The following is a 243793-nucleotide window of genomic DNA, read 5'->3' as shown; positions in this document are numbered from 1 at the left end:
TCAAACACAATAGTTTGGCTGTGTCCCCGCAGGCAGGGGCATACAGTTGGTGCAGGGAACAAAAGCAGTGGCACAAATTCATGCCACTGCTTTTTGCCCCAGCATGTGTCCCTGTACATGCTCTGGGTGGAGAAGGGAAGGCTGGAGCCAGCACCTAGGCTGGCTCCAGCAGCCTTACCTGGGATCCTGGGGGCCTCCCTGGGCTCCAGTGGTGGCAATCTGGGTGTGTGGAGCCTGGCCAACAGCTGGAGCATGTCTCTGGCTGGCAAGGCTTTGGTTTCAGGCGGTGCACGCTGCTGCCATTTGCAGCGTGCTGCTTTTTTTCCAGCCTGCTCTTTTGATACCAGGATTTTTAGGTATTTAAATTAGGCTCTGTGCTGCAAATATGCAGCACAGAGAACCAAATCATGTGGATGGGGTGTGTTTTGCAGCAGGGTGGGCAGGGATTGGGGGGGCTGAGGGAGCAGGCAGGGCCAGCGGGGGTACCCCCCATGGTCTCCTCCTCCAGCCGCCCCAAACCCTTACTTACCAGTACTGAAACTCAGGTCCAGCTCCCTGCTGCTGGCACACTGCCTACCCTGCACAGGCAGGCAGCATGCTTCAGCATCAGGGCGAGGGCCAACCATAGAGACGCTCTAGCAGCCAGAGTGTCTCTGTGGAGGACCTATCTTTGGTTGCCCTGCATTTTTTGTCTGCGGGTTTTTTTATCCCTGGATATTCAGGGGTCTGATTTTGCCCCCCGTGCTGCAGATTTGCAGCGCGGGGAGCATTTTCTCATTCCTGCACATGCCTCTTGCTGCCTCTCAAAGGAGTTTGAGAGGCGGCAAGTGGCATGTGTGGGCTCATCTGGACATGCCCTTGAGTCTAAGGCCTAAACACACAAGACAGAGATGGTGGGTGGAGAGCCAGGTGACCCTTACCCAGGGTCACAGAACAGGTCAACAGTAGAGAAGAAAAGAGAATGCAGGTCTCCCAAGTCTCAGTCTGATATCCAATCCAAGCTACTTGCCTATTTGTCCTGCTCTTTGTACTTGTACCTGCAGTTAGCAAAACTTTTCCATGCCATTTGCAGTGCAGATAATTGCTGGTGACAGGTATATTAATGCTGTTGGAAATGATGCAACTAAAATTGCTGTATGAGTGATGTGTTCCCAGCATTTTAGTTCAATAAACCCTTTCATTAAAGCCCATGCATCCTCTCATTAATTTCCTCTTTAAGATTTGGTTAAAAAAGAAATAGAAAGTCTGATTTAATCCTTAACACCCACCCCCCTTCCCCATACACCTTTCCTGCTCACCTCAAAAATTCTCTAGGGGATAAACAATTTTGTCTTCCAAGAAACATTAAGTGCATCTTTAAGCAAAACGTTTTAAGAAGGGACTGCTCCTTGTATCACTGAAAGACCCTAATGCTATATACTTTAAGAAAACTTATAGAAAAGGTTTTATAGACCTGGAGTGGCTGAGACATATGAAGCACCTTTGCTGGCATGTATCAATGATGTTTAAATGAGAGCTGGGTATAGTTGCTTTGCTTATTTTCAAACATAGTGGCTCATGACTGTGAACATCTGACTTGGATGCTATTGGATTCATTATGCGCTTGGGAAATATGAGGGGGGGAAAGAAGCAGAGAACAAAAGAAAGAGAAGGTGGCTCCACCTGCGTCCTTGGTGGCATGAGTACAAGGCTGCCTGTGGTCTCTGTTGGTTGGGCAAAGGCCCCCCGTTAGCTCTGGGCTGCCAGCACCCCCTCTGGTGCTCTCAGGAGGAGTCCAAGAGAGAAGGCTGCCTAGGCTGGCCTGCCTGGTGGAGCTGGGGGTCAGGAGGGCATGAGTTCAAGACTGCTCCCTGGTAGGGCACAGGCATCCCCCTCTGCTCCTCTTGGGCTGCCAAGGGGTGTTTTTCCCCTCTGATCCATGCATTGCTCAGATGGGCTTGAGTCTACCTCTAAAGCGTGGGCTGCAAAGCTGCACGTCATAACCCCCTGCTTTCTTCAGGTGTAGCAGGCCCCCATGCCAAGGCCTCGTAGAGCCAGTGCTGCAGTGCAAGCCCTGGAAGGGTCTACAAGGACGGAAAGCCCAGATTTGGGTTTTTTTGTTTTAAATCTGGAGGTGGCCCTTGGGACATCCCACCTAAAGGGAAGGCAGCTCTGCCTGTATGCTTTGTGGCTCCAGGCCTGGGCTAGGAAGAGACGGCAGAAGTTCAAGCCTGCCCTCATCCTCTGCTAGGTGGGCAAAGGGCCCTTCTTGGGAATGCCCAATTCCTCCCCCAGCCCCATTTTCTGCAGGCTGTGATCCATGGTCATGTGAAGAGTCCCATCATGTACCATGATCTTCTCTTTTAGAGAAGGGGAAAGGTGGGAGCTCCTAGCTGTAGACTGTATTTTGGAGTGTGAAATCTGGTCACTTGAGGGGACCCAAAAAACCAAGCTGTGTCTGCCATGAAGCATTCAGCAGTATTTCCCAGTGGAGATATAGCTCGGGATTGTGGCATTCCAGTTTTATCAAGAGTGAAGTTTTCCTCAGATGCTCTGTGGGAAACATTTCACTCAGTGGAAAACCAGTTTTCGCAGTAAAACAGTTTTGAATGAAAGCTTTTGATTAGCCCGAGCCATCACCTAACCTGCACTACTGGGATGCATCATCAGAAAACAAAGCTCCATAAAGTGGATAGTGCTGGTCAATGAGGTGGTGGCTGATTAAACACATTCCAGTCCCTGCTCTGCTAGCAGGGTGCCTAAGGGTCTCCAGCAGAGCTTCTATCTGTCTTCATAGGCCAAAGGCATAAAAAGAAATGTAGTTGTAAAAAACCTACCTACTCTGCAAGGAGAATGTGCATCCTACAGTGCAGAATCCTTTCCTGGCACAGCTTCTTGTGGCAGCAAGGTAAATCCTACTCGCATCATATAAAGTAGATAAAGACAAGCAGCATCAATATAATCATGAGAACATAAAAAGCACACACACAATATATCCTGTCTATAAATTCCAGAAATTTCTTTGGTATGTTTGTGAGAAGCACACAGGTAGATTTTACTTTGTGCAACAGAGCTAAAAGGGGACTAGAAACCATGTCATCAATACTTTAGAAAACAGAATGAAAATCATCACAGAGCTATGTGAAATAATACTGAAACACTGCACAGGGGCTGTAGTTCATATCTATATGTGCTGACCAGCAACATTTATTCCTTTATATAGAACACCACTGGGTATTTTTCCCTGCAACTTCTTTTGCAAAGGGGTATCTTGAACTAACTTGCGTCTCTCCTTTCAGACAGTTTTTATGCAAGGAAGATAACCTGGAATCGAATTTCCTACGCTACAGTTACAAAATGTGGAAGCACGTGTATTATGCAGAGCATTTAAGGCTATAAGAGAAGGACAGGCCCCCCCCCTTCTGATTTGCAACCATGAACAGTTAAGCTCAGAGTATGTATTTTGCTTCATTTGTATGTGGGCCAACAAAGTGTTATCACAAATATTTATATAAAGATATGAATTTACAACAGCTCATGAGAGTTTTATTTTAATGAAATTTAAAAAGGCAATTATTAGTTATACATACACACAACTGATCCTGTAATTGTTAGTCATAAATATAGAACATTCAGAAGTACAAAATACACTTTATCCACAGCACAGTTTCACATCATTATGAAGAATTTAAACAGATAAGTAACCAAGTGGTAACTTGATGACTGAAGCCCATTTCTGGCATTTTTAAAAACAGGTTGTTACTCTAAGCAAACTGATCCGCATCCATGCAGTTGTAAACCCATGAAAACATGCTCATTCTGGAGCAAGAACAGTGCAGGAATAAATGTGATGATACTGCCCCCATTTTGTTTTCTCCTTTCATTTTTTGAATTGATCTTCCTTCTTTCCTTACAATCACAACATTGAAAAAGGGGGCTCTGGCACATGCTCCTATTAATCCAATTTGAGCACTGTTATGAAAGTGAAAATATTTGACCCCAAAATTAGTCCACTGGATATCCCACAGACAAACCAAACAAAGAGCAACAGCAGTATGACAGTGATATAAGGCATTAATGATTAAATGGCTGTACTAATCTCAAAAAAAGAGTACACCTATGTATAAAAATATATGTCATAGCAATTGGGTAATTCCAACACTATATAACACTGTGCCCAAAGTAATTAGGAGTTAAAAAGGCAGTACTGCAAAAAGTATTTACAGTTTTGTAATGTACTCCAAGAAAAAGAAGGCAACAGAACTACTTATGGACACTTCTGGTTAGGAGGCACCATCAGGAGTGCCATTAACAATGAATGCCATGGAGTTCTCCAGTTAAATAAGCAGTCAATAAACTTGATTAATTGTATGAATAAGTAAATACTTCAGTATCCTAAAATGGTCTCAGTCTATGCCAACTAACTGAAATAACAGGTTGTTGAAGCCTTGCGTGTAGCTACTCCTTCAATCTGTAAAAAGCAGAATGCTTCAGTTCTATTTATTTCTCACTCTTTTATGAAATAGTTTGCAAGACAATCTGATCAGAAGTCACAACTTTACATGCAGAGAATAACATTTTCTGCACATGAAATCTGCAAACTCTAACTCACTGACAGCAAAAGTGCTGCAGCAGTTGCACTAACTGCCAAATAAAAATGCCATCACTTCAGTAATTACATATGCAAGTTGCTTTACTATCATTAAAATATGCAACAAAAAAGCATAGCTCAGCTAAACGCTAAACAACTCTAGCTACGGCAAGAATGGGACTGAGGCAACAATATTCCACAGGAGCTACTCAGCACTATGGAGGCAGCACTTGCACCTGCGTTTACTGCCTTACAGAAGCAGTAGCAACTGTGAATGTTGCCTATTTGCTTGGTCTCAATAAAGCTGCCAGTCATAATGCTCTGTAAGCGCTCCCTTCTTGCTGGCTTCATTGCACCCTCAGAAAAAAAAAATCTCTCCACATCTGCCCTCCCTTCAGAGGAAAAGTGCTATAAATATCCTGTAGGTAAAGGGATCATCTGGCAGGCAGGCAAGGAGAGTGGAGAAAGCACTGGCTCAGTGTATCAGAAGATAAAAAGGGAATTATAATGCCTCGAAGTGAAGAAATGGGAGAAACCCTAACACTATTCCAAGACTGGCCTTTAACACTATAGCAATGATCTTTTGTGCCCAGAAGGGATACTGGACAAGAAGCAGTCCAAGTAGGGTTAGGTATACTGGCTTCAAATGGACAATACTCTGCTTGCAAAACACCTGACATGCTTGAACTTTTTTTAGTCAAAATTTTTTTTTTACTGGCACTATCAAATACAGAATACGATAAGCCCCTTTCTACATGGTTGTACTATAAAAAGACAATGATACACAGAGAAACTGAACTGGCCTGGGACTGGGAAAAGAAAAGCAATTTTCATAAATAGAAACTTTCAAATTGAATTCAGGCACATATGTAAATTTATACATATATATACTTGGAACAATGTGTCACGAAGATTACAACATAGAAACAGTTTTTCCATTCATTTCTCACTTTACAGAGAAACGTAACTTTCAAACATTAAAAGTACAGAGTTGATCTGCATGTCAAGTGCATTATGTACAGAGATGGAAATTGAAAGTCCACCCTCTCTTCCCCCACGATGACATCGTTGCCCATCCAGGATTCTCTATTTCTCCTTTTCCTGTCACTCTCTACTTGTCCAGATGCAAATATCTCACCTCACCTGAGCAGCCACCTGTAGAGCGCAAGCATCTTTTACTGAGGTCAGTGAGTCCCACTGATCAGCTCACTACAGAGTGGAGCATCTTTAGGCTAATTCAGTAACACTTCTTTATTCAAGCAGTGCAGATGGAGTGGGAAGGCTTCAAGGTAATACGTATCTAGGTATTAAAATAAATATACTTTAAGTGCACGGTTTATTCGGTTAGGTGAGAACTTCCCCTCCTGACCTGGAACTGGAGAAGAGGTACCCATTTAAAAATAATTACAACTTTGGTCAGGCAAGCCTAGACCAGAGATCTGAGGCCTCTGTAATACTTGATTTAGGTTAGAACTAGAGTCTCTGTTTTTTAATGAAGAAGTCCCCCATTAGCACATAGGGCTCAGGATTGATCCCAGAGAATTAAATGAAGAGAAAAATGGCAGGAAATACTGTCACTGGATACTGTATTATCTTCTACACAAAGTGCAGTGAAATGGGGGGGGGGAAGGGGAAGAAGGGAGCCAGCTGCAGAAAGTCTATAGAAGTTGGGTTTGAACAGCCTGAAGAGCATAGGTCTCTGTACAAAACCTATGTGGTCAGATTGGGCCACGGGTTATAGAGAGAGCGCTGCTCTTCATGGCACTGTCTATCTAGGAGACTTCAGGGATTTCCTTCATGAGATATTTCTGACCTAGTACGGACTTCTGTAAGGTACCTCTAGACTGAGAGTCAGCCTCAAGGGGCCAGGCAAATGGTAGTGCATGTGTGGGGAAATCACTGTAGAAACGCACTGTTGTTAGGTATGTTACTCTGGCCTCCTGGGTCTAGAGACCCAGTGTGAATCCTAATACTTTTACCAGTTCAGGCAGCTGACACCTCTTCCTTTCCAAGATGACTGCCTGCAACCTCTCACACCTCAAAGGTTGTCACAAAAACTTCATGACTGTGAATGCTGAACTATTTCGTTGTCCCTGGAGGATTTTTCTCCCAAATAAGGATTGTTTGGTCTTAAATCGTCATTTTTCTAAGGTCCCTGTAATCCAGAAGTGTACATGTGCATGCACACACAAAGAATGTCCAGCAAATTTTAGATGCCAGCAAAACTGAAGTCACAGACCTTAATATCATAGAGAAGCATGCACCACTGTGGTCAATTCTTTTAAATGGTGAGCAAATTGAAAACCTGCCAAAACAGGGAGATGCTGAGCAAGTCAGAATGCAAGCAAAAAAAAAGAAGTCAACTTCACTGCAGGTAACAACCTGATTGATACCTGCTACAAATTAGATTCAACAGCACTGTGTGACAATGGAACAAAGTGGCTTATTGCTCTTGGAAATGAGCTTGAATGATTTTGTTGCAACAGGTCATCATTTGTGACTGTAAAAATGTGACATTTCACAGTATGCAAACAAAGTTCACGGAACGGAAATGCAGCTTGTGCGGAAATCATATTCTTGATATGTTTTATAGTAATTTTTACAAACAATTCTCTCAGGGAATGTAAGAGCTAAAGGCAACAACAAAAAAAGAGCAGCTCATGAGAAAATTATAGAAAAAATAGGCCTCATTTAGCAGTGCAAAAACAGGAGTAAGAGTTTGTGTAAGTAAATGTATGGCCTACATCAGAATTACCTGAGTTAACAGGTAAAGGGATTGAGAATGCAACAATGTTTGAATCCCCCCATATAGTGTTACCCTTTTCAGAACACTCCAGAATCAACCATTTCATAGGTCAAAAGAAACCAGTACAGGAAATCACTTAATACAGCACAAGATATACATACAGTACTAAAATGTACACACATTCAAGTTTAACTGGGGTAAATAAAAAATAAAAAAAGAGGCTGAATCGTCTGGTCCGAGAAGATTATATTATGCTGTATAATCGCACATTCAAGCTGGCCTTAAAAACTACAGGAATCGAAATGAGAATATTAAGTCTGTTTCCAGAAACCTAAGTTGAAAGCAAGGCATTGAAATGGAAAAATTGGCACTGTAATACGACGTTACCTTACCTTCACTTTGTTAGTCTTTGTTACTTCGTTATCTAGTTAAAAATTACCATTCAAAAGGGAATACTAGCGATCATTCACATTCAAATATTTAAGACTCAGAGATTTTTCACAATCAAGCAAAGTTTTTCATCTCTGAGGTAGATGGCAAGAAAATAAAAATATGGATCTGTCAATGGACACCAACTAGTCCCGTCTCTCCTTCGGCAGCAGTCACGCCCTGACAGGAGGAGAAAGTGAGCTCCTACATCTCTATCTGAAACATGAGAGATGTGACTTCTTGTTTAGTAGCTTCTACAAGTAATGCAACACAGAAAAAGCAGAGCCAACAATACACTGAAATGGTCTTGCAGAACTGCATGTCAGAGGGCTTTTCTTCCTGTTTTGTGAATTACTCAGAAAATGGTGGAAACATGCCCAAATCAGCAAAATCTTCAATGTTGTAATTGCCAGTACCCTGGGTAGGATCCCCCGGCATAGGCAGCATATCCTGTGTGATAAGGAAAAAAATCAAAGTGAAGTGTCACTGTCCAGTATGCTTTCTAGGTGCAAAGTCTCCTGTTTAAAAAAATAAAAAAATAAAGACCAGAAAATGCCAAAAGGCTGGAGACAGTCAGAGGACTAAGTAGAGGATCTATCCAGCGTTTAATTTTTGCTCAGGCCCTATTTCCAGGTAGAGCAGGACTTAAAAAGAGTATAGGCATTGCAGAAGTCTGATTCTCATAAATCCCCACACATCTAATCTGTATTAGAAGCAGACTGTAGTAAAACTGGAGACTAGAGATGTGCAATTGCTGAATGACAACACAGCACCTATTGTAAAGCTGCTTTCTGGAGTGCCAGGTGGCTGGGCTTCCATGCTACTGACAGCAACAAGGTGAAAAAGGCACTAGAAAGAAAAATAGGGAGCTTACAAACAGGCAAGAGCTACTTCTTTTCATGGTGTTGCTTCTTCAGGGTAGAAAATGCACATGCCTTGATGAAACTAAACCATAAAGGGTTTGAAACCTGTGTTTGTGGGTTCTGTGCTGTGCCTCTCAGTTATTTTCCAGAGTGGAATTAAGGTAAATCAATTAAAAGCCTTTGCAGGGATAACCACTGGAAACAGAAAGCAGCTACTTGGACTTGCTAGAATAGCTCTTCCTTCCCCTTCCTTTCCATAGGCTCAATTTAGCAAGGCTGAGAGACCCTTCTGAGAGATCCAGCACACCCTTCAAGTAGTCCTGAAATCAGAGAGCTGCAGGACTACTTAGGCAGCATTCAGCACCTCACAGCATCAAGTTTTAACCTCCCACAGCAGACACAAGGATAAGCAACTGATAAGTAACTGATGACCAGGCAGTAGCTGTTAAGGATCATATGATATATCTGTGTCTTGATATCACTGAACCCCCTTTAATTTGAATCACGCACCTTTTCTGAAGTACTATGCTGAGTGCAGTGGAGGGAGTCTTGCTTTCATGTAGCTGAATTATGGCTCCTGCTATCAGCATACATTTGTGGAGGATCCTCTTCCTCCTTAATAGCACTCTGTAAGCAGGAGCTACATTTATTATCACTGCACCTCCACTGAACAATGCTGGAGGTCAGACTTTCCTCCTGGTTAACAAGCTGACCAAGCAAGGAAGCGGAAATTAATTGACTTCTCTCGAGAAAGGGGAAGCTCATGATAATTGCTTCTAAGTCAAGTAAGGTCCTTGTAGTAGGTTTAGAAAGTACCAAAGCATCTTGTCCAGCATGGACAAAGCAATGGGAAAAAGGTATTCTCTGCTGAGAAAACTACCATATTCACTCAAATCAGAGATAACTTTGAATTTAAGAGAACCCCCAATAATTAGACTCTATGTATAGAAAAATTATAAATCCGTTAGAATTTTCTATGTATTGGAGGCCCACCTTAATTTTGTCCTTCCCACTGCTGCCTTGGGGAAAGCAGCATTAGTGGGGCAGGCAGCTCCCACCACTTCTCCCCATCTTCCCCCCAACCAACCCACCTTGTACTTATACTTAAATCCAAGGCAAGGAGCCTTCCCCCGCCTCCCCCATGTTGAATGGGGAGAAACTTAGTCTTGGATTCAAGTACATAAAGTATCATCTCCTCCTGCCCTCCTCCCAGCTTTTACAAGAACAAGCTCTGGCAGGACTTGGTTTTGCACCAAAAGCTACATCATTAACATCTTAATGATAAAACAAGTCTTCCATAACAGTCAAAAAGGCTCTAAGGATCTTTCCTTGGGAGGAGTAATTACCCTTATCTGAGGGTAGCTGCATACTGTATTGAGGACTCATCCCAGGAGTACACAAGCTGCAAATCCGACTGTGGGGTCCCTGTCAGTGGCAATAAGAGATGCAGCAGACTTGACTGGCACGCTTCCCCAACTGCCCTGGCCAGCCCCACCTCCCTGGCCAGCACTTTGTATATTTTATGCTTCATTTGCTATCTCTGAAGACACCTCCAATGAGGCTGCATCTGCCTTGACCTCCTGAATCCTCCATCCCTCTGAGGGACTTCTGCTGCTGGGGTCCCTGTGCCAAGGTCTCTAGTGATAGACACTGAAGTAAATCTGGCACCTGATTGCTGTTTACTTCTTTCTCTTTTCCCTTGCATACACCTATCAACAGTGCTCTTTTATGAACAGTCATTTTGAACCAATTTAAATGAAAAATATTTTAAATACATAAAGGGCATATCTACAAGTTGCTAAATGGCACTGTTGCTACGGCGCTGTACTTTAGTACTTCATTTTGGTAAATACTAAAGCACAGCACAGTAACCACCCACACAGTCAGTTTTCGCTGCTACGGCAATGTAGCAGTGTGCTAAAGTGGGGGAGCATGCTGCTACGGAGACATAGCTGCTGAAAATGTGTGGACTCGCGTGATTGCTACACTGCTGTAGAGAGCCACACAGCGACGCAGTGTGTTGCTATGATGACGGAGGGTGATGTGTAGATGCGCCCAAAGAGACCGTATCGATTTATTTGCTTGTGAAACATCAAGCCCAACTAAAATGAAGATATAATAAACAGCAATTCATACCACAAAATAACAAGCTGAGTTACTGAAGACGGTTATTGGGCTACCAACCAGGTCCAAATAGGTGGACTGTTGTAAAAATCATTACCCAGTATTCTCCTCTGAAGAACACACCTAATCTCCTCCCGCCTCTTAAAGAGAACTTAGACTAACTGGACCCTGTTAGATTTTATTGGTCTGGACCATAAAAGGAAGAAAGAGGGTATAAGGAGGACTATCTAGTCAAGACTGTCTACTAGCTTCTCCACAAAATGTATCAGCTCTGTACTGAGGGAGCAAGAAGAGGAAGGAAAATTGTAATTGTTTTAAATCAAAGAACTTTCTGTGATTCATCAGAAAGCAAAACTGAGAGAATCTTAGGAAAAGGTTTTCTAATCCCAGCTCACATCAATGTAAAAGGCTGCACATACTAAGCTAAGGAATACTATTGTCATGTCCTCTGCCACTCCATGTGTTCAACCTGGCTTGCATTATCAGGAGAAGAGCAATTCCTTTCACTTACATGAAATCACTGTAGGTGTCATGAAGTCTTAAATCTACTGACCTGGAACACTTCAGTCTGGCTGGGCTGCTGGTGAGAGTGCTGGTCACTGCTTTGCTGATTATGATGCTGGCTTTGCCATTGGGACCAGACTTCTGAAGGTCTCCCTTGGAACTGTCCACTGCTTTGACCACTTTCAGCTGAAAAATTCAGATTTGGAGACCCATAAGATCTACCAGATTTGGAGAGACAGTTCCTTTAAAAATCCACAAGTATTTTTGTGATTATGTTAAAGACTTCAGTGCTGGGAAATCAATTTAATAACAGGGATACTCAGCAAGGACCTGTTCTCACAGGATTGGAGGTTTTGGCACTGATATCCTACATGAGCAGGGTGGGACCCAGAGAGAGAGAGTGCAAGGTTAATTACTGTCACTTTACTAACACAAGAAGGAACCTGTTAAAGCACAAAGCAAAATAAATCAATAGTATAATGAAAGCTAACAGGAATAATGGCAGGGTCCTCTGCTATTCTGCCTTTTTTTTTAATAGGGACAAGTAGTTATTTGCTGTTTCACTTAAACCCAAATGATGATGCAGACATTTTAAAGCCCCTTTCTCTTTAAGAGACATTTTGATCAAGACCTGAACCAGAGGAGTACTTCTATCTGCTGGAATATGTAATGGGTCTGTTTTCAGACTTTGCAAAAGCAGGATGTTGGGCCCCTACTTGCACAGTTGGGCCTTTAGATACTCGAGGCTAGCAGGAGCTTTGCAGCCTGAAGCACTGAGGTTGTTTAGAAAGCTGGTCAGTGGGCAAATTTCATCCTCCATTATTTCCAGGGGGAAAGCATCTATTGAATTCATGTTGGTGTCATCTCATATTTGTTCGTATAACAGGTGGTACCCGAGACTGAAATCTACTTGAGGTTTTGAAGGAATAAAGAGGTTTAGAGGCAAGACAAATGTAGTCCTAATGACCCACTGAAAACTGATACTATATAGACTGCTTCTGTCATCTACTGTGCTTTTATGGGTATGTTCAGAGATGCTGTTTACTCAAAGTCAGTGGGTTTTCACACTGTACCTCTGTAGACAGAATTTAGCCCTGAATGTTTAAAACGTCACCCAGGAGATTTTCCTTCTGTGTCTGAAGTCTTTGTAGAGCCACTTTCTACAATGTTAATGTGTCATCACTTTTAGGGGTGATTTTTGGGAACTACTGCCCAGCACAAAAATGTGAACTTTGGCATTTATGCTAATGGTATAACTGTGTTTGAGCCTCCCCTGGACCCTCTACAGCACAGTGCAGGACCAATACTTTTTTTTCAGCTCAGAAATGGAAGAGGCTTCTCTACTGAAATGCAAGTAAAGTAGCACAGTTTTTGTTAGTGTGTTGCGTATCTTGGTCCAAGGTGCCACAACTGAAAGAACGCACCCTCCCTCCCCCAAATATTTTCCCTGTTTTACTCCTCCTATTTTCAACTTTTTGTTTTCAAACTTGTAAGCCAACGTTTGGGAGGAACTGGTAGATTAGATACTAGGGGTAATCAGGACCATGGGCCAAGAGATACTATTGTTCTAACTACTTCTGCAGAGACATGCGATTCTGCTTGTTACGCTGCATCAGGCTCCTGGTAACCAGAAAGTGTATCTTCCACTCAGAACAATGGAAAGAATGGGAAATGGCAATAACCAAAATCCATGACTCCATAGGTCACTGCTTCATGACGTACAACATGACAAATGATCTAGATGATCTGCTCAGGTCCCTTCCGACCCTAGAAACTATGAATGAAACGCCCTCTGGGTAAACTTTGTTACCAGCTAAGAAACGTAGCATTGAGGAGATGAGCTGTTTTCCAGAAAACTTGTAAACTATAATGGCATTCTTCTGTCGCATCTGGGTTAGATAATTTTATCTTCCCCGACTGACATTACAGTGACAAATAATTTGGCTGATTCAAAAATCCTGCTGCCACATAACTTGTCAAAGGAAAGTTCATTTAAGTTACCCTTTAAAAGAATACGGCATGTGTTCTGCTCTGTACAATGTGCTGAAATTTACTTAGTGAAGCAAACAAGGCTTCTCAGCCAGACAGAAGTTGCCAGCAGAAAGTTTAAGAAGTTCTTTTTTGGTAAGGATTGTATTTAATAAAAGAATTCAAACTGATGTAGGTCAGGGAGTGTTTCTCATTAGGTGAATGGGTCCTTGCCAAGCACAAAGTGCAGGCTCACTCACAAAACAAAGGTACAAAGTCCCATGTGAATGGAGACGGCACCAAGAATAAACTCGGTGAGAAGTTTTCCATTTTGATGCGTGCATTCCCTACTGCATTCCAGGCAATACAGCACAGGGCTAGCCAGGAGGCCCAGGGAGTAAAACAGGCTTGAAACAAAACTGGTCATATTGTACTTTCAGCCCTAAAAAAAAAAGCAACGTGCAATAAATGAACACAGTGGCAGAAATGAAAAAAAAAAAGTCCCATATCTGCTAATCATATGATTAACATAATCTTAGAAAGTTTATCATCAAGAAAACTAGGTTAGAAAGTAGGGGGTTGTAAGGTAGAGGGAAGAGTGGAATGTTCCTATTTCATTATCCCTTAGATGTTTTTCATTTTCCACTCTCAGGAACATCCCACGCTAAAGGCATAATCTGAACATTCAACTGAAGAGACAATGAGCAGCACAGTTATCTTTAACATTTCTACCTAATTATCTAAGAAGAAATGTAATCCATTGCAAAGTTTCATATACTTTAATCATAATCTTAAGGCTCATATCTGAGGGTTTCCAGCACCCAATAAATATAGCTAAACACAAAAAGTGCACACTCAAATATTAACATAGGTAAGAATTGACTACATGTTTTGTCAAGTTCTGATCCATGCAGAAGTGCTCTAAATGTTATATATCCAACCCAGCAGTGCTTATGATTCCTGAACGAAGCAATTTACTTATGTAAAAATATACAAGCTCTGATCTTCCAGGGGGCTGTCCCCACAACTAAAACCCTAAAGACTTCAGTGAAACTCTGTGGTTCAGGACCATAGCTAGTGACTCTGTAAAGCTGGATGGAGCTTTTGAGAGAGATGCATTTCACACTGAATAGCCACTCTAAGTTTGAATAGCCACTTTGCAATTGCTACTTGTGTTCTGAAGACAGAAGTGGCTATTTAGTGTGAACAAAATAAAATGTCAGAGGTTACCTGCAAAAATGTGGGACAGCTCATACTCCACTGGGTGCAGAAGCTGTGCCAGAACTCAGCCCTCTTCCTTCCAAGGCAGTGCCCATCTCACTGAGACACAAAGCTACCTTACCTTTGGCTTGCTTTCCATTCTGTTCCCACATATGACCAAGAATGGAAAGCATGGGAGGGCCTGCTTCTCTACCAGCACTCTTCTTGGATGCATGCATGCAGCTGCACACCTTTTTACAGAGAGGCAAGATCTAACTTTTGCACAAGTAGCCTGAAATGTCCCATTTCGGCTAAAATTAGCTGCATAACTGCTACTTACCTGTCTAAAAGTAGGGCTGGATTTGGGCTGTAGTGTTTTAGGGGTTTAATTTTATGTGCATTTCAAACTTACCAAACCCTGCACTTCTGTTTGCTAGGCTGGAGTAGGCATTGCCACTTGGGGAAGAGGTGGCTGGGCTCGAAAGTGGACTGTATGAGGACGGATCAGCTGGATAAGTATGGCTGGTTCCAATCCCAAAGGGTGATGATTGAGCCTTGCCAGACTGCGACGGAATTTGCTAGGGGGCAAGGAAATCAAAAAAACACAATGCAAGTTATTTTGATTGCTGATGTAAGAGAAGCAGCACAACAGACAACTTTTAAACAATGTAAAAACAAGTGCTAAAGAAATTTTACAGATGAGACCAGGCATAGTATTCCCATCTCAACCCTATTCAACTTCTGTCAACATGGGATTAACTGCTACTTAAGTTTAATGAAAGTAACACACTAGAAATGAATACATACAGCTCTCTGGATGAGAGAGAAATGCTACTATTGCTGGTGGTTACCTGCCATAACCTGCTCTCTTTTATCTCTGCTGGGTCATGACATTTAAGATCAAAGAAGAAAAAAAATACATAAAGGAGGCATCTTTATTTGCTAGTGATCCTGCTTTTATGCTTGTACAGCAAAGCCTCAGTTTTCTGATTACTCTGTAGGATAACTGGTATATTCAGATCAACAGGGCTTCCAGTGATCATGGGATCAAGCCCCAGAGGCTTTAGAGCAGATGCCCTGGCTTTCCCCACACAGATTTCAAAGCCTGCTGGGCTCTCTCTCCTGATTTCATACTATGAAAAGCAGATTGTCCAAGTGGAATGTAACCCATAGGGCAGATGTCGTATCTTGCCTTGGACAAGCAGTCAACCTTTGCAGATTTGGTGGAAATGAATAGGACAACTTCAGGGGGAAAATAACCACACTTTGTTTAAAGTAGATGGTTTAGTTAAATCATGGATGTACAAACACACCACTGACTTGACACTTCTACAATGACTTCCTCTGAGGATTGCAAAGCATGTCACAAAGAAACACCACAACACGCCCATGAGAGGTAAACTGAGACCAAGTGTGGTTACAGGTTTCACCTGGAGTCACATGGTACACCAGGAGATAGCGCCAGGAGTAGAACCTACTTACCCACAAAGCATTCCCTCCCCTCCATACAACTCCATCAGCTCCATGCACGACTACTGCTTAACAAGTTCTACTGCTTGAAATTAAAAGCAGTAACATTTCAGGATACTTTTAATGACATTCATGTTATTGGCAATCAATGCACTGAAGTAAAGCCTTTTGCTTGGGCAAACCAGAGGGGGGGAAACCAGATCCCAACAGACATATAAGATGGTGAAAATGTGTTTAAGTCCTCAGTTCAGTTCCTTGCAAGTAAGTTACTTAGCTGTGATGATTCCACAATGACAAGGAACATGCAGACTTTTCTGCAAAACTACATTCATTTTTAAGTTGGTAAAAGGATTAGCTGCAGACTTAATCAGACTGATGGCTTCAGCTAAGAAGATAAATTGCTTTTTTTCCTCACTGACTAATTATGGCTTTCATACACAATGTACAGATGAAAACATGTGAAAATGTTATTTCAATTTGAAGACAACAAGGCTGAGCAATTGACGTGGATGAAGGACTGGGCACCAAGTTTATAATACTGGGGAACTAATATGCTTACAAACAAGGTTCTGATTAAATAAACAAGTGCCTTTATCCTATGTAACAAATTTGAATGCAAACAGTAATATTAATAAATAGACTTACCTCCTGAGATTAAAACAAAAGCATTTAGTGACTGAGTTGCTATTCTGTCTTTAATATGTACAGTCACCTTCTGCACAGACTACACAATCGACTCAGTCTAAAGAGATTTTTCTGCAATGCATATTAATGTTGTATGTAAAGAACGCAGGCATATTTGGCTTTGGCCCAATAGAGTTTATGCATATGCTTAATTGCAATCATAAGTAGTCATGCTGACTTGTATGTCCAGACAGGAATGAGGTCTTAAATTAGGATATACGTGGAGATTGCCAATGTCATGCAGAGACTTTTTGTCCAAATAACTCAAAATTTTTCCCTTTGGGATTCTGTTTTGACCAGAAATCAGAAATGGAGGAATTCATTTAATTTATTATTTTAAATTAATCAATTTTTGCAAGTTTTAAAACATGCCATATGCATTGTTCTGCTGCAATATTAAAAGGCATAATTAGGGCTCCAAGGCTGCTTTCTCCCTGCCGTGGCAGCACATGAGGAGCGACCATTGCTGAAGCCCCCTCCCACTGAAGACCCACATTGGGCCAGATCAAATGAGACTGTGGGGTGAATCTGGCCTGTGTGACATAGGGTGGCAAAACCTGCCTTAATCACAATACCTGTCCTGGAAATGGTGGGCGACTCCCAGTCCAGGCAACTTGGCTCTGATTTAACTGGCGAGATATCTGGGTCAGATTTTGGCCTGTTGAAGAAGATGACTGGATATCGTTCACACCAGGGACATGTACCACAGATGAGCTAAAAGGGAAACGAACAGAAAATGAGTGGTAGGAACAATATGATCTTCACATACAAATCAAACCATGGGTAACTGAAAGTGTGTTACTCATCACACAGAAGTGAAGGTTTCTGCCACTTTGCTGCAGGATTAAATGAAAAAGTGACTTGATTGTCATATTAAACTATCACAAGTTTTGAAATTCTAAAAAGTCCCTTCTACTGTGTACTTATAATGGACACAATTCATAGTTAGAGTCATGCAATCTTACCCAGAGTGCTCGAATGAATAAAACTGAGGGGAAAATTTGACATTTGACTGTCTCAAAGGGATGGAAACTGACTACTTCCCTATTAGTTTAGGTCTCAGTTCAGGGAAGCAGCCTCAAATAAGCTCAATTTTAAACATGTGCTATAAGTCAATTTATTACACATGAGTTTAAATGTGGTCTTAAGTCAAGTCTTATAAGGGTATGCTTGAGCATAAGTATTCCTTGTTTCTAGTCAGCATGGCCATCTTGCTGTAAAAAGAAGAAAATGTGTGTTGTAAAATAAAAATGCATGGTTCATTAAGCTCATTTTAATTCCTGAGGTTCCCACTAAACCCTCAGTGCTGTTAAAAATAGCACATATTTGCAAATCCAGGTGTAGGAATAAAATGGCATTGAGAGCCCTGGGAAAAACAAAACAAAAAAACCCCCAGAACAAAACGAAATAGGAAAAAAAATGAACAAAACTATTTGCAAAAGGAATGTGTGAAACACCACTGAACCTCTGCTCCCAAGTCAAGAGCAGTTGGGGCTCCAAGTTGGGATCTAGCACAGGGCAATTCATCAGCATTTGCATCACTCTGATGTTGCAGCATACCAGCAAAAAAAGCAAAAAGAAGTCTCTCTCTCACACAGAGGTACTGTTTAGTTTCCAAGAGACTAGCAAATAAAACTGACCAAACATGGGCCAGATCTCAAGATGGTTACTGGCAATTTGGTGTTAACACTATTACCCAAAAACACATAACATCTCATTAAAGGCATTTTAAATTTACCACAGCATCTCCAAGATGTAATCTCCAGTTCTTGCCTGGGCAAAAAGAAAAAAGGAATTCTATTCCTTCCTACTGATCTCATTACCAAGTTTAACTTTAACACCACATTGGTTTTTATAAAACTATAGCTTATTGTGATTTCTAATTCACAGACCTCACAACTGACAGTTATAGCATCTGAATGGTTGTTCCTTCATTTTGGAAAATTTGGCTTAGTTCAAAGTAGGAGCTTGGGATTTCATTGAAGAGAGTTCATCTCACTGTAGCATTACTGCTTGTGCTAGTTTTCCATTCTGTAACTTAAAAGATCATCAGGATAGAGAGAGGAATAGATTAGACTTAAACCAAAAAGTCTTCATTATTGACTGGACAACTTGATAAACAGTCACAAGTCTTCATTCCTAGAACACAAACAGGGAAGAATTGGTGGGGAATGTAGTAGTGGATGGCAATTTGGGCAGTACTGATCATGAGATGACTGAGTTCAGGATCCTAAGGAAAGTAAGGATGGAGAGCAGCAGAGTAAGGACCCTGGACATCAGAAAAGTAGACTTCAACTCACTCAGGGAACTTACGGGCAGAATCCCCCAGGAGGCCAGGCTGAGTGGGAGAAGAGTCCAGGAGAGCCGGCTGTATTTTAAAGAAACCTTACTAAGGGTACAGGAAAGAACCATCCTGATGTGCAGGAAGACTAGCAAGTATGGCAAAAGACCAGCTTGGCTGAATGAGCTAAAATGCAAAAAGGAAGCTTACAAGTGGAACAACTAGGGAAGACTATAAAAGCATTGCTCAGGCATGCAGGGATGAAGTCAGGAAGGCCAAGGCACAATTGTAGTTGCAGTTAGCAAGGATGTGAAGGGTGATAAGAAGGGTTTCTACAAGTATGTCAGCAACAAGAGGAAGACTAGGGAAAGTGTGGGTCCCTTACTGAATGGGGAAGGCAACCTAGTGACAGCTGATGCAGAAAAAGGCATCAGTACTCAATGCCTTTTATACCTATCTTTACAGGCAAGGTCAGAGCTCCCAGACAACTGCACCTAGCGGCACAGTTTGGGGAGGAGGCAAGCAGCTGACAATACGAAAACACACAGTAGGGACTATTTAGAGAAGCTGGACGTGTACAAGTTGATGGGTCCAGACACAACACACCTAAGACCTAAGGGTGCTGAGGGAGTTGGCTGATGTGATTACAGAGCTGCTGGCCATTATCTTTGGAAACTCTTGGCAATTGGGAGAGGTCCCAGATGATTGGAAAAGGGCAAATCTAGTGCCTATTTTTAAGAAAGAGGAAAAGGAAGATCCAGAGAACTACAGACAGGCAGCTTCACTTCAGTTCCCAGAAAAATCATGGAGCAGGTCCTCAAAGAATCCACTTCTAAGCACTTGGAGGCAAAGGAGTAGTCAGCATGGATTCACCAGGGGCAAGTCATGCCTGACAAACCTGATTGCCTATGGTGAGGTGACTGGTTCTGTGGATGCAGGGAGACCAGTGGAATTGCTATATCTTGATTTTACCAAGGCTTTTGGTGCGGTCTCCCACAACATTCTCACAAGCAAGCTAATGAAGTATGGGCTGGATGAATGGACTATAAGGTAGACAGAAAACTGGCTGGATCAGCGGGTTCAAGTGGTAGTAATCAATGGCTCAATGTCTAGTTCTCAGCCAGCATCAAGTGGAATTATCTCAGAAGTTGGTCCCGGGGCCAGTTTTGTTCAATATCTTCACCAATGATCTGGAAATTGGATGGAGCACAGGCGATGCATGGGCTGGGTACAGGGGGCCACGTGCCCCCTGAGAGTGCTGGTACCCCTTCCCTCCTCCTACCCAACACCAAATGCTGCAGCTGGTAGGGGGACATGGAGTGCCCTCCCTGAAATTAGCTCCGGATCCTGCCCCCACACCAGTCATGTCCCATTGGTGCCCCCACCGGCTCGGAAGGCACCAGTCGCCCATGGAATGGAGTATACCCGCAGCAAGTTTCCAGATGACATCGAGCTTGGGGGAGTAGTAGATATGATGAAAGGTAGGAATAGGATTCAGAGAGACCTAGACAAATTGGATGATTGGACCAAAAGAAAATCTCATAAAGTTCAATAAGGAAAAGTGCAAAATCCTGCACTTAGGTTGGAAAAGCCCTATGCACCAGTACAGACCGGGGACTAACTAGTGAAGCAGCAGCTCTGCAGAAAAGGACCTGGGTGGAGGTTACAGTGGACAATAAGCTGAATATAAGCCCACAGCGTGTCCCTGTTGCCAAGAAGGCTAACAGCATACTGAGCTGCATTCGTAGGAGTGTTGCCAGCAGATTGAGGAAAGTTATTCTTCCCCTCTATTCGCCACTGGGGAGGTCACATCTGGAGTACTGTGTCCAGTTTTGGACCCCCCACTACAGAAAGGATGTAAACAAGCTGGAGAGAGTTCAGCGGAGGGCAACAAATGTGGTTAGGAGGCTGGGGAACATGACTTCTGAGGAGAGGATGAGGGAACCGGGCTTCTTAGTTTGCAGAAGAGAAGACTGAGGGGATTTAATAGCAGCCTTCAGCTATCTGAAGGGTGGTTTCAATGAGGATGGTGCTAGAAATGTCCTTCAGTGGTAGCAGGTAACAGAACAAAGAGAAATGGTCTCACATTGCGGCAAGACAAGTTTTGGCTAGATTATTAGGAAAAACCTCTAGGAGGGTAGCAGAACACTGAACAGGTTACCCAGAGAGGTTGTGGAATCTCCACCCTCGGAGGTTTTTAAAACCAAGCTAGACAAAACCTTGGTTGGGATGATTTAGTTGGGGATGGTCCTGTTTTGAGCAGGGGGTTGGACTAGAGACCTCCTGAAGTCCCTTCCAACCCTCTTTTTTATGATTCTATAACAAGGTAATAGCAATAAAGTCAATTTAATCATAGCTGCTACAAAAATCTCAAGCAGCCATGGCAAGGATATGCCAATTCTTAAACATCTTGTTTGTCAAACCTGTAGTATCAACAGTAGGAACAACTAGAAAATTTCAGGAAATATTTAAAACTTTTCCATCCATATCACAAGAACAAACAGATGCTTCCCTTATATGAGGTGTTTTATCTGGTGCCCTCAAGTTTACTGGTTTCAAAATCGTTTGTGTTACTCCTGTCTGATGAACTTTTGCACAGGAATTGAGTGTCCAAAAAAGAAAGGAGAATTCACGTTAGAGGAAAAATGTGCTGGTGTTAGCCTCACCCCATTTCCATTATACCAAACGGCAACTATTTTTCAATTGCGATGCTGTTGGGGCCAGTACCTGAAAGCCTTTCCTGAATGTCCTGGCTGAAATGGGCTTCCTTGGGAGTAGAGCTGCTGGTTTCCTGCAGTGGATGCTGAGGCCATCATTTTTTTATCCGCTAGAAAAATTACAAGAAGAAAAAAAAAATCTCAGGAAACAACAAAGACTATTAGTTGTTCACCAAGAAGTACAACAGTAGAAACGTACCACCTATGTGGGATGGGTAATGCTCCGCTTTAATAATCTATGAACTAGTGCAATGAACAACACTGGAATGAAACCAACAGAGCTGTATGAAAATTAAATGGGGTTCTATAACTCTTGTGTAATTTTCCATTGTCTCCATTTCTTTGGTTAATCTTTCTGTCAAAATTTGTTCTACAGTCTGATTTCCTATACTGATTAAAAATCCTGGCGTTTGCACCACTTCTTCAGAGTTCTGAACTGGAGTTTATCTGAATTTTTCTTCCACCTAAAATGTGGTAATTTCTCCATTCCCATTAGCTCTGTATCCTAGGGAGTGTACATGACAGATATTAGTTTGAGATTACAGATTATTCAGCATGGTCTAACTTCACATCAGTTTTGAGAAGTCTGGTCCCACCTAGCAGAGCTACTTGGTTTGTAGCAGAAGTTACTGAAGGGTTTTTTTATTCCTTGCATCGGAAAGCTATTTGTACTCATTCACTGTCTAGCCTGTTTACGAAACAACTTTGTGGGGCAACAACTTGAATACACATTTTTTGGCAGCTCTGTTACCATTGGCTGAGGTATCCAGAGAATAGTCTACTGATGGACTGTTGAAGAGGGAATAAAGGAATAGACCAGGAAGTGGGGGAAGTAGGAATGCAAGGAGCCTGCGGTATATGTGCTCCTACCCAAGCCCATTATTGAAACACTTCAGCTTCTGCACATTCTGGTATGGCCTGCAGGGTCTGCGGCAGCACCGTTACTACCTGTTTTCCAGGACTGACAAGAGCCCTGGACATAGAACAAGACTACACCATATGTACCGAGACAAAACAAAAGACCGGCCTCTGTCCTAAACAGCTTCTGATCTGCTCCCCTCTACAGGAGTCAAACTTTCATAACCGAGTCCTCCAGGCATTATGTTGGGATTTTACTCAGATCAGGCTGATCTGCAAACCCTTTCAATCCACATGAATTCCAATGAATTCAGCGAGAGTTTTGTCTCTGCAAGGTCAGCAGCTTATACGTGGGTGTGCAAACAGTCCCAAAGGCAAAACTTGAACCTCTTGGGGACTTTGCTCTGAAAAAAACTAAACAGATGCTTGGGTGGGTCATGTACAAGGATGCAGGCATCCCAAGGAAATTCAAGATTAGTGAAGACACACACTGGCACTGCAAATGAAACACATGCAGAGATGCCATTAACTTTTAGGTTCTCCCCTTGCACAGAAACAACAACAACAAGTTTACTCTTGTCACTAATCTCTTTACTTGCCCAAACAGCGCAGGGCAAACATGCTGCCACTCAATTACTTTACTTGAACATTTGTGTGTGTTCAAGCTAAAGGTGCACACTGCTGTAACAGAAACCAAAGCTCTGCAGCTGGCAGCTGTAACAATTCATACCCTTTGGTGACTGGTACAGCAGATCTGCAACAAATTCTCCCTATGGCCAAAGCACAAACTAACTTTGATGCTCTATTTTGCTAAGATATTTGGCTAGTACCTTGAGAAGGAACAGCAAGTCTGTGGTCTGAGAATGTACCTGTATGTAGTATTTGGGAGCCTCCTCTCAATTCTTGCTCAGTGAGCTACAGTTTCCAAAGTGGCTGGCAACCTTCATTTCCTTTTTAACAATATACAATCTTTGCACCACCTTTCTTCCTCCACCTCTTGCAAGTGTTTGTTGCAATGCACCTCTGGTGGTTGTCTAAATAGGGCCCATTTCTTCTCTTTCCCCTATCTTTCTTCTGCTTCCCACTGATTTCATGTGATGTGCCCTTAGATAACAAAGTTTTAGCATAGAAATAGTAGGCCAGATCCCTGGCCAGGCTCCGAGGCCTCTGAGACATGAAGCTACTTTCAATGCTCAGGAATGATGTACCTGTTGACTTAAAAATTCCCTGATGACATGAATTTCCTCAGATGAAATGGAGTTCCCACTCCAGCCCTTTAAGCCATCTGAGGAAAACGGGATGTACAAGCCTGTTTTCACAAACTGCCAAAAGTGCTTCTGGAGGCCGCTGGCAGATGGAGCAGCTAAAGGCAGGCTTTCAGTGTGAACTACCAAGTATCAATGGGTGCCCACGCAAGCGCTTCAAGGACACCCCAAAGAGGTCCTTTTCTGCCTGCGGTATTGACCACAAGCTGTGGGAAACACAGGCTGCAGATCGTGATGCCTGGCGAATCCAATCAAAAAGTCAACAGCCCTCTTTGAGTGTGCATCGAGGAGAAGAGGAGGAAAGATGCACCCTCATCTAGCAGTAATCAACTATACACATGTAACTGTTGCAGCAGGATTTGCCTCTCTGCAATTGGATTGATTAGTCACCAGCGGGCCTGCAACTGGTGTGGGCAGTTACCTTCCTAATACCTTTGTCTGCGAAGAACCACCATGAAGACTGAGCATCAGCAAAGGCATAAACTAGATTTTAGCTCCCTCCTGAGCTGGGCTGAGTATTCCTTTAATCGCATCTCATCTGGCCTATCCATCCTCCACCTCATTTTCTCTCGTGATTTACACCGCCTCTCAACTCTCGCACTATCACAGCAATACACACGACTGCCATTTACTAATACTTCATGCTTTAAGTCTCCTCGTTTGAAATCCTCCCCTACTACTTGCACCTTCTGCCCTCACTAATCACCTATTTAATCTTCCCCTAACGTGGCCGCTGTTTCCATCTGATACCTACCATACCATGATCTGCAGAAGTGGGGCACAGTACTAACACAGAGCTTTATTTCTCAAAATGGTTGCTACTCAAAATGTGTCTATGGATGAAGTAAGAGATCTTTTCTTTCTTAGTCTGATATGCAGGTGATGTGTACCCAACCTCTTTTCCCCACTATATCAAACCTGAATGTATCAGCTCCAAACTATATTACAAACCATAGTGAAGAAACAGGTCTACTATCAACATTACACTAATGTCTGCATGCAGTGTGCAGGTTTGTCAATATTGTTTTTGGACAGTTCATCGCATCTAACTGAGAACCATCCCTTTTTAACATTAAAAAAACCTTGATTGTGGCTCCCATGAGAAATTTAGACAGGGATCATGTCCAAAAAAAAGCACGGCTTGTAAATTGATAAGGATGGAAAGAGAAATGGCATTTCCAAGGACATCACCTCTCCACTAACCTCGCAGCTTGCGAGACCCTTAACCCTAACCCAACCCAATAAGCAGTCCAGAGCTGCCTGAATGTGATCCAAGAAGGCAGCCAAAAAGTAAGATGTTCTCGCTTGGAAAAACATTCTAGTATTTAGGGTTGAAATCTTGCTACCTTCCAGCAGACCCTTTTTATGGCCTCAGTTGTTGACTTCACTGTAAGAGCAGATAGACTGGATGAACAGGAAAGCAGAAGTCCCAGCAACAGGAGGACAAAATATCAAGTCTAGATTGAAGTTACATTGCTTTCTCAGTTTGAAAAGGTTGAGTTATGCATAAGAAACCCATACAGTGAGGTCATCCCCCTGTACCCCTGGAGTTGAACGCAGCAGGCCATTTCCTCCCTTCGCTGCAAGAGACTTGCACATTCATTTATTTAAAACAAATGTGAAAACTTTTGTTTCAGTGGGAAGGTTAAGAACAATAAACAAGTAAAAAACAAACAAGGAAATTATTATAACTAGAAGCAATACAAACATCTGAAAACATCACCTATAAAAATAGGCTTAGAGTTAAAAAAACAAAACCACCAAAAAAATCAACCCCCCCCACAAAAAAACCCTATCTTGATAGCACTGCTACTCCAGTCTTGCTCAATGAGATAAATGGGCATAACACGGTTGGAAAAAGGAACAGAGATATAAGCCTCAAGCCCTAGCAAGTGGATTTGCTTAAGAGTTCCACTGTAAAGGTTTTGCCCAGGAAAAAAAGGATGGTTACTATATAAAAGCAACTCTGATTCAGAAACTGCCAGGGAAATATGCAGCTATATGAGAACAGAGAGCAGCTTCTCTACATGAAGATAGTGCACAGTATTATTAACCTGATACTTTAAATTCTGGAGTTTCCCTCATTCTTTTTGTGGTGGAAAATGCTTAGTTAAGACAAATTGTAGGATACAGACATTCAGACTAATCTTGCTAACTGATCTGTCTCCCACAAATTCCTTAAGGTAGTGTTTTATGTGATGTAACAGCACTTAATACAGTATTAAATATTCAATACCAGAAGCTCTCACTTACAAGTACTTATTCCTGCAAACATCTCAGCAAACCTAGGATCCCTCTCCTGGGAGAAGATGGCATCTGGCTTCTCCACTGACTTTCCACCCTCATGAACATTAGCTGGTATGCTTGGAACAGGCACCTGTTGTTCACATATGAAAAAGAAAACATAACTGTCTCCACCATATTTGATACCAGAACCTCAGGTACAGTCACAATGTATTTGTATTATATTCAACACCACAGTCAACTAGTCTCTGTTCTTTCATGCACAAAGATAAAGATCTATCCAGAGTTATCACCTGAGATAAGTCATAAGATGACAACCCATCCCTCTGATGCACTTCAAGCTCTGCTTGCTGTTGCTGAAGTTGTCTGCAAAATGGGAGGAAATAAGATAATTAAGTTACAAAAAGGAATGGGCTTGGCCTGTTCCCCTTTACATTCTCTTAACAATATGACAAGCAAATGAAACAGCTCTCAAGAATATCTGCTGGCAAGCCCTTTCCTGGAAAAGCACACTATTATTAACGCTTTCTTGTTGAGAAAATCTTTGCCACACATAGTCTGGGTGTACAGGACAGGGCTGCACCCTTGAATTCCCATCAACTTCACAGATACATAAGTGAGTAAGCAACACAGGATAGAGCCCAACCCTTCCCTAAATGATATATTGTGACAATGTCTCTTGGGTATTTTTACATTTAAAGATCACTAGGCAGACCCTTTTCTTGCTCCTATTGAATAAGAGCAAAATTCCTGTTGGCTTGAATGGAAGCAGGATCAAGCCTAGTCAAATGACCAAGAGGAAGCATTATTTCCTCATTTAGTTCACAAGCAGATTATGCCAAATGACTTATAGGCAGAAACGGCTGAGAATGTATAGTTAGCTATCAGAGGTTGTAGGGGACCAAAGAAACAAATACAGTATAACTTCATAAATCCTCGGGACCCAGCACCTGCTGGAAATTTGAAAATTCTGGTTTTTTTAAAACCGGGGGGCGGGTGAGGTAGCAGCGGCCACACACGGAGCGGGGTGGTGGACAGCAGTGGCAGCTGCCGTGTGCAAGCTTCTCCCTTTGTGTCTGGGGGAGCAAAGGGGGGAAGCTTAAGAGTGCCAGATTTTTGAGAATTCTGGATTTTTGATATCTGGATTTATGAGGTTATACTGTACTGAAAAAATACAGTGGTAAGAAATTGGCAAGGCAATAATGAAAAAAAGAAAAGCTTATTGTGTGCAGAACCATTCCTAGCAATCAACCCATTAAACATGATATAGGTTCATTTGTCTGCATCAGAACCTGCATTCTGGTTGTTCTCCAAATGCTTTCTGAGGCAGAACATCTCAAGAAATAAATTATTTTTATATTTACAGAAGACATTGTATAAAATCCATTTCTGTCGACATCTGCTACAAAAAACTCAGGTCTCATTTTAAACCTGAGAAGAATGAAGAAATTATGTAATTTAAATGAATAAGAACCCCTGCAGGTAATAGCCTTAATCCAATTATTACAACTAGAAAAATTAAATGTGCAATACCAACAGAAAATACTTCAAAAGAAACGGACAGAGTTAAAAAACATGCCAGCATAAAGCAACTCAATTTGTCAAAACCTTTTCTCTAAATCCTTGAAACACAGACATAATTTGTGTTCAGTGTCAGGCACTGTTACTTAACTACAATGAACCAGATAAAGTTATCTGAAACCTTGAGATACAACTGGCTGTATTTATAGTCTACAGAAGGTCCAGGGGAACTGGGGGGGGTAGGGGAGGAGGGAAGACACAACATGACGATATAATCTTATTAACTATAATAGCTTATGTAAGGTACAAGTCATATATATATTTTATATCTAAAATAATATACTAAATATATTAAGAGGCATGGTAAAGACCATATATTCATACATATATACACATGCTCTTTACCATGACTTTTAATATATTTAGTTCCTTCTGCAGCAGTTCTTCATCCTGTTTGATTCCCTTTTAAAGACATAACCTCATCCTTTAATTAATGCCTTTTTAAATATCTGGATCGGTGACAGTAGTTATCTCTATATGAATTTTAGAAGTTTCCCAAAACATACCACTAACCATGCAAAATGCAACTGTAGAATAGAACTTTCTTTTATGAGGCTAAAATGTGAACAGGTTAAAATTAAAGGGGAAAATTCTAGAGATTTCAGGGTCATGATTTTGCCTTTAAAATCTATTCTTGCACAAGTAAACTGCTCGACTCCTTTCATAGATTAGATAGGTAGAAATCTTAGCAGTCTAATACAGTCCACGAAAATATGGTTGTCATGAGGTGGGTCAAGATAGTGAATGGAGAAGTGATCCTCACAAAACTGGGGTCAAACTCAGAGGGCTTTGACTACTAGGACAAAGATCTTGAATAGGCCTTTTTTTTTTTTTTTTAAATATACTCTGTGGAGCCAGAGTGAAGTACACAGAAGATACATTCATGCTAACCTATGCCACTGAAAATGCAATGCCAACGTTTGTACCAGGTGGAGCCTTTGTACTAGTTGGGGCTACCAGAGATCCCTGTGGGACCTCAATGCACAGATCACTGTGGCCAGTTCTGTGTCTATATCCACTAGGATCACCATTTAATATTTTAAATATCCACTCCAGGTGGAAAGAAATGTGCGTTTTTTTTAAATGGTGGCTACTTGCACATCCATTAATATGGAAGGTCCAGAAGGAGCTGCAAGTTAACATAAAAAATCTGAGCAGATGCCTTTGAGAATGGGGGAGTAGTAGCTTTAAACTAACTGATCTTTCTCCAAACGCTGACCTTTGGCCAACTACTGAGAAGACTGGGAAACAGGTCTGTTCCCATTTAGCATAACGGGGATGTAGAGTTTAGTGTTGTTATACTGTTGTATGGTCCCAACAGCTCTCCTGACTTCTGTACATCTGGTGTACATAACATATTTACTCACATACCATATACACTTTGCCAAAAAATCAGCACACTGCTGCCCCTCTCCTTTCCATCCCAAGTTGGGGTGCGTGTCTTAAGTGGGGAAGATAATTCTCCACCTGGAACAGAAACACCCTGCTTTGATTCTTGCTCCACCAAGCAGCAGCACTGGCATTTCCATTCAGGCAGCAGAGGGAGTCAATGGCCTTTATGGTTCACTGTTCTTCACTCCAAAGCTGTTAATGATTGCCTTTCCCTTTTAATGGTCTTGGTGTTCCACTAATCATGCTAACCTTTCTTTCGGCAATTTTGCATCCTACTTGCTACTCCTGGTTTCTGCCCTCCTGTTACATACTCCTGGAAACTCTTTAGCTCTTTTCAAAGTCCACTCCTGGAGACGAGTCTTCTGCAGCAGCTAGGGTTTCAACTTTTGGTTAAACAGGAAAGGGAAGGTGCATGAGCTCTGTCCCTGCTCGATACAATCATAATAACTCTATGCAGTCAAAAACGCTTTTTTCTTTATTCTGACTGCCCAAAAAGAGGTGTGCTTCTTATTTGGGGGTGAGAGACATGCAAAAAAATATGGAAAATATTGACTGTTACATGGCAGAAGACATCTCCAATAACGGTTTTGGAGATGGAGAAATACTTGCCCCAAAACTATACGGGTTTGGTTTAAGGCAAAGGCCTAGAGTCATCTCAGGGCATTATGAGTTTGAAACTTTATCCTCTTAAAGAGCAGGACAGAACTATGTGACAATCAAGAAACACTTCAGGCTACATACCCTTCCTTAACTTAACGCTGTTTCTACAGAATACCATCTTTTATCTGAATTTCTTGCCTCCAATAGCTGAAGAGAAGTGAGGAGGATAAAACGTGACTTGCAATGGTTTTGTTATTACTTCCTGTCTTTTGGTCACAACTACTGAGATTATTTATGGCCTAGGGGCTCAGAGACTTGTGACCCTCACACCATGGTCTAAAACTTATTGTGCCCTGTACCCTGCTACTAGGGACATATTGACAGGAAAACCGAAGCCAAAGCTACAACCTGGGAATGAAAATTAGAACAATCAGACTATCAGGCAAATAAAATTCCTGTACGTAACACCCAGTGCTTCAGGCTGTTGCACTCTCCTGAAGGGCTAGTTGGTCCAAGCGATAGGAACAGCAAGCCATTAGGCCCTTCTCTCAAGAAGATACTACAGCTGCAGATGTGTCAGTGGAAGGAAAGGTGTTTCCAGATGCTAAGGATGTGGAGCTCAAAGGTTAGTTGCTTTGTGGGTGGTGACAGTTTTAGACCCGTTGAGAATGAAAACCACTCAAATTTCAAATGATTGGAGGCATACTGCCAGACAAATTCAGATGAGACATTACGTGCATATCTTTCACAAGGAGAGTAAAAGGGAATGGTGGGATCCTGTCCCTTGCAGGATCCCACCAGATGGTGGTGTAGGTACAAGGGCCACCCAGACCTTTGATGCATATACCTAGGTAAGAATTTTTGGAGGAGTAGAGGCTGCCCTGATTGCCCATCCTCCCGTTAGGCCACTAAGACAGAATCCAAAGACCAGACTGAATCCACGACTGCAGTTGTATAAGTACCTGGGAATTGAACCCAGGTTTCCCATGGGATAGACAAGGATTCTACCACTGAACCACAGGGGACTCTTTCAAACCAGACGGTACTTTCTGGAAGATAAGTTAGACAAATTGGAAGTTACAGGGGAGAAATGTTCTGGCCTGACACAAATACTCTAAATATTTCTTTTGGCTTCAATGTCTATAAAAATATAACAGAATACTTTTTGTATCATATTTTGCAAAAAGAAAAGTTAGCTCTCAGGTTATCAGAGGACGATGAGTTTCCCTTGTTGTTTTATCAAACAGAAGTGGAATTTCTAAAAATTAATTCTGTCCATAGAAAGATTTATTATTAAGAAAGCAGAACACACATGGTTTTCCAGTAAAACTCCAGGAGGTAATTTACAGAAAATCTATGAGGAAGTTTTTCCAAACACCATTCTTTGCAGCATAAAGACCCATTATAAATTTGTTGTTAATTCAAAAGCTAATTACACTGGTTTCAATTATTTTTACCATCAACTATCTAGTGCGTGCATCAATAAACAGTATTTTAGGTCTCTTTTATTATGCATAAAGTATGTTTTCTTGATTCACCCACAGATATACAAATAAGCCACACAAAACAGCATACTTAATTAATACCATTTATTTTGCAGGCACTTGTCTAACACTTTCCCACCCTCCTCTATTTGAAAATGCTCATCAGTAAGACTTGTTAAGCTACAACATAAATATCAATGAGCCCACAAGGCTAAATGCAAATCTAGTTTACCAGAAAAAACAAATATTTGAGTACATCTTCACTGCACTGGATTTTGTGTCAACAAGGCTACTCATGATTCAGATTAAAATTTACTAATATTGCAACATGATATTTTAAACCTTATAGAAAAGGTATAATGTTTCTGAGTGAAGCTGCACTAGGAATCTTGCTACTGACATTAGTCTCAATATTCCCTATCAGTCTGCCCTTTTGAATGAGTGAGCATTACTAAGGACCTACTTAATTTGTGGTTTCGTGGATTTCACAGACACCGCAAAATCTGGGACTGTCTGTGAAGTCAACAACAACAAAAGCATTAATAAAAATAAAATGCTGGACTGGGAAGCCAGATGTCCTTTCTGCCAGGAGAGGACGGCGCCAGCTGGTAGGGTGGCACCAAGGGCAGCACACAAGATGGCAACTGCCTCCTGGTCCTCCTCCCCTGCCAGGGCTTCTCCGCCAATCAGTGCTGAGGGGCGGGGCCACACGAAAGTCAGCCAGCAATCACGATGGCAGCCATCCCTTGATCCCGTTCCCTCCCAGGGTCTCTCCATCAATCAGCGCTGACTGTAGAATTAGAACTTTATGCCACATAAACCCATGAAAACTGGTAAGTCCCCCTGCAATTTAGGCAGTCCTCTAATCATTACACACATGGATCCCTTTCTTCATTACATTTCCAAATCGGATATGTAAGGATTGGAGCAGCCACGGTGGTTTCAGCAAAACCCAGCCATCTTGTGCTGATTTGCAAGTGAAAGCCAACACCACCCAGGTTTTCATTTTAGATTCATGGCTTAGAGAAAGCAGTGAAAGATAGATTTTCTGGCTAACAGATGATAGCCAACATAGCAAGTGGTATATTGTCTGGGTCAATAGAGAGTGCTGCATAACTGCTGGAATTCCTGGCTCACTATCAGATTGTGCATAAAACTAGGAAATCCTCTGACTTGACACAGGTGCTCGATGAATCTAAAGGATCGGATAACTAATATTGAGTTGTTGAAGTAAATGCTGGCAAAGAAGGCTTTATACAAAATCTCCCTTTCAAAATGGAGATATTTGTAGGTGAGTATGTTCTTTGTATAAATGCTAGGCTTACCAGATTGTTGTCCTACCTTCAAAGAGGTCAAGAAGAATATGAATTTCTAGAGTGGCCAATTTTCTCAGTAAAGGAGAACAGACTTTGTACACGAGCTATCCTCCTCAGTCTGTTTTATTTACAATAGTGGCACAAAGTTCCTTTTACTACTTTGAATAAAGAGGGACTAATAGAAAAAGCAGCAGCAGAGCATAACAGTGTTTTTAAGAAATTCCACTTTGCAGGTCACTATAAAATCTGTCTCTTTTTATGCAAGTTTGTTGTTTCCCTACTAAAGTTATTATAACTAAAGGATAAAGATCCTACTACAATCTGATCAAATAGCCCACAAGTGGCAGAAAGATGAGAAATTAAAGTTTTACTATCTCTATTATGGACCTGTAATCTCTCTAGCTCTGTTACGCATAAATCTGAAGCACCCAGTGATTCACACAGCGTTCTGTTACTGGTTGTGACCTGTATGGATCATTCAGGCGAAGGCAATGTTTCCATCAAAGAATCTTGTTGCACGAGTCTAGAATTTGTTCATATGTACAAAGAAATACACGTCAGCTGGGAATACAAAAATGAAAATATTAACATCTGCAACGGTCAGAAAACAAGCCATTTCTCCTCTAAATACACACAGGATTTCAGAACTTGCTCACTCAGTCCAGGCGAGGTGGGAGTCATTCAAATGCAAAACAGTCTCTGTACATTAAATCTCACTCACAATTTTTTCTCAGGAAATCAAAGTATTAATAAAACAGGAAGATGTGGTGAGGGAAAGTCTAATATACGGCTCTCCTTTTCAGAAGAACATAGCACAAATGCTAAACATTAAATGCTTCATTTTTCCAGGAAGTTTGTTTTGGATGATTATATCCAAAAGAAACTCAGCAAACTTTTAAGCAAGAAACCAAGTGACCGTTTGAACCTAATGTTTAATTATTCTTCTATATAGAAATCAAGGTTGGAAAGTCATCTGTTACAGGGCCCAAAAGAAGTGGGGGGAGGGCGGAACCCAACTATGATCATCACTGCCCTCTGCAGTCCTCTTGGAAAACTTAAACAGAATTTAGGGACCAATATAAAAATGAAAGTTTTCTATAAACAGGCTATAATACACAAGCACCAATGAATCTTAAAAGAAAATAAATGTATATATTTGGAATATATATATAAATGTATATAATGGAATTTACATTTTCCTGGAGCCTTATCTAAAAAATTTAGGGCAATTTTTTCCCGCCCCACATCTTGATTCTAGGATGATTATTAGGGATGTGCAAAATGGGCTGTATTTAATTTGGATTTGGCTCAAATTGGGGACAGTGATTTGATTTGGCCGAATCCATATCTGAAGATCGATGCTGATTCAGAGAATCAGCGATTCAGCTATAGACACAGCTTTGAATGTTTTTTCTACATACCTTAAGGTAACCAGACATGGCTCATGAATGCTGTGATTGTGGGGCAGATGGAGCATCCCACAGGAACACAGGGGTCCCCCCACATGCTCAGCAGTGGACCTCAAAGTGGACTGGAAGTACTTCCGGTCCACTTCCAGCTCTGCCTGGGAGTGCGCTGGGGGGCCCCACCACACCCTCCCAAGCTTGGCAATTGGCCTGAGGGGGACCCCGGGTGCTCCCTGAGATCCAGGGGGCATTAAGCCAGGGGAAGGGTCCCCCATGCTCTCTGCGGTGGACCCAGAAGTGGACTGGAAGTGCTTCTGGTCCACTGCTGAGCATGCTGGGGACCCCCCCCACTCCTGTGGGACACTCCATCCGTCCCAGCATTGCAGCACCCATGAGCCTCGCTGGTACCTTGAGGTATGTAGAAAAAACATTTAAAGCCGTGACTATGTCTGAATCATCAAATCTCTTGGAATCGAATTCAATTTGGAGAGATTAAAGGGTTTTCTGATTCTATTCACATTCGGCCGCCAAATCGAATCAACGACCAAAGCTTTGCACAGCCTTAGCGATTATCAAATGTATAAACAAATCAAACTGTCTGATTTCTCATGCACAACTGTTTATAGCTATTATAGAGAATATTGTACCTATCTTGTCTTTAGGTCACACAGGTTGTTCAGGCCAATATCCATGTACAGATTACTGAATTACAGATTATCCATGTACTGAAATGCAAAGTAGGTGCAAAATCACTGCATCACATCCATGAGTCATACAAAACGCAGCACACGAACTGGACGTTAATTCTGAAAATGTGGTCCTTAAGATGTTGAGTGTCATGTGTACGCAAGTGATTAGAGGGTAGAAGTCATTAGAACTAAAACACTTTACACCCTGTGCTAAAATACCCAGAAAATCTTAATTCAGTATGTGCCTTGAGTAATAAAGAAACACACTGAGCATAACAAGATCTACTGAGACATTATGGTAAAAACACCATTGTGCGGATCTTTTTGGAGAGAGGGAGGGAACGGAGGATATAATCAGAACAAGACATGGATAAATATGTGTTCCTCCTAATATAGTACTTAAAGTTTTAAGCTTTAAAAATCAGATTTATATCGTCTCATATGTCTCCACAGAAGTAAGGAAGGCAAAACACATTTAGCGATATCATCTTGTATAAAAGATAAAAAGGAAACATCCTCCGCTGAATGAACAGCAGCCAATTTCCAAATTAGGGCTGGTTTGTTTTCAAAACTTACTAAAGATAGATATGACAAGATGCAGAAACTGGCACAATCTTATTCACCCCAGTAGATACTAGGATGCTAATATGTGCAGTCTAGAGCAGTACAAACTAGGTATTCCAGAGGCCAAACTTAGACCTCAAGACTTCTGGAATAAAAGCCTAGTTAGAGCAGTCAGGATCCAGTTTCCAGCAGCTGCCTATAATGCTGGATGCCTGTTCTTGCATACATTAATGATTAGGAACAGACATGTGGAAATGCATTCTCTTTGCACACACAAATATATTTGTATGTGCTAGTCAGACTGGGGGACAACTGTCTCTCTGACTGCTATATCCAGGACGGATTTGTGCTAAATAAAAACCACATCCACTTCTTCAGGAACAATGGTTAGGATATGTGAAAGTGAGGATATTGAGAGTAAGACTAGAAATTTGACCTCTATGGTTTCACTGTGAAGCAGGCTTGGACAACTTTCATAAGCAACAATCTAGAAAATGGGGATCTCAGAGGAAATAAGTATGTACTTCTCATATCAGAGGAAAGAATATAGCACGCGTTTGTAATACACAAACTCCAAAGCCACGGGAGACTTTGTTGCGCTACTGAACCTCTCAGAGAACATCTACGTTAGTTAAGTGCTTGTTCAGCATTCCATTCTCCATCCTAACAGCTCTATGCTTTGAAACTAGCATTTTCCTTTGGGTTAACACTTGGCAAAAACCACAGCTCAGTCCAGAAGCACGTAAAAGATTAAGCTCATCTTACAATAAAAGCCACAAGTGAAGAAACACATTTAAAACCCCCTATAAAATAATGGTTTTATTCTTCCTAGATTTGCTTCAACAGCTGCTGGCTTAGAGAGTGTCAGCAGCTTCATGAAGTTATGCACTGATCGAGGCACTGCTGAATTCTTAGGGATGCTTTTCCTTTGCAAGCAGTTCCCAGATATCAACTTTTGGATTAGACACCTACTTAGTGACATAGTTAATAAATTCTGCAAGCATAACTTAAGACACACAGTAACTTGAACATATGGCTTTCTGACCTTGACAAGTCATTGCATATGCTCAGCCCCCATCCTAAGGTAAGATTCTGATTCTCTTCTCACCCCAGATTCAAAAGGAGCCATGCTGACACTCATAGCCAATGCAATGTTCAGTGTTAGAAGCCAGTATGCTCCCACCCCACTCTATTCAGGCTCCATTTGAAAGCTCTCACTGACTCAAAAACAGTACGGATGACTCAAGAAAATAAGGACAATCTACAACTGGGATGGATGACAATACATAAGAGACTGAACAAAGATTTTAGAGGGTGCCACTCTTTGGAAGTGGTTCCCCAGCTTTCTCTTTGTGCTTATGAACAGCGAGGCCCTTTCTCCAGAATCTCTACAGACCTAAACTGATTTCAGACTAGCTTTCAAGAGGCGAAAGTCACTGAAGCTTGTTACTCACTGCCTACGTTATTCTGTTCAGGGCAGATGTTCTGCCATTGGAGGCCTGGCTACTAGATTAGAACGAAGTGGAGCAGGCTTGTTGGGCTTTTCTGGTTAAATAAATTATAGCTGATTATCTCCGACTCACCTAGACATTAGTTACGGACGCACCGTAGGTTACAGAATTAAATAGAAACATCTACTTGTTTGCTCTTGTAACACATACTAGTACAGATCAATTAAACTGGAAACAGCTAATCATGAGAATCTGCACTTGAGTTTTTACCTGGTTTATAATAGTATATAATGCAACTAGATTAGATGTTCTAAAGAGAGAGTATATGAGATCCACAAAAAACACGTACTTAACATTAGTGTTGGTGCAAATTATGTATTCAATCTCATCAGAATAAGGATTCTGAAAAGTGAAGCTGCTGGTCCTGATCAACATCCATTCCCGATTTTTGGTACGAAAACGATACATCACAGATAAGACTTGGCCTTTCAGTTTCACCACCTGTAAAAGTATTTGTAAAGGTTACTGACAACAGACTATTATCTGACATACAAGCAAACACCACAGTGAGGTGTACAAAAACAAAGACAGAAGAGGAATAAGCACAACCACCCAAAGCCACTCTGTTTGCAGTTAGCTCCTTCAGGAGTAAACCAGTATTAAATTATATCTGCTTCCAATTTGAATGCAAGTACGGTATGCACTCAAGGATTTCCCTTTCAGCCCACCACCAAGGGATTAAAACCCTGGTTTAACATGTAACACATTAACATGTTTTGATAGGAATCAAATTGCACCATCGTTTCCAAGTACAAATATTTTCAAATAAATCACAAGGAAACTCTGTACAGCATGCAGAAACAAATGTCCACAAGATGAAAGATCATTGTACCAGGGCGTCTCATTATCTGCTTCTTCATCTGAATCCTTAGGTCCCTGACAGACCTTGGATTTAAGACACGATTAACTGGTTAATCACATCTTAAATAGTGACCTGGCCACACATTTATTCAATTACTGCCATGATAAAACAAGGAATAAGCCACAAAGGTATCATACAAAATATGTGCAATAACATTGCTGTTGGTTCCTATCACACCTTTAATTGAACATATGGTCAGTGCTCCCAGCCTCCAGAGCACACCAGACCCCCTCCAGGCTCCAGAGGCTGAGAGCACTGGTTAGCTGGGGGTTTCCAGCCGGGGGGTGGAGCCCTTGGCTCTGATGAACTCGCGCAGTTGGAAACACCCATCAGCTGATTGGGGCACTCAGCCAAAGGCTCCCCTGTGCTTTTTCTACTGGAGGCCCCAATCAGTAGGGACTTACTTAATTTGCGGGTTTGCAAATTTTGTGGAAACCACGAAAACTAGGGCTGTCTGCAAAATCCATGAAATTAACCAAAAAACCCAATAAAAATAGAAAGATGGCTCCCCACTGGGAGCCAGTGGTCCTTGCTACTAGCAGGGGAAGGCAGTGGCTGGCATGAAGGGCAACGATGTTACGGCAGCTGCCCACCCATCCCTTCTCGCCCCGCCAGGGCCTCTCCACCAATCAGTGCCGAGAGGCGGGGTTGCTGTGGAATGCCTGCAAAAATCAGCTCTGTGTGCTTGCCGCAATTTAAGTAGGTTCCTACCAATCAGCTGGAGGGCTCCCAGTCAGGGGAGCACACTGGAGCCAGGCTTGCTACTTGCTAGTGCAGGGGGAGCCTCCAATCATGACCTTGGACTCCCCCTGAACCAGCAACATGGTGCAATGGGATCTGATGCTTAAACACACAATCACCCCTTATGCCATGCACATGTGGTATGGCAGGAAGCATCATCATTGGGATCATGCACCAGATTCCATTGAACTTTTCATTTAATGTCTGTCTGCAGCCTTAGCTACAGATCATAGTTGTGATGCACCAAACAATTTAATAGCAGAAGAAAGCTCCTAAAGTCTTTGGACTCTTACAAAACAGACCTGGTTATTAGGGCTGTGCAAAGCTTTGGTCCCCAATTCAATTTGACGGAGATTTGGCCCGATTCAGTGGCCGAATCTCCAAATCTGAATCAAGTCAGAGGACACTTTAATCTCTCCGAATCGAATTGGAATCAGAAAGATTTGGAGATAGACACAGTTTTAAATGTTTTTGCTATGCACCTTGAGGTAGCAGGTGGCTTGTGAATGCTGTGATGTTGGGGCGCATGGAGTATCCCACAGAACCATGGGGGGTCCCCAGTGCGCACGGCAGCAGACCCGGAAGCGGACCAGAAGCACTTAAGCACTTCTGGTCCACTTCTGGGTCTGCTGGAGTGTGCAGGGCAGGAAGGGGCCCACCATGCCCCCCCCCCAGCTTGGCAACTGGTGCCTCCTGGGTCTTGGGGAGGCATCTGAGGTCCCCCCCATGGCCAACTGCCAAATCGGGAGTATGGAGGGGCCCCCCAGCGCACTCCTGGGCAGATTCAGAAGTGGACCACAAAAAGTACTTCTGGTCTACTTCCGAGTTTGCTGCCAAGCAAATGGAGGGCCCCCCCCCCCCAGCCACGCTCCTGTGGGACGCTCCATCCACCCCAGCATCACAGCATTCACAAGCTGTGCTGGTACCTCAAAGTACGTAGAAAAAACATTTAAAGCTGTGTCTATGTCTGAATTGCCAATTCTCTGAATCGGCATCGAATCTTCAGATTTGGATTCGGCCGAATCGAATCAGGGACAGTGATCCAAATCAATGACTTTAACTACTGTCCCTGATTCCGGCCAAATCCGGATCTGAATCATATAGGGCCTGCTTCACACACCCTTACCGGTTATTTGTCACAAAGCGATCCTTTCACTGTTATGCCTGAATATTGTGTCAGAGGAAGTAAGTCATAGAATTGTGGACGTCGGGTCAGAAGGGACCTTGTAGATCTTCATGTCCGACCCCCTGCCTGGGCAGGAGAAAAACTGGGCTCAGATGACTTCAGCCAGGTAGGCATCAAGCCTCCTCTTAAAGACCCCCAGGGTAGGACCCATCACCACTTCCCTTGGAAGTTGGTTCCAGATCCTAGCCGCCCTGATGGTGAAGTAGTTCTTATGGATGTCTAATCTAAACCTCCTCTCCAACCACTTCTGGCCGTTACTCCTTTTTATGCCAGGGGGCACTCGGGGAAACAAGGTCTCTCCCAAACCCTTCTGGTCCCCCCTAGTGAGTTTACAGATGGTCACCAGGTCCCCCCTCAGCCTTCGCTTGTGAAGGCTGAACAGGTTCAGGTCCCACAGTCTCTCATTTTAGGGTCTGCCCTGTTGTCCCCAGATCATGTGGGTGGCCCTCCTCTGGACCCTCTCAATGTTGTCCACATCCCTCCTGAAGTGGGGCGCACAGAACTAGACGCAGTACTCCAGCTGTGGCCTGACCAGTGTTGCATAGAGGGGGAGGATCACCTCCTTGGCCCTGCTTGAGATGCACCTGTGGATGCACGACAAGGTGCGGTTAGCCCTGCCAACCGTGACCTTGCATTGTTGGCCCATGTTCATCTTGGAGTCAATAATGACTCCAAGATCCCTTTCTGCCTCTGCGCTCTCAAAAAGAGAGTTTCCTATCTTATAAGTGTGCTTCCGGTTACTACTGCCCAAGTGCAGCACCCTGACAGTATTGAAGCGCATCCTGTTTTTGTTAGCCCACCCCTGTAACCTATCCAGGTCTTGGTGCAGTCTTTCCCTCCCTACTAGTGTGCTCACCTCACCCCAAATTTTGGTATCATCAGCGAATTTAAACAGGTTGCTTTTCACCACATCATCCAAATCGCTGATGAAGAAATTGAACAGCACGGGCCCAAGGACTGAGCCCTGGGGGACTCCGCTGCCCACTTCTCCCCAGGTCAAATATGACCTGTCCACCACCCTTTGAGTGCGACCCTTCAGCCAATCTGTGATCCATCTGACTGTGTAGGCATCAACGCCAGTCACCCAATTTTATTAATGAGGATGGGGTGGGAGATGGTGTCAAAGGCCTTGCTGAAGTCCAGAAAGACTACGTCCATGGCAACACCTGCATCCAATGCTTTTGTGATCTGATCATAAAAGGCAATCAGGTTGGTCTGACATGACCTGCCCCTAATGAAACTACACTGGTTGCCCTTGAGCATCATCTCTGAGGCTGGCCCATCGCAGATGTGCTCCATGATGATCTTCTCAAAGAGTTTCCCTGGGTCCTCCCTCCTCTCTTTTTTAAAGATGGGGACCACGCTGGCTATCTTCCAATCATCTGGCACCTGGCCCAAGCACCACGAGTGCTCGTAAAGCTGTGCCAAGGGCCCTGCAATAACCCCTGCTAGCTCCCTCAACACCCTGGGGTGGAGAGCATCTGGACCTGCTGATCTGAACACGTTCAGCCCCTCCAGAAGCTCTCTAACCCGGTCTTCCCCAACCTGAGGTCTGGAGGCGTTCCCCTCGAGTCCATCTTGCATCACGGTGGGGAAGTCCTGGTCCCTGCTCAAGAAAACGGAGGTGAAGAATTGGTTAAAGTCAAAATTCTTGATTCTCCAGGACCTCTGTCTCAATACATTTATAGACATGCCAGTCCTTAAAACGCTCTCCCCTCCATTTCTTCCCTATATAACACATGAAGGAGTTTAATCATTCTCCTTAGATGTTTTTGAGGGGCAGCAGCTTCTCAAGTAACTGTTCATTACATCTATGTCCTTTGAAGTCTGTATAGTTAAGACAAGTCAACTCATTTTCTGGGTTGGAAGCTTCTTTGTCCTGTTAATATCTTTCACATGTTGGGGCACAAGAAACAAGACTTGTCTGTAGGTCTTCAACCGTACCACACAAAGGCAAGGTTCTTCAAAAAGATATTTTCTCTCTCAAAAAGTGACCATGCTCCCCCCCATGTGTAAGGTGATTCCAGAAATAAAACATTGAGCCAAGCAAAGAATGCACTTCGGGGACTTTTGGACAAATGGTCACTGGAACGCACGGTCAGTTTTTAAGCAGGACCACATACCGAGTGAACTTTAGGGCATTTTAGGCCTCTATCTTTTGCTTATTATTCTGAGCTGAGGATCTGGCTCTGTATTTCAAAGTAAGGACCTGTTCCTGTATTCACTTTCTTTCAGTTGCTCTTAACTAGTGATGGGAAATGCTTTAAAAAATTACTCTTGCCTTGCCTGTGTTCTTATTCTTTTCCTCCTGCCTGAAGGCAGCAAGGCTCTCATTGTAGCATTATTTTCACAAATGAATGGTACTGAGCATACACAGTTGTGTTATTTAAGTCTCAAAAAATTTACAAAGCCTCCAAAATTCAGTCTGGAGCTCTGAAGGAATCCCAAGGGGGAGAACCTAAACACCGATATCATGAACAAACACAGAAAGGAAAGTGTTAGCCATGACAACGACGATAACAAAAAAAAAAAAAGAGATCACTCCTCAAACGAGGTGAGACAATGGTTACGGGGGTCAGGGGGAAGAAACACATGATTTGGACAAGGAAACAAAGCTCTGTTTAAACCTGTGCAAGTTAATACAAAGATGGTAGAAGATATCTGAAGAACATTGCTAGCTTTTATCAAGAAAACCCTTCAGCATGAAAGCACAAACTAAGAAAACAAAAGACAAAGGAAAATGTTAATGGAAGTGGTGAAAATATGAAGCAAGTAAGCAACAGAGAGAAATAAAACAGTGAACAGGGTAGGTAAAAACTTGGCAAATAACTGGACATTACCTGGTCTACCCCTGATTTGCAAATGAATTTTTCATTACTGTAGAAATTCGGAGTGTCATTGAAAAAATCATCATACATTAAGCTCTATATTTAGGGATGCAAAGTCACAATGAGTACACAAGAGAGAACCTCTAGCTGACAGTAACCTGTTTGGGATGTTTATAACTATACCAGAACAGGAATGTTTGATAATACAAGGCTAAAATCCTGTCCTTGGTGGCACAAGTTTGACTGAAATCAGTGAGACTTTTGTGTCAGTATCTAAACGAAGAATGTAATGTAAGAGTGGGACAGGGTTCTGCAGTGAATAGAAATGAAATCTTGATGACAAAGATGACAGGACAACATATTATGCCCAAATGAGCAATCAGATTGCAAACTCTTAAGACCTCTGGAAAAAGCTAGGTCTGAAACCAAGCATTGTGGCTGGGACCTGCCTTGCAATGTGAAATGTGCAGCTGACTTTTAAAACAGAAATAAACAACAAATAAGCTTCAAGGCACCTTTTCTCTTGCTGCTGTATGGTGTTCACATTGATCTTGCCATTATTTGATGATCTGGATCTGATTCAGATGAAAACTTTTATGGCTAGAAGTCTGGTCAAGCCATTCAGCTGGAAACAACCAGCCTCATGCACTTTTCCCCCTATAGCTTTCCACTGGATTAGGTCAACAAATATCTTTGGGAGTAAAAGAGGAGATTTTATGCACATAAGTACAGCATCCCATTGATCCAGTAGGACTTGTTTTTATTAGCCGTCTGCAATCAAACTTTTCTGAAAGGAGTCATTCTAGCAAAAACTTGGTGCTCGCCGTGTGCAGCTGGGTTTGGGAATGGCTCTAACCCAATTTGTTTTAAGTGTAATATCACAAATTAACCAGCATGGTTACAAAGATACCATATGAAGCAAACACAAAAAGCTTGAGTTAGCACCTGCTAGCTTTCATCAGGACACCAAGGGTAAATGTTTCATGTAAAATAAACGCTTTTGTTTCAGCTCCATAAACCATATCCTTTTATCAACATTTCTTTGCCACCACACCCAGCGTAAAGAATACAGACCTTTTGTCAGTGTCCATCTGAACAGTATCCTAGTGGATATTAGATAGCCGTCTTCTGGAACCTTTGATACTGAACCCTATTTGTTGTTCTTGGCTTTGAGAACATGTCGTTCGGGCTTGATTTTCCCACCCTGATGAATGAATTTATCTTCTCAAGGAAGCAAAGACTCTGAGATGGATACTGGCAATCAACCAACAGCGGCAAATCCCTCCCTCTGTTATACACCAACCTGATTCTGACAGAGTCAGCAATTTTAAAATGTCAACTTTTCAGGGGCCTAAAAAGAAAAGGATACTGGAAATAACAGTTACCATTTTAATAAAAAAAATTTAAGGTCAAAATACCCATTACAAAACAAACTAGTGATCTAATGCACTGAAAACCAAATTAAGCAAACACTGGCTTTAAAACAATACATAAAGCAGGGATGTGTTTGGTGGGAAAAACCTGAACTTATGTAAAACAGTGAACACAAACAGGGCAACAAAATGACTGAAAAGGCTCATGTTCTAATTTCTCTTTTCAATATTATTTGGAAATACAAACTGCCTAGTGCTCAGCTAAATTGTTTAGCTCAGTCTCTTACTCTTTAACTGAGGTAGCCACTTTGATCACATCGCTACTGTATTAAAAACAAACAAAGGAGGAAAATTACTGACGAAAGACACAGAAAAAATGGTTTAATGCATTGAACATGGGACCAAAGCCTAAAAAACCTCACTTTAATCTCTGCCTCATTAACTGGCCTTCCATGTGACCTTGAACAGTCACGTAGGCTAAGGACAGAAGTTACACATAAACCAGTTTAAGTGATCCGAAACAGGTTTAAACTTGTAACAGAATAGAAGCTCAGTGCACATAAACCAATTTCAAAAAGTCTGAAACTGGTTTAAAATAAACTTGAATGAATGTAGCATTAGACTTAACTGACTTGGATCAAACCAGTTTATGAAACTTCTGTCCCAGATCCCTTCCTGGTTCAAGTTAAATCATAGTCCCCCAGCATCCCAACATGCTTTCTAGCCCTGGACTGGGCTGTGCTGTCTGCTCCAGAGAGAACAGCTGGCCCTGCCCCTCTGCTCCCTAGAGCTGGAGCAGTGAAGCCTGGCTGACCAGGGGGGGGAATGTAGTCCAGTCTGCAGGGGGTGGGAACTGCTCCCCCCCCCCCACAAACCCCAGCTGTGGTCTGCGGCCAGGGGGTTAAACACCCCTTCCCCCACTCAAACTTCCTGCTGGCTGTGACTATGAACTACAAATCCCAGTGGCACTTAGAAGCAGGAAGAAGTAGTGATTAGCAACCCTATAGACTCCTGCTGATATGATTGTGGACTCCAAATCCCAGAGGCCTCAGGGCCAGCAGGAAGAGGAAGTGAACACACAGCCAGAGAGCCATGCTCTAGCACCCCCCAGCTTCTGGTCTGAGCCACTGCAGGCATGTGGCTGCATTCATAGTTTCATAGTAGCTAGAGTCGGAAGGGACCTAGGTAGATCATCTAGTCCGACCCCCTGCCTTAGCAGGAAAGAGCACCGGGGTCAGATGACCCCGGCAAGGTGCTCATCTAACTTCCTTTTAAAAATCCCCAGGCTAGGAGCCTGCACCACTTCCCCTGGAAGCTGGTTCCAGGCCCTAGCCGCCCTGACTGTGAAGTAGCGCCTCCTAATATCTAATCTAAACTTACCCTCCGCCAGTTTGTGACCGTTATTCCTGGTCACTCCTGGCAGCGCACGGGGGAACAGGGACTCCCCCAATACCTGCTGATCCCCCCTGACCAGTTTGTAGCAGGCCACAAGGTCCCCCCTTAACCTTCTCTTGTGGAGGCTAAACAGGTTCAGGTCCCGTAGCCTCTCCTCATAAGGCCTGCCCTGCTGACCCCTGATCATACGAGTGGCCCTCCTCTGAACTCTTTCCATATTGTCCACGTCCCTCTTGAAGTGTGGCGCCCAGAACTGGACGCAGTACTCCAGCTGCGGCCTGACCAGTGCCGCATAGAGGGGGAGGATCACCTCCCTGGACCTGCTCCAGATGCATCTGTGGATGCATGACAGGGTACGGTTGGCCTTCTTGACTGCCTCCCCACACTGCCGGCCCATGTTCATCGTGAAGTCAATGACGACTCCAAGATCCTTTTCCGTCTCCGTGCCGGCAAGAGGGGAGTTCCCCAACCTGTAAGTGTGGTGCCGGTTCTTCCTCCCCATGTGCAACACCTTGCACTTATCAGTGTTAAACCCCATCCTATTCTCATCCGCCCACCGTTGCAACCTGTCAAGGTCAGCTTGTAGCCTATTGCACCCTTCTAGTGCACCCACATCCCCCCACATCTTAGTGTCATCAGCAAACTTGAACAGGGTGCTTTCTACCCCGTCATCCAAGTCACTGATGAAGATGTTGAACAGTGCGGGCCCGAGGACCGAGCCCTGCGGAACCCCACTGCCCACGTCCTTCCAGGTCGAGAAGAACCCATCCACTACCACCCTCTGGGTGCGGCCCTCCAACCAGTTGGCGACCCATTTGACCGTGTGGGCATCGACACCACAGTCTCCCAGCTTTTTGATGAGGACAGGGTGAGAGACAGTGTCAAAAGCCTTCCGGAAGTCCAAAAAGACTACATCCACAGCAACCCCTGCGTCTAATGATTTGGTGACCTGATCGTAAAAGGCCACCAGGTTGGTCTGACAAGACCTGCCACTGATGAACCCATGTTGGTTGCCCCTGAGCATGCATTCCCCCGCAAGGCCCTCCTGGATGTGTGCCAGGATAATTTTTTCAAAGAGCTTACCCGGGATTTCCTGAATCAAAAGGTAAAAGTCTGTTCACTTCTGTTTCAATTTAATCTGTGCAGTTTAGACTAACCTGCAAAGACTGAACTGATTTAACCTTGGGCTTTTTGAATTGCTGTACCTAGCTTTAAGGACTTGAATCAGCAACACACTTAAAATGCATGCCTAAATTTAAAGTACACAAGTATTCCAAGGAATCCACAGCAAAGTTTCCATTGGCATCTGTGATGCAGCACTGGGCCCTTTGCAGCCTCCCAATGAAATCAGCTGGACTCTACCCATGAACTTCAGTGGCTTTGAGTTGGTAACTGGCTATACATATGCTCAGCTTTATTACTGGATAAAGTAAAAGATGTTTTACACCTTAAAAGACACCTCAACATTCAACAGAAGACATAACAACAAAGAAAAACAGGAACATGATTTAGACTTCAAATCTGGAGAAATATAGTATGCCGCGCTGCTAAATATGGAAAGAAAGTCACCTAAAAAGAATGGTAACAACAGAACTGCTAGCCAAAAATATTCCTACTGTAAGTCCCAGACTAACTTGAAACAATAAGTTTTACAATGGCTTAAATTCTTTTAATATATCTGAGGTAATTGTGGCCCATTGCTAAACTGAATCCAATCTGATAATCACTTCCAAATGTTTTCACTGTTTTTACATTTTTTCCACTTAATTCTATATTGCAATTCTTTAACAGACCTTACAAAGATGTACAGATATCAAATTCTCTCTTGGCATAAACTGGCACAGCTCCATTAAATTTATGTCAGTTTACAACAGCAGAGAATTCACACCATGGGATACGGACAGGTGGAATTCCAAAATCACTCGGCACCGGCCTCCATTTGTTTCCACCGACTTTAATGAGAACATAGTGTGGCCAACGGTGAACGGGTCTGAACATTCCACTCCGTATCTGTGCATCCCCCACACGCATGTTTTTGATTTGCTACGTTAGTACTTTTCTCTTTAAAATATCTGGTTTTACAAACATGAAAACGGAGCTCATTTCAACTCAACAACCCACATTCATGGAAGGTAAGCACTTGTGGCTTCTATTGAGTATAGTGCTCTATGCCGGCATATCTGGAAGCAAAATGACCCTAAATGAGAACTGAGTATTTATTTAGTATATAACAAAGGGGAAAAAAATAAATGTAGCGACTTTTCTGAAAATTCAGCAAACTGAAGGTTTGTTTCTACTGTAGCTTAATTGTAATTACTAGGAATTGCCCCCATCTTCCCTGGATTTCAGAGCAAACACTTGAAAATGAGAAATGAATACTAGATTCTACTATAATACAGAAATGGAAAATCTGTAGTCCAGTACCTGCTGGAAGCTCTCTCTCAAATGGCTTTGATCTTCCGGATGGCAGAATTCTAATATGTCTTTCCCCAGAAGATCCTAACAAAACACAATGGAACACTGTAAACACACAAACCTACAGACTTACTCTATAAGCCTTTAGTTCATGCAAGTAATTGCATTACCTCCAGAAGAGGTATAACAGGGCAGCTCTGTGCCGTAGGCAGCAGTAGCACATGGGACAGCCAGCAGCAGTAGCAGCTGCTGTTTTTGTGCCCCACCTCCCTAATTCTTAGTTATACTACTGACCTCCAATCACATACGTAGCTATGATTGACATGAAGAAGAATTAGTAGGGGTTGTGTCCTGCACTGCATTTACATTACGGCAAAGAAATGCATAGTTTCCATAAAGTTATTTTATGTGCATTTTAATGATTGTGAACGGTGTCAGAGCAACAGGACTGAGGAGAATGGATATCCCCTATTAACTCATTTTAGTTCACGTTATTATATGGTTGTGCTTGAAGAACCTACAGTAAAACCTACCTGAAGTTGGTACGAAAGGGAAAGTAAAATGAGCAACCAAGGACAAGTTGTCTCCCTATGAAATGTAGTCATTTAAATAGGGACACTGTAGTTCTCTTTCGGATTAAAAGATAAAACGCTGTTATCTGCGAGAGAGTCGTCACAGCTAGAAGCTCATTTGTGCATTATACTGACCTAACCTTTATTCAAAGAAGCAGGCATAAGCCTAAAGGAAAACATGCTTCAGAAATCCAGTCTGCTCATCATTCAATAAGTTGTTATAAATGTTGAAAATCTACAAAAATAACAGCAACTCAAAAGCAAAAATTATACTGCTTATGAAGGAAAATCTTAATTTGAAAACATTCAGATTAGCTCAGAAGGGGGCAGTGGGGGTAGGAAGACAAAAGATCCAAAAAGAATATCCTTTTTAATAACGACCTCTTAATTGTAAAGATGTGTGAACAGTGTGGAGAAAAAGGTGAAGTTTCAAATAACAGCACGTTGAGGGACAGCGCAACAGACTATTGCTTCTCAATGAAAATGCTGCATCTTCTGAAAGTTACTTCATACTGTAGCTGCAAACAGAATCTCATCAATTAGTTTTAACAAAGCTCTCAATTTAAAATGATGAGCTGACCTGCGGCTGGTAGCCGATCACACTAATACATCTTGGATCAACAAACGTGATTATTCCATCAGAGTTGTGTCTGGACAAAAACTCTGTAGGGACGGACATTCCATTCATATCCATGCACACCGGAGAGCTAGTTACCTAGGATGGAAGAATCAGACAAATGCAATTTGGAAAAGAAACCGTCACTGGAAATAAAGGTTGCTTTTTCAGTTAAGATGACAAAGTCTGTCTGCTTACTGTCAGCTTTTTAAAGGGGTGTAAAAGAAAGTAGGAAATATATAAAATGGCTTTGTAATGGTTTCGGTCTAGTCTTCAGCACAAAAACATAAGACCACTTCACACTGCTTGGACACAGAGTACAACATGAAAACACACCCACCACATTTACTAGATTCCAAGACAAGGTTTTTTCCCTGCTTAACATGAGGAAAGCAAAGCCTCGTCTTAGAACTGAGTATCAGAGTGCTCCAGCTGGGAGCTGCTGGGAGTGGCTGTGCTGGGTGTCTGCTCAGCCAGGGACAGGATCAAAGGTGTGCAGGTTCCTCCTTCCAGCGTCTGTTCTTTGCCTGGTTTCTCCCTTCCCTCTCCCCCCACTCCAGTCTCCCTCACTGGCTGGGAGCAGGTGCTGGAAAGAGGAACCTGAACATCACTGATGTTGTCCCTGTCCAAGATGGGATCCCGGTAGAGCAGGGAAGGGTGGGTCAAGAGCAATTCTGGGGCTTTCCCTTCATCCAGATCTGCTAAGGACAGCAGCGGAAGCAGGGAGACGCCATAGGACACAGGCACTTGGAGGTAAGGGGCAAGGCTCAAGCTGCCTGCTCCCTATTCTGCTTGTCTCACAATCACACACTCACCTGCCCCTGCTTTCCCCACAGCTTGCCTCCCTGCTGCAGCAGTTGGGGGGGAGGCAAATGTAAGACTACCTGCCAATAATTAGATCCTATACATGGAAAATTATAACAAATTTGTGGTTTTTCACATATTGAAATCTCATGATTGGAGGGTTGTCTTAAACATGAAGTCATCTTGGATTCAGGTAACTACAATATTAAAGATATCCTCACAAAGAAGGTTGTAACAGCTAATCTAAGCGGCCATGAAACTCTAGACATAGCTCTCTGCAGCACGCAAGACATGATGTTAGTGCAAATGATCACCCTTAAAGAAAAGCACAGATTTCCTAGTGAAGGTTCTTCAGAATGAATTAAGCATTTCTGTGTTTGAGATTTATGCAATCCATCTACTTCTATCTATTCCTAGCTGGGCTGTGAGTGAAAGCTGTCTTTGCTCCACCTTTCCCTTACACCCCACGCAGCCAAACTCCAGACTCTTTTTTGGTCTGTCCCCCAAAATGCAGCAGCTCGTGGGCCAGAATAAGTAGACTATTTGCTTTCAAATTGCAAATTAATTCCACGAATGCCTAAGTCTTAACTGGGGCTCCTTCACTGCTCTGTGCTAGACCTTGTCCCTTGGGCCTGACCTCAGTTGCCTTCCCTCATGAAGCAGCTGCTGGCTTGTGTAAGAGATGCTCAGACATTGCATATATTATTAATGTGACTTCTGGGCAACTGTCTATTTTGGCAGCAGTTACATCTGGAAAGCCCCTACTTTCCTTCTCTCTACCACTTGGCTATTTTCTCAGTGCACAGATAAGTGTGATGAAGTAAAAAAATGCTATCTGATAGTTTGGTGGTGTTAACATAGAAGAGATGCTTTTTGCTGAAGTGATAACAGATTTTCCAGTAATATGCAAGTTGCTCATTCCAAATGTACTAGCTTGGCAGCTCTGCTCTAATGAAAGTGCCATTTACCTTGTAAGAAGGAACTAGGCCATCCGAACAGATGGACACAAGTGGAGGCCAAGAAGAGACCCTGCATTAGGATCAAATGTTTTTACTAATGGAAGGATTCCCAGATAAGAACATAAAAAATGGCTTGTTTTTATGATTTAGGAGATTCACAAAGATAACTCCAACTCTAAATCAGTGCTCTGACCTCCTAGGACTCCTAGCTCAAAGGCTTGAGCTTTGTATAAAGGCACAGTTCTACTGGAGATGTCAAATATGGATGTGCTGGACAAAAACTTTTGATATATTTTTGCATGGGGTTGGGTCATATAATACAATGGGGGAAAAAAAAGAAGCTATGGCTGGCAAACCATTGAGAGCCTCCTGACTGCATTAACAGTAGCATTTTCCACATGGACTTTGAAACACATTTTTTCCTGTTTGATTAAACTTTATTAACCAGGAATTAGAGAAATAAATACACATCAGTGTCTATCCTCAAATCTCTTCCTTTTACAGAGCACCCATGTAACTTTACAGGAGAATCATTTCTGCAGCCCATCTAACCTCAAAGCAAATCACTTGACCAACAGGCATCACAGAAATTTTTTTTTGGCGGGGGGGAAGGGAGGGGGGGGAAATAATCACAGGCATTTAATCTAGTGATCAGACCCTGTCAGATTTGTTTATGTGACTGAACTACAAGCAGAACAACTGTTCTCAGCAGCAACTTATATAACTGAAAGATGGTCTTTACCTGAAGCCGCCCTATTGCGACAAGGCAGTATTTACTACCTTGCCCCACATCTGCATCTTCTTCAGGGATAGTCATTCCTAAAAGGAGATAGAGGAGCAAAGCACTTATAAAAAGGAAAAGCAAAGAAACACTTTGATGTAATAGCAAAGAACCACTCATATATCAGATGGCTCTGTATATCAGAGATACTTTGGATCAGTAGTGCTCAACCTTTTTGCCCCGTAGGCTGGATGGATAGCGTCAGGTCCAGCCACAGGCCATATCTAAAGTAGGATCTGGTCAGTGGGCTCAGTCCAGTACATGGGACTGGCACAGTGGGGCTTGGCTTGACTGGGGGCAGGAGGTGCACAGCACAACTGATCCATCCTTTGGGGGGAGGAGGGGGCATTCTGAACCCAATCTGGACACAGGGTGGCGGTGGTGGACAGGGAGCAGCCTGGCCAAACCTTGATGTCTGGTGGGCAGGCCTGGCCCTGATCCCACTGCATGGCAATGGCCTGGGTAGGGCTGGATCTGGCCGTGCAGAGCTTCCACTGCTCTCCAGCTGCCAATTTTTCTGGCCCACAAGGATCCCCACATGTTGGATACCATAGCTTTGTGGGCTGGATTTGGCCCATGAGTTGGAGTTTGAGCATTCGTGCTTAGTTTTCATCCTGGCTTCTGCCTTTGTTCAGATCAGTGGTTTCTACAACAAGGACTGTGATTCCAAATAGGCTGCAGTACATATACCTGGGATTTTAAGCCCCACGGAAAAGTCACACTCAAACCAGAAGTGGAGGACACAAGCTCAAAGAAATTAGCAACCACTGCTTGAATTATCTTTCTTGGGCACAAAAATACACAGTGTGCTTCGGTTATTGAAGAGAAAGTACAAGGAGTCACAAACACTAAACCCATTACCCTCAAGTGCTGGCAATATTTTGACTACTATTTCTTTGTAGAATACTTGTGCTGCAGTTTACTGCACTTTAACATCTGGAACTCATACATTTTATAAATGTTTCTCTCTTGTAGAATGTACTAAATATTATCTTTACAAAAAGACATAATTTTGTCATTTAGCTTGCTTATCTGCTTCTACATTTAGAGGGCAGTTTATTTTTATTATAAAATATTTAACCAACTTTATTGTGGTGAAAGGGAACACCAGACTGAAAAGCATTTGGGTGCTTTAGTAAATTGTTTTCAATTACTTAATGGAATTGATTATAATAAACATGCAAATATTTCAAAGCATGTGTGTATATCCTTTCACCCCGGTGTTAAACAAATAGAAATGCTCATTAGATGAATGTTGTTTACATGGTATTCTGTTAAGCCTTTAGTAAGGAGATTTCCTAACCCAAATTTTAGGTTATTAACTTCCTGTGATACATTTTGGAAAGCAAACTCTTTAAAGTAACATTGTTGACTTATTTGAAGATATTTACAAGCTCCTTTCTCAATGTTTCTCAGAATTAAATCATAACAGAGAATGAGTCACTTAAAAAGCAATTCTTTATCTTAGTGAAGTTAATTGCAAAGCAGTTACCAGCTATGAAGCAACAAACGCTTTTTAGATGTTATCCTCATAAACTTTATACTTCCCAATATAACCACTGGCACTACATGGAACCTTGGACTGCATAGAGAATAGCAGGATATTGGGGTTTTTTTCATGATGCATTTGAATAACGACTGTAAGTGATGGCAGCTAGACCAGGACAGGTGTCTGAGAACAACAGTCCATACTGATGAGACCTGCCTTATTTGACAAGAGAGTTTCTGAACCTCTACAGAAGGTATTTTCCACTTTCACACAGTTGCAGTAAGATACAAATGAAAAAAAAAAAAAAAAAAAAGATACATTTTGTGCAATGCACTCAGGAAGCGTCATCATCATTTTGCTCTTGCTTGTACTCAGAGTTACCATCCAAGGACCCAAATTCTGATCTGTAGATCATGATAATTAGCTTGGATTTCAACTATAGAACACAAAGCGCATTACAAAGGAGATGCGTTATAGTCCTTTTTAAAGAGAGCAAACTGAGGTGCAGTCTTTGCTCAGGCCTAGAAAACTGCACAAAAAAAAAAAAAAATGAATGACAGAGCTGGGAAAAGAACCCAAGTCTCTCACCTAGTAAGCTGCCCTGCTTTTCAGGGCATGTACAAATCCAAATCAGACCTCTTTCTCCCCACTGCTGCTGCTTCTTCCCCTCCCCCCGCTATAGCTGAACAAAATCCATGCGTTTCCCATGTCTCATTCTCAGGAGTATCACATGCAGATCAAGACAGCACAGGATCTGAAGATTACATTTTAAGGGGCCACAACTTAAATGCAAAATTTTAAATAAGATTGGATTCAATAAGTCCACTTGATTTTTCAAGCAACATTTTTACACTGTACGCTTAGAAGAGAGGATCCCTGGGTCTCATTTTCAGTACAGACCCTGCACTGAACATGTTCGGTGTAAAGAACACTTCAAAATGAGCACAAATGACATCTGCAACCTATTCGAGCTCTTTTACATTGCCAAAGTGATGCAAAGGGGCCCTCATGATAATAAGGGTCAGGCCAGTTAGACAGCCATGTTAAAAAGCAATGACTTCAGTACAACATGATCATAATTGCTGTACTGTTACAACCCCACATTATTGGACAGCCGGCAAAATGTCTGGCTTCAAACATAAATGATACCCATATTATCACACAAATGCTGCACGTACTATTTATATATGCTTTATAGCAGTGATATCCAAACAGAGCTAACAGATGGCGTGCCGTGGGTTTGCTGTCTTGTTTTTCTTTCACTGCTCTATTTGCATACAGCAAGTCTACAGGCTGAATGAACTTCGTCATTATCTAAAGGCAGCTTATACACACAAAGAACAACATCTGGCTGCCTCCTGTGAGAAAGAAGATAACTTGTCTCTTGAATCTCCCCTCCTCCATCCCCCCCCCCGCCCCGCCCCCCGCCCCCCCAAAAAAGGTAGCACATGCCTCTAAAGCTTTGTTCATTTCCTGATAAAATCGTGGCTAACACCAGGTCATTTGTTAGTGGAGGCCAGGTGCTAAGACCGAAAAGCAAAATCCTTTGCACGTCCACACGTTTTCAGCTCAAGAGGCAGAAAAAAATGGTTTGGCTGGTAATGACATACAATTTACAGTGGGTGTGAAGCAGAACCCATCACCACTTGCCCCTCTCACGCGACAAATGCCCCCAAAAAGAACTGCATAGAGGAAAAAGTGCAGCAGTTCTGACAGACGAGAGGAGCTGGAAAGGCAGAAACATTCTTGTAAGAATGACTTAAAAGCAACTGATTTAGTTAGTCTATAAAGAGCATATCTACCCTGTCTTCTGCCTTAAAAATAAGACATGCTTATTTGTGCCTCATACACATCAGGTTTTTAAAATGTTAATAGAGCATCTCTTTCTGGGGAGACATGCTCAGAAGGCTGTACTCTGGGTGTGCCCAGGTAAGTACCCAGGCACGCACATAATGTCATGTAAGCCCCAAAATCTTAGTTGCAAGAAAGTTACGATTACTGGAAGCTCCCAGAAAAGGAGCCCAGGCTCTCTTGCCTTTTAGGTCAGTAGTGAGTTGTGGGGCACTTCTCATGTTTTGCTTTTCCTATTATCAGATAGATGGATATAGAGCAGTGCAATAGTTTTTACCTTGCTGAGATGAGGAGCCAGGATAAGAGCACAAGGCTGCCTCTCTACAGAACAGCATCCATTTTACTGAGCCACCCTCCTTCTGATATGTTTTCCTCCCAGCCCCATATACCTTCTTCTGCAGGCGGCTCAGTGGCCTAGCTTCAGGAGGTGTGCGCTCTGGGCAATGCTTAGTCCATGACCTAGTAGTTAGAACACTCTGCTGGGAAGCAAGGGATGCAGGTTCAATCTCCCTCTGTGGGGGGCTATAACTGGCAAGGGACTCTCACCCTACAGGCAAGGGCCCTAACCACTAGGCTATAGGCAAAGGACAGAAATAACACAAACCAGTACAAGTGATCAAAGCTATAACACAACAGAAGCTCAATGCACATAAACCGCTTTCAAAATGGTTAAAACCAATTTAAGCTAAACTTGGATGGATGTAGTATCAGATTCAGCTGATTTACATTAAATCAGTTTACTGAACTTCCGTCCCAGATCCCCTCCAGATTCAAGTTAACTCACAGTCCACCACCATCCCAAGATGCTTTGCACCTCCCCTGGAAACCCCCATTTGCAGGGGTAGCAGGCTAGCCTTAGCCCAAGCTGTCTGCTCCAGCCAAGCAGGGAGTCATGTTCTAGTGCCCCCCCACAGCTTCCAGCTTGGGTCATTGCAGGAATGTGGCTGTATTTCTGGAATCAAAAGTAAATGTCTGTTCATTTGCTTATTGGTTCAATCCACACAGCTTACCTGCAAAGATTTAATCAATTCAACCTTGGGCTTTTTGACCGTCTGTACTTAGTTATTGTGTTAAAAGGTGGGAGAGCTGCCATCCTCTGCTTTCCTTTGCACCCCGGGTATATTTATTTCATCAAAAGTAAAAACTTTTGCCAAAGTGAATGTTGAAAATTGCAAATTTGCAGCTACATAAAAGTGCCACATAGGCAAGTAAAGGTGAAATAGGGTTTAGCCTTATCTCTTGTTTGGGAAAACAGCAAACATGTTCAAACCCAGTTTATCTCTTGTTTGGGAAAACAGCAAACATGTTCAAACCCAACTGTCAAAGTCCATCCTCAGGTACATCAATATTTGTGGCAAGGTGATGGACATCCACAACACCAAAGGAACCTGTGCATGGACTTCTAAAAAGTCAGCCACTTCAATATTTATGGGTCTAAACATGGATTGAAAAGCTTAAAACTAGGCATCAATCCTGGATAATCTTAGCCAAATGCTTTCATTTCTACAATGGCATTTTCAATTTAAAAAGAACAATTTTAAAGGTAATTTATCTTTGATTTCAATCACCTTTTTTCCCTTTTTTAATAGTTTTCTTAGTGACTCAGTATATATTGCAAAGGATGGCAAAGATATTCAGTTGGATGGTTTCCAGTTCACATAGTCTTTTTGCTTCAGCTTTCAATAATACTTTCCTTTTTTGGAACTTGGTCCAGGTCCACTATTGCCCAAATAAACTAGAAGCAACATAAACAATCTCCAAAATTAAACCTAGCTAAAGAAATGCCATTCCTGGTGGAGCTCAGCATTGGCAGGGAAAGCTGTTGTTCTACATTTTGCATTTTTTTGAAAGACGGATTACATTAAAGCTATGTAACACATGGGAAAATGTATTAGTCAGGTTATTCCACAAGACCATGAATAAAAAAGAAAAAAAAAATCTGCCTAGAATTAATCACTACATGACCCAGTGAATCACTAACCTTCTCAAGGCTTCTAAAACAAAAAACTACCAAACTGCTTCTAAAACCGCCAAACTGCCAATCTGTTTGCCTGCACTACACAATTTAAGTGCTATAATTGGTAGGACTCCATGCACCATATTTTTTGGTCTGAATAGAAATTCTTTTTCTGTACTCTCTTGCTGATAGTTATAAAGATTGAGCGTGCAACTGTCTGACTATGCATGTGTAGAGGAGCTACGGGATTATTATTATTAAAAGGAACCCAGATTCATAAGGAAGGGTAATATACAGATCTGGGCACTGGTTATACTATTAATTCATCCAACTCTGAGCACAAGATGCAATGCTGCTCCATATGTTAGAATTTGTGTTTGCCTGAAAATGAGCAATTCCAAAAATATTCTAAAAATTGTGTACCCAGGAGAAAGACTCCAAAATTGACCTTTTAAAAACTTCAACAAAATAAACACACAAATGTTATTCACATTCCTAACATGTAACCCTTTGGAAAGGCTTCCGTTCTCATCTGCAAGACATATGTTCCTATTCGCAAGTAAATATTGCACTATGTTGTCTTATTTAATGACAACAATTTGCAAAACACAAAACTGACAATCACAAATAGGATCCTGTCCGGCAAGAGGCTATTCATAATTTATCAATATGCCAACAAGCAGTTTTACTTAAGACAATGGAATGCTTTTAAAAGGACAGAAGGAACAGTTTTGAAAATCTTCCCAATCATTCTCACTGTCTTAACAACATATCCAGTACATATTTATAAGGTGTTTTGGGGGTTTATAGTTTTAGTACGCCAAACTGGAATGCAAGTGGAGAGAGAGAGAGAGACAGAGAGATCACACCATATGTGGATGTGTTATTGCACACACCTCCATTAGAAATACTATCCACCTAGCGAGAGGCAAGAATTTCTTAGGGTGATATCTTTTATTAAACCAACTATGTAATTGGGAAAGAGTTAGACAACCTTTGTCAGGTCACTGATTTCAATATCTTCCATGCTACGACAGTGTAAGAGGGATGTTGTAACCATGATTTGCTGAGCCTGATCCAGGCTGACCTGGACAAGCTCAGTAAATGGGCAGACGAGAACCTCATGGTGTTTAACACCGAAAAATGCAAGGTTCTCCACCTTGGGAGGAAAAACCTGCAGCATGCTTATAGGCTTGGCAGCGCTACGCTGGCTAGCACTACAGAAGAAAGAGACTTGGGGGTCATCATTGACCACAAGATGAACATGAGCCTGCAATGCAATTCTGCGGCTAGTAAAGCGACCAAAACGCTCGCTTGCATCCATAGATGCTTCTTGAGCAAATCCCGGGACGTCATTCTCCCCTTGTACTCGGCCTTGGTGAGGCCGCAGCTGGAGTACTGCGTCCAGTTTTGGGCTCCACAATTCAAAAAGGATGTGGAGAAGCTTGAGAGAGTCCAGAGGAAAGCCACGCGCATGATCAGAGGTCAGGAAAACAGATCTTACAATGACAGGCTGAGAGACATGGGGCTCTTTAGCCTGCAAAAGCGTAGGCTCAGGGGTGATCTGATGGCCACCTATAAGTTTATCGGGGTGACCACCAGGATCTGGGGGAACGTTTGTTCACCAGAGCACCCCAAGGATGACTAGGTCAAACGGTCATAAACCACTACGAGACTGTTTCAGGCTGGACATAAGGAAGAATTTCTTTACTGTCCGAGCCCCCAAGGTCTGGAACAGCCTGCCAGTGGAGGTGGTTCAAGCACCTACATTGAACACCTTCAAGAGCAAATTGGATGCTTATCTTGCTGGGATCCTATGACCCCAGCTGACTTCCTGCCCTTTGGGCAGGGGGCTGGACTCGATGATCTCCCGAGGTCCCTTCCAGCCCTGATGTCTATAAATCTATGAAATAGTCCAGAAATTATGCGAGAGGCAAGGATTTCTTAGGGTAATATCTTCTATTGGACCAACTATGTAGCTGAAAGCTTGCCTAACTATCCCAAATACACAGCTGGTCCAATACACAGGTGGTGCAAGCATCTCCTCTGGACATTTTTAAGAAACACTTGGATGCTTATTTTGCTGGGATTCTTTGACTCTAGCTGACTTTCTGTCCCTTGGGCAGGGGGGGCTGGACCAGATGATCTTATGAGGTCCCCTCCAGCCCTATGAAAAGCTATCACAGCAAGAAATCCTTTCTGGATCAACACAGCTACAACATCACTCACACTACCATACCTATATAGGATCATTTACATGTAGGATGTTTTATGATCTCGTAACAGTTCTAGAAGAACTGTACGCATGAATTGAAATTAAAAAAAGGAGGGGCGGGGGGGAAGGAACAGGACAAAAATTGCTGATCTGTAAAAATAGTATTTTTGTGAAAAAAATTCCAAAAAAAAATGGCTTGCTTTCTGAAAAGCCTTGAAAATAATAGCACTGTAGAGAGTATTCAAGCAACTATTTTTTTTGGTTTGTCAAAGGGAGCAGTTTTGCACAAACTTCTAAGTTCAAGCCAAAACTAAAATAACCTAACTACTTTGGCATGTTGTGGTTAAGTAGTTACCATAAGTCTCACTTGGAAGACTAGAAATGAATTAAAAAAAAAAAGACCAGATAGAAAGCAAAAAGGATGAGAACAAAAAAACAGATTTCTGAATTATTTGAGAGATTTTTTTTTACTGGGATTTATTTGAAACACCCCAGGGCAACCATCTATTTGACTCTGCTGATACAAATGGTTTTCCTGCACTTTCTGCCCATGCAAGCAAGCACACTGATCCTGGCTTTGATTTTCTACTTAAAAAAAACAGTAACATGCTGGCATAGTGCAATTCCACTCAACCAAATATTTTCCATCAATTGTTATGTGATGAACAAAACTATTAGGGGAAAGATCATATGGATGGTATAACACTCATTTCCTTCCAGAAACATAATGCCATAATTGAAAAAAGGCATCTGTTTCGTTAAATCAAATTTAAAAAGAAAAAGATTGGGAAAAAGTAACATTTTCTGGATTACTCCTAACTCTCAACAATTCACATGCAACGAGAAGCACAGGTTCTTTTAGCTGTTCTGCATTAGACCAAAAAAATGAAGGATCAGAGACTGGAATGTGTGCTCAGCCAGTTTCAAATAAGGAGTCTTTTCACCTGATTCAAAATAATTCAGCACTGCATTTCATTGTTTATTATAACACATAAGCAGCACATAGTAGACCCGGCTAGGAAAACAAAGCTTAGCTTTTTCCAAAACAAATTTCAATTAGGTTTGACACAGAAAATTAACTCTGGGAGAAATTTATGCCTCTGCAAAATCTATGCAAGACCAGTATACTATTTATGATGGCTTAAGAGGTACTCCGTTGCATGTCTGTCAGATGCTTGCCCTTTGTAGTGAGGCAAAGACTGAAAATAGACAGGACACTTACAAATTCAACCTGAATGGATTTGCCCCTCAAAGTGGCTCCATGCACTTACCCACAGGCAAAACCTAGTGGCCAAATTAGTGATGTCTGAAATGCTTTAACCTAACTCAATCTGCTGGGTTTAATGTGGGATTTGGGTAAAACTTAATATGACACCATGCAGTATGGGGCAGTGTGACAGTGCACCAGGGAAACTCCAGGTAGGACTGTATCTTCCTCTTCCCCCTCCTGTGGGGAGCTTGTTAATAGGGCTGTGCGAAACTTCTGTAGCTGATTCGATTTGGAGGAGATTCGGCCCGATTTGGGGACTGAATCTCCGAATCTAAATCGAATTGGGAGATCAAGTAAAAGCTCCAAACCAATTTGAGGCATCCAAATAGATTTGGAAAAGCTTTGGAAAAGATTCAGCCAATTCAGAGATTTGGCCATTGACTAAACATGCAGCTGACAGCTGCCTCTGGTTGGTAAGTGTGCTGGGATTGGGGGTGTGGGGAGGGATTGGCGCTGGGACAAGCTGTCCAACTGGTGCAGGGCAGCACCATAGGGCAGCTGCCAGGCAGGGGGGTGACCCCCACTGCCCCGCGCTGTGCAGGGAGGCTCTGCCATGAGCGCCCAGAGGCCCTAATCACCACTGCCAGAGCTGGTGAGCATGGGGCTTTTTTAAGTGCTGGGACTAGGTTGGGTCCGGGCAGTGGATGGGGCCAGGCAGGGCAGCCATGGGGACTTCTCTTGTGGCTCCCCCCACCCGGGGAGAGGCAGGCACAGCCAGAGGAGCCGCAGGAGAACCTGCAGCCGCCTGGCTGTGCCTGCCTCTCCCTGGCCGATCCAAATTACCAAATCTCTCTGAATCAGAGCCAAATCTTCTGAAGCCGATTCGGCCGATTCGATTCAGGACAGTGATCTGAATCTCTGAATCAAATCACTGTCCTCTGAATCAGTTGAATCCAAATCCGAATCCAAATCGAATACTTCTCTATTCACACAGGCTTACTTGTTAAGTGTGCAGGCTGAAGCGCATTTTCGGGATTTGTTTTTAAGAAAGAGAAAATGAAAGGTAGGGGCCATAACCTTTGCATCCTCCAGGCATTACTTCAAGAAGATTATTCTCCCATAGGCGCAACCCATGCAAGGGGGAGGCAGGATTTTTTACCCAGGGTGTAGGGTATAGCGGACATTCCTTTTTTAATTCCCATACCTCTGGTACACATACAAGGGCTAGAAGCAGTCTGGCCATCAATGACAGTGAAAAGATTCAGGGTCTCACAGATCAGTCAGGCATGGAGACAATGTGGTTATTCCCACTGACAGTCAACCCTAAGGTAAGGTCTGGCAGTCGTCAAATTAGCTCTCAGTGTTAGTGAAGGGTTTTGTTCCTCACACAATCAAATCTTGGCCAATGTTAGAATTTATTTTATGTTTTGGGCCACTGGAAAAATCTCTCTTAAAATGTGTCTCTTAAATGAAGGCAGGAATGGGGTGGAGGGGAAGGGAAAAGCATTCATATTAATTTAGACTTTGTTGGGAGCTGAAGGACTAATTCCCTTTTAAATAAGTCAAGGTCCACACTTTTGAATTCTGCGGACTTAACTGTCTGCAGAATGCAGTCAGTGGAATCAAGTTAGCAAAGAATTTCATCCCGTGTTTTTAACAGAGGGAGCTACATCTCAAAAAGTAATTCTGCAGTTTCATGTATTCTTAAGGCCAGGAAGGGCCATTACCCCATCTAGTCTGACCTCCTGTGTGTTACAGTCCATTAAGTTTTACCGAAATCCCACATTAAGCCCAAAGGGTTGAGTTAAGCTAAAGCTTTTTAGACATCAGGAAACGATGCTACATACCACACACAGAACAGGCAAGAACAAAGTATCAACAATGCCCACGGTCACAATATGACAGGTAACTGGTTACATGAGATATGATCCCAACAAGTGAACCATTACCATTTGCTGCAAAGAAAAGCAAAAACTATCCAATCTTGCTGAGGGGAAAATTCCTTGCTAACCGCAAGTCTAGGAATCAACATGACTTTAAGCATGTGAGCAAGACTCCCCAGCCAACCTTCTAAGAAAAGATTTGCTCTGCCCCCTCCAAGCACAGGTTACCCCGTTTGTTGTCCTGCCTACAACCAAACACGGGTCCCCAATGCTTCAGAACCCTTGGACGACACCATCCGACACCCTCCTGAAGAAATACTCCCTCCTGACCCCTGCAGCTGACAACTTATGTTGCAAAGTATAAGATTTTATTATAAACATGAACTATACCAAGCTACAGGCACTGTAAATTTAGTGACTGTACTACAGTACTGCTCTCCCACAAGGAAAGATGGGGTGTCAGAGATTCACAAATCCCAAGGTGAAAGAGGATCACCCAAGCTCTAGCCTGTGCCTTTGCACACGCAAGCCATGCCATTTCTCCCAGAAACTGTAGTACAGCAGTTTTACAAAAAGATATTTAATGTTGCCTTAGAGGCTCCAAGCAACTGTAAATTTGTCACCTCTTTGGATAATCTACTCCAATGTGCAACTGCCCAGACAGCTAGGAAAGCAGAGCTTACTTCAGGGTTGACTTTGTCTAACTTCAGCTTCTAAACTTTGAAGCCTCTAATGCCTCCATTACAACTACCTTGTCCATGTGTAAGCAACCATATAAAAGTTAGTAAGTCACCTCTTAATGCCCACCTTTTAATAAAGTGAATAGGTTCACCTCCTTAGGCCTCATATCATGAAGGCTTATTTTCCAAACCCAGCTTATTTTTGCCCAACCTTTGAGGCTGCTAGTATTTCTAGATCCTTCTCAAAGTGGGGACTGGATGCACTGTTCTTGTAATTGTCTTACCAGTGCTGTGAAAAGAGGCATGAATATTATCCTACTTCTGCTTGACATGCCCCTTCCTATGTTCCCAACGTTCGCCTTAGTCCGTTTAATCCAGTGCCACAATGAGAGCCATTACTGTGATGGCTGATCCCCAAGTCCTTCCCTTAGTTACTTCTTTCCAAAATGGACTCTCACAACTTGCAGATAAAACCTACTTTCTTGATTCCCAGATCCCCATGGCTGTATCAAAGCTAATTTTATTGTATCGTGATTATTTAACCAGGTTATTCAGGTAACTCCTACAGTAACTTGCTCTTCTCATTATTTACGGCCCAGGAATCTTCATGCCTTTTGCATCCTCTTCCATCACCTGAATCACTGAAAAAAAATAATTAACAGTACTAAATTGACCACTGACCTTTGAGGTCCCCTTTAAAAAAAGAACCCTTCACTGATATACCTGTATATTTTAAGTCAGTTTTTAATCCATCTATCATGTTCCCTATTAATTCTACATAATAGATTTTTCTTTAATTAACATAATATTTGGTACTACATCAAAGGCCTTGGATAAATCATGCATCAACATGGTTGCCTTTAGCAATCAGATCTACAACTTTGCCAATCAATATCTATCGCCTATTCTTGACGAGACCTATTTCTACAAAACTACGTTGCCTGACTTTGCTTATATTTTTCCCCCTAATTCTTTCTTGATAGAGCCCCAAATTAGGTGCTCCCTGACTTTAGTTGGCACTGATATCAGGTTTACCAGACTATAGTTCATTGGGCCATCCCTCTTACCATTTTAAATAACAGACTCAGTCAAGGTTGGTACTAATTAGGAACATCAGTGGCATTCTCTGGAAAGGATGACTAAATGAACCCTGGAGTTTGAACTAGCTAGTCTCCCAGACAACTGTTGAGATGCATTAATCAGGACAGTGTCCTACCATTGCTCAAACTGTACTCATTGGCTCCAGGGGCGAACCCAGAGGGTGGTGGTGGACGGGGTCGAAGTCGACCTAGGAGGGTGTGGGCAGCGGAGTCCCCCAGGGCTTGGTCCTTGGGCTGGTGCTGTTCAACATCTCCATTAGTGACCTGGATGAGGGTGTGGAGAGCACCCTGTTCAAGTTTGCCGATGACACCAAGCTGTGGGGTAAAGTGAATACACCGGCAGGCAGGGACCGCATCCAGGCAGACCTGGATAGGTTGGAGAAGTGGGTGGATCTGAACAGGATGCGGTTCAACAAGGACAAGTGCAGGCTGCTGCACCTGGGGAGAGGGAACCAGCATTATGGTTATAGGTTAGGGGCTGACCCTCTCAGCAGCACAGAGGCAGAGAGGGATCTTGGAGTCAGGATTGACTCCAGGATGAATATGAGTCGCCAATGCGATGAAGCAATAGGCAGAGCCAACTGCACCCTGTCCTGCATTAACAGGGGCATCACTAACAGGTCCAGAGAGGTCTTGTTCCCCCTCTATGCGGTGCTGGTCAGGCTGCAGCTGGAGTACTGTGTCCAGTTCTGGGCGCCGCACTTCAAGAAGGACGTGGAGAACCTGGAGAGGGTCCACAGGAGACCACTCGTATGGTTGAGGGCCTCTGTGGCCAGCCCTATGAGGAGAGGCTGAGGGACCTGAATCTCTTCAGTTTCTGTAAGAGGAGACTGAGGGGGAATCTTGTGGCTGCCTACAACCTTATCAGGGGCCATCAGCAGGGACTCAGGAAAAGTCTGTTCACCAGGGCCCCCTTTGGAGTCACCAGGAACAGTGGCCACAAGCTGAGGGAGGATGGGTTTAGGTTACATATTAGGAAGAACTGCTTCACTGTGAGGGTAGCCAGAGCCTGGAACAGGCTTCCCAGAGAGGTGGTGCTCTCACCTTCCCTGGAGATCTTCAAGAGGAGACTGGATAGGCACCTGGCTGGGGTCTTGTGACCCCTGCCACCCCCAGTGCTCCTTCCTGCCCATGGCAGGGTCCCTCCCGACTCATTGATTCTATGATTGCATGGCTAGCAGTAAGATGCTACCTGGGGAGGAGTGTTTGCGGGGGGGGGGGGGGGGGGGTTGGCAAAAACTTCTCTTCCCCTTGTGCTTGGATTAAACTCCAGATCCCCAGGGTGCAGGAACAGGCTGACAATAGAGATGAAATATTTCATTTGTTTTCTCACTGAAAAAAATGCTTATAGTCACAACCACATGCTAAAAAGGAGGCAATATACCATCTGGCAAACAAATTAATATTAAGTGAATTTGTTAAATATTTCTTTCCCTTCTTCATAAAAACGTGACTTGGTGTCATATATTGGCTGCACAGCCACTGTTCCACCTTGTATGATCTTGAAGAAGGAAAAAAGGCCTTAGTTATGAAGTCCAGGTGTCTCTATATAAATAAATGGTAATCCCGAGGAAAGGAGGATTAGTCTGAAAACATCTTTGGTTTGCTGCACACCAGATTTACTCCAAAGGCTCAAGCGTATACAAAAAACTAGATGCCTGCTGCTGCTCTCAGGACCTGATGCTACAGAAGTAATTACATTATGGGGTAATAGATTGTTAATACATTTGATTTTTTTTTTTTGCATTTAAGATATTTAATTTGCTTTGCATATTATAGCATGTTACCAAGAGAAGTGTTACATTGCCACAGGTATATCTAGGGAACAAGTTCCACTCTCAGATATACCCAAGCAACTCAAAGTCAATGGGATAGCACAAAGCAGCACCAGATGGAGACAGAAAATAAATTAACAGAAGATCCAGTGGGGGAAAAAATGGAAGGCCCATTGTACTTAACATGCCCCAAAAGAGATGCACCATATATCATTGGTTTAAGCAGTATGGTTTAAAACAGAACCATATGAAAGGCATATGTACTAGTATCTTACTCCACATCAAATGTATTAAAAGCCAATGCATCTCCCTGGGAGTCTGCTGCAGTTATGAGACTTTGTCAACACAGAGAATAATTTGGATCAGGGTCGCCAACTCTCCGTAAATTTACAGGCAGTCCATAATAAAAAAAATACAGCCAAAAAAAGGAAGTGGGGGGGAAGAGGAAGAGTTGACTGCAAAAAGCTAAGAAACAACGAGCGTGATGGACAGATGGAATAGAGCAACACCACTATGCTCCCGCTGGTATCTGAGTGGTAGTGCTATACTTGGAGGAAGCTTGTCAGGGCTTTGCAGCTCACTTGTGGCCCACTGCCCAGTAGGGGTGTGCCAAGTGGGCAGTATTTGATTCAAATTTGGATTTGGCCCGATTCAGGGGACAGCCATTTGATTTGCTGATTTGGATCATGTCCTCATTCAGTTTGGCCAGATCTGAATCTGAAGATTTGATTCTGATTCAGAGAATCAGTGATTCAGCCATAGACACAGCTTTATGTTTTTTCTACATACCTCGAAAAAGGTACCAGGTGTGGTTCATGAATGCTGAAATGGTGGGGCAGATGGAGTGTCCCATGGGAGTGCAGGGGTCCCCCCGGGCACTCGGCGGTGGACCCCACTTTGGGTTCTGCTGCCAAGCTGGAGACTCCCCCACACCCCTCCAGCTCAGCGATCGGCCACAGGGGGAGCCCAGATGCCCTCTCAGGCCCAGGGGGCACCAGTCACCGAGCTGGGGGGCACGGGGGTTCCCTGCAGGTCCACCACCAAGCATGCGGGGGACCCCCCCTGCACTCCCGTGGGACACTCCATCTGCCCTACCATCTGAGCATTCACAAGCCATGCCTGGTACCTCGAGGTACATAGAAAAAAAAACATACAAAGCTGTGTCTGTGGCTGAATCATTAAATCTCTCTGAATCAAATCAGAAACTTCCAATTCGATTCGGAGATTAATGGCTCTCCCGATTCGACTTGGACATAGAGATTTGGCCGCTGAATTGGGCCAAATCTCCTCCGAATCAAATCAGTGACCAAAGCTTCACACAGCCCTACTGCCCAGCCATGTGCTACTTCTGTCTCTCTCTGGCTATCCCCCGCTTCTAATAGATACAAGGAGGAATGCAGTGTAGCCATGAGAGAGCTGCAGGGAGCTGGAGGGCAGAAAGGCAGTTGAGTGAGTATCCATGCCAGGGCAGGAGTAGTAGTGGTTGGGGAAGGGGTGGCAATGCTAGGAAGTGGGCCAGGGCAGATAGCATGGTATAGGGTGCAGTCAGAGTTATCAGCAGGAGATACCCTTGGTGGGGGCAGCATAATATTGCTGCAGCAGTCAAACAAGGTTGCCAAATCAAGACCTTTTCTTTTAACTGATCATCTGCAAATTTATTTTTTTTGAATCTACGATTGGTGTTAAACCCCTAAATTTGAATCCAAACCTTGTTACTGCCATCCAGGGCCTGCCAGAAGGGTTAGATTTGCATTATGTAAAACGTGGTAGTAAAAAGTTTGCAGATTGTTATTAAAAACAACTCTGGAGTTGGGAACTCTGACACAGCATATCAAAACTGGATCAGCTGGAGAACGGGAGTAATGGAAGCAGAATACTACCCAAGAGTATAAAATGCAAGGTCATGTATTTGGGGACCAGTCATATTAAGTCTTATTGCAAGCTGGCAGTTTGTTATTTGGACTGAGGAGGAAAACAATGTGGGTATATTAGTCGATCACAGGATAACTAAGAGCTGCAATCACAGGACACATCAATAATGGTATTTCCAGTAGAGATATGAAGTATTTGTTGTATAAAGCAGTGGTAGGACCTCACCTCAGATGACGTCTGGTCACCTACACTCAGAAGACATTAACTTGTTCTAGATGAGGTGCAGAGTAGAGCTACCAGGAAAACCAGGGGAATGGAGGGTCTAGCACATGGAGAGATTGGACAAGCTTGGTTTGTTTAATTAGCAAAGCAAATGCTGAGGGGATAAGATTGCTGTCTATAATTACAAGGGGAAAACACAGCCAGGAGAAAGAAGAGCATATGAGGTAAAGGAAAATGCTAACACAAGAACAAATGGGTACAAACGTGCCATGAATACAAATCAGGCTGGGTAATAGAAGGAGGTTTCTGAACAACAGAGCAAAGAGGTTCTGGATCTGCCTTCTGGCTGATATGGTGGAGGCAAAAAACAGAACTACTTTTAAAAGTTAGCTTCAGAAGACTATGAAAGGGATTATATGATACCGCAGCTGCAATAGCAGGTGACTGGAAGCAGCAATTCAGGAGATCCTTTAATGACCTATGTTTCTACAACACAGCCCTTGTTCAACTCCTTTGTGGCAACCAAATGTTACAGTTTTGATATAGTGCTTAAAGCCATATACATGTGAGGTCTTTATTGCTGGGCTTCCAATTAATTATCTGCTAATTGTTGCAACTTTTTGGACTGAGCCAAGCTGTCCATTCAGCAGAACTGCACACATCTTGCAGGATATTGGATTTAGCACATGACAACTGAATTCACTTGCATTTGAAATTGCCAAAGGAAATTTCTGAAAACTGAAACCTCCTTGAAGGGCAATACTGGCACACTTTGCTAAAGACATTCGCTCAAGACTCTATTGTTTACTTGGTGAAGATAAAATGATTTTGAAACATTTTGACCTTTGCAGCATGCGCATTTCCACTATGTGCAAGATGAGGGGTTTTATCCTACTGTTTCTGATTTAAAGTATAGGTTGTTGACATGTGATATGAATCATCTTTGTTTTGTTGAAGACTGATGAATTCCAGAAGGATGTATCACTTTCATTTCTGAATGCATATAGTACGTATGAGAGTGAGAAAAATATTGTAAGATTAAAATTATATAACCTTTGAAAATGCACATCAATGCAGAATCAAGAAGAAATGGATAGCTGCATGTGAAGATTTGCCCAAGCAACATATAGTTTTAGTGTAATGGGACCTTTGATGCTTTTAATCCATGCAGTAAACCTGAATTATGTTTGCGGTACACTAAACTTTAACCACAAAAGGACAAAACAACTCTTCTTTCGATTCATGCCAGCAGAAGTTGTCAGATTAAAAACAACCTCTTCATCTCCTACAAGAGCTAAGGTCAGCCAAACCAGTCATTTACAGTGATTGAGTGATCCTCAGCTAGCTTCCCTTTGTTCACAGAACTTTCCCCTATGTAAATATTCCCAGCTGTAATATTGAATTACAGTACGCAAATGGGGTTTTTTTTATAATCCAAAGCAGCATGCATAGACTTGATTCCCAAAAACTTCACTACAAAACAGAGATACTCAGAAGTAGTGATTGTAATGTTTTCTACATTAAGCAAGGGCTCACTTGCCCACATTGATGCTAAAGCTTTCAAACATGAAATCCAAAGTTAAACATCTAATCTATATACACATAAAGAGTTTAGTCTGTGTGTCTGTAATGCTCTTAGAGGGGTGTGGCATGACCCCAGCCAGTGCTGCATCAAGAATGATGGGCAGGGTGGGGCTCCAGCAGAGTGGGGCGAGGAAGGGAGGTGGGTGGTGCAGGGCCAGATGCAGAGCAGCAGTGGTGGCGATGCAGCGCATGGCTGGAGGCAGAGCAGTGGCAGCACGGGGCGGGCATGGGGTGGGAGGGTGTGGGGGCCCAGGGCCAGACATGGGATGGGGGGCAGGCTGTGGTCGGTGGCAGCAGTGGCTGCCATGTACAAGTGCCGCTCCCCACCCCACCCCTCCCACCCGGAGGCAGCAGTGGTGCTGGGTGTTGGGTGGCAGTGCTCCGTTTCCCCACCCCGCCCCAATCATTCTGGACGAGCAATTCGCTAGTCTAAACATAAAAGCTTTTGTGAGTTTTTTTTTTAAAGATGTGGAATGCCTGCTGCTTGCACTGGCTTCAATGATCATCTCTGAAAAACCAGGTCATTTTTATTTAGGCTCCAAAAACTTTCAAAATTTGAGCCTCAACTTTTATACTCATTTGTAATGTGTCATTTTGCACATGCAATGCCTCTTCAGTTAATATTTACAATTGTCAATGACCTTTATGCAAGTTTTATGTGGAAACAAAAGTAGTAGAATACCAGTGAGACAACGGATGCATAACAATAATGACCAACTTCTGGATTGCAACGAAAATGCTAATGCTGTTCTTCAAAAGAAGATGGATGGGGACTAACTAGTTTAAATGGGATGCAAATGACTGCTCCATGTTTTAAATTTGATTTAGTTCAACAATCAAAATCAGCTTCTCTGAACTTTTTAACAACAACTTAAGAAAATTAACGTCAAATTCATGCAGAAGTGTATCAACTACAAACAATGGGTAGTACATACGATCAGGCATAAAATAACTACTTTTCACCTTCATCTAAAGCATCAAGTTTAAATCTCTACAGGCTTCTCATGGACCAGGCAGTTTTGTCACAACTGAACGTACGTAGCAAATAGAAGTTGCTAAGTAAATTTAAATATGGGTCACTGTGCATTTAAGATCATCATCATCATCCTAAAACTGGGGTTTTCAAATGAGCTTAAGGAATCAGACACTTAACTGCCATGGAACCTGGGCTCCAAATTCCCTTCATTTCCTCTGAAAATCCCAGCCTAAAGGGCCAGATCTCTCAGAGATTTCATTAGGAATCTAAGCATCTAAGTAGCTTTTTGGATCTGGACCCAAGTTTCTAACTAGAAAAGTGGCCAACAGATTCTAGAGGTAAGAGATTAAGTTGTATTGCAGTCAGTCCCCAGCACGCTGCCTTTAAAGGATTTTTTACCTGCTGGTGGCCAGGCCTTGATGTATCCAGTGCAATGGACGACAGCATACTGTGCTTCTCCCTCTTTTACTGGGCCTAGCCCATTCCTACATGGACCAGAAACAACAACTGTAATATGTTTGACCTCCAACAGAACTTGACACTTATATTAGTACTGGTTATTTTACACAAATCTACCAATTTTTTTGGTAAAAATATGCCTTATCTAATCATGAGACATATCTGTGAGACTGGTAAGTAAATATCATTGTATGAATGAAGTGAATCAAGGCAAAAACATTAGCTGACACATACGAGGCCTTGAATACATCGGTGACATTGCCAGGACTAGCATTTCCAGCCCTGCGCTCACTCCTCACTAGCATAAGCTCACAGTACTTGTGAGCCATAAGCTCTAGCTATGTGACACTTAAAAGATTTAGCTTTAGTGAAATGAATAACTGGGAGAGTTCATTGATTGAGTGTTAGATTGTAGTGTCAAGTGAAATGGGCTCACCTGTATCTTTTCCGCATGGTGGTTATTCTGTTCAGAGGTAAGTGATCCAAAGGAGCATTTCCACACCTAAAAGCAAATTGGCATTTTAAAGGATTAAAGAAAAGGTACTGCAATAGGAATGCTTGGGGAAAATGCACTTAGAAACCTTTATTAAAACGTAGCCAAGTAGTACTGTATATTTGCTTTTGATTGGAAGGCTTTTTTTGTTTTTTTTTGGGGGGGGGGGGAAGTATTTTCTTAGAAGTCGCAGTTACTATAACTTCCCTTTTAATTTTCCCCTGTTTAATGCCCCAGACCATTTCAAGATTTAAAGAAATACGGAGAAAATCTGCTGGCTTACAAAAGAATGCCCCAAAATAAAGAGGAAGATAAAAAAATACAAGGATAAGAAACACAAGAATAAAAGACAGAGCCTGAAGCAGAGAATTCCAGCACTCGTTTCAAGCACAGATAGACTGTAACAGACCACAACACATTAAAAACAACTACAAAAGCTAAACAAAATACATGCTTTAGGACCTCTAATAATAAATCCACACAAAATAAATTCCAGCTTCCAGGGGACCTATTGACACAGAGAAACCATATTCATCTAAACTTGTGCATTCACCAATTACTTGTGCAACAGACACTAGTCTCTTGAATGTACACCTGTACAATCCATTTCTGCTCCACCTGTGATATAGTGTGGCATATAAAATATCCACTTCAAATACATACAGTTCATATACTACTTACTTATGTACTATTGTTGTACTCTCACAGAAATGTATGCTGGCATACATACTGGCACACGATATTACTGTACTAAATATTTGACTGCTACATATATTCCAAGAGACTTTTATGAAACAAAGGTTTGCTACGTACTGACTGCCTGTTAATAATATTAACCGGCTTCTTGCTTATAAATTATTTTCACAGCTGCTTATATTTATATGCATATCCAACTGCACATTTAACTGCATAACTCTGTATCTAACTATTAGTGTCCCTTTGAAGCCACGTAAATAGTTTTGAAGGAGAAAACAGAGTATTTTCATTGGAAAAGAGAATGTTCAGACTACAAAAGAAGGAATCGCATGGGAAATTCACATTATTTGAGGACTGGTTGAGATGTGGGTCTGAACATCCCCCTCTGCCCCCACGAAGAGTTTTACCAGTCACTGCCAGAAAGTAAAAGGGAAAAGGAACAATGAAAATGGTTTAGAATTAGAAACACAATGGGACTACTCACGTGTGTAAAGTTACTCACATGCATTAGTGTTTGCAGGATCAGGGCGTTAGTAAATAACTGGGATTTGGATGGCTGTTTTTAAAAGCTGGGGAACAATTGTAAACTAGATATTAGGTCTGGCTCTGTCTGCTCAAAGACCTCAGTACATGATCAGTAATCGTGGTTAGAGGACAAAGAGGTGCATTCTAAATAACAAAACTCAAACTGAATTGTTTTACTAAAACGTAACTTGCCTGAATTCAATAATCAGACAGGGTTGTACATTACTGGTAGAAGGAACCATTCTAAGAGTTATGCATGCCCTCTTACATATGTTACTGGAGTCCACTTCCAGCACAGACATTACTGCATTTACTCAATTCCAGGACAAGGGCTTTTTCACCATTAACACAGGGTGGGGAGCCCCTCATCTTAGAATTGAGCGTGAGATGGTGGAAAAGGCAAGCAGCTGCCGCAGCTCCAGCTGCAGGGGAGCAGATGGCAGGGGGCAAGCTGCTTGATCTTACCCCATTACATCTGCCTTTCCCACTGTAGCAGTGTGGGGAAATGGGGTAAAAAAGGGGGACAAAAATTTAAGATGGCCCTCCAATAATTAGATTCTATATATGGAAATCATAACAAAATGTATGTTTTCCATGCGCAGAATCTAATTATTAAGGGGTTGTCTTAAATTCACAGTCATCTTGGATTCGGGTAAATACAGTACTCGTGTTACTAAATCCTGTGACTAAAGGGCTAAATTATCTCTCTGAGCAGTACAGAGTACTAAGAGAGGGAGTTTTTAGGATACTGGGGGATTCATAACTTAAACTGTCATAGTCATAGGAATAGTAAAGCATGCCCTCCCTCCTTGCTGAATTATCTCCTATCCTAGTCCTCCACTTCTAGTTTGATACTCATCCCTTGTTTGAATTCAACTACCAGTAGACCTAGAGTGTCCCTGCAGTGGCCAAATTACCTCCTTCACAGAGCATGGGAGGAAGCGGAAAGGGGTTCCCTATGCCTTTTGGTCATCCAGTCGATACAATCAGGGCCAGCCATAATAAGGTCCATCAGGAAAGCAAGAAACCATTATATTTGTAATATGAGGGCTCTGAATTTCTATAATAACACTTTCCAGTCAGTCATCACAAGAAGTTTTGCCCCCTGTCTGGTTGAACCCCAAACAGTTGCCTTTGGATTTAATAACTATGCTGAATTAGCAAGCCATGTTCAAAACATTATGCAAATACCAATTACATAAGCAGGCTTATCTTTGGGTTGATTTTACCTTCCAACATTTTAGTTTCCATGTGTCTCTTAAAACTTTTTTTATCATCTCTTCCTCAGGTTATATGCCTGGAACAGGCTGCAGACAAGCCTGTGTATTTTTTTTCATTAAAGTCAGATGAATGGACTTACTCTGAGCATTGCAAAATAAAACCCTCTCCCAATTACTCATTTTTGTCGAATTAGCTAGCTGACATCTGTTTAATTCTTACCACAGTTGGTTAATTTTTGCATTGCTGACTAAGTATGTAATTCAATTTTTGCTCATCTTCAACACATTTTTAATGCGTTGGGGGGAGAGAGGGGGAGACACACACACACACACACACACACACACACACAGCTACACTGCCATCCCATTTTTGATGAATTTGTTCCAGAATGTTGATTTAAATAATCAAAGTCAAAGAGACAATAGCTTACATTCCAGTGGTTAAGATGGACCGAAGTTTAGGCAATTATTTTTACCATTGTGCCATACTGCACAACTGCAATACGGATATGAGTTATTGACTTTCTTACTAAATCAGAGGCAAATGAAAGTTTAACACTAGTTAAACAAGTATTCTGGAAATGTTTAATCAGAGTATTTTTTAGTACATTCCACATTTTTAAAAAGTTCATACCTATGGCCAAAATGTAGAGCTGAGAGAAAGGGCAAAAAACACTACAGTAATACAGAGAACCTCATACCTCATCCTGCAAATGAAAGAACGCCTCGACCCCATGCACATTCTCATTGAAGACTGCTGACCCTCCTTCTTTACCGTTCCGGTTTTCAAATCCAAAATTCGTCCTGGAAAAGTCAAGGAGAGAAATTCACATCTGGCATGTGTGTTTCATCTCAGCTCCTCCAAGGTTAAAGAAGTCAATAGATTCATAAACCAGACATTACATAAGCTTTTAGAATAAACAAGCCAAATTTTGATGTTGTTTACAGTAGCTTGGATGCTAATTCAACTACTAATGTCAACAGATTTGCTTTTGATTTTCAGTGGTCTTAAGTGAGAGAACAAGCACTGAATGGGGCTGTCTGTAGGTTACTGTTAGACAACTTGTGTACAAGCCTTTGGCTAACCTAATGATGGAAAGTGGGAAACAGAGACAGAAATGGTAGTGAGGTCCTGACTTACTGCTCCCTACACCTGCAGGTAAAATAACAGGGGAAGCTGCTTTTCTTTCCCCTCCCCACACAAATCTTTTATCAACCTATACCTATATTATAGTCCAGAGAAGCAGCTCATACAGACATGACCATAGGGAAGGTAAGTCATATGAGGAGAGGCTGAAGGAGCCAGGCACATTCAGCTTGCAGAAAAGGTGCTTAAAAGGGGACCACAACAGCAGTCTTCAAATACCTGAAGGGCTGCCATACAGAGGGAAATCACTTTTTCTCTCTTGCTGCAGAGAAGGACAAAGACGATTGGCCTGAAGTTTCAGCAAAATAAATTTAGATTACATACTTGGAAAAATGTTTTCACTTTTCAAATGATGAGGCAATGGAATAGACTGCCTAGGGAAGGTATGGACTCTTCATCACTGAAGGTATTCAAGAAGAGGTTGGACAAGCCACTGGTCAGGGATGATCTTCGTTCAGCTAAGTCTATTTTCTACAATGGGTATTTGTACCTGCAATCAGGGCCAGATCGTTCACCATATTTGGGGTCAGAAAGGAATTTCCCCTCATGGTTAGATTGGTATGGACTGTAGGGGCTTTTTGCCTTCCTCTGTAAGGGGAGGGGCTAGGGGGAGAAAGTGGGCCTCTTCCCTGGGATCCCTTGAGCTTATATTGACAACTTTTCCAAGAAGCAGGACATTGGCTGCTATGGTTCCCCTACTTGTGGCAGGTTACAGTTAGATCTGTGTCATATCACAGTTAATGATGATCTCATAGAGAGTTTAGATTACAGATTGTATAGGATGGTTTGGATAGGGATGATCCTGCCTCGGGCAAGGGGCTGGACTAGATGACCTCTGGAAGCCCCTTCCAGCCCTATTTCTCTGTACCTCTATGACTATGACCAAGCTTTATTTCTGGTATAGATGAGTGCCACAGGAATACCTGTGGCAATGCCTCATCAAAAGATATCCAACCCACTGACATCTCACTTTAAAGAACAAGCCACTATAGTAAATGAGAAAACGGAGAGGGCAGCAAGAGAAAGATGGAATGAAAGAGAGATGGAAAGCAAAAAGCACACAAAAGGGAAATAAATTAAGAGGAGGAATTAAAAAAATGAAACAAAGAGGACACATGGAAGAAGAAAAAAGAGACAGAGGACAAAGGAAAAAGTGGGAGCAGTTTGCCATAGATATGTTTTGATCAGTAATGAACACTGGTGGTTTCCATCACTTCAGCACTTACCTGCTAGTAACAGAGAAAATATTTTTTTACATAGGCCACAAACCATGTAACAGATGGATAATACATTCTGGATATTTTATTTACATGGGCTGGAAATAAATCTGTTACTTACATACGAATGGATTCACTAAGCTAGGCTGTCTCTCCCTACATTTATTCAGTGGGGACAACATTGGTAATTCTGGCAATACAATCAACCTATTTAGTCAGGTTTTTTTTCTTTAGTGGTATAGCATAGCAGCAGCCTATTTGCAGCTGAACAAAATGAAGCTCTACTGGCATTAAATGGACAGGAAAATCTAGAATGTATATTAGTCTGGACTCATTTGAGGTAGCTTGGAAATAAATGTCTCTATAGAAACTAAGACCTAGAGCACTTACTGCAGTCAAAGATTTGTATTTTGAGAATGATTTTATCCCTACTGGGTAAAAAAATCCACAAACATCTGTGGACAGCAGCACAAACTTTACAAAATGCTTCAAGGATTAATATTGTACAAAGAAAATTGGACTGAAGAGAGAATTACATATTTACTTTTCACTTATAAGAAAGTTGTCTGATGTGATAGGCACATTATCCTTAATAACCAAGGGCTAGGCTGTGCGTTGAGGTACTGCCATGGGAAATGGAGTGGTTCATAAATTGCACCAGGCCAGGCACAATCCTTGAGGAGTTGCAATTCATAGGTGCCTCTTAGAGACACAATTATTTCCCTGCATCATGGCCCCTAAGACCAACAGTGATGGCCAGTAAATTGGGAGGACAGAACTAGGAATCAAGCTTCCCTCTGTCTACCTGCTGCCTGGGTAGTCTGCATAGGATTTAAGGAGGGCAGCATTTGATTCCTCCCCTCTCAGCTATGTGGGCTTTTTCCCAAGCTACAATTTAGCACTGTCAAATTAACAGCCAAGATTTGGGAGCAGGATGAGGATGGGAACGGAGCGGTGGGGGGAAGTCATCATTAAGCAAGTGGCTACACAGGTAAACATAACAATACAACAAACTAAACAAGTTTGTACAATTTATTTTAGATATTGTAACAAAATGTGGGGATAGGATCATAGAAAGTTAGGGTTGGAGGGGACCTCAGGAGGTCATCTAGTCCAACCCCCCTGCTCAAAGCAGGACCACCCCCAACTAGATCATCCCAGCCAAAGCTTTGTCTAGCCAGGTTTTGAAAACCCCCAAGGAGACCAATTCCCCATTCATATGATCAGGTTAAATCAAGTTAAACAAGGTCAAGCATTATTTTTTAGTTTATGGAAAAACACTTTTGTGCACATGTAAGTAGGAAAAGAGTTGCTTTCAAGAATTTGGGGAGTTTTGTAACTGAAATAGCCCACAAATTCTTCCAATGAAGTTGGCAATAAAAGGCCAGGATGAACATGCCATTCAAACAACTAATAGAACTATCTCAGCTTTTAACATCAATCAGCATACCAGAAATATAAGCATGTTCTACAGTGCTACATGGCAATTAAGTCGATAATTGGTGACCTGTTCCTTGGGCATGCACAGAACCCATGGTATGGTCATATTCTGGAATGTCAGCATTTCATTTTGCAATGAAGATGTCTCAGATAACACCTCATGGGCTACATCTTGTTCAGACTTAAAACCCCAAGAAACCCAAGTGACTGACACAGGGTGTGAGTCAGAGTATTGTTTGCATCAAAAGATATTATGACAGAGCTCACAGACAGCTTGTTTTAATTGGCACTCACACTTGCTTTCGCATAGCTCAAACAATATACTGCTTCTTTTTGGTAAAGGGACCCACCTACATCCCATGTTGCTGGAGTTTATAAACGCTCTTATCATATTAAAATAAAAAGATACTTTCCCAAAGATACATGCTCATTTCTCACTTAAAGATGTATACAAAACACCTTTAAAGCTCTTGCTGGCAATTATATGCTGATTAATAAAAAAAGATTTTCAGAATATTAACACCCTTTGTAACTTTATACCAAACAGCAATTTGAGGCGAAAGTCATGTCAACATGTCTCTTGTGCTAGAACTATCTAAATCACTTGTCATCTTTGGCACCAAATTCATTATTGTGTGTAGTTTATTTTTGCTTTAAACTAAACTATTCCTCACCCAGATACAGTGCAAATACAGTGCCCATTTTTCAGCCACAGCACTGCTATCATTCACATCAGAGCAGCTGCAGAGAATAAATAAGCAAGCAGAATGGTTACTGAAGCCAACCCCACACACTTTTTGGACCTGGACTTAACTGATAATTTATTGGAATTTATTCATTACAGTCCAGATTAAAATATGTAGCACTGCTTAAGCCTGTAATAAGCCATCTGTCCTCTGAAAAGGTGAACCATAACACAAATCAAGACTCCTGATATCAGCTGCTACTGCCCTACACTGCTGCTAAGGCAAATTGGAGCAAAGAGAAATACTACTGTTCAAAAGAGAAATTATCTGGGTAGAGTGAAAGAGCACAATGGTAATTGGCAGTTCAAGCCATAGTGAGCAATATCATTGATATATCCTTCACACTGCTTTGTGAAAAATTTTCACTCAAGTTCTAAAAACCATAATGGCGAAAGGGGCACCGGTTTACATAGCCACAACTTGCTTCTTTAACATCCAAAGAGTATTTATATATGCACATCCCTCTTTTCACATTATTTGCTACTGTGAGCATTCAAATCTCTTTTCTGCACTTGCAGTGTTTGAAATGGACTTGAGCCATGAAGTTCAGATGCCGATCTGGACTTCGTGATCTTCACGGGGTTTCCAATCTGGGATTTTGGCTCAACCCCATTTTTACACAATAGCTGCAGGCTTTCTGAAAATGTGGCCCTCTGTGTTTAAACATTGCATGCTAAGGTTTATAGGCTGATAATCAGATACAGTCCATACTTTATTGCTTTTTTTCCATTCTTTCTTTGGTGGATTTGATTCCTGCTGGACTGCTAAACCTAATTCTATAACTCTCTCTCTCAGTTTGATTCCTAGGCCCTAGAAAGCCTACAGCCAGGATTTTAATGAGAAGGGGAGTTACAGCATGGTATGAGGCTGAAGACAGAATATTTTGCAGAATATCCTCCTGACAGCATGTCCTCCAAGTATCCTACTTCCCAAGATGATATGCATGACAAGGAAACAGTATTTACACAATGATCATCTGAAGAAATGGAGTTTGCTTCATGGCATGGTAATAGCCCCCATGTAAAGTAAAAGATACACAACACCTAGAAGGATGATGCATGGATAGGGTTTTCTACCTTTGGCACTGAGTTGACATGGAGAAAGGTGATCAGTGATATCTCCCAGGATTCAGTGCTCAGACCAATACTTTTCAACATATTCATCAATGATTTGGATACAAATGTGAAAAGTGTACTGGCAAAGTTTGCAGAAGACACCAAGTTATTGGAGACTGCGGTCACATTGGAGGACAGGCGGTCACATTGGATACAGGCTAATCTGGACAGGCTTGTAAGGTGGGCAGATCATAACCTGATGATGTTTAGCACCAAGAAATGTAAAGTCCTCTATCTGAGGAGAAACAATCCACAACATACTTACAGGCTTGGCAGTGCAACTGAAAGAGACCTGGGGGTCAGAATGAATATGAGCTACCAGTGTGATGCTATAGCCAGCAGAATGAACAATACACTGGTATGCATCAACCAATGCATCTCAAGTAAGACTAAGGATGTCATCCTCCCGCTGTACTCAGCATTGGTAAGGCTGCAGCTGGAGTACTGCATCCAGTCCTGGGTGCCACGCTTCAAAAAGGACATAGAAAAACAGAGTCCAAAGGAAGGCCACATGAATGATTAGAGGTCTGGAGAACAGGCCATACAAGGAGAGGCTGAAGGACGTGGGACTGTTTAGCTTGGAGAAGAGAAGACTTGGGGGAACTTGGTAGAAGGCTATAAATATTTAAGGGGAGAACACCAGGGACCGGGAGAACATCTTTTCACCAAGGCACCCCAAGCGAAGACAAGAAATAATGGACATAAACTGCCAGAGAGAGAATCATGGACTTGATAGAACAATGATCTGATAAGAGATGGTAAATCTGATAAGACGTGGTAAATTTTACAAGCCTTTGGCTATTACTACATTATTACTAACTGCACACACTCAAGCTTCAGGCAATAGACCACAGTGTCTTGTTCTCCAAGGAGTTAAGCAAGATCTTTCACAATTACTCTCAGAGACTTGATTTTCTATATACTCAGTTACTCTCAGACACTGCAGTTTTCCCTTTTCCAATAAAGAAAAAAATAAATGACTATTAAAAGCTTGGTTTGGACAAGATAACAAAGATGACTTTGTGCTCACAGAAAATACTCCACAGGCTTCTCAGGGAAGACAAATAGAACAAAGGCATACAGCACCAAAAGAATCCTTATAAAAACCAAGAACATCTTCATCTTGGTATAAAAAACGGAAAAACCAAGACAGGGATGCAGGAAAACAAGAGGAAATGATTAAAAATAAAACAAAGTGATGGTCAACTCACTGATGTTATTTGATGCTGTTCCAAATATAAGCAGACACTTGAAATGAAGGGTCATTGGGCACGGGAACTAATTTTATGATTGATAGTTATTATTAGTATGTTCGTACTTTAAAAACAACCCATTCGGTCTCATGGGTGTAGGTGCACTGAGGGAGGCATCAACTCTTATAGCTAAAATCCTAGTATGGGAAAACAGCAATGCGGAAAAACAAATTATTTTCAGGGTAGTGATATGAAAAGGCCCCAGTCAGGGTTTACAACTTCTTCAAGCCATACTCTATACAAAATACATAACAAAAAGCTGGTGGCTGGCTGCAAAGAGCAGATGACCAAAGCAAATTCCAGGGATAATTTCAAGAGCATGATTCTAATAGCAATCATGGTTTATATGAAATGCAGCCCAGCTCACAAAAGGATTTCTACTGTAGCCCCATCAAAGAAGACTAATAACTTGGAGGACGAAACCACTGGTAATTGGAGGATGGCTCTCAGTCCATTGAAGTCCATGTGAACAGGCTGAAACCCATATACAGCAAAAGCTGTGTTAACTGGTACTTTATTAGCCAGAAAAACTCTACTAACTAGCATCTGAGGGACATGGCAAAAGCGAAACTGGAAGTACCGCTTCTGGGTTTTGCTGCTGCCGTGAGCAGAGTTCTTGCCACTTCTTCGGCCCATGGCAAAGCAGGTTGCATGGGGCAAAGCAGCCCGTACAAGGCCCCCCTCCCTGTCCCCTGGCACACTGGTGCCAGGGACTGCACCAGATGGTACACATTTGATTAACAGGAATATTTGATCAACTGGCATCCCCCATTCCTAGGGGATGCCGGATAACAGAGCTTTTAGTGTGTGTGTGAGATAATACACACACACACACACACACACACAAATATATATTGTGTATATATATAATACACACACACACACACACAAGCCAATGATATGCCAAACAGGTAGAAATGTGAAAGAACCTTGAATTTAAATTTCAATTATGTTAACTTGATCATTAGTTATGAGTGGCATAAGCTCCACTAAAACTAAAACTCATGAACAGTTTGCACAAGCTGACAACATGGCGTGAAATACTCATGTAAAACTTTTTAAATAGGCAGCTCAGGTGTTCGAAACACGACCAGCTTAGCTACTGTTATTTTCATCCGCAAATACTAAGAAGCTAAGGCTAATTGAATAGTGTCTATTTTATGGTATCAATTCAACAATTAAGAGAGAAGAGACTACAATTTCTGCATTTACAAGCATATGCCCCTCCCCCTCCACCAAGGGAATAAGCTAAATAAAGTTACAGGAGAATGTATTCACATCTTCTCCACGGATCACAATTTGCAAAATGCTTTCAAATAATCTAGAAGTGACACGTTTGTTACCTCCACTAAAAGGTAAACCCATCTTTGCTTCCTCCCTGAAAGCACATTTTCTGTAATATATAAACGACTATATAAAAAATATCATAGCACATTAGAAAGTGTCACATTAATATCAGCTTTGCTCTTGAAATTATCATGGCTTATTATCTATGTAAAGGTCACATTCACAATGTTCTGGGCACTGACCATGTTAAGAGAAATGCAGGAGAGCATATAGATAAACTGCTGCACTCATATGGACCACAGATACATTAGACTGCCAGATGCTGTGAACTGCAGGATATGGCCATGGAAGAAGCACCACAAGAGAAAGAAATCCCTTAAATATCTTAATAGGAAAATTATACAAGTATCAAATCAGAAGCATGTAGAATTACAATGCAATATTAAAAACAGAATTAGTAACACAGATTCAAAGAATATGCAGGTCTGCAGTCCTTACTGAAGGGAAAAACCAGACTTGTAGCACTGTACTATAAGAGAAACAGAATTTCAATCCAGCTTATGTATACAAAAATGAAGGTGAGCTTTAGATCCCAAGTTTCATGTTACAATTTGCCTGAAGAAACAGCCATACAATGGCACGTGCTGCACTAAACACTCCAATAAATACCAACACTTTTGTTTTACAGCATTCCTATAGGAAATATGGTGTGGGGTCAGGGCAAAGATCTAGTCGGCAAAACTTGTGAGTACGCTGTTTATTATAATGGCACTGTTTTATTTCCTTCTGCAGCCAGGAATCCCTTTCACCCATGACAGAAAAACATGAATTCGTGCGAGTGTTTAAAATACATGAAGAGGCCATGAAAAATGGATGTCTCAAACACTCTCTGGAAAATGGCAAGCAGAAGAATGGTTATTTTTTTTTGTTAACCTGTGATGCTTAACTTATTCATTCAAACCCCCATCACAAACAATTCCTGAATGATGAGAGTGCTGGTATTTGGCATGGCTATTTTCCACTGAATCAAACTGACCACATACATGATGTAGAGCTGCCAACGTCCTGTGTAACATGCAGTTGGTCTGTGATGCAGAACAGACAGGCTCAATTTTTTTTTTTTCATTTTAAATTTATACCTAAAATATTCTATAGGAGGTTTTAAGAAGCATTCCCACTTTTTATTTTTAATTCAAAAGGAAAAATAAAAGGTGCTGGTCAGACCATGACTAGGCTGTCTTCTCATTCCAGAAGACACGTGAATTAGCTTAGGCTATATGTGGAAAGAGCATAGTGGGACAACTATTGCCTTGTGGCTTAGTGGTTTCAGCCATGGTATTCGGTGCAAGTTTCAGTTCCTGTTATTCAATTTTGGGTTCTCTCTCAAGCAAGGGGGAGCAGAGACAGCCTTGGGTCAACACTAAACTATAATGGTAGAAGATGACTGTGAGGACAACTGCACCTGCCATAACATCCAATTTCTGCCAATGCCATTAGACTTATTTTCTGATTTTAAATTAATCCTGAAATGAAGGGAAAACTGAAGTCAAATCGTTTGAAAAACTAAAATGCTAGGTGCCTGTTTAATGTGGCAATGCTTGTAGTTGGGTAAAGATATAACGTGACTGTAACATGACTACTCATCCCAGTTAACTAATGCAAAATAAATTAAAAACAAAAGCAGCAGCCATGGGTGGCTTCACAGTTGCTGCTACACTGGAAGCCATGGCAATTAAGCCCCTCAGCAAGACAGCAAGAATACAATTCAGACCCTTAAAAAAAAAAAAAAATCAGAGGTCCCGAGTACATGAGGTGCAGGTCTTCAGAGTCTTCTTTGGCTGCTATCACAATGGGGCCTATGAAACACAGCCTAACAGTTCTAGGACCTTAATTTTCTCCAGCAGAAAGCAGAGATCTACATGTATCCTGTTTACTACACTACAGTAATAACGTCTGGCTCTTGTACAGCACATTTGATCAAGTCACTCTCAAAACAGTATACAAATGGAGATCTGCATCATTACTTCCAGTTTACAGACTAAGTGCAGAAAAGTAAAGGTCATCCAACAGGAAAAAGGCAGAGCCAAGACCAAAACCAGGTCTTGCAGATATCACTATCAGGAGTTCTCACTGAAAGCTACCATAGCTGTAGATTGTGTCTGACTACCTGAAAACTCTCTCATGATACATTGTATCTGTGTCTCTACACAATTAACATGCATGGAAAAGATACATCCTTACCACTTGTTGCATACAGAATACAGACATCTGCATGCAGAAGACCTGTTTCATGTCAGTGAAGCAACAAGTTAACGCCAAAATCAAACATGCACACTTTTAAAAGGCTGCTAAAAACAGCTACAGTCTGCATTGTCCCGTACATGTTTTGCACTGCATGCTTTTCTTCAATTATAAATGAATGCTCCTCAACTATCTATACCTTACTGATGGATAATGACCCACATGAAGTAACTGCAGTACAAGCCAACAAAACTGGAATTCTTCACCGAGCAAATTCTCAGTGGAAATATTGTACTAATCTCTGTACTAATCTCAACATGTACTTCATTAATTGTGAAAGACATTGTGTAAGCATTAATGTTACGTTATCAGACTCTTTCAATAAAATGAAGTATGGACTTGTATCAAAAACAAATAAAGGCCAAAAAACTAATGAGTGAAATGAAAAGAACGTCATTACCTTATTTGTTTTCTATTGGCAAGGGGACTAGCTGAACTGAGGCAAGGGAATTGTTGAGGTTTTATGTTTTCTTTTTTTATAATGAAGTAAAAAAAATAAAATGCACTAAAATAAACTCAGATGCAACTGGTTTCTTAATTTAACTCGGGCTGATAAATCTAAGGCCAAAAGGTTTCCATTATGTCTGGCTTCATATTTGACTAATTAGTCAGCATCGTATAATTCTCCACAGTGTTGGGCAAGTGTGCATCATCTCAGTGAAATGAAAAATGGAAACTATGTAGACTTTCTGAGTCTTGTGATTAAGTTCATTTTTAAAGGATGCTTTAATAAGGGTTAGTTTTACCAATCAAATGTGAACTTAGTTGCATAAAGAACCAGGCAAAGCTAGAAGGAAAACAAGCAAATAATCTGAAACACATGTTTACATATAGTTAGGTTTAAAATAATGTAGAAAGGGGGAAAAAAGTCTTTTAGGGACCAATACTGCTTTCAAAACTCCCACAGATTTAATGATCATCTGACTGCTTACATGCTAAGCAATATATTTGTATGAACTTAAGCTTTCTGGGACCAAGTTTCCCATCTGTAAAATGGGAATGGGAATTCTTCCTTTTCCTACCCAATGTCTGCCTTATTTATTTAAACTGAAAACTCTCTGCAGTAGGCGCAGTATACTACTATGGTTTTGGACTGGGCCTAGCAAAATTAGGTCCTGACATTGGTAAATGTCTCTAGGTTCTATCAAAATACACATAATCAACAAGAGTTAATGATTCCATCTTCCTTACAGAAATAAGACGAACAGCAAGGAAAGTCCAGGCTACAGAAACAACAATAGTCAGGCCTGTAGGTGGCTGAGTTCCAAACGGCTCCGATAAAAAAAAAAAAAAAAAAAAAAGAGGCAGATTTTCCATATCTGGAGGTGGAGCCCAAAGCCCAGTGGTGGAAATGGCCACTCCAAAATAGAGTCTGCATAAAGCTCCGTGCTGGGAGAGCACTCTTACTCTCCAAAACTTTGTAACTCATTCCTCTGATGCACAGAAATATTTATTTCAAAGTACATGCGACACATAGGCTCCCTCTATACATTACAGGTACTACACAATTAATGGATTAACTGCACAATTACCTTAAGACCAGCTATACGTGCAAAGTATCTATCATGCCATAAAAAAGCTCCAACCAACTATTAAGTTAGACCTCAAAAACTTGTACTAACTTTATAGCTGGTTGCTATCAAGATTTAATTTGTGCATATAGCAGGGTCTACCTTGTGGCTGGGAGCCCCAGCAGCCATGGACTCTGGGTCCTAACAGCACCTACAGCTGCCAGGAACCAAAGTCTAACAGCTGTGGACAATGCATCCCTGCAGCATCTTCCCCGTGCTGGGATCCAGCCATCACAGGGCACAGCTGCTATTTCCCAGTCCAGGGGCGTAAGAAACCCCTGGGATGGGAAGATTGCTGCAGCAGTGACCTCGCCGCCCCCGGGGTTTCACGTACCCCTGAGGTTTGGAGATCATGGCAGCTGGATCTCCTAGTCCCAGGGGTCCATGGTGCATCCCCATGGCTGGGAGGCCTTCAGCTAAGGGGGCTCCCAACCACAAGAGCTTCTTCTTGCCAGTGCAGGGGGAGCCTGGAATTGGTCCCCACCTTGCACTGGCAATAAGGCGTGATGGGATTTAAAGCATGATCCGGCTTTACTCGCACATGCAGAGGGGGCCATAGGTGTCAGCTATATTAAACCGTCTGCTCACTAAAGAGCACAGCTAAAACACTTTTGAGAAATACTGCAAAAAATAATCTAGTTTCCTGAATTTGATGTTGTTTTTACTTACTTATTAAGATTGGGTCATAGACTTAATATGAGCAAGCAGGGGAACTATCCATTAAGGAAAGACCAATATAACTCATTTCAGAATTTATCTGTGGTATGGACAACAGGAAACAGGGAATCACAGAGTGAGGCATTAGAAGAAATCATAGCAGCTACGGGATGATTTTATAAGAAAAAAGAAGAGTAAAAGGCTCAAGGAAGCTGCTTGCTGTATTTAGCAGGCTTTGCCATTGGTTCATCTAAAACAAGCAGGGTTTGCCCTTTCAGAGAATCAGGAAACCTGATTGTTTTATGCAATATTGTCTAAATCAGGAAATTGTAAAGGAGAATGTGGATAGTGATTTAATTTTAATTATAATATACTATATTGGTCTCCCAATGAATCATCAAGGATCACTACACTATACCACAAAGTGATACTACTGTGCCATGAGAGTCTACTGCACAGTGTCATTCTACTGTACAGTGTCCACCAAGAAATTGAGAAGACAGATATGAGGGAAGTGCTGTAGTGCATGGTGGATTAAAAACAGATGTAAAGAATCCACATTTTAATTAGCTAAATTAATTGAATTTTCATTTTAAAAACAAAAAAACCCTGCACATGAAATTACAAGATATTTTAAATCATAAATGACTCATACACTATCATAATCTTTTAAACAGAAAATCTTCAAGCAGACATACTCATGCCAAAGTTTTAAAGAAAGTCACACTGCTGAACTGGTGGAAGTTTTAGATACAGCCCTTGAATTTGTTTGTTAGTTCTGCTTTTCAAAGAGGTAGCTTGTTCTACAGGTGCAGAGAAAATAACTATCCTTAGTTCGGTATATTTAACTAATTCTACAGAATGACTGGTTTAAGTCAAAGTACAAAACAAACTGATAGTTGAAAAAAGCAAGACAGTATATTTGCTTCTTCTAATCAATGAACAAAAATAAAGGTAAGAGGATGAACTCTCTCTTAAATTGTAAAAGACACAATGAACAGAACCAATTGGGCTAATTCACTAATTAGAGATACCACTTCCTCTTCTTAATAAGTCAGTTTTAAAGGCAAAATAAGTTTTCAATTAATGTCTCTCTTGTGTGCAGTCTTAGCTAATTAAAATGTTTTTAAATGTTGCCTTTTGCATTTTAATAGACTTCCAATTTCCACCCAAATGTAGCCAGATACAAATTACAAGTTTAGGAAAAAATGTCATCTAGTAAATAAGGAATGCATCAATCACCATTTTTCAACATCATAAAGCTGTGCAGATTAAAAAGCTAAGTAAAAGTATGTTAAGTTATGTACTTTATTTATTTTAAGTAGTTCTATCTCTTTGGTTAGTCAAAAGTACATTTAGTGTAAAATCTGTATTGATTTGCAAAACAACATGTTTTAATGGATACCAACCAACCTGAATCAACCCTTTTTTTCAAAGGAAAATTTAACTAGAAAGTACAAATGCACAACAAAATTAAAATGCATGATTTAATCAAGGTTTCCTGCTTGCTGATCTAAACAGCGATTCAAATCAGGGTTATACAGCCCATGCTGCTGCTGTGTAGGATGTAAAAGGAATCTGCCATGCATGCTTGCTGTTTTAATCCTCTTTTGGTAGCTTTCAAATACATTTGTAGAAGCTAAGGAGAGTTCCCACCATGACTAGTGCTGCATCTGCTCTTTGCACAGAATTTGCTTTGAAGTGTGTGCAAAACAGCTGCTGAATAAGGCCATGAACTATCCAATCCATGAAGGGTTTTTAATAACTTTATTTGTTTTGCTTCCCTTTATGTAATATAAACTGCAGTATACTCTATTACAAATGCTCTTTTAGGCTACAGACAGACATTCAAAAAAGCCCAAGCCTGAACTGATTCAATCTTTGCAGGTTAATCTAACCTGGCTGGCATGAACGAGTTTGAAACTGGACAGAAATTCTCTCTCGACTGAGGAAATTGAGGCACATGCCCGCAGTGGCTCAGGCTAAAAGCCAGGGGATGCTAGATAGGACTGTGTGAAGCTTCGGTCTCCAATTCAATTCAGCAGCAATTCGGCCCAATTCGGTGGCTGAATCTCCAAATGTGAAGCAAATCAGAAGACCCTATAATCTCTCCGACTCGAATCGGAACCCTCTGAATCAATTTGGAGAGATTAGGACATAGAAACAGCTTTAAAAGTTGTTTCTACATATCTCTAGGTAGCAGGAGCTCATGAGTGCTGCGATGCTGGGGCACATGGAGCATTCCACAGAAGTGTGGGGGGTCCCCAGTGCACTCGGCAGCAGACCCAAAAGTGGACCAGGAGCACTTCCAGTCCACTTCCAAGTCTGCTGGGGAGCACGTGGGGGAGCCTCCCCGCGCTTCTCTGGCTCACTGGCTGGTGCCTGCTGGGTCTGGGGGGCACCAGGGGTCCCCCTGCAGCCAACTGCTGAGCCAGGGAGGTACAAGGGGCCCCCCCCCAACATGCTCCCCGGCAGATCTGGAAGTGGACCGGAAGTACTTCCAGTCCACTTCCGGGTTCATTACCAAGCACATGGAAGGCCCCCCCCACATTCCTGTGGGATGCTCCATGTGCCCCAGCATCACAGCATTCAGAAGCTCCGCCTGCTACCTCAAGGTATGTAGAATAAAAGTTTAAAGCTGTGTCTATGTCAGATCTTCAGATTTAGCAAAATTGAATCAGGGACAGTGATCTGAATCAAAAAATCATAGATTCATAGATGTAGGGTTGGAAGGGACCTAAGTAGATCATCAAGTCTGACCCCCTGCCCAGGGCAGGAGACAATACTGGGCTCATATGACCCAGCTAGGTAATTATCAAGTCTCCTCTTAAAGACCCCCAGGGAGGAGCCAGCACCACTTCCCTTGGAAGTTGATTCCAGATCCTAGCTGCCCTGTGAACCTGATGTGCAGCCTGAACCTACTCTCAAACAACTTATGGCTGAATTGAATCACTGTTCCTGATTCAGGCCAAATCTGAATCATGCCCCTAATCACTGTGGGGAGGAGTGGGGGGGAGGGGGGCGTGGCCAGGCCCCAGCAAGATGCTTTTAGTAAGGAGGGCTGCCTACACCATCCCAGGCTTTTCCCTTATTGCTGTTCAAGGGACAGGAGTGTTGCCAGACTCCAGCTCCTGGCTGGCACTCTGTGGCAAGACAGGGTGTGCAGTGCCTGCATCTGTTGATGATACAGAACTATTCAATCTCCCTCCCTGCTTCTTTATACTGTCTGCAGCAATCTGACAGGCAAGCAAGCCAGCAGGGAGATGGCAACAGTGTTTATCACCACATCAGCAAAACAACAGCTTCTGTGCATTAATTCAAACTCTTCTTAAACAGCTTACTGGCTGACCTGTTGATTAGCTCCAAAAAGCCCCAAGAGGTCACTGTTCTGTCTGACTGTCTCAGTGAAACTGGAGACATTCACACACAGACACCTCTCAGCATGAGCTAGCATACCACATACCTGGGGTCTGTGGGCGATGGGAGGGAGGGAGAGAGGGGATCCCTAGTTGTCCAGCAAGCAGTGAGGGGCTGTAGGGCAGGGAGAAGCCAGGCAGAACCTGCTGGACCTGCAGTCTCTGAGGGAGCTCCAGCCAGGGAGCAGAGGGGAGGGGCCAGCCCTGCTGTGGAACAGAGAGCCCCGCCCAGCCCAGAGAGCATCCTGGGATGCTGGGGGAGTCTGGTATATCATAAACCAGCAAGGGGTCTGGGACAGATATTGCATAAACTGGTTTGAGCCAAATCAGTTCAATCTGATACTACATTCGACCAGGTTTATCTCAAACTGGTTTCAGCCATTTTCAAACTGGTATATATGCACTGAACATCTGTTCTGTTACAGGTTTAAACCAGTTTCTGATCACTTAAACCAGTTTATATGTAATGTCTGTCCTTAGCCTTAAAAATGCTTGTGCCTTGCTAAGTGTTATGTCCCTGATTAACTGCAGCATTATTTTACATATTAGTTAGGGACAGCAGAAGACTATTTCATTGTCTTTTAGGTGGGAATGGTATGGCAAGTTTAAACTGAAATATAACGAAAAACAAAAATACTTTGGTCTTTGAAATTTGTGGAAGTCCACTGATGACAAAGGAGCACAAAATGAGAATCCAGCCCCTTGACTTTCACCTTATACTCTGCATGACACATCATTTAGAAGTTTGTTTTGTTTTGTTTTGTTTTTGGGGGAGGGGTTACAACTGAATCCACAGGAACTATCAGGTAACAATGTCCTCCCCTCAATCCTACTGATCTGTCAACAGACATTTGTCATCATGATGTAGTGCTTTTTGTTGGGGCTGTGTGAATAACTGATCCCCTCCCCCAGTTTGACTGAATCAAAAAAAAAAATCTAAAAAATTAAATTACGACAAACTAAAACAAACCTGAAGCATTTCATGTTGGCTGGAGGAAACGTGTAAATGCTCCAGTCACTGTGAAGGGAAATATTTGTTGTAGGCATATGTAAGGAAACCAAAGGGCTTGAGAAGGAGGTAGTAATGGCAGTAGATCTCAATGGATAATCTCAATGGATAACAGCTCAGTGTTTTATCCAACACCATTTGCCCATAGGACAGGAGACTCCCCATTCAGTTCCTTCTTCTACCTCAAGGGTTTTGCATCTACATCTTCCACCTCTCAGGAGAGTGACCTTAGGGGCTTTGGGACCTCTCCCTCTTACTGAAATGGTTCCCCTTTGTATAACTGAGGGAATGCACACTGGAAAGAAGGCAGAAACCTAAGTGTCTCACTTAACCAGGTGAATGTTGTGAGGACCAGGCTAAAGTCACCCTCACTCCATCTCAGGGACTCATTAAGTATTTTATAGAAAGTGAAACAGGTGTCCTGTGTCAGCAAGACCCATTAAGAGCTTCCTACCTGATTGCCTGTGGAATATCTCATAACATGGTGGGGATATTCTTTGTTAGAGGAGAGATATAGGTGAAAAGCAAGTGAGGCACAGGCAGGAACTGAACCATATCCTGGGTGAGAGTGCTCCAATCAGAGAAATAAAAAATAAAGATAAAAAGGGAATGTCATCACCTGTTTTTTTTTTTTGAACGTGGCTCCCCTGACCTCAAGTTTTTTCAGCCAAACCTATTTAGCAAATAACCTGAATTCACAAATGGCAATAAGATGCCCTAAGCTCCAATTCACCTGGCTCAGTTTACTTGCATCTCACAGTCATGTTCTTGCTCCGTGCCCTGTCTAAACTTAGGGAGCATAAGTCAGAGGAGGTCTCCACTTCTTACTCATGCATCTCCTCTTACAGTTAGGTTAAATTAGTTTCTTTTCATTAAAGACCTGCATGTTTTCCCAATTTGCCTCTAGTCAGCTGTATATCTGACACTGAATGCAAGAGGAACAAAATTATATTTAAAACTCAATTGCTGAGGGGTGGCATTAGGCTACATTTTAATTTGGCCATTAACAAGCATGAGTGAACAAGGTATGGATAACTGAGTATGATGTGCTTAATACTCTCAGCCCCCCAAGCAAGTAGATGAGAGTTTGGAGGGTACCATGGGCAGGGTAGCAATCCTACTTTTGCTACGCTAGCACACACCCAGCGAAGGGATAGCAAAGGAGGCGGTGACATTTTCTCATTGTGTTGCTCATGGCTAGTGAAGCATATTGCCACAAAGCATACCTATTACATTATCTTTATTGAGAAGACATCAACTTCTAATTAATGCATGGGAAAGCTGCTTTGTAGAGAGGGAAAATTTTGATCCAATATTCTACATTCCCAAAGTCTGTGGAGCTCCCCGTGTGAGGAAAGAACGTACCAGGGTTGCAGAGGACTGCAGGTGCGGTCCACCGCAAGGTTCTGAGAGAATTTTGACTGCTTTCTCCATAACGTGTTAATGAAAGTAAACTTGGCTGAACATTTATATCAGGTGTTCATGACATTCAGAGTTTAAAATAAAGAGAAGGGGGAAAAAAATGCTGAACCGTGCATGTGTTTCACCATGCCACGAGCAGAGCAAAATGGGAGAAAATGGGTCAGATAAATATTTCACAGGAAAAAAAATAAACCAGTCAACCATCTGTGATAACACACTTAAGCAGTTTTCAAGTAAGAAATTCACTGAGAAGATTACTGGGAAAAAACCACCACACAACTCATGTATTCACGTTTTCATGCATACCCAAACTCCTCCTGAAAATCCATTTGAAATGGTGTTTGCTGGACTCCTCATATTATTAAAATGTAGCATGCCCACCTCAAAGAACGGAGGTCAAGGTGCAGCCTTCTGAAAAAATACTAACTTTCACATACAAATGCTGAAATTAGTGAAGTGACTTTAATTATCCAACTAATTATCATCCCATACATTTCCCATTAGTAGAATCAACTGAAACAAAGACTCTGGATCACTGGCTCATTAAAGTGGGGTATGAGGTACTTTATGAACTGATTTATCCAGTTCTAATTTGTTCCAACACTTAGGATTTTATTTTTCCAGTAACAGCCCTGGAGACTGCAACAACACAACATTTTCTGCATATTACTCTTTGGAATAAATGAATGAGATAAAAATAGATCCTGCATTGAAATTATGATCATTTAAGAGGCAGGTTACCTTGGTGCATCTTATCTCTTGGAAGACATACTGGCTTCTATATCACAGTGATAATATTCAGTGTTTCTTTGGGTAGCAAGGGAATTACACACTTGGCCTCTCTAAGATCAAGGGCTTCATTTCTATACAACAACAGTGGCAAAATCTGGCCTGCAGGCTAAATCTGGCCTGCCAGCCTATTCAATCCGGCCCACGGGGCCTTTAAAAATTTTAGAAAATTAATTTATATCTGCCCATGGCTGCCTGTCAAAGATGACAGGCAGTCAGCGGCAGCAGGACCCAGCAGGAGCCTGTGGCTGAGCAACAAAGCTAGCCCAGCTCCACCCATGTCCCCCACCCCCAGCCCCCAACCAGAAGCCTCTGAAGCTTCTGGCCCTGTGCCCCTAGAGCTGTTCCCCCTCCCTCTGTCTGAGTGGAAAATAAAGTAAGATTGGACGGAGGGAGTGGCTGGAAGTGGTGGTTGCAGGGAGCGGTGGGGGCTGCATGGAGTGGCACGGTGGCAGGGGGCCCATGGGGAGCACTGCAGGAAGTGGCAGCTGTAGAGAGTGGTGGGACCCACGTGGTGCACAGCAGGTGACAAAGCCACAGCAGGCATCAGAGCCATGGTGGTCCCCAGCAGGCAGCGGGGCTGTGGCAGGCCCCAGGAGGCAACGCGGTGGGCCCCGATGGGTGGCAGAGCCACGGGTAGGCCCCAGCGGGTGAGGGGGCTGGAGTGGGCCCCAGCAGGCAGCAGAGCCATCATGGGCCCTAGCACTTGGTGAGGGTTGCAGTGGGTGGCAGAGCAGTAGCAGGCGGCAGGCCCCAGCAGGTGACAGAGCTGTAGCCAGGCCCCAGTAAGTGGCGGGAGCCAGTAGGTGGCAGAGCCGCAGTGGGACCCGGCAAGTGGTAAAGCCACAGTGGGTGGCGGGACCTGGTAGGTGGCAGAACCCCAGTGGGCAGTGGGGCCACAGCAGACCCCTGCGGGTAGCACAGCAGGCTCCGACAGGCAGCAGAGCCACAGCCAGGCCACAGTGGGCAGTGGGGAGGCAGCAGGCCACAGGAGGTGGCAGAGCCACAGCAGGAGGTGGGCCCCAGTGGGTGGCAGAGCCATGGCCGGGACCCGGCGGGCAGACCCACTACGGGGGCGGGCTGCAATGGGTGGCAGAGCCGCAGCCAGGCCAAGGCAGGACCCGGGGGCAGCAGAACCCCAGTGGGCAGCAGCAGTGCAAGCGGAGTGGGCAGCATAGCCATGGGGGGCTCTGACAGATGGAGCCATGGTGAGTGGCAGGGTTGTGGCAGGCAGCGGAGTCACAGCAGGGCTGTGGTAGGTGGTGAGTCCTAGCAAGGGCCACAGGGAGCACTGCAGGAAGCGGGGGTGGGGGCAGGGCGCAGGAGGCAAGCCTGCAGGAGGGAATGCAGGGAAGGTAGTGGCGGGCAGAAACACAGAGCCTGTGCAAGTGCCGTGGGACTGGCAGAGACACAGGGTGGGGTTGCAGAAGCACAGAGCCTGGGCATGGGGTCTGCCTGGCTGCATAGTGTGAGGCTCACATGTAGTGTGTTAGAGCTGCACGCTGTGGAGCTGGCAGCCTGGCCCTGGCTCTCTCTCCCAGCACACACCCAGCCACCATACCCACACCCCACCGTGCACGCGCACACACACACACACACCCACTCTTCCCAACAACACCGCCATTTATATCCCCTTGCTGCCCACACAAAACACACAGTACAGCTGTATTTTAAGCTATTATGCAGGCACCTCTAGATACACTTTTTGTAAACACAGAAATCGGTAGAAAAATATTTTAAAATAAAATTAAAATAGGTTATAGTAGATGTTTTGTGTGTGTATGTATTTTTGTGTGTGTGTGTGTGTGGGTGTATAAATATACATACCTTTTTCACAGTTTCCAGATCACAGCACCCTTCCTCCCAAAAGGAGTACTTCCAGCGCAAGGGGAGGGACTTCCAGTGACAAAGGTCAGGGGCTAGGAGGTCAGAGTTCCAGTCCCAAAAAGTGACCAGGGGTGGGGCAACAAGGGGCATCAAGGGGCAGGGCTACCCATGCGGCCCTCGACAGCTTCCCAAAACTTGGTAAGTGGCCCTCCGCCCAAAATAATCGCCCTCCCCTGCTATATAAACAACGCTCAAACATACATTCTCTCAACTTCATCCACGAAAGTTCACTGAAGTCAATGGGTTTATAAAGCAGATTTTGGCTCACGGCTCTACATTAGGACATGTGGAACATTGACTTTCAGCAGAAGCAGTAAGCCTGTTCCTGAAATTCTGCACACAGAATATATTAAACCTTTCCTGCCCTGCTTTTGGCATCCCTGGGGGCCACAAATTGGAAGGAAGGAAGAGAAAAATCACATAGTGGGACAGGTCTCATCTCTATAAGCATCTCTGCTTGGTTACCTGTGGTAGCAAACGGTGTTAGCTGAATCAATAAAAGTATGAAGAAATATCTGAAAATATTTAGGACAGACTCATTTCCGTTCACTTGCAGTTTGCAAGAGGGATGCCCAAGAGGTTAATATCAACCACTGCCAAATGGGCATAGATCTCATTCTGAGCTCTTGCCTAATGATGCACATAATTTGTCATGCTCATTCATTGTCCTAAGAATATCAGGTGGAAGATATACTTACGTTTCTCTCTCTAAAACTAGAAAGCCAACTACCGGACAGTCTAAAGCTAAAAGGCACTAAAAAGCTAAAAGCTTCAATGCATGGAATTAACTAAGTTCAAAGGCTATCTCCAGTGTAGCAATTTTCCTGCTACAGGACAAGCAGTTCATAACCTGGAGGCAGCTTTTCATTGGAACATCAGCAACTGCAACTGGCTGGGGCATATGGAAATTATTACACTTTAGCATTCTTTTAATTATATAATATGCCCAAAGGATCATGAAAGCACATGAACTTTGCTGAAAAACATGCTGATTTGGTAGTGTTGATCACATGAGCCAAAAATCTCCCCCAGATTTCACAATTAAAATAGGATAAGATGCCTTACCAAGCATGGCTATTTTCTACAGAGATCTAAATCTAAATACTCAGCATTCACATTCATCATTTTTATATACCTTATAAAATAACATGGGTACTGTAAGTCCCAATAGCCCTCATCTTGACCAAACAGGGATAAAGTTAGCCATTTACCTTCTGGTTTTAAATGCTTCAGATCCCTGGAATCACAGGTTTGACAGTCCTGTTTTAGGCCTTTATGCATCAAAGGATGATCAGCCAAGGATCCCAGAAAGGGAGTTTGCAGGAGGAAAGGGGAAATAAAATATTGCCACTAAAAATAAGATAGCACACTGTAAGCAGCATACCACCTCTTTGGTCTGTAACTAGCCCTGACAAACACAGACACTGACACACCAAACACTGCAGAATAGAATCACAAAGCAGCTTCACAAGTGCTTTTGATTTGGCTGATTGTCTCAGTGACATTTATCTAAACAAACCAGAACTTTAAGGTGTTCCCTAGCCTGAAACTGACACTTAAAAGAAGGCGGAAATCTACAGAAACTCTCTCTTTGGCCACACCTGATAAAATTCATAAAAGTCCATCTTCAGAGTCACTTCTGAGTCCCATAATAACATTCAAAGAAAACATCCAGAGGCATCCACCGTATTGTATTTTCTGTTGTAAAACTTCTGATCTACTCTGAATTTCAGGCTCTGGAATTTATTCTGCAACAGGTTTTTCTCTTGAATAACCTAACCTGATACTAAACTTCTACAGGACCTAGAAAAAAAAAATCACAGTTATGATGACATGTTGTAGAGTTATTCAGTAAAGAAAAGCTCTCTCTCTGGTGCATGTATGTATTAACTTTTTGTTTTCCATTTACTAAATATTCATTTTTATCATCAACAGCAGCATGGTACCAAGGGAGCCCCTACCAAACTGTCCATATTCTAAACAAAGTAGGAACTACTAGAATCAAATTTTCAAACAACCTCAAGCTAGTTTCTGAATATATTTATCTACTTTTGCATATACAGTACTACCAAACAAGGGTTTCATCGAGCTCTCAGTGAAATCAATGAGAGTCACTTCACTGACTTCAGAAGAAACTGGATGACCCAGAGTACAGGAATTTGAACATAAACAATATCTGCGGATGGAGAATGCAATTAGAACATTGATGCCAAGGTGAACGGGGGGCCTATGTCATAGCAAAGCCTGACTCAAGTTTTCCATTATAAGCTTATTTGCCTAAAGCTATTCCTTACATTCTTCTCTCATGGTACTGTTTACTGTTTGTTGAGTACTGACCATGTGTTTGGTGGTGTTCAAAACAATATCTCCCTTACCTCCTCCCCAACAATCTTCTAGCACACAATGCTGGATTCCTATCCTGCTTTTGCCGTTACGTATTTTTTTCCTATTTTATACATGATCTGACCCGATTTCCAACATCTGAATCATACATGTGTATGTGTACAAACTCTGCTTGGTAACAGGATTCTTTGTAATTGGACAGGAAACTAAGTCTGAATGCCTCCATTGAAGCCATCATCATATAGCAACCTCACTGGTTCAGATCCCAAGAAGCCCAGGCTCCAAGCCATCTCTCTACCACACTACCTTGTTGGGCTTATTACTTCCATAATACTAAAGAAAAGTTTGTATGCACAAATCTGACACAGAAAAATATTTCCTTCCATTCTAAAAGGGCCCACCAGGTCAACTCTAGCTAAGGGCCTGTCATTGTTTCCATTATGAAGTTCTACTTTCTCTTGCAGTTATAAAACTGGACTGTAAAAATATGCGCCAAGTTCCAATTTGGCGTGTAAGTTCTTAGCCCAGAAGTAAAGTCAGTTCATATATTTTAAGCTAGCAACTAATTTGACTTAATCAGTTGTAAGACACAGGAGTGCAAATAAATATAGAAATTTTCTGGTTTTAATAATTTGTTTTCTTGCCGTTTAAACCAGCCTCATATCTAGAATGTAATGCGGCTAACCATGAGCTTGATTCTCATCTCACACAAGTTTCATAGGTACATAACTCTGACTTCCATGCTTAGTCTGCACTTACAATGGTGTCAGATGAGAATTAGGCCCCATTCAAACAGAAAGCAAATCAAGCTTCTGTTATCACAGTTTCATTTTTGTCCAGACAATTGATTGTACCTGCAAAATTGGTTATATGTCTGTTTAGTACAGGCAGCCATTTGAAACTAAAACAGATTTCTTAATGATGTGAGTAGGCAGGATGGAGCATGTTCAATTTCCTAGGTGTAATACTACACATAAATATGGGGGAGAATCTAAAGACTGGCTATAAATTCAGTCCTTAAACAATGAAGTTAGATCAGATAGTCTCTGATCTAGTTGTGTAATTTACAGTGATAACACATGGCAATCATATCCTTATCTGATGTCGCATCAAAGAAAGTGCAGAAAATGGAATTTTGCCCCTCATTTTTCTTGCAAAAGCAGTTATTTCCCATGAACAAGAGCGATTTTGGAAATGTTTTCTATGGACCAAACTAAGAGGGACTTCTCAATTATAATGAAATGGATCATCCAAAGCATCATCTTAACATTAAACTATGAGGAGCTGGATTAACACTTTCCCAGAATACTGGCAGGGATTTTCATCTGGAATATTTCTTAAGGGGACCTGCCTCTTTTAAGAAACACAATGCCCACATTTCAGAATATGAACTCCTAAAGTAAAAAATAAAACAAAATACATCCAAATTCAATTAACGTGATTAAATTTTTTTGCTTACTGTCTTTCCTTTCCTTTCGCAGCCAAATCCAGGACAAGAAAACAGGTAACCAGACTCCTCAACCTGTCTGGCCTTATACTCTGTCTCACCATCCACATAATCAAATTTTTGAAAACGGTTAGCTGTTCTGAGGTACAAATTAGGACATTATTTTTTCAGATGCACTTGATGTATCAGCTTGTATTAGATTCAGACCAAAGGGGTCCATTAAAAGACCAGCAAGTATTAGAAGTACAAATGCCTCAAAGCACTTTTTTGGTGATAACTTTTATTGTACCAACTAGAGATGGGAGAGCTGTTAGACAAGTTTTCAAGCACCAAATTCCATGCCTCAGGTCTGGGAACACAGTAGATAGAGCCTCAGCCAAATATCAGATAATACAACATTCTTGTGTTTTTTGATATTTAAAAGGCAGTAAAGAATTTTCTATCATTTACAAAAAACTCCCACTCTGCTTTTAAAGTGACAAGGTTCCCCTGCAGCCAATTTACCTGGATAATTAAGGATTCCCTCCTCATGGGAAAAACTTCTGTATGATCTTCTGCCTTATACACTTCTCTCAGCTGCCTCACTTTTAAGGGGCAAGGCCCGGGGAAAAGATCTGTTGTCTGCAGTCTACCAGGTCAGATCCCTTGGAATATACCAGTAGGTAGCTGGGTCTAACCTAGAACAGCCCTAAAATTACACCCCAGGACAAACTGGCCATAGAATCAGTCAGGGATCCCTTAGCCAGGCTAATCCTATCTTGGATACATCATGGGATCTAATTCACAGACGTACAAGGAGTATATCAAGATAATCATAATGGCCCAGCACACAAAACACTTTCATCACTGTAATTACACACAAATGTAAATGACACAGGGATCAGGACCAGACATGCTATCGGCCTATTCCAGCATAGCATATTGTGGGCTGTTATTATGGTGCCTTGCTTGAGTAAGCTGCTGGCGCATAACATTTATACCTGTATAATTTTACCTCTTATTGTTCCCTAGGTAAGCCTGAACTAGCCTGAGCAAAGTTGACCTAGTATCAACCTCACAAGTTTATATAGACACCTGAAAAACTAACCACCATGTTTTTTTCATCCTTAGCAACATAAAAACTGTTTGGGAAAATTAAACTGAGATAGCTTTGTGTGGAAATTTGTTTTGCATTATTGCATTTTAAAGAAAGTATCTTCTGCTACTGCTTCCCAGTACCTTTTTAAAGAGGGTACTTGTGTTTTGTAGTTATTTTTCAGCAACTATACTTTGATTGTTTTCTTATTCTTCAAGCCTGCCCCTGCTACATACCTATTTTACATACTACTCATATTGGAAAAGCACTCAGAGACCCTGATCAGGATCGAGACCCCATCAAGTTGTGTCCTGTATAAGCATTCTACAAAATTAGCCCCGGCTTCTATAGAAGGACCTACTAGCGCAGGCCCTTGTACTTAAGCACCTCAAACTTTTTCAATGCATCCTGATATAACAGCTGGCGATTAAAATTTTCATCAACTCCATATGAAGCAGTGACTCATTTTTCTCATTTGCAGGCTTCCAAGAACAAGGATGGAAGGGCTTCCAAGATGGAGAGCCATCTCAAGTGGTGTCCCCCAGGGATCGGTGCTTGGGCCCGTGCTCTTTAACATCTTTATCCATGACTTGGATGAGGGAGTGGAAAGCACAATGATTAAGTTTGCAGAAGATGCCAAGCTGTGGGGAAATGGGGACACATCGAGGACAGGGTAAGGATCCAGAATGACCTTGACAGCCTGGTCCTATGGACTGAATGCAATCAGATGAGGTTCAACAGGGACAAGTGCCAGGTCCTTCATCTGGGCAGGAAGAACCCTCATCATAACTATACAATGAGTGGTGATCCCCTGGTTGACACTGCATCTGAAAGGGACCTGGGGGTGACAAATTGATCAGAAGATGAATATGAGCCAACAGTGCAATGAAGTCACCAGCAGGGCAAACAGAACTGTGGCGGGCATCAGCTGATGAGTTGCCCATAGATCCACAGAGGTGATCCTCCCCCTCTATTCGGCACTGGTGAGGCCACAGCTGAGTACTGTGCCCAGTTCGGGGCACCGCACTTCAAGAATGATGTGGGTAAGCTCAGAAGGGTACAGAGAAGGGCCACCTATATGATCAGGGGCCTGGAGGATAGGCCCTGTGAGGACAGACTCCAAGAACTGGGTCTGTTCAGTCTAAGTAAGAGAAGACTGAGAGGTGACTTGATAGCTGCCTACAGGTACGTTAGGGGCAAACACCAAGATCTAGGGGAGCAACTCTTCAGAAAGGCACCTCTTGGGAGGACGAGGTCCAGTGGACCCAAGCTAGTTGAGGGCAAATTTAGGCTGGACATAAAGGAAAAACTTCTTTTCCATAAGGGTATCTAGAATCTGGAATACACTCCCAGCAGAGGTGGTGGAATTGCCATCCCTGGGTGTTCACAAGGAGGCTGGACAAGCACCTTGCTGAACTCATTTGAGTGCAACTACCTTCTGCTCATGGCAGGGGACTGGACTTGATGATCTTACAGGTCTCTTCTGGTCTTACTAGTCTATGATTCTAACAAAAAAGAAAAAACAATATTATGATATTACTTTTCCAAATTTCTGCCTGTCTCAGAATTTTCTCACTCAAAGTGTCCACACAAGTGCCTTCTGAAGGGAGCAGAACTTATCACTATCACCAGGCTTCTGTTCTTACTTTTTCTAGCTCATCTTGATCCATACATATACTTCTCAGTTTGGCTTTCCTGTTGCTACAATGTGTTATCAATTACTGCACTATAAACAAGTAGGCAACTGTTCCATTCCTAGGAAAGAAAAAAAAGAGTCTCTATGGATATGAAACAACATAAATTTAACCAGCTTTTCCTTTACATATAAAGCTAAAAATAGTTAGCTGATTCTCAAGGAAAAGTAAGAACAAAAAAGAGAAATGACCATCTTTACCCTTGTAATTGCTTTAGACTGTTTCATTATAGCCATCTATATGATGCCCTTTCCTGTGACAGCTCTAATATCAGGTCGTCTGTGAACCTTAGCATATTGCATGCACATTTGATTGACAATGAATTGACAACCTGCCCTGTCATGGCTTGGAAGACCATAAAAGATGCAAAACTAACAATTCAATCACTTTGGTAGGTTGTTTTTCCTAGTCTAGTCCTAGAAAAATCAATCCTATTTCTCTCTTCCATACTGGCTTTCATATACCATATTTACTTATATACCACATACATCTTTTCCCTGAAAATTAGTTTTTGAAAATTGGTGTTCAGTCTTAAGCAGGGAAGCTGGTTTTCTGCCCAAAATAGAAGCACCGAGACACTGACATGGCTTCCTTCCCTTGCTTCCAGAAGCTGCAGGAGGGAGGAGTATTGCTGAGCAGGGACAGATCCGGGGGGGTGCAGTCATATCCCCTTTTAAGTTCCTGAACCACCCAGAGTTTAAATCCAACTGCCTGGCAGAAACAGTGGCAGTTCTATTTAGGTGGCTGCTATACAAGTCAATTGTCTTCATGGCCATTATAATCTACCTCATTCCTGTTAATCTCTCTTCATTCAACAGGTATTAATGACTCTCTCCTTCTTTTGATGTTCCACTAATAAAGCTATCCTCTCTTCAGCAGTTTAACTACCCCTGGCCTCTTCTGTTTTACAACCCTGCAGATTGTTTTTAGCTCTCTTCAAAATCTGAGATCAGCCCATGGAGTCCACTCTTCAACAGCAGCAACAATTTCAGCTTTTGGCTGAGCAACCAAGAGCTGCTGACAACTGGGCTGTAAAAGAGTTAAGCTGTAGCTTCCTCCGGAGCAAGAAAGAGAGCGGGACCAAGTAAAAGATGAGGCGCTGTCCTTGCTCTATGCTGCCATAACTCCAGAAGAATCTTTTCTCCTTCCTCCTGCATTCCAAAAAAACCAGGATGATTATTTGGGGGTACATAGTACACACCTCATTTTCTCACATACCATCTACTCGTGTCAGCAACTTCAGAAGAGCTGGGGGGGGACAGGGGAAGTAAGAGGCACTGGCAGAGTTGGGTGCAGTGGGTGGGGAATGAGGGGCACCTGCAGGGCCGGGGGCTGTGACTTGGGAGTGAGGGGCCTGGACCTGCATTCTGTGAGCAAAGGGGGCAGGGGAAGCTCTGATTTTTCATGATAAAAACCCCCAAAATCAAATATGAAAATGTATAGGTATTTAGAATGTATTTTGTTATAGTGACTGAGGCACTGGCAGGCTTCCAAACTGCTTTGAAATTGTAAATATATCGAGAAAACATTGTGTTCAGCTGATACCTATATGAAGTGTCGTTTCATTTTAATCGCAGATTCGAGGGTTTTTATCAGAGGATTTGTGATGTTTTTTTTATCAGAGAAAACCAGGATCCCTGATCATTGCCAACAGCTGCTATCTTCACATACCAAGTCCCAACAATATGCTAATAATACTCTGCGTTCGTACCATATGGTACCACTCACATGGCAGATACCAGAGATGTAATGTGACACTGAATATTCCTCTGATGCCAACATAGTGTCAGTATTCCCAAACATCAACAGGTGAGGGAGGAGGAATTTACAGGACAGAGGAAACGAACACTTAAAGGGAGTGAGAGTATCAAAAATCATAACATTTCACTAAACTTTCACCTGAAAATCCCTCTGTTTCCCTAAATGGCCCCTCTGCTCAGCAGCTGCTGGTTATGGAGGGATGTGGATTTTCCTGCTGCCTGTGGTGAACTGCACTTTTAGTAGGAAAGTCAAACAAGCAGCTGGCTGGTTTGTAGTTGGCTTCTCTTTCAAGCCCTGCATTGCCCTTTGTTCTGAATAAAACCTTGGAAAGTAGAGAGGCTTGGGGACTGCCCGGATCGTTACATAAACACTGGCTTGAGGGAAACTCACTTGTCTGCCTGATTTCTCTTAAAAAGCGTTAATTAATTCATTCATTGTTTCAATTCACCAGTACGGAAGTTACAACCTGCTGCTCAATTTGGGGTTGGCTTATGGTATGGGGTGCCAGGGGTCAAGGTGCGCTGCAGAACTACTATCCACAGAATAGGAATATCAAAAAGCAAAAGAATGGCTCTTCAATAGCCACAGGATGCCATTTTGTACACAGAGCAAGTTTGATTTGACAGTCTTGATGGCAGATGGGCTTATCTGGGTAGAGTAGACTGCAGAATTCAAAAATACAACTTTAACTTGAGGAGTCTGTCATTGTCCGTACAGTGTACAGCACAGTAGTTTTAATGCAACAGTTGATAAATTCCACCAGTGACATCACAAAACAAACAGAACCCAGAACCCACACTAAAGATGAGCGAATATCTGACAGTGACTGTCACCTGCTAGCCATTTTATTTTATTTTTTTTAAAAAAACCTCCTTAATGATCACCTCACCTGCAATGCATGTGCAAGCAACATGTGTGCAATGAAATGTCTAGTGTGTACATTCAATTCTCAGGGCTGCATATAAAAATCAAGCTGTTGGACATCCTTCCATCTGTTGAGATGCTCGATATGCTAAATTGTTATGATCCTGTGAAGGAACTGGGCCTACAGCTTGTGGTCCAGCACAGGTTGGAAGAAACTAAGAACTACTTTTCTCAGCACTCACTTGCAGTAGCTCCAGGCACCCTAAAAAGCCCTTTTCTATAACCAGCATGCTCCCTGCTATTCCAAAAACTGAGTCAGGAAGGGCAATACAGAACTTGCTACATTGGTTTTATGCCGGCTGATAACTTCCTTACACTAGGAAAATGCTCAACTGTCCATGTAGGGCAAACCAAAGACACTGTTCGTGGTGATCTGTGACTCAAAGGGATCTCATCCAAAAGCATTCAGTTTTTTAATATTATTTTCTTTGTGCAAAGGCAGGTTTAATGAAATATAAAGCCTGTGATTAAAAGTGAATGCATCTATGAAAACCTAGATTTTCAGGAGTTGCTCAGCATGGGCCTAACATTGTTCCTGTTTGAACAGACACCAAGCAACTTTGAGGATTTGTAAAAATCCAAACCCAAGGGTTAAATGAGTGTCTGGGGTAACAGCTTCTTAATGGGAAATGCTCTGCAATAAATGCTGCGTGAGAGAGGAGCGTGCTCACTTGTGTCCTTAAACAGCACAGAAACAGAGCTACGTGACACTCAGCTGTTTTTGCTCCACACAGGTTCCAGCAAGCATTCACTTGGTTTTGATGCATGTGAATATTCACCACAAAGCTTTGCTTTGAGTTTCTCATTTGAAATCAAGCAAAACTCTGCCAAAACCACAGCACATCAAAACCACAGGAAACCATGACTTTGGCTCAGTTTTGATATGGAAGCCAGAAACACAGTGCACAGGTTCAATCAAAACTGGGGCACAGTCCTTTTGGTTATGAAACACAGCAAAATTTCCAGCAAAACAAGTCAGTTCCTACGCAAGCAAAAGCTGTGAAAGTTTTGCCTGGTTTGGGGTTTTGTTCTAAATATTTTGCACGGCTCTAATCTAGCTTACATATTTTTTAACTATAAACACTGGATAAAAGGAATGAGAGTAGGCACCGATTAAAAAAAAAAAAAACACAACGAAAAACAATCCTCCAATTTTCTGCTTTTGAAGTTTCAGTTAAAATGGGATTTAACTCCATCTATTAGTTCTAGCACACTTCATTAATGAGAGCAACCTTGGTGGTACTCAGCCTTGGAGGCTTCAAAACCCACACAGTTTCATGTTGAAAATATGTCCATGTTTAAATTGCTTCACAAGGAGATAAAAAGCACATAACCTTTGTAAATCATGTATTATAAACTAATGGCAGCAAAGCCATATGTGAGTCCTAGCTGCCAAGCATTAGATCTTTTTCAATAGTATTCCTGTCAACAAACTGCAATAAACTTTTATGAAAGAAAAGGAAAAGAAGACTGGAAAATGATTTTAGGTTTCAAAATAGACACAGGCATAAAGAAAATACACATTTGCAAAGCAGTAAAAGCAACATGGGATGCGAAAGGAAACCAATCTGGAATCTAGAATAAGACGAGCCAGAAACCTGAAGGCAGAGCAAAGTTGAAGTGGCTTATAAGCCAAGAGTAAAGAAAGGTCAGCATGGAGCAGCTGGTAACCATACAAAAATAAATAAAATAAATAATTCCGGTGTATTATTACACAGACAGCACAAAATGGCAGCCAGATCTCCCAGAACTGACCTGCCTTTTTCATAGATTAAAAGAATAAACTGACCTGAGTTTTAACCTGTCTGTTAAAACTGGGATGCTAAACTTCAGCTGAGCTCAGGAGGGGGCCATAATACAATGAAACAATGAACAATCAGAAACATCTGACCTGTCATAGAGTTTTCAGATGTACACAGTTGTTCTCGCAGTTTTTCCACGTCATCTGGATGAACCTGCTCATACAGAGTGCTGCCAAACCATTCTGACTGGGGCTGGTTCAGCACGGGAGTAACCGAATCCGATACGTAAATCACTCTTCCCGTCTCAGCTGCAACCACAAACAGGAACCCATCTGCAGCCTCCAGGATAAGATGTTTCAGCTCCTGCCAAAGGACAGATTCAATTAGGTTGCCAGCAAGAAAAGGAAATCAAAGTATGCACCTGTCACTAGCAACACACAACATCATCTTGCCATAAAAAATAAGTGAACATTTTTAGCATCTCAGGCACTAAAGTATACATCGCTTATCTTTGTTGCAAACAACTGCACTGCATTTCTATATCTGCTTTCCTTTGATTATCTCAATGCACTTTAGAAAAATTAATTGAGCCTCTGTGATGGGTTTTCATCATAAAAAGGTGAATTAAATTATGGACAGGGAAAGAAAACCAGCCATGCTCTATACCATAACCAGTTCAAACTCAGTGAAATGAGTGGTGGCCTTCCACGACCAGGTCAACCTGGTGACCTTCTACAACCAGGTCACCAAATCCTTAGATGCAGGGGTAGCAGTGGATATAGTCTTTCTGGACTTTCAGAAGGCCTTCGACACTGTTCCTCACCCTGTTCTCATTAAAAAACTAGGGGACTGTGGTGTCGACACCTACACAGTCAAATGGGTTGCCAGCTGGCTAAGTGTGGTGGTGGATGGGTAATTTTTGACCTGGAGGGATGTGGGCAGTGGGGTTCCACAGGGCTCGGTCCTTGGCCCGCACTGTTCAACATCTGCATCAGTAACTTGGACAAGGGGGTAAAAAGCACCCTGTTCAAATTTGTTGATGACACTAAGATGTGGGGGGATGTAGGCACGTTAGAAGGAAGGAATAGGCTACAATTGGACCTAGACAGGTTACGAGAATAGGATGGGATTCAACACCGACAAGTGCAAGTTGCTGCACCTGGGGAGGAAGAACCAGCACCATACCTAAAGGCTGGGGAACTCCCTTCTCGCCAGTGCAGAGGCAGAAAAGGATCTTGGAGTCATCATTGATGCCAAGATGAACATGGGCTGGCAGTGTGGGGATGCAGTCAGGAAGGCCAACCGCACCTTGGCATGCATCCACAGATGCATCTCGAGCAGGTCCAAGGAGGCGATCCTCCCCCTCTATACGGCACCAGTCAGGCCGCAGCTGGAGTACTGCGTCCAGTTCTGGGCGCCGCACTTCAGGAGGGATGTGGACAACATGGAGAGGGTGCAGAGGAGGCCACTCACATGATCAGGGGGCAGCAGGACAGGCCCTACGAGGACAGGCTGCAGGACCTGAATCTGTTCAGCTTCCACAAGAGAAGGCTGAGGGGGGACCTAGTAGCTTTTTGCAAACTAGTCAGGAGGGACCAGCAGGCGTTGGAGGAGTCCCTGTTCCCCCGAGCACTACCAGGAGTGACTAGAAATAACGGTCACAAGCTGGCAGAGGGTAGATTCAGATTAGACATGAGGAGGCGCTACTTCACTGCCAGGGCGGCTAGGTTCTGAAACCAACTTCCAAGGGAAGTGGTGCTGGCTCCTACCCTGGGGGTCTTTAAGACAAGGCTTGACAAGCACCTTGTTGGGGTCGTTTGACCCCAGTACTCTTTCCTGCCATGGCAGGGGGTTGGACTTGATGATCTGCTCAGGTCCCTTCCGACCCTACTAACTATGATACTATGAAATGTCCTATAAAATTTAATAGGGATGACACAGCCACAGCTCCAAGGACTGTATTTGTATTTTACACAAAACTGTCATTGGATAAAATACAGAAATTATCAAGGGAACAAGGACTGAAACTCAGGACTCTCTCCAAAGGAGTGCCGTAATCACTAAGGAGTGAAATCTAAGTGGATGGCATCTCTCTGCCAACCGGAGTGAGGTGTCTAAAGCCTTGTCCACCTCACAAGCCTTCTGCCAGAAGACAACTACCATAGAGATGATGCCAGAGCATGGGGCACACAGCTTTTTGCCCATATCTAAAAGGGTAACTTTGGTTAATAGGGAAGAAAAACCATGGCTTATTGTTTTATTCTGGCTTAGTCGAGACTATTCAGCACCAACACAACTCTGACAGCAAGTGAGGTTTCTCTGGGAAATCCCCATCTTTTATTTTCTATGTCACAATACTGATCAAACACATAGTCTTCAAAGCCAGGGTCTTCAAGAGCTGCCCCAGACTTCTGTGACTGAGCCTACAATACAGAAGAGACAGCAAATCAATAATTATGCCTTTGCACTAGGCCTGGAACCACACTTCAACTGCTCTCCTCGCATCTGACTGCGTGCATTGATGCACTAAGAGGCTTAGTCTGGAAGACATGATGTGGGACAGTCCCAGCTCTATCCTGGCTTAGAACAGACAGAACTCCATGGAAGGTGCATTTCCTGATCAAAGACTAATAATGTGTTATCAAAAATCAAGGTCAGAAGTCCTCATTAGTCTAATGGTCCTCAGGGTTAGCATGGTCAAGGCATTCCAGTTTCTGTAGCCAACAGCACATTAAAGGTCTGATACGACTAGCACCACATCCGAGCACCTTTGACTCTACAGGCCATATGAGAGGTACAGCTAAACTGACTGGCAACAGCCTTTGACATAAGTCTAGATCAGGCCTCAAACTCACATTTCTCAAGCCATAAAGAGACACCTTAGCCAGTCTGCCACTGCATCCTGATAAACTCTTAATAGCACCTAAGACATGCTAACCACCATAAAACCACTGATAAACCACCTGCTTTTGCCAACCCGTCTTATTTGTGAAATACCTACCCAAAAGAAAAACAAGACAGTTCTGTTAAAATGGCTTGCCTCACTACACAGTCAACTGTACCTTGCAGAGATGGAGTGATCCCATTTGTAAACGATACTGAATAACACCACCATTTCTGAATGTGATTATTGTTTAAAGAAAGGGAAAATGAAGCAGAGACTTGAGCAGTGAGTCAAACACCAACAGCTGCTTACTTAACAAACATGGACAGCCTCGAGCTGTGCTTTACATATGTAAGCACTTAACTGCGCAGAGCAAAAGCGTGCATGTTGCATGCCTCCGACTTCTAGAGCGCCTGAAGCCATTAGGAGCTGCCAGTGGATACAACAGAATCTAGTCTCCTTTCACACACAAAAGGGAGTTATAGCTCTTTGTATACAGCAAACAAGACACTAGAAAGAAGCCTTCGTCACCAAGTTCTGACCCAAACTTGACAGTTCTGAGGTTTTAAAGACAGGGTCTTGATGTATGTGGTTCAGAACCAAGTCCAGATTTTTCCAAAATCCCTGTGCATGTTTATATCCAGAATACTGTTTCAGGTCTCTTGTTAAATGAGACAAGGTAAACAAAGACAGGAACTTACTGATAGATGATCCTGGCTCAACCCTTTTCACAGTATTAGCAATACAGATTGTGAAAGGAAAACATTTATGGAGCAACTAACTACCTGTTCTGTTAGGAAAGAAGGTTTATATGCTCCATCAGTAGACTTATTTCCAGTGCCCCTCATAGACTTCATGTGAGAGACAGCCATTCGGAGAATTGTCAGCTTGTCAGGTTTACGGGCCAGCGCACTGCAGGTAGGTACCATGTCAGACAGCTCAGTGATGTATTGTGTCATCTTATTTCTCCGGCGTCTTTCAATTTCGCTATGGTTCTCCCTAAACACATAAAGACAGACCAAGCCAACAGAAAACAAGACACGATCAGTGCAAGAATTTCCATTGTATGTAGTAAATAATAATAATAATAATACTTTGCACTTACAGAGCATCTTTCATCCAAAGAGATCAAAGTGCTTTAAAAAGGCAAGCATTATTATCCCCCATTTTACAGGTGGAGAAACTGAGGCACAGGGAGAGTTAAGTATGACTTGCCCAAGGTCACACCATAAGTCAACAGCAAAGCTGAGAAAAGAACTGAGATATATGAACAGCTAGTTCCTGACAATAACTCCCCTGGTCATTTTGCCTCGGTTTAGAGCAGCCTGCAGAAGGAATAAGTATGTGGCTGAGGTCTGTCAACTTCAGGTGAAGTCCTGATCTTTCAGAGGCACACTGAGCCCTCCTCCTTAGCATTAGGTCTTTAAGTGAGGTGTTACCCATTGCTACATAGGGCCTGATCCAGCTTCCAGTTAAATAAATGGGAGCCCTTCTGTTGATGCCAGCAGCTGGATAAGGTCTGCAGGAAAGCATCAGTCATGTGACTAGCCATGTAAAACTAAAAGTCCTGTCCTGCAGTGCCAAGCAGCACACTGCAAGGTCTCAGTCTTGGAGTGCTGCATAGGCAATGAACGGCTGCATGAATCAGACTGTAAGATCATGACCACCTATGGTAAAATAATAAAGGAAAATACCCAAAACAAATACCAAGAAGTTGAGAAGGCACTGGCTTGCTAGATGTAGAATATAAGCCACCAAATATACTGATAAAATAATGACAGTGTTCCACACTCAAATAACTATCTTCCGAACGGTTTACAAAGATTTCCTTGTGCATCTTCAGAGCCTTTCCATTTTTACAGAGCTGACAGAGGCGAGTTGACTATGGTTACAAAGAAGTCAGTAGTCACTGCTAGAGCTGGGATTTGTACTCACAGTTCTTCAGCACATTAGTGGTTTCAGCACAGTATTAGTTTTAAATATATATAAAACCACTATGCTTTGATTTTAATGTGTGCCTGGCATAGGGGACATTACAGACAAAGCCACACTTTAAAGTCTTTACTTGGGGAAAATGGTCATTAAAGTAATGTGTTCTTTTACCTGGGTAAGAAGTACGTTTTAAACCTGCATAAACGTTTAAAGAAATTAGTGGGCTTGGGAATACCATTTCTACACTTAGCCTATAATCAACAACTTTCACTGTGAGAGACAACTCTCAATACACCCATGAAATGAATATCCAAATATGCAAAACAACACCCAGCAAATAAAGGGTTTATTTCCTCTCCCACTTGTAACTTCCCCAAACCCTGCAACCAACCACAAGGATCACTGACTCATTTTATTCATGATGCCCACATCTGCAATTACAAGCATATTGCCGAGTCAGCAAATTGAACTTGGGGATTTTTCAATTAACAGCTATAAAGCTAGGATTTGGGGGCTCAATCCTCAACTGGTATAAGTCAACATATGTCAAGATCAATGAAGTTATACCAATCATACAAAAAACTGCACTTATAGAGATGCATGCCTTTAGCTTCTGAATAGGCAGCAGCATACTGTACCTGTCAGGTGGCAGATAAGAACAAGTACAGGACAAGTACATGCCACTTCTGATGTCGAAGCAGCATCCTCCACTGACTGCCATGAGATGTGCAGATTCTCTTGTGGGATCGCTGACTGACCCAACAAGATGTGAAGTTGCAGGTGGAGAATCCACTAACACTGATAGGTACAATCTTAGAAGAGACTAAAGTATTCTGATTTAGCATAAATTAGGGCTGAATAATCAGGGAGCAACTCATGAAAATGGAAGCATAGCTCAGAATACTTTTCAGAGCTCAAAATACTTTGCAGTTAATTTAACAACTAAGCATTTTTTTTTCAAATTTAGAAGAAGTCCAAGTTGCATTATGTTCTTCACTCAAAATATTCTAGTAATCAAGCAGTCAATGAACATCTAGAAGCATGGGAGTATGCAAAGGCTCTGGTGCTTCAGAAGACATACCATTCCCGTAAGTTATCATGTGCAAGTGTAACAGATCTGAGGTACTGTCACAAAAATGATGGTTTTTAGGGCTCTCTCCCCACATTCACTGTTCAAATGACATGTTAGGGTCTTTTGAGTAAAGCAACAATATATACAAACATACTGCAGTGTCAGCTCATCTTAAGTAAGCTAAATGACTTCCCTTGGTTAAAGTCAACCTCAAATTTTATCACATTTTTTCTACTGGAATACTTGCAGATTTAAAAGAGTCTCTTCAACCACAAACACGCATTCATTTCTAATGGTAAAAATTTTTCACTGCTAGAAACATGTATCAGGGAGAGGGAGCAGTACAAGCATTCAGACTGCAGCTGCTTATCTCCCCACTGCTTCTTGCACCTTTCTAAAACCAGGGTAATCCCGGGCTGCAGAAAGCATGGAAAGTAGCAACTGCTCCGGTCATCTTAATCCCAGCGGGTGGGCGGAAGGGACTGGAGCAGCAGGCAAAGCTCCCAACCTGCTCCTCAGACTGATAACCCTGGTCTAAGGAGTGGGCAGGGAGCAAAGAGTGGCTGTTCCTTCCTTCCTCATCCTAACTACATGAAGGGTAAGAGCAGCTGCCCTCACCGCATCTTCTCCAGAGGGGTGACCAGGGTTGTGGAAGACAAGGGAGCCTTTCCCCACCACTCAACTACTGCTGAGACAGGTAAGAGGCAAGCAGCAACTGTTCCCCGTGCCTTTCCCAGACCAGGGTGACCCCCTCAGGAAGGTATAGGGAGCATTGCCCTGTTTCTCAACCCCTCCTGGTCTCCAGAAGGAGTCAAGTAGCAAGGAAGTGTAGTGGCACCTGTTCTCCAGGCTGGGGATGGGTTTTTTCTCCTGGAACTGCCATTTTTATTCAGGTGTGAATACCTGTATGCTCATGGTTTCTACCAGCAAAGCTGCAATTCTCTCAGTAGAAACTTAACACCTGTATGTGGCATGTATGTGCATGTATCAGACTGCAGGACTGGAACAATGCATTTGAACATGGAGAAGATACAGTAAAAGCTTCCTTAAATCAGCACCTTACAAGCTGGCACGCTCTATTAATCGGTATGCTGGCTTGTAAGGTAAAAGCAAAACCAGAAGTGCCTACCCGTGGCACTTCCAATTTCGCCAAGCCCCCATGGCCCAGGGCATAGCAGCTTGTGCAGGGCCCACCTCCCTGTCCCTTGGGGCCTGCAGGAGGGTCAGTGATGTGGCAGGAGGGGTGACAAAGCCCCGGACGTGGCGGAAAAACCGGTGGCCTGAACAGACAAAGACCCCTGTTTGGGCCTCTCAATTAACTGGTATATTTTGTTACCTGGCACCCCCTCATTTCCCATGGCTGCTAGATAACAAAGGTTTTGCTGTAGTTTGCATGTATACATAAGAGCAGACAAGTATGTATGTATATTTGTGCACAAGTGTGAACAAGAGGAAATCATTGCTGTTTTACATGATGAAAGCCTATACAATTTTCAAGTTACAAGTTTTCACAAAAATGGAGCAAAAAAGAGAGTAGATGTGTGAGCTTATACTGCATATATATAATTTTTTTTTTTTAGAAACTTAGAAATTTATTCTTAAGAAATATATAGTGCTTCTCACTATCACATGATGGTGCTTTACATCATTCAAGCACACACATGAACAGCTTGGGAAAAAAGAGATCGCAGGACCTTCTGGATGGAAAGAGTGTGACCAAATCTAACATCCCCTTTCACTATTTTATAATAATATACCGTATTGCCTTAATTTATAGGTTGCCTAAAGGCTCGACTAGGCAAACACATATGCACTGTCCTGAATTTCACTCAGTGTGAGCTTGGGAGATAGGAAGAGGAAATATGCTCCTCTTATAAAAGGTCTGGTCCTGGAAGCATTTACATTTGTAAATGTGGTTACAAGATGGGGCACTGAATTAATTCTTATTTGACTTTTAAAAGACTGTTTTAAGGGTATTATATTGGGGTATGAAGGGGCTGATTCAAAGCCACAGAAGTCAGTGATTGCCAGAAGAACTCCTATTAACTTCATTAAGCTTTGACTCACGCCCCAGATCTTGCTGGTGCATGACCAGTGAGAATGGTATCATGTAAAACAAAAGGGGCAAACCGTTTTCCTTTCTCCTACCTGGCCATCCTTTCTGCGTCACCAGTACTTTGACCATCATGCCACCTAGAAACAAAATAGCCAGCTTTCTAAGCTAAGGTGCACAGACTGAGAAATTTTTGGATACGACTATCACCCTCTTTTCTCTCAGCAGAAGATCTCTATAGAATACGCCTACCTTGCAAATTTTTCCTTATCACCAGAGATTTGATCATCATCATACCTATAAACAAAAGACAGTAAGTAAATTCAAAGTTTTTGTGCAAACATTATTAGTCAAACACAAAGCAGAAGGCCAACAAGACGCTTGTACGTAACAACTATAAATTACAGCACGAGAAGGATGATGCAATGAACATGATAAAACACAAAAGAAAAAGTAGGCTCTGCTGAAACGTATTAAACAATCGACATCCTGTTGTTAAATGCTCTTTTTACTTATTAATATTTAGAAGGTCAAAATATGTCCCACTGGATTCACTTAAAAGACATGAGCCTTCTGTTTATTGGTTGGGAAACTGAGCAACACCCATTATACAAAGAACCATTTATCTGTTACTGAGAGCTACTTCTGAAATATTTATGGTTGCATTAGTAGTTGACCTAGAGCTGAAAGGGACTGCAGGCTGAAGTCATCATTACCCACTGCATTCTGCAGAGGGCAGTGGTGACACTTCTACAATGTGGGAAGATGGGTACATACACCTAAACGCAGGACGCTATCTCATGGAGTCTGTCATGTCCACCATTATTTATATGCTACCATAGCGTAACATGGCATAAAATAAAATTTGCTGTGTTCACGCTTCTGACTATCATTTCACAATGCACGCATGTGTCAGCGTGACCTCTTTTGGACAGAGCATTAGACCTACTTTCATGCATGTAGATCTCAGAAGGGAAGCATTTACAAGCTAAAACACAAAGCCCTCTAGGTATACATAGCTTTTACCTTCTAGTGCACCGTTTCTCAACCAATGGGTCACAAGAGCATATAAAAAATTGCAAACTTTAAAAATGGATCTTCTTTAAAAGAGAAAAATGTGGGCAACCATGGCTTTTCCCTTGCAGGCTGGCAGACTTCCAACCTGCCAGGGGCTGCATGGGGCCCCCCACGTCCCACACACCCACCCCCTGGCTCCACATACTCGGGGTCTAGAGGCAGGGGGCAGCAGGTTGAGAGCGAGTGGCATTGGGTCGAGGCTGGTCATCAGTGTTTACAAATAGCTCTTGGTACAAAAAAATTTGAGAACCACTACTCTAATCACTGCAGCCTTCATAAAAGGTAAGCCTAAATCCTACCATACAAGCATACATTTTTCATGGCTTACTACCACTGATTAACCCATGTTTTTTACAATTAGTCAGTAAACAGAAAAATCTTAAATCTCTTAAGTGAATCCAAATAAAAAGTTTTACATAATAAAAGGGTATTTCACTACTGAACAGCACCGAGTGCATGTTGGGTTTTTTTGCTAAAGGACAACACTTGCACATTACACTTGGAAATTTAACTTTATACATGGAACAAAAAAGCACATGCAAAAATAAAAGAAGAATCCAATCCAATGAACAAGAAAAAGGTTATAAAAAGGTAATTTAGGTGAGCTGCATGATATGCATCCCATCTCCTTCCTCCTTTGTTAATTTTCTAGGCGACTGCCGGAATTAAAAGAAGTGCTTAGGCACGTATGTTTCAAGAACTCAGTAATCAGGCTAAAGTATTTGCTGAAAATAAAGAGGATTAGTGTTTAAGCATTAATGGTCTCTTTTCCAGGGTATATACTTATTAGAGGGTGTGGCCCTTTACAGCTTCCACAAATGTAACTATGACGATAAAGATTTTTTTTTCTCTTCTGAAGTACTAACTACCATCAATGCGTAAGTTAGTCATTTATTTACTGAAAAAAAAACAAAAGAATAATTTTTTTAAATTGCAAGGAGTCTTAGGTAAGGAATTTGCTCCTGAGTCTCCTACGAGTGATTTTTCTCTTTCCTTTGAACTTCTTCCCCCAAGCTTTAGAGTCATGTTTTTCTCTTCTATTATGTTCCATTTAAACCATCAAAACAGAGATAAGGTAGGACTTCCATGGCCTTTGTTTCTAAACTGTATATGTTTTATGTGGAGACAGGACATTCTGCACTGTCTCCAAAGAACAGCATAGATAACAGGCTTGGCTACCATCAGGCACGTGTGAACTTAACCTACAAATTAAGACAAGATAAGACCCTTGTTGCAAACCCCCCCCCAAAAAAACCCCCAACCTCAGGGTAAAATTTCCAAAGGCTCAGAACCTTTGGACCTGATATCACCTTGAACCTAGACCCTGATCACCCCCCAACACTAACTGTGAATTTATGTAGACAAACCAGGTAATTATAAATCATAATGTTTTACTCCCACAGCACCTGCCTGATGCTCTGAAAGTATTTCACAGACATGAAAGGTCACTTTTTTAAAATACTCCTCTCAAAAAAAATGAACTGGATTGGCTAAGCAGAGTTACCACTGACTTTAATAGACATGCTACATATAGTTCTAACACAGTATTCCTATCCATCTTACATAGAAAAACCACGCTAGAACCTTGCGTTTAAACACAGCTATCATAACTGCAATTGCAATTTGCAAAATCACCCAGTATCACTGAATCCTGTTTAGTGACTCCCATTTTTCTTTAATAGGAAATTACAAACCATGTGACCAAAACTGAAATGAAAGGCGAATAATGACAATGAGGCTGTTTGTACTTCTATATTAAAATGTCATTTGAAATATTCAACATTCCATTTTAACCAAATTTGCTATTATGTTACTGCTAAAGACATACATACAACAAGATTATAAACTTTGCTCTTAAAAAAACATGACAGTAGGTGTAGAAGCAATTAAAATGCACATACTGTATGTTGTTGAAAAGCAACAGCTACGTAAGCAGTTATCTGAAAAGTTTTGCTTGAACAAACTGTTCCTCTAGTGCGTGATTATCTGTGGGCTGAGATCTGATGCATGCCGTTCTCCTTACTGGCTCCTTATGCACCACTGTGTTGTATGTCTTATTTGCCAATGCAGAGAAAGTTGTAAGGTAACTAGATACGGGTCAGGACATTCTGTTGGTAACACTACCAAACATATTTCAACTGATGGGATTAGAGCTTTATATAATATTAATTGTGTGCTTGGTTTTTTATTCCACTGAAAAAGCCAATCTTACAAGCTGGTTAGTTATAAAGCTCACCTTGAAAATTTGCTGGGACCTTCACCATCTTCGTCATCAAAGTCCATTCTATAAAAGTAAGATTTCTGAGTTAGCAAAAAATCATTAAGAAGCCATCAGTTCAATGAGCATTTTATTAACCAATGTCTGTGCTGCTGCAGCTGCTCTCCCCTCACCCCTTCCTAATCTCCAAAAAAAGGAAAGTCATGTCAAACATGCTAGATTAATGACTCTCAGAAGCCTGAACCAAACCCCAAAGAAATCAACAGGAGTTTTTCCATTTATTTGAATGGGCTTAGGATCTGGCCCTTGCCAAGTGAATTTTTCCGTCAGTCACATAACAGCAGTGCACGCTTCCTTACACCAACTTGCTCAGATGCTTTTACTCAAATCTGGAGAGGCAATCACAATAAAGAGCGAGAGAGAGAAACCCTACTGCTTTCTATAACCACTTGGTTCTTGGCTTCTCTGCTATGACTGGCTGCTAATTAGTCCCAACCACTATTAAATGTGGTATTTTTCACTTGTTAATTAGGAACTACAACCACTAATTCACTTCATACAAGTCACCACCAATCAGCCCTTAGACAGAAATAAGTTTCAAATGCTACTGGTCAGGGCTGTACTGAAATAAATCAGTGTCATTAAACGCCGACAAATCTATTACACAGTCGTCAAGAGGTCAAAGTCGAAAGCCTGACCAAGCATAGCAGCCCATTAAGCTAGTGCAATTAGGGTATGCCAGAATCTGTAGCCATTTCACAGCTGGGTCAACTGGCACCTGATTCAGGTCCTACACAATTCCCTGGTTCAAGACTGGAATGCTGTCACCCTCCCCAGCCACGACCAAATTAAAGCTTTATGTTTGCAGCCCTGTTGTATACATCTGTGCTGATATTTCTGATGCCTTGAAGATCTTTACAATAACCAGTGATGTAAATTATAGTTCAGGCACACATGCATACAAAAACTTATTCCAGTCTTAATATTAAAAAAAGTTTTCATGAATAAAGAGAGACAGAATTAGAGAACCGAGTGTACAATTACTCTAGGAAAAAAATAACCATCTGAGAATGAGAAAAGAGAAACTGTGAAATATGAGTAACATAATGTGATAAGGGCTAGACACTAGGCAACATCAAGTATTTGACTGTCTTAACACCAGTTGCTATTTTGATTTAAAATGATTCCTCTCTTCTCTAAAGAGAGATGTTTTTAGGCTGGCAATAATCAATGTACAATCAGATCAAAACCAAAAAATAAGCACAGGAGCTGGAAATCTTATTAGCAAAGACACATTCATATTTCCCGGATGGTAAAAGTGATTATTCATTTCTAAGAGGAAGTGGTGAGAAAACCACCTTTCTAAATAGTCTTTATGAAAAGATGCGGTTTCTGTATTTGAGTTGGTTAAAGTCAGATTCCATCATCAATGTTGTCACTGAAAATGACATTTTACTCTTAATTTTCAGTTTCAAAAGCACTTCCCCTACTGCATTAGCTAACTTTTCCATGTGTTGTTGTGGAGCAACACTGACCTCCAGTGGCTATATAAGCTGGTTGTACATTGATGCTCGCTATAACTACTTCATGGCCAACCTAGCAGGTATACCATAATGAAGCTGCCTTCACTACCACCATCTTTAAGTAGTCTGTATTTGCTTAGACCAGTAGCGTGAGATTTTCCTAGCAATTTACACTTACACAACATTATCTTTAAATTACTGTCGCCCTCTTTTCTGCCCTTCTAACAATAACCACGCGTCTCCAATATCCTGAATACAAATTCCACTGTTACAGAAAGTTTATATTTCTTCACGTTGTTACATGAAGTCAAACTTCATGTAAAAATTGCCTCTTTCTTAGCACAGTGAATCCTCACATAGGCCCAAAGGTTTTGTACTACTGTCATACAGAATCAGCTGCCGTATCATTGTCTATAAAGACCAATCATTCCCCAACCTCAGTGGTGACTACAATCAATAAAGCTGTAAAATCAGATTTTTTAATGGGGGAATCGAAGGCGATGCATTTGGATCAAACCCCAGTTTCTCCTGGGTATTGCAAAGTTGGACAGTGCTGGGGCTGGGGAGAGAGTCAGGACTGCACTGTGCAACTCCTCCACTTCTTCTCCTTGGAGAAAAAGAAAGAGAAATGCTAGGAGCTCCTTGCCTTGAGGGACTGTCTGAATTCCCAGCCCAAATATTCAGCTTTGCTGAGGGCTGAACTTTCCCATTAGGATAAAACGGCAACTCTTATTATGTTAGGTCCAGTTTATTATTATTGGAAAAAGTGAAAGAAACAAAAAAACTGAGTATCAACATATTTAGGACCTGATCTTGTAACCCTTAGTGTGGGACCAGCCCCAAAGGAATAAGTGAGACTAGTCATGTTAGTGTGTATCTAGTTAGATGGATCTTATTCTCTTCAGTAGTCAGCTCTTCAGGGACTAGCCAGAGTTTCATTCTTATATCAAGACACCACCACTTACCTCACTGTGAGGGCTACTGGAATAAAAGCAGACAGTTAGGTACATCTAACCCTTTATACCAGGCTCTGCTCCACACTGAAGGTCTTTAATTTACTAGACTTTTTAATATATATTTGGTCATCTATGTTTTGAAAGGATATAATTCTTTATTTCAAAAGTATTTTTTCCTTTTAAAAAAATAAGAAAGCTTAGAAAGACAAACACAATGAACTTAGCCAATGTAATGCAACATTTGTAAAAATGCTGCACAAAATTTAGTTCAATATCATTTTAACAGTAGAAACATGGTTTGGAACCACTGGCCATGTGCAGATGTTCCCAGGCCCAATCTCTGATCACACAGAGTGAGTGTAGATTGGGTCCCAATCGGGCAGACATTCGCCAGTGCGGAGAATCCAATCTAGAGTAAGTCACGGTGGGAGGAGGGGGTGGGCAGGATCAGGGGGGCTGGCAGGTCTGTGGGGGCTGGTGGATCCACAAAGGGGAGGGAGAGGTTGGAAGAATCAGGTGGGCAAGCAGGTCAGGGGGCTGAGGGGGCAATTGTCAGAGGGCTAAACAAGAGCCCTGTCAGGGTGAGGGGTAGGAAAAGCACAGCACTGGGGATCAGGCTAGGGCTGGGGCGAGCAGCTCTGCTTTCCCAGCCCCAGTGCTGTGCTCCAAACATGTGCACGCATTATGGGTTTAATGGGGCATGGGTTATCCCAATCTATGTAGTTCATTTCCTGGGTAAATGAAAGATCAAGCCAGCCTTTTTTTTACCCAATCTAACCTTCCCAAATGTACATACAGATTGGCACTTAGAGTGACCTAACTAGAGTTAGGTCACTCTAAGTGTAAGGTCTTGCACATATTCCCTGATTTAAAAGTAATGCTGCCTGATTGCCTTCCACTAGTGGGCATGGTTTAGAATTAGACAGAAATCAGACAATAAAGAATTAGATGTAATCTTTAGCAAATCACAATACAGCACATAAAAAGAAAAAACAATATGGCAAAGTCCTCTCATGCAAAGAAATAAGATCCTGTATTCAGATTGTATGTCAGCCAAAAGGACCTTTTGAGACAACAAGACATCATTTCTAAACCACATCTTTGGTCTTCATTTAAATTTCATATTAAAAAACTAAAAATGAGGTCTACTAGATTGTTTTGTTTTGAAGAGATAACACAGGTCTTACTTTTTCCTTACACAGAGTATGCACTTACTGTACACAGATATAAGCAGATATAAAATGACACTACAAAAGATACCTATATATTGTAAACAACATTAAAAAACTACAGTCAAAATTTACAGCAAAAATACCTTCAGATAAATATATGGAAACAGTTCAGTGTAAGTTCATAAAAAAGGTAGAAGGGAAATTTGGGGGCAAAGAGTGATTGTGCTGGGAAGTCCTTTTGGAAAATGTTTTGAGAAAATCATAAAATCATAGAAAATTAGGATGGGAAGGGACCTCAGGAGGTCAACTAGTCCAACCCCCTGCTCCAAGCAGGACCATCCCCAAATAGGTCATCCCAGCCAAAGCTTTGTCTAGCCAGGTTTTGAAAACCTCCAAGGATGGAACTTCCGCCACCACCTCTCTGGGTAACCTGTTTCAGTGTTTTACTGCTGTCCTAGTGAGAAAATTCTTCCCAATATCTAACCTCAACTTCCCTTGCTACAACTTGAGACCTTTGCTCCTTGTTCTGTCATCTGCCACCACTGAGAACAGTCTAAGCTGCGTCTCTCGTCTTTGGAACCCCCCTCCAAGTAGCTGAAGGCTGTTATGAAATCCCCTCTCGGTCTTCTCTTGTCCACACTAAATAAGCCCAGTTCCCTCAGCCTCTCCTCAGAAGTCATGTGCCCCAGCCCCAGAACCATTTTTGCTGCCCCCCGTGGGCCTCTCTCCAGTTTGTCTACATCTTTTCTGTAGCAGGGGGCCCAAATCTGGACACAATACAGCACTGGTGAGGCCACATCTGGAGAACAGAGGAGAAGAGTCGCTTCCCTCAATCTTTTGGAAACTCTCCTATTAATGCAGCCCAGTATGCTGTTAGCCTTCTTGGCATCAAGGGTATACTATTGGCTCATATTGAGCTTATTGTCCACTGTAACCCTCAGGTTCTCTTTTGTAGAGCTGCTGCCCAGCCAGTCAGCCCCCAGCCTGTATCGGTCCTGCATAGAATTGTTCCATCTTAAGCACAGGACTTTGCACTTGTCCTTATTGAACATCATGAGACTTCCTTTGGTCCAGTCCTCCAATCTGTCAAGCTCTCTCTGAATTCTAGCTCTACCCTCCAGTGTACCTACAAGTCCACCCAGCTTGGTGTCAGCTACAAACTTGCTGAAGGTACACTCCATCCTCATCTTCCAGGTCACTGATGAAAATATTGAACAGAACGGATCCCTGGGGTACCACCAACTAGACATTGAGCCACTGATTACTACCCTTTGGGATAGGTAAGAAATGGGATAGATATAGTTATTGTGAGGCAAAGGGTGGAGAGGGAAGTAATAGGCAAGCATGAAAACAGGTCACAGAAAAGACAAAAATTACCTGGTGACCTAAAGCTAAAATCACTGAGCCCTTAAAAGGAAAGTAAGTAGAAATAGCAAACAAACTAATATAGCAGGAAGCCTAAGGTGCAAACAGATAAGCGTTTTAAAAAAAACCCACCGCTAATAAAATCCCAGTTTAAACCAAATAAATAAATAAATTCATTTAAACCAGTGTAATACTTGAATAGCCCTCAACAATACATTATGCATTTCTATGCTGCCACTTTTCTGCCAAATATTTGGTATAATTCACACAGAAGAACCCCGCCCCCCAATTTTCCAAGATACCGCTGTTGGAAAAGTGGGCTTTGTTTGACTGAAGTCCTTTGCATATGCTCAGAGGTGTTCTTTTCTAAAGTGTCCAAGGATTTTGGCATGCAAAGATGTATCACCAGGGAGTATGAACAGACAGAGTATTAGTTTTAGCTTTTCTCAAAGAGAAACTACAATGAATTCTGCACAGAAGGAATTTTTTCCTCTGCGATATGAATATAAATGCTCCATGATGCTCTCTTTTTACACCTTGCAGAAGGCCTACTAATCTAGACCAGGAGATGCCAGCGTATGGCCTGCAGAGCCACTGGATTCAACCTGAGGATATGAAGCTTTGATGGTATTCGGTAGCATGGAGCTTCAACAGCTGTGGGCGCTCTCCCTATTCCGCCACAGGGAGAAGCAGTGGCTGCCAGCTGGTCCTAGCACTTGCCCAACTGCCTACTTCTGACCCAAGTTGGGTCACTCCAGCTTGCAGTCAGACAAGGTTGCAACCACTGATCTAGACCTATGGACCACTGATACCACAGTGCCTTCTGTGAAGCAGCAAACCTAGAATAGCCACTTCATAAAAAGTGAATATTAATTACAGATTTCAACTTGATTTTACCTCCCCTCTGCCCCCGCCTGCATCCCATTTACATGAAGATACTTAAAAGGAAATATTTAAAACTCAGGACCACCCTCATCAAGTCAATACTTTATATGACCAGCAGACTTCACACTGAGCAACCAACATCAATCATTGTCAATCATGACAGAATACCACCTGACCTATAGCTGCTCAATAGAAATATCATCTGTCTGGTCACTTAAGAGTCCAAGCCAATTATAGATGCAATGTAGTCATTAAAAACTGTTAAACACTTTCTCTCTCTTAAAGCAGACACTTGAAAGGAATTTTAAAGAATAGTTTAAAAATAAAAGTGTTAAGTTTACCGAGGGCTATTTCATGAACTTGTAAGATCATCTTTATGCAGTTCTGTCAGCATGTGGAAGCATGCTAGACAGAGCAAATCAAAGGATCACAATGCATTAGTGCTCCACACACTCCAACTGCATGCCTTTTTAATTCCATTGCTTAGAGGTGCTTCGGTGGGGCTTTTTGGCACTTGTATCTAATAACTGAGTCAATCAACTATTAGATAAAAGTGCCAAAAAGCCCCACTCAGTGGGAGTGTGCCGAGTTGGCATGTTTTGGTGCTTTTTGTATCTTTCCATGTATGCATTTGACAAAGTAATAAAACTAGTTTTCAATTTCAACTCTGAGCAAATAAAACAGCTTACCCAGAACGTCTCTTTCCTCCTCTGGAAGGCATGGATCCTGCCATTCTCACCTGTCCTGCTGCCATAGGGGCGACTGGCAATGTCACCGATCCAGGAATATCTGAAGCCATTTCTGCAATGTAGAAAAATCATGTGGTCCAATGTGAAAGGAGCAAGTTTAAATAATGAAGCATAGAAAAGCCACTTCCAGAGTTATCAATGCAGGGAAAAATGTCTTTCATTTCTAAATGAAAATATAGTTTAATGATTGTACAAATGCTGGCAAAGTCTCAACAGCCTTGAAAGAGCCTCTATTTTTGTCAATAGCCACCTGATATGCACTTGGAAAGAAGACTAAACAGTCTGTGGGAACCTCCCTATTTTATTCATCTATCGCAGGGTTATCAAACTCACCTGGGGCCCCAGGTTAGATCTGGACTGCAGGACTCCTCACAGACCAGATCCAGTGCAGGGCATATGGGCAGGCACTGCAGCCACCAGAGCAGCAGCAGGTCCAGCATCTGCAAGTGGTTTGGCCGTGGCAACAGTAAGGGCAAGGGCACAGCCATCAGGGCCAAATGGCCCTGTATTTCACAGCATGCCATATCCCCTACCAATTTACCAGGGCTCGGTGGACTGGCTATACAGGCCAGATCCAGCTTACAAGCCATGGACATCTATACATGAGTGGCAGAGTAACTACAGCATGCTGGAGCAAACTTAATTAGTTGAGTTTCCTGGACCATGGTACTTATCACACTCCAGCAGACTCCAGTATATCAGCATCTCCATGCTGAAAAATGGCAGCCAAAGTGCTTTAACTGAAGTTTGTGTGATGAGCTTTAGTCAAAGCACCCCCGCTGTCATTTTTCAGCACAGGGACGCTGATGCATGAGAGGCTCTGGGTGCTTTAATTAGAGTGGCTCTCAGAGCTGCTCTAATTAAAGCGTGTCCCACTACCACCACCACTCCTGGACCACATGTATAAATACCCCATGTGTTTCAAACCTCTGATCTATTACATCACCATACTTTTATTCCCCACTTTACAGGAGCTGTCAATGAAGAACAGTCTTCAACCATTATATTTTCCTAGAAGGATTTTTGTCAGCATGGAAATACTGAAGTGAAATAAGTGATGGTGCCTAACGTATTCAGAGGAAGCAAAACAGAACTAAAGCATCCACGCCAGAAGACAGGCAGGTGATCCAGGCTGACCTGGACAGGCTCAGCAAACGGACAGATGAGAACCTGATGGTATTTAACACCGGAAAATGGAAGGTTCTCCACCTTGGGAAGAAAAACCTGCAGCATCCTTATAGGCTCGGCAGTGCTACACTGCCTAGCACTACGGAAGAAGGAGACTTGGGGGTCATCATTGACCACAAGATGAACATGAGCCTGCAATGTGATGCTGCGGCCACTAAAGCAACCAAAACGCTGGCTTGCATCCATAGATGCTTCTCAAGCAAATCCCGGGACGTCATTCTCCCCTTGTACTCGGCCTTGGTGAGGCCACAGCTGGAGTACTGTGTCCAGTTTTGGGCTTCACAATTCAAAAAGGATGTGGAGAAGCTTGAGAGAGTCCAGAGAGAGCCACACACATGATCGGGGTCAGGAAAATACAGCTTACAACAACAGGCTGAGAGCCATGGGGCTCTTTAGCCTGGAAAAGCGCAGGCTCAAGGTGATCTGATGGCCACCTATAAGTTTATCAGGGGTGACCACCAGGATCTGGGAGAATGCTTGCCCACCAGAGTGCCCCAAGGGATGACAAGGTCAAACAGGCATAAACTATTGTGAGACTGTTTGAGGCTGGACATAAGGAAGAATTTTTTTTTTTTACTGTCCAAGCCCCCAAGGTCTGGAACAGTCTGCCAGCGGAGGTGGTTCAAGCACCTACATTGAACACCTTCAAGAGCAAATTGGATGCTTATCTTGCTGGGATCCTATGACCCCAGCTGACTTCCTGCCCTTTGGGCGAAGGGCTGGACTTGATGAACTTCCGAGGTCTCTTCCAGCCCTAATGTCTATGAAATCTATGAAATCCATGAAACTGTTACCGCCCTTGTTACCTGTGGTAAGAGAGGCACCCCAAGCCTCAACAGGATTTTCCTGCTTTGAATTATTATATGGATGGCAACCAAGGGGAATCCTTGATTTGAGAGAAGTGGTGCTGGCTCCTATCCTGGCGGTCTTTAAGAGGAGGCTAGATTAACACCTTGCCAGGATCGTTTGACCCCAGTACTCTTTCCTACCATGGCAGGAGGTTGGACTAGATGATCTGCTCAGGTTCCTTCTGACCCTACCAACTATGAAACTATGATTAAGGAAAGTTGGGAAGAGCAACAAAGTAAAGACAAGAAACTGGTTCAATATGTGATGCAAGCGAGGGAGTGCCTAGAGGTGGCACAAAGCTTTAGGAAATCGTAGGGAGGCCCAAAGGCAACAAACAACCTATTACAATAGAGGGGCATGAGAAAGGAAATTCGAGTTGGGAAACTGCGTATTGGTTCTCTTACCTGACGGAGAGAGTAAGTTACTTGCACGATGGCAGGGACCCTATGAAATCACATGCCAAGTGGGGCCTGTATATTATGAAGTACATCAGCCAGACAGACGAAAGAAAAAACAAGTATACCATGTTAACATGCAGAAGCCATGGCAAGAATGAGAGGACCTATATTTGGCCCCTCAACCGGATGAAGGGGAACTGGCACCCTCTCTGAAAGAAGGGAATGGGAGAAGTGAAGTGACACCGCAACTATCAGAAGAACAGAGGCGACAGGCAATGGAACTAGCAAAACGAGTATGGAGATGTGTTCCAAGAGGTGCCCTGGGAACCTTGGGGCATAATGCATCGAATAAAGACCCCTCCAAGCCAGGTGACCCGGCCAAACTGGAGGCGGATCCCACACCTCCAGGGGCAGATAAGAGACAAGACAGAGGTGATGTTAGAAAAAGGCATAATACAAGAATCCCAAAAAGACTGGCATGGACCCATCATGGTAGTACCAAAGCCAGATGCGAAAATTAGATTGTATATTGATTTCTGGAAAGTAAATGCAGTGGCTAAGTTTGATGCATATCTGATGCCAAGAGTGGATGAAATGGTGGAGAACATCAGGCAAGCCAGCTATATCTCCACTTTGGACCAAACAAAGGCTATTGATAGGTCCCATTAGCACCCAAGGACCAAAAAAAGACAGCATTTGCCACACCTTGGGGTCTATTCCAGTACTGACGCCTGCCAAAGTTTTAGCTCTTCATGGGGGTTACGCCACAGTTTATATAGATATTATTGTGTATACTACAGATTGGTCTAGACATTTAACAGCACTGCGAGCACTATTGCAGGACCTAAGGAAGGTGGGGGAAATGCACAATTGGGAAGGAGGAAACACGGTACCTCGGGTTTCAGGTAGGAAGTGGTAAGGTGCGACCGCTGCTGGATAAAGTGGAGGCATTAACAAAATATCATTAACAAATAAGGGCTTTCTTGGGACTGGCAAAGTATTATAGAAAATTTGTACCTCACTTTGCAGACTTAGTGGTGCCTTGACTGAGATGTTAAGGGCTGGAGCCGCAACCAAAGTGAGATGGATACCAGAGGCAGAAAGAGCATTCCAAGAGCGGAAGGATGTACTCTGGTACATACAGTCACTGCTGTATGTACCAGATTTCAATAAACCGTTTTTGGTACAGGCAAATGCATCAAACACGGCTATTGGTGCAGGGCTGGTCCAAATAGAGGAAGGGGAAGAATGTCTGATAGCGTATAAGTAGAAAATTGCACCCACCTGAAAGGAATTATGCTACAATAGAGAAAGAGTGTTTGGCAATCAAATGGGCCATAGAAACACTCCGGTATTATTTGCTAGGATGAAAGTTTATGCTAATCACAGACCACACACCACTGCAATGGCTACAAAGCATGAAGACAGATAATGTTAGGCTGAGGTAGGCTCTTAGTCTTCAGCCATACTGCTTTGTGGTACAGCATCACCCAGGGACCAAGAATGTAAGTGCTGACATCTTCTCATGACAATATGAAGAAGAGGGTTTGGAGGGGAAGGAAAGACCCCAGACAAAAGAGAAGGGGGGGGGTGTAATGGAGAACCCTATCCCTGTTACCAGAAAGCAGGCCAGTCCCTTTAAGACCAGAACTTTCCAGGCAGACTGCTGGCAGGGTAGGGGTTAAAAGCTGAGCCTTGCCAGCTAGTCAGGTGACAAGAAGGAGGCAGGCCAGAACTGAGCTGGCAAAGGGGCTTGGCGGCAGAAGGGGTGAAATCCTGATGACTCCAAGAGAAGCTGCGGCAGCCCCACAAGAAGGAGCATAGCAGACAGTGGGAAGCACAAACAGAGCCATGGAAAAACGTAAGCTGGCATACGGCCTTCCTTAATTTTACTTTGTTTGGTTATAGCCCATGGACTTACTGTTTGTGATGACTGGTAAAATGCTGGTTTGTGGTCGAGGCTATAGGGGAGGAGAAGACCTCATTAGCACTTTGGGACACAGTCATAAAGGACAAAGGGCCAAGTGCATTAGTGGGTGCAGCCGTATAGGGCCGGTGGCCCAGAGTTGGCTGCAGGACTTTGAAGCCAGGTCCCAGTGGGTGGATCTTGGCTAGTAGCCTGAGCTATAAGAAAGAGGTCAAGCCTGAGGAGGCAGAGGACCCAACAACTTGGCGCCTACGGGCGCAGTGTGAAAGGGGGCCAGAAGGCCTGTTGCCATAGTGAGCGCAAAAGGAGGGCCACGGGCCCAGACAGTATTAAGGAGCTAGAGCCTCAGAGTCAAACCCTACCTAGTGGGTTTATGTTGGTAGGCCAAGCTAGAGAAAGATGGGGGAAAAGCCTGTGGTGGCTGAGAACCCCAACACAGAAGTACAATAGGCAGTCTCCTGCTTGTAAAAACATCTAAACAATATTTACATCAAGACATGGCAGGCGAGTAAAGGCAGGATCCAAGACAAAAATACACAAGTGAAGTATAAAGGGACTTCAAGGGTGCCCCTTACAAGCCACTAGAATGCTGCTGGGGAGGGCAACCTGTTACACCCTGCCATAGGTATAATACAGCTTTCAGGCCCTGTGTAGTGATTTACACAGCATGTCATTAGCAGGTGGAACTCATTGCCACCAGACGTTGATGCTGGAGGCTGTGAGAGATACAGTGGAAAAAACCCTGGTAATACCCAGTTCACTCTTCCTTTCAGCATCATTCTCTGCCCCTGTGTGACAAAGTATACTGGGCAAGATGGATCTATGGTCTGACTCAGTAAATGGCAATTCTTACATACTTATTGCTTTGGGAAGAAGTAAAATTATTGAAGGACATTTTTCCTCAACTATCTCCTCAGTGTCCTGGATGGAACACTCTAAGAGTAAGCAAAACTAAATGGTAACTCTGGGAAATGGACAGCTAACTCCTAACAAATGGCTGTTACGGAAGTGAACACAAAGAAGTGGTAGGAACTACTAAACAGGTTTCCTGTTACACCTCATTTGGCTAGGGACAGAAGTTGCACATAAACTGGTTTAAGTGATCAGAAACCGATTTAAACGTGTAACAGAACAGAAGCTCAGTACACATAAACCAGTTGTAAAATGACTGAAACTGGTTTAAGATAAACCTGGTTGAATGCAGTATCAGACTTAACTGATTTGGATCAAACCGGTTTATCGAACTTTTGTCCCAGACCCGTCCCTGGTTCAAGTTAAGTTACAGTCCCACCCAGCATCCCAGTATGCTTTCCAGCCCTGGGCTGGGCTGGGCTGTTTACTCCAGAGAGCAGGGCTGGCCCCACCCCTCTGCTCTGGAGCAGTGAGGGCTGGCTGACCGGGGTGGGGGGGGCGGTAAACCCTGGCTGTGGTCTAGGGCTAGGGAGGGGGGTTAAACATCCCTTCTCTGTGTGGCAGGGCACTGTTGGTGCCTGTCACTTCAAGAGTGGAGCTGAGCAGTCGGCAGGTCCTTGATTGTGGTGGCCATTTTAGATCTTTGGCTGCCTATATAAATAGAGCAGTTAGCTGCTGGCAGGACAAGCAGTAACATCACCTGGCTGCAAGGCTCCATGCAACACACTGGAGGTAAGGGCAGCAGCTGCAGGGGATGGTTTGGAGGCTCCTGGTCCTGGCCATGACCTAAAACTGCACCCTGCTGGGAGTGGGTGGCCTGGTGGGGCTCTCAGTGATGCAGGAGCCCCCAGGAAATGCCAGGCCAGTTACCATCCTGGTGAAAGGTGGGTAGGGGGTGCCTTAACCCCAGCCCTCACCTTCAGGTGGGTCACATAACTTTGGAGGTAGTTGGGGCCAGGCAAGGCTGCAGCCACCTGAGCCCTGTGGGGTGTAGGACCCTGAGGAAAAGGTAGTTAGGGCCAGGCACAGCTATGGCCACTTGAGCCCACCAGTGAGGGGGTGGTGTGGAGCCCCAGTGAGGGAGTGGAGATGAGGAGCCCCAGTCAGGGGAAAACCAGAGGGCTGGGAGCCCAGCATATGTGAGTCTGTATAGAGTTGCCCCAGAAGGGCCAGGGCAAGCTTAGATCTGGTCAGGTATTGGCTGGCCACTACCCCAATTAGGGTCACGGGAGAGGCCCAAAAGACGGTACGTCTGCCACCCAAGGTATGAGCTAGTTAAAGCCTATGGCCTAAGGGGCCCACTTCAAGGGGGAGCAAGGCAGTATGAGTTGTTGAGGTGTGAAAGAGACTGTGAGCGGTGGTGGAGTGTGAGAGGCCCTAGTGAGAGGAGGCTTTGCCTGTCTGTACCTAGTCGTAAACACTGCCCTGTGCCAGCACAGAGGTTACCCTCCAACAGTAGTTTACACCAAATTAGAGTAGGCTATAGTGTAAAACTATCCTAAAACAGAGAAGAACTTAATGTATAAATACAAGATTACTAATGGGAAACACTCAAGAAATCCTATTATTATTCCAGACTCACTGGTGGAGGTGGAAAAAAAAGAAGCTATCACAGAGAAAACCAAAACCAAAACCAAGCATTTTCAACAGTACTTTATTATATCATGTTGGGAAAGTGCTTCAGTTCTCACATATTTTCTATAAATCCATTATGTAATAATGTACATTTTTTGTAATATCACTGTTTCTGTTCATTGCTTTTAGGAATTTCTTCTAGTACATTTATTTTTATTAGCTCTACTCCTTTTCAACTAAAAAGTAACAGAACAAAGAACTTATTATGTTTTAAAAATGTTCAAGGATAAATAATATCTGTGTCTATGATGCCATAATAAAGAAACTGTTCTGCTGCATCTAATGCCTCTCACAGAAAGATATGCTGCATCTATATGTATAACACATTTATTGTTAAACAGATATTAACATATTATATATAGACAGTTACACACAGACACTAAATCCCCATTTTTGATATCAGCTATCTTTGAAATATGTTATCTGTGAAATATATTGACAAACTCACTCAGAACACTTGACTCACATTTCATGGATATAGTTGAAGGTCATCTTGAATTGCTCTGCTGACTCGTTTGTTAAAGTAGATCATACAAAAAGCTAATAAATCTATTTTTAAAAGGGTCTCACCCAGAAAAACACTGCAATGTGGACCACTAACAGGACTGTTCTTTTATATGACATAAGGCAAAATTAGAGACAGAATTTTATAACTAAGCTGCATTTAAAGTCCTAAAATATCCTTTCCTTAATACTAGAAAAGAAACCTTAAGATAGGTGATGAGTAATCTATATGTCATTATTTTCCTCTTATATGACGTGACATATGTGTATGTGACACCTTACAATGAGATACTAAAGGACAGCAGGTCTGAATGAGCTCACCAAATTGGCATCGTAAGTCGCATCCAGACGAGCGTGGCTGTGCGGTATGCAAACACATCTGCAGCACCACAGTCAGGCATTCTCCGTGCTGCAAGGGCGCACTGCCATTGAATGCGCTACTCCAATTTTTTACCGGGAGCAGTACGAGTCGACTGAAAAGAGGGTGGGGTGGGGCAGGGCAAGTCCAGCTGGGGATGCAGCCCAGTCTGCAGGAGAGGACTGCCCCACTCAGACCAACCCTGGCTGGGGTCTGGGGCTAGAGAGGGGGGCGTTAAACACCTCTTTTCCTGCTCAACCTTACTGTTGGCTACAACTGTGGACCGCAAGTCCCAGAAGCACCTGGAAGCAGGAAGAAACAGCAGTGAACAACCCTGAAGAGTCCTGCTGCTGTGATTGTGGATGGCAAATCCTAGAGGCCTTGGGGCCAGCAAAAAGAAGTGAACACAGCCAGAGAACCATGCTTTAGTGCCGCTTGGCTTCTGGCCCGAGTCACTGCAGGCACGTGGCTGCAATCCTGAATCAAAGGTAAACGTCTGTTCAATTTTGTTTCAATTTAATTGCTGCAGCTTAGACTAACCTGCAAAGACTGAATCAATTCAGCCTTGAGCTTTTTGCCTGTCTGAACTTAGCCCTATATTTTTGTTAGGCAGAGACAAGCACTACAGCCCTTTGAATTGGTCAATGTATACTTGTACTTCTAAAGGGAGCATATTCAGGGCAGATGAAACCCCATGGCTCCTTTTATCTCCAGGAAAAAAGGGGAAGGAAATCACAACAGTGATGTACTTGGTCAGAGGGCTGAGAGAAGCCTGGACTCAATCAAAGTCGAACATCATCTGAAGGAGGCTGAAACAGGCGTGGCTGGTGAATTCACACTGGTGGGGCAGTGGAACATCCCACAGGAGTGGCAGCGGGGGGGGGGGGGGAGGGGGGTGGAAGCCAGCCAGGAGCGGAGGGGTTTGCAGTCTCTCCACTGTCGGCTGGAGTGCTGCTTCCCCCCCCTGCTCCCAGCCAGCTGCAAACCATGCCCCCCACACTCCCGTGGGATGCTCCACTGCCCCACCAGTCTGAGATCACCAGCTGCGCCTGGGCTGAAACAATTGAAACATCCATTTATCAGGGAAAAAACTGTAAGAACAGGCAGTACTGAACGGACCACGTAAGTTTCTATCATGATGTACCAAGGGTACAGCAATTAAAGAGTTACGTTCAAAGGAAACAGCTGAAATGCAACTTTTTCATGCTTAAATTCCCAGCCCTTGAAGCACAGAAAGCAAATATCATTGAGCAGTGATGTTTTAGAAATATTATCTCCATAAGGAGAGGACTTTGAATTCTTTGGAGCCATGAGCATGGGTTTTAAAAAGAGACCAGTATGTGGGTAAAAGGAGCTCAATGTCCAACACTCAATTCCTGTCCTGAAAAATTATGGTGAGTTCTCCAAGTATAGAATCCTAAATGAAAGTCAAGTCTTAAGCGGCCTGCTGCATAAGATACAGCAGGGAAACCCACAACTGGGATCTCAACGCACACCTCAGCTAGCTCATTACCTAAGAATAAAGTAAATAACTACAACCACAAAGAGAAATATTTGCTTTGCTATCTCCACACATATTTCTCTCCATACAGAGAGAAAACAGGATAAAAAAGGAGAGGCCTTTGCAATAATAAATTGGTTCAGATTTGAGCTGTTTCTCCCAGAAATTATTATTTTGCTGTCTATTCATCAAAAGGCACGTAGAGAATCAGATCCCCAATGCTAATTTTACCCTCATATACCAGAAAGCAAGCCCTAAGGTGCATCAGCATAACCAAAAGTTGGATCAATCAGAAAAGCAAAAATGGAGCCTCGCAAAAGGAGCTACTGTTGGTGGAAGAAGACAGAAGGAATAAGTGACATGGTGGCCCACCTCTTTGGAGGCCGATCCAGCACGTATCCAAGGGCATTAGAAATGAAGTTAACAGATCTGTACCAAGGTGGTTTGTCCCTTTATGGAGAAACAATACGTCTTGTTAAGAAACCCAGTGAAGAGTGAGCAAAGAGGAAGGAAAGCAAAATGTGAACAGAACAGTGTGCTGCAAGGAGGGTCCAGGCTGCTGTCCTAGGACCAGAGCAAAAAAAAAAAGGGATCTCCTCCTGGTGTCCAGGTGTCAGGGCAGAGGGATTTTGTTTTCTTGGTTTGTTTAAAGGAGCGAACTTTGCTTTGAAGGACTTGCTGAAGAGTTCCTTATGGAGCGTGTTCTCACACAAAAGCCAGGAGGCTAAACAACCTGCTTGCCAGACCCCCTAAGATGCCTATCTGATGTTGCACACAAGGGCTAGGGACAGAAATTACAAATAAACCAGTACAAGTGATTGGAAACCAGTTTAAATCTGTAATTCAACACAAGTTCAGTGCACATAAACCACTTCCGAAGTAGCCAAAAGTGATTTAAGATAAACCAGAATGGATATAGTATTAGACTCAACTGATTTAGGTTAAATTGGTTTATTGAACTTCTGTCCCAGATCCCAGTTAACTCATAGTCCCCCACCATTCCAGGATGCTTTGCACCTCCCCCACAAACCTCCCCCCCTTGCAGGGTGGATGGGCTAGCCTTGGCCCAAGCTGTTTGTTCCAGCTGAGCAGGGAGGCATGCTCTAGCACCCCCCTCTTCCCCAGCTTCTGGCCTGCGCCACTGCAGGCACATGACTACATTTTCAGAATCAAAAGTGAATGCCTGTTTACTTGCAAGGAGACCAAGAGACATGGAAGACTTTCTGCTATGGCATCAATGCTATTAAAAGGCACCTCCTGCTGTGGGATAAAAATTTGTCACCAGAATGTATTTTAGCCCCCTCAAAAGAGGAGTTGATTTAAATCACACTACTGTAGTTGGGACAATTCCACAGAAGTAAACTGCATTCTTATGGTGTAACAGAAAACAGAACCAAAGCCTGTGGCCTTTTCTGTCAGTTGCTTAGTAGCAAAATGGAAATGCTTGGAGCTGGAACTTGCCAAAGCCAGGAGGATGAGGATGAGGGTACCAAGCTGTCCCAGGCTCTCTTCAACACAGGTATCATCACTGACTCTAGCCAAGTATTTCAGCAGCTGTATGCATTGGGAAAGGAGTTGTTCTTTTCTTTTGACTAAACAAATATGGCATATCTGGTTCGTATAACCCAAAATCAAAATGTGGCAAAATGGAGTAATGGTCAGGAAGTGAAATATGTACATTTAATCTGGCCTTGTATTGTTGCTTAAAATTTTAGAGGAGCTACAGTAACTCCATGAAAAATATCTAACTACTTTAAATAGCTTAAGTTTCTCTGTTTCAAACTGTTTTTAATGGAAGGCATTTGCTTCACAACTCACACAGTATTTCATTTTGAAGTTGTAAAACAGAGGGCAAAAGGGAAAAATCAGCCAGGCAAAAATCAGCCAAAAAAGCATTAAAATGCCTCAAAATTAGAACTTTAAAAATGTTCATATTCTGAAAGGGATAATTGTGCAGCTACTGATTAGCTGGCTTAATTTTCCTCTAAGTATCTGAGACAGGATATATTCACACCAGTGTACTTTATATTGGCATTATATGCCTATGAACACTACATAACAGACTATAAGCTGCTAACACTGTGCTTCACTGATAACTGTCAGGAGACTTGGTAACAGTCTCTTTCTGTTGAGTAAAACACTATCGCAGAGTAAGCTGTAGACACACACCACCTATGATGGTAAAAGTTTTACCCCCCTCATTCTTTCAGGAGTAATTCTACACCAGTTACACTTTGTACCAGGTCATGGTACCCTGTGGTAGGACTTCACAGCATCCTGGTTTACACCACTGTAAAAATCAACAAACACATTGCTTATCCAAGAACTACCTCTGTTAACTATGACTGATATTGCAACCCCATCCCATGCTAAGTTTTTCTGTAGTCCCATAATGCAGAGAAGAATTAGGCTTTGTGATTCTGAGTCCTGAATTATACTCATTTCCGTAAGCTTCTGCTTGAGGCTCTTTACTATCTACATCTCTCTCTCTCTATCAGGTCATGTTGTGTGTGCATCTCGTCTTCTATCCCAAAAGCCTAGGGTCTCAGACTCATTGTAATAGCAATGACAGCAACAAAATCATTAGGTTGTACTGGCTGTAGGTAAAAATACTGAATTTAGATTTCTGTTTTGACTTGGAATCTTACTAAAGGACAGTCCCTAAATGCAAACCTCAAATCCAGATACTCCTTTGGAGTATTCTAAATCCACCTCTAGACTTAAATTCAGCAACCTGAACTCAGCTCTACAATAGATCACATAGGGTAAGGACAGAAGTTACACATAAACTGGTTTAAGTGATCAGAAACTGGTTTAAACCTGTAAGAGAACAGGCATTCAGTGCACATAAACCAGTTTGAAAATGGCCGAAACCAGTTTAAGATAAACCTGGTTGAACTTAACTGATTTAAGTCAAATCAGTTTACGCAATGTCTGACCCCTGGCTAGTTTAAGTTAAATCAGAAACCCCCAGCATCCTGGCATGCTCTCTGGGCTGGGCTCTGCATCAGAGAGCCGGAGCAGGGGATGGGGTGTGGCCAGACGCTGGCCTGCCATGGCCTCCGAGGCAAATTCCTTGTCCCTCCATCCCCTCTCCCCACTGCTGGCAAACCCTGCGGACCACAGTTGGGGTTTGCCAGCCCCAGCCACACCTCCACAGCTTTCCTGCAGCCAGGTAGAGAAGGAGTTTATTCCTCTCTCTGTCCAGCTTGCCTGCAGCCAGACTGCAGCCACAGCAGTCCTGGAGTGGGGGAGAGAGACAAGCTAGTTCCCTGCGTGCAGATCCAAGACCTGCACGACCAGACTGAGAGGTGTGAAGTGTTGGCAAAGACCTGGCAATCATCATACATGCGTTCTGGAGATGGAGTTAAGAGAAGTTGCAGACAGCTTCTGGCTGCAAGCTGCAGACTAAAAAATGCAGAGAGCTACATATACATTATAAAGCAGAACTTGTAAAACCTAAACAAAGCCCTTCTGAGTGCCTGGCTGTAAGGAGACACGCTGCCCTCAGGATTAGTAAAACTAACTCTTGTCTTCCTGCTTTACATTTTAAGTTAGACTAAGTTGTAAATGCTGTGTTTTACTGGGCTGTATCTTAGCTTAGGCAAAGATTTTTGGTAGTTCCCTGTTGCTTTGCAAATTGTTGTGTTCAATACATGCTTGCTTCAGAGGGAGGACGTTTTTCCCCATCCCCACTGTTCAGTCTGGCAGCAGCTCCCTCCCCCCCAGGCTGGTGGCTGGCATCCTGTGTGTCCTGCTAGCCCCAGCTGGTGCCTGGCCATGCCCCCTCCACTACAACATGGAGAGGTGAGAGCCTTGGGGGTGAGACTCTCCTCCCCGCCACCGCACCCAGCTTCTGGCTTGAGCCACTGCAGGCACATGCTTGCGTTTCCTGATTTAACAGAGAATGTCTGTCCAGTTATTAATCAGTTTAAGCTGTGCAGCTTAGACTAACTTGCAAAGAGTGAATCAATTCAGGCTCAGGCTTTTTTTAATGTCTGTCCCTAGCCATAGAGACAGCTTTCTTTTTAATACTCTTTCAGGGAGCATAGCTGAGCAGTCAGCTAGCTTTATGGCTTGAATTACTAAGTTTGAGAGAAGCTTCTCCAACTGCAGTTAAAAGTCTCCACTTTTTACAAAGCTCTGAAATTCCCATAAGGACTCTGTAGGCTCTAATCTTAGAAAATAGCCATTATTCAATACCACTTTCAGGCAGGGAATTACAAATCCTTTTTTCAGATCAAGATATGTACGGCCTGAGCCAACATTAAATAACAAGCCAAAAGGAAGCCAATGAGAAGTCATCTCTGACTTTAAAAGGCTTTGGATATTTTCATCTCTCCACCAGCAGAGCAAATGCAACATTTGTTATTAAATATACAATTTCATCAGGCGTATGCCCTTACAGCGCATCCTTCAGAATTTATTGTGATAAAATGTGTTACATTAGAACTAGGTATCACTGCATGATTAAAAACCTATGAGAGGATAGTTCTATAAATATAAAATGTGACAAACTTCTAACTCCTAATCCATGAATGTCAATCATCTCAGAGTAAATTTTAATCTTAAGTTAACACAGCTAATTAAGAATGTACCCTGGACATTGAATAGAAATTTACAAAACCAGTTTAGATGTTCTACAAAGGCAACGTTTAAAAGCTTCTTTAGAGCATGGAAAAAATGTGGTTTCCAGAGTCATTTAGGATTAGATACAGAAGCCTCAACATTTTGACTGCATTAAGACTGTGAAAGGATCTTACAAGCTAGTAGAGATCGATTTAAGAGGAACAAAATAAAATCACATTTATAACTTCAGAATTTGCCAGAGAAAACATGGAGTCACCATGTAGCCAACATGATAAAAATTTCAGAAAATTACCCACAGTAAAATCTAATGATGTAGCAAGTCAGCATTTCTGCATGTTAATTATGGAGGGGTAAAAAGAAACAGATATATTCCAGAGAACATCACAAATTAAAAATAATGAAACAATTTTACAACCCTATTAATGCTGTTATATTTATATTCCATTAACAAGATATTCAAATAGACTCTAGATCAGAAAGATCTATCGGGCAGATAAGATATGCCCAAAAAACCCCAATCACATGCTCTTAACTCAGCATAATTATTGCAACAAATAACTCATGAAATGCAATAAATCCCACCTTATAGAAGAATCATACAAAGATACTCTTTCTTCCCTGTGAACAAAACCTTGAAAGAAATTTTACCCACATGCAAGAAATGTCAGAAATCTCTGGGAAGAAGTGTAGCTGCATTGGTATTCTGTTCAGAAAATGTCACCACAGATCTGTTTACCTTTAACTGTGGACCATGATTCAGCCAGTGACAACCGTCTTGCATACTGATCAATTTATTTGCAGCAAAATTACTAACATTTTCTACATTAACCACTTAAGTTCTGGAAAATAATTACTAAGTTACAGGTATTTTCCAGATTTAAAATAAGGATGGTATTTTGCTACAATATTTTACATTCTAACAACATGTCTCTCATCCGATCGTTTCACTTTTTATCTTGAATAGACATTAAGTCATAATCCATAACATTAGCTTTTAAAGAGCCAAAATTATCTATTTACCATAAAATAAAACCTGTATCATTTGTGGCATTCATAGGTGAAAGTTAACTAATATGAAAAATGTACAACCATTCAATTAAGTCAGTCATTCCTTGGGCTTGTCTACAAGAGGAAGCTATTGAGAAAAACTGAGGTGTGAATTCGACATGCAAAAGCTATTCTGTGCTAATCCCGTCATATTCTACTTCCAAAGTGGGTTGAGACTAACAGCACAAACGTGCTCTCAGTGCGCAAGAAGTGTCCGTACAGGAAATTAGCATGGAACAATTACTCTGGACTATCTCCACAAGTAGAGGAGACCTTAGAATATTTGATTAACAGTATTTTGGCATCCAGTCTGCGAAGTCTTGGAACCCTAACACTCCAGCTGTCCTGCATGCTAAATGAATATGGTTTTTCCTCACACTGAAACAGTAATTCTCAACCAAGGTGACTCAGATGCTATGAGATCCTTTTAAGGGTGTACTGCAGCATTAGCGATGTTAGACATCTGAACACCTCACCTACAGATGACTCACAAGACAGAACCAGAGATTCCAAACAGGAATTTACGGTGCCAAAAACATTCTGACCTGTTACGGTTTCATAGATTCTTTATTAAGATGGTTTTTCTGTGCTCTTAGTTTTCTGTGATCAAGAAACAAGTGAGAGAGAACAGCTGGCATTTTCCAAAGGGCACCTTGACTCTAGTGCAGGAGTAGGCAAAATACAGCTGACGGGCCAAATCCAGCCTGCCAAGGGATTTTATCCAGCCAGTGGCAAGTCCCTCAGCCCTGCCCTGCCCTGGCATTGTGGGGGAGGGGGCAGTCTGGGCCGTGGCACATGCAGCTGGTCCTCCCACCCCTGGCCACACAGCAGCTTGGGCAGTGCATCAGCCAGATTTTGCTTCTCAGTAGCCCTGGCAGTCACCACTGCCATCAGCACTCCTGCCTGGGCAACCCAGTCCACCTGCCCTGCACTCACCACCGGGGCACCAAACAAGCAGGCAAATGGAGTCTCAGCCAGGACCCGCCATGGGTAGGGTGTTCTTGGATGGGGACATGGGATGAGGTCTCGAGCAGATGGGGAGCAGTGTCTGGGAATGGGACAGGCAGGTAGGGCTGAGGCCAAGATCACAGGGTGGTGACAGCACAAGGCCATGCTAGGGTGGGTCACAGCTCTGCCCTGAGCCCCAGCCCTGTGCTGTCACTGGCTTGGCCCCAGCCCCACCCAACTGTCCCACTCCTGGACACTACTCCATGCCTGCCTGCAGCCCCATCCTATGCACCTGTCCAAGCACGCCCTGCCCATGGGGGTCCTGGATGATCTCCATGGAGACCATGACCACCTGCTCTGTCCAGCACCCGCAAACCACTTAGGGAGTTTTGGCGAGCTGTTGCAGGGCAGGGGATGGGTTGCTGACCTGGCCCACAGTTCACCAAATCTCCTTAAGTGCCCCCCAGCCCAAATAATTCCCCATCCCTGGTCTAGCGAGACAGAGCCACTGCGTTAGAATCTGGTGGGACCCAAATATATCTGGGCTGTGTCAAGCAGTAGGCATTGTATGGAAATAAAATTAAAATCAAACAACTTGGGGGAGGAAAAGGTACCACAACATCTGGGCACTCGATTCAACCTCTTAAAAATATCTGGTTTAGAGAGGACAATGTTCAAGCCATTTTGAAACACAGGGCCCTTTGAGGCGTCTCAAACTAACAAGCTTATTTCATCAAATGCTACAAATATTAGGAGTATGCAAAATGGGCTGTATTTGATTCAGATTTGGCCCAAATCGGGGACAGTGATTTGATTAGTTGATTTGGATCACTGTCCTGACACAATTCGTCCGAATCCAAATCTGAAGATTCAATGCCAATTCAGAGAATCAGCTATTTGGACATAGCAGAGCTTTAAATGTTTTTTCTACATACCTCGAGCTACTAGTACAGCTTGTGAATGCTGAGGTGATGGGGTGAAGTGTGCCACATGAATGTGGGGGGGCCCCCCCGCATGTTCAGTGATCGGCCGCAGGGGAACCCAAGGGTTCCCCCAGACCCAGGAGGCACCAGTCGCTGAGCTGGGGGGGTAGGAGGGTCCCTGGCACACTCCCCGGTGGATCCAGAAGTGGACAGAAACTAGTCCACTTCCGGGTCCACTGCCAATCCCCCCGCACTACTGTGGGATGCTCCATCTGCCCCAGTATTTCAGCATTCACGAGCTGCCTGAGGTATGTAGAAAAAACATTTAAAGCTGTGTCTATGGCCAAATCATTGAATCTCTCTGAAACAATTCGGAGGATTCAGATTCAATTCGGAGAGATTAAAGGGTTTCCTGATTCGATCTGGATTTGGGGATTCAGCCACCAGATCTCTGCTGAATCGAATCAGCAACCAAAGCGTCGCACAGCCCTAACAAATATCCATTTATAGCATCTAATGAAGTAGGTTGTCACCTACAAAAACTTATGTCTCTCTGAACCAACTAGTCTCTTGGCGGTTTCTCAACTTGTCTGTCCTTTTAGGCAAAGGGAAACAGTTGGAAGGAACTGAACAACTACCAGCACTGAAGTGATTTAGCTTGCAGCCTCACAGAAAAATGTTTGAGCTAGCAGACCTCAAAGCAGCCCCTGAGCTTTGGCCTATATCCCAGGAGACACCAACTAGCTCAGGTTTAAAGGACTATTGAACTCAAGTCAGAGATGTTTGTTTGCTTTCCAAAAATGGATTAGGGACAAGACCCAACAAGAGCCCGGGTAAACTCTGCCATGAAGCAGGCATTAAGTATTAAATATTTACCCAGTCTTACTCATGTTCAAATACTTACTAACGAGAAACATGCAGTAGTAGAGTCTCTACATACAATGCACAAGACAGTTTAAAGATTCCATCACTTCAAAGTCTCCCTTTAAATTGAGGGACCAAGTCCTCAACATGTGTAGAGAGTTGTGACTCAATTGAAGCCACCAGATGTCTTATAGCAGCTTAAGATTTGACCACAAATAATACTACTGTTCACAGGTACAGCAAGATTCTTAATGGATATCTTTTTTTCCCTTGATTTCTCCAAGAATTATTGTTTAGGCACTCAGACTGCATACAGACATTCAGGGAAGTTAGGGGAAGGTTAGATGGTATTAAAAATGGCCACCATATCTAACTTAGTTCACCCAGATGTAGACCTTAAACTAGTTAGGTCAGGGGTGACACTTATCAGGTGGAAGACCACTTAATGAGTTTTGGTGAGCTGTCAAGGGCCACATGGGTAGCCCTGCCTCTTGATGGCTGCCCCATCCCCATCTTGGAATCAAAAGTCCCACACCTAACTCCTTTGCCACCGGAAGTCCCTCCCCTAGCCCCCTGGAAATACTCCTTTTGGGAGGGAGAGCTGCCATCTTAGAACCAGAAAAAACCCCAAATCATATACTAAAAGTCAAACAACTACTATAACAAAATTTTATATATTGTTATAATATAGCCTGGGGAAGCACAGCAGGTCCCCGGGAGCTGCAATAGAGCCAGCAGCAGCCCCAAGCAGAAGCTGCACACTGGCCAGACTGGGCCAGGTCCTTCCACCCAGAAGGGTGAAAGCAAGATGCAATAGGATACATTTGGGGCTGTGTGTACATGATTGGTCTAAAAATGGCCATCCCAATCTAAGTTATGCATACCTCCAAGGCAGTCTAACTTAGATTAGACCTGGTGAGACTGATCTAACTGAACTTCTGTATAGTTCCCAGCACAGCCCCAAAACTGGGAAAGCCCCACTGCTGGCCCCATCCCCAGGGCTGCACTTTTCCTACTCCATCCCTGACAACGGGCTATTTTTTGCCCCCCCAACCCCAGCCTCAGACAGACCCCCACCCCATGGACCAGCCAACCTACCAAACCTCCTGTACTGCAAGCTGCTTCCAGTGCTCCTTTTATCATTATTCACTAGTGCTGGGAGCTGATGGAAATAAGTCCTAGTGGGGAAGGGACGGATGGGATAGAGAGGTAGGCTCACTGGAGAGGGAGTTGTTTGTCTGCGGGTGGGGGTTGAGGGGGTCTAAAAATAGCCCCTAGTCCCAAGGGGTGGGGGAGAAAGTGCCCGATCTCCTCAAGCCCCTCTGTGTACCCCATGAGCCCCCTGATCCTGCCAAACCCTTCAGGACCCCATTAATTCCCCATGGTCTCCACCTGCCCTGATCACCCCCATGGAACCTGCTAGCCCCCCCAGTTTCTCTCCGAAAGCCTGCTTGCCCCCCCACCCCAGCTCACAGAGGTAGTGAAAGCTAAGGATGTGGTAGTCATGGGGGACCCGAATTTCCCGGACATCTGCTAGGAAGAACAGTCAGCCAGGTCTGAACGCTCACGTAGGTTCTTGGCTAGAGTGCAGGACCTCCATCTAACCCAGGAGGTGCACAGCCCCACCAGGGAGAGGCCTTGTTGGACCTAGTACTGGCCACAGGTGATGACCTGGTGAGGGGGCTGCAGGTGCTCGACCACCTGGGCGACAGCGATCATCGCCTGCTGGAATTTACCATCCAGCGGAAGGTGGCAAAGGCATGCAGTAAGGCAGCAGCCCTAAATTTTAGGAGGGCAGACTTCAACGAGCTAAGGAGGATAGTTGGAGAAGCGCTGAGGTCCCGGAGGGGAGGGGAGCCAGGTGTCCAAGGAGAGTGGTCGCTCCTTAAGGAGACAATCCTCCAAGCCCAAAGGAACGTAATTCCAATGAGGATCAAAGGGAGCAGGAGAGCACACAAGCCTCCGTGGCTCACCAAAAGCATCCGGGAATGTCTCCTTGCTAAAAAGGAGGCTTACACCCAATGGAAAGAAGGGGTCATCACCAGGGAGGGCTATTCTGTAGTTGCTTGGGGATGTAGGGGGGCAGTTAGGAAGGCCAAGGCAGAGATGGAACTGGGACTAGCTTCCCAGATTAAGGACAATAAGAAGTCCTTTTTTAAATACTTAGGGGGTAAAAAGAAGGTCCTGGGTAATGTGGGGCCCTTGCAGGACGCCATGGGAAACTTGGTCATCACACCAGACGGCAAAGCTAACATGTTTAATGATTTCTTTGCCTCCGTCTTCCTAAGTAGGGACCAGAACATCCACCTCCATGCTGGGCCCCCCCTCAGGCCCCCGGGGAGGCACACCTGGGCCACGGGTTAGCGAGGATTTAGTTAGGGAGCTTCTGGACGGGTTGGACGTATTCAAGTCAGCCGGCCCGCATGATCTCCACCCTCGAGTTCTAAAGGAACTGGCCGAGGTCATTGCAAGTCCCCTGGCACAACTTTACGAGCACTCGTGGTGCTCTGGTGAGGTACTGGAGGACTGGAAGAGGGCCAACGTGGTTCTCAAAAGGCAGGAAGGAGGACCTGGGAAACTATATAGGCCGGTTAGTCTCACCTCGATCCTAGGCAAGCTGTTCGATAAAATTATGCTGGCACACATCCAGGAGGGGCCAGCAGGGGACTGCATGCTTAGGGGCAACCAACATGGGTTCATCAGTGGCAGGTCCTGTCAGACCAACTTGGTGGCCTTTTACAATCAGATCACCAGATCATTAGATGCAGGGGTAGCAGTGGATATAATTTTCCTGGACTTTTGGAAGGCTTTTGACACTGTCTCTCACCCCGTTCTCATTAAGAAACTGGGGGGCTGTGGTGTAGACACCCACACAGTCAAATGGGTCGTCAACTGGCTGGAGGGCTGCACCCAGAGGGTGGTAGTGGATGGGTCCTTCTCAACCTGGAAGGACGTGGGCAGTGGGGTTCTGCAGGGCTCGGTCCTCGGGCCCGCACTGTTCAACATCTTCATCAGTGATTTGGACGAGGGAGCAAAAAGCACCCTGTTCAAATTTGCTGATGACACTAAGATGTGGGGGGACGTGGGCACATTGGAAGGATGCAACGGGGTACAATCAGACCTAGACAGGTTACAAGGGTGGGCGGACGAGAATAGGATGGGTTTCAACACAGATAAGTGCAAGGTGATGCACCTCAGAAGGACAACCAGCACCATACCTACAGGTTAGGGAACTCCCCTCTTGTCAGCATGGAGGCGGAAAGGGATCTGGAGGTCATCACTGACTCCAAGATGAACATGGGCCGGCAGTGTGGGGAGGCAGTTAGGAAGGCTAACCGCACCTTGTCATGCATCCACAGATGCATCTGGAGCAGGTCCAGAGAGGTGATCCTCCCCCTCTATGCAGCACTGGTCAGGCTGCAGTTGGAGTACTGCGTCCAGTTCTGGGCGCCACACTTCAAGAGAGATGTCGACAGCATGGAGAGGGGCCAGAGGAGGCCACTCGTATGATCAGGAGACAACAGGGCAGGCCCTATGAGGAGAGGCTACGGGACCTGAACCTGTTCAGCCTCCAAAAGAGAAGGCTGAGGGGGGATCTTGTGGCCTGTTATAAACTAGTCAGGGGGAATCAGCAGGCATTGGGGGAGTCCCTGTTTCCCTGAGCACCGCCAGGAGTATCCAGGAATAATGGTCACAAGCTGGCAGAGGGTAGGTTTAGGTTAGATATCAGGAGGCGCTACTTCACATTCAGGGAGGCTAGGGTCTGGAACCAGCTTCCAAGAGAAGTGGTGCAGGCTCCTACCCTGGGGGGGTTTAGGAGATGGTTAGATGCACACCTTGCTGGGGTCGTTTGACCCCAGTACTCTTTCCTGCCATGGCAGGGGGTTGGACTAGATGATCTGCTCAGGTCCCTTCCGACCCTAGAAACTATGAAACTATGATACTAAACCCGTCATCCTGACTTAGATGGGGTGGCTAGGTTTAATGCAATCTGACCTCCCCAAATGTATGTATGCAGCCTCAAAATCATCCTAATGTTTTCCCTGTTTAATATGGCTATTTATGATATTTAAAGTATTAAATGATTCTTCATTACAAAAAAAGTTTGGCTTCCTACACAACACAGAATTTCCATTTAAAACAAATGATTATCCTCCCTCCACCGACATTTTGATTATGCTTAAAATAACTGCATACTTATCAGCTGTGTGCAAGAACCAAAAAGGCCATATTCCAAGGATATTTTTCATTAATTTTACTTACTGCATTGGACATAGCAAATGCAATGCAAGATTGATCAGTTATACAGGCAGGGCCATACCTATAGAATTGCAACTTTATCTGTCAGGACCTAATCCATTAATAAAGATGCAAAAGCTGAGGTAAAAATGGCGACTGAAGTGCACACAAGGTACAATTTCTCTTGCTGCCCCCCACCCTCCCAGCTAAATCATGCTCAGTCCATTAACTCATCATTTAACAAGTCCACTTCATTTTGTTCATTTTTGTTGGAATTTCATTAGAAATTCATGAACAGGAAATGTGGTTTTCTCTTTCTAAACTGGAATACTTGCTCTATTTTATCCAGTAAAACATCAGGCGGTAAAGTGGAAGTTATAAAACAAGCATCTGTTAGGAATAATAATACTGCATTGACTAAAATACACATGCATTGCAGGCTAAAAGACCATTATTTGAATATGGTGGCAAAGATTCTGATCTCTAGTTCCCTTAGTATGGAAACAGTTTCAGGGAATTACTCTCATTTTGTACCCAAGTAATGGAAATCAGAATCCACCCCAGCACGAGCAAAACACTTATTTCACTCTTCCCTGCAAATATCCACACTGGTTTCAAATTCTCTTAAATATTCTTCCACAACCCTTCTAAGATGGGACTTTTGCCCAGACAGCAAGAACTTACCCCCAGGGCATTTTTATTTCTCATCTTGATCACTATATTCTCCTCTCTGATCTCCCTGGTACCTACAATGGCCCCTTACAGTTTATGCAAGATGCAACAACTAAGATCATACTCCTTGGCCACTTTTCGGATTATCTCACCCCTCCTTGAATCCATCCATAGTTGTCATCCCCCCAGCAGCAGCAGGAAGTTGAAGTATTAGTCCTAGGATTCAAGATCCTATATAACACTGCCCTATTTTCTTCCACTTCCCTCTTCTATACCCTCTCCATCTCTGCTCTGCCACCAACATCGGCACTGACTCTCTACTTACCACTTCATTCACATCTATCCTAGATCTCCTTCCATGCCTATACTTGAGTTACAAAAAGGTCCTCAAAACCCGCTTATTTTAGGAAGCTTAGTAAAATGGCCAAACAACAGATATAATTATTTTATTCCATCAACAATCATACATTCAGTACTGAAGATACTACCTTCCACTGAGTTACTAGATTAGATTATTGTTGTTACTTGTCCTCCTTTCCCTTCTTATCTTACTATACTGCTATATACTATGTCACCTTTTAGGAGACCCTGTAAGATTTCCAGGGCAATAATGTCTTTTTACCTATTTTGGAAGGTATGTACACCTACTGTTGAGCTTTCTGATAAATATTAATAATGACTGCTCAAACTTCATTACTCATTAGGACAGCTTATTTTTTATTCACTCACCTTTAAAAATACTTTTTAAAATTGAATACTTAGTTCTTCATCATCACATATGGTCTCTGAGCTTTTAATTGTTCACTATTAATTTATTTTAGATTTAACAAAAGTCAGTTTTGACCACCTGAACCCAGATCTATACTGTTTACGCACAAATCTCAGCTTTCAGTTTGCACAAATTATTTTGCAGCTCCCTTTAGAATGTTTATGCTGCTATAACCTTCAGGGGGAAAAAATGCCAGATCAATATGCTGTGGCGTTCCAGAGTTTATATCACAACGATATGACAAAGACTGAGAGGTGCTGAATACGCTCAGTTCCCATTAACTCCATAAAGCATAGTGAGCAGCAGTAAACAAGGAATTAAAATTCATCGACCTTCAATCTTCTTTAAAAGTTCACTAGGATTGGTTTTAATCAACTATATTGGGAATTGAGTAACAGTTTTCCTGAATTTCCAAGCTTTCTGTGCTCTCTCTACATACTCTTATCCCCACTCAGAAATAAAATATTTATTGTACGATTTCATGATTTGAGATTCAAAAGCATTGTGGTCCCAATCCATATGAGGAATGTACAAATATATAGTCACATTTCATGAGCATGGAACTCAAAGCATGTATTCTGGTTTTCACCTCAGCAATAATTGGGAGGATACTGTTAAGAGATTTTTGCAAACAATGACCACAGTTTTTAGGGGAATTTTCTCCTATTGCACATGGACACCTTTTAGGATTGCTTTGCCTAAGCAGTCTTGCAATTCAGTTTTACTGGCATAAGTAATCACAGAAAGCATATTTCAAAGCCACATGCAAAAGTATTTATAGGCACACAATTTTTAAAATTTGCATGCTCAGTAATCTGGCCTGTGGAAATGGTATCATGCAACTTTACCATTAGCAGTGAATGAATGACTGACTTTACCAAGTACGAAGAGAATGTCAACGACTCAGAGAGAAACACTGTTAGTCAGTCTGGTGGGTTTAACCGTTTTGCAAAAATAGCCTCTAATAATTTAGACATATATGAAATTACAACTTACTTGCAATTCATCAAGCACAAAAGCCTCAATTAACTATTTAAATTACTCACTGTAATATCATTTGAGAGACGCAAGTAATTCATTACTTCTGTATAATAAAAAGTACACTGCACTATGGCCAAAACAATTTTGGATTCATTCAGAGCAGCACACCATATTACCAGATCTTAAGTTATTGCTATATTTAGGGTGTTTTGGAACAGCACTAGTTAACCAGAGTTCTGATTGTATCCCAGAAGTGTGTGCGTCATTCAACTATATTCCTTTGACAGCAGTAGCAACTCTAATCCTGCTTAGACAGCCAGTAAAGGATGTTTATTTAATGTTATGATAAAAATGGTTAAAAGGCCAATTTGTTAAGTCCCAATTCATCCCCTAAAACAAAATGCAAAGAACTTGTGGAGTTGTTGTGCAAGAATATACTTATTTAAAAAAATTTCCCCCTTTCTAAATTCCAGTTTTGGAAACTCACACTGGATCCTAGAAATTAAGCTTTTGCCCCCCTTGCTGTCTCCTTACATTACCACCAGTGAATAAAGATTCCATGATTTATAGTTGACCGCTGTCTTCTATTTATAACAGAGGAGGCAGTGAAAAATCCAGGTACATTTTCTATAGCTCCAACCACTATTAAAAAATGCATTTCAAACAGTAAGCAAAGCATTCAGCTGTAACCACAGTGATACAACTGAGCACATCCATAAGCAAGGTGTCATTTTAACATGACATTTCTTTTTATTGCGTCCCCATTTGATGTAGTAGTATAATTTAGTCTACAGGTGACGGGGAATCAGAAAATCATGGATTCAAATGTGACTGAACCTTGAGCACGTCACCTAAAATGGATAGTTCAATGCCATCTCAAAAAACGCCATTGCTGGGATTTAGCAGTGACCTGCAGAAAGAAAACTTTTTCCATCAATCTTTCTAACAGGAAGCTATCCAAATCAATTCTACAAAATGAAGTGATCCAATGCCTTCCACGTTGACTCCTTTCAGTGGCTTTTGGCTATCTTTGGAAATTCTCTCTAAAATATGAAGTTTTGGCTAAATGAAAATTATGATTTTTCAGCTCTTCATCGCTCTGGTGACAGTTGATTGTGTTGTTAAGAATGTCAATCTCCTAGGCAGTCGCTGAGCTTTGCATATTTTATGTCTGAAAAGGATAAAAGTTCACATGGTATTGGAAATTCAGAAATTAAGGGCAGGAAGGATTATATTACCATTATCATATTCTAGATTTTTTTCTTTTCAGGAGATACCCTAGAACTCTCCCGGAATACGACACAGATTTTTCTTGGCACCCATAAATACATGACAGTGCCAGCCCTGGTACACAGACTTTCTAGTGCCATTTTATCTTTATTTCCCCCAGAGTTTGTTATAAATGTTAAGACTCTTGGTCCTTCCTATTTTCTGTGCAAAGAGCTGTTTTCTGAAAAGACTTTCTTGGACAGGCAGATGCTTTTGCCTCAGAGTTGCTTTGTGACCCATGTTAAGAGAAATAACTGGTTTCTGTTTTCAGAAGGTGGTGGTGAATTGCATTACTAAATTTTCCAGAATTACATATGCTGGAATTTGCTATCAGAACCACTAAGAGAGAAATTCTTTCCTTGACTTAAAACAAGAGAAAATACGCAATAATGGAATATTATTCCCCTTATTCCATACTCCCTTATTCAGACCATTATTTCATATTCAATAGAAGCTACTCAGTTCCAAAAGGATACAGATAAGTTCTATAGATACTTTAAGTAAGGAAGTGAATAAGTTTATTTAATAAAATTCAATGCAAACATGCTAGATGTTTGTCTACATGCCTGGGCAAAATTGAATTTTTAACACATTTTGAAAGACTGGAAAAGCAGTAAGATAGTCATGAACATGGGGAGTCATGAACATGAGAAGAGAGACTCTTTCAGAAAGTGCAGCTGAGAATTATAGGCCACTCAGTATGTTATGCTGAATTGTGCTTGTAACTTAAACATGACAGCAAAATCTGTCAATGTAATTCTTTATTGATTCATGGGGGACAATTTCTTCATGTTCCCACAGCTATAATTCAAGTCATCAAGTCTAGACCTGAACTGTTAGCCTGGGTTTAGCCTGGGATAACTAAAATCTTATATTTTATAGCTGATGTTTTATATAGGCTGACCAATATTCCCTCCAAGGTGTAGCAATCCGTGAGCACCCCACTTTGATCCATAAGCACGCTGCTTCCGTCCATTCCCAAATTGGTCCTACCTCCCCCTTTAATATTATGCTGTGTTCCAGATGCATTCTTTAACATTAGTCTCAGTCTATTTATTATCTTGTTAGGTGTTTTTCATTAAAGGCCCAATTCTGCTTTTAATTTGCTTTGTTGTAAATAATAAAAGAAACTAGCTGTACTACCCACATGCTACCTTTTAATCATGCCTCTGTGGTCAGAATTAAGACTTAATTAAATACTTAAAATCAGGCGAGCATTTGAGTTCTCTGCCTTCAGTTACCAAAGAGCTGACTTTGTCTCCAGTACCTCTGGTACATGAAGTGTGTGTACCTCCCTATCATGTCTCTTGGACCCACATGCAGGCTGCGCTTGGCCTGCTCCCCACCTCCGTGCCTCGCTGCAGCCTTTGAAAGCAGCATGGCGCCATGTACACCCCGCTTCTGGGCAGATCTGGCAGCAAGGCACATGGTGTTGCTTTCAAAGGCTGCAGCGAGGCGTGGAGGCAGGGAGCAGGCAGAGCGTGGAAGACCCGTGGGGCTGCCGGGCTTTGGCGTAGGAGCTGTGGGGCTTGCAGCACAGGGATGAAAGCAAAGATTAGGGCAAAGCCGGCAGGGCTCAGAGCAAAGCTTGCCTGAAGGGGCTGGGGAGTGTAGCAGTTCCCTGGAGCCAGTGGTACCTGGCTTGGCCACTGCCCCTGCCTTGCCTTGGGGAGGAGCCACTGCTGGCATGGAGGAAGAAGGGGCAGGGGCGATGATTGCCCACTGATCAGCAGCACAGCCCCTTAGGGCTGCGTTCTCCCTCCCCATGGGACTGCCAAAGTGGTGAAGAGTAGAGCAGAGCGGCCCCTGCGCTGGCCCCAGTGCGCCCCATTAAAAAGTTACTACGCTGCAAGATTTGATTGTGCACGGCTGCGCATATGCGCAGCTTGGAGGAAACCTACATTTACAATACCATGTACACAGTCAGTGGGGAGTAATGAGAGAGAAAAATAAAGAACCTTGTAAGACTTAACAAAGAAAATGTGGAATGAGAAGCCAGGAAATAGTCTTACATTCTAATGACATTTGATAGATCATATTCATATGAATCCATATATTAAACCTGATGTCAGTTTTTATGTATGAAAGATGATAATCACCTTAAGTGGTAGACATTTAATCAGCCTGCTGTGAAATACCATCCTTGCATACTACACAACCCCAAATACGACACACACCTTGCTTTGGGAAAGACAGAACAAAAGGGAAAAAAGAAAGCATTTTCCAAAGTTGTGGCTGCAGAGAGCAGAAACAGAGCCTAACCTGCAGATCTGCTCACCTTCCCTTTGCTACTCAGGTAAAAGCTATCGGTTTTTAACCCTTTCACAGCTGAATTGTCAACAACTCTTGGCTACTCAGCCAAAAGCTGAAACTGTAGCCAGTGCCGTAGCGGTGGGGGGCAGGGGACAAGTGGGGCAACCTCCCTGGGCACCAAAGCGAAGGGGCACCAACAGGTCATGCCCAGCTTTGGCGAAGCGCGGGACGGAGCCGCGAGTAACTTGTTTGGGGAGGCGTGGGAACAGCGGGAGGATAGCTCCATGCCACTGTGCCCACTCCTGGGCAAGCATGGGGGGCGGAGGGGGATGCCACCTGGATCGGTGAGCAGGGTAAGAGCAGGCTGCTGCTACGTGCTTTGCCTTGGGTGCCAAACTTCCTTACTATGGCACTGACTGTAGCTGTTGCTGAAGAGTGGACTCATGAGTGGATCTAGGATTTCAAAAAGAGCTACACAAAGTATGTAGGACTCTGAAAGTGGAGAAGACAGGCCAGAAGTAGCTAACATACAGCAAAATTGCCAGAGAAAGAATAACTTGATTAGTAGAACATCAAGTACATGAAAAGGAGAGAAGGCTGTTGACACCTGCTGAGCGAAGGAATCAGGAAGACTATAATGAAGCCATCAGGACTGCCTGAACAGAAATACCACAGCTCCTGGCAGGAACTGTGCAGAACAAGAATCAAAGTGGAGTACAACTACACCACTGCAACCATATGGATCTTCTTTTTCTGGACTCTGCCCCTCTCTCCATGAACCTGCTTGATGGAAAAGAAGGCAAAGTAGTGGCAGCCATTTTGGAGCATCTCCATGCTCTATTCTGGGTAGAAAATTGACTTCCCTATTTAAGACGCACACCGCAGTTTTGGAAGGTTAATTACTGGAGAAAAAAGGTGAATGTGAGCAAATATGGGAGGTTTCTCCAGGCTACAGCTGAACACGGTTGAAATAGTAATGAATTGTCCTATTGATCAATGATTTTGTTGTAGCACTGTAGAAAACGATGGTTCCAGGACCAGACTTTCTGATATCTGTCCCTTGTAAAACAACTTAGAAATTCTTTTATCATCTGTATCACTTGAAGAGCCTACTAGTCCATAATAACAAGAGGGCACCATTCTAACGAGCTTCATGCAAACATGTAAGAGAGGTTCTGTTCTGAGGTGCTCAAAACCTAGACACAAGGTGGGAGAAAGAGATACAAAGCACAGAAAATTGCAGCCTTGAGGTATTAAGTGACTTGCCCAAGGGCACACAAGGGGACTCTGGGTAAAACAGAGTCTTGGTCTAGTGTCTTAACCACAAAACCACAGTTCAAAGGCAAAACAGCCAGGCAGCAATAAAACTTAGATATGTAGGCCGATTACAACAGCCAAGAATTTTTCTCCAAAAGAAATGATAATTTATGGTCTTAGAGATGATTACACATAATTTCCACAGCTATGCTAAACTGAGCAATGATAAAAGAATGCTTAGGCACTGATTATGCGTTGGAGACATCTGCTCGCTTTGAAGGTGGCAGAGCCTCAAGGAGGCACAATAAATCCTGGAGCTTCTGAGGGCTCAGTCAGTATCATGGGGTGCATCTCCCTGCTCTTAACACATCCCATGCTGGAGAATCAATTTATGGTTCCTCCTCTGAAGTACATGTAATGCTGAACCAGTGTTAAGCGCAGTGAAGAGGACTAGAATTGTCTGCAATTACCTACGCTTGTACAAGACTTAGGACGGCTCCTTGCACACCCCCAGTACAGCCACACGGAGCCTTTCCTCACCAATCTCCACTCCTACTGCCAAGGTATTTAAACTCAACTCACCTGGCCAGCAGAATGGAGTTTATGAGAGTTACCCGAGTAAAGGGGCACCTTCAGACAAAACAGGATTTGGTGTAAACCGCATGATAATTTCTCTTTCCACCAATAAAGCTCCACTTGACGCAAACCAATCAAGGTATTTTACACAACCATGCATATCTTTATTTTATTATTCCTGTATGTAGTTATACTCACTTAAATGGCAATACAACTGGGATAAAATATATAAGGCATATGAACCCACATACTCCAGAGCATAAGCCAATTACTTATCCAGAAGAAAATTCTTCTATGGGTGTTTTATTCTACAATTATCTTTTACAAGGATTTTACACCTTGTTCTGAAACACCTACAACTGGCTACTGGTGCAGACAGCCAGCCAGACTCAATGGACTGCTACAACTTATCTGGTGGGCCAGTTCCTGAGTTCTTACCCAAGGGGTAGTCCAGCCTCTGAAAAATCCTCTTCCGTGTATACTTGCAGTTAAAGTTGGTTGTGTCAACCTTAAGTCATCAGTATAGGTCACTGCTGGTAGGACATTTCTGGAGCATATCCTACTCAGGTAGGAACTGCCAAAACCTAGTCTGAGCTCTGCACAAGCAATACAGAAAGAAAAGTCTCCAAAGTTAAAACTTGCATCTACAACCTACTGAGGAATTCTGAAAAGCCTCTGAAAGGCCATAGCTGCAGAAACTTATGAGCCAGAAAGCATCTTTCTGTAAAATTTGTAAGTTGTGGAAAAATAATTACCACCCCCGCCTGCCCCCCCGGAGATTCAAAGCCATATACAGGATTACTTTTAATATTATTTTGGTTTTCAGTGCTTTAAGGTTGCCTGAAGACATGCTGTGGGGCTGCTCTGACACGCTGTAATTAAATTAGATTGAGTCTGCTAGAGCATGGCAATTACTGCACTCCAGCCAGCCTCCACGTCTCGCGTATTAGTGTCCCTGTCCTTCAAAATGGCAGTGGGGGCGCTTGAACTAAATTTGAATGAACTTTAGTTCAATTGCTCCTGCTGCCATTTTGAAGCACGGGGATGCTAATACATGAGACATTAAGGCACTTTAATTAGGGCAGCTCTCAGAGCCACTCAAATTAAAGTGCCCTGCACCCCCACAGCATGTGTAGAAGTGCCCTAAATGATTGTTCTGAAACCCTCTTTCATTTCTCTTATTAACAATTATCTGCTATGATTTCAACATATAAACATAAAAACTACATATTCCAGGCCCTCAGGGAAGCAGAAAGACAATTAAGGCAATGCAGCTCCTATAAAACCTTATTTCCTATCCATTTAACAATTCCTTCCCTTAGCCCACTAAAAGCTCAATCTTCCTCCAAATGACTGTTCAGATGGATAGGCAACCAAGCATTCCCCAAAGGTAATAGGTTTATGGTATTTTGGACTAAAGGCAGCTTGCTCACTCAGGCTTGCCAGCACAGGTCATTCTCAAGTGCCTTCACTGATCTCACCTGTGGCACTGTCTCCCAGGGAAAGAGGTGTTATTTACTAGATCCAAAGCTGTCTTTAAGGCCTTTGCAAGTCAGAGCCAAGGCTTTACATTTCAAAATCCTCAAATAATTTAGTTTAATTAAATTTTCAGTGAAGAGCATGTTGTGCTCCTATTAGTTAAAATTCCCTTGTTAAAAAGCTCATATCCAGCAAGTCTTTGAAGCCTGAAAAGCTGCAATGCTTTTTTCTGCCATCAAAAATTGCAGCAAATTTCAAAACATCCAAGTTTTTCAGCTGCAAAGGAGTTAAAGGAGGAAAATGTATTCCTTGACCCCAGTGGATTCTGAAACAGCAGCAGCATGCTCAAGGAATTAAAAAAATAAATAAATAACTCTGCTGAGTTCATCTTCCATGTCTGCTTATATGAATCGGATTTTAATAATTTCAAGGTACAGCAATGGGAGTTATATGGCTGTAAAGTGAAATCCTAAGTTTATCTGTTTTAAATGGGAGGCTGAAATGACACAACAAAAACAGGAAGTGAACTGGTTCTCTCTCTCAGCGGAAGCTGGTATATTGCTCAAGAGTTCCTAACCAAAACAACTGACATTAAGCCCACCAAATCTCTGCACGGCTGCTATTGTAATCACATGTGTAGTCTGGGGGAGGGGAAAATACAAAAGAAATCTAAAGGTTAAGACAAGCAATGACTGTTTACTTGCAATAAGCACCCTGCTCATGGTTAGCCAACAACATCTGAACCCAGAACCTTACATTAAAAGCTTGGACCTCTGCAATTTAAGCTGAAGTCATGCCAGTACCTAGCAGCAATAACAGACCCTTACACTTCACATCAGCTAGTCACTAGGGAGAAACTGCCCAGTAAGTTAATGTAGCACCTATATAACAGTTTTAAGCTGGGGGTACAAGATTTATACTCTTTAGTACCTCGAGGTTTTATTCCCCCTCTTCCCACAAATGTGTTGAGACAGCTACTTAACGGACAGTTGAAATGCTATTTGTCTGCACATTAGCTACTACTGCATCCGGTATACCTTAGCATTTGTTTATTACAAGAAAACTTATTCTAACATCTAGACAAGGTACCGGAACAGGAGGATGTAAATATATCTGTGATACTGTTCTTCTAGAGTACCCAGAAGTCCTATGAAATGTAATAGGAGTTCAGGATACAGAAACAATTTTCATAGTTTCTACGGTCGGAAGGGACCTGAGCAGATCATCTAGTCCAACCCCCTGCCATGGCAGGAAAGAGTACTGGGGTCAAATGACCCCAGCAAGATGTTCATCTAACCTCCTCTTAAACACCCCCAGGGTAGGGGCCTGCACCACTTCTCTTGGAAGCTGGTTCCAGACCCTAGCCGCCCTGACCATGAAGTAGCGCCTTCTAATATCTAACCTAAACCTACCCTCTGCCAGCTTGTGACCGTTATTCCTGGCTACTCCTGGCGGTGCTCGGGGAAACAGTGACTCCCCCAATGCCTGCTGATCCCCCCTGACTAGTTTATAACAGGCCACAAGATCCCCCCTCAGCCTTCTCTTTTGGAGGCTGAACAGGTTCAGGTCCCGTAGCCTCTCCTCATAGGGCCTGCCCTGCTGTCCCCTGATCATGCGAGTGGCCTCCTCTGGACCCTCTCCATGCTGTCCACATCCCTCTTGAAGTGTGGCACCCAGAACTGGACGCAGTACTCCAGCTGCAGCCTGACCAGTGCCGCATAGAGGGGGAGGATCACCTCTCTGGACCTGCTCCAGATGCATCTGTGGATGCATGACAAGTTGTGGTTGGCCTTCCTGACTGCCTCCCCACACTGCCGGCCCATGTTCATCTTGGAGTCAATGATGACCCCCAGATCCCTTTCCGCCTCCATGCTGACAAGAGGGGCGTTCCCTAACCTGTAGGTATGGTGCCGGTTGTTCCTCCCGAGGTGCATCACCTTGCACTTGTCTGTGTTGAAGCCCATCCTATTCTCGTCCACCCACCCTTGTAACCTGTCTAGGTCTGATTGTAGCCTGTTGCATCCTTCCAATGTGCCCACGACCCCCCACATCTTAGTGTCATCAGCAAATTTGAACAGGGTGCTTTTTACCCCCTCGTCCAAATAGCTGATGAAGATGTTGAACAGTGCGGGCCCGAGGACCAAGCCCTGCAGAACCCCACTGCCCACATCCCTCCAGGTTGAGAAGGACCCATCCACTACCACCCTCTGGGTGCAGCCCTCCAGCCAGCTGGCGACCCATTTGACTGTGTGGGTGTCTACACCACAGCCCCCCAGTTTCTTAATGAGAACGGGGTGAGAGACAGTGTCAAAAGCCTTCCGGAAGTCCAGGAAGATTATATCCACTGCTACCCCTGCATCCAATGATCTGGTGATCTGATCGTAAAAGGCCACCAGATTGGTCTGACAGGACCTGCCACTGATGAACCCATGTTGGTTGCCCCTAAGCATGCAGTCCCCTGCTGGCCCCTCCTGGATGTGTGCCAGCATAATTTTCTTGATCAGCTTGCCTAGGATCGAGGTGAGACTAACCAGCCTATAGTTTCCCAGGTCCTCCTTCCTGCCTTTTTTGAAGATGGGGACCACGTTGGCCCTCTTCCAGTCCTCTGGTATCTCACCAGAGCACCACGAGTGCTCATAAAGTTGTGCCAGGGGACTTGCAATGACCTCGGCCAGTTCCTTTAGAACTCTAGGGTGGAGATCATGCGGGCCGGCTGACTTGAATACGTCCAACCCGTCCAGAAGCTCCCTAACTAAATCCTCGCTAACCCGTGGCCCAGGTGTGCCTCCCCGGGGGCCCGAGGGGGGCGCAGCAGGGAGGTGGCTGTTCTGGTCCCTACTTAGGAAGACGGAGGCAAAGAAATCGTTAAACATGTTAGCTTTGCCGTCTGGTGTGACGACCAAGTTTCCCATGGTGTCCTGCAAAGGTCCCACATTACCCGGGACCTTCTTTTTACCCCCTAAGTATTTAAAAAAGGACTTCTTATTGTCCTTAATCTGGGAAGCTAGTCCCAGTTCCATCTCTGCCTTGGCCTTCCTAACTGCCCCCCTACATCCCCAAGCAACTACAGAATAGCCCTCCCTGGTGATGACCCCTTCTTTCCATTGGGTGTAAGCCTCCTTTTTAGCAAGGAGACATTCCCGGATGCTTTTGGTGAGCCACGGAGGCTTGTGTGCTCTCCTGCTCCCTTTGATCCTCGTTGGGATTACCTTCCTTTGGGCTTGGAGGATTGTCTCCTTAAGGAGCGGCCACTCTCCTTGGACACCTGGCTCCTCTTCCCTCCGGGACCTCAGCACTTCTCCAACTATCCTCCTTAGCTCGTTGAAGTCTGCCCTCCTAAAATCTAGGGCCGCTGCCTTACTGCATGCCTTTGCCACCTTCTGCTGGATGGTGAATTCCAGCAGGCGATTAACCCTGCTCACCCAGGTGGTCGAGCACCCGCAACCCCCTCACCAGGTCATCACCCGTGGCCAGCACTAGGTCCAACAAGGCATCTCCCTGGTGGGGCTGTGCACCTCCTGGGTTAGATGGAGGTCCTGCACTCTGGCCAAGAACCTACGTGAGCGGTCACACCTGGCTGACTGCTCTTCCCAGCAGATGTCCGGGAAGTTCAGGTCCCCCATGACTACCACATCCTTAGCCTTCACTACCTCTGTGAGCTGACCCAAGAATTCCTGGTCAAGCTCTTCTCCCTGGTTGGGAGGTCTGTAGTAGACCGAGGCAATACTTGTCACAGAAGTCACAGGCCGTTTTCAAAGTGACAAAGCTGCTCAAGAGAAGATGAGGACAAATTCAAAAAATGGATTTTGTTAAAAACTTTGCATCCACATTCCCTGTAATGATACTGTGACTCACAAAAGTATTTGTTAGACTTAACTTTATTTCCCTGGCTTCTGTCACAGAAGTCAGCCTTTCCCGACTTAAAGTGGTTGTTGCAACACACATTACCAATCAGTGGTTAGTACCAGAAGCACTGGGCATTTCCACACAAGAGTTTTCCTAGCTATAGTACTTTAAGGTCAAACTGTTTTCTGAGCATTAAGCAGTGTTTTCACATTAACACCAACAATAAAAGACACTGGACTCAAATGAGCTGGCAATTTTGTTGGTCATGTATGACGTACAATAAAATCCACCTCTTACTTCCACAGCTGTATTGGCACAGCAGTGCTGGACACAGTAAAACTGGGCTGTGTCAATAAACAAATGCGACTCAGAGAACAGAAAGGGCAGTTGTGCAGTCAGGAGGTGTCATTTTGATAGCTGTTTTCCAAGGGCTGTTGTTAAAAGGAGCAACTACAATCAGTGATTTTTGACCTCTGCCACATCCCTGTTTTTGTAACCACAACTCCTGCTGCGTGACTGGAGCTTGGCAAAACAGAAGTGGCCACATACAACATCTCTGCCTGCCACATGTTACTACATTGCTCCTCTTCAGGACAGAGCAATATGAAAGAAACGGCACTGGAAAAATGAATGCTGTTAGATTCAGTTGATTACTGCAGTACTCAGATGCCTTTCAGAATTGGGAGGGGAGGGCAGCACACTGTGCTAAGCACATATCCTTAGAAGAGGATATCCTAATAGACAACCCTGTGAATTAGGTTAGATCCGAGTCTTCTGGTGTGCAGCCCAGTCAGTAAAAGTTACATCATTTTTCACCATGGCATCCTGAAACAATGTGACCTTCATTTTATTTTCTTCTTTTTTTTTTTAAACAATAATACAGCATGCATTCAGCCTCTGGTTTTTCACCCAGCTCTAACAGTAGGTTCAGTGTTATGTATACACAACACTGAGTATACTTCAACCCATTCAGACATTTACCTACCTAATTAGTGGACATATAGCCAGGTATGACTCCATGGACCTGTGATTATGAGCTCTCACCAAAACTGTCAGCCATTTTTCCAACTCAAGTTTGTATTTACAAAAGAAACAGTCGTTGCTTTTTATCTCTCAAAACGGCAGTGTTTTGAGTTCTCTGCAGCTCAAAGATTTATTGCCATGTATATTTCTATAAAATACTTGCATACATCTAAGTTATACCGTAGTTATACATTCAGCTGTAGAATTCACTTATTAGCAAACGCAAAACTTAATGTTGAAACAGGCATGTGCACTAAGACAAATTATAGTATAATTAACATACAGTATGAATGATGATCTGGTGTTAATTACTATCCATTTCAGGCATTATTTATTAACAATTTACCTGAAAAGCCTTCCAATTCCTATGCAAGTACCGTCAGTAATTAACCAGTTCAACTCCCCATTGGCTCTACTAGAGAAAGATAGTAATTACCATATATGATTTTTTTTTTTGCCAGCTGTGTTTGACATTTAACTGAAAATGCAACAGTATGACCTGTTCTTGAGCAAAGTAGTCTGACGTATATGTATCAACAGAGCAGGGCTAATAGATATTTTCAGCTAATAGACGTTTTAATTCTTGAGACAGCTGATAAAACTTTACACATGGGTAGTGTCTTTGATGGAAGGTAGCGTGGTAAGTGGTTAGAACAGGAAAGCCTCACCTATCCTCAGGGAAGATTGCTTACTTTACCTATTGATTAGAGATGAGACTAAGGGCTGTTTAAGCATTTGAGCGAAGCAGCAGTACAATGCCAGCATTCATTTACATTTAAACAATAGTAATTGAGAGGCAGGAACACAGCTGAGTATAGCACCAGCATTAAACTAGAGAAAAGAAAGATGGAAAGGAATTTGAGTGGTAAGAAGGAAAGAAGCAAGTGAAAAGGCAATAAAGAGTGTTTTCAACAGTGAACAAAGAGGCAAGAAAGAGGGCAACAGGAAAAAAAGGAGGCAAGGCGGGGCAGGAGAAATACAGGAAAAATTTGTTCAGTTCAATGATTAACGCATTCTAAGTTAAGAAAGCTTATCATTTCTCTTCCAAACTATGAATAAAAGTGTGGAGGAATAGGATTAGATTACTAGATTTAAAATCTTGAAGGATGGGTAACCAGAAAGATGCTAAATTAAATATTCACAGATAATATTTCCTTTGTTTAAAGGCAAAACATATTGTGATAAACCTTTTTCCCCCCCTATATATTCACGGTACTACTAGCAGTTTTATTTAAATAATACAAAAACATTTTTAAATTGTGATGTGTGTTTTGATTTCGAATTTCCATTCAAAAAGATTTATACAAATCACAACTAAAAAAAATCTAGTAAAATAAATACATCATTCAACATTTTCCCCCACACAGACATTGACAGACATCCGCACAATCTGTATAAGTGGATAGAGGCACTTAGACATGTTAATCAAGTCAGCAAAAGGCAAGGTGGAGATGGTCTTATAGAGTAATGAAGCAATCTGTGGCTCATAAAAGCTTATGCCTCTCAGATTCAATTAGTCTGTAAGATGCACCTCTACCTTGCCTTCTATACAAAATGGATGCTAAGCTACAGAATTGCTTAAATAAAACTTCACAAATATAATGTATCCTTTGGGAAAGGAGTGCAAACATACAGACTGCAGGCTAGATGCTGCCTGCAGGGCCCCATCATCCAGCCCCTGATGCTACCCCTGGGTCTCAGAGCTGACCCACATGCTGCACAGTGCACACCATACTTCAGGTGACAAATAACCACACTATGTCTCTTTAATAGCAGTAACTGGCTACATAATCAATATACTTATTTTCCTTTTGACATGTTTTGAAACCACTACTCTTCTTGCCTGACCCAACCTTACACCATTTTTTTAGTAAAATGAAAAATCACCACTATCATCACCTCTACAACCCAACTCTTTTTAAAAGGTACAAAGACATGCTTCTCAAGCTTGAAGCATCCTTAGAAATTAAACACAAATTTTTAAATTTGAAATTGAAACTATATTATCAAATTCAAATCTCCTTGTGAACATCAATTTCTCACTAAGTCTGTAAATTAGAAGTGTTAGAAAAATATACAACCTATTGCATAAGTTATTGTTTGCAGGCAGCTTTAAAATTCAAAACTATATCACCAAATAACTCAAGAGACACTAAAACAATACATCACAGTTCAGCTGGACTCATTCTGAAGCAGGAAAGATACTAACATCAGAGAAGAAAAAAGATCCTTAGTTTTAAGCCTCCTATTAGCTAATGAATACACAATTATTAGGATCTCTGTTTTAACTTTATCTTGGAAACAAGATTACTTGCTTTGTATCCCAGATACATTAAAGCCCATTATAATCTCCATCATTTATCACCGTTTACTGCCAAGGATGTTGTTTAATTGATTTTGGAGTTTACCTGCTAGTCTATGCTTTATTCAGAGCAAAAGTCTTACCACTACAGCAGTAAAACAGAATAGTTCTTGGGTGTAGGATCCAACTTAGCGCTAAAACATATCTAAAGTCTAATGTGCCAGGACAGGTAAAAGTTGCTGGGGGGTGGTTAATACAACAAAATACTGATAAACAAGCCAAATCAACAGCTTCAGGTAACAGAGCTTCTGTAAAACTGTCAAGCCAGCAGCAGCTATACAGACCTTCCAGAGTATCTGGGTAGTATCAAAGGGTATGTCTGTATGGCACCCACAATGTCATGGCAGAGATCACTATGCTTCTGCTCACAAACTGCAAACTGACAAGTGAACCAGGGAAGCTGTTCTGGGCTCATTCCCAAAGACCATTCCCAAGCTTGCCAAAGACTGAAGTCTCAAGTGACCATGGCAGAACACCCTTACAGTGGCTTCTCCAGTGCATTTCTAGGTTGAATCAGCAAGGAGGAACAGTTGGGCTGGGAATGTTTGGAAGCATCCCTACCAGAACAGTGTCAAAACCCCAAATGTTTAAAAACAAAAACAAAAAAAAACAAAAAACCCCTGACAAATAGCCTGTTTATCACAGTAGCCCAACAATGCCCAATTAAAAGAGAGAAATCTTATTTTCTCCTAAGACAAATGCACTGACAGAAACAGAAAGCAGACCTTGTGTCCTGGTCCCCTGCCTTAACCACAAGATACAAGTCTGCTGTACCCCAAAAACCACTGCTGATGAAACCATTTCTGTGGGCAAGACAGTCCTTTGGTCTCCAGTTGTTCAGTCTTTGGTGTCTCTGTTGAGAATGCCAGCAAGGCAGCAACAGTATTGCCAATTCACATAAGTCACACAGTATTTGGTGTTTTTCTTGCAGTTCTGCTTCCCAGAAGTGAGGCAGCATCTAGGCTGCTAACTAAGGTTAATTTTAAGGTCACCCTAAAAGCCATATATGCTATCTCCCCTGTAAATCTCAAGGCTAGAACTGCCCCACAGGCAGTTCACCCTACTGTTGTTGACCCCCCTGTGGCTCATCTCCTAGCCACCTCTCTCTGAAGTATGTTTGAAACTCACCCCGGCAGGTAGGATTCAAGCACAGTCAACCAGATGCAATTCTACAGCTCTCTATTCCTGTCTTCCAGATTTTCCCCACCACCACTTCATCCCTCTACTGCCCATAAGTAGACAAGTGCCTCCTAGAAGGACTCAAATCTCACAAATAAGACGCATAACGTGGCCAACTTTAGACATGACTAGTGGACTACTAGCAACGATACAGACAGGGACGTGTCTCTCAGATGGTTCAGGCTGGCTGAGGATGACCTCAGAGCCAATCCTAAACATCAACATAGACATATCTGAAGTGATTGCAGGAGAATCTCAGCTTTAAAACCCTTTTCTTTCCTTTTTTTAAATTCAAGATTCACGGTTGCAAGAAATTCAAAATATGACCCAAAGCAACACTCTAGAGGATAGAAAACCAGAAGTGTGATAAAACTTACTTTTTAAAATCTCTTACAATGGGCCTCGAATCATGACTTTGGTTGACTGCCAAATATTGGTAGTGCTAGTCACGGTGGTGGTTTTGGACTATGGCCACTTAGCCAATAGGAAATGAAGTGACAGCAAGAACTCATTTCACAGAGGCTGACAAATGGCCCTAAGGGGGCAATTTTTTGTCAATACTAGACCAAGCTAAATTGGAACAGGCAACCCAAATTACATCTCCTGACTGACCAGACCCCAGTCAATCCCTGGAGGGAATTGGGGGGGGGGGTAGAAGTCAGCTATCATATTCAGTAGAAACTTTGTACATTTGTGATAGCTTAGCTTATATGACCAAAACAAGAGAAATTCAACCTTTGATGCCTTAACAGACTGCCCCAAAAGTAACAATAACTGTGGACAAATGAAGACACCAAAAATATATGCATTTTAGAACAGCCACCAGCACTGTGAACTCACTGTAATTTATGAAAAGCCTACTACACCTCCACAGTTTTTTATTCTTAGCTCTCATTCAGTTGTCTTTCATATAACAATCTTATTTTAGAAGAAAATAATTGAACTTTGATTCTTTGTGATAATGCACATGAGCTTCCCACATACCTGCATTATGTTTCACAGCCTTTGGTACTTCAGTTAGACACCAGCTGACAAACTAAAAAGGGCTGATTTGTTCCCTCCTAAGTTAAAACCTGAGGGAAGGGATTGTGAACAGAAGACCCCCTCTATGGACTGTCCCTCAAATGGTTACCCCAGCAAGGTGCAGTTACATAAAGATTCATATAAAATCTGCGCCTTTAACCCCCAAGTTTCACTGCCTCTAGGAAACCCACAGTAAGGACTGGATCTCAGGGCACTCTGGCCTAACGGAGTCATACAACTGAGACTCCTTAGTCACTGCTAATCCCAGGACACTCCATAAAATGGGTTAAAACCTCAAAAGAAGGTCACTGAAAACCAAATATAGCATTTTCTTACTCAGGTGACTTATGTGAGGGAAGATGGTGCTCTGTATGGGCATAGGATTTTGTGCTATTCGATTCTACTTTAAAAAGTGTGATATATCCACTCCACCCAGGATTTCTTTTCTGATGTCCCCCATTTGACAGTCATTTTCTTCCCTTACCCCGAGACAGAACTAAAACTCATCTATTTGTATTATGCTAGCTGCAGATTAATGTCCTGCCTACATTTTCAACTGTCGTTAAAACCCCAGACATTTGCTTAATAAAAATTTAATCATGTTGTAATTTCTAATCACCGTTTAAGTCTTAATGAGTTAAGCTCTCCATTGTCCTACCCCAACACTACAGAACAGGTCTTCAGTAGCGTAGATCAGCATAGCTTCACTAAAATCAATAAAGCCACCAGTTTACACCAGCTGAGGATCTAGCCAAAATTAAATATGACTTTGTTAAAATTCTGTCACCGAGGCTAACATAACATACCGCCAGATTTGCAATGGCTTTCATTTCAATCTGTCTGAACTGCTTTGCAGCATACATAAATGCAAATAGAGAAGCATACAAATGCAATAGGGGAACATCATGTTACTGATACAGCACAAACTGAAGATAAATCTTCCAGAAGCTGTATGGGCTGGTGTCCTTGGTCAAGCAAACGTAGCACTGCAGTACAGCTATGAAGTCAATTACTCCCTTCTTCTTGCATTTCAATAAGATCATTAGTTATAACAGACAACACAGAATTCAGGGCTGTAACCAACAACAGGCGATTCATAGCCCGCAGTAGATATGTGCTCCAACCTGTCTTCGATCACAAGAGAAAAGATGGACTAACATGTGAGAACCAGGATAAAGTCCTTCATGCATCAGCAGGAATGAAAACTTGCAGTGAAGAGTCCCAAGACTGCAATGTAAGCCGTGTTTGACGGGAATATGAAAATCTGGCTGTAGTTATGCTTGGCTCTTGCCCATTGCATATATTGTTTACTCTTCATCAAAAATTCCACAACATGCCCCAAATTAACAGTTAAAATACCTATGGGCAAAGTCATCTGCAGCATGGAGGCACAACAAATTGAGCCCTATTTTGTGGGTGTACTGAGAAAGTGTGCATAGTAGCACAGCCTGTTACAGCAGACTTTTGATACACCTTTGACAAGCCACAGAAAGTCTCTGTGGCTGTGGATAGATGCAGCTCTTACATGCTTTCAAAGGGAAGGGGAATATGCCACTTGTAACAGTTAAACCAGGATAACTGATGCACACTCCCAACTGTCCGCTCCTAAACCAGGATGCAGGTTTCCCTCGCTTTATGCTGTACATGTGTTCCTGGAAAACGGTGCATAACTCAAATTTGCATAAAAGGAACCCACTTTACAATGTAACAAATAGGGATACTTTCCAAGACCTCAACTGTACTGACCCCAGACATATTTTTACTACTTTTACAAGACAATTTTGGTACTCACCAACAGCAGAGAGTACACACAAGCACAGGGCACTATCATAACTGGGATGGCACCTACAGAAACACGTGTCGCAGACAACAAGCGAGGAGCACAGATCCACACAACAGACTATATTTTGGTGCACATCACTCCCACAATGCACCGTACAAAGCAGCTGACTGTGGACTTCCACCACACCAGCCGCATAAGAGTGAATTTACCTCGCATATACTGAATTTTTGGTATAAAAAAGGCAATCTCATAAAAGCGAATTCGCACATACAGAACCCACATAAAGCAAGGGAAACCCATCAACAAGCCAAACCACTATAAGTTTAAACTCCAAATGAGATACGTTTAGAGCGCTAGTTAAAGATCAGGCATGTGACAGTTATTTCAGACCAATTTATACTGTTATAACTGTAATTTAATACTAGCATAGCTGTTACGTCTGTCCACGCCCATGCCCTGCTGACAGTCAGGTGTGAGATCAGCACTGAGGGCATGGACCAAAGAATCCATAGGTGCATACACGCACATGCTGTAGCCCTTAACGTGCTGTGTGAGTAGCTCAGAAAGGCTGCGGTTCCTATGCATGAAGCCTGCAATGGCAGGAAAAAGGAAAGAGACAATCTCACTCCCTTATCATAGGGAGTCACTGCATTTCACATGCACTTCATTAGGCCTCATTTATCACAGGGGTGAAAGGAATTTTACCTTTAATGACTATGCCTTTGTAGACCGCTTGCTAAATAATACTCATTTAATAACCCTTCATAAAATATTGATTTTCATTTAATATTTAGACTTCTGAAAGTACAGCTTCATCTTAAGGGGCAAGGGTCTGATTCTACCCACTTCACTGATACAAGAAGCCAGCCTCACCGAGCCAAAAATCATTTTGCAGAAAATCCCACCAACTTAAGTGCAAACACTCAGGCGCGTAATCAGAGCAGGCTTCAGCCCAAGAACACAAACCAAATTCTGAAGACCTTAACCAAGAAAAAGGCCAAGTGATGCTAATGAAAGCTCAGGCAAAACTCATTAAAAACTCCAGAATTTAGCCATATATTATTAAGCAATACTAAAAAAAAAAAGTGAAGCAAAACCACGATGCAATACTTTTTTACGTATACCCTTTGTTTCAAACCCAGTAAAATTTCACTTGCCCCATTTTAATTTGGCTGAGCATTTTTCCCCCCACAAAGTAAGTAAGCAAAGTACAAATTTCAAAACATGCACGCTGACATTTTGTTTCAACCCGCTTTATTCACTTGTTTTAACAACTGCAGGTATGGTAGCTTATGGAGGCTAAGTGCCTTTACCCAAAATTTTGCGGACTTGTGTTTGATTGTAGACAGGACAGGACTCCAAAGAGCGCTCCTCCCTGCAAAAAACACATCTGAACAGGAAACGTGAATGAGTCCTTCGTACAAGCAAAAGCAGCGGTGACATTTGTGCCTATACCTACACCTCAAAGAGCCCGCGTACGTTTTGGCCAAAGTGTTTTTAGTCCATTACTTTGACTCCTAGCAAAATTTTACAATGCGTTTATAGGTCTTACAAAAACAAACTAACACCAGCCGTCCTGACATTCAGGTCGCTAGCACGGGGAGGGCAGTTCAGCACCACACCACACTGCTTCTGTTGCATCCTCCATGACATCCCCTCCTCCCGTGTTACTCCAATTTCTTTCCTGCTCAGGGAGCTCATCTTGCATAGACACGGGGGCTGGAAGGGACCTCGCAAGGCCACCGGGTCCAGCCCCCTGCCCCAGGGGCCGCCCAGCAAGACCCAAGTGCTTTTTAAGGACGCGCTTGCACCACCTCTGGGGGGTCTGCCCCAGGCATGGGGGGCTCGGACAGCGGGATCTTTTCCGCCCTTCCCTCCGCTTGTACACACAGTCTAATGCAGGGAGGAGAGAAGAAAGCAGGGATAACCCCTCAGCCCGGGTGGGGGTTGTGGGGGATGCCTCCGGGGCCCCTTTCCCGGCGAGGACGGAGGAGGCGGAGGGCGGCTCTGACCGTCCCGCCGCCTCCCCATTGTTGGGCACCGCGTGCCGAGCCTCTCGCCGCCGCGGGGCCGCCTCTCCCAAGCGCTGGAGCGGCGGCAGCCCTGGGGCCGGCCCGGCTGCTCGCGCGGGGAGGGCCGGGCCGGGAGCCGTGCTGCTCGGGGGGGGCCGCCCGGCACCGGCTGCTACTCACCGGGGGGGTTGACGGCCGCCGGTGTCGCCATATCGTCCCGAGCGGGATCCAGCGCAGGGCGCGGGCGGGGGGGCTGCGGCGAGGCCGCCCAAGATGTCCGATGCCGCTCGCTCCGCTTCTGCTCATGCTCCGGCCGCCGCCCCAGTGAGCATGTGCCGAGCGGGGCCCCGGGCGTGCGCACCGCCGCCCGGCCCGGCCCGGCCCGGCCTCGACTCACGGCCGCGGCCCGCAGGCCCGCACCCCGCTCCTCCCGGCGCGGCAGCCACAGCACCTCGGCCCCGGCCAGGCCCACCCCTCGTTTGAAGCCATCTAGGCCCTGGGGGTGTTAGACGTGCCCGTGGCACCCACCCGTCGCAGTGGACGGCGTGTAGACGTGACATTGGGAGGCGAAGGCGTCGCCGGCGGCCCCCTCACATCGAGGACGACCTCCCCGGCGGGGATCCGCCCTTGCAGGATCGCGGAGCACCTGCTCTTCCCCCTTGGGGGAGTGGGATTCACCGCCGCCGGTCAGCCTGGGTGTCGAGTTGTTTTAACTGACCTGACGGGTAAAACCCGCTGGACTCGTGTCTAGATGGGATTCGACATTCATGAACCACGGAGGCCAGGGGGAGGTACGGCGGCTGCCCGCAGGGGCGCGTTGGCGGGGAGCGGGGATCGCCCACAGGCGCCCGCGGTGACGTGGGCAGTGAGGGCGGCCGAGCAGGGGCCGCCCGCAGGCGACACAAGCATCAGCAGCAGCCAGTTTTGGGGGGGGCACGTGCACTGCCTATGCCAACATTTAATATTTATTTTGATGAATGCCTTATCGCAGGGGTGGGCAGTGTGCGGCTCTTCAGAAGTTAACATTTGAATCTTTGCACAAGCGCACAGTGACCAGCTTCCATAGCCATTACGTCACGTCGTGCACTTGTGTAGAGATTCAAGGAGATGCCTATTAACTTCTGAAGAGCCGTGTGTGGCTCCAGAGCTGCAGATTGGCTGCCCCTGCTCTCTCACTTACCTTCCAGGTGACTTCCAGCAGTTTCCTGGAGATTTATATTGAATTCCTGGAGACTCCTGGAGGGTTAGCAACTCTATTTGGGATCTTTGATAAGCCTAAAGCAGGCAGGGGCAGGGGTGTAGCTAAGGAGTTTGGTGCCCTGAGCAAGACTCCTCTGTGCTCTCACAGTGGTGGGTTAGGGGGGAATGGAAGTGGCCGTCTCTGCCCTGGGTGTCCCTGCACCCAGCTTGGCACCCCTCTGTTTCCAGGAGGAGTGTGTGGGATCAGATGGGGAAGATTGCAGGCTCCAGCTGTTTCCAGATCTGCCTCTGTACCCAGGCTGCAGCCTCACCCCTGTCACAGCATCCTGGGAAGGGGCTCGCAGCATGTCGCAACACCCTGGTTGAGAACCACAGATCTAAAGTCACAGGGCACCTTCCAGCTGAAGGGGAAGCGGTGTCTGTCTCTTGCTAGGAAGCTAACCTGGCTGATGCCCTGATGTGCAGGAGCAAGTCATAGGTACAAGGCAACTCCTTACATGGGCCTCTGTGGGCATTAGTCCTTTGGACCATTTCTCAAGGAAGCAGCCAGAGTGGAGGATGAGTGCTGTGTCCCTTGACACAAAGGTCTTTTATAGTACATGTGGTATATTTTAATACACTGTGTTTTGTGGGAGAGATCACTAACACACCATAGTGGTCTCTCTGCAAAATTCTGTAGGGGGACAAGACTCTTTGTAATGTTTTCCTACAGTCAAGGTCTGCCAGATCCACCAGCCATAGCATGGAGGTATTTCCCAGAGGTATGGCGATAGGACGCTGTTGAGAGAGAGGAAGAAGGGGCAAAGGATGCTGGATGAGACAGAGAAATCGACTCAGGCTTGAGGAAGTATGCCTTGCATTCACAAGCTACTCTGACTTCATCCCAACCATGCAGTTGGTCCAATAACAGATAGTCACCCACAAAAATCCTTGCCTCTCCCAGAGAAATGGGGGTATTTGTTATTTGTTTTATTCCAAGAGAAAGATGTTAACTGTCTCACTGAAATATACACTACAAAATTCTTTTTTTTTCAAAAGAGGGGGTGTGATGGTTTTAAATAACTCTCCTAATTACAGTCCTTACAGGTCTCTCTGAAATATATCCCCACCAGCCTTATATAATGTGTTTTCCACCCTCAACTTTACACTAAAACTAAATAAAAGACTTAAGTTATTACATTTCTTCTCAATGTGGAAAGGTTTCTTTAATCCCATTTGAAGATTTCTGTTTCACTAACACAGGCCTTAACAGTGAAATGCAACAGCACAGGCTTGTGTTAGAGCTTCAACACACGTGAATGGAAAGAGAGCAAGGTACCTTGTGAAGAAGGAAGGTAAGAACAGCAGCACTGTCTTCACAGATGCATTGTTCTTATCTTTTGTCTGAAAGGTGGAGGAATCAGTGGTTTGAAAGAAAATAAATCACATATGAAGATCTGCCTCAGAAATAACATTCAGGATCGTATTCAAAGCCACAGCTTAGGAATTAAATGGCTGAATCTGCCATTCTATATTCTTGTCAATAGAACATTCATAAGAATTGCAGTCACATTGCACCCTCGTAGCGGTTAAGCTTATGCAATGACTACATTCGAGTATAAGTAGGGAACGTTGGGATATGAGAACATTGGACATCTTTAGCTCTTAATTTTCTTGCTCTTGTGCATTTAACAATAGCCATGTTTCTGCTTGTTGCTGTATCTCAATTTCTCTTGTCTTTAAAGCTTATGCATGATCCTGGAATTTCTGGTGAAAGTATACTGTCATCCTATAGCCTGTGGCAAAACATTTATGGAACAGAGAGTACATGTAAGCAAAATTACTGAAACAATATTTTACTCCTCTTATTTTGGAAAAAAAATATTAAAATAAATAAGTACATATAGTAAGATGCTAATCTTCTGATGTCCATAAAGTATGGTGAATGTGTATCCTAACATCCAATGATTTCATAAGCAACATTAGAACTGTTAATTGTTCCAGTGTAACAGCTAATGTTAAAGAGGATTCGTATTTTTATAATACAGCTAAATCAGAGTAGGAACATTTGTGTACATTTGAAGGGTTTACAGTCTTTTTTAAGACTCAGTCCTCTCAGTGTTTTCAGTTTTAAACACAGACTCTATGGTTTGCCTCTCTTCCAGGATTTATGAAAAAAATCAAACTCATTGGCTTCAGGCTGTGCAGCAATTGTTCAAATATTTTTGTGGTTTCATCTTAAACACAAAGCATAAGCCACGACAGAAGGAAAATGATCAACAGGAGCTAAGGTTGAATGCTGATACATTAAGGAAAAAACCTGAATCAGAATTTTGCCAAAAACTGAAACAGCCGTGACTCAGACACCCATTTAGTTTTAAGAGGTTGGCAGATATCCCCACAGTTTATTGCATTTTGTTTCATGTTCTTACAAGGCATCAAGAGGAGGATGTTCAAATAATTTTAAGAACATGTTCTAAGACCACAAAACCAAAGAAATTCTGAATAAACAGCAATGCTCAATTTCTAACTCATCCTATTGTTTATCCAGCATGTGATCTGGGCAGTGTAAGGCTCAACAGAAAGCCCAAGGCACAGGACAAAGTTGGCCAAAAGCTTCATATATGATTAGCCCCAGTTTTGACAGGGTAGGTTCTTAGCACTTGTAGAGTCACAGTTTCTTATGGAGCCCTAAAAAGCAAGCATAAAAAATCATTAGGGCAAAGCAGCAACTATTCGCTTTGAATTCGGATTCAGCCGATTCAGAGGGACAGTGATTCAATTCGAATCACTGTCCCGATTCGATTTGGCTGAATCAGATCTGAAGATTCGGCACCACTGCGAGATTTGGCCAGAAACTAAACAGGCAGCAGTCCTCACCATGCTGGACGTAGTTGCCTCCAGCTGGTAAGTCTCTTGTGGGCAGAGGGGGGAGGGAAGGAGCATGGTGGCAGGGCAGATCAATGCCCCCACAGCGAGGGAGGGATTGGGGCTGGGGCTGGGACAAACTGCCCACCCAGGGCAGGGGACTCCTGCCACTGTACACTGCCATGCACCACTGGTCTGGGAGGGCACGGGAGTGGGTGTGTGACCCTGGATCTGCACGGGACAGGCTGGCCCAGGCTGTGCTCTGGATGAGAAGAGCTATGCCCTCCTGCCACTTGCCCAGTCTCCCCACACTCCTTGGAGAAGCTGCAGCTTTGCCCCAGCTGGGTGAGCAGGGGCAGGGCATGGCGGCAAGCACATGGACCTGGATTGGGGAGGGGCCAGCGGCAGGAGCTATGGGGAATTTTAGGATGGCTGCAGCCCCCCCATAGGCCCCACTCCACTACCCTTTGCAGGGTGGGTGGAGTCCTGACTGGGGCTAGCTGCCCAGAGCGTAGCCCTGGCTCCACTCACCCCGCAGAGCACAACTCGGCAGTGGGCAGCTGGCGCTAGGAAGGGGATTTAATTCCCCAGTCCCTGTCCCCCAGACCTAAGCCGGGGTCCACCAGGCGCTCCCTACTCATTGCTGCAGGGCCGGGGGCAGGGGTGTGGTCAGATGCTGGCCAGCATGGCCCCTGAGCCAGAGGGGGCAGAGAGGGGGGTTATTCCCATCTCTGCCCCCAGGGGACCACAGCGGGGTCTTCCCGCCCCGACCGCCACCGATCTCTCCCTGTGTGGGGCAAGCAGCGAGATAAGCCTCCTTCTGCCCCCTCTGCCAGACACCAGAGGGTGTGGGAACTAACCCCCTTTCCTACCCCCGCAGCTAAGGCGCCCTGTCGGTCGGCTTTTGGCCGCACTCCTGCCCCTGCCACTAGAATAGTGAGGGAGCAACCCCGATGGGGCTGCAGCCCCTTTCATGGTGTCCTGGAGCACAAGCCTCTTCCCGGAGGGGGGCTGCACTGTAGGGCACAGAAAGCTGCCACAGACTGCATGGGGCAAGCAGTGGCAGTGATGCTGGGAGGGTTTGGGGGGGCTATGGCCACTTGCGCCATGCCGTCTGTGCTCACACCCCATCCCTCCCCCCCGCCTCCTGCTGGGCAGATGTTTGTGCTCCCCAGACACCATCACAGGGGGTACTGCTCCCATCAAGGGCCCTGCCCCCGCCCCACTCCAGTGGCAGGGGCAGGGGTGCGGCCAGAGGCTGGCAAGCATGGCCCCTTAGGCAGGGAGGGGAATTATTCCCCCCTCCCTCTGGAGTCTGGTGGAGGGGGCTTATCCTGCCACTCACCCCACACAGGGAGTGAGCAGCAGTGGTGGTGGTCGGGACAGGAAGACTCCCACTGTGGTCCTCCAGGGGCAGAGAGAGGAATAACTTCTCTCCCTGCCCCATCTACCTGGCCACATTCCCGCCCCTGCAGCAACAAGGAGGGAGTGCCTGGTGGACTCCAGCTCAAGTACATGGGACAGGGAGGGGGGAATTCAACTCCTGCCCTAGCCAGTTCACTCCAGACTACTGCTGGGACTGGCCATGCCCCCGCCACTGAAGAAATACAGGTCTATGGTGGTGGCACCTGGGGGAAGGGAGGGAGGGAGATGGGGGAATAAACCTCTTCCCTGCTCCTTTCTGGGGCCTGCATCTGGCCAGGCCCCCACCCCTGTCTGTCCCTGCTCCAGTTGGGGAGCAGAAGGGTGGGGCCAGCCCTGCTGCACTGGAGCAGAGAGCAAAGCAGGGAAAGCATGCTGGGGGACTCTGGTTTAACTTAAACCAGGAAGGAGGGTGTACTCATTTCTCCTTACTATGCTATTTGCTGCCAATAAGAGAACCAAAAAATAACTTTTGAAAAATGAAATAGGAAATTCTTCTGTCACTACATCATTTGTATCCATCAGTAAAACACCAAATATCATAAGGCTCTTAGCAACACTGATAACCACAATTATATTAGCAACATATGGAACTATAATAATGATAATAATAATAATAATAATAATAAAGCAAATGTTAACCAGCCTTCTGTTTCCCAAAAATGATGGAAGAATTTTGTTAATCTTTAAACTCCATCAAATCGCCAGGTTCAGTGGGCCTGAGCAGTACTTTTGAAGTGAGTAGAACAACTCATAGTAAAGGACTGCAGCAGTAATCCCTTTGTTTGCTAAATAAGTAACCTGAAACAGCTCAGTCATTAAGATGCAAATTGGCATAAAGATTGAGAAGGCATGGAGGCTGTTTCCTCATTTCCTGTAGACTGGTTCATCAGAGAAATATTAAAATGCTTCAGGTGGAAAAATACTCTCTGTAGAGATTTCAGTCTGTTGATAGTTTATTATGCTTCTGCTTCTAAGACTGATCTTTTTAAACTATTGCCTTATATAGTTAATGTCTTTTGATACAAGAGCTAACAGTACTCTGCAAAAATATATATGAAGAGGGATCATCCCATGGTAGATCTAATCCTGCTTAAGGAGGTTAGTAATTTGCTCAGATGCAAGATGCTCTGTTTCCTTAGGTTCTTATGAAAATTTCAACCTTAAATGGAATTAAAGGTTGATGTCATATACTTGGACTTAAAAAAGGCTTAAAGTGATTTGGTCTCCCACAATATCCTCATGTTAAAATTGGGAAAATGAGGCCTCGATTACTTTATGATCTGGTGACTAGGTAACTGGCTCTGTGGTAGGACCCAGAGAGTATTAATAGATGGAACTGAGTCATCATGGCAGAAGTTGTCCAGTAGTATTGCTCAGGGTTTGATACTTGCACCAAAAGTTTCAACATGTTCATCAACTATTTGGATTTGGGTATTAGAAGCAAACAGGCAAAGTGTGCTGATGACACCAAACTATGGGGAGCGTGGTCATGCTCCAAGACAGGCTGGTGTTACAGGCTGACCTGGATAGGCTCACGAGGTGCGTGAACCTCAACCTGATGTTGTGTGAACCTCAACCTGATGTTGTTTAATATGAGAAATGTAAAGTGCTCCATCTGGGGAGAAATAATCCACAACATACTTACAGGCTCGGCAGTGCTACACTTGCCAGCACCACAACTGAACAAGACCTGGGTGTCACGATAGACAATATGAACATGAGCCATCAATGAAATGCTGTAGCTGGCAGAGCTAATTAAACACTGGCATACATCTACCAAAGCGTCTTGAGTAGGGCTAAGAATGTCATACTTCTGCTCTACTCGGCCTTGGTGAGACTGGAGCTGGAGTACTGCATCAAGTTCTGGGCATCACACTTCTGGAGGAATGTGGAGAAGCTCAAGAGAGTCTAAAGGAGGGCCACATGCATGATTAGAGGCCTTGAGACCAGATCACATAAGGAGAGGCTGAAATACTTGGGACTGTTCAGCCTGGAGAAGAGAAGACTTAGAGGAGACTTGGTGGTAGCCTACAAGTATATGAGGGGTGCACACCAGGGCCTGGGGAAGCATCTATTCACCAAGGCCCCCCAGGGGAGGACTAGAAATAATGGGCACAAACTGATTGAAGATCACTTCAGGCTAGACATAAGGAAAAACTTCTTTACAAGTCAAGTGCTGAGGGTCTGGAACAGGCTCCCCCCAGAAGTGGTACAGTCATCCAGCCTGGCAATCTTCAAGAAGCATCTTGAGACCCATCTTGCTGGGGTCATCGGATTCCAGCAATCTTTCTTGCCCAAGTGCTGGGGGGCTGGACCTGGTGATCTGTAAGGTCCTTTCAGCCCCCAACAACTATGAAACTTTAAAATGACTTAAGGAATTTTCTTCACAGGAACAATCCTATGAACTCAATGGAAGTGTTCCAATATGTAAAATAGGTTACATCCCTAAGTGTTTCGGGATTTACCAGTTCCTAATATTGTAACTTAAATATGATAACATAGCTATAACAACAAAGTTATGTACTTTGGTAGTGCCTTTTGAAGATCTCAAATCATATACAAATATTAGCAGATTATGCCTCACAGCATTCTTGTCAGATGTATATTATCACCATCATCCCATTTTACAGATGGGAAACATGCCAGAAAACTTCCCCCTATAGAATAATTGACGCTGTGCTATTATAGCTTCCTATATATGCATGTACAATAGGCCTAACAACATCAGAATGGTAAACCAGTGAAGCTATTCAATTGTGTTGCTTTGTCCTTGCATAATATCCCAAGAGATTTGACTATTCCAGAAAGAGCCCATTAAGCAAGTTTGTACTCTTTGCATGATATTGTTCTCTATGTAAGTAAGGCCTGAATAACCTTGAGGCTGGGAATGAAATAGTTCTGTCAAATAAGTTACACGATGTGAATGGTGATGCAGTTTTTCTGCGATTCATGTATCATTATTCAAAATAAGACTAAAAATATCTTTCAAATTTTTTTCCACTGGCAAAATCTTTGTTGATTTGCAGCTTGCAATTTCAGAGGCAATTATCAGTCCCCTTTGAGATGGACTGAGAAATTGGATGGATTTCCTTTTCTTCTCATACCCCATAACACTATTGAAAGGGCTATTAAAACACATGCTCAGAAGGTGCATACAGTACAGCATGCCATCAGATTTGTCATGTATTTCATGTTTTTCCAGGTTTACACTTCATTTTGCAAATAAAGGCTCTAGGTCTCCGATCAGTAGAGTTCTTCATGAAGTGTAAATACTATCAGATGTATCCTGACACCACTCCTAGGGGCAGATCAGTTTAAACCATCACAGCATGTAACAATTGATTTTCATTAACATGTTTCCTTTGGAAGTTAAACAATGGCCTACAAATAGGAAAACCTGGGTTTGTGCCCATTTTTATTTTTGTTGTTGTTTTTTCCATGATGTGTACTAAGATCCAAAAGGTTGCTTGTATTTTAAGAAAGCAAGCAAGCAAGATTTCTGCTTTTCTACTTTGGATGATTCTTTCCTGACCAGCAAACTACAGATATTGACACCAAAAATGAAAGCTGATAAACTGTAAGACAAAAGAGATATTTAGTAAAATTGTTTAAAATGGGCAAGCAGCACACTAGAGTTCAGGACTCCTGAGTTGTCATTGCAGTTTGTATGGACATCTGAAGAAACGTTGTGTTGGCTCCACATTCTGAAAATTCAGCTTATTATAAAAAAATATTGGAAACTTGGTTTTTTTTCCAATTTTTTTTGTTTCCTTTTTATTAAACATTACCATTCTGCTAATGCTCTACAGAGACTGACTGGGGAAGACAACAACAGAAACCCTTAGCAATATCATCCATGAAAATAGGACAATTCAGCTTTGAAATCTTAAAGCTTCAGCTTCATAGCAAAACTTACTTCAGCAGAAATAACAAGGGCTGAAAGTGAAACTTCAAACAATTTTAAATCCAATTTAAATGTCTAGATGAAAAAAAGAGGAGAGACGAACCTTTCTGTTCTATCATCATCATTTAATCAAACTTTCCAGCTGTGGTCTTTGATCTGTGCTCTATCTGTAATTGATTTATATCTTACACTCTATTCATCCAAAGAACTTAGATAGGTTTGAACTGGGCTGGTCAAAGGTTACATCAACTGAGACAGTAAATGACCTTTTAAAATGTATTCCATCACCTATGGACTCACCTACAGAGCCAGCCTTAGGGGTGGGCGACCATCCAGGGTGCCATGGTCAGAGAGGGCACCAAACACATACACACACATGTGAGCAGCCTGCATTCACAGTGAGTGTGTGCATGTGCATGTGTGGGAGCTGCTAAGGGCCAGGCCCCACCAAAATGCAGCCAGTTCTGGGCAGGGTCTGGGGCATGGCACTGCTGCAGCCACCTCAGCTGTGCTTCCTCCCTCAGTGTCACTGCAGGGCAACCAGTACCAGTGCTTGGCTCCCAGGCCAGACCAGATGAGGTAAGCCAAGCTGAGCTGTACCGTCTGGTCTGCATAGGCTGTCTGGTGCAGCCAGCTCTTGCCATGGCTGCCAGCATGGCCTTATGATGCAGGCCAACCATGGCTAGCTGCAGCAGGGGTTGTGCACAAACGTCACCTGTACATGCAGCCCCACACCTCTGCCCACACATTGTACACGTGTATTCATTGTGCACCTATGTACCATGTGCCCTTGCATATCTGCACACTAGGGTTGTGTGAAGCTTTAGGTGCTGATTCAATTCAGAGGAGATTCGGTGGCTGAAACTCCAAATCTGAATCAAATCAGGGGACCAATAAAAAGGTCTGAGTCGATTTGAACCTCTCTGAATTGATTTGGAAAAGATTTCGATGATTCGGGCAGTCCCCAGTGGCTGCAGCAGAGAGCTGGAGCTGGACTTGGAGCTGGTAAGTGACTTGGATGAGGCAGTGAAAAGCAGCTTGTTCAAATTCGCAGATAACACTAAGATGTAGGGAAAGGTGGGCACACTAGAAGGGAGGTACAGGCTACAACTAGATCTGGACAGGTTACAGGGGTGGGTGGATGAGAATAGGATGGGATTCAATACTGACAAGTGCAAGGTGCTGCACCTGGGGAGGAAGAACTCCCTGTCAGCGCAGAGGCAGAAAAGGATCTTGGAGTCATTATTGAGTCCAAAACAAACATGGACTGCCAATGGGAGGACATGGTCCGTAAGACTAACCACACCTTGTCATGCAACCACAGATGCATCACAAGCAGGTCCAAGGAGGTGATCCTCCCCCTCTATGTGACACTAGTCAGGCCTCATAATCATCCAAATGCGTCTTGAAGGCATTCAAGGTGGGTGCTTGAACTGCCTCTGGCAGCAGTCTATTCCAGACCTTGGGGGCTCGGACAGTGAAGAAGTTCTTATGTCCAGCCAGAACAGGTCAAAGTGGAGTTTGTGACCATTCGATTTGGTCATCCCTTGGGGTGCTCTGGTAAACAGACATTCCCCCAGATCCTGATGAGCACCCCAATAAACTTATATGTGGCCACCAGATCACCCTGAGCCTGCGCTTTTCCAGGCTAAAGAGCCCCATGGCTCTCAGCCTGACATTGTAAGGTCTGTTTTCCTGACCTCTGATCATGTGCGTGGCTCTCCTCTGCACTCTCTTGAGCTTCTCCACATCCTTTTTGAATTGCGGAGCCCAAAACTGGACGCAGGACTCCAGCTGCAGCCTCACCGAGGCCAAGTACAATGGGAGAATGACGTCCTGGAATTTGCTTGTGAAGCATCTATGGATGTAAGCCAGCATTTTGCTCACTTTGCTAGCCGCAGCATCACACTGAAGGCTCATGTTCATCTTGTGGTCAATCATGACCCTCAAGTCCCATTCATTTGTAGTGCTAACCAGCATAGCATTGCTGAGCCTGTAAGCATGCTGCAGGTTTTTCCTCCCAAGGTGGAAACCTTGCATTTTTCAATGTTGAATACCATCAGATTCTCATCCGCCCACTTCCTGAGCCTAAGGTCTGCCTGGATCATCCTCCTGTCCTCAGGTGTGGATCCTTTACCCCAGAGTTTGGTGTCATTGGCAAACTTGGCCAGCCTGCTTCTGACACCAGTGTCCACATCATTGATGAAGATGTTATCTGGTGTAGGCTCTAGGACAGAGCCTTGAGGGACCCCACTGGTGACCATGCACCAAGACGATTGGCTCCCATCGAACACCACCCTCTGGGTCCTACCACGGAGACAATTCCCCAGCCAGTGGATCGTGGTGAGGTCGAGGCCGCAGTTAGCCAGTTTAGCCAAGAGGTGATTGTGGGATACTAGATAGAAGGCTTTTTTAAAGTCAAGATATGCAATGTCCATCTCTTCCCCCTTGTCCGAGTGATAGATCACCTGGTCATAAAAGGAAATGAGATTGGTTAAGCAAGACCTACCCGCAACAAACCTATGCTGAGTATCCCTAAGGATATTGCCTTCAGCTAGTCTGTTAAGGATAGACTCTTTGATAATCTTTTCCAAGACCTTCCCCAAGACAGAGGTCAAGCTGATGGGCCTGAAGTTTTCCAATCTTCGGGCACTTCACCAGAGTGTCAAGAGCTCTCAAAGATCCGTGCCAGGGACTGAGCTATGATGCTTGCCAGCTCCCTGAGTACCCTTGGGTGTGACCCGTCAGGGCCGGCTGACTTGAAGGTATCCAGCCTGTCGAGGTGTTCCTTCACGAGGTCAGCTTTGATGGAGGGCAAGGAATCTCCCTGGCCCGGGCCTCCCTGACCCACAGTGGGCAGGGCCATCCCATGGGACTGGTGAAAAACCGATGCAAAGTACCCATTTAGCAAGTTCACTTTTTCCTGGGCATCGGTTGTCACTTGCTTCATCTGGTTTAGCAGGTGTCCAGCGTTACCCTTGCTTATCCTCCAGCTCCCCACATATCTAAAAAAGGACTTTTTATTGTCCTTGATACTTGTAGCTAGCTGAGTTCCATCACAGCCTTGACATTCCTGGTTTGCTCTCTGCAGGTCTGGACCAGAGCAGAATATTCCTTCTTGGTGGTGGTTCCAGTCCTCCATCCTTTGTAGGTCTTCCTTTTCAGATGCAGAAGGTCTGCTATTTCCCTGTAGAGCCAAGGGGGCTGCTGTGTCCTTCTGCTGCCTCTCTTCCGAGATGGGGTGGACTTTGCTTGTGCATCCAGAATTGCTCCCTTGAGGAGCAACCACTCGTCCTGAACTCCCCTCTCCTTTGGATTGTGGCCTTTTAGGGCCTCTCTGACAAGCCTCTTTAGCTTGTCAAAGTCAGCTTTCCTGAAGTTGAGGACTCCTGTATTACTGACTGATTTGCCAACTTTACGGCAGATGGTGAAGGTGATCAGCTCATGGTCACTGTCACCCAGCTTCCCTTTAGGTCGCTGATTAGGTCACCCCTGGTTGACAGTATGAGGTCAAGCAGCGCTTTACCTCTTTTCGGCCCGTAGACTTCCTGTGTCACATAGAGGTCATCCACACACAAGAGACAGCTTTGCAACTGCTTGGATTTGTCTGAGCACTCCTCCCACAAGATGTCTGGGTAGTTAAAGTCTCCCATGACAACCATACACCGGGAGCGTGCGGCCTCAGCCAATTCCCTGGTAAACTCCTGGTCAAGGTCTGGACCCTGGGAAGGAGGCCTGAAGTAGACTTCCACCATAGTTAGAGTACTGCATCCAGTTCTGGGTGCTGCGCTTCAGGAGGGATGTAGCCAGCATGGAGAGGGTCCAAAGGAGGGCCACTCGCATGATCAGGGGGCAGCAGGGCAGGCCCTATGAGGAGAGGCTACGAGACCTGAACCTGTTCAGCCTACACAAGAGAAGGCTGAGAGGGGACCTGTTGGCCCTCTATAAACAGAGTCCCTGTTCCCCGAGCACTACCAGGAGTAACTAGAAATAATGGCCACAAGTTGACAGAGTAGGTTCAGGCTAGAGATCAGGAGGCGCTACTTCACAGTCAGGGCAGCTAGGAGCCAGAACCATCTCCCAAAGGAAGTGGTGCTCACTCCTACCCTTGGGGTCTTCAGAAGGAGGCTAGATAGACACCTAGCCAGGGTCATTTGACCCCAGTACTCTTTCCTCCCATGGCAGGGGGTCGGACTTGATGATCTGCTCAGGTCCCTTCCGACCCTACCAACTATGAAACTATGAAGTAGGGGGTGGGGAAGGGGGGGCTGGGGGAGGGAGGGGGGGACCATGGGGGGACCCATACCAGGCCCCATCCCCTGCCTGCTCCCCAAGCCCCCACATGGCTGCCCCACCTGCCCCAGCTCCCGGTGCTTTAAAAAAAAGCCCCGACTTACCAGGTGCTTCTGGGTGGGGGGTGATCCCTGCTTCCCCCCCACTGCCCCATGCCACATGGGGGCCTCTCCATGAGCCCCCCGGCCCTCCCTGCTCCCCTAGCCCCCCCATCGTTGCCCCGCCTGCCCAGCTCCGCTCCTTTAAGACAAAAAAAACCAACCCCCCGGGACCCATCAGCTCTTCAGGGGGCTTGTGGAAGAGTCCCCCATGTGGTGTGGGGCAGCAGGGGGCAGTACCCACCCGGCTGGAACCAGTGAAACTGGGCGGGGGGGGTTCTTTAAAGGGCTGGTGCTGGGCCTGGGTGATTCGGAGATTTGGTCATTCAGCAGCAGCCAAATCTCCGAATCAGATTCAGCTGAATTGATTTGGGGCAGTGATTTGAATCACCAAATCAAATCACCATCCCCCAAATTGACTTCATCCAAAGTGAATACTAGCTGCTTTGCACAAGCCTACTGCACACACACACACCTGTGCACCTCATACACACAAATACCCCCTGCGGTGCACTTACAAGCACACACAAGTGTACACATGCACAAGCACACTTCCAGCCTCTTCCTGCAGTCAGTCTCACACCCTGCTACACAAGCACTCACACAAGGGTGTGCCCCATGTCCCTGCCTGCCTGCAGCAGCACCATTGACTTGGCGGGGGGGGGCTGTTGGAGGACAGAGTGCCAAAATACTAGTTCACCCAGGGTGCCATTTTCCTTGAGACCAGCCCTGCTCACTTAATTGGGCCATGGATAATGGAATGAAATTTAGGACTGTTCCATAATGGTTCATTTTCTATGGTATTTAACTAGGCAATTATAAGCTTTTATTCTGATTTTTAAAAAAAGTCTACAGATATAATTTTCTACTGAATCCTATAGGTTTTTTATGGGTAATTTCTTTAGATCACTTTGGTTTTGTTCTTAATTCTACAAAACTTTTTCATTAGGAGAAAGCGTTCCATCAGGGAACACTCTCTAGTATTCTATAAGGTACGAGTATATTGCACACTGCTGAGAAGGGTAAGTTAGTTTGCACAGAGCTGTATAGTATGATACTTAGACCAATGGCTTGCAACCTTTTTTTGTACCAGGACCCATTTATAAACATCCATGGCCAGTCCCAACCCAGTGCCCCTCACTCCCGACTTGCTGGGCGTGTGGGGCTGTGTGCGGGGTGGGTCAGGGAAGGTTAGAACTCTGCCAGCCTGCAAGGGAAAAGCCAAGTTTTCCTGTGTTTTTCAAAGCTCCTATAAAAAGGAGAATCATACATTATTAGGACCCACTTTCAGGTCGTGACCCATGGGTTGAGAAACTCTGAGCTAGTCTACTTCCAGTATGTTGGCTTACTGGTTTAGACCTAGATTCTGTACATCTCCATGCTGCACTGCTGTCTGCAGACAGCTTATGTATGCCCAACTAAAACTAGACAAAACAATTTCTGGAGAGAGTATACTTGGACTAGCAGAGTACTGAACTAGATAACTGGACAGAACTCTCTTCTCTAACTTCTAAGGCTCTATACTGTAACCCGTGAGGTTGTACTGAGGCATGATCACTGCTAGTTGGAAACATTTCCTAGGGCTCTAGGAGTTCTGCCCCCCTCAGCCCCCAACAAAAAAGGATGCAACTAATTTCTTAAACATAGGGAGGAAGTAGCTTGTACAAAAGTAACACATATCCATTTTCTGCACAGGAGGTGCTAAGTATTGTAGGCATTAATTTTTGTTGTAAACAATGGCATTGCTTATTGGCACAAGTGGAGGCACTTTGGATAAGCAGCATAACTAGATTAGGGCTAGGCAAGAGTGTGTTTAGTAGTAGCTTCCCATATTTTTCATGGTTAGTACATAAACAGCTGAAAGGAATAACTTTGGGAAACAACTGCAAGATAAAAATAAGGTACACCACAGTTCTCTGAACCCATAAGACATGAATATTTAGTGCAGACTCAGAACCTGAATCCAGACTGCAACATTTATGGCAGACAGACCAAAAATCCCAGAGTTTAAATCCAAGTTCTAACATCTTTACATCTCTAGTGGTTGGGGAAAGCAGGGTGTCAGAGTCTGCATTTCACTAGATCTCTACTGCTCCAACATCCTTAACAGAAATTCAATCTATAATCTGTCCTATGTCCCTCCTCCTGTGCCTTCCTAATGACATGTGCTTTTATATGGATGAGCGTGTTTCTGGTGCATCATAATCAGGACATCTGCATTAGACATACAACATACAGGAAATTTCCATTTCAATGCAGTACAAGCATATCAATTGCAACTGATGGAAGAACTTAATTCCAAGAAATGTGAATCAATTATTGTGAATGAAACAAAAGGCAAAGATAAAAATAAAGCAAGAAAAAGACTTGCATACCATACTGAAATGGAATTTTACTTCAGGAAGAACCTTTGGAAAAATGGAATTGAATATTCAGTTTCCCTCAGTGATTTTCCAGAGCAAACAAACTAGAAGGGAAAAGCTCCTTTGTTCTGCCAGCCCTGCAAACACAGCGTAACACACACAAAATGCACAAGTCATTTTGTATTGCAACATGTGTTCTGGTTTTATGTTGCTATGTGTCTTGTTAGTAGTGCAAAGTGTGTTTTGCTTTGACTATAATCATTAGGGCTGTGCAAAATTTCGCTGGCTGTTTCAACTCATTTCGAGCTTGAAACAGCAAAATTGAAATGAAACAAAGGGCTTTGAAACAGCTTCAAAATGAAATGAGGGCACTCAAAATGTTTTGAAAGTTTTGAAAAATTTTGAGTTTTGAAGCTCAAGCAGGGCTTGCCTGCAGGGAAACAGAAAATAAGGAGAGGAAGGGAGAAGTGCAGGGAAGGACTGCTCCCATATGGACTGCGTAGCTGGCCAGTGACTATGGTCCTCCCCTGAGGTCCTTTCCAATCCCAGTGCTCTGGGGGAGGGATGGAAAAACAGCAGAAAAGGCAGCATCGTTTGAACTGGCCTGCTTTCCGTCACCCATGTCATGAGTTTTGCTTGTCAGCAGCCTGAGGTGAAGTTTCCCAGAAACCCCTGCACCTCTCTCCTTGAAAACCTGCAGGCATCATGGCCTCAGTAGGGGCTACCATCCCTGCAGTTTTCACCCTGCTGCACCTTAAATCGCACACAGTGTCACCCAGGTCATGAGTTTTGCTCATCAGCAGCCTAAAGTACAATTTCTCAGAAACCTCTGCACCTATCTCCTTGAAATTTGGCAGGCTTTGTGGCCTCAGCAGGGGCTACCATGCCTGCAGTTTTCACCCTGTGGTATGGCCTCCCTGCTGGAAGCTTTCCTGCTTACTGTCCAGACAGTGTGCATTCTCCCAGATAAGCAATCAATCAGAGGAGAGAGGGAAGCAAAAGACAAGAAAGATGCAATAATTGCAACCAAAAGACACTGGTGGCAAACATGGTCACAAAAACTTTCAGGAATTTGAGCTGCAGTTTCCCAGAAACCCTGGCATCTATGTCCTTGAAACTTGGCAGGCTGCATGGCCTCAGAAGGAGCTACTGTCCCTGCAAGTTCCATCTGATACAGGCAAGAACTGACAAAGTTAGTGGTTGTTCAGTTTTGTGGTTCCCCTGGAAGAAACATTGAAACAGTGTCGAAACAGCGAAACCGTTTCAATGAAATGAAACGGAACAGTGGTTTCAAAACAAAACAAAACTCAAAATGAAATACTTCTGGTGGGACTGGACATGTTCAAATCAGCAGGTCCTGATGATTTCCACCCCAGAGTGCTGAGGGAATTAGCAGAGGTCATTGCAAGACCCCTGGTACAGCTTTATGAGCACTCATGGTGCTCTGGCGAGGTACCAGAGGACTGGAAAAGGGCCAATGTGGTCCCCATTTTCAAAAAAGGAAGGAAGGAGGACCCAGGAAGTTATAGGCCTGTTAGTCTTACCTCGGCCCTGGGGAAGCTCTTTGAGAAAATTATCCAGGGGCACATCTGCGAGGGGCAAGCAAGGGAGTGTACGCTTAGGGACAACCATCATGGATTCATTAGAGGCAGGTCCTGTCAGACCAGCCTGGTGGCCTTCTATGACCAGGTCACAAAATCCTTGAATGCAGGTGTCGCAGTGGATGTAGTCTTTCTGGATTTTAGGAAGGCCTTCGACACTTTCTCTCACCCCATTCTCTTTAAAAAATTAGGAGACTGTGGTGCTGATGCCTACATAGTCAGATGGGTTGTCAATTGGCTGGAGGGCTGAAACCAGACAGTGGTAGTGGACGGGTCATTTTCAACCTGGAGGGATGGGGGCAGTGGCCCCCATGACTTGGTCCTCGGGCCTGAACTGTTCAACAACTTCATCAGTGACTTGGACGAGGGGGTGAAAAGCATCTTGTTCAAATTCGCAGATGACACTAAGATGTGGGGAGAAGTAGGCACGCTGGAGGAGAGAAATAGGCTGCAATTGGATCTGGACAGGTTACAGGGGTGGGCGGATGAGAATAAGATGGGATTCAACACTGACAAGTGCAAGGTGCTGCGCCTGGTGAGGAAGAACCAGCAGCATACCTACAGGCTGGGGGAACTCCCTTCTCATCAGTGCAGAGGCAGAAAAGGATCTTGGAGTCATTATAGACTCCAAGCTGAACATGGGCCGCCAATGTGAGGATGCAGTCAGGAAGGCTAACTGCACCTTGTCGTGCATCCAGAGATGCATCATGAGCGGGTCCAAGGAGGTGATCCTCCCCCTCTATGTGACACTGGTCAGGCTGCAGTTGGAGTACTGTGTCCAGTTCTGGGCGCCGTACTTCAGGAGGGATGTGGACAACATGGAGAGGGTCCAGAAGAGGGCCACTCACATGATCAGGGGGCAGCAGGGCAGGCCCTACGAGGAGAGGCTACAGGACCTGGACCTGTACAGCCTCCACAAGAGAAGGCTGAGAGGGGATCTGGTAGCCATCTGTAAACTGGCCAAAAGGGACCACCAGGCAATGGGAGAGTCCCTGTTCCCCCGAGCAGTACTGGGAGTAACAAGGAATAATGGCCATAAGTTGACTGACAGTAGATTTAGGCTAGATATCAGGAAACACTGCTTCACAGTCAGGGCAGCTAGGATCTGGAACCAACTTCCTAGGGAAGTGGTGCTCGCTCCTACCCTGGGGGTCTTCAAAAGGAGGCTAGATAGACACCTTTCCGGGGTCATTTGACCCCAGCATTCTTTCCTGCCATGGCAGGGGGTCAGACTTGATGATCTGCTCAGGTCCCTTCTGACTCTACCAACTATGAAACTACTGTTTGGTTGAAATGTCAAAACAGAAGTCAACACAAAATGGTGCTGTTTTGCACCACCCTAATGATCATGTTTGCCGCCAGTGTCTTTTGGTTGTAATTATTGCATCTTTCTTTTCTTTTGCTTCCCTCTCTCCTCTGATTTTTGAACTGGGAGAATGCACACTGTCTGGACAGTAGGCAGGAAAGCCCCTTGCTGTATGGCCTTTTGTTTTAGGACCCCCTGCTATGTTCTGAGACCAGAAAACCTGGTCTCCCTGGTACAGCATGCACATTAAGAAATACCTGAGACCCTTGCCTCATTGGCCAGGCTCAGCAGTGTTTGTTTGTTTTTTAAATTGATTGGTTAAGAGAGAGGCATGGAAGCATGGCAAACCCAAGCTAGGGTGATGTCATACTGGGTACATAGGAAGGTATAGTGGGCTGGAGCTGGGGGCTAAGAAAAAGGACTCCAGACAGGTGCCCCAGTGAGAGGAGCCAACACGGAAGGGGAAACTTGCAGCAAGGGAGGTTTAGAGTCGATATTAGGAAAAGCCTCTCTCACTGGGGGGTGGTAAAACACTGGAACAAGTTACCTAGAGAGGTGGTAGATTCTCCATCCTTGGAGGTTTTTAAGACCTCACTTGACAAAGTCTTGGCTGGGATGATCTAGTTGGGGATGATCCTGTTTTGAGTAGGGTGTTAGACTACTTGACTTCCTGAGATCCCATCCAACCCTAATTTTCTAAGATTCTACAAACTCAGCCACGCATTGCCACAGGTAGGTCTGGCCCCTGAGTTTTTTGCAGAATTTCTCTATCCTTGAAGAACTGCAATTGGGACTAGGAATTTTTGGGATGTGGTATGCTGATTGGGGCCTCAGTCACCCCCTCACAGCCACCACATGGAGGTGGAGATCAGCACCCTACAGACGCCCAGGGAGCAATGAGGGGTCCCTTGCATCACAGAAGGACCAACACTCACTAGCAGTTCTCTGAAATGCAGCAAACCCCAAGGAGCAGCTCATAGGACTCTCCTGTGCCCCACTCCCCAGTCCCGCCTATTGCTGCGTGCAGGGGCGATATGTAGGGGGTGCACATGGGTGCACGTGCTTGCCTACAAAAAAGTGCCACCAACAGTGTCAGTGGTACCTGTGGGTAGTCACCACTTGCCACCCCACTGGCAGCATCTGTGGGAGCTTCCCCACTTACCACCACCACGCTCCTGCCACCACCATGCCCCCCCAGCCGCCAGGGTCATGCAGCATTCATGGCTGAGTGGCAATATAGGGGTGCAGACCCCCAGAACTAACCCTTTGGGTGAGCCCCAAGGCCCAGACTGCCTGGGCAAGAGTGGAGTTTCCCCAGATGGGTGCAAACTATAGACTATACATTGTAGGTGATGGCGTTTCAAATTACATTTGGTGATTTCTTTGGCTTTGCTGTAGTAAATCTGACCTTTTGTGTTTACTCAGCTTGCGAGAGGGTTTGTTTATGAGGGACACTCCTGTCCAATTCAGTGATCCCAGATTTCTGGGTGGGGGCTCGAGCCACAGTGAAAAACTTATTGGGTACTCCAAAATTTGAACCCGGGCCTTGTTGCTGCTGACTAGTGCCCAGCAGAAAGGTTACAACAGCCCTGGATCTGAATATCAAACTGAGTGCTTTTTAATTCATGCATCAGCAACAATGCAGATCCAAGCCAAGATCTTCAAGAACGATTAATGATTTGGGGAGCCCAGTGTGAGACCCCATGAAGAGGCCTGATCGTAGGTGTGAAGGACATTCTGACATCAAAGCCCTAGAAAAAGAGAGGTACAACTGTAATAAACCCAGCAAAGTGCATTACATTGTGTGTTCAGAAGCCAAGGTACCCCAAATCTCTAGATACTTCCGAAATGTTTGTCTCTATGTGCACTCAGACCTTACCAGAGCTGGATTCAACCCCTACTGGGTGCATCTACACGTTCATTAATGTGCAGTCGTTACTGCACATTTAATTTAGGACTTGTATAATCAAGTACTAAATAAACACTCAGTAACCAGAGTTACCACACAGTAGACCAGCAAACACTCTTTTAGTGACTCTACCGCACAGTAGCCTACTCATACTATGCAGTAGCATATTAGCACCGTCTGTGCTGTGACACGCTGCTGCACAGTGTTATTAGGCTACTGCACAGTTAGTGCCTCATGTAGATGTGCCCACTGAAAATGGACAGGCACATTCCTGTTAACTTCTGTGATCAAGCCCATCATTTACAATTCTGTTATTTATATACAATCCAGAATAAAACCCATTTGACTCACTGATTCTGCACTGCTAATAGGGGGTAAGGACATATTTCTCTTAGATAAGATACTATTCTCTATACAAAAATGGAGGTAGCCTATTACGTAAGGAGGTGTCATTTTTCCATAGTCAGTCCTCAGTGTGGAACCACACTATAAACATTTCACTGATTACTTCCCCACTTTTTCTCTGTTCCCTCACTTTCACACAGAGTGCAAAGGCAGTAAAACGTATGGATTCAAGTCCTGTAACATCCATGTCCCTTGACAAAAGTATTTCCTTCATTAGTTCTGGTTTTTTTAGGTTTACAACAATATTTCCAGAATTGACCATCTGTAATCCACAAAAGGCTAATACACTTTGATATAATAATAAAGCTAGACATAGGACTGGCACAGTTTTACATTTATGGCAATGCCATTTTAAAAACTTTATTTTACGATCATGATATATTTTTAAAGATGTTGTTGTCAGGATCCAAGAGGCTTTGCCTCGCTTGAGATGAGAATTTATGAAGAGTCATTTGATAAGTTTTATAAACAACATTCTCTCCCCTTTGCATAGTTTTCTTTATCTCATCAGACAGATTTGCAAGGGATCATAACCTGCAATAACAACACTGCAGAAAATCTCTGGGATTTAACTGCACTAAAACAAGCAGTCTTCTGTGATCTGAGAGGCAATTTCCCGTTATAAAGAAGGGAAGAACTTAGGAAGAATCTGAGTCATGCTATACCATTTTAGTTAAGATACAGACCCAGCCATTAAAAAACAAGGCAGGCACAATAAACAAGTTCCTATCTGATAACCTGTCCTTTCGCTCTCTCTCCCTCTACAGCCCTCTGACTCCCACTCCTCTTTCCCCTCAACATACAGCTCTAAGGGTAATGATTTCAAAGAATCTCAAACAAGGAACAGAAATATATCCATTTAATACATGGTTATATGGTTCATGGCTGGTTCTATAGTTAATTAATAGGATGCCATGTATATTCTTAGAAGACCCTACATTTATGAGCTTATACAAAATATTTTTGGTGGCTTCTGAGCTACTTGTGCCTCCAAAATTGATAGAGGGCTGAAAGGACCACATGGTACTGCTTACTTATATTAACAAAATTTAATCCCTAAATGATGGAGAGCAGCCTAATTCATTTCTATATTAACAAAAGTGTGCTTTAAATATGATGGACTATCTTTTCCCATATGTTTTATGGCTCTTTCATTTGCATTTACAAACTATCTTTAATAGTTTAATAGTTGAAAATATATAGTCATACATCAGTTCTCTTTTTCTTTTCCTTACTTAGACCTCAGGTAGCCTCCAACATAATCCAGTTCTTTTATTGCAACCTGGCCACATAAGCAGATAAAGTCACATTCATATAGCAAAATTTAAAACCAACTGTAAATACTATATAATTACAGCCATCCCTGTATTAGCCCAATGTTCCAAATTAATTGAAAAATGTTACATTAATTAAACCTTCCCTTTTAACTGGATTGGATCACGTGTTGCTCTACCGAGAAGAGCATATCAGGTTTAGAGTTCTAGTGTGATGCTATTCTGTCTCTGTCGACTGCAACGGTATTGTGTAGCATTATCTGTTGGAGTAAGAGATAATGAACCAAGGAAAATAGCTTTGAATAACACATCAAAACAAAACTACATGAGAGAGAGTGACAACTCACTGCAAAAGATGTTCTGCTCTCCAACTGGCAAATAGTGGAGAGAGTTATCCTGCAATATTCTGGTTATATTTAAATGGAATTCTGATTCACCCTCTTCATCTGCTTTGTCTTTGCTTTTTTGGGGTGTTCAAAGGTACAAAGGTTTGTTGTGCAAGTGTTTGTGGAAGAGCAGCATCAACCCTGTAAACAAGATCCTGTGACCAGATTTGTTCGGATGAAAGTGCAAAAAAAAAGTAGACTTTGTTTTGTCACTCATTTTCTCCACAAAAAAAAAAAAGTCTGGTGATTATTTTGCAACAGCTCATCATAGTCTGCAATCATATTTAAGTGGCATCAGGCTGAAATGAGTGATGATGAAGTCATATAACTACTGTACAAGTTAGGGCTCTCCTTGGTGTCTCTTGGCACATGGGCAATTTGTGTCTTTTTGAAAGACCCACTTTACTTGCACAGCTGAATCTCTTCCTCATTATGAACAAATAAGGTTCTTTGGGTAAGCTCGATATCTGTTATTAGATCAACTCAAATAGGTGGAAAAATACTTCTTAGCAAGCTTTCAGGCACAAACACCCTTCGTCAGGCTGAGGAAGCGCCTGCAGAATTTTTCCAACTAATTGAGTTGGTCTAGTAAAAGACTCGGGTTTACCCAAAGAACCTTGTCTGCCTATGTGCTTACACCAACACGGCTACAACCTGCACCACAGTATGATCAGTATTCATCTCTTGCCTGGTAGCCCCCAAAACACCCCTGTAAGTCTTTCTTACTTCCAAGCGTTGGCATATAAGGGGTTGTAGCAGGGCACTAAGGTGCCTGATACTGACAAACAGTAACATGGGCTCAGCTGCCAGTCACCAGGGCAGCACAGGTGTGGGTTGCCGAGACAACCAGTCTGGTCAGCTGACCGGACGGGGGCAGGGCCTGGCCTATATAAACAAGCCAGGCTGAGGCCAGAAGTCAGTTCCCCTCTGGCAGTTGAGGAAAGTGGAGCTCTGCTAGGGCAAGCAGAGCAGAGAAGCCTGATGGTCTGAGCGGTTTCTGCATGAGGATACTGGGTGGAGGAAACTCTAGTAGGGACAGGAATGAAGGTTAGCCAGCTGGCTTGGAATTTATGTTGTAGCCCAACCGGAGGACTGGGTGAGGCTGTAGGGGTTGGAGAAGGCCTCCTAGGAGCTCCCCAGTAGTGTGGGGATTCCTGGTGCTGGAGAAGGCGCCGCATTTTGGGGTGCCCAGTGTGGGCAGTATCGGGAGGGTAAAACCCCAGTGTGGGCGCAGGCGACAAACCCCAGTGGGGCACAAGACCCAGAAAGGGGGTCTGGAGGCCAGGCACGGCTATGACCACCTGAGCCTCGATTGTGAGAAGCCCCAGTGGGGCGTAAGACCCAAGAAAGGGGCCTGGGGGATCAGGCACGGCTACGGCCACCTGAGCCTCGAGTGCGGGGAATCGCGAGGCAAGGCCCCAGTGTGGGCGAGAGCACAGAAGACAAGCCCCAGCGTGGGCGCCGGCCGCAAGGGAAGCCAGGGAGAGCCCTTGAGGGCCTGGGGGACTGTAGAGCCCACGCGTAGCCCCAGAGGTTAGAGTGTACTGCGTCACTGAAGGCAGGGCATGGACTGGGACATCTCAAGGCCCTGTGCCAAAGAGGGTAGAAAGGCAGCCTCCCTTTAACAATATTACCATCAAAGACGTGGCGGGCGAGATAGCGAGGGTGCATTGAACCCGATTTTGGCACAGTAGGTAGGGGGCGCTAGGGGAGCTCACGGCACCCCTAGGTCCCGTCCTGCCACAGGGGTGCATAGGCCTTCTGCAGAGCTGCTTCATGTGACTAATTTTATCACATGTATGTGCTTGATCAGGAATGGAGCTACAAAGAGAATACTAGAAAAATGGGTGAATTGGTAAATTCAAAGCCCTGTAAGCAGGGCTGTTGTAATTCTATTGTGGTCTTCCCATCCTGCAATGCACATGCCCATCCCAACAACTATGGATTAAATGTGCTGCATAGTGATGGAAGGTAGACAGTTGGAGTCTGGTATCTTCAAAACTGTAACTGGCATATCGCAGCGACAATATAAAACCACAGAGATTATGCTGATTCATAAAACTCTGGGAGGAAGGCTATTACAGATATTCCACTGTGCCCTTCTGAACTAGGACTGTGCATGTAATCCTATGTTGGAATAACAGCACTAGCACTTGTAACAACAACTAAGGTCAATAAAGACAAGGAATGCTTATGAACACACTAAGTGCAGTTGGGAGATGCGTGAAATAGCTCTGGGAGGTGCTCACAAACCAGTAAAGTCCCCTGCGCAGATCCTGTGTAGTGAAGAGCTCTTCCTTGCTTAAACTATAAATCAGTTGTTGCAGTTCAGTGCATCATCCATTGCTGACCTCTGTTGTCTGCAACAAATATTATCCCTTTTCAGTTCTGGCTGGTTTTGAACTAAAACTGATCCAGAGTCAGAAGATTCAGGAACCTTTCAGCCAGTTGGTAGCTGCTACCTGAAAACTGTCAAGTTTAAGACTGTTTCAAGTTCTTTCACAGAGATTTCACATAGACCCCTTATTCAGGTCACGGCAGTAAAAGTATTTTATGTTCCACACTGCTTTCAGTCTCAGTCCAGCTCCCTTCTCATTCCTGTTAAGCACAGCTAGGATTCTCCAAAAGGTGTAATGAAGTTCATTGCCCATTTCCCATTGGAAATTCAGTCCTGCAATGAGAGCTGGCAGCTAATAAGTGTTACTGCACACTGTACATTTCCCCCATAAATAATTGAAGGACATGGCCCTGTAACACCTTTTGGAAGCTTTTGATAGGATTTTTCCCTCTCCCTGGAGCTCTTCTGGTTAATGGGTAACTAAGACCATTCAGAAGATTTGTGTCTGAAAAATTAAAAAAAAAGCTCCCATGACCATATTTTCAAGAAAAATACATTGACACATAATGAGGCCTTCTCACCATTATCATGATGACTGTGGGCAGAATTAAATATTAATTGGGGCTGGCAAAAATATGATCCTATATGAATATAGTATGAAGTCAGATACTCAAAAGGAAGGCAAATTCTCTTCTATCCAAGGTAATGGCAAAATAGCTCCTATCTAGGCTATTACCAGCTTGTGGGTGATACAACTCAAAGTCACGTTGAGTCAGTTATGGCAGCCATCACCTGACGGCAAGCAAAGATGCAAAACAACACTCTGTCAGTGCATGTACCAAGCTAGATTACTATTATGCAATACTTTAAAAAAATTAAGAAACACATGTGCAGTTCTGAAAGTGCCAGTGATCTCTCTACAGTTCCACTCACATGCTGTTTTCAAGTACAGCCTAACTGAATTTCCTCGTTTTTTGGATTATGCCTCAGAATCACATGTTGGTCCCACCAAAGTCAAAGGAGGCTGGAAGGGGTCAATGATTTAACAGCATGAATCAATGTTCCTAAACAATATATCTTATGAGACACTTATCCTGGCCAACCAAAACATGAAAAAAAAAAAGCAGAGGAGAGAAATGTTTGCACGATGGTCAAGGTATTTTTCTCTTCATCTCCAAACAGCAGGAAAAAAAATACATATTATATCTGTCTTTCCCTGTCCCTCAAGTCATATTAGGCTGGATTTCCATTTTCCTTGGATACCCCATAAAACCGGACTCCTCTGGCACAGATCTGTTGCATTCATTTTTCTCTTTTGGGGTCCTCCACATATGGATGGTACTTTCATGATTGAAGCCACTCCCACTGTGCCCTGGTTGCTTAGGTTAGCCAGGGGACCTTCCTTCTAGAGGAACTCTTGATTGCAGCAAAACAATGCTCAAACTCACTGTAGCATGTCGGGGACCCAGCGGTGGCTGTGATGCCCCCCTGGTGGCTATGCGACTGTGCCCTGCTCTGCCCCTAAGGTGCCTTCCCTTCTTGTCTGCCATGCCTTGATGGAATAATAATACAAATATTAAGGGGGAGGCTGACCACAGGCTCCTGGCCCATGCCTGGCTCTGTGGCTTTGCACTACACCCACTCAGAGCTCAATAGTCACTCCAAACTTGAACCTGCCCCAGCCTCCATATACCGCCCCTGTAGTCCCAGCCCAAATCATCCATGTAAATTGCAATATAAGCACTAAGCCCATGGGCTATAAAGGGGAAGCAGCCCTCTGCCCCTTTAAGAGAGAACACCCCTTCCCTCACCCCTTGTGCTGGCATACCTGCCAGCCTGGACTCTATGTAACCTCCCCAAGCCTCACTGTTTCTGTAGGAAGCAAAGCAATCAGTCTGGTGCCCCTGGGTAGCTCTGCTGGGTAGGGGCTCCTAACCCTGCAGCTAGCAGGGCTAGACTAGATTGCCAACCCAAGCCCCAGGCTTATATCCTCCCAGGGCCCTGCCTCTTTCCAGTCAGCAGACTGCTGGGGCTGCCTGCAGATGCCTGCTAATTGGCTTAATTGCCCTGTACCCATAGCAATCTGCAGCTGCTGCACCCTGCCTGGTCTGCAGTGCCACCTCCCTGAGCTGCTTCTTTCTTAAAGGAAGGTAAGGTTCTTTGGGTAAATCCATAAAGGAACAGAGAGCTACAGGCTCTGTTACACTCGTCTACTGGTCTCTCTCTCCCAGAGCCAGGTTATGTCCCTTATTCCCCTCCCTCAAGGCCAGGTGTTAGTTGCAGGTATTGCAGGGCAGAGTTAGCCCAGTCTAGTGGCCATCTTCACTCCCCCTTTTTCCAGGGGGGAAAAAAAAGTCATTTTATGCCATCTCATTGGGTTCTGTTCATACTTCAGTCCTATCACAAGGTGATACAAAAACTTTTTAACAGCGAGGTACCATCAGAGTTAGGAATCACCATCCATCACATGGTATTGGGAGACACCATAGCTTTTTAGGTCCCACAAAATCCACACATCCTCAAAAAAGCCTGGATACAAGTACAGATAGGTTATAGAGGCTTCCTGCAACATACTGCCTTGAGAAAAGGAACTATAGGGATTATAACTGGTTTGTAGACCACATGCACCCCCAAAAAGGGAATATGAATTTAGATTCCAAATCAAGAGCTTGCACAAATCACTCCACGCAAGCCCCTGTGAGGTTTCTGATCCTACAGTCAGAATTTACCAGGAGTCCACTGGGGAATAATTCTTCAGAAAGGCTTAAAATAGTCGTCTCAAGTCTTTATCGTTACGAAGAAAATTAAAAAAAAAAATTTCTTGATCTTTATCTCAATCAATGGCTTCAACAGACTAAACAAAAAGAACTTCAGTAGAACTGTTTTATTTCGGACATTGTAGTTTTATCTAAATCAAAATGTTTTGGTGGAACAGACTGACTTTCTGGCGAAATCTGTTTTGCCAAAAAAAGTTTGAACCAAACAATTTAAATTTTCCTGATTCATTTCAACATGGGTGATACGTGTAATTGCAGTAAGTTAAATAGTCTTTTTGGCTTTAACTTATAATTTCATTAGGCTTTGATTAGGCTTCTAAATATATAAAATAATTACAATGATATTTTAATAGCTCATATAAACATTTGAAACAATTCATCAGAGGAAAAACATCAAAATGGCACCTTTTTAATTTATGAGAGAAAATATTTTTACAATGTTGAAATAAAACATTTCAAATGGTCCCAAATAACTTCCCTAATATTCTCTCCAGTGAACTTTGACATTTTGGGGCTTTGAATTATAATTTAGAATGAAACTAATTTCAAAGTTGGGATTTCCTATGAAATGGGAATTTTATTTTCTGACGAACTCTACCTCAAAGAAACATGAGTTGCTGTATAAATAACACCAGACCATAGGAAAGCAGGGCTGGAAAGGACCTCACCAGGTCATCTAGTCCAGCTCCCTGCTCAAGGCAAGATTGTCCCCAACTAAACCAGCTCAGCCAAGCATCTCTCCCTGCAGCACTGGGACACAGCTGGTCACCTGGTATACATGGGCAGCTGCGACTTCTGGTTGCTATTGCAATCACAACAGTGACTGGGAGGCTGCCGGCAGCTACCACTTTCTAGTGTCCCCCTCCCTCTGCTAGTCAGCAGCCAGGGCGGTGTGAGGGCACATGGTGCCAGTGCATTGCTGGCACCATCCTTGCTACAGGACTCCTTTGTCCAACCTGCTCTTGAATATTTCGGAGGATGGAGGCTCCACAACTTCTCTAGGTGGCCTGTTCCAATGCTTGACCATTATATCAGTAGGCAACAATATTGACATTTTAATTGTCCTCATTCAGTTTTTGAGTTAACTGTTTCATTGTTGATCACTCCGGCAGCAGGCACAACTTTGTTTATCACATAATGTCAAACTGCCATTTGCCCAAAGCTTGACTTTCCCTTGGGCCAGTTTCTACAATATACTTATCACCTCTTAATAAAAAAAACTCCCAAAAACAAACTGCAGGACAATAAAAATTGAAAATGTGACAGCGTAAAAGCCAAAAGGGAAATCCAACTAAATGTAGCTATTAATAAACAGTGTGGCGTTCATTTCAATTTAGTAAAAGTCTCCTCTCTAAAATTTAAATTAAGCTGCTGCAGAATTTTCTGTGCCAGACTGCCACAAAATCTATGAGCTCCCCACCACAGAATTAAAGCTGAGGTCGCTGCAGTTTGCAAGTCACCCTGGCTGTATAACATACATTCCCTGTTAAGTACAATCTTGAAGTCAGCATGAACCTTAAAAAAAGGTGTTAATGTTTTTCCATGGGTTTGGTACATCTAAATCCTTTGTCCTCCCTGCCCCCCCCCTTTTTTTTTAAAGAAAAAAATGTCAAAACCCTTAAAAATGCTCTGGATCTATTGCATCTCTGTTGTAACTATTCATGGGATTTTTTACAGTTCAGCTGTTTCTTTAATTGTCTATTTTAATGCTTTCTGGTTTTAATGTTGTTTGTTCAGTGACTAGAACACCAGAGTGGATCGTTAACATATTTGTTATTTGAATGTTATTGCTGTTGTTTTTGGAACATATCAGGCCCTTTTATGTGGTTTCTTTAAATAGAAACAAATACCATAGTTAACCCAGGAAAGTTAAATCTTTTTTTGGGAAAGCTTTGTTTCAAACCTACATTTGCTGTCTGTTGGGGTCTCACACTATTTCTAGTCTTTCACCTTATTTTGTCAGTTTTCAGTGAGAATAAGTTCCTTTGGACAATGTAATTAAAACTCAGGACATTACATGCCGCATGGAATTGTACCTTATCATAAAGGTCCATTTTCCCAAGAAAAATTGTTTGTCTAAAACAGTCCACCACAGCTTTCATTTAATCTAATTGAAGCATAAATGTCATTGTTCTACAGTTCTTTAAATTACGTTTATTAAAGTGTACGCCACATTCTGTGAGCCAATTAATGTGCCACTAAGCTTTCCATTTTCTTTAATGTCACCAGAGATGAATTTGACATAATTTTATTTAATATTTTAGTGGATGGTGCAGAGGCTGAGATTAGGCAGGCTTGCTGTAAATTAAAAACTAAATAGAGCTCAGTGAATCTACCTTGTTCTGGCAACAATCAGTCCTTCTGCTTTTTATATTCTTTTCTATCTTAATTAGATTTCAAAAGTTCTGCTCTCTAATATCAGGGGTTAGTTGCAGTTTTTAAATCAGTGACCTACTTAAATGCAGAGCAATAAAATGTGAATAAGCCATATATATCACCTACCCTCTGATCAAAAAAATAGGGTAGGGTCAGGGAATTAAGATTCTTCTGGACTCATGTATACAATCTGTGTGTAGTTCTCACACTTTACGGGCAAGATCACTTTTGTACATCATTACACAAAGAACAGTATTCAAATAAGGGGTAAGAAAAGTTGCTTAATCCTGTAAGTGACAGTCATCAGTAGCCTGCTAGGTTCTGTCACCATTGCATGTGTTGAGCTGTGCCTTGTTCTGTACACTGCCCCACTTCCAGAATTATGATCCCACTTCTAATCTGTGAGCCCCATTCCTTCCATTCAATTTCCATCAGACTCACAGCTCCACTCAGTACCACAGATTACTACTTTAAGCTTTACCAGGTCTTGAATTGGCGACAGTTTTAAGGTACAATCCTGTCCTTACTGGAGTCCATGACAAACATCCATTGACTGTACTGAGGCCAGCACCTCACTCCTGAGGGATCCCATGTGGATAGGAAGATGGCATGCTCACTTCATTTTCTCCTACCTTTCAACAGGTAAATGTCAAAGAGACTACTTGTATTTAAATTGCTGCCTTTAATAAACTACCAGGACACATCCAGTTACATGGTAATTCCTGCTGTATATCCAGGTATGGAATAGCAGAGTATGCAAAGTAACAAACATATTAAATTAGCTATGAAGTACAGGCTGCTGTGCCAGAACAATAATAATAATAATAATACAGTAAAATCTCCACTATCCGGCACTGAACTAACTGGAAATTCCATTAACCAGAATTTCCAGCTGGCCGGACTGGCGGGGGGGGAGTTTGCACACAGCAGTCACTGCCACCACCCTCAAACCCTGCCGGGGGTTTTAAGATAACTGGAATTTTTACATAACCGACAATCCTCTTATCCCAGGGATGCCGGATAACAGAGATTTTACTGTATTAGAATAAGATTATACTCTTTTTTGTGCCTAAACCTGGTCCAGCCTCTTTCCCAACTATTCAGCTTGGTTAACAAAATGATCATGAAAAAAACCCTTGCTTCTCACATACTTCCCAGACCATCATGGCTACAACTACACTCCAAGTTTACTAATACATTTGAGGTATGATTTCAATTCTTTTATTTTAAAAATTACCATTTTAGTAGGTTTAAAAGGAAGGTTTATGTTGTGATCACTATGTTTGTTAAGTGGCCATGTTCGCCAATCAGAAAAAAGTTACACAGAGTTATGTAACAATTACTAGGCAGACCATAGTTGTTTTTCTGCCATCAATGTAAGAGATAAGCGGTAGCTAGAACTTTCCACGAGGCGGAGTCCAGCGTCAGTCAGTCAGTGCCATGGGCCTATCGAAAGGTGCCTCATGCAATCACACCACCACACCGCACGTCACCTAAGCTATAAAAGGAGCCTCCACCTGATCGTCAGGGTCCTTTCTCCATCTAATGGACTCGGAACGATTCACGGCAGATTAATACGGACATGGCTCGGCCTTCAGAGTGGCCAACCGAAGGAGGATGCAGAGACCCACCTGATCCCGGTGACCTGAAACCCCAGAAACTACTTACCAGCCAGGTTCATCGGTCTCGCGCACCATTAGGGCGCGTGAGGCGTGGTAAGTTCTAGCCACTGCGTGGCTACGTTGATAGTCACTAATAAAAGCTACCAAGCCTGTTCACTGTTCTCCCGCCTATTCGTGATCTGTGGTAAGCCTGACCAGGGAAAGATCCTGCAACATGGCGTCACAAACAGGATGGTTGGCTGCAGATCACGATAGGGACGACCAGTCACGGTGTCAGGTTTGTCCTTGGGCATCTGGCCATCAGATGACCAGAAGCTCTGATGAACTGTGGGGTCATTTACAGTTTCACCAGGCCCCCAGCCATGTGGATAACGATGGCATCCAGCCGTTCTGTGTGTGGCATCAGTCTGACCCCCGGCGCCCCTGGGAAGTTCACTTAATGGGCTGAGCATGAGGGTGTGTGCTGAGGGACTCGAATGTGTCATTTGCTGTCCCGTCAAACCAAGATGTCCCTGATGATTGTGTAGCGGTAGCCAAAGAGCTTCCCTCGGGTGACCAGCAAGATACTGACCCCTTTTAGGATTGGGACGCTTTCACGAAAAAGATAGTGGCTCTGACAGGCGAGAAGCGCTGTACAGAGGGGGTGAATCTTTCTCAGTTTGTTATCCCCGGCGGCACAAGTCACCGGAGGTTACGGGGAGTCTTCACCGCTGTTGGGGTAATAAACAATAAGAAAAAGGGGAAGAAAGCGGAGTGCTTGCATGTGTGTTTAGAGAGTTTTGCGGCCACGCTTGGGCGCCTTAACGATTATGAAATGGCGCTGATCACGATCAGCCACGCAGCGGGAAGAAATGACCCTCCCTCTGGCAGCAGCCATGAGCACAACGTCTTTGAGCTGTTACCCGCCACCTCAACGGCACCGCCTACTACTCTGCCCCCACCACCTTATCCGGAAGGGAAGGCGCCGCCTTCGGTGGTGACGCCGCTTTACCCGCCCCTCCCTGACCCAGGGGGCAGGGCCCAAGCAACGCCTCCTACAGACACCACTCCGCCAATGCCCGGCCCCTTGCCGATCCCTCCGCTCCAAGCCCAGCCTGTCGAGATAGTAAAGACTCGGCAAGACGGAGATGGGAATCTCATTACTGAGCGGACCACCCAAGATCGCGACCGCGGTGAGATGAACGAGCTTATTAACAGGACGGCAAGACAAGAAAATGAAACCCCAGCGCAGTGGCTCGGACGATTAGTGTTGGAATGTGGCCATGAGACACTCAGCCAGTGAGAAGCCATCAGTCTTGTTACGCATGGAAGTTTCAGTTTGGGACTCCTTCCCGGTTCGACTGTCCTGGAAACTGACAACACGCCGTGGCCTATCTCCCTCTCAGCCTTGGTTGCTGGTGCAGTACATGAAAAGCCACACCAAGACCACGAGGGACCTCAACCCATTCACGCCCCACATTCGCAGCCATTCATCAATGCCCTCACAGGAGCTGTTTATCTCTCCTTACCCAAGCGGCGGATCACAGCTTCACGTGCGCCTCTCACAACAACAGCACGTTCGCGCGGCAGCACTGAGAGTTCTGATGAACTTGCCGATTCGGCAACAACGCCCACCCGTGGTGGGGGACCGTCCTTTCCTCGGCGACTCCTTAACACATTCACTGGAATCAGCGATGATGGTGGTCCAGAAATTACGCGTCCTTCACAGACACCAGTTGTTCATTATGAGCCGTGGCCACAGAGACATTGTAAGGATCCCCTTCAACTCGAGATCCCTCCAGCAATCCTTCAAGCTACGATTGATATTTACACTGATAACCTGGAGATGGCGGAGCTCCAAACCAGCTCTCTTCATAATCAACCCCTCTCGTCACTGTACCGCTTCCAGCATTGGCGACGCCAACAGCAATGGCGTGGAAAACCAGAACTAGTGTGCACGATAGAAGTCACCCCAGTCATGACTGCTGCACATCGCAAAGAGCAACGCCAAACACTGAACTCTACGCAAGGGATCCCACGTCGTTACCCTGAGCGTACACCTGAGGAGCGTGCCCATTTCAGATTCCTGCTAAATCAAGCAGGCATGAAAAAGGAGGTCCTCAGGAATTTAGATGATGACACCCAGAAGCAACTGGCAACTCAATTGGGATTTCAGTTCCCACGAAAACCAAAAAACGAGTAGGGGTGGATGCCGGCCATGAAAAGGAAGACGTCCGCCAACAAACTGAGTTGAGAACCCTATCGTCTTCAGATCAAAATTTTGGTGAAGCTTCTTGCTTACCCATTAGCACTCAACAACTAGATCCCCGCCCCTATGCTACCGTTCCCGTCATCCATCCCACCACGGGAGAAGGAACTCCAGTGTGCTTTTTGCTGGACACTGGAGCAGAAATCACCGTAATCGACTCCACCGTCCCGAACCGACCCACAAACCACATCATTTATGTAGCCGGTGTCAACACCACCACCACAGTTCCGTTGGTTAAAGTACGTCTCGGCGACCCACCCATAGTCATCAAGGCTGTCTTAGGCAATCAACGACTCCTAGGAGTGCACGAGATACGCGTCTTAAACCTGAAAAGCAAGGTTTGCAGTGTTCTCCCGGTTCGCACCTCAGCGATGGGACTACTACCCCCATACATACCTCGACTCAAGAACCCTACAGTTGCCCCATGGAAATATGTTCCCATACAGACCAAGCCTCAGCTTATTCCATCGCTAATCACCCTCTTAGACCGCCTCACTGTCGAAGGGAAAATAGAACCAATACTTCATAGTCACTTCGTGTCCCCCAGCTGGGGAATACCGAAACCGAAGAATCCCACCGAAGCCTGCTTGGTAGTAGATTATCACCAAACCAACAGGCGTTCAGACCTCGTTCAACTAGTACCAGTGAAGACACTCCCAGATATCCAAGCCGACATTCTCGCAACTATGGCTCACGGAACTAGGTTGATTTGTCCAACATGTTATTTAGTCTCCCTCTCAATGACGAAGGTGGAATCTTATGTATGGGAGTACAAGGTCGAATTTTACTGTTGGAACGTTTGCCCTCAAGGGTATTCCAACTCACCCGCCTTAGCCACGCAAGCCATGAACAGCTCGTTGCGACGCTTTAAGCACCCCGACGATGAAGGCAGTACCCAGGTATTCAACAATGTTGATGACATCTTAGTGTTAGGAAGTAACCCCGGGGACGTCAAGCTCACTGCCAATCAACTAGTTGACCATTTATGCCTGGAAGGGTGGGAGGTCAACATTGCAAAGTCAAACCTCAAACCATCTGTCATGTGCACGTTTCTTGGAACAGAACACACACAAGGAGGCCGTGTAACGTTGCCCGCTTCTGTCCCAGTTCCACCGTGGAATATCAGCTCAGATATGTCCCCTACACCAAAACAAGCTCAGCAGTTTTTGGGGCATATCAACTGGTTCCGGCATCATATCGCACCCGAGCACTTACCTGCCTTGAGCACACTCCAGAGTCGCTTGCGTAAGAAAGCTGCCAAGCACCAGTTGTGGACGCAATGTGACACCATCGCATCCAAGCCCTGATTGATTCTGCTACTACTACCACCTCGCTAGTACCTTTTGGACCTACGACACCGCTTCAACTTACTGTTGGGTGGACACCCACTCACTTGTGGATTACAACCCATACTGCCGACGGGAAGCCAGCAAATTTCCTCAACCGAGCCCTCCATAAAGAACAACATCGCTATGGTCACCTAGGCAAGCTATTGTTAGGTCTTCGCCTCGCACAGGAACACAACCTACACCATGGGAGTGGAACACTAGCTGCTCCCGGTGTCATATTGCTCCGCATCATCGATCCCGAGCGACTTCCATGGAACAGCGGCAACATGGTATACCTTAGCCACAAGTGGTCAGTACGCTTGGGTAAATTGGATGTACCGCGACAGCGCAACAGCCACCCCGAACCCTGAGCAGCGTCCAGTGTTACACGGTACTTCCCTTCCCGGCAACGTCGCTAGCGACGGAACCTCCTGATTTGGAGGGGGGCATGCTTGGAAGTGCACCCTCTGCGGTAAGAGCTCCATAACGTGGATTAACCCCCCCAGCCAAGCATTGGCTAATACGCCAACACCTACGAACGCCCAGGAGATGGAGCTAAGAGGAGCCAAAGGGGCATTGTCACACATCGCCAATGTTCACGACCAGAATCTTACCCCAGTCATTTTGGTACTCGACTCACAATGGATTTGTAGCATGCTTACGGGCACGGCTGAACCCGAAAAATACTCGGATGAATGGGACGATATCTTCACCATCATTGAGTGCATGCAATACCCGCCAATGGTTCATCATACCCGGTCTCATGAAAACGATACAGACCCACTCCACACAGCGGTTGATGCAGACCTGTCTCTAGGCCCAATGCTAACAGAGGAGTTCACTAGCATTCACACCGATGAGCGCCAGATTGGTAGCACAGTGGACACAGGAACATCCAAAAAACCTGTGGGTGATAAATATGTCAAGTGGTTACATGACATGTGGGGACACCCAGGAATACGAACTGCCGTAAATCGATACCGCAGTATCGGAGAATGGAAATGCTCCGCTCGAAATTGCCTACCAGGCCCCCGAGACTGGGAACGCATCACCAAAGCTTGTCAGCAATGTGCCCGGATTAAACCCCAAAACCACAAGTTTCTCAAAGGAGCTTACAACTCCAACCAATTCCAATCTGGAGCCTTCTGGCAGGCCGATTTTGCAGGACCTCTGCCGGGAGCCCATCAATACCCTAAGGCACTGGTTGTCGTCGACCTTGGATCCCGTATGATCGGTGTTATTCCAATGACCAAGACAGATGGACCCCGTTGTGTCCAGGCCTTCTTACAGCAGTTCTTGCGGTGGCAGATACCCGCAGAAGTCCAGACTGATGGAGGACCCCCATTTAACAGTCGCTGTATTCAACAGTTCTTTACCACCCACAATGTCCGTCATCATATGCATTTGCCATATAATCCACAATCGAATGGCGTTGTAGAGCGAATGATAGGCGAGCTAAAGCGTAAACTCCTCTTAACCCTCCAACGCACCAACTTCAAGGGCTGGGACCACATATTATCTGAAGCCCCAATCAACTTAAACGCCGACAAAGCCCCTTGGGCCGCGCATACCCTCCAAACTTGAAGAGGATGGCAGCTGAACTTTAAACCCGGAGACCTCGTATGGGTTGCCTTTCCCACTCCAACACCCACCAAATATCCACCCGTGTTCCCAGGAGAGATTATCGAAGCCACAGCCCTAGCTCATACAAGTTTCGCCTGGTCAATTCATCCGATGACCGTGAGCACTTAGTTCATCTCAATTGGTTAAAACCGTGTAGTGATTTATTGAACTAACATCTAATTATTTTACAGATCAAGTGACCTTCTGAGATGTTCGATCGGCAAAATAAAAGGAGCTGACACTGAACCTCTCCTTCGCCAGACCACCATGCTATTGCCACGAGACCGGCGGGTGTCACCCCTGTCATTTGCAGGATTATGGGAAAGGCTTGTGGGAAGGTCAAAAGAACCCATAGCAGCTGTATGCCCATCCCGCTGACAGCGAAAGCTTTGGCTAATTTTTCTGATTTACCTTTCACTATCAGCAGGTATCATTTTGATGTGCGTCTTACACCGCGGCATCACCGGACACACGAAGCGGAGTCTCATTACATCCCTGTTGTCCATCGCAGACAACCTGTTTCTCCGTACCTCGAGAGAGTGGATGCTGCTTACTGGGTGTACACATCAGGTTCAGTTTGTGGGCATACACCTACCTCCACTGCAGACAGTCCCTTTCGCATAGCTGTCACCCCTGTTAATTACTCAGATTTATTTCTAAGTTTTGTACATGCATCCCCCAGTAATGAAACCATTCGCTACTTAGCCTGCGACACGAGTTGTTCCATTCAATTTCTCACTTACACGTGGGAATGGAATGGCAAATCCCCAGTCAATTGTACTGTTCAAGGTATCCCACAGGATTGTTTCAATTTCACCCACGGGCCACCTTGGGGGGCACCACACTCCATTGTGCCCGACCCTGACAATGTTACTCTCCCCATTCCCCCACTCCCTCAAACCATCTTACGAACAGTGAAAATTAAATTTTCCACTCCGGGCACCCCATGCTATTGGCCAGGATGTCATACCACTCTGTGCACTTTTAGAACCTCCATGGCGAGGAGGTCTTTTGAGGATGCTGAAGTATTTCGCCTATTCCCTGTAAAAGCATTTATAACGATGGGCAGTCACTTTGGTCCACCTGCTCATTGCGCTGCATTCAAATTCATTACCAGACGCTTTAGCCCACATCTAAAACCGTTATTGGCCCTCTTTAACACTAGACACCCCCCACCAATAGCACTGATCCCACCTCCCCACGATACTATGTTCTATTGTCAACAAGACGAAAACTCAACCCAAGCCATTCTGTACAGTCATTGTCCCTATCATTTCAATGTGTGTTGTATTTTGGTCCAAGTCACGCTATGCCCCTATGAGTTTTCCAATGTTACACATTGGACCGCCCCGCTTACACTTCCCAACCATGTCCGGAGCACCCGCAATGTGATCCCCAATGAACAAATTACAGGTGTCATGGGGGAGTCGAAATTCTGGTCTAATATGACTGAAACTAAGCGCAGGAAGTTTACCACTGGGTGGACCCTGTATGGCATGTTTGTTACTGGAGCCTCCGCCTCAGCATTGGCCATCCAGCAGCTGCAAACTCTGGAATTGCTAGCCAGACTGGCCAATAGTACGGCGGACGCTTTGGAAGTATTCAACCGGCAGTTGCAGGATACTTCTAAGGTTGCCTTCCAAAACCACCTTGTGTTGGATTTCATGTTGGCCAAAGGAGGTGGATTCTGCGCAGTGCTTAACCTCACTGCGCCAGACGAGACCTGTTGTCTCATTATCTATAACGCTTCGGAGCCCCTTTCTAGAGCCATCAATCAAATCTGAAAGGCAGCTGAGGATACGCGTACAATTGTCCAGACCCCCTTTAATTGGCTAGCTGAAACGTTCCAATCCGTATTTAACCTCCGGATTTCACCATGGTTGGCGAATCTACTAACTCCCCTATTTACAGTTCTAATTGTTGTATTGATAGCATCCTGTTGTGTTGATTTGATCATTCATTGCATTCGTTGTCAAGTTACCTTGGTTATGCAGGTCACCTATTATGAGTGCCTTCCTCAAACGCATAACACTTGCCGCGAGATACAAAGTGTACTATTGACCTGGCAGCCTAATCGAACCTTGGTTTAGTTGATTGAATTTGTTCACTTAACTCATTACAGTTATTGGCCCTTACAGTTGGTATTACGCCACACCATTACAGTTGGTATTACGCCACACCATTCGTTTGTTTGTAACCTCCCTAGCAGAGATCAAATGTGTTAAGTCTGTTTTGGTATCTGTTGTAAGTTTTTTGGCTCACATGGCCAGGGGGGCATGTTGTGATCACTATGTTTGTTAAGTGGCCATGTTCTCCAATCAGAAAAAAGTTACACAGAGTTATGTAACAGTTACTAGGCAGACCGTAGTTGTTTTTCTGCCATCAATGTAAAGAGATAAGCGGTAGCTAGAACTTTCCACAAGGCGGAGTCCAGCGTCAGTCAGTCAGTGCCATGGGCCTATCGAAAGGTGCCTCATGCAATCACACCACCGCACCGCACGTCACCAAAGCTATAAAAGGAGTCTCCACCTGATCGTCAGGGTCCTTTCTCTGTCTAACGGACTCGGAACAATTTACAGCAAATTATTATGGACATGGCTCGGCTTTGGAGCAGCCAACTGAAGGAGGACGCAGAGACCCACCTGATCCCGGTGACCTGAAACCCCAGAAACTACTCACTAGCCAGGTTCATCGGTCTCGCACACCATTAGGGCGCGTGAGGCGTGGTGAGTTCTAGCCGCTGCGTGGCTACGTTGATAGTCACTAATAAAAGCTACCAAGCCTGTTCACTGTTCTCCCGCCTATTCGTGATCTGTGGTAAGCCCGCCCAGGGCAAGATCCTGCAACAGTTTAAAACCACACTGGTTGTTTTGCACTTCTAAAAATGCTTTGTGTGTTATCTTCATGAAAAAGAGGGAACACTGCATTTCTTGAATGATGGGCAAATTCTAAGACTACCAGAACTCTGATTTTGAAGTTACTTTCACAGGGGGAAATAAGTTACAACTAACATATTGAATTTAATTTAAAAAACACAGAAGGTGCATCTGCATGTGCACTTAATTGTGCAGTAGATTAAGGTTGCTGCAGTGTAAAGCATTACAGTCTACACATGCAACTCTATTAGACTGCAGCAAACTAATTTTTGCAGCTGTAAGATAGTACTGTCAGGTACAGTACTATCTTATGGTAGCGAAAATGTCTGCCTAAACACATGTGTAAACACTGACCTGGGCGTACATTGTGCCTGGTCAGCCCAGGTGACAGGGGGCCAAACTCCTGCCTGTAGCCACAGGGCTCTGCATGCTGGGGCACTCTTGTGCTCTGCCCCAGCCAGCTCCTCCACTGCCTGATGCCGCTTCCCAGAGTCTGGGGCTGTCCCCCTGGGCCCACTGCCAGCCCAAAGCTGCTCCACCCTGGCTCAAACTGCTGCAGTCCCAGACACAGCATCTGCACATATGTCCTGGACCACAGCAGTTTGAACATGTAAACGTGCCATTAAGGCGCCATGATAAGCCCCGGCACAAACTGCACCAGAGTTAATCATGTGTAGATGCACCCAGAAAGAATAATTTTAAACATTATTCACACAGACAAGCACCAAAATACAACGAAGTAGAATAAGATATATTGCTACCAGTGGTATTATTGCACGTAAAATCTTTTTCTTGCTGGCTTTCATTTTGCTTCCCATCAACTTCATTGTGGTATTATTTATATTAGTTTGGGGGTTTGGGTCTGCCCCCTCCCTCCCTTTTATTTACCTTATTGTGTGGAGGTGAAAGTAGTTAAGCGGTTATAGCACTCAAGGCCTGAGGTCAAAGAGGAGGTGTACTCATGGTCTGAGGACAACATAGGATATTGTATGAGACAGGCTTTCAAGGACAAACTATTGAACTTGGGTTTTGTAAAAAGCCTCTCATCAGGTCATGGTGAGATCCAGTCAAATGGAATAATTAGAAAATTTCCCTTGGATGGAGATAACAGATCTGAGCACTACTCTGGACAATAACCATATGGGCCAAATTAAGGTGACTACTAGCAGATGCAAGTCAAAAATACACTAAGAATTTAATAGATTTTGTTTACATCAGTTAAATCAGTGATTCTCAACTAGGGAGCTATGGTACCCTGGGGTACCTTGAGATCCTTTCAGGGGCCATGTCATGCCACATAATGATAGCACTGTGAGGTGTGCAAACATGATTAACAAGATGTACCAAACAATTTCAAGTAAGAACCCATAGTGGGAAGAAAAAAAGTGTGACCTGTTGTATTTTTTTAGTTCTTCCAACAGAAAAAATGCTATATTATTTTTCCATAGTCAAGAAATGAGTGGAAAACTAAAAGCAAGCATTTTTGAGAGGTGCCTTGAGTCTAAGAAGGTTGAGAACCACTGTGACAGGGGGCAGTCCTGGGGCTGACCACTACATTGGCCTGCCCACCTGTCTTGGGCAGTCCACCAACCTGTCTTGCCCACCGTTACTTTGATATAATTAAAATAAATACATGTTTCTAGGTAAGAGGCTGCCCTCTTATTGCCCTAGTACTTAGGGCATACTACACAACTCCAACCTCTCTTTGTCATGTCCCAGGCCTCACAGCTGTTCTACTACTGTCCATCACTTCTGTACCCCTCTGGCACTACGGCCTCTCTGTGCCCCCCCTGTAGCTGCGCCCCTCTGGTGCTACGGCCTCTCTGTGCCCCCCCTGTAGCTGCGCCCCTCTGGCGCTACGGCCTCTCTGTGCCGGTCACTGGGGTATACCCAAACTTGTGCGCCCCTTTCTCCAGCCACTAATGAGGCCTCCAGACCTTCCCTTATAGCCCCATCCTGGTCCTCTGGTGCAAACAAACACAAGCAGAAGCCCATAGGCTATAGCTTAAACATTATCAGTGACAACCATGTTATGTTCCTTTAAGAGGACAAACTTCCACCCTTAGTACAGCATGCTCCCTGGCCTAAGTACCTGGGAGGCCCCTAAAGTCTTGTAGCACTTGGGTAGCAAAGCAGGCAGCACCAGGTCTCAGATAGCTTCCTCATGCAGGAGCTCCTTCCCCGGCAGGTGCCAGAAAGAGTCTTCCTGCAAACTCCAGCCCTGGATTTATATGCCCCCAAACCCTGCCTCCTTCTGGTCATGTGATGCTTGCAGGTGCTGCTCACTTACCCCCTTAGGCTGCCCACTTATCCTGGCAACCCACAGCTGTGGAGCTCTACATAGCCTGCAGAGCTCCCTGAGCTGCTTCAGCCTTAAAAGGAGCAGGCACATCTTGGTGCCCTGCTACAACCACCAAGTTAAAATTTAAGGAAAAAAAACAATCCACATTCTTAGTTCACATTTTGATTGTAAGTCCTTTCCACATGCTTGCGCTGGATAAATAATAAAATTTGTTCCTAATAGTTTGGTAAAGCCAGTGATCCCAAAGTAGGAAAAATGCAGACAGTTGTATTGTTGCACTATTGTCATATTTGGCAAAAACAGAAAATAATATGTGTTCAGACAAGAATGTGGCTTTGATGTGAGCATGTTTATTGACTTTATGCTGTTTGTGAGGCCAGTGGAATTATCTCTGATCAGGATTTCCAGAAATGCCTTTTAACCACCCCCCAATGTACTCAACAGGTTATGAAATATTGTTGGATGGCAAATGCAAAACACAAAGTAATAATACATCTTATTTGTTATTTAGTCAGGTATGAATCAGGCATTACTGTAGGGATAAATGGTTAGAAGGAAGAAGACAATGTAAAAAAGGAGAGAAACATTTTTCCTGCACTATGGATTGAGTTAAAGCAGTTGGAATAAGTAAAATGAGGAGCTGGATTACAAAAATTATGTTAGCAGCTGGAAATCATCTCACTCTGTGGGGTACATTCTTTAAGCATCAAAAATTCTTTTTAGAGTTGAATATTCAGGCACCACTAGCAATAATAAGCAGGGCTGGTAAAAAGACATTTTCTAAGCAATATTGGAGATCAACAGACACATACCTACATTTTAGGGTCAGGAGTAGCTAGTTGCTAAATCTTCTGAGCTAAAGGTAGGCCAAAACTGGAAGCTTTTATGCTTCCTCTTCCCATTTTGTACAAATCCAGATTCTAACCACAATCAAGGAGATGCTGCAAAAATCAAATTCAAAACCAAGATTCCTTCACAGTAAAATCCTCTGGTGCTGGACAATACATTGTCCCTGTTACATAAACATTACTTCCCATTACATAAACTCCACCAGATGAGAAAAGCATACAGTCTGAAATACCATCAAATACTTTATGAAGTTACCTGTACTTAATAAACCCATTCCTACCCATTTATTGTCTATTCTTTCAGCCACCCAAATATTTAGATAGCTTCTCTTATTTTCATATCTAATTAGTTCTCAGATGCTTTTCCCCTTTTCCATCACATATTGTTTTAAATACTTCACTCATGAGCTTATTTTACTGGATTTGATTCAGATCTTCCCATTGCCTGGAAGATTCCCATTTTTATTTCAGTGGTAGTTGGGCTGAGATACTAGAAACATTGCATTTATTTTAAGTGGTTCCTATGGAGAGCCTTTCATTTGCAGAAGGTTCAAACTATTCATTATGTTTGAAAAGCAAAACCAATGCACAGCACTGTCACCCGCTGAGTAAAGACGAAGAGGAAAAAAGCCAATAGAATTCATGGAAAAAGGACGAAGACCCCAAAGCCAAAGACAACAGGAATCCCAGACATCACAAAGGGTCAACAATAAAGAAGTACGTAGACCAAATGATGATGCTCTTAAGTTCTTGCGTCTTTCCAGCTGTATGCGTTAGAGATACATAAGCCAGCATTTGGTGGTTATGACCTTTACGGGTCATAAGTAAGGTCCTCCATCCTTCATTACTTTGTGCCAAGAGCAGAACTCTCTATGGAACCAGGGTACTGAGGGCTCTGGTTGATCAGAACATTTGACAAACAAAGAATATGTTCCAGTTTCTCAGTCCAGGGCACTCACTGACCGTAAGTAACAGGCCTTCAGAGCAGCCTCTCTGTGGTTATTGTATAAAGTCAATTTTCTCTTTCAGATCCTGCCTCACTTCTTCCAAGAAGTCCACAAACTAATGCCAACAAATATGTAGTCAGCAACTTGTTATTTGGAATTGTAAATCAAAGCTCTACAATCCTGTTTTGCCATGGGTCTCACCGAGCAATCAGTGCTTAAGCCATGCTGTCTGTCTCAAGTGAAAACTTCTTGAGGGCAGTCTTTTCTTATGGTCTGTGCCACACTGAGAACATCGCTGCTCTTTAATGAATCAGACTTGCACTGCTAACAATTAAATGGGAAGACGAAAAAGGGTGAGGGGAGATGCGTCTCTGAAATTTCACATCAAAAAAAAGCCTCCACTGAGTTTTCTAAGCCTTGGCTGAAGCCATTTGATTATATGTCTAGTACCTCTAAGCATCAGGGTTATTTTACAGATTACCATGTCCAAAACATAAATGCATAAATATACTGGCTTATCACACCACTTCCTGTATTGCATTGGAAGAAAACGAGCTACTGGCTGTCCAGCTGCTCAACTTTCTAACCTCAAAGTAAATTTGAGGATGTATCTGAAAGATTGGGCCCATGCTGACTCAGGTTTGTTTGAGAAAATTATGCTGGCACACATCCAGGAGGGGCCAGCAGGGGACTGCATGCTTAGGGGCAACCAACATGGGTTCATCAGTGGCAGGTCCTGTCAGACCAATCTGGTGGCCTTTTACGATCAGATCACCAGATCATTGGATGCAGGGGTAGCAGTGGATATAGTCTTCATGGACTTCCAGAAGGCTTTTGACACTGTCTCTCACCCCGTTCTCATTAAGAAACTGGGGGGCTGTGGTGTAGACACCCACACAGTCAAATGGGTCGCCAACTGGCTGGAGGCCCGCACCCAGAGGGTGGTAGTGGATGGGTCCTTCTCAACCTGGAGGGACGTGGGCAGTGGGGTTCTGCAGGGCTCGGTCCTCGGGCCCGCACTGTTCAACATCTTCATCAACGATTTGGATGAGGGGGTAAAAAGCACCCTGTTCAAATTTGCTGATGACACTAAGATGTGGGGGGACGTGGGTACACTGGAAGGATGCAACAGGCTACAATCAGACCTAGACAGGTTACAGGGGTGGGCAGATGAGAATAAGATGGGTTTCAACACATACAAGTGCAAGGTGATGCACCTCGGGAGGAACAACCGGCACCATACCTACAGGTTAGGGAACTCCCCTTTTGTCAGCATGGAGGCGGAAAAGGATCTGGGGGGTCATCATTGACTCCAAGATGAACATGGGCCGGCAGTGTGGGGATGCAGTCAGGAAGGCCAACACACCTTGTCATGCATCCACAGATGCATCTGGAACAGGTCCAAAGAGGTGATCCTCCCCCTCTATGCCGCACTGGTCAGGCCGCAGCTGGAGTACTGCGTCCAGTTCTAGGCGCTGTTGCAGAAATGGCTGCGGTTCGTTTCTCGGGAGGCGAAGAACTCTCAGACACACGCTATTAGCAATACAAAAGGTATATTTGCAAATAGGGTCAGAGCGAAGACAAAAGACCACACTCTGCCCGCGGGGACAACTTCTCAGCAGGCTTTATCCCCTCTCTCCCGAGCACGTGTGCAGAAGCAGGAACTCTTACAACTCATTTCCGGTTCATACAAACATATATGAAATGACGTCACGTCATCCGTCGCATGTGCATTGTAATTAACTACTTAAGTATGCGGGGCGGATAGGCTTATATGCATTAGCTAATTACGCCTGCTCAGAAAGTACTTTAGGTTACCAAAAGTTCAAACCCCCCCCTTTTTCCAAGGACACAGTTAATTAAATCACAGCCTTTGTAGTTTACAAGAGTAGAGGCAGAGGAGTTTGAAGGTATGTGTGATTTAGTGTTACAAAGAGATAGTAAATTTGCAAAACAAAGAGAGTGATACCTTAATACAAAGAGCCCTTAGTAGCTTCTCCTCCACCTCCCCCTCCCACCAGGGAGAGCTGGCAGCTGTGCTGTTCTAACAACACTATTCATAATGCATTTTTAATAATATTTCTAACAGCGCCACACTTCAAGAGGGATGTCGACAGCATGGAGAGGGTCCAGAGGAGGGCCACTCGTATGATCAGGGGACAGCAGGGCAGGCCTTATGAGGACAGGCTACGGGACCTGAACCTGTTCAGCCTCCAAAAGAGAAGGCCGAGGGGAGATCTAGTGGCCTGTTATAAACTAGTCAGGGGGGATCAGCAGGCACTGGGGAGTCACTGTTCCCCCGAGCACCACCAGGAGTGACCAGGAATAACGGTCACAAGCTGGCAGAGGGTAGGTTTAGGTTAGATATCAGGAGGTGCTACTTCACGGTCAGGGCAGCTAGGGTCTGGACCAACTTCCAAGAGAAGTGGTGCAGGCTCCTACCCTGGGGGTGTTTAAGAGGAGGTTAGATGAACACCTTGCTGCGGTCGTTTGACCCCAGTACTCTTTCCTGCCATGGCAGGGGGTCAGACTAGATGATCTGCTCAGGTCCCTTCTGACCCTAGAAACTATGAAACTAGGTTGAGCAGACATTTTGGCTCCATAAACAGACCTTCATTTTGTTGAGGAGAGAGGAAAAAAAGTCAACTATGCTGTAAGAGTTTATTAACTAATGCTCACTAGTCTGAATTACAATCAAAGTCCCTTGGGAAAGCTTGACATATCCAAAGAAATGTAATATTTATTCCAATATTCTCCAAACATTCAATCTGAAAGGATGGCCTTTTGCCAGACATTCAACTGGAGAAACATATTCATGGCATATTGTTCCAACTGCAGAGAAACCATACTATAGTAGCTTTTTAATTACCTCTTTTTTGCCTCAGGCTAGAGTTTATTTACTGTGCAGGGTATTTCCTTTCAGAAAACTTTACATCCTCCAGAAGATGTGAGTGACAAATGCAGAATTCAAAAGCAATAACTGAATGCTTCACTGAATCCCATTTGGTGAGATACTGTTGACATTTACTATTAACACATAAAAGACAAATAGTTCAGGCCCTCTGCACCAGGTGCTGTACAAACTTGTAGAAAATATCAATCCCATCTCCAAAGAACTTACAGTCTAAAAGGATAAGACAAATTTATGCTGCAACAGGATATGGTGAGAGGTGAGGAGAAGAGTTGGCAATAAAAAGGGGGTTCCTAGCCAACCAGAAAGCAGGGTTGAGTTTGACATCTCTGTTCTAGATCACCATCCCTGATATCCACAACTCCAAGTATAAACCATCCTCTTGTGCATTACATACCTGCATGTCTCAGTAAGTTCTGGTCTTAAATAGAAAATTTTGTCACATGTGAACAACATTATCAAGAGCTGAATTAGCTGACAAAGCTGAATGCTATTGACCACTCAAGACAGGAGATCACAATTAGCTTAACCAAATGTTGACCATGATTAATGCTGGGGTTTTCGAGAGCATGGGAGCTCAGTGCCCAAGATGAGTGGTTGTTCCTTAAGGAGACAAGGGGTGACCATCCCAACAAGAAGCAAGGGGGGCAGGAGTGCTCACCAAGGGTGTACAGGAATGCCTGATTGCCAAAAAGGCGGTGTACAACTGGTGGAATCTCCAAAGAGGAGTATACCTTCTCTGCTTGGGCCTGTAGGGGGCTGTCAGGAAAGCTAAGATGGACATAGAGCTAGTACTTGCATCCAAAATCAAAGATAATAAAAAGTCCTTTTTCAAATATACAGGGAGGATGAAGAAAGCACCAGGAAATGTGGGGGTCCTGCAAGATCCTTTGGGCAATCTGGTGGTTGCACCAGAGGAGAAAGCAGACCTCTTTAACCATTTCTTCACCTCCGTTTTCTTGTTCAGGGACCAGGACTTCCCCAACGTGATGCAAAACAAACCTCAGGTTGGGGAGGACTGGGTTAGAGAGCTTCTGGAGTGGCTGGACATATTCAAATCAGCAGGTCCAGATGCTCTCCACCCCAGGGTGTTGAGGGAGCTAGCAGGGGTTATTGCAGGGCCCTTGGCACGGCCTTATGAGTGCTTGTGGTGCTCAGGCCAGGTGCCAGATGATTGGAAGATAGCAAACGTGGTCCCCATCTCTAAAAAAGGGAGAAGGAAGGACCCGGGCAACTATAGGCCTGTCAGTTTTACCTCAATCCTAGGGAAACTCTTTGAGAAGATTATCATGGCGTACATCTGCGATGGGCCGGCTTCAGGGATGATGCTCAAAGGCAACTAGCACGGTTTCATTAGGGGAACGTCCCTGATTGCCTTTTATGATCAGGTCACAAAAGCATTGGAAGCAGGTGTCGCCGTGGACGTAGTCTTTCTGGACTTCAGCAAGGCCTTTGACACCATCTCCCACCCCATCCTCATTAAAAAATTGGGTGACTGTGGCATCAATGCCTACACAGTCAGATGGATTGCAGATTGGCTGAAGGGTCGTACTCAGAGGGTGGTGGTGGACGGGTCTTATTCAACCTGGGGGGAAGTGGGCAGCGGAGTCCCCCAGGGCTCGGTCCTTGGGCCTGTGCTGTTCAATTTCTTTACCAGCAATTTGGACAATGGGGTGAAAAGCAACCTGTTTAAATTCACTGATGATACCAAAATTTGGGGTGAGGTGAGCATGCTAATAGGGAGGGAAAGGGTGCAGCAAGACCTGGATAGGTTGCAGGGGTGGGCCAACAAAAACAGGATACGCTTCAACATTGACAAGTGCAGGGTGCTGCACTTAGGCAGTAGAAACCAGTAGCACATTTATAAGATGGGAAACTCCCTTCTTGAGAGCACAGAGGCAGAAAGGGATCTTGGAGTCATTACTGACTCCAAGATGAACATGGGCCGACAATGCGAGGTCACAGTTGGCAGGGCTAACCTGACCTTGTCGTGCATCCACAGGTGCATCTCAAGCAGGGCCAAGGAGGTGATCCTCCCCCTCTATGCGGCACTGGTCAGGCCGCAGCTGGAGTACTGCGTCTAGTTCTGTGCACCCCACTTCAGGAGGGATGTGGACAACATTGAGAGGGTTCAGAGGAGGGCCACCCACATGGTCCGGGGACACCTGAACCTGTTCAGTCTTCACAAGAGAAGGCTGAGGGGAGACCTGATGACCATGTATAAACTCACTGGGGGGACCAGAAGGGTTTGGGAGAGACCTTGTTTCCCCAGCACCCCCTGGCATAACAAGGAATAACGGCCACAAGTTGTTGGAGAGGAGGTTTAGATTAGACATCCGTAAAAACTACTTCACAGTCAGGGCAGCTAGGATCTGGAACCAACTTCCAAGGGAAGTGGTGCTGGCTCCTACCCTGGGGGTCTTTAAGAGGAGGCTTGATGCCTACCTGGCTGGGGTCATTTGAGCCCAGTTTTTTTTCCTCCTGCCCAGGCCAGGGGTCAGGCTGAAAGATCTACAAGGTCCCTTCCGACCTCACTTCTATGATTCTATGATCAATCAACTGTAGTCAGTACTATGCTAGCTAATAAGACTCTTCACAATCCAGTTCAAACACAATAGCATTTTCCAACAGACTAGCATGAAAGGACTGATCCTACAAGTAATTCCTAGAGGAAGATAGGAATGGAAGAGAGCTGTTAGTTTCCCCAAGTCCAGCCCTCTGCTATCTTATTCATAACTTATCAAACTAGAGTTGCCATTCCCTGTGCCACATCTTCCAGTATTCTCAAATGGAGATTCTTCCAAGCATGGGGCCTAAGCTCTTACAGTTTTGCTTCCAAGTCATATAACACATTCCATTTCCAAGTACTCATGCCCATTGGCCATCCTACCTTTGTCTCCATGTTCTACATCAGGGGTGTTAAACATATGGCCTGTGGGGCCAGATTTAGCCTATGGAGCTTCTTTATTTAGGGAGCTGGTCTACTGTCAGGCTAGGGAATTGGGAGTTGTAGTTTGGAGGAGCAGAACCTGCCACAGAACCTGAGGTCGAGGAGGACATGGCTCTAGAAGGCAAGGAAGGGCAAGCAAGGACTGCGCTGACAGTTTCACTCACTCTCTGGCCACTGGCCCCACCGCAGCCACTTGCCCCAGGGATTAAGCTATGAAGAGGCTCCTGGTCTAGATCCAGCCCAGAACCTGGGCTGAATTTGACACCCCTGTTTTACATCACTATCTCTACTGAAAAGTATGGCAAAGCTTGCATCATTTTGACCCATCCCTCTATTGTCTTTAATGACAACTCCAGTCAACCTTCACAGTGACCCCCACTTCTTTCCTTGTTTTCTTGTAATCTACAAAGCTAAAGAACCTTCCATGAGTTCTATTTTAGTTTAACTTTTAGCTCTTCCCATTTTATCTCTAAACCTTCTAATCTCCAAGTCATAGCTTTCTTTGAACACCCACTTTGTCCAGGCTGTAACAGATTGCCCTCCCCAGGGCCATCTTTTTCATTATCCGTGACCTATGTTGGGCACCCTTGAAGACCCCTTAAGGTTTGTCATGTCCTGCTTTCTACTGTCCTGCCACATCTTCATGGAAATATTATACTGATGTTCTTGTAAGTGGGAGACTGCCTATTGTATTTTGTATGTTGGGATTCTCCGCCACCATGGGCCTTGACCTCTGTCTTTCTCTTGCTAGGCCTCCCCATCTAAACCCACCAGATACGGTTTGACTCTGAGGCTCTAGCTCTTTAGTCTTGGGGCTTGTGGCCCTCCTTTCTGTGCCAGTTTGGAGACCAGCCTCCCTGGCCCAGAGGCCCATCTATTAGCCCCTACAGCCAGGGGGTTGCAAGTTCAAAACCAGGCAATGACCTTAAACCTCCACTGTCCCAGTCCAAAAAAAAAAATTCCCCACCCAGGTGTACCAGGCCACCCTGGCCTTTTAGGATTGTGCCCTTTGGTGCTGGGGCCTGTGCACCCCAAATACTGCACCCTCTCTGGCACTGGGGTCCCCACACTGTAGTGGAATCCCAGTGAGGCCTCCTCCTTCCCCAATAGCCTCACCCAAAGCACCGGTTGTTAATCAATCAAAAATTATAAATAGTCTGTCCATTGCCTATAACTGCCACCAAAAAAAATATAATTAAAGAAGGCAGCATGCCAGCCTACATTTTCTCAGGGGTTCATGCTTCTGCTCCCTACCATCTGCTACAGTCCTTCTGGGGTTGTTGCCACTTCTCCGGCAGTCCTCAGTAGTTCCCCTCCTGCAGCAGCCAGACTGCTCACCAAGCTTCTCCATGGAGCTCTTATATGTACGCCTTCCCCTTTGGCTGCTGGCCCCTACTGCCACCCAGACCAAGGTCTTTATAGTTCTGGCCTGACCCCTTCCAATCACCTGACTAGCTGGCCAGGCTCAGCATTTAAGCCCCACCTTACCAGCACACCATGCCCAGAAAGTTTTGCTCTTAAAGGGGCCAACCTGCCTTCTGGTAACAGGGCTAGGGTTCCCTGTTACACAGGCCTTTTAGATTATCTGTGTATTCTTCACGTTATCTTTGAGATGGTTCGTTACCCATGTATGTCTGGAGTTTCTTCTTACAAGTTTTTCCTCCTTCCTTGAGATGCACATTCCATGTGATTTTTATTCCATTTACCCAAGGACTTCCACACCTCCTCTACATGGAAATTTCTAAGCTGTTCACACCTGCTGATATCACTAGCTAGTTCTCTTAATTACTCAATATCTGTCCTTTTCACATTGAAAATCTGAGCTATAGGCCTCTTTTTGTTTATACTCCTAAACGTAAATGAACTCATGATCACTTGACACAAGGTTATTTTCTACAAAAAGCCCTTCTAGAATGTCCACACTACTTACTAAACCAAGTCTAAAATAACATTATGTCTTGTTTGTTCACTATTTGACAAAAAAAGTCAGATAACACATCCAAGAATTTCCTTACACTACCATAATTGGCATCCACCCCACCATTGCAGTGTTCATGAGCCATGCCTGGTAACTTGAGGTATGTAGAAAAAACATTTAAAGCTGTGTCTATTGCCGAATCTCTGATTCTCCAAATCAGCATTGAATCTTCAGATTCGGATTCAGCCAAATTGAATTGGGGGCAGTGATCTAAATCAACTAATCAAGTCACTGTCCCCAATTCAGGCCAAATCCAAATCAAATACAGCCTGTTTTGCACACTCCTAGCACTCAGTCCCCCTCTCCACACAACCTGCTGCTAACAAGGTAGAAACAAGCCCTATAGAGTAGGGGTGGGTAAAATGCGGCCTGTGGGCTGGGTGCGGTCCGCCAAACCATACTGTCTGGTCCACGGGGCCCCTAAAAAATTTAGAAAATTAATATTTATCTGCCCTGGGCTGCCTGTCATGCGGCTCTCAATGGCTTGCCAAAACTCAGTAAGCAGCCCTCCACCCAAAATAATTGCCTGCCCCTACTATAGAGCCTAGTGATCACTAACATGAGCAGCCCTTTTGACTTTAACAGGTTTTGTTGTCCTTGTTTGCCTTGAGGATAGAAAATGACAGGCTTGACTATCTGCTAGGATCACTTTGGGTTAAAGAGAGGGTAAGAAAAGGGCATAAATTGCATGCGCTTCTGAAGCATTTATCCTGTGTGATAACTAAATTGTTACTGATTCCATAGGCAGAACTAGTAGCTCATCTACATGTTTGTCCATGTGTATTGGACAATACAGTGCAGAAAGAGAGATATCCTGTAGATCTATACCATGAAAATTCTGCTCCCTAAGTAGAGGAAGATCCATAGCAAGTGGGAGGAAAGAACCAGTATTCATCATATTCTTCAGAATTTAAAAACTTGTATCCGTCATAGAAGAATTAATAAAAGGCACCATAAACAGATGTGGTGGAAGGCAGAAGATACTATCAAGAGACATGTCAGACAGCATAAGTCTGGGGAGTTAGGACACCTAATCTATGGCAAAAGAGTAGGTTTTAAGAGCACCAAACAGCAAGCAAATATTTTTGTGTGCCTGTCAGAACACGTGTTGGTATGAGGCCTTATGGAAGTTCCTTCTAATTCTGAAGAAACATGTAACAGAAAAAATAATGGTGAACCACAGGTTCCTAATATTCATGAGCTCAAGACTGTGACTTAGATCAGTTAGCTGCATATATTTTACTTACCAGAGTTTTCCTTTTCACACACAAATAATGGCTACAAACAATGAATGCTTCTTTCAACCATATTTTCAAACTAATTCTTCACTGGATAAATAGATGTGAACTTTTTTGACACTTAACAATGAATTACATAGAGAAATAGAGATGGAAGGGACCTCCAGAGGTCATCTCATCCAACCTCCATGTATGTATAAGGAAAGACTTTCCATTAAGCACTTCACACTTCTGTTCAGTTCACTGTGAGCTTTGGTTCCCTTCAAAGAAATGATATGTAATTCTTGGATGGAGATTTCCTAGAAGCACTTTCTTTCAGAGCAGCCCCTTACACTGCATTAAGGCTATTTGGCTAATGCAGGGGACAGCAGTCAATGGATTCTACCAAGGAAGCTCAGTGAAAAATTTTTCCAGTGTACCGCAGAAAAAGGCCTCCCATTCCCTAACAGAAAGCCTGTAACCCAAACACCCCACCGCACATTGAAAGTACAAATGCAAAGTAGGGGTGTGTGAAACGGGTTGTATTCAGTTTGGATTCAGATTCGGCCCAAATCAGGGACAATGATTTGATCTGTTGATTCAGATCACTGTCCCGATTCAATTTGGCTGAATCTGAAGATTCAATACTGATTCAGAGAATCAGCAATTCGGCCATAGACATAGCCTTAAATGTTTTTTCTACACACCTTGAGGTACCAGGCACATACCTCATGAACATTGCAATGGTGGGGCAGATGGAGCATCCCACAGGAGTGCAGAGGGGCCCCCCTGCCTGCTCCCTGGTGAACCCAGAAGTGGACAGGAAATACTTCTCGTCCACTTCCAGGTCCGCCAGGGAGCACGTAGCGGAGGCCCTCTGCACCCCCCCCAGCTTGGCAGTCAGCCACAGGGGGACCCCAGGCGTCCCCCCAGACTCAGGAGGCACCAGTCGCCGAGCTTGTGGGGCATGGGGGCCCACCCCCAGCGTGCTTCCCGGTGGATTGGAAGTGCTTCTGGTCCACTTCTGGGTCTGCTGCTGAGCATGCTGGGGAGCCCTCCATGCTCCTGTGGGACACTCCATCCACCCCAGGATCTTAGCACTCACGAGATGCCTGGTACCTTGAGGTATGTGGAGAAAAACATTTAAAGCTGTGTCTATGTCCAAATCGCTGGATCTTTCCGAATCTCTCCAAATCGATTCAAAGGGTTCTGATTCAATTCGGAGAGATTAAAGGGTCTCCTGATTCGATTTGGATTCAGAGATTTGCCTACCGAATCAGGCCAAATCCCTGCCAAATTGAATCAGCAACTGAAGCTTCGCATAGTCCTAAGGCAAAATTCAGCTTCGTCATGTTTTATTTGTGCCTATATTTGCTGAATACAAACTCCATGCCTGGGTCTAAATACAAGCTTTGTAGCTCTGAGGCATTTCAACTGAAAATATATTGAAGCACATAGAAGAGTCAACATCAGCCTTCTTATGAAGTATCATTCAGTGTACAACACTGAGTTTTGCTCCTCATTCTTCTAACAGGCTCCCTTGTGTATGTTCGGTATACATTTCAGATTAATAAAACAGCCTTCTTCCACCAAGTGAAATTTCCCAGACCCCACAGTTTGTTCATCAGCAGTGCTGACTTTGATCTATAACTCTGAATTCCTGTTGCTCTCCCTTCAGGTCCTGGTTTTCTTCCTCCTCGTCTGCCGTTCTATAGCATGGCTATTGAATAAACAGCACTTTGTATACCCCTTTTTGGTTTCCCTTTTAATCACCAATAACAGGCCTGGCTTTCTTCACCACTTTCAAGGATGGCGTCTTGTGGTGCAGTCATTCTGGGCTTGATCTCTGGGTGGCGGGTTGCAGGTGCCAAGTTGTCTTAATGTAGTGTGAAAATTCACTACCTATAAGAACCAGGGAGTAGCAGCTGATTAAAGTGAATCACAATGCTGTTCTGAAGAAGTGGTTTATTTATATATTCATGCAAAGGTCCAAAGCAATCAGAAGCACTAAAATCCTATGTGCCTGTTTCTTCCTTACCTAAACTTTCAGTTCTCCTTGCAAGTTCTGATGAGTTGCAGTCACCCCAATTTTCTGCCCCCTTGAGCTCTCCAGTACTCTCTCCTCTCTTCTGTAACTCTCTCTGCATCTTCCCCAGCAGGTGCCGGCAACCCACTCCTTCCTTCCTTCTTCCAGCAGTCTATTTAACTGTTTGCAGTCTTTTGTTCTCTAGCCTTTCAGCCTTGGCAGAATAGCTATGTAACTTTGCCTGGACCTGAAACTAGTACTTTCCCTGTTGATGGCCTGCTAGAGTTGTTTGAATTCCACTGAAGCTGTTTACTGCACTTATCTTATTGTTCCCATTTTTTCCATTTCCTATTTGTTTCCTAGTCCCTTCTGTACAGGCTTCTTGGGTTTAACTCTATGCAGCCAGACAGGATAACACCATGTATGCAAACCTAGATGCATATAATATTCTCAAAAACCAGCAAAACACCCTCTTCTTCACACTATAGCAGTTAAGATCACCTCTGACATTTATATTTGTAGTCTCAATTTAAATATTAGGATGCTAGGAGAAAAGCTTTTCCTCTGAAAGGTCTTTGACTTGAGAATTTTCTTGCATGTCAGGTCCTCCTCTTTCCTCAGACTTTCGCAGGACTGGGCGGGGGTGGGGAGGGGAAGGGTGCAAACTGATATTTGGGCTATTGTTGGAAAGGGGAAAGAAAAGAAAAAAGGAATCATATTTTTAGTGAGACATGATGGTTTCATCAGCAAGCTCTAGCATTTCAACCCTCCACCCTGAATACTGAAAACATTTTTGTATTATTTCATAAATTTCATAGACATCAGGGCTGGAAGGGACCTCGGGAGATCATCGAGTCCAGCCCCCTGCCCAAAGGGCAGGAAGTCAGCTGGAGTCATAGGATCCCAGCAAGATAAGCATCCAATTTACTCTTGAAGGTGTTCAATGTAGGTGCTTGAACCACCTCCGCTGGCAGACTGTTCCAGACCTTGGGGGCTCGGACAGTAAAGAAATTCTTCCTTATGTCCAGCCTGAAACGGTCTTGCAGGAGTTTGTGACCGTTCGACCTCGTCATCCCTTGGGGCGCTCTGGTGAACAGACGTTCCCCCAGATCCTGGTGGTCACCCCGATAAACTTTTAGGTGGCCATCAGATCACCCCTGAGCCTGCGCCTTTCCAGGCTAAAGAGTCCCATGGCTCTCAGCCTGTCATCGTAAGATCTGTTTTCCTGACCTCTGATCATGCGCGTGGCTCTCCTCTGGACTCTCTCAAGCTTCTCCACATCCTTTTTGAATTGTGGAGCCCAAAACTGGATGCAGTACTCCAGCTGTGGCCTCACCAAGGCTGAGTTCAAGGGGAGAATGACGTCCCGGGATTTGCTCGAGAAGCATCTATGGATGCACGCCAGCATTTTGGTCGCTTTACTAGCCGCAGCATCGCATTGCAGGCTCATGTTCATCTTGTGGTCAATGATGACCCCCAAGTCTCTTTCTTCTGTAGTGCTATCCAACGTAGCACCGCCGAGCCTATAAGGAAGCTGCAGGTTTTTCCTCCCAAGGTGGAGAACCTTGCATTTTTCAGTGTTAAACACCATCAGGTTCTTGTCCGCCCATTTGCTGAGCTTGTCCAGGTCAGCCTGGATCACCCGCCTATCTTCTGGCGTGGATGCTTTGCCCCAAAGTTTGGTGTCATCGGCGAACTTGGCCAGTCCGCTCCTGACTCCAATATCCACATCATTAATGAAGATGTTGAACAGTATGGGTCCCAGGACAGAGCCTTGAGGGACCCCACTGGTCACAGGGCACCATGATGAGTGACTGCCATCGATTACAACCCTTTGGGTCCGACCACGGAGCCAGTTTCCCAGCCAGCGGATCGTGGTGGAGCCAAGGCCACAACCGGCCAGTTTGGTCAAGAGGCGATCATGGGATACCAGATCAAAAGCTTTTTTGAAGTCAAGATATATGACATCAATCTCTTCTCCCTTGTCCAGGTGATAGGTCACCTGGTCATAGAAGGAAATGAGATTGGTCAAACAAGACCTACCCGCAACAAACCCTTGCTGGCTATCCCTTAGGATGTTAGCCTGGGCCAGTCCCTCAAGGATGGCCTCCTTAATAAACTTTTCTAAGATCTTCCCCAGGATAGAAGTCAGGCTAATGGGCCTGTAGTTAGCCGGATCCACTCTCCTCCCTTTCTTGAAGATCGGCACCACATTGGCCTTCTTCCAGTCTTCGGGCACTACACCAGAGTGCCAGGAGTTTTCAAAGACCCGTGCCAGGGGCTGGGCTATGACGCTCACCAGCTCCTTGAGTACCCTGGGGTGCAGGTTGTCAGGGCCGGCTGACTTGAAGGTATCCAGGTTCTCAAGGTGTTCCTTCACAAGGTCAGCATTGATGGAGGGTAGGGGATCCCCATCACCCGGATCTCCCTGTCCCATAGCAGGCATGGGCGTCCCACGGGACTGATGAAAGACTGACGCAAAGTACCTATTTAATAGGTTGGCTTTTTCCTGGGCGTCAGTTGCCCCATCTGGTTTAGCAGGGGTCCAACATTGCCCTTGCTTTTCCTCTGGCTCCCCACATATCTGAAAAAGGACTTTTTGTTGTCCTTGATGCTTGAAGCTAGTTGGAGTTCAGTTGCAGCCTTGGCTTTCCTGGTTTGGTCCCTGCAGGACCGGATCAGCGCAGAATAATCCTCCTTGGAGGTGAATCCCATCCTCCATCCTTTGTAGGCTTTCCTTTTTAGCCGCAGGAGGTCCGCTAGGTCCCTAGAGAGCCAGGAGGGCTGCTGTGCCTTGCTGCCTTTCCTCCGTGTTGGAATAGATTTAGCTTTGCCTTGAGGATCGCTTCCTTGAGAAGCAACCACTCTTCTTGAACTCCCATCTCCCTGGGGTCACGGTCCCTGAGGGCCTGACCGACAAGCCTCTTGAGCTTGTCAAAGTCGGCTTTTCTGAAGTCAAGGACTTCTGTGTTGCTGACTGACTTCCCAGCTTTACGGCGGATGGTGAAGGTGATCAGCTCGCGGTCGCTGTCACCCAGCTTCCCATCAATCACTAGGTTGCTGATTAGGTCGTCCCCCATAGCCAGTACCAGGTCGAGCAGCGCTTTGCCTCTCGTTGGCCCATAGACGTCTTGAGTCAGGCAGAGGTCATCCACGCACGAGAGAAAGCTTTGCGACCGCTCGGATTTTGCTGAGTGATCTTCCCACGAGATGTCCGGGTAATTGAAGTCCCCCATGACAACCAAGGTCCTGGAGCAAGCGGCCTCAGTCAGTTCCCGGGCAAACTCCTGGTCAAGCTCAGGACTTTGAGTGGGAGGTCTGTAGTAGACTCCCACCATTGTGTCCCCTGTGCCATTTTTCCCATGAATTTTTACCCAGAGGGTCTCTAGCTGTCCATGCCGGTTGCCAACATCAGCTTGCAGGGACATGTAGCTTTCCTTCACATAGAGAGCTACATCCCCGCCCCTTTTGTCAACACGATCCCTCCTGTACAGGGTATAGCCCTCTGTACCCGTGGTCCAGTCATGGGTGGAGTCCCACCAGGTCTCCGTTATCCCTATGACGTCATAATTCTTTGCACTGAGCAGGAGGACGAGCTCGTCCTGCTTGTTACCCAGGCTCCTGGCATTAGTGTACAGGCAGGCAAGTGTGCCCTTAGGGGCTCTTGCCTTGCCCACAGATTGTGCCAGGGCTGGGGCAGGGGTGGGCTCCCTTAAGTGCCTTGGTCTGCTGGCTTTGCAAGGGTCGCTCAGCAGGCCAGCAGTGGCAGTCGTCCCCCCATCCCCCAGCAGGCTTAGTTTAAAGCCCGGTGGAGCAGGTCAGCCAGCCTGGCTGAGAAGAGCCTCCTCCCCAGGGGGGAGAGGTGGAGGCCATCTCTTCCCAGCAGCTCGCTGCCTCTCTCGCCAAAGAGCGGGCTGTGGTCGTGGAAGCCAAAGCCTTCCCGATGACACCAGCTCCGCAGTCTTTGGTTCACCGCGTGGATCCTCCTCTCCCTCCTCAGCCCATAGCCCGAGACTGGGAGGATTGACAAAAACACCACCTGAGCTCCCAGACCCCTAAGCCCTGCTCCCAACTCCCTGTAGCGCCTCATGACCTGGCTGGGGGTGCTCCAAGCCATGTCATTGGTGCCCATGTGAATAAGGAGCATGGGGTAGTGGTCTGTGGACTGGAGGAGCTGTGGGATCCTCTCCGCAATGTCTCGGATGTGGGCCCCCGGGAAGCAGCAGACTTCCCGGGCTAAGGGGTTGGGGCGGCAGATTGCCTCCTCGGTCCCCCGCAGGATGGAGTCTCCCACAACAAACACCTTCCACTTTGTCTTGGGGAGAGCGGGGCCAGTAGCTGCGGTCGAGCCTGGGTTGCCTGCGGGAGCTGGCAACTGAGCAGGCTCTGCCGGGGCTGCAAGAGGTGCGAACCTGTTGCTAAGCTCCGGCGGGGCAGGGGCCTTGGTGTGGCGGGCCTTGGGGCCCTTGACCACCTTGGTCCCTGCCCCTGACTGGGCAGAGCGGGAGGTCCCAGAGTCCTCCTTAGTCATGGAGGGAGACGGTGCTCTCCCCTGCGGCTCCCGGGGGAGAAGGGCCTGGCAGTAGGAGTCTATCTCCTGCTCGCAGTCCCTGATGTCACGCAGTCTCTGGACTGTGGCCTGGAGCTCCTCCAGCTGGCGTGCCAGAGACCCCAGCAGGGAGCAGACCCCGCAAGGGGAGGTGGCTATGCTCCCGGGCCCCAGAGCCTGAAAAAGGGACAGGCAGCCCCCGCAGCCGAGAGCCAGGGGCTCCGTCTGCGTGGAGCCTGGGACCACGGGCTCCGTCTGGGTGGCCGTCTCTGAGACGCCCGATGGGGGGGGCCGCAGAGCCCGAGGGGACCCTCGGGGTGCGGCGTGTGCCCATCCGTGTCATGCCTCTGGTAGGCTGGCTTAATATTAGTTCAGTTTATTTGCAAAACCTATTCTTTAAATGATAAACTGAATACATTTACCACAATTAATTTCTGGAAGCCTAGCATTTTTACTTTTTCTTTATTGAAAAACAGGAAAAAAATTGAAAAATTAAAAAGAAATAGAAAAATGAACTTTCTGGTAGGAAGTAATTGACATTTTTCAACCCCTTTTAAAATTGGTAATGTCTTTGGTACCCACAGATGGCAGCAAACATTGCATTTGCATTCTTATCCACCACTCCTCCTTATCTACTTGTACTTAGTCTAAAAATGATGCACACTTAGAACCCAAAGATAAAGTTGCACATATCGAGCAAAGGGGGTGGGAGGGTGGGGGATTACAAATCTACTTCCAGACTTCTGCATAATAGGGAAAAAGTAGGTCAAGCTGGCATATATCGCAGGCATTAACAGCTGATACATGAAAACTGCAAAATCATAGTGCATAATGAACACCTTTGACCAAGGTACTGTGTAAAAGCTGAGCTCAGTCTTTTTAAAGACTTTCAATCAATGTTTAATATTAGACTTTATCTTCAGGTACTGAACCTGGGTTGTGTTCTATCATTGCTGCACATTAGCCTCAGGAGCTGAGAAAGCTCACCGCAGAGTAAAGCTGAATTTGGTGTTGTGTACAACCAAAACAGGAGTTCATTCACTACATGCTCATCTTGCTATAGGCATACCAGGGTCACACTGATTGAAAAGTGTGCATGGCTGGCCTGAAACTCTGCAATGCCAACGCTGTGCTAAGTGTTGAGCCCCATCTGGCCATTACAGGGCACCATAGCTTAAAAGAGTCCCCACGCTCTAACATGGGGCATGCCAGTAAGCATCTGAAGAGCAGCCACTAGCAAGTCAAATAGGAATGTATTCTAATGCAATGGGAGTGTTAGAATAGACGTGGCTTCAAATAGCGGTCAAAATTTCAAATGCAGTAGCATTTAACCCTGCACCCAGGACTTTGCAACATGATATCAAAGGCACTGATGGTTGCTGACACCCTGTATATGCCCATATTCCTATCAATGATGCCATAATTGTGGTAAAACACTGATGGGAAATCTGAACACACTTGCTGAAAGAAGATAGGATCCATGAGTTAAGAGGAATGCAAAATCCAAAAGTCTTATCTCCCATTTCCTTACTATCACAAGACTAATACTGGTTTCTCTTTTAAATGAAGGGCTGCATAGTTTTCATCTAATTTAGCACTGAGCCTGATTTATAGTAGATGGAGTCTTTTGTATTTTATTACTCTGGTATTAGAGTAGATTTTGATGTCCAACCAGACAGATCATCTGATGTTATATGAAATGTATCCTCTCATCACAGATGTTGGAAATTTTCTTTTGCAAAGCCGGATAACTGACCATAGGCAGCATTCTGATATTCCCAAAACAGCATGCTCCCCAGTCATGAGCTTCTTACAAAACACATTCCTTCCACAATATGCCAGTGTTAATCCACTGAAGAGCAAGTGGGTGGATTTGAGAGATGGTTAACATGGAAGAGTGGGAGGAAGAGGCAGAGAGACTTTGGTAGCCCTCCTCAGGAATGAACCATACCAGTAGTGCTCACCTTTTGGCCTGTGGGCAGGATGAGTGGCACAGAGTCAGCCCGCAGGCCAGATTGGGCCCTTTGGCCCAGCACCAGGACCCCCCTCACTCTGTATGGTGGGGTTGGGTCCTGGGGGCTGACACTGCTCCCTCCCACCCACCCCCATGACACTGCTCCCTCCCACCCACCCCCATGTGCCAGGGGGCCATCACTGCCCCTCTCGTCCCTCAACCCCCCTCCCACCCCCGATAGGAAATGCTTTGAAAGAAGCCTTCACTATGGTATCTATTCCTCATGCTAGAATGGCTATTAGGTTTAGTTTATGTAGTGTATGCATGCTTCTACTGAACTTAATAGCCATCCACTGAGGCAAGGACTGGGTCTTTCTGTGGTTCTGCAATACTGAACCTTTTTCTTTCATGTGAAGGGTAGTATGGGGTCATTGTAAAAATGAGATCTCCAAAAACTGTTACATAATGACATCTCCAAGACCTACAGGGAATTTATTTCTGTGATCTCAGTCTGTGGCAAAGTTTTCAAAAACTATTTTAGGAAAGGACAGATAATCCTCATAAGAGCAAAAATTAATAAAGATTAGTTCAGCAATGGACCATTCTTAATCACTTGGTCATAAAATAACATAAACAACTAGTCATCCTTAATATTATTCCTCCCTAGGGCATTGAGCTTTTTGGTTTGTTTTAATGAAGTGTTATAACTGAGCTCAACTTTGCTGGACTGTAATTTTTTTTTTTAATAGAGCTGAGATTTGGCGCAAGTTAGTATTTGAGAAATCTTTATGTTGCATGACAAACATGTGAGATACAACCCAACATTCTTTACTTCACTTCAAAAAAGAGAAAATGATATTCTATTTTACTTTTTCTCGATACATCCTCTTTCAAGAAAGTCCATTCCATAATTGTTATTTAAAAATATACCTGTATCTATGACCTACGGATTTAGTTTGCAGTTGTCATAGCAAGAGTTCTCTGCATATATGTAATGGTGCTTTGCCTAGTATCTGATGATTTACTCATCAGCAATAGATATTTTGACAGAATTATGGGAAGTCATGTCAGAGGCCTTAAGCTGATTTACTTTATCTCCTAGCAAGAGTGTTCTTATTAGAATCCAAAAGCAAAAACTTATCTTATACATTTTGCTACCTCTATAAAACCAATATCCATGAAATCTTGATGAGTAATCTACTGGGTATATTTTACAGAAGACTTGTATTACCTGGCTGTGCTCTTCCCATCTTCTGCTATGTTTGTAATGCAATTTGGTATTTATAAGTGAGTAGCTGCTTATACTGAATAAATACTGACACAGGCAGGCATCCATGCCAGTGCTTCTTAGTCTAGTTCTGGGTCTCCCATCGGGGATGGTCAGCCATGATAAGTCACGTGCTGATTTGCAAAGCCTAATATCTAAGAAACGCTGGGGTGGGGGTGGAGAAATCAATCAAACCTAGTGCTCTGCTGATGTCTGATGTGAGTGGACACTACAATATTAGAATGTCTACATAGATGGATCTCGGGAACTACAGACCAGTTGGCCTCACCTCAGTCCCTAGAAGAATCATGAAGCAGGTCCTCAAGGAATCCATTTCTAAGCACTTGGAGAAAAAGGTGATTAGGAACAGTCAGCATGGATTCACCAAGGGAAAGTCGTGTCTGATCAACCTGATTGCCTCTTATGATGAGATGACTGGCTCTGTGGATGCTGAGAAAGCAGTGGACACGATATACCTTGATTTTAGCATGGCTTTTGGTACAGTCTCCCACTACATTCTTGCAAGCAAGCTGAGGAAGTATGGGTTGGATGAATGGACTGTGAGGTGGATAGAAAACTGGCTGGATTGTTGGGCTCAAAGGGTAGTAATCAAAGGCTCGATGTCTAATTGGTAGCCAGTATCAACTGGAGTACCCCAGAGATCAGTCCTCGTGTTGGTTTTATTCAGTATCTTCATTAATGATCTGGAAGATGAAATAGAGTGCATCCTCAGCAAGTTTGTAGATGACACCAAGCTGCGGGGAGTAGTAGATATGCTGGCTAGGATTTACAGAGAACCAAAAGAAATCTCGTGAAGTTCAGTCAGAGGCCGATTAAGGTGTACTGGGGCCTTGAGCAAACACAATATTGGAAGTTCCCTTCCTAACTCCAAGCTGGGCTGCAGAGGTGGGGAGGGGCTCCTTCTCCTCCTGGTGCTGTCAGGGGAGGCTGGGTAGACCCCACTGGGCTGGGGGTTGGAGGGGCACATACCTGCCTCTTTTCCCTGCTCCCTGCCCCCCACAATTGCAGCATGTACACACACAACACTCCCCCCCCACAGGTGCACACTCAACACAGGCGTGCACTCTATTCTCACTCACTCTGTTCATGGATACACAGACACAAACACACTGTCCCTGCCATGAACACAGACAGATACATGTACGCATGCACACGCACACAGAGATGCACACACAGAGACAGAGATACATGCACACCAAGACACATATACAGACATACTTTTGCCACACAGGACCTCCTCTACTCTTGAGCACTGAAACAGCCTCCCCTCCACATGGCCCATCCCTTGCCATTACATTTGCCTGTAGGGAACTGCTGCCCGGCTGTGTCTTGTACCACCGTGCAGATGTACAGGGCTGGGCTGGGTTTGGAGTGCTATGCCATGGCAGGTGGTGGTGCTGGGAGGGGTGGCTATGGGGAGGCTAAGGTGAATTTTTGGGGAGGGGGCTATAGCCCCCCAAGGTCCCCCCTAGCATAGTGCAGCACTCCTGACTTGACCTGGTCCTGGCCCTCCCTCCCACCCCATTGGTGAAGAGGTCCTATTTTGGGCTCCCAGATAAGAAAGTGTGAAAGCTGGGGTTTTAAATTTTAAACTCCTCGCTGAGGGACAAAAATGGCACCAAGTTTAAAACATTGGCTTTTGCTTCCTGGGCCCCCCGAATTGGTAGTGGCCCCTAGGCCCAGGCCCCGCTGGCCAACCGTTAATCTGCCTATGGGTTCAACAAAGACAAGTGCAAAGTCCTGCCCTTAGGATGAAACAATTCCATGCACTAGTACACGCTGCGGGCTGACTGGCTGGGCAGCAGCTCTGCAGAAAGGGATGCGGAGGTTCCAGTGGACAATGAACTGAATACCAGCCAACAGCGTGCCCCTGTTGCCAAGAAGACTAATGGCCTACTGGGCTGCATTAGTAGGAGTGTTGCTAGCAGATTGATGGAAGTGATTCTTCCCCTCTATTCTGCACTGGTGAGGCCACATCTGGAGTACTATGTCCAGTTTTGGTCCCCCCCACTACAGAAAAGATGTGGAAAAATTGGAGAAAGTCCAGTGGAAGGCAACAAAAATGGTTAGGGCACTGGGGCACATGACTTAGGAGGACAGGCTGAAGGAATTGGTTTTATTTAGTCTGGAGAAGAGAAGACTAAGGGGGGAGATTTAATAGCAGCCTTCAGCTACCTGAAGGGTAATTGGAAAGAGGAGCATCTTGACAACGGCAAAGGCTGCTGCACCCAGACCTGCAGCACAGGGCAGGTGGAAACAGAGCCCCTCGCTGCACAGGCCTAACCCAGCTCACCCCAAAACCCCAGAAGGGGTAGCCAGGCAGGGCCCATAAGATGGGAGTGGGGTGAAGTTGGGGGAACTCTGTCCCTCTCCCCTCCACCCAGCCACTGCTGACAGTTACCACCTGGGGGGGCAAGGCTAGGGAGAGGGGTGGTCTGGCAGCCTCCTGGGAGGTTGCTGGAGCACCCCTACCTGGTGTCTGGGCCAGTGCAGGCAGGCCCTGCAACCCCCACCACCGGCCCCCAACAGGCAGGTGGGTTCAATGGCATTCTAACTCACGGCTCTTTGTGTAACATGCCACAGTTTGAGTGCCTCCCTGACAGGCTGCCTGAACTTCTGTACACACCTTCAGTCTAAAGGGCTGAGAGTCAAGCCTCGTACAATCAAAAAGTTAGAAAGGTTGTATTCTTAGATGCTATCTTTTCCTCATCATCAGGTTTACAGCAGTGTCTGCTTCATACACAGAAACTGGTAACATCCATGAAAAGAAGGCAGTATTTGCCCTCAACTGTAAACCTTGCCACTTGGCATGATAGATGAATTCATGTTCCAAGCCCATATTTTTCATTTTGGTTTTCCCAGTCATAAAATGTCTTGTGATGCTGAGTAACAGCAACTTAATCTGAAAATTATTACAGCTGAATGAGCTGGTTCAAAAAAACTGTTATTCCTTGTTCCAAGAGCTACACGTTTCACAAATTATGCACTGTTACCTGATTGGTATTCCAAGACATAAGTCACAATGGCATATTTTTAAAGCACACTTTGGGGAAGACAGGTTTGGCCATTGCCCACTGGCTGTATGATCCATGATGTAACAAACTATTTTTGCAATGGTGTCATCTCCATCACTTAAGAAAATCTGACTTGTTCTTTGACTCTTGGTCTGATATTGTCTCCCAGACATTTTAGATGCATCTAACCACCATTTAAACTCAATGTATAAACGTCCAAATCATGTCCAGCCTTTACCTATTTGATGTATTCTCACAACAGCAGATTAATTAGATCCATGCACCCTAATGTGTAGAAAGAAAGGTCAAAAAGCTTTGATTTTCATCAAGAGAACATCTAAAATGAAGGCAAGATCCTCTTTTTTCCATCACTTTTTAAAATGCCCTTTCTCCCCTTACAAGAGCCAACAACCCTCCAGAAAATGACTAGAGGTTCTCCCTTTGGTTAGGAATACCACTGTGGAATTGACCATGTGTGGTTTTTGCACAGCAATAAATAAAAAACATTGTTCCAACCGCTACCGCCCCCATGAGTTATATTTGCCGCCTCCTCATTTCTCTCTGCTTCTGCCCTGCTGGGAGATAAAGCCAAGAATCAAGCTATCTATATCTGTCACTGGCAACTTTGAGCCATCTAGAGAACACACTGGGGTTATTTTTAAGTATCTGGCAGTTGGTTTCATTAGACATCCTTGCTACAAAACCACCGTCACAGCAATCATTCTGACTGGCAGACAGAGTAAGGAATGAATAAGCCATCAAAACTTAACTCCCTTCTAGGCTAGGGACAGACATTAAAAAAGCCTGAGCCTGAATTGATTAAATCTTTGCAGGTTAATCTAACCTGCCTAGGTTGAACCAGTTTGCAACTATACAGACATTCCCTCTGGACTGAAGAAACGCTGGCACATGCCTGCCTGAAGCTGGGAGGCACTAGAGCAGCCCTACCTTCCCTTCTACAGTGCTGAGCTGAGGGGGGTGGAGCATGGCCAGGCCCCAGCAGGACCTCTGATTAGGGAGGGGTGTAAACCCCCACCCTGTCTGCACCATCTCAAGCGTTTCCCCACTCGCTGCCCAAGGGATGGGAGTGTTGCCAGACTCCAGCCCCAGGCTAGTGCTGAGGCACAGTCAGGGTTTGCAGTACATGCATCTGTTGATGATACTGACCTTTTCAACCTCCCTCTTCCTGCTTCTTCATACTGTCTGCTAACCTGACAGGCAAGGGAGCCAGCAGGGAGCTGATAACACAGCATTTATCAGCCCATCAACAAGCCAAAACCCCCTCTCATTAGTTCAAGCTCTTCTTAAACAACTTTTTCCAAAGAAGGAATGGAGGGACATTACCAGCTGACCTGTTGATTAGCTCCAAAAAGTCTTAAATGGACACTGTCCTATCTGCCTGCCCCAGTGAAAGTGGAGACACACATACACCTCTCAGCATACCACATACTTAGGGTTCATGCTGTGGGAGATGGGAGGGAGGGAAGGGGGAATCCCTGCTTGAGCAGCAAGGGAAGCCGTGCAGACCCTGCTGTGCCTGCAGTCTCCCTTGGAGCTCTGGCTAGGGAGGAGAGGGGCAGGGCCAGCCCTGCTCTCTAGAGCAGAGAGCCCAGCCCAGGGCTGAAAGGCATGCTGGGGGACTCTGGTTTAACTTAAACCAGCAAGGGGTCTGGGGCAGACATTGCATAACTGATTTGAGTCAAACCAGTTTAAGTCTGATACTACATTCAACCAGGTTTATCTCAAACTAGTTTCAGCCATTTTCAGACTGGTTTATGTGCACTGAACTTATGTTCTGTTACAGGTTAAATCAGTTTCTGATCACTTACATGGGTTTGTGTGTAATGTCTGTCCCTAGCCAAAAAGGTCAGTCCTTTTTGACTATGATACCAGTAAAGCAGCACAGGCAAAGTAGTACTGCTCTTGCCTTTACTGTGCTAAACAGAAGCTGGTTCTTAAAATCACCTTCAGGCTAAACCCTAATTTTCAGTCCAAACACTTTTGTGGGTGCTGCATTTATTTTGGTCTAGTTCTTCAAATGGTTTCTACTCTGCCCTGAAGAGAATGAGACTGCAGGGACATGCACATACACATGGGCTTCTGGGTGTAAGGATTTAAAAATAGTAAGATAAATTTATAAATGAAAAGTAAAAACAAATATTTGATGATTTTGAAACCTGGATAGACAAGAAAAAACAGTTTAAAATCTTTTCTTTTTCAATGATGCAACCTTCAAGGGGAGAGCTAATAGCTCTCTCTAAAATGAGGAGGAGCTTCCATTATTTCTCACCTGTGCTGCCCTTCCAGTAAAGATGTGTTATGTAAGAACACTAGGAAGAGACTGTTCTTTCTTTTCCTGGCCTCTGCACTTGATACAGGTCGGTGTTATAAAGCTCTCATCTCCAATCCCAAGGCAGGATACAGTAGCAATTAACTCTGGTGGCTATTGTCCTGGACTTCAGATCCGCCCCCAGATTCTTCCTTTATCTAGTGTGCCCAACAAGCAGATAAAATAATTTTTTCATCATCACAGCATGCCCTTAACCTCCTGCTCAGATCCTTTCAGCTGCTTCCTGCCTCTTTCTACTTCTAGTTCAATTTCTTATCCTCAACCTTCAAGGCACTGCCCCATCTACATCCTGGCCTCTAGTTCTTCCTCGTCCTTCTCATGTAACCTGTGATGTCTAATTTGAATACAGCATTTAAGCCTTGCTTACTTAGCAGATCACAAATTCACAGGGCCAGAGTTAAGCTCAGGAAGAGATGGAGGAGAGGCCAACTGCTTGTTTGGCTTCTTTCACCCTCGAGAGGCAGATTTACACTACAGGACACATACACAAATAAAAGGCTCATGTGAAAGTCCCCTTGCTGCTATATAAGTGAATACTGAATGTTAATCATGTCAAATATTATGTTTTCTGTCCCCAAATTGATAAAGATTAGGACAGGGCCTAAATCTCTCATTAATATTAACAAAGAAAAGTAAGGAGCAGAAAGCTGCTTGCAGTCTTAATGAGGACTTCAGTGCAACAAGGAGGATCATTTACCATCCAGTGTTGGGAAGAAGAGAGCAAAACAGGTTAGAATGATGTAAGGTTGAAGTTTTGCTTCTGGTCTGGAATGGGAAATGCTACATGGGGAAGCTCTGGATTAAGCAGGGGATTTTTACATGGTCAGTCCACAGGGAAGAATATTTACAATGCTGCAAGTAATGAGAAAAGCTGTGCTCAAAGTAAGGTGCCACAGAGCTAAACTATTGTCTCCAAAGTTGAAAGAGATAGGAGCTAATTAGGATGTTGAGTCCAACAGATAATTTTCACATGAAATGAGAAAGTCTTTAACTGGTTCGGCTGAGACACTTGGCCGACTGAATTATCACTGCACGTCCTAATGGGATTAGGAAAGACAGGGAAATGTTAAGCCCTCCCCACTCATCTCCACAAGCTTAGAGAGCCCTTAGTGCCACTGGTATAAAAGAGATCCTGGCATGACATGTGGAGGGAAGGTGGGAGTGAGGGGGTGGGACTAGGGGAGCCAGAACCACCATACAAAGCTGGAAGGAGCTATTGGATCTGAGGCCACATGGCTTTTCCATTTATCAGTCATTCCCGTGCAAGAGGAGATGCTGTATCACTGCAGTCATGAGCACGAAGCAGCACTTGGTTCAACTTTGCCCGCCTGAAGGGAATGGTAGGGGTTATGGACCTCTCACACTTGCCACCTCCAGGACAATTGAAGCACCCACTTTGCATGACCCAGGCTTCACAAGTTTAAACTGCAGCAAAGTATACAGACATGAAATCCTGGGAATAGATTCCTAATGCTAAGGAGAGCAAGACAATGAAACCTGAAGAATCTCTCTCCAATAGACTGTTTCAAGAAGAGACTGGATAGGCATTTATCTGGCATGGTTTAGGAACAGCAAATCCAGCCTTTGTTCAGAGGGTTGGACTTGATGGTCCCTGAGGTTCACTCCAAGTCTGTGATTCTACATATGTGGAATCAGAGAAAAAGAGAAAGCTGACAGGTGTCAAATGGAAGTATCACAAAATTGAAAGGGCTGAAACCTAAATGCAGAGGGCAGTTTTGATCAGTAATGGCACCGCTGTCACCTGACATGGATCACAATGGTAAGCATCTAAGCTGGAAAATTCAGCATATCGTGGAGTCTTCCCTTGTCAAAGTAAAGGCATGATGCTTGTTTCCCACCATTTATTTTTTTTGCACTTCCCTGGTCTGATGGCCATTTTGGCTGCCAGAGCTCAGCTAAGGGGTGATGGCAATTGTGTCAGCCCCAACTGTTACAATATCAGTCCAGCAGTGTTTTGGAGCACAACATTCACTTTTAGACCATAAAAATCCACTAAAAATCATCAAAACATTGACCCTACTTGCTCACTCTTCCCCCTCCGTTCCACTCTGCAGATTGTTTTAATCTGCTGAACTTGTCCCCAGCAGCCAGAATCAGGGCAGTCTGAAGCATGCAAGGCTGTGAACTACCACTGGATTTTTTTTTGTTTAGCGATTAAAGTAACATCATTTACCCATGTGCCCCATTAAAAGTCGGTTTCTTGGCCAAGACTTGAATCATTGGCCTGCTGCCAACATTTTCTAAGTAATTCCACTTCAGCATTGGATTTTCAGAATGGTAACCATTTCATTCAGCACAACTGTGCATCTGATTTCACACATCAAACAAAATATTAGAGAGCTAACGCTTCATATGCAAATACTTAATTTTTTGATAGTGCATTTCCCTTTGGGATACAATATCAGATTTTCCATTAATCATGAGCCTTTTATAATATACCATGTAATAAAAGAAGCTCTTTTCAATCACAAATATCCTATGGGGCATCCAGCTAAAAGGGAAATCGGAAGAATCTTTGGTTTGCAAAATTAATTAGAGAAGAAGATTAGTCTTTTGGGTCTAAGCAAAAACTTAGAAGTTTCCCAGCTCTGCCATAGTCTGTCCATGACCTTGGGTAAGCCTGTCCTAAACCTGTTATAAAGCCCACTGAAATCAAAGAAAGGGCTCCATTTGATTTCAGTGGGTTTGGGATCATACCTTTCCTTTCTATTTGCTGTTGCCTATGTATGTCACACAAGAGGAATAATAATAATAACTTTTACCCAAGGCTTGTGTCTGTTGAGCTCCACTGTAAACTTTTCAGGGCAGGGACAACCTGAAATTTTGATATTGGTCTAGGCCAGGGGTGGGCAAAATGCGCCCCGCAGGCTGGATGTAGCCTGCCAGGCCATTTTATCTGGCCCATGGGGCCCCTAAAAAATTTAGAAAATTAATATTAAATCTGCCCCTGGCTGCCTTTCGCGCAGCCCTCAATGGCTAGCTAAAACGCAGTAAGCGGCCCTCCGGCCAAAATAATTGTCCGCCCCTGGTCTAGGCTGATGGTGCTAACATAGTAAAAAATGTGCTATCAGACAGTGAGCAATCAGAGAAAAAGCCTAAAGCAAAACTGAAAAATCTAATTCATGCTTATCACAGATGTTCTGTGATGAACAAATGAGCATATGTTAGGAATACATTAAGGAACTAATTCACTTTTCTTATGGACAAGAATTTTGCCATATATAGTACTCTTAATACTGCATGGTTGGAGTCTATTCTAAACCATTTATTACTTTCCTAACTGCAAGGTTGAAATTCAAAACCTCTCTACTGCAGTTCGCGAAGGTGATATACTTTCCATCTGACTTGTAAAAGGTCTTCAACTAGATCATTATGCACAATGTTACTTCTTGGGCACTGGTAATATTTTACTTGACAACATAATGACAACCCAGCACTTAATTGAGTTTTTATAAATATCACCTTTTGGGGAAGAATAATTTAGTACATATTCATTTTTCATTTTAAAAGTCATGACTATCTTGGGGGAAAATGTGTTCTTTTCAGGTTGAAGTGCATCTTTACATAAAGGCTTTGAATAGAAACTGAACCTTAGGCTTCCCTCCTAGTTTGTATATTGTCCAGTAAGTCTAGTTTTTATATATATTTTTAAGTCCCTGGATTTGATATTCCATTGCTAGCATAAGTAACATGATGTGTTAAAGTAACAGGGCATGCAGTGAACTTGAACAAGAAGTCTAGAAAACTAGGGAAATGTTGCCTGTTGAAATCTATAAATTCCCCCCAAAGTCCCCAACAGAACAACATACCATAAGGTTATAATGATTGTTAACATGGTAGTTTATCTATCTGTGTGTGAGTAGTATTGGTCCCTGCCATCAGCCCTTCCAGCTCCAACACTGACAAGATCCACACCTCGTTGCTTTGTTCATTCTGTCACTGTCTTCTTTATCTGATTCCCATTTTCACTCTTGTCTTATCCTGGGGGCAGGTAGGATGCGGCTGCTGACAAATGATGTAGTTCCAAGTGAAGAGATGAGGGAGCTAGAGAAGAGTCTAAATATATTTGCACAGGGTGCTATGAACTCTGGGACTAGTGCTAGAAATTGGGTTATTTTCACCACCACAACTACACTCCACTTCCCACTCCATTCTCCAGCTCTGTACTTTTTGGAGATTAGATCATTATCTGGCAATCCATCCTGTTGTGCCTGTGAACTGTTTGCCTGGTCTAGGCTACCTCCCTGGGGAAGGTGACTGTGTCTTCCTGTCTGAAGGGCCAAACCCACTGGCACATCTCTCTGAAAATTATATAAAACAAATAGTCTTGAAGTAAGGCCCCACTGTTGATTCTCCTTTCAGTACTTTCTCTTGTGGTGTTAAACATACTGCTTAGTCTCTCACGGACACAGAAAGCACTGAGTACAAGAAAGCTCACCTTTTTTATACAGGTAGTGTCACGTCATTTCAGATAAACCCTCTGACACTGACAAATGCATTGTGGGCAGGCTGTCCCACGAGTGTGCACAACTACAGGGCGGTAGTTTACAGGATATCATCCCAGGACAGGAATGTGGAAGAATGACTCCATCTTCAGTATTTAGGTAAGCAGGAATACAAAGAGCTACAAACTACATAAATGTAACCCAGGTACACCCAAGGGTGTGCCCTATTCTCAAATCGGGTGGGATGGGTAGGCAGGAGAGAGTGCTGTGAGAAGGATGCCAGAAGTTCATGCGAATCCCTCTTTCCTCTATAGAGTTAGTCCAGGCCCAAAGTTCTTAACTATATACAATTAATTGAGTTAAAAACAGTTATATATAAAACTCTTTAAGATAGATACAATTACAGGTATAGATACAAATATTCATATAAAGGTCTGCTAGCAAGAGAAAATCTGCCCCAGGGAGGGCATTTGGGTAAGTACCCATGCCCCAGGCCCAGAAGAGCAGGTGGATCCTAGGACAGTCAATCCAGCAAGTTTATACCACAAGTGGGTTAGCTAATAAAGACATCCTTACAGAGCCCATTATACAGAATTAATACACCCAACAATTTACAAACACCAGCAATAACAATAGATACTAAATCAAAAACCATAACTATACCAGATATTAGACGCACCCTACCACTTGGTCCCTCAAATGGGATGGGGTCTTCTTCCCCGAGGCCCCCTGGGGGTTCCACAGAACCCCCCCCACTATATTTGGGGGTCTCCTCCCCTCCAACCCTGGAGAGTGGAGGGTGTATAGGGCCTTCCCCCCTGCCTGGGGCGCCTCCCCTGCGGGACCCGGGTTCCCAGTAACTCATGGTCCTTCCTCTGGGGGCTGTTGATCTGGCCTCTGGATCCCTACAGCCCTCCTGGAGCCAGAAGTCGAGGGCCCTTCCCTCTGGATGCGTGCCCCGTGCTGGGTACCCAAGGAGCTCCTATGGGAGCTGAGCCCGCACTGGCTCCAGTTCCCCAGCCTCACGCCAGGGGTCTTTCTGCTTCCTGGGTCCTGCTCTGGGCACCAGGGCTCTTTTAGTTTAATGCCGAGCCACACTGTGGGGCTCTGGTTACTCAGCTGCTCCCAGGGCTGCCTCTCCGTGCGCTGACCTGCACACTGTGTGGGGCCTGAGCAACCTTGAGCTTCTCCCAGGGCCAGCTCTCCATGCGCTGATCTGCTCACCATCGAGGCTCAGGCGGGGTCCCGATGACGGTCTTCTCTGGAGCTCTTCTCTCCTCGCCGTGTCTGCCTCAGCACGCTGGGCTTTTATTTACACCAGAGGCCCTGCTCTGCAGTCTGCCAGACCTGCAAAGCGCAGTCCTCAATCAGGTCCAGGGGCCCCTCACCCCCGCACCTCTGAGCAGGGGCAGGGCAAGCCCCTCCCAGCTGTTACCCGATTGGTGGAAATGTTCCACCCGTCCAAAGTCTCCTTCTCCAAGCCGGGCTTGCCAGGCAAAAGCGGTGAGCCCACCACATAAAGAAATGCTGATTTTATGGAGCTGAGGGGAACACAAAGCTACAGCTCAGGTACAGAGATCCCAGATCAGAAAAGGCCGACTGATATATGGGGACTAGCTAGGATAATACTTTTTAGTGGGAATGAGCTCCATGGGCTGTTACTAGCTGCCAATCTTTGACAGACCCTTTTCTACAGCCATTCAGGCCTGTAAAGTTTATTAACTACATTGGTTATGGTGGCTGGGATCTCCCAGGGCTAGCAGAATGGATGCTCAGCCTTTCAGAGGTCTCAAAGACTGCACTAGGAGGGTTAAAACCTACTCTCCACAATAACAAAAAAGCTATTGCTATTGAATGGGGCTTTCATGCCATACAGTCATTTCCTGAAAGACTTCCCCCACCTATAGATCAATAAGCAGTGAAGAAAGGACTCCTTCTAGCAGGTTTATTCTCAAAGAGTTTTAATTAACAATCAGTGCAATTAAATACCGGGACAGCTCAGTGGACAAAGCATCACACATTCACCTCAAGGACTGCAGTTTATTTGTTGTCACAGCTGTACCACACACCGTTAGGCACAATTAGCACCGGCAGGACTCAGGAGACCCTGGTAATGAAATGGGTTCTTTATCCTTAAAGAGCCCCTTTGAAGGTCAGAGTTGAAATGGCTGGAAAAAAAATGCCAGGAAAAAGGCTAGAGAGAAGCCATACACCTGGTACTACTGGGCTAGAGGGTGAGCAGGGGCACTTTTGCCACCCTGCCTCAAATTTTCATAGCCATTAGTTATCCTCTCAGTGAGAGGAAATAAAGGTCTCAATCAGGAGAGGACTGTTAATAGGAGCCCTTCTTCTCTCTGGCACTAGTAAGGTAGCACATAACCTTCCCCCTCTAAGATCAGGATCCCTCTGAGCTAGGTGTTGTATAGATCAGCAACAATGCTGTGAGCCCCTACCCTATGACACAGACAGTCCTCATTATCATTGCCAAAGCAATGATCGAGTTTAAGCTGGGATGCTAATCCCTGAAGTTTTAGATTCCTGTCTTTCTCTTAAGTACTCTCTGTGTATGGGACTGACATTAAATATCAAATATGGGAGACCCATTGGCTTGTATGCTCGAAAAATAAGAGGCTGGAATGAGATCATTTCACCTGTCACTCACAGTAGTGCCACTTAGGGCTAAAGCATTTCAAATATAAGCCTCCGATTTCTAGGAAACACGGTATTTACATTCCACTGTGCTGCCTATGATCACCTAAAAAGTGCAGACACATTATTCTCTAAAAGGGCTATGCTTCAGGATGAAAGCTGCTACAGCCCCTTTGCCTTTAAAATGGTATGAGAGCAGCGGCTATCGATACAAAACCTTCTTATCTGGTCTCGAAAGCTGTGCCTCTTCAGTCTTTCATTATGAAGACCCAGTGGTTTGCTTACTTAGCATACACCAGAGGCTATGGATAGGGTGAGCAGTCACTGCAGCCAGGAAACCCCAGTACAGAGCAAATGCAATTATCCTCAACATGCAGATAGTTTGGAGCTGAATTGTGCGGAATAGAGAACCCCTCCGGCTGACAGAACCATGTGTGGCTGGGA

General features: G+C 44.1%; 1 protein-coding gene and 1 long non-coding RNA gene across 4 annotated transcripts; one reads left to right on the top strand and one right to left on the bottom strand.

Annotated features, from left to right (window-relative positions):
• Positions 1-3514: 3514 nt before the first annotated feature.
• On the bottom strand, positions 3515-168056 carry ARNT2 (aryl hydrocarbon receptor nuclear translocator 2). 3 transcript variants are annotated; one of them, XM_090030186.1, is made up of 21 exons: positions 167882-167988; positions 167003-167079; positions 123275-123386; positions 116703-116750; positions 113642-113686; positions 109118-109331; positions 105598-105811; positions 73907-74009; positions 70708-70773; positions 70212-70297; positions 50960-51036; positions 48419-48553; positions 47276-47350; positions 36756-36907; positions 26217-26289; positions 25933-26056; positions 21567-21666; positions 17134-17272; positions 14817-14982; positions 11286-11422; positions 3515-8195 (listed from the first exon to the last, which is right to left on the bottom strand). In XM_090030186.1, exons 3-21 carry the CDS (start codon positions 123382-123384, stop codon positions 8097-8099), a joined length of 2163 nt encoding a protein of 720 aa, XP_089886312.1. In that variant the 5' UTR covers positions 123385-123386; positions 167003-167079; positions 167882-167988; the 3' UTR covers positions 3515-8096. The 3 variants fall into 3 exon arrangements, with proteins under 3 accessions (XP_089886312.1, XP_089886311.1, XP_089886313.1); XM_090030185.1 differs by lacking the exon at positions 167003-167079 and having other exon boundaries at positions 167882-168056; XM_090030187.1 differs by lacking the exons at positions 113642-113686; positions 167003-167079 and having other exon boundaries at positions 167882-168056.
• Positions 168057-168239: 183 nt separating this feature from the next.
• LOC149852144 (uncharacterized) lies at positions 168240-171323 on the top strand. Its single transcript, XR_016439472.1, has 3 exons — positions 168240-168492; positions 169614-170710; positions 171046-171323. It is a non-coding gene; the product is annotated as an uncharacterized LOC149852144 (long non-coding RNA).
• Positions 171324-243793: the final 72470 nt, after the last annotated feature.

The sequence above is a fragment of the Crocodylus siamensis genome, chromosome 15 (assembly GCF_052110815.1).
Source record: "Crocodylus siamensis isolate JL-2025a chromosome 15, ASM5211081v1, whole genome shotgun sequence".
Classification (NCBI taxonomy): Eukaryota; Metazoa; Chordata; order Crocodylia; family Crocodylidae; genus Crocodylus; species Crocodylus siamensis.
The sequence above is the reverse complement of the archived record's forward strand: the minus strand, read 5'-3'. Positions and strand labels throughout refer to the sequence as shown.

Excerpts from the sequence above, each read along its gene's own strand:
- ARNT2 (XM_090030185.1), bottom strand. The coding sequence starts at position 167,912 with ATGGCGACACCGGCGGCCGTCAACCCCCCCG. Across the intron at positions 48,554-50,959 it reads TCGCAATAGGGCGGCTTCAG|GTAACTAGCTCTCCGGTGTG; the intron begins GTAAAGACCATC and ends CTTCCATCCTAG. Across the intron at positions 14,983-17,133 it reads GCCCACCATTTCCAGGACAG|CAAATTCCGTCGCAGTCTGG; the intron begins GTATTGTGATTA and ends CTTGCCCCCTAG.